Source organism: Zootoca vivipara, chromosome 8 (assembly GCF_965207765.1).
Source record: "Zootoca vivipara chromosome 8, rZooViv2.hap1.1, whole genome shotgun sequence".
NCBI lineage: Eukaryota > Metazoa > Chordata > Lepidosauria > Squamata > Lacertidae > Zootoca > Zootoca vivipara.
Window position 1 is genome coordinate 4,547,788 of NC_142591.1, and position 288,358 is coordinate 4,836,145.

A 288,358-nucleotide genomic window follows, 5' to 3' on the forward strand; every position below is an offset into this window, starting at 1 on the left:
AAGCCCAGGAAGAGCCAGGAGTCAGACTCTTCACATCATTGGACTATGGATGCTTCCACATGGCAGCTTATTGTGGTCCTGGTGCTGATCACATGGGAAAGTTTTGTGCGGCATACACATTGTGAGGGACAAGGGATACCGGGAGGTCCCTCCCATCTTAAGTTCCAGCCCATCCCCAAGCGCTGGGGAGAGCAGGGGGAGCTCTGCCTCCAGCGGAGAATCAGGAAGTGGTGTCCGAGGCTCAGGCAAGGTTGCGGAGCCAATGACCCAGGTGGGACAGGAAGGGGGGAGCCCGGGGGGGGGGAAGGCCAATTCCCCCAACTCCGGAATTGCGCAGAAAACATAGGGGGAAGAGGCTGGGTCTCCCAAAGCTTCTTTGCTGGAAGAAAACGTGCCAATCTCCATTCGAAGGTACTGACACCTGACCGTAAGCATGTATATAGATCGTTCTGAGCACTGTAAATAATCAGCACTTAATAAAAGTCTAAAAGGACTATGCTGCGAGGAGTCGTTACTCTAGAGTAGCCACATCAGCCCCTCTGACACACATGATACCATCCTAACCAAAATTCCACACTCTATTGCCCCAATTAATCTGGATATACCATACATTTGAACACACACACACACACACCAATCTGGATTAATTGGAAGGAAAATATAGATATGTGGATGCCACACAAGGTTGCATCCATGTCAGGGCTAGATGATGCAGGCATTGAACTATTAAACACATGAGAGGTAATATTTTAACAGTTCCATGACCACAGTGTGATCTCAGCTTCACAATTTCCCTTACACACAGACAAAGGCACATGCAAATCAAACACTATTTCAGTTCTTCTCATTGGCTAATAAATATAAAGGTGACTTAAAAGGTAAAGGTAAAGGGACCCCTGACCATTAGGTCCAGTCACGGATGACTCTGGGGTTGTGAGGCTGACCTCGCTTTACTGACCAAGGGAGTCCAGGTCATGTGGCCAGCATGACTAAGCCGCTTCTGGTGAACCAGAGCAGTGCACGGAATCGCCGTTTACCTTCCCGCCGGAGTGGTACATATTTATCTACTTGCACTTCGTGCTTTTGAACTGCTAGGTTGGCAGGAGCAGGGAGTGAACAACAGGAGCTCACCCCGTCATGGGGATTCGAACCACCGACTTTCTGATCTGCAAGCCCTAGACTCTGTGGTTTAACATAAAAATAAAATGTTTGCAGACCTCATGGATGGAAATGTATTTGCTACATTGCCTGATAGTTATGAAATATATAAACTATTCCTTCATCCATGGATGGATTTCAGGTCAGTATACATAGGAATTAAAAAAACTTATGAATATTAAACATTAAACAACAATACCATAAAACTGATGGTAACAAAACTTTTCAAGGCACTTGAAAATACAAGCATTTAAAAAGCTTGGGCAAATAAAAATGTTATTTGCTGTTTGTTTTTCCCTCACTCTTGACAGCGTTGATAGAGGCCCTTTGCACACTAGGTCATTTAGCGCTGCTGAGGCATTACTTTTATGCAAACAGCTGGAAGTAGAATTGAAACTGGCTCCACTCAGCACTTAATAATAGGTTTATGGTAGTGTGCCTATACTTAAGGTGAGCTGCAAAAGCACCCCCCCACACACACATTTTAAGTCTCAATATTCTACACTCTACTACGGCTTATAAAAATGGAATCTGTTGGGCTAATAACTTGAAACTTCGCGTACGTGATCTACCAGATGAAGTCTGCAAAAAAGGCCAAATTTCAAATCAATATGATTCTAAATATAAAAAAACCCCACCACAGGTACAATGGAGTTAGGTGCTGAAAATTGACACTGACCCCATTACCCCAAGGTTTTTTTTAAAAATAAAAACAACAACAGCAGCATATATTTATTTCAAATTTTGATGGAAACAACTGAGGTACTTTATTCAAGTGTGTTGTGGAGGAGATCCTTTGACAGGCTTGGTGAAGTTCTGATTGGCAGTTCAAAAGTTACGAAGGTTTTCTGGCCCCGTTGGAATCTATAGGAAAGAAGTACTGGCAAAATATTGCCGTGCATGACTAAAAGCAAAAGTGAAGAAATCATTTGCCAGGAGTGCAGTGTTTTCTGAGGGGGGCCATCTAGTGGATACTACACGCCTTGCTTATTCCTTTAGTTATAAAATATCACAGTGTGGAGCGGTGATTTGATTAGAAGTGGGTCACCCAGAAGGGAGGAGCAGCAATACTTGCTTCCTGGTAAGCGTGTCACTGCTGCTCACTGGGAGCGAGAGGGATGGGATGGTGGGGGAGGCTGGAAGGGTGCAGGTACCCTGGTGGAGTCAATCTAGGACAGGCATCCCCAAACTGCGGCCCTCCAGATGTTTTGGCCTACAACTCCCATGATCCCTAGCTAACAGGACCAGTGGTCGGGGAAGATGGGGATTGTAGTCCAAAACATCTGGAGGGCTGAAGTTTGGGGATGCTTGATCTAGGACATATGAAAGTACAGTACTTCTTTCACGCAGCACATAGTGAAAGGATGGAACTCACTCTGCCCGGAGGCAGGAATGGCCGCCAACCTGGATGGCTTGGAAAGACGATGGGACAAATTCACGGAGGAGGAGAGGGCTCTCAATGGCTCCGAGCCACAATGGCTATGCTCTACCTCCACACCTGGAGGCAGCAAGGCTTCCGAATACCAGTTGCTGGAAGCCACAGGAGGGGAGAGGGCTCTTGGGCTCATGTTCTGCTCACTGGGGCATCTGGTTGGCCCCTGTGAGAACAGAATACTGGACTAGATGGGCCACTGACCTGATCCAGGAGATTATTCTAATGTTCTTAACTGGTGCTCCCATCACCCTAAAAGCCCCCCTGCCTCACCACTCCCTATCTCCTTTCCGGTATGTGGCAGTGACACACTCATAGCTGCCAAGTCTCCCGTATTCCCCGGGAAACCCCTGTTTTTCCAGCTGTTCCCAGCCGAAAAAACGGATTTTTTTTGTTTTTCCCCGGTTTATTCTGGCACGGCGGCCATTTTGGAACTGGGCGGAGCATACTCAGAAGCGACTTTTGATGCTGCTTTGCCCAGTTCCAAAATGGCTGCAGCGCGACTTACCTGTCAGTAAGCTAGCATTGTGACTCTGCCTTATCAGGTCAGCTGCTTTTGGCTCGTCAATCTTTTTGGGTCCAATCAACACATTTGGAATCTGAGAAAATACCATGGGAGAATAGCACAACCCATTGCCACAAACACACCCACCCTACTGTAATGCCCCACACCTCACACCCCGGTCCTGTATTGAATGCCACAACACATTGGCCAGCGCCGAAACTTCCCTGGCAAACACCCTTCACAACACACCGGCCAGCCCTGTTTGAAGAGAGGATAGTGCTGATGCTCTTCCAGTATTTAATCTTGCAGCAACTCTGTGAGGAAAGCCATGTGCAGAAATTGCGACTGTAGCAATCTATCCCTGTGAGATGCATGCCATGTTTTTATCCAGTCAGATTTAGGGTACACCCGCCCCATAACCACTCATGCACTCTACACTGCAAACTCTGACTCCACTCTATGCTCCAAGCCCCCAATCACTCACACAGACTTTGCCCTACACTGAGTCCCCCAAACCCACCCTGGTACTCCATTCAGACTACTAAGCACCCCCCACAAAATCCTCAGGCACACAATGCCGCCCCACACTGAAACCCCCACACCCTACAGGCCCTCTCTCTGACATTGTTCCACACTACTCCACATACAGAGTTTGCCCCACACTGAAACCTATCCCCACATCCTGCTCCATACTGAACCCCATCTCATGTCCCCACACTGAAACATCCTCCCCAAAACAAGTTCTCCTCCCAAATGCACTATCCAAGACTCAAAGCGGTCTCAGGCAGAGCCCCCTGCCTCACCTCCTGCCCTCTGCTGTCCACCTCAGCCCCCCTCACTATTAGCAGAAGGACAGTGGCAATTCTCTTCCAGTATTTACAGTGGCTGAGTCAGGTAGGCAATGGAGAAAAACATGGGGTGTGGCAATGTATTCCTGTGAACCATGTGTCATGTGTTTATTCAGTTCCATAGCCACCTAACCATTAAACCAGAGTTGGGGAATCTTTTGTGGCCAGTAGGGCAGATTCTTATCTCCTGAGAGGTCAAATTTGACATGTGGGTGGGGCCACCCACCTGCCAATCACTTGACACCAGGTGATACTATGCTTTGAAGCCCCGGCTATTGGGACTTCAAAGTGCAAGTAGATAAATAGGAACCGCTCCGGCGGGAAGGTAAACGGTGTTTCCGTGCGCTGCTCTGGTTCGCCAGAAGCAGCTTTGTCATGCTGGCCACATGACCCGGAAGCTGTCTGCGGACAAACGCTGGCTCCCTCGGCCTATAGAGCGAGATGAGCGCCGCAACCCTAGAGTCGGATACGACTGGACCTGATGGTCAGGGGCCCCTTTACCTTTAATATTTCAATACATCTTCTTTTTTAAAAACTGGGGAAATTCAATTATTGAAAACCTGCTGGTTTAAGCTCAGAGCCAGGATATGGGAAGCTAAGGCTAACACTTTAACACATGTGCCCTGTGATCAGCAATGAGGATATGAAATGTCCCAAAGCATAGAAGCAAAGGCAATAAGGATGGGTAGGATCAAATACAGTTCCATATGCTTCCTGATGTTGGAGGAGGAATATTGGGGGATAACTGGAAATGGTAGATTGGAAGGTGTGAGGGTGAGAGACATAGCACAGTGTAGATATTATGGGTGTGTCTACTTACTCTGCCAATACTTCATTTTCCCTAAACCAATATTCCAGTGTTAACTAAGTAAAGCTACTTCCTTACTGGACTGGTGTGATGATACTTCTTGGTCCTGCTCTCTTTTTGTAACACATAATAATATTGTGTCCGGTGGGCATTAGTGAAGCTGAATAGGAAGGAGAAGGTTTCATGCATTGGATTACCCTCCTGGTTACAGGTAGGTAGCCGTGTTGGTCTGGATCGAAGTAAAATAAAAAAAAAATCCTTCAGTAGCACCTTAAAGACCAACTAAGTATATTGGATTACCCTCCTGGTTTTTGCTGATTCTACAGCAGGAAAGGTTATCTGAGGTTATACCTTGCTTCTGATACATTTTTTTTAATCAAGCAGGATGCTTTCATCTTATGATGAATTTTAATGTATTCCTTAGAACAGGGGTTCCCAACAAAATTTTCTCGAGGACCCCTCATCGAGCCGCTATTGTGACAAGGACCCCCATTAATTCCTAATCCTAAAATTAAAAAGTGAGAGCCAAATTAAGAGTCTTTTTATATTTTATATTTATACGTTTTTTACAGTTACAACAGAGTACTCCATCAGTATACAGTTAGTTTTAATTTTCAGTTCTTAATGAGATGAACCACTTTTTAACCAACGGTCCATTTTTAACTACGCGAACTGTAGCTTCCGCGAAAAACAACGGTTGTTTACAAACACTACTGTTTTGCAAAGAGGCAGCGCGCGCCAGGGAGGAGGGAGGGGAATGGAGAAGACAGGGTACCTGCGCAGTAGCGCACAAATGAAGCCGACGTGCGCAAAGCATCTTGGGGAGGTGAGCGTTTGTAGAATGCGTGCGCTGCCTCTTTGCAAAACAGTAGTGTTTGTAAAGCGCCACCTAACGGCATACAGCAGAACTACTGCCTCTATCTAATTCTAGTTTTGCGCTAGACTCTGCTCATGCAGGAAGCGGCCAAAACAAAAAATCTGTTATCATACGAAATATATTTAATATATTTTTTATTCTAATAGCATCTTGCGGACCCCTCTGGCATAGCTCGCGGACCCCTGGGGGTCTTCGGACCTCCTGTTGGGAACCACTGCCTTAGAAGATAGTTATTCAAGCACAGAATCTTTTAGTTTGATAGTAGTTGGGCCAAGGAGGACTCTAATGTGGACAACAACAAAATACTTTAGATTACAAAGGTAAAAGGCAAAGGACCCCTGGACGGTTAAGTCCAGTCAAAGGCGACTATGGGGTTACGGCGCTCATCTCGCTTTCAGGCCGAGGGAGCCGGCATTTGTCCACAGACAGCTTTCTGGGTCATGTGGCCAGCATGACTAAACCGCTTCTGGCGCAACGGAACGCCGTAACAGAAGCCAGAGCACATGGAAACACTGTTTACCTTCCTGCCACAGCAGTACCTATTTATCTACTTGCAATGGTGTGCTTTCGAACTGCTAGGTTGGCAGGAGCTGGAACAGGGCAATGGGAGCTCACTCTGTTGTGGGGTTTCGAACCGCCAACCTTCCGATTGGCAAGCCTAAGAGGCTCAGTGGTTTAGACCACAGTGCCACCCGTGTCCCCATGCTTTAGATTACAATCCTGTGCCTAGTTCCCTTCTTATATGCTGTACCACTGATCTGAAATGAATTTATAACACAGAGAAACCATTCATAGGATTACAATTATTGGTTCAGTTTCTGCAGAAGTACACATATTAAAAGGGTTTACACTCAGAAAACTGCCTAGCTGCAGAAACTGCCACACAGGGCCGTCTTTAGCATGTCGGGCGCCCTGGCGCCGTGTTGCGGAGATCGCTCTGGCGCCCCCCCCGCCCCGTTTCTCGTCGCCACCCAGCCTTCCCTTAGAGCTGGCCCTGCTGTCACACACATTAGTCTCTGTAAATGCAACCCACAGCATTGCACAGACTTTTGTGTTATAGCAACTTGTTGAAAGCTGTGTGCGACGTAAGAAGTCCCCACCTTACGCCTTTTCTTTCCAAACCTCTCAAATTATAAAAAGCACTAATAGGGATTTCTGAGGTAACACTAAACCTCTCCACTCTTATTGTAATCCCCCTATCCCTTGTGGGTTTTACAAATAAAATGAGAGTACTTTTCTAGCCCAAATGTGGCCCGGTATCTTCTGAAGCTCTGGGGTGAATAAGAGACTATTCTTAGTGTACACACCAGTAAGGGGTTCTCATCTTCCTCCCCCTCTCGGTGCACTCCAGGGACAACAAACTATCCTTTCTGCCTTGGATAGGGGTTTTGTCCTTTTAATGAGTATCCCCACCAGATGAGCAATAGATACCTCTGCTGGAAAGATCACACCGACGGTAGTTTAAATGGCACTTTAACTTAACATTTAATGTCTTAAAATCTTAATGGTTGCATTCAAGTTTCATGTGTGCAAGCATGTGGTTTCAATAGAACTGTTCTTGTTAATTATATAATTACAAACCTAACCAATTTCTCATCTACACCTGCTCTAGTAACCTACTCCACAACCTCCCAAACGCTCACGCTCCCCAAAACCCTCTCCCCTGAATTAACGGCTACCCATCCTCTTTAAACCCGTGGCTGTCCCGCCCCTCATGGAATGGAATGCCGTCAATCAACTAAGAGGCTGGGTTTAACACTTAACACCCTGGAGTTCTACTCAAGCCAGCCCAATCCGTCACACTGTGCATCTCATCTGGATGACATGATGTGCACACTTTCCTAAAAGGTTATAATCTGGGACTTTATGCTCTCATGAGCATATGTGCAATAGGAAATGGAGCTGGTAGAAAAATGGGTGCAGAAGACTACAGATCAAGGACTCGGCTACATTAGTGAAAAACAACCAGTGTTTTGGATGTATTATAAACATGCAACACCAGATGGTGCTGTAGAGCACAAAACTTTTCTATGCGGTTTTAGATAGCGTTTTTTTCTTTTTGATATAATGATTTGCTTTATGATTTACTTATCCACCCAAAAAAAGGTAAAGGCTCACTGTAGGCAGCTGCTTCTCTGAAGGTCTGTGGGTGTTGCTCCTGCCACTTCCATATTTCTGCAGGTGAAAACCTTTATGTAGACCATTTTACATTCCTTTTATTGTGATTTTCCTATCTCATATGAACATTCATATCCATCATAATTTTGAAGTCTGCAAGTGGTACTGTTTTTTTATGGAGCCTTGGAATTACAAAGCTCATTTTTCTTTTCCCCACCCTACTTTGATTTGTGTGCTGATAAATGTATTTGCAACATAAATCTACATAGACACTAGATGTCATCCTTGCCTCATCAAATCAAGACAAATTATTCCCTGGCAGAGTGTCACTGAAGGAATGGAAACTCCCGGGGCTTGTGCTTCCTAAATTCGCTTTTTTGGAGGAACAGCTTTCACTAAAATCAATGAGGCTTACCTCCAATTAAGCTAGTTCAGTTCTGAGATGCTAGGGAAACTGCACCTGCAAATTCATTTCAGACTGATTTTAACAATGCCAAGCTCTGCAGTACTAGAAAGTATAGTTGCATTTAAATTGAGAGTACCTGTAAGGGGGAGGGATTATAGAGAACCCCCCCTCTCATCAGGAGCAGTCCGTCTCCAAGCAGTCATGAAAGTGCGGGGTCTGAAGGGGCGAGTCAGGAGATGGAGAAGGAGTGCCAGGGCTCTGGCAGCATGGGAGAGCCCCTGCTCCACAGGCCGGAAGAGAGAGAGGCGGGAAGGGTGGACAGGGAGAAAGCAGATCGTAGACCCTTCCCCCCCCCCCCCGACACCGGAATTAAGGAGGAGGAGAAAGGGGAGGAGATTCACTGCCCTGAGGCTTTTATGTTGGTCAAAGTCGCGAAAAGGGGCAGTGCCGGATTCTGATACGGAATGAGAAGACATGAAACCGACAGCTCATTACACTGTAAATAACGTGCACCAATAAAGACTTTTGAAAGACAAATATGTGGAACGTCGTTACTCGGGAGTAGTCTTAACAACCCTGACAGTACCTATTACACAAACTTGGATTTGAATAATACAGCACAAGTAAGGGTAACTCTGGTCTGTTTGGATAAAAGATTCCCTCACTGCAAAGAGTAGATTACTGAAGGTTCTTGCTCATGCTTTGTTTGCTGATTAATATGCTGTACTCTTTGGCTGTCAAAAAGAAGACAGGGGAAAACAATCATGGAAGCCATTTCTTAGAGATCTACTTTATGGAGGGCTTGCAAAACATTTTTTTTTCCAAATCAGGCTGAGAAACCAGACTGAGGATGAGAAGCAGTCATAATTCTTTGTGCTGCCTGGAGCTAGAATTTGAAATGTTCCACAAAAGATGTTCAAGTCTGCATATGCTTTAAGAACTATAGAATGGTGCAAGCTAAAAGCACTCGCATTCTCTGAATGACAGAAGTGGCCTTGGATCTCTCTGCTTATTTATTCCTAAATGTCACCATCCCAGTAGCAATTGCAGATATACATAGAATTATTAGTTTAATTTTGTTCTGAATTATGAAAGAAGAGAAAATAAGGAGGGGAGGAGGAGGAGGAGGAGGAGGGGAGAGAGAAATAAAGTTTAAAAAGTTGAGATGTTGCAAATGAAGTCATTAATTCTAGCCCGTGTCAAGGAGGAACATTTTCCCATGCTTCCTAAGCTAATTGGAAGCTGGTGAGAAGTGATTTGCAAATAGGGTAAACAAGAGGGGGGAGGAAATATATCTGGCTGATAGGTTGAGCTATTATTTAGCCATTTCTGTGTGATTTTATCAATTCATAGACAACACAGGGTGAGAGTGGCTTCGGATATTACACAATGCAGGGAGATAGAAAGTATCTCCCCTCAGTACCCCTGGTCAAGTGTGCCCAGCTTGTGCCTCTGGCTGCAGGAAAATATATGAAAGTTCTGTGCTGCCTTCTGTCCCCCATCTATTATAATAAAGTGCAAGTGTCTCTGTGTCCAGTATTCCCTGTGTCCCTGGGTTTGCGCTACTGCGCATGTGCCCCACGGACACAGGGATTGGACACAGAGACTTGGAACGCACACTCGCGCGTGTGCTCCCCCCACCCCTCTGCCTACCATTTCTCTCGCAGTCCTCAGAAGAATCGCGGCCTTCTCCTGGGTGCCCGCTGGCCAGCTGGGCTCAGCGGAGCGCCCCGACGAAGCATCATGTTCTAGCACCCGTTTATTAAACGGGATGAATGACACTAGTCTATTATAATAGACAACATTATTCTGAGAACATGAAGAAGTGGTATCTGAAGAAGTGTGCATGCACACGAAAGCTCATACCAAAATATAAACTTAGTTGGTCTTTAAGGTGCTACTGAAGGATTTTTTTATTATTATTCTGAGAGTATGGGAGTTTATAAGTTTCAGGAAGTTCATGTGTTCATGTTTGAAATGACTTTGCAGGTTGTTGTGGACGTGATAAGGGAGCCATAGAGCATCGTCATCCCTGGGAGCACCATCATGTAGGCAGTTTCTTGGACGATCAGGATCATCCAAGTGCCAAGACAGCAGCACACATTGTGGAAAGCTTACCATGATCTCCACCACTCTTCATCCCTGGACGGTATCCTCTCTCCAGTAGGCTGTCCTGTCTAATTCCACTGATATCTGCTCCTTCCCGCCCGATATTTAATACAAAAATGTACCAATATACTTCACAGACTCCAAAGTCTCCAGCAGTTTGCCTTCATACCACTTTGCCATTTCTTCTACCGCTCAGCTCCCAGCTCTTGTCTAAACTCACAACCTGGAGACAGATTTCTGGGGTGATTTTTGTGCCCTCCCCAGGCCTGCACACCTAGTAGGCTGGTTTCACCAATCCCTAGGTATGCCTCTGAAAACACATCTGTGCTCTTTGCAGCCTTGAGCCACAACCACTTCTATGCACTAGTAATATATTCTAGAAGGAACCTTCAACAAATATTTGTACCCAGCTTTTACAAAAAAAAAAAAACACACAAAAAACCCGAAGTCAAACTCTTATTTTAACTGCCTATGCAACAATATTAAACATGCTCTTCAAAGATGTAAAACATTAAGAAGATCTTGAGGTTTCCCACAAAGCAAATTTCCCATGTGGGATTATTTTCCAAGATAAAGTCATTTACATAGCATCCCTCTGTGAAACATCTTTGGTTTATTCAGGAGGGTAAATAAAAGCCTTGCAGGTACTCTCTTTTATATTGTAATATGTGTAGAAGATGGGAAATCCTACTCTGTTCGTTAATATTTAATACAATGCTGGTGAAAGCAAAGGTTCCCTATGAGCCATCTTGCAGTCTCAAATCTCATTGTCCAGCTCGAATAAATTCCTGACCTGGAGAAAATAACCTTTACTCACACAAAGCAACCCCTTCCTCCCCTTGGGCTTCTCAAATGGGGCTCTGTTGAATCTCTTTATTCATCCCCTTTCTGACCTCACCTTTGGAGTTTGCCAAGGAAGGTCTAATTATCAAGGAAGATGACAGTTCTTGTGATGAACTACTTTAATTTCCCTTTGCTTTCTCTCCCCAGTAGGCAGCATGGCTTGGGAAAGTGTGCTGAAAAATGTCCTCAGTGTCATTATTTTGCAACCCTGTTAGATAAGCCTAGGTAATAACCCATAAACAAGTAAATATGCAATTTAGTCATGTTGGTGCAGGCTCAACTCCACTTTAGAATTCCACTAGCTATGGCTGAGCTAGTCTGTATGACACCCTCTAGTGTTTGTTGGCACCCTATCAACCCCAAACATGAACTGGAAAAGAAGGAATTCCTTCTCCCCCATGACTGGACCAATCCAGTCCCTTCTCTTGTGAGTTTCCCTCCCAGCCCAAATGAACAGGCAAACAACCTCAGAAGTGGGGATAAAGCCATTGCTTGGCCTAAGGCCTAATTTATGAATGGAACAAAATGTATATTGAGCTCTGTGGGAGGGAAACACCCCTTTTATGTGCAGGGGAGATTAATGTCACTTACTCCTGCTTAGGGAAGGCATTGGTGCCCTTGTGAAGTACACAGCTGTTTTATATATTTTTCACATTCTCCACAGTTAGAAAGAGAGTAGTTTGGAAGAGAGATTCTTTACTTTCTTGTAGCAGAGTTAGCACAATGGTGATTGCTCAAAGCACATTAAAACTTGGATAGATTTGCATCTGCCCTCACCCACCTTTAAACAAACATTCCCCATGGAAATACTTAGGCTAGAATAAATCCCAGACACTTAGCTTTGCAAATAAGTGAATATTTTATTCACAGAGCTTCCAGAAGATACGGCAAACAAATTGCCATCCTTTGGTAGTTAAATGAAGATTTAAAAAGGTTCCAAACAAAAAAAGAAAAGTACTTGGCTTCCTTATAAAAAATATCATGCAATTTTTGGGTCAGCAAAGATGCAAGTTGTAAAATCTCTTCTTTGGAGAGATTCAGATGGGCGAGGTGTAAATAACAAATTATTTCTTCTTCTTCTTCTTCTTCTTCTTCTTCTTCTTCTTCTTCTTCTTCTTCTTCCTCTTCCTCTTCCTCTTCCTCTTCCTCTTCCTCTCCTCCTCCTCCTCTTCAGCTCCCTTGCAGAATCAGCTAAGCAGGGAGCCAAAGCTGCATGGCTCCTTCTTTGTTTGTTCCAGGAAGCACAACAAAAAAAGAAGGTGGAGCAGAGCCTGCTGAGAGCCTGCTAACTCACCCCCACAGTGGGAAACTGAGCTCAGAGCTTTCATGAATGCAAGTGTGAGTCACTAAGTATACTGTATATTCCAACAACCATAGCTACTGGTAAACATACTTATAAAAGAAAGTACTAACACAACTATTGTCTAGCAGCACAACAGAGTCAGGGACAAACTCTCTGTGATGCTGAGCTGCATGTAGTTTATAATCAAGATAGGTTTTTTAAAAAGTGTAAAAAGATTAAATGAAAAATGCAGCTGTGGGGGCTGCAGTTTGCCCTACCAGGTAGGTGTTTGTGTGTCTGGCTTGTTAGGAAAATATCAAACTTGTCCTTTCCTTTAGGCTTCCATGGCCTTTGTTTAAGTTGTTCCAATGAAAGGTCTAGATCAGCTGTTTCCAACCTGCTGCTCCACAGATATTTTGGAGAACTCCCACCAATCTTAGCCAGCACAGCTATGGGATGTGTAGCATGTGGCAGGCACAGGTGTGGGGAAGACTGGTCTACAGGGAGATGCTGTTTGTTGTACAGATTCCTCATTGGCCTGTTCTTTCCCTGAACTTCATACTCTGCTAATTGTACCAATATTTTGGAGTCATTGCAATATATTATGCAAGCTAAAATTAATGTTTATTTTTAAAAGACAAGCTGACCTTGTTACTATATCTATGAACTATAATTGTTGCTATTCACTTTTCTTTTCTTTTCTTTAAAAAAAGATTAGCTACCCTCCCCCACTATGCAAATCTGAATAATCATTAAATATAATATCCGTGTATTAGAAAATGTTCTAGCATCTGGCAGGTTATTAATAAATTGCAATCCATAAAGGAGGGGGAATCCAAATTGGTGAGTAAACCATCTGCTCCACAGGATTAATCCTAATGGTGCTTGGAATCTTTTGGCAGTGAACTTAAAATGAGGAGGACTTAGTGTCCAGAGAGAATTAAACTGCCAGACAGCAAATATATAAAATATATACATGGCCCCAAACCAGCACTTTTTCGACGTGGTCCTTGGAATATTGGTTGACAGAGCATAGCAAGAGTCTTGGGGATGCAAGCAATAGAAGAGACTCGCATAACCCTGGGGAATGTCCACTTCTGACAGGATCTCTTAGCTGCCACTGCTGCGTTCATGCTCTATGTTATAAGGCCTGGCAAGTTTCCACATTAGGAACTGGGCTGCTTGTAAAGGGCTTAAAGAACCATCTGGTGGTAATGGCCCCATTAAAATCATGTATTTTGATAATGAAGCGTAGAAATCTACTTATGTGTTGTTAGTGAGCCTCCTCGTGTTTTAGTGTTTTAGTTACCCACTGTCAGGGACTGGGCAGAGGAGGAATGGTGGAGAACGCCTTCCCAGCCTGACCCTTCCAGAGAATAAGGAGACAGTTCAGAATTACAGCAGGGGTTTGAGGGAGGTCACAACTCAGAGGCAGATGAGGGGAAAAGCTGGGAAATAATGGGAGAGGAGAAGGAGGAACAGCAGGGTGACAGCTGATGGACACAGTGTCTTTAGAAAGCATTCCACACACACCCCTCTCCCAGAACCCAGCGAGCCTTGAAAGTAGGAGATCAAAGAACTCAAAGACCAAGGGCGCTTGTCAGAACCTGTAGAGGAGGTGATGACAATGACAAATGAGGAAATGGGGGAAAAGTGGGGTGGTGGTGGTGGTGGTGGTGGTGGTGGAGCGTCACACAGGACAACGCCATTATCCAAGAGGATGTATTCTTAAGCCTCTCTCTGTAAATATTGAATAAAAAGCCGATGGTAAGAAACTTTCCCTTGTCTTTGTACATTCCTGGCAACTGGCCATAGGAGTTGCTTTCCGCCGCCACGTTCTAAGAGTCTATGCACTATGGCAATAGTGCATCTCAACAGAATTATCTAGTAGGGATAATGTTTACTGAGCACACAAAATCAAAATACACTGATTGATTGCTGCAATTATTACTAGCTCAGCAAAATCTCTCTCTCTCACACACATATAACTTTATTTAGGGAAACCAGCCCTACTGATCTATTTCTATAGCCACACACTGACTACTTTGGTCTGGAAGAAGTAGTGAAACATATCTAGCAATGAATAAGTCAATACATGTACAACTTACATGCAAGGGGGAGCAAGGACATAAGGGAGGAGAGGGGGCAAGTCCAAAAAGGGGAGGGTGCAGAAACAAGAGGCATAAGGCAGTGTGAGGTTTTGGAGAGAAGACATGCTCAGCATCACCTGGAGAGCTGCAGCACCCACCCACCATTTCAATGGCAAAGCCCATCAACGGGGGGGGGGGGGTTGGCTGGCTGCCTCAAATATTTTATTGGGGGGCGAAGGGACCTAAGCCCCTTGGAGTTGGCTCCTATGCCTGGAGGCAGTGAAGGAAAGCAAGGGAATAAAGCAGTCACATCCTGGGCGCCATTGCAATACATAGGTAGAGTGATTTCAGCAATGACTCTTGGTTTATTTTGTGGAGACTAGTGGCATTTGCAGTTCTTTGGCCTGTGTAGCTAGAGTTAGACTCTTGATTCATGGTCCCACAAACTCTCCTTCTTTGGAGGTCTTTAAGCAGAGGCTGGACAGCCATATGTCAGGAATGATTTGATGGTGTTTCCTGCTTGGCAGGGAGTTGGACTGGATGGCCCTTGTGGTCTCTTCCAACTCTATGATTCTATGAATTCAAAGTGCTGGCTGTGATCAATAAAGCCCTACGTCGGTATGGCTCCCTTTTATCACATACACAGCCCAACAAGATAATGACAAAAATCCACCAACAGCATACGAATCAATATGGCTAATCTCATCCAAAACACCCATTTCACGCCTGAAAACAATAACAAAGACCACCACAACCAACCACAAATGAACAATAGGCCAACCCCAACCTCTCTCACCACCAAGGGAACACAAACGAACAACCTGCACAAGTAATGCTGACATCAAACCCTACATACCTACGTATATTAAGTAAAATAGAAACATTGTCACCCGACCCCACCCCACCCACCCCCTTCCTGTCCACCTCTCTCCCCCTTTTCTTACAAATGTCTCAACAAATGAAACTGATTTGTAAAAATGATACGTGGAAAAAATATGAGAGAGACTTTTGTAAATCAAGAAATCTATATAAATAAAAATATAAATGTCTGTTTGCACAAAATCAAAAATCTCAGAAAGTTCTTGACCGATTGCTTTGAAATTTTGACACAACGTTGCATTCAATTACGGGAGTGTTTGTATATAATTAGATTTTATAGATGTCACACCTGTGACAGGTGAAAACATGCTTTTTTGGAAAAATAGCGCCATCTGTTGGACGTCAAAGGAACACACACTATAGTAAATTTTTTACTCCCAGGATGCCTTGGGGTGCATGGTGGCATCCTTCCAGCATGAGCACGCAGAGGTACTGGGAGCGGGTGGCCGGCGGCTCCTTCTGGGAGACCGGGGGTCGGATCCTGTCCCTTTGCAGCCAGCGCCTCTCCTCTCCTCCCCGCCCATGGCATGTCCGTCTTCACAAAGAAATTGCAGCTGGGCTGTCTGCCCCCTTGCCCGTCGGGATCCGCTGGGGGAAGCAGCCAGGCCCTCCCCAAAATTTGCATACAGTATGCGAGGGGGGAGAGGGGTTGGGGTGGAGTGTGACATCACGTGGGGGAAGATGATGTCACGCACCGGGGGGTAACAGACAGAGGGGTGTCATTATGTCATGTGCCTGTCCTGGGAAATGGGGGCCCTCACTGAGCCACAGCAACGCATGGCTGGGTACAACTAGTCTTTAATAAAAAATAAAATAAAATAATAAATAAAGCCCTACGTGGCTTAGGTGCACAGCTTTTCCCCCCAGCTGGAACTCACCGGAACTCAGTTCCGACAACTCTCAGGTGGGTGCCATTGCCATTATAAGAGAACAAGGGAGGTATTCATGGTGAGTTCCGGCACCTCTTTTTGTAGAAAAATAGCACTGCTTAGGTCCAAGCTATCTGAAATAGCATATTCCCTTATATGAACCTGCCTGGGTTCTGAGATCTTTGGGGGTGAGGCCTTTCTCTCAGTTCTGCCGCCCTCACAGGCCTGCTTGGTGGAGATGCAGGTCAGTGGCATCTCCCAGACCCAGACATTGGAACTCTCTCCCTGGAGAAGTTCGACTGGCTCCCTCCTTGATGGCAGTGAACTGACTGGAAAGGGCTAGTGCTATGTTTTGTTTTGTTTCTTCTAGTTCTTTGTATTTTAAAATATATCTTTTTATATTGCTTTAATTCTTTTAGTGTTTAGTTATTTTTCAATGACTAACTCTGCTATGTCTTTAGCCTTTTTATTTTATTTGTAATCTGACTTGTGTCCTGGTCTGGGGATAAGGCAGGACATAAATACTAATACTAATAATAATAATAAATTGTTGTTAGCATTGTAGCAGGCACAAAGGTGGAAGTTATCACCCTTTCCCCTCCATGGAAAAAAATCTCCTCTTTTTTGGGTGGGTTTGACTGGATCTTATTGCATGTAAAAATATTTTGATCCTTCCCTTCCCCACCCAACTGTTTCTTTCTCCCTTCACGAGTTTTGAGTAGGAAATAGGCTCTTCTGTTGTTCCTTTGGCAACTAAGACTTGTGGTTTCTGCACTTACTGCATTCATATCATGCCCAAAGTAGTTGTAAATATGCCTAATGGAGCATGAACTTGAAATTCCTTGGGAGCATAGCAGCAATCCCACTAGATATTTTGTCCCATCCGTTTTGTACAGTTTGTAAATCCATTAGATAATCACTGAGCTCCACTCAGTTCTGGCAGTCAGTAAATGTTGCATAATAATAAAGTAGGGTTTTGAACTCCTCCAGCCCCGGATAACTGGATTTATTTTCAGTTCTCACAAATTCCATGCAAACAACCAGCAGAGCCAGTGTGGTGTAGTGGTTAAGAGCGGTAGACTCGTAATCTGGGGAACTGGGTTCGCGTCTCCGCTCCTCCACATGCAGCTGCTGGGTGACCTTGGGCTAGTCACACTTCTCTGAAGTCTCTCAGCCCCACCCACCTCACAGGGTGTCTGTTGTGGGGGAGGAGGGGAAAGGAGATTGTTAGCCACTTTGAGACTCCTTCGGGTAGTGATAAAGCGGGATATCAAATCCAAACTCTTCTTCTTCTTCAGAGACTTGAGATTGCTGATAAATTTTGACACATAAAAGGGAATGTTTTCTTGGAAAGGGGTGGTGGTCGTAGCTTCCAGATTTCCTATTTTTGGCTTACATTACAATATGCAATATTGGTATCTGAAGAAGTGTGCATGCACACGAAAGCTCATACCAAAATAAAAACTTAGTTGGTCTTTAAGGTGCTACTGAAGGAATTTGTTTTATTTTACTTCGATCCAGACCAACACGGCTACCTACCTGTAATTACAATATGCAGTTATGTTCCTTGCAAGGGCGTACCCACCACGGGGCAAGTTAGGGCAGCTGCCCTACTCTAGAAGCAGGGCTGGTGGGCAGAGCCGGAGCACAGCCCGGCGGAGCGCGAGTTCGCCATTCCCGCCGCGCCGCGCCGCACCCTCCCTCCAGCTCCCCGGCGCGCCCTCAGGCAAGGCCAAGCGCGGCAGGGAACCAGGGAGCGCGGCGCGGTGGGCGGGAACGCCGAACTCGCGCTCCGCTGGGCTGGGCTCCGCCTCCGCCCACCAGCCCTGCTTCTAGGGAGGGGCACAGCCCGGCGGAGCGCGAGTTCGCCGTTCCCGCCCGCCGCGCTGCGCCCTCCCTCCAGCTCCCCGTCGCGCCCTCTGGCAAGGCCAAGCGCGGCGGGGAACCAGAGAGCGCGGCGCGGCGGGCGGGAACGCTGAACTCGCGCTCCGCTGGGCTGGGCTCCGCCTCCGCCCACCAGCCCTGCTTCTAGGGAGGGGCACAGCCCGGCGGAGCGCGAGTTCGCCGTTCCTGCCCGCCGCGCTGCGCCCTCCCTCCAACTCCCCGTCGCGCCCTCTGGCAAGGCCAAGCGCGGCGGGGAACCAGAGAGCGCGGCGCGGCGGGCAGGAACGCTGAACTCGCGCTCCGCTGGGCTGGGCTCCGCCTCCGCCCACCAGCCCTGCTTCTAGGGAGGGGCACAGCCCGGCGGAGCGCGAGTTCGCCGTTCCCGCCCACTTTGTGGCCCCTCCCCTTCCGTGCCTTGGCCCCTCCCCTTGCCCCCCCCTAGTTTTGATCCTGGGTACGCCCATGGTTCCTTGTAGCCTGAGAGACCAATGTAGTAGTAACTGACTTCACCAGCCTGTTGCCCTCCAGATGTCTTGGACTACAACTCCGAACTGTCTCAGTCAGGATGGCCCACCTGTGAAACATCCAATGTCACAATGACATCAGAAATCTGAAATCCCATAGCACATGACACTTTGAAAGAGACTTCTGAAGACCTGACAGCCAGGGCTGTGCAATACTGTTTCAAAACACTCTCTTGTGCAGTCTTTTAAAAGGGTTTCTGAAGACCCGACAACCAGCTGTGCAATATATTGCTGGTGAAGCCCCTTTCAAAGTGCTATCTTAGAATCATAGAATCATAGAGTTGGAAGAGACCACAAGGGTCATCCAGTCCAACCCCCTGCCAAGCAGGAAACACCATCAGTGCATTCTTGACATATGCCTGTCAAGCCTCTGCTTAAAGACCTCCAAAGAAGGAGACTCCACCACACTCCTTGGTAGCAAATTCCACTGCCGAACAGCTCTTACTGTCAGGAAGTTCTTCCTAATGTTTAGGTGGAATCTTCTTTCTTGTAGTTTGAATCCATTGCTCCGTGTCCGCTTCTCTGGAGCAGCAGAAAACAATCTTTCTCCCTCTTCCATATGACATCCTTTCATATATTTGAACATGGCTATCATATCACCCCTTAACCTTCTCTTCTCCAGGCTAAACATACCCAGCTCCCTAAGCCGTTCCTCATAAGGCATCGTTTCCAGGCCTTTGACCATTTTGGTTGCCCTCTTCTGGACACGTTCCAGCTTGTCAGTATCCTTCTTGAACTGTGGTGCCCAGAACTGGACACAGTACTCCAGATGAGGTCTGACCAGAGCAGAATACAGTGGTACTATTACTTCCCTAGATCTAGATGCTATATTCCTATTGATGCAGCCCAGAATTGCATTGGCTTTTTTAGCTGCTGCATCACACTGCTGACTCATGTCAAGTTTGTGGTCTACCAAGACTCCTAGATCTTGTGGAGGGTTTTACAGGCACCACGATTTAGGCAATTGGTAGTGCCTGCAAAACCCTTTTTGGCAGCCTCACACCTGATGTCATATAATCAGCCTGACAAAGGCCAACACTCTGGTCACCAGCACTCCATGCACCAGGAGCCACATGCTTGAGGTGGTGGATGATTTTGTCTACCTGTGCTCCACCATAACCAGCAACCTCTCTATAGATGGAGCTGGACAAGCATATTGGCAAGGCAGCTATAGCAATGGCTCACCTCTCCATAAAGAACTGGGAGAATGGGATGCCAATGACCAATACAAAGATGAAGGTCTACCAGGCTTGTGTGTTGAGCACACCACTTTATGGAAGCAAATCATGGACATCTTGCAACCGCCAGGAGCTATGCTTCAACGCTTTCAACATGCACTGCACTAAGCCAGTGGTTCCCAACAGGTGGTCCGGGGACCCCCAGGGGTCCGCGAGCTATGCCAGAGGGGTCCGCAAGATGCTATTAGAATAAAAAATATATTAAATATATTTCGTATGATAACAGATTTTTTGTTTTGGCCGCTTCCTGCATGAGCAGAGTCTAGCGCAAAACTAGAATTAGATAGAGGCAGTAGTTCTGCTGTATGCCGTTAGGTGGCGCTTTACAAACACTACTGTTTTGCAAAGAGGCAGCGCGTGCATTCTACTAACGCTCACCTCCCCAAGATGCTTTGCGCGCGTCGGCTTCATTTGTGCGCTACTGCGCAGGTACCCTGTCTTCTTCATTCCCCTCCCTCCTCCCTGGCGCGCGCTGCCTCTTTGCAAAACAGTAGTGTTTGTAAACAAAGCGTTGTTTTTCGCAGAAGCTACAGTTCGCGTAGTTTAAAATGGGCCGTTGGTTAAAAAGTGGTTCGTTAAAACGACAAAGGCCTACAGATGAAGAGGAAGAACTGTAAAAAACGTATAAATATAAAATATAAAAAGACTCTTAATTTGGCTCTCACTTTTTAATTTTAGGATTAGGAATTAATGGGGGTCCTTGTCACAATAGCGGCTCGATGAGGGGTCCTCGAGAAAATTTTGTTGGGAACCCCTGCACTAAGCAGAGTTGGGCATCAAATGGCAGGAAAGAGTCCCAAACAAAGATGTGCTCTCCCAGGCCCACATTCCCAGTAAGTTCGCACACCTATCTCAGCGATGTCTATGCTGGCTTGGTCATGTGCACAGAATGGAAGATGGGAGGATCCTGGGGTTGCCACCTTTGATCGGGCAAAATAAGGACAGGTTGGGAGGGAATTGGTGGGCTAAAAATGAGCTGGTGCAGAAATGACTTCAAAGCAATCCATTACAATGATCAAATGGAAGCTATCAGTAACTGCAAAGATTCGAACAATATTGAAAGGAAATGCCTCCACCTGCGGAATTTCTGCCTGCCAGAAGGATGGTAAATGTAGAAACCCAGCCAAAAAAGAAAGGGGTAGGCAGAGAGGTAGCAACAAATTCTGCATCGTTTCCTCACATAGCTTTGCCTCCAACATCCTAACAGGATTAACATAACCTCTCATCCCCCCTGAGAACTCCAGTATATGAAGGTTATGATGCTTTAATGCCTAGAGATGGAGGATTACAGTATTTATTAAACTTTTTCTACTACCCTTCAATTTCAGCAACAGAATTCTAAATGTAAGAAGCCCTCCTTTGCAGCCTCCACGCTATCCATTCTTGAGGGGGGGAATAAGCCAAGAGATCCTTAAACACACACAGAGAGAGGGACAGAGGGAGACTGAGCTTTGCAAGCAGAAGCTGCTGCTCCGGGAAACGTCTTGCTCCTTCTAGAGCCATTGGAAATTGCTCTGCCCAACCCGGAAGAGCCTGCTGGCTGGCGAGCTCTATTGGCTAGCCTGGAGCGTCAATCAGCCAGCTTTGGAGGGCGGGTTCAACTGCCGAAGTGCCTAGCAAACTAGGCAGCGCAAGACAAGCAAACTAGGGTGAGTGCACAAATTTTATTTTTTATGTCTTCAAAAACGTAACAAAAGGCATTCCAAACGAAACAAGGGACTCTGTGCCCCCCAGACATAACAAACCTTTATTTTAAAGGACAGGTGGCAGCCCTAGAGGATCCCCAAGGACGTGCTCTACAGGCAGCTGGCACTAGGCCTGTTGGCAGACCAACTCTGCGTTGCAAAGATGTCTGCAAACGTGAGCATAGCTGCCAAGTTTTCCCTTTTCTCGCGAGGAAGCCTATTCAGCATAAGGGAAAATCCCTTAAAAAAAGGGATAACTTGGCAGCTATGAACGTGAGATGAAGACTGGCAACATCAACTCTGCCGTGTGGGAATCCCTTGCAGACGACTGTAGAGCCTGGAGACAGTCAGGTCGTGCATCCATAGCAGTGACCAGAGGAGGAATGGCCACTGGGAGGAGAACAGAGAGAGTAAACACCATTGTGCACCTGCAGCAACGCAACCAGCTGCCCCAAAACGTGTCTCTCCCGTACAACCTCAGAAGTCACTGTAACCTTCCAGCAGTTTTACTTCACCTCCAAAGGTGCACTCCTGATGTGGCAATGGCCCAAAGGGCCACAATAAATGTGATAATGTGTACCCCTGTAAATTCTTGGGTGTGCTTCTAATAGAGAAGTTATGGTAGCCTGTTCCTTTAAGAAATTGCCGCTTCTGCAAGTTTGCTGTCCTCATTGGGACAGAGAACAGCTAATACAGTACGTTAATCATAAGAACATAAGTTGCTACATAATGCAAATGGTAATGTATCCATGCAAGCAAGGGCGTACCCACCATTCGGCAAGTTAGGGCAGCTGCCCTACTCTAGAAGCAGGGCTGGTGGGCAGAGGCGGAGCACAGCCCGGCGGAGCGCGAGTTCGCCATTCCCGCCGCACCGCGCCGCACCCTCCCTCCAGCTCCCCGGCGCGCCCTCAGGCAAGGCCAAGCGCGGCGGGGAACCAGGGAGCGCGGCGCGGCGGGTGGGAACGCTGAACTCGCGCTCCGCTGGGCTGGGCTCCGCCTCCGCCCACCAGCCCTGCTTCTATGGAGGGGCACAGCCCGGCGGAGCGCGAGTTTGCTGTTCCCGCCCACTTTGTGGCCCCTCCCCTTCCGTGCCTTGGCCCCTCCCCTTGCCCCCCCCTAGTTTTGATCCTGGGTACGCCCATGCATGCAAGGCCATAACAAAACATGGTGGGAACCAAAGCCTACTCAGCAGAAACAGCAAATGCTTATGCGCATGTATGCTGAACATGAAATGAGGTAACTTTTATGCATATGATCGGTCTAACAACTTGGAACGAGGTAATGATGTATATGATTGGTGGATATTGAAATCCTTTGTCTAGAAACTTATAAATGACCCCCCTGGGCATTTGGGGGGTGTTCAGATTTTGTGGGATACCTGCTGAACCTATTGCTTTGCAATAAACAACGTTGGACTCCTAGCTCCTCTCGTTTCTGAGTTTTAGTGTTGAAGACTCAGAAGATAAGGCATTTTTTTGTTTGCTACACTGAGGCAGATGGTTCCCAACCAACAACAGGTGTGTGTGTGTGTGGTATTTAGGCCTTTGGAGTGTCGTGGCCCCCATGCTATCTTATAAATTGTTTCCGCTTCTGATGGAAAGAAAACTTCACCCTCCCACAGACATTGGCATTTCCCTCATGCTTGAGACGTAGCTTCTCTGGTCATGACTCGAGGTGCTCTTGCCACACCTTGTGGGAGCATGGTTTCATTTTGCCAAGGTACAGATCACCCCCAATTGGCCCTGTGCCTCAGATTTTCTATGGAGCTGCTGTGCGTGCCTCTTCGCCTGGAGTTGCCTTTGAAGAATGTTTGGAGACTACATCAGGTGTAGAATCCTGCTGCCAGGCTCTTTTGCAAGCCCCAAATGCTAGTTATTACATGTACGGGTCTATTCAGTTTGGGAAGTATGGAGCACATACTTCTATACGATTCTCCCTGCCCACTAAGATCATCTGGAGCAGTTCTGGTTCACAGCTGAGCTGAAGTTGGTGAGGATGTGGGAAAGGGAAGGTGGCATGTGTTGTGGAGCATAGACTCTGGAACTCACTCTCTCTGGAGCTGCTTTGCTCCCTCTCTTTCAACTCCAAGAAGGCTTGTGAAATTACATTAAAAATTAAATAAAACTTACTTCTTTCTATCCACTTTCTCCACAAAATGCATAATTTTGTATGCTCTATGCTGTCATCTCTTACTTGCATTCCCCCCCAAACTAAAATGCCCCAAATGTAATTTTTGCACATTTGAGAGTTGCTCCAAACTCATGTTCATTTTAGTTGCCCTTTTCTACAACTTTTCCAGCTCTTTCCGGTACTACCTTTTTTGCGATGAGGTGACCAGAGTTGTACACAGTGTGGATCCAGAATTGGCCTCCACAGTCACTTATGGACCCATTGTTAAAACCGTGTTTATGGAAGACAATCTTACTCGGCTACAAGTTATCGTCAAAGAAGAAGCCATGGATGTATATAATGGTATTATGATATTGACAGTATTATTTTCAGTCCCTTACCCTTACTTTAATCTTTAATCTGGTATTTGTCTTTGTTACAGCTGCTGCATAATGGGTTGACATTATGGTGATCAAGCTATCAGCCACAATAGCAAGGTACATTTTCTGGTGACTTATTGCCAGTTCATCTCCATTGGTATATATGTGAAATTAGGATCCCCCCCCCAATGTGCCTCACTTTGTACTTGCTTAAATTGAATTGTATTTGCCATTTCCCCATTTGCCTAATCTGGAGAGATACTTTACAAGCTCCTTGCAATTCCCTTTGTTTTAACATCCTTGAACAAGTTGGTATCATTAGCAAGCCTGGCTCCCTCACTGGTCACCTTCAACTGAAGTTAATATAATCCTGTGGTTTATGTAAAATGGCTGCCATTGCACATCTGCCAACACTTCTGGAACGGATTAAGTTTGTAAACCAAGGTACCACTGTACCTCCTTTTTTTAAAAATATCTTACATGATTTTGTAAACTTCTGTCATGCCTACCTTGGGTCATCTTTTCCTCTAAAATAAAAAGTATTTCTAGTTGGTGTACCATTCGAGACTTCAGTATTTTTGTCCTGAACCTTATTCCTTCTTTGTGATGGATTAGGGTTGACCAATATTCCAGACATTGCCCTGCTATAGATGTATTTTCAATCCCTTTCCTAATTCTAGCATGGAATCTGCCTTACTGTTTTTACACGTAGAGTTTCTGTTTTCATTGAGCTATCAGTCATGACTGCAAGATCTCTTTCCAGGCCAGTGCCAGTCAGACACCATCAATGAATACACGAGGCTACAATTTTGTCCCAATGTGCATCATATCTGAATACTTTTTGTAAATATATAATTGGATTTAAATAATCTTCTAAATACCGTAATAATAAAAGGACAATGCACCAAAGAACAATGCCAACAATATATGCAGGATCACCCCCATGCAAAATATTTAAAAATGGGTTCCATTTGGGCATATTTACTTTTAAAATGCATCATAATTCTAGATATAATACATTTAAATGTGTTTACAGGATATAATAAAAAAAATCATATATAATTTATCCAGCAGCAAAATATGAAATCAGATAATTTCTACACATAATATATGCAGCTTTGGTGAATTAAGGAGCATAACTTGTGTTGAACAAAAAGAGTTCTTGATGGCACCTTTAGCACCAGATGTTTTGGACTACAATTCCCATCATCCCTGACCACTGGTTCTATTAGCTAGGGATCATGGGAGTTGTAGGCCAAAACATCTGGAGGGCCGCAGTTTGGGGATGCCTGCTTTAGTACAAGATTGTCCCACAGTGAAAGCCCTAACACATGAGCCCACTACATCAGAGCATTACTGAGAGTTACCAAAGGCAAAGGGGAAAACTTAAAAAGTAGGGGGGGGAGGTGCAAGGCACTCACTCTATATAGAATAATGATTATATAAGCTGGTTATTAATAAACCCAGGATAGATGTTTGTAAAAGTAGTTCATAGATTATGACGCCAGAGCATATTGTTGCTCATTCTCAGTAGCCTGTAACCCGTGACATCACCTAAGCGACATTGAGCATCGCTGTTTGCAGTATTTGGAGCACAGCAGTGATCTAGACGCTAGGTGTTGCTGTTGTCCATGACTGGAAAGGAAGAACCAGCCACTCTGGCAAAGGGAATCTTTTAATGGCTCAGAATTCAAGCTGAAAGAAGAGCGAAACGATTGTATTTTCGTAGAATTTGAGTGCAGAATTTGAGTGCCGTTCTGATGGATAGCTAGAGGCAGAAATAGCAAGAGAGTAGTGCTAGCTGAACCAGCTGCAGAAGAAGGAAATTATTATACTGCAAACCTCTGTTTTTCTATTGCTACAAAAAAACCAGGCAACCTAATATGTCGGGCTTATGGCTGCCAATCGGTTTTCTGTGCATTGCCATAGTGTGCGTCTCTCTAGCCAGAGAAGCTTGCTGCTGGATCCCAGAGGATTTGGAGCCCTGTATTGCCAGTGAGTCCATTGCAGAAGAGGATCCCAGAAACAGATGACAGCCTGCCTATTGTGTTATTAAATGCAAGAAAACATCTGGATTTGAGAAAACATCTGGATTTGCAGCTTAGTGCATGATAGTGGACAACAGAGGAACTGTGTGGTCAGACAGTAAGTTAAGTACTAAAATTTGAGCTTCGGATTGAAAATCTTCTTGCATTGTATTATCTGGATATAGAAATCCTCAGTATTGATGATAAAGTCACACAGTTTCCCTCTAAAAGAGATATTGCTTCTCAGAACTGAATTGGTAATAGTGAGTGCCTCATTTGCAAATTGTTAAAATGAATAAACAAATAAGAAGGTAGAGCACTGTGGTGGACAGAATAATATGCTATTTTTAGCTTTTGAAAAGTTGTTAGACAAAGAAAGATACCGTTTGAAGTTTCCAGTAAATAGTAAGAGGTGTCAGGTCTTCCCCAAAGTCTGGCACATTATGGCACTGCATTCCAGTGAGAACACTCCTGGGCTTGACTGGAATATATTCAGTTTACTTGGGAACTTTGGTAAAGGCGTAGTCATAAATCTGATCAACAGAGCAGATCTGGACAAAGAACATGGAAGTGATTGGGAGATCAACAATGCAATGAGATTTGTTAATCATTATTTCTAGTAGACTAGACTTCTGCAGGTGTAAAGGTGGAAATTTCCACCACCCTTCTGAGTGATCCCCCCTCCCCATCCCCACCCCTCCCCACCCCTTCTCTACATAAGTGCCTGGAAACTTCCATTTCACTGTATCTGAAGAAGTGTGCATGCACACGAAAGCTCATACCAAAATAAAAACTTAGTTGGTCTTTAAGGTGCTACTGAAGGATTTTTTTTATTTTATTCATATATTAGTTGAATATCAGAACATGGCTACCAATCTGGAACTTGAAGATACAGTATACACTTTCAGATAAAGGCACTGGGCAAAAGATTTCCAATGGGGGCTTGTGTCCCTTTCAGACATGGAATCCAACATCTATTGCAATCTCATGACCTGCACCACAACGAGGATTTAAGCTGCCATCATCTTCCGCACGAGGGACAACATTCTGACTTTTCATCTGGGCTCTTACCAGGGAATGGTCCACATGAACATGTTCATAGTTCTATCATATTGTCTTCACATCTCTGTAAAAAAACCTGCAATCTGCTCTCAGCCTTAGATCCAATTCCTGCTCCGCCATGAAGTTCATATTTTGTTCATGTGGTTGTTGGAGTCATTGATCAAGGAATTCTAGCTATGTGCTCTCAAAGCAAGGTTATGCGTATGAGCCAATTATGGAGAGCAGGTGACCACGAAGAAGAAAATAATAATAGTAAAGAGCCTCATGGAACTGCAAGCCTAGAAGAACTGGCCTTTAAAGTGATGCTGATAACTGCTCTTTTCCTTAGCAGTCTTTCTTCCTTGACTTGAGAAAAGTAGGCATGGGACTGGTGCCAATGTTGCAGTCATTCAGCACCAGGTCAAAACTTATTGATTTGCCCAGCGAGACTTCAGAAGAAATAAGAGACCTAAAACTACATGGAAATACTGGAATGTCTGTCTGAACCACTCAGCTGCCTGCCAGAGCTAAGTTGTACAAAAGAGCTCTTCCTCTGGCAAATGTGAAATGGGAACTTCAAAACTGCCCCAGATGGAAACCAGCTAGTCCAGCTCTACCAACAGTGGGATGAGTAGGCAGGTTAAAACTTCACTTCATAAGAGGTAGCAAAAGCACAGCCTTCTTAAATAAGACTCTTAACTGGTAACATTGCCTAAAGCAGCATCTGCATCTCTCTTTCTTTAAAGGCAAAAATTCTTTAAAGGCAAAAATTCTCTCTCTCTCTACTCTGCATCTCTCTTTCTTTAAAGGCAAAAATTCTGTGCAATGAAGGGAGAAATACAAATGTAATGAAATAAGGTAAATATGCACCATAGTTGTGTTCTGTCCTGGCAACCACAATGCAGAAATATGTCATTATCCTGAAATGCCATATAGCATTCATAAATAACTTGAAAATCCTAATAGAAAGAGGCATGGAATATCAGAATATCAGTTCTTCAGTCAAGGAAGCTCCAGAACTACTGGGAAGAAAAATAATAAATGTGTTTCATAGGTCATAGGACCACAGGAAGTTGCCTATAACTGAATTAGACCCAAGAATCTGAAGACGTGTGCAATGCATGCACATGAAAGCTCATACCAATAACAAACTTAGTTGGTCTCTAAGGTGCTACTGGAAGGAATTATTTTTGTTTCGACTACAGCAGACCAACACAGCTACCTACCTGTAATCCATCTACTGTAGCTCACTGGCAGTGATTCTCTAGGGTTCTAGACAGGGGCCGTTCCCAGCCCTTTCTGGAGATGCTGCAGATTGAATCTGGCACCTTCTGCATGCAGAGCAGGTGCTCTATGACTGAGCTACTCTAGGCCCTCCCAAATACAGGACAATATTGTTATGCACACCCTGATCTCCAAGCAGTGAAAGATGCTAGCGGTGCCAACATGTGTCATATGTTGGTATAAAAGATGGAAACTTTCAATGATGGGGCAAGTGTATTTAACCAGCCATATTCACCGGCAAAGGAAAATATACATTTTGAATATACAGTATTAAATCATTTTCAAGAACAACAACAACATCTTGTTTATCATTCATTTGAACATGATTTTAATTTTACTAAACAAATGGATGACATCAAACGTTCTCCAAAACTACACACAATATAAACATCTACTGTACTTTCCCATCTAGTCGCATGATGTCGCTCTCTGCTTAAGTAACTTGCTGCGAATAAAAGGGGAACAAAAGGCTCTTCCACTGCTTTGTCATCACCAGAGATCATTCCCGTTCTTATAATTGGAGGAAGAAAAGGTATATCAGCAGGCTGGATTTAGATTCTTTCAATGTTTTCCCCCCAGAGATATTTCATAAAAGAGGGGAGTTATATGAAATATTTCTGAGATGGTTGCTCCATGGGGAGACCGTTCTTCAGTGGGGAGAAGGAAGCTGCTACAGCTGATTTTGCTTCACACAGTCTGGTTGATGGGGAGCGGCCAGCTCCATTATTCTGTGCCTGAAGAATCCCAGCATGGCACCTTCGTGGGCCGCATTGCCCAGGATCTGGGGCTGGAGGTGGAGGAGCTTATGCCTCGTATGTTCCGGATGGAGTCTGAAGATCATGGGGACTCTTTTGAGGTAAATGTCCAGAATGGGATTTTGTTTGTTAATTCCCGGATAGACAGGGAGGTGCTGTGTAACAAGAGCCCTTTGTGCCCTGTTCACCTGGAGGTGATTGTGGATAAGCCTCTGAGGGTCTTCCACGTAGAGGTGGAAATCAAGGACATAAATGACAATTCTCCTGTTTTCTTGGAAGGTAAACAGTCCCTCAGTGTTGCAGAATCAATGCTGCCTGGTACGCGTTTTCCTCTGAAGGGAGCCTCGGATGCAGATGTTGGTGTTAATGCTCAACTCAAGTACAAGCTTAATTCCACAGAATATTTTGTTGTTGAAGAGAAATTAAATGACCAGCAGAGTGTGTCATTGGTACTTGTTTTAAATAAACCTCTGGACAGAGAGAAAATCCCTGTGCATCGTTTAGTGCTAACAGCTACTGATGGGGGTCAACCAGAACTCACAGGCACAGTCCATCTTGAGATCACTGTGATGGATGCAAATGACAATGCACCTGTATTTAACCAATCTGTTTATAAAGTGAAATTGTTAGAAAATGTGGCAGATGGAACATTGGTTATTCATCTCAATGCAACAGACTTAGATGAAGGAAGTAATAAGGAAATCACCTACTCCTTCAGTAATAATGTTCCTTCCCATATATTTAGTATACAGTCGGATACAGGTGAGATCAGGGTAAAAGGGAAAGTGGATTTTGAAGATATTAATATGTATAATGTTGAAATTGAGGCAAAAGATGGAGGTAGCCCACCTTTGTCTGGGCACTGCACTATCCTTATTGAAATTTTAGATGTAAATGACAATGCTCCCGAGATGTCATTGAAGTCCATGCTAGTGCCATTGCCTGAAGACTCCTCGCCAGGGGCAGTGGTAGCCCTGATCAGCATCTCAGACAGGGATTCTGGATCCAATGGGCAAGTGAGCTGCTTTCTGTGGCCCACTGGGCTTCCATTCAAGCTGGTGCCCACCTTCAAAAATTACTACTCACTAGTGCTAGCTGAACTTGTGGATCGAGAGCAGGTGGCTGAGTATGGACTGGTGGTTGTGGCGCAGGATCAAGGGGCTCCCTCACTATCAGCAAGTAGCAGCCTAGTGGTGCCCATTAGTGATGTGAATGACAATGCACCTGCTTTTGCTCAGCCATTCTATACAGTCTTTGTGAAGGAGAATAATCCACCTGGTGCCCATATCTTTACAATGTCTGCCTCAGATCCAGACATGGCTGAGAACGCCCTAGTCAGCTATTGGCTTGACGAGAAGCTCTGGTCTCTGTCAAGCTACATCTCGGTGCACTCAGAAAGCGGCAAGATCTATGCACTGCAGTCCTTAGACTATGAGGAGATGAAGTTGCTGGAATTCCAGGTGAGGGCCAAGGATGCTGGGCTGCCCTCTTTGTGCAGCAATGTGACAGTGCAGGTGTTTGTGGTGGATGACAATGACAACGACCCAACAGTATCTGGACAAGGGGAGGCCCCTGTCAAGCTGGCGGTCCCTGTCATGGCTGGCCACTTAGTGAGCAAGATCCATGCCTTGGATGCTGACTCAGGCTACAATGCATGGCTACGCTATGAGTTGCATGAATTGACCAGTGGACCCTGGCAAGTGGGACTGTACAGTGGTGAGATAAGTACCAGACGTGCCCTGAATGATGTAGAGGGCAGCAGCAGCCATAGTTTGCTGGTGTTGGTGAAGGACCATGGGAAGCCACCGCGATCCGTTACAACTACGTTGAGTGTGTCCTTGGTGGCAAACACCCAGATGTTCCATGATGATGTCCATCTTCCCAGGATGGGAGGTAGTTCAGGACCCCTGGTGGAGAAGGTCAACATCTACCTAATCATTGCCATCTGCTCAGTGTCCAGCTTGTTCCTGCTTGCAGTCATCTTATATGTGGCTCAGCGATTCCAGAGGCAAGCAGAGGAGACCATGGCGTATGGTCCCGGCACAGCCACGCTGGTGTGTGCAAGCGAAGTGGGCAGTTGGTCTTACTCAAATCGCCATAGCCACATTTTGGCAGGAGTGAGTGGAGAGGCTGGAGCCAAAAGTGATCTCATGGTTTTCAGCCCCAACATTCCTGTCTTTACAGAGAATGGGGATGTAGGGATTATGACGGAGGTGGTCCCTAATTCATCTGGGCAGGTGAGTCTCTACTATTCATTTCAGTTTGTCCTGTGATGTACCTGTCTTGGGAGTATGTTTCAAATACTCACTTGGATATAATAGCATGATTTCAATGTTTAATCTGTTTGTTCATTCTCTTGGTGGTAGAAGAGTAATATATAGCCTTGGTTATAAATTAGCCACATGGGTCAGGGAATTCCAGCACAGAACACAACTTGATGGAATAATTTCTGCTTATTATAAAACATGTTACTGACCAGGAAATCAAAGAATACACTGAGCTTTGCAGAATGCCATGAGCTTTGATCAGGAAAAGAGATTTAAAGATATTGGGCAGCATTGCTGTTTGAAATAATATTGTAGTAATTATGTTTTGGCATTAGGGTCTGGAATCCAGTTAGCCTACTTCATCTCAGTTGTTAATGAAACATTTTAAATGTATAAAAACTCTATATTAGATACATAAGAGCACACATTATTAAAACTCCAACTCCACTGTTCCCATTCTTAAACCTCTTTCCTCATCTACATGGACTCTCTTGTCTCTGAGAAATGTGATCTTCCCTCAAGCCAAACCTCCTGCCAAATCATGGAAGAAGGCAATAGCAACATTCTCATTAAACACACAAACTCTCCATGTTTGTAAGAGATGTGCCTCATACCATCTAACCCAGCGCTAGGGAAGATATGTGGGAAGTACCATAAGCAAACTTCTTTGCAATAGCATGTTGTGCAAGCAGGCAGGTAGGCAAGCAAAAGGCATCCAGGACTCTCCCAAGACTGAAGAACCTACCACCCCTAAACTTGATTTTAAAAATCTTTCTGAGATTAGAACTGACTGACAAATTCATTAGCAAGCAAATTCTCAAATGATTTCTTGACTTGGTTGTGGATCTAAGATGTTTCCTGGGATGAATCAAAGTCAAACTACTTTCAAACACAGGGTTGTGTTCACGCACATCAGTGGTTGCCCCTTGCCATCACATGGAAGACAAAGAAGGAACTTTAGCCTATGGAGCAGCAAAGCATAAATGAGAAGGCTGAAGGATCTTTACATGGTTGTAGGAGAAAAGCAAAGCTCTTCTGCCAATGGATATGTGCAGATCTCCAAAACCAGAACAAAGCAATATGTGATAACATCAATGTTTGAACATGCTCAACCACATCACTCACAAACTGGCAACCACAATTACGTTTTACTGTTCTTGAAGCCCAGGCCAGACACTGGCAGAGCAAACAGAATGAAAGCAGCAACAAATTCATTAGCACACCATTCAAGAGGTAGCAATTCAAATTACTAGCCTTTAGCATATCATCTGCATGGTCTAAAACAGTGAAACACAAACAGGAGGGATACCTCCGTTCACAAGAGATCTTAGATCCATAAATCTTATTTGTATATTATACAGATTCTTGACACAGCACATACCCAAATGGGACGCCGCATCATGCACAAATAAAGTGTGTTCTCATACTGTTAGTGTATCCACCTGAAGAATAAAGGAAAAGAAAGAATCATAGAATCATTTGTGCTCAGAAGCAGTATGGCACAAAAGTATGTAAATAAGAACAGTGAAGAAAAGGTACACCCACTGTATCTTCTTCAGTAGTTTGGGGAACCTGTGATTATTGGCTCTCATGCTATTATCTTTTTGGAATGTAACAATGTTCCACTTGGTCTATCATGACCATAGTGCTTCTCTTTCTCACATTTCCCATTTTTCTTTCATCTCTACCCCCACTTTCTTCCCCACTGTTAAAGTGAATCATCTTTCTTTAACATGAATGAAAACATACCCACATTTGTACAACATAAACTTTTAAGAATGGAAATTCTCAAAGGCAGGAATGCGATCCTAAAAAACTGCTGCCACACAGGAGTAATTATATATCCACATACACACAAATCTTATGTCAAATGCTTACAATGATAAATATGACTATCTTCACATACATTTAAAGAAGCATAAGAACACTAGAAGAATAAAGAACACCAGAAAACAAAAAAAAAAGCCCAAACAAATATTGCAAGAATTGCATTTTTAAATTTCTTCACAGGGTGTCACTCTTTACTTTTAAATACCTCTTGCAGGCTCATAGGAGAGCTCCTCCTCCTTGCTGTCATCAGAAAATAGGCAGCACCAAAAGTGAAGGAGCACAAAGGATAATAGCAAGCTGGAATAACACCCCCCTCCAATATTGTACGTAACTGAGGGGGATTCAAAGGAATATATTTGAGATGGTTGTTCCTTGGAGAGACTACTCGGTGAGGAAACAGCTGCTGCAGTTGGTCCTTCTTCACACAGCCTGGGAAATGGGGAGCGGCCAGCTCCATTATTCTGTGCCGGAGGAATCCCAGCATGGCACCTTTGTGGGCCGCATTGCCCAGGACCTGGGGCTGGAGGTGAGTGAGCTGGTGCCTCGGATGTTCAGGATAGTTTCCAAAGAGCACAAGGATTATTTAGAGGTAAATGTGCAAAATGGAATCTTGTTTGTGAATTCTAGGATGGACAGGGAGGAGCTTTGTAGCAAGAACCCTGTATGTGCCATTCACCTGGAGGTGATTGTGGATAACCCCCTGAGGATCTTCCATGTGGAAGTAGAGATTGCAGACATAAACGACAATGCCCCTGTTTTCTCAGCAAGTGAGGAAAATCTGTCCATTCTTGAATCAAGACTTGCAGGATCCATTTTCCCTCTAGAGGGAGCCTTAGATGCTGATGTTGGTACAAATGCACAGTTAACTTACCACCTCAGCCCCAGTGAACATTTCATGTTAGATTTTCGAAGGAGCAATGAGGATAATTCCTTGGGCTTTGTAATAACAAAGCCATTAGACAGAGAAGATATTTCTGTGCATCGCTTACTGCTCACAGCAACGGACGGTGGCCAACCTGTGCTAACAGGAACAGTTCAGCTGGTGATCACAGTGGTTGATGTGAATGATAACCCTCCTGTCTTTAACCAGTCAGTGTACAAGGTACAAATGTTAGAAAATGCTTCCATTGGGTCATCAGTGGTTAAGCTCAATGCCACTGATTTGGATGATGGCATCAATAGAGACATTACATACTCTATTCGTAGTGTAATCCCAGCTAAATCAAGTACCATGTTTAGGATAGATGCAAATACTGGACAAATTTTACTGAATAATGAATTGGATTATGAGGACACTAATTCGTATGAAATTCGAGCAGAAGCAACAGATAAAGGTGGTTACCCCTTGTCTGGACACTGCAAGGTTTTAATAGGAATTCTGGATGTGAATGATAATATTCCAGAGGTGTCAGTGACGTTCCTGTTGGTACCAGTTCCAGAGGATTCTTCACTGGGGACAATTGCAGCCTCAATCAGTATCTCCGACAGGGATGCTGGGGTCAATGGGCAAGTGACCTGCTCTCTGTGGCCTATGGTGCTTCCTTTCAAGCTGGTATCCAGCTTTAAGAATTACTACTCACTGGTGCTGGCTGAATCCCTGGACCGCGAGGAGGTGGCTGAATACAGACTGGTGGTGACAGTCCAAGACCAAGGGACTCCATCACTGTCAGCTAGCAGCAGCCTTGTGGTGCCCATCGGTGATGTGAATGACAATGCACCTACTTTTCCTCAGCCCTCCTACACTGTCTTTGTGAAAGAGAACAATCCACCTGGTGCTCACATCTTCACAGTGTCCGCCTTAGACCCAGACATAGGTGAGAATGCCCTTGTCAGCTACTGGCTGGATGAGAAGCTTTGGTCATTGTCAAGCTACATCTCAGTGCACTCAGAGAGTGGGAAGGTCTATGCTTTGCAACCCTTGGACTATGAGGAAGTGAAGCTGCTGGAGTTCCAGGTGAGAGCCAAGGATGCTGGGTTCCCCCCTTTATGTGGCAACGTCACAATACAAGTTTTTGTGGTGGATGAGAATGACAATGTGCCTGCGGTATCGAGGCCAGAAGAGGTGTCCCTTGCTCTGCTGGTAGCCCCTGTCTTGGCTGGACATGTGGTGGGCAAGGTCCATGCCCTGGATGCTGACTCAGGCTACAATGCATGGCTGCGCTATGAACTGCATGAGGCAACCAGAGGCCCTTGGCGTGTGGGACTGTACAGCGGTGAGATTAGTACAACACGAGCCCTGGATGAGATGGAGGGCAGCAGCAGCAGCCAGAGTGTGCTAGTGCTTGTGAAGGATCACGGCAAGCCAGCACTGTCCACTACAGCCACATTGAGTGTGTCATTTGTGGCAAGCACTCAGGTAATCCATAGGGATGCTCACCTTCCTAGAATGGGAGGGAGTCCAAAGCCACTGGTGGACAATGTCAACATCTACCTGATAGTTGCTATCTGCTCAGTATCCAGCTTGTTCCTGCTTGTGATTATAGTATACATGGCTCTGCGGTGTCAGTGTCAACCCAAGGAGCCCGTGGTGTATGGCCCTGGCACAGCCACACTGGTTTGTGCCAGTGAGGTGGGCAGCTGGTCATATTCCAATCGCCACAGCCACATCCTGGCAGCTGCAAGTGGGGAGCCTGGTGCCAAAAATGATCTGATGGTTTTCAGTCCTGGTATTCCTTCCATTGTGGAGAATGGGAAGCAGCAGGATCTGCTCTGTGCAACGGTTAGTGCCCTTTCTGAACTATTTTATTATGCATATTTGTGTTACAATATTTGTGTAAATAATTTTCATCTGTTTTATTTTAAAAATACAGTAAATAATTACCAGTTCCGCCCAAGACATTTTAGTGGATTCTAATGGTTTATAATGTCTTTTGGGCTTCTCTTTTGGTCTAAAAGCAATGATACAAACATTTATGCACTACAATAAGAGGTATGGAAGCAGCATAAGACTTCCTTTACGAGATTTTCATGAATCTGGTTTTTATCTTTGGCCCCCTTCAGATGGAACAGTATCAGACTCTTTTTCATGGCCTAACAGAATAGCAAAAAGAAAAGAAAAAATTCATTTTCTGTTGTATTGTGAGAATGACTTTTGGTATTTCCTCAGTGCATGAGCATTCTACCTAACCAATAACATAGTGAGGGAGAATTGAGTTTTAATTCCCCTTCTTGTTTTAACCTCCCCCCCCTGCCAAACACACAAGGAAACCTCCTGATGTCATGAATAAGGCAATCACATCATCCTCTTGAAATAATTGATGCTGATGATAACTCTTTGAAAAGGTTTTTGGAAAAAAGGCTTGTGAAATTGCAACTTTAGATTGAAGAGTCATCTTTCTGAATATTATTTGTAAATTGATAGTGTACTGATGGATTCAAACGTTATGCAAATATTTTGGTGTGGGTTGACAAGTAATGAATGAAAAATGGAAATACGTGTGCCACACAAATATAAGATCTAACCCGGAGAGAGCAGTGCAACTACCTCCTCTGACACAGATACCATGCCACGTTCTCTGTCTTGGAAGGATGTCTCTCACATACTGTGTCCAGCTGATCCTGCTTTTAAGGTAAAGGTAAAGGGACCCCTGACCATTAGGTGCAGTCGTGACCGACTCTGGGGTTGCACGCTCATCTCGCATTATTGGCCGAGGGAGCCGGCGTATAGCTTCCAGGTCATGTGGCCAGCATGACAAAGCCACTTCTGGCAAACCAGAGCAGCACACGGAAACGCCGTTTACCTTCCCACTGTAGTGGCCCCTATTTATCTACTTGCATTTTGATGTGCTTTCGAACTGCTAGGTTGGCAGGAGCTGGGACCAAGCAACGGGAGCTCACCCCGTCACAGGGATTCGAACCTCTGACCTTCTGATCAGCAAGCCCTAGGCTCAGTGGTTTAACCCACAGAGCCACCTGGGTCCCTGATCCTGCTTTTAGTGTACTCCATATTGAGGGATGAGTGTTCTGCATGTGCTCAAAGGTATCCTTTTTATTTTTTTACTTTCTCCAGAAGAACCCATATATATGCATTTTTTAACACCACAGGGAGGAAGGCAACCTGCCCTGCATGATTTGGATGCAGAATCTGCAGACAGGGAAAGGGCAAAACTACTTTTAATCTTTTTGTTCCATGTAAGGAACTAACTGACGATATAAAACATATGCTAAATATAATGTATAATACACCTTTGATGCTAGATACTGAAAAAGCCTTTGATTAGCTGGACTGAACTATTCTAAAACATTTTCTCTTAAGAATGAATAGAAGTCAGTCGTTTTAAAGTCATCACCACACTACAGTGCGATCAATAGTGCAAGTAACATCAATTGTCATTTCTCAGAGAGCTTTCCATTCAAAGAGGCACTGCACAGGGGCTTCTTCCATCACCTTTGCTGTGTACTACAACCATCAAAGTTCTTGGCAGAGCCCTCAGGTTGAATTTAAATCTTTCTGCTCACACACACTGTGACTATAAACCTGTGGACAAGCTCTGGAGAAGCATAAAAGATGCACCTATGACCTTTTGGTAGACCAATGCAGACCATCACGTCATGCCACTGATTCACTTAGTGAGAGCATATCGAGAAGCTGGAAAGGAAAATTACTCCATTCTATACAAATAATCTCTTTGTATATGGTAAAGAACGGCATTAACTTCCAATAGACTTCATTGAGCATAGATAATGTATCTCATATAACTATCTAACAGGAAAAGCAGAAGTGCCTGAAGTAATTTCAGTATCTACAAGGTAGGTACACCTTCATATCTACCTAATATATTGTATGGTGTAAATTGGGACCTTCTCTTTTGAAAGTTTCCTAGGATCTGGGGTTGCCTTCACAAAGGGTTGCATTTATTTTTTTGTAATTTTAAATAAACTGCACAACAGCAAACATGACTTACCTTAAGCTCTTGATCTGGAAGGAAAGCAACTGGTGGATGCTAATGGGGTTGGATTCCACGTTGTTTGTAGCCTTTTCTTTAAGGTGGTCTCTATGCTGTTTATGTAGATGGTATTATACTATATTTTCCCAAGGCATAAATAAAGTTGTCAAATGGCTGCTGGGGGGGTGTTGAGGGCTTAATCTAGACAAGATGGAAGTACATTTGATTGAGGGCATTTGTTCAGCCTGTTTTGGATGGAGCTGCACTCAAGCTGAAGTCTCAGGTTTCCAGTTATTGTCATGTAGGGGGAAATCTCGCGAGTCCCCTGAGAGAAATGTGGGAGCACCATGATATATTTTCCTTTATTCTGTGCAACTGTTTTGGCACAACGTAACATATGCTGCTTCCAGGCAGTTTTCCTAGCTTCCCAAGCTTGGTGTGAAAATCAGAACAGTCAGCCACTTGGCTGATAAGGACTCAAGCCTTATCCACGCCTACCCTTTCCTCACTCTTTCCAGGCACAGGTCCATGCTTAAAAGCTCTGTGTCCAAGCATTTGTTTTTGCCCTGGAGCTTTCCTCATGAAAACCCGCTCTTTAGCGCTCAGTAGGAGCAAATGTCAATTCAGGTTTTCTGTGGATTGCCATTTGCTCTGATTGAGCTTTAAAGAGCAGGTTTTCGCAGGGAAAGCTCTGAAGTTAAAAAAGTGGGGGACACTTAGACAAAGCGCGGACTGTGCCTGGAAAGAGCAGAGGAAAAGTGGATAAACCCTCAGACACAAGCCAACCAAGCAGTTATTTATCACAGAACCTAGCTGAATTAGACAAATGGTATTCGGGGTGAATAATGGAAGAGCTGTTCCCCAATTATGCTATTCTAGGAATATATGTTTGAATGAAATTGGTGTGGTCAATGATGTTGTTCGTTTCCACACAAATGCTTCATGGAAACAGGGTCCCACACCTCTGGTGCTAAGTATGAATGAGCCCAAGATTTTCTCTCTCCAAGTAATGTAGAACAGAACCATGCAGACAGTTTGCAGAATATCCACCTCCACAATCCAGGGCAAATAAAACTAATGCCCTAAAATGGACCAAAGCAGTTCTGAAACAGCCATCCTGCCAGAGCAAACTACTACCACCCAGGCTTCAAGACATGTCGATGCCAGCACTGAACATGCATCAAAATACCCAAGGCCAGCAACCCTTTTAAAGGAAAGCTGGATGGCTAATAAATTAAAATGCAGTGTAAAATTTACTTAATTGAAAGAGTTCTGTGAAATCAGAGTTATAACATACATTATAACATAATGCCTAAGGTCAGATGACAAGTACACAATCTTTTCAGTATTTAAAAGTTCAATCACACGGTGTCGCTGTTTGGTAAAAAATAGTGTCAGAGGACTGGAAAAGTCAGCTCCTCCTTCCTTTGTGCAGAGATCTGCGGCAAGTAAATTAACCATCATGACTGCTCAGCATAGGAACAGAATTGAACATATAAGGTAGACACACGTCAATTTCTATCTATTTGTACTCCTGAAAGGAACAAGACTGTGTGTATTCCTCTGTGCTCCGGATGCATTTTTAAAAATGGATGTTTGGAAACTAGGCTCCTTGGTGAGGCGGAGGCTGTTGCAGCTGGTTCTTCTCCACACAGCCTGGGAATTGGGGAGCGGCCAGCTCCATTATTCTGTGCCGGAGGAATCTCAGCATGGCACCTTTGTGGGCCGTATTGCCCAGGATCTGGGGCTGGAGATGGATGAGCTGGTGCCTCGGATGTTCAGGATGGAGTCTGCAGATCATAGGAACTATTTTGAGGTAAATGTTCAGAATGGCATTTTGTTTGTTAACTCTCGGATAGACAGGGAGGAGCTGTGTGGCAAGAGCCCTTTGTGTGCTGTTCACCTGGAGGTGATTGTGGACAAACCTTTGAGGGTCTTCCACGTAGAGGTGGAAATCAAGGATATAAATGACAATGCCCCCACTTTCTCTGTAAATATATTAAATCTTTTTATATCAGAATCGACAGCATATGGTTCTCGCTTCTCTCTACAAAGTGCTTCAGATGCAGATATTGGTAAAAATGCCCTTATTGCATACAGTATCAGCTCAAATGAATACTTTTCTCTGGGCACTCAGGATAAGCAAGCTAAAAGCCTTCTACCAGAGCTTGCTTTAAGAAGGACTTTGGACAGAGAGGACATCTCTCTGCACAATTTACTGCTTACAGCAACAGACGGGGGTCAACCAGAACTCACAGGAACGGTACAGCTGATGATAACTGTGCTGGATGTTAATGATAACAGACCTGTCTTTAATCAGTCAGTTTATGAAGTGAGTTTACTAGAAAGTTCAGCTATTGGGACTCTTGTTGTAAAGTTAGAAGCAACAGATATTGATGAGGGCATTAACAAGGAGATTACTTACCGCTTTAAAAGACCTTTGCCTTCAACTATTCAAACTATGTTTGAGATTGATCAGAATACTGGAGAAATCAGGTTAAAAGAAAAGCTAGATTTCGAAGAAATTAATTTGTATGAAATTCAAATAGAAGCCACCGATAAGGGGCATGCACCAATGGAAGGAGACTGCAAACTTTTGATACAAGTCTTGGATGTGAATGACAATAGCCCTGAGATGTCACTGAAGTCTCTATCTGTGCCAGTTGCAGAGGACTCCCCACCAGGGACAGTGGTGGCTCTGATCAGCATCTCAGACAGGGACTCTGGGGCTAACGGGCAAGTGAGCTGCTCTGTGACACCCTCCCACCTACCCTTCAAGCTATTGTCCACTTTCAAGAATTACTACTCTCTGGTGGTGGCTGAGCCCTTGGACCGGGAGCGGGAAGCAGAATACAAGCTGGTAGTGACTGCCCAGGATCAAGGGACTCCATCGCTATCAACCAGCAGCACCCTGGTGGTACCCATTGGCGATGTGAACGACAACGCTCCTACTTTTGCTCAGACTTCCTACACGGTCTTTGTGAAGGAGAACAACCCACCCGGTGCCCACATCTTCACAGTGTCTGCTTCGGACCCCGATGTGGCTGAGAACAGCCTGATCAGCTACTGGCTGGATGAGAAGCTCTGGCCCCTGTCGAGCTACATCTCGGTGCACTCAGAAAGTGGGAAGCTCTATGCTCTTCAGCCCTTGGACTACGAGGAGGTGAAGCTGCTGGAGTTCCAAGTGAGGGCCAAGGATGCTGGGCTGCCCTCCCTGTGTGGCAATGTGACGGTGCAAGTCTTTGTGGTGGATGAGAACGACAATGTGCCAGCTGTGACTGTACCAGTAGAGGAGGCTCCCAGCCTGCTGGTGGTCCCCCTGACAGCTGGGCATGTGGTGGGCAAGATTCGTGCCCTGGATGCTGACTCTGGCTACAACGCATGGCTGCGCTATGAGATGCATGAGGGGTCCAGTAGGCTTTGGCGGGTGGGACTGTACAGTGGTGAGATCAGTACAGCACGTGCCCTGGAGGAGGCAGAGGGCAGCAGCAGTCATAGTTTGCTGGTTGTGGTGAAGGACCATGGGAAGCCTGCTTTGTCAGCCACCGCCACACTGAGTATTTCGTTGGTGGCCAGTGTCCAGGCCCTCCCAGCTGATGCCCGGCTTCCCAGAAGGGGAGGGAGCCCCAGTCCCCTGGCGGAGAACATCAACACCTACCTCATCATAGCCATCTGTGCAGTGTCCAGCTTGTTCCTGCTGGCCATCATTGCATATATGGCCCTGCGGTGCCATTGCCAGCCTAAGGAGGCTGTGGTGTATGGTCCTGGGACAGCCACGCTGGTGTGTGCCAGTGAGGTGGGCAGCTGGTCCTATTCAAATCGTCACAGTCACATCTTAGGGGGCGTCACGGGAGACTCCAATGCCAAAAGCGACCTCATGGTTTTCACCCCCAACATACCTGTGTTTGCAGAGACCGGACAGGTAGGGAATACAAAGGAGCTGGTCCCAGATTCTTCTGTTCAGGTGAGTCTCTGTTGTTCTTAGAATTGCCTTTATGGAGGGGCAGTTTTTCCATCAATCTGTCCACAATATGCATATAATGTAAATATCAGATCAGCTTTTGGAATTTTTTAAATTCATTATACTTTTCTATGACGTGTACCATTATCTGATGCCTTTAAAGCCTAAAGATTTTGAAATATATGATCACGTAAAATAATTCTTCCTAACTACAAAACAATTAACAGTGGTCAACCGGATGTAATTGTGCTGAAGGGTGTGGGTGAAAATTAACTGGAAGGGGAACATAGAAATTTCCATGGTGTGGGAATTTGTTCCACTATTACCTGTGCAGGAAGAAAAGGTGATGCAAGGCTTCTGAAATCAACTAAATTGGTTGCAGCAATGGACATTATCCATGCAGAAATATCAACATTAATAAATGATTACATCGAAAAAACAAAGAACTTTAGATACCCTAGAATAAATATTGTTACATCCACTGTTTGAGTGGCGAGAAATTTCAGGGGTGCCAGCACATACCTTGTACTTGGTTTCCTCAGAATGAAGGTAAGTGGAGATGATGGCAGCTGTGTGATATAATGTTCTGTGTCCAACCTTTTTTCAAAGAGGGCCAGAATTGTTGTTGACCTTTTTTAAGGATTGAACTTGTTGAGCTTTTTTTTAGGGTTGAAGTTGCTGAGTTTTTTTAAAAGGATTTTACCCCAAGAAATAAGCTGCCACAGGGGCCGGATTAAACCATCCAGCGGGCTGGATTAGGCCCCCAAAATGGACTTTGGACATGCCTGGTTTATACCTATATGTGGGCTGAGCGTAACATGGAAGACCTCACAGCATTAACATTGTAACAGATCCTTCTCATCCCTTAGTCATAGTTTTGGATTGAGCACAGAGAACAAGTCAGGACTTTGCATCTTCCCTGCAGATGATACTGGCCAAGGCATGTTGTTTTTTTTACACTCATAGAAGATATCAGCTCCAGCCAGGGAAGGAGGGGGAAAGCCTGCCTCACTTTAGCCCACTTCTGGAAGCACCTCTAGCTACCGGTAGTAGTGTCTGTAGCAACCAAATGCTTGCAAAGAGATACAAAACAGACTTGGCTAGAGCCATTAACTTAACAAAGACACTGGTTTGACCTCTGTTGACCCAAACAGAATCCTATCTTACAGTGATGAAACCACAGGGTTGGAGGGGACTGAAAAAATGGCATGCAGAACAACCCCTTCCATCTTAGAACACTAAAATACAATGAAAAAAAAAGTAACTTGGCTTTGTATTTAGCAAAAACATTCAGCACGATCCTGCCTCTTCCCCATACAAAGAGTGGTGTGCAAAGGTGTTCTGAATAGCAAAGTGTCATGCTCTTTCCCTGCAATAATTGGCCTTCTGTGGCCTGTAGTTCCAGCCATTCATGATGAAATCAGGTACAACTATAGAGAACTTGACATCCATCATTAATTGCTTATCACCCAAACAAAAAACAATGAGTTTAATTTGGTGCATCAAATTTTTTTTATTTTATTTAACAGAATTTATGTGCCTTTCAATCATCAAAACCTGTAAACGGGCTACATAAAAGGTTGACATTTTTAGGGGCTGAAAAAGATAGAGAGTTTGGATAGAAATATTCCAACTAGCATGGGGGTCAGTTCAAAAGGAAGAGTCCGTAGTTTGAATTCAACTAAGTCCTACTCTATAGACCAATTGGAATTAATGAACCTAAGTTAGTCATGTCTTAATAATTTAATGGGTCTACTCTGAGTAGGACTAACATTGAATGTGACCCATTCATTCCTGACACATTTGGAGTCTGAACTAATCATGATGTAGAGAAAGCAAACAGGATCAGCAAAGGAAGAATTTTAATTGAGATTTTAAAGGAAAAGTTTGAAAGGGAATCCTGGAATACCACAGAGAGCCACAGAACATGGCCAGTGAGCATGGTGCTGTGCTGACATGCAATGTTTGTGCTTTGTTTGTTTTCCTGTCTGAGGATGTATAAAACTTGCAGCAAGTGCAAGCTGGTATTGCTGCTGGAAGAGAAAGTGCAAGGGCTTGAGACATGCCCATCCATTCTTTGGCTCATCATGGAAAATGAATAATTTCTAGCTGGAACACAGGAAATACTTTCAAGAGGACAAAAGGAAGGATCAATTTCAAAGGAAGAGGAAGAAAACCAGATGCAGGAGGTGTGCACATGGAAGAATGTCACACAGGATCAAGAAGCCTCGTGTCTTTTGGAGCTGTGGAATTGATTCCAGGAACTGCCTATGGAAATTATTTAACAATGTCCCCCATGATATTCTTGTTAGGAAACTGGTAAATGTGGTTTGATGATGTTACTGGGTGAGTTTGTAGCTGGTTGAAAAACTGTATCCCAAGAGTGCTCATCATGATTCCTTGTTAACCTGGAGACAAGTTGAGTGTCACAGGGATAACTTAGGCTCACTGTTGCTAAATATATTTATAAATGTTTTGGAGAAAGAACTCAAGGAAATCAAAGCGATACCAAACTGGGTGGAGTAGTTAGTATTTTAGAAGACGGAGACTGGATCAGAGATGATCTTGATAGGGTGGAGAATTGGGCTGAAGCAAACAAAATTAGTTTCAAGAGAAATAACTGTGAAGTTCTGCATTTAGGTTGGAATAATATAGGATAGGTGCTATTTGATATGAGAGCAATACACATGAAAGGATCTAAGGGTTTTAATAGACCACAAGCTAGGTATAAGTCAACAGTTTGTTATAATACCTAATGTAGTTAAGAAGACTAATGCACCAAAGACTACTGTCCAGATCACAAGATGTAATGGTACTTTAGTCTGCTTTAGTCAGATTTCAACTAGAGTTCTGTGTCCAGTTCCAGGCATTGCAATTTAAGAAGGATATTGACTGACTAGAATGTGTTCATGGGAAGGTGACAAAGACCTGGAGACCAAGTCCTATGTGGAACGGAGTTGGGTGTGTTTAGCCTGGAGAAAAGAAGATTTATGATAGTCATTCTGAAATATTTGAAGGGCTGACACTTTTAGAATATGGAGTAAATGTGGTTTTTTATTCTAGAAGTTAGGGCATGAATGAAAGGGCCTATGTTGCAAGAAAAAATGTTTAGAGACCAAAAGGTAGGAAGAACTTCCTGATTGCATGAGCTGTTTAACAATGGAACACACTGCCTCAATAGGTGTTAGGCTTTCATTCATTAGAGGATTTTAAGTAGAAACTAAATAGCCACCTATCAGGGGTACTGTAGGGGCATTAGCAGGAGGGTAAACTACATAATCTCCAATGAAATTTCCTACTCTATCATTCTATGATACTCAAATGATGTGGGAATAGTTCAACTTTTCGGTGCTCCACCAGGTTATTTTCCTGCATAGAACTATTGTGAACAGATTCCTTCTATTATAAAGTCATCCTTTTTTCTTATTCTAAAAGCAAGATTTCTATACAGTTTTTTATGCAGTATATAGAAAATCTTAAGTGATTTACATACATACTGTAATAGTAAAAAAATGTTTATTTTAAAAATAGCAATGATACAGACTTCTTCAAGCAATGGCCCAGATGGGTGATTATCCTTCTGCTCTCTCTTCTGTTGACCTCAGCAAAATCCCTTTGAGTTGCTATTACTGGACAAGAAGTTTTGCATCTTTGAGGGAGATGGAGAACTGAAGAGACGTTGGTTCTGGAGCAGCATTCCAGCTCATACAAAATTGCTTGCTGGCTTTGATGATGATGATGATGATGATGATAATAATAATAATAATAATAATAATAATAATAATAATAATACCCTGCCCATCTGACTGGGTTGCCCCAGCCACCCGTGAGCGGTTTCCAACCAATATAAAAACATAATAAAACATCAAACATTAAAAACTTCCCTCTCTGCTGACCTCCTGTTGGAATGAATGGACTTATGAGGACTGCTCTTCTGCTTAAGTTGTGAGATTTACCATCTGCTAAGGGGTCCAGCAGAGGAATAGCAAGGAACCCAGACAAGGTCCAGAAACAGCATGAAGGCGTTGTTCCAACCAGCATTAATTGCCAGTCTTTGCAAATCACACAGCGTAGATCAAGCAGAAAACCCACCAAATTCCTCTCTTCACTAATTTGGATGATAGGCCCAAACCATATGAATTCCTACTTAATCCTTGTATGACCAGCTATCCCCAACATGGATGGATGGATGGACACAGATATGTGGGATGGTGGGAGCTTGGTTTACATAGCTCTTTCCAGGCTCCACCCTCAAAATGTGGCAGGTTTTTACATACTACATCCATCATGTCCTGCTCCCATCCAGAATTGGACTCAATGGCCCCTCACAGCCTTCAGAGACAGCCTGTTCCCTACTCCCACCCCTATCAGCAACAAGAAGATGAACAGATTCAGCTGCTTTTCTAAATCACTGTAAGACAACTTCCTTTGAAAAAAAGAGTTCAACTTGAAATGAAGGATACTGTGTTTTTCTACATAGCTGTGGTAATACAGCACCTCTCCATTTAGGGATGCTTCCTCCATATTTGGATGTATGTACCGGTATGTGAAGGATGATTTGAGTTAAGAAACTCTATTGTTGGAGGATATTAGTCAAGCAATCTCATTCAAAGTGTGTTTGTAACTTTATTTAGTATCAAAGTGACATGCTTTCAAACAAATGGGTGGGGTGAGTGAGATGTCAGTAATCATTAATGAGATTTAGGCTGCAATCTTATGCACACTTACCTTGGAGTAAGCTCCAGTAAACAATGGGATTGTTCATTGCATGGCACGGTATCTGCTCCTTTGATTTGAAACAGATTGCCAAGCTGGATTGCCTGCAGTATATTTCCTTATGAATTGTGGAGCCTCGTAGGTTTAGAGAGAATAAATGTGGTTTGCCTTCTTCTGTAAGGCATTCCTCTAGATCAGGGGTGGCCAACTCCCAAGAGACTGTGATCTACTCACAGAGTTTAAAAAGTGGCAGTGATCTACCCCCCATTTTGGGGTTCAGGTCAAAGAGCATTTTTTAGAAAGGAGGAAGGCCCTTTTTCCGGGAGGAGGTAAAATGTTGAGCTTTTTTAAGGGGAGCCATAGTTGTTCAGCTTCTTTGGGGGAGCCAATGATCTACCAGTGATCTACCACAGACATCCAGTGATCTACCAGTAGATCACGATCTACCTGTTGGACATGCCTGCTCTAGATGACTCCTGAATGTTGTTACCTTAGAGTGCGTGGGAAGATGCATGGGAAGATGACATTTTATTTCCCCCAAAAGCATTTTGTTTTAAAAATGATTATTTGTTTTTTGTTAGTGCTATCCCATAATTTTTTTCTTTTGTACCTAGGCTCCCTTGCACCCTTGGCAAGGAGCTGTGTGGCACACACACATCGCTGTCCCTTGTGCCCTTGGCAAGATGTATTGGCACCTCCAAAGACCAGAAACTCAAAAAAGTTTGTTTCCCATTGCCTTTCATGCTCTGCCAGTGACTTCCTCCATGGCCATTGGGGTTGGGTCTCCTCCTCCTCCTCCTCCTCCTCCTCCTCCTCCTCCTCCTCCTCCTCCTCCTGTCTATCTGTCTGTTTGCCTCCCTCCATCTGCTCACTGCTTTCCCTCCTGGCCACTCCAAGCCAGTGTCCCCTTGGATGTGTGCAGGGAGCCCAACCTGGCGAACCCCTAGCTATACCCCTTCACCTATATTATGAAACAGAATTATACACTGACAAGGGGATCCTGCTAGTTCTAGAGTCTATTTTGACTGCAGCATTGGGACCTGACAACTTAAAGGGGGCAACACAGACTAAAGGGGGTGGGGGTAAGGCTGGATTTTATATATTCATTAGAAAAGCCACCCAAATTCTTCCCCTTGTAATGTTATAGTAGGTTTATATATGTGCACTAATGAAATTAATTTGGGGTTGTCAGCATTCACATGTCCATAGCGTCCCCCAAAACATAGATGAATGCACACATGTGTATGCTAACAATTCTGTATTTTGTGAAAGTCTTAAAATATATTTTTTCTCACTTTTGGAGAATCACAGTTACATAGAAAGATAGCTTTTTTAACTTGGCAAAATACGGTATATGATTCCTGTGAAGCAATTGGTCCTAAGAATCCTTAAACCCACCCAAGGCAATGAAATTGAAATTATAAGATGAAAGCCATACAAGATTTTGAAAAGGGAACCTGTCTGAGCCATTCATGTCTGAACACTACCCACATTCAAGTCGGGCACAGTTTACTTGAATGGTGAGACAGTCCCATGCTCAGAGACGTATGGGCATGTACTGTATAGAAAAAGGAATACTTTAATGAAGTGGGGAGAAATAATCTGCAACCTCCTACGAGCTTCTGTCTCAAATTGCCCAGCTTTCCTCTCACTTTTTGTGGTCATTAGTGTATAATTCTGTTCCTAGTTCCTTATTTGCAGTTGATTTATTAGCAGTTCGGCTGAGATTTTCACTAAGTAAAGCGGAAAAGCAACCCCTACAGGGAAAGCCCTTAATCTTAAAATACCAGTGTACAGTACGATGCATCATATTCCCATCAACACTTTCCCTTGCATTAAAATGCTGAAACTGGAACTAATTTCAAGATTTCAAAATTAAGTTGTAAACCACGCAATAAATGAATCTTGTGGTTTGTAACTATGATTTTAAAAGTTGGAGGCTATCAAAATGATAGAACTGAAATGACAACAGTTACCAGCATACATGCAGAATATAATAAACATATCTTTCAAGTAAAATTTTATGCCTTATTATTCATATTACTCTATTTCCATTGACTGAAAAGTGACGACATGAAACAAGACTCCAAGAAGGCCTTCTCATATAATGAAACTGTACTTCCCCATCTAGTCGCACGATGTCGCTCTCTGCTTAAATATCTTGCTAAGAATAAAAGGTCTACACAAGGCTCTTCCTCTTCTTTGTCATCAGATATCTTTCCGTGCTTGCAAATGGATGGATGAGCAAAATGGAGATTGTGGAGCTGGATTAATTTATTTTTTAAAAAATATTTTATAAAGCTGTGACATGAAATAATATATAAAATATATGAAATTTTTTTGAGATGGTTGCTCCATGGGGAGACTGTTCTTCAATGGGGAGAAGGAAGCTGCTGCAGCTGATTTTGCTTCACACAGTCTGGTTGATGGGGAGCGGCCAGCTCCATTATTCCGTGCCTGAAGAATCCCAGCATGGCACCTTTGTGGGCCGCATTGCCCAGGATCTGGGGCTGGAGGTGGAGGAGCTCATGCCTAGGATGTTCCGGATGGAGTCCCAAGGAGATGGGGACTATTTCAAGGTAAATGAGCAGAATGGGATTTTGTTTGTTAATTCTCGGATAGACAGGGAGGAGCTGTGTGCCAAGAGCCCTTTGTGCTCCATCCACCTGGAGGTGATTGTGGATAAACCCCTGACAGTCTTCCATGTGGAAGTGGAGATTGCAGACATAAACGACAATGCCCCCGTTTTCTCAGTCAGAGAGCAGAATTTAGCTGTCTTAGAATCGAGGGTGCAAGGTTCCCATTTCCCAATAGAAGAAGCTTCTGATGCAGACATTGGTAGCAACGGCCAGGTAAACTACAAGCTCAGCCCCAATGAATATTTTTCTGTGGAAGAGATAAAGAATTATGAGCACAGCAAGTCTTTGGTTCTGACATTAAAAAGACCACTGGATCGTGAAGCATCCGCAGAGCATCAGCTGCTCCTTTCAGCATCAGATAGTGGGCAGCCGTCACTCACAGGCACAGTCCTGCTGACAATCACTGTGGTCGATGTCAATGACAATGCACCTGCCTTTAACCAATCAGTTTACAAAACTGAATTATTGGAAAACTCTGCAAGGGGAACATTAGTTATTAAACTGGAGGCAAGCGATTTGGACGAGGGGATTAATAAAGAGATTTCCTATTCACTTAGCAACCTTGTTGCTCCCAGTATAAAGGAAATGTTTAGCATAGATGCTAATAATGGAGAACTTAGAGTGAAAGGAACTGTGGATTTTGAAGAGAGTACAACATATGATATTCAAATTGAAGCAACAGATAAAGGTGGTTATCCTTTGTCTGGACATTGCAAGGTTCTCATTAAGGTTTTGGATGTGAATGACAATAGCCCTGAGATGTCACTGAAGTCTCTATCTGTGCCAGTTGCAGAGGACTCCCCACCAGGGACAGTGGTGGCTCTGATCAGCATCTCAGACAGGGACTCTGGGGCTAACGGGCAAGTGAGCTGCTCTGTGACACCCTCCCACCTACCCTTCAAGCTATTGTCCACTTTCAAGAATTACTACTCTCTGGTGGTGGCTGAGCCCTTGGACCGGGAGCGGGAAGCAGAATACAAGCTGGTAGTGACTGCCCAAGATCAAGGGACTCCATCGCTATCAACCAGCAGCACCCTGGTGGTACCCATTGGCGATGTGAACGACAACGCTCCTGCTTTTGCCCAGTCTTCCTACACGGTCTTTGTGAAGGAGAACAACCCACCGGGTGCCCACATCTTCACAGTGTCTGCCTCGGACCCCGATGTGGCTGAGAACAGCCTGATCAGCTACTGGCTGGACGAGAAGCTATGGCCCCTGTCGAGCTACATCTCGGTGCACTCAGAAAGTGGGAAGCTCTACGCTCTTCAGCCCTTGGACTACGAGGAGGTGAAGCTGCTGGAGTTCCAAGTGAGGGCCAAGGATGCTGGGCTGCCCTCCCTGTGTGGCAATGTGACGGTGCAAGTCTTTGTGGTGGATGAGAACGACAATGTGCCAGCTGTGACTGTACCAGTAGAGGAGGCTCCCAGCCTGCTGGTGGTCCCCCTGACAGCTGGGCATGTGGTGGGCAAGATTCGTGCCCTGGATGCTGACTCTGGCTACAACGCATGGCTGCGCTATGAGATGCATGAGGGGTCCAGTAGGCTTTGGCGGGTGGGACTGTACAGTGGTGAGATCAGTACAGCACGTGCCCTGGAGGAGGCAGAGGGCAGCAGCAGTCATAGTTTGCTGGTTGTGGTGAAGGACCATGGGAAGCCTGCTTTGTCAGCCACCGCCACACTGAGTATTTCGTTGGTGGCCAGTGTCCAGGCCCTCCCAGCTGATGCCCGGCTTCCCAGAAGGGGAGGGAGCCCCAGTCCCCTGGTGGAGAACATCAACACCTACCTCATCATAGCCATCTGTGCAGTGTCCAGCTTGTTCCTGCTGGCCATCATTGCATATATGGCCCTGCGGTGCCATTGCCAGCCTAAGGAGGCCGTGGTGTATGGTCCTGGGACAGCCACGCTGGTGTGTGCCAGTGAGGTGGGCAGCTGGTCCTATTCAAACCGTCACAGTCACATCTTAGGGGGCGTCACGGGAGACTCCAATGCCAAAAGCGACCTCATGGTTTTTACCCCCAACATGCCTGCTTATGCAGAAAATGGAAAGCAGCAGGATCTGCTCTGTGCAACGGTTAGTAATCCCTCTTTTAATTCATATAGTTTGTTCAGAACATTTGTGCAATAACAGAAATACATTTTATTTACATTTTGATGTTTCCAAGGTCCATATGAACCCCCTTAAGAAGTATGGCACTGATATTACAAATATTGGTAAGGGATTTTTTACTTGTATTTGGTCAGAAAGCAGCACCTTTCAAATGATCCTTGATTTGTACTTGGTTATTTGCAAGATTGTTGCTGTTGTTTAGTTGTTTAGTCATGTCTGACTCTTTGTGACCCCATGGACCAGAGCACGCCTGGCACTCCTGTCTTCCACTGCCTCCCGCAGTTTGGTCAAACTCATGTCCAAGGTCATGTCATGGTCTTGGACACAGTTCAACCATCTCGTCCTCTGTCGTCCCCTTCTCCTTGTGCCCTCAATCTTTCCCAACACTAGCGTCTTTTCCAAAGAGTCTTCTCTTCTCATGAGATGGCCAAAGAATTGGAGCCTCAGCTGTAATTTTGCCTTTTTCAGATGCTTGTTTTTTGATGAATATCCTCTGTCTCAGGAGCAAGACAAAATGATCTGTTCCTTCCTCTGCATTTGGCTCAGAAGGTAGCATGAGAATTCTTTACTTAGTTCCTCAATCCAATAAGAATTTTGCAGAGTTGGGGAGAGTAGGAACATTGCGAACAAAATGATCAAGGGGATGGAGCTACTCCCTTATAAGGAAATGTTGCAGCATTTAGGATTCTTTAGTTCAGAGTAAAGGTGAGTAAGTGGAGACATAATAAAATATAAAATAGTGGATAAAATATGCATGGCATGGAGAAAGAAAAGTTTTTCTCCCTCTCTGGAACTGGTGGACACTGAGGCTGAGGTTGGAAGATTTTGGAGAGATAACAGAAAGTGCTTTTTCACACAGCTCATAGTCAAGCTGAGGAATCCACTTCTCCAGGGATGGCCATCAACCTAGGCGGCTTTAAAAGAAGATGAGGCAAATTCAAGGAGGAGAGGGCTGTTGATAACTGCTAGTCATGATGGCTATCCTGTGCCTCCACTATCAGAGGCTTCTGAATACCTGCTGTGGGTTCCTGGTCTTTATTTTATTTTTCATTTGTAGTTGTGGGGAGGATGCTGCTAGTACTTTCCCACCCTTGCTAAGTTCTGGATACCTGAAGTTGAGTGTTGACATGTGTGCCATTTGTTTAGTTGTTTAGGGAACTCTATTATTATTATTATTATTATTATTATTATTATTATTATTATTATTTGAAATTCAAGTTTTCATATATTCCAGATTTCCAGTCAAGAGAATTGTTTTACAGAATATTTGTGTGTGTCCCTCCAAGCCAGAAAATGTGAGGTCATTTCTGGGCATGTAGGCAGGTATTGTTTTCCTGTGAATAGTGCCTTTTAATTTTTTTAAAAAATTGTGAAATACAATGTTGTAAAAAGATTTGCACAAAAGAGTACAGTGAAAAGTACTTAAACAGAGCGGCGATAGCGCATGTGTGTGAACCACCGATAGAGCGCTTCTGTGCATGTGCGCACCGCGGAACCCGGAAGTAAACACTTCTGGGTCCACGGAGTACTCAAACCGAGAGTACTCAAACCGCAGCGGACTTAAACCGAGGTATGACTGTTGTTTAAAAATGTGTTGCTCCAAGTCAGGCAAGGTTGCACTTCTTTTCTCATTCTTTTCCCTGCGTCCCATAACTGGAAGGACAACTTTTATTTTTATTGCTCCCTGCCCCCCGCCTACTATTTGGGGTGATAATTAATTAATTCCAGGCCGTGCTTGCTGCTGGGGGGAGGCTGCCAGAAAAAAAATAAAGAAAATTGGAGACAGGGGAAGGGAAAGGGGAATAAGTAAAATGAAGGATTGATCCACTCACAGGAAGACCCCCTGATGCAAAGCATCCATTACCCAAAGTGCTTACTCAATTATATCTGGATTGGAGAAGTCTGAATTCAGAGGGTAAAATGAGTGAGATCACAGTTCTTTGCTTGGACAACATGTGGATGCAGTTAAATTAATGAGAACACAAGTAACTTCAAATCCAAATTATGCTCTAGTGTGGACGAGCCCCACTACAGACCTGAGATTTTGTCTGTGTACATACCCTAGCTTTATATTCAAAGCAATTCTCCCCCTCAAAGAATCCTGGCAACTGTAGTTTGTTAAGGGTGCTGGTACTTGTAGCTTTAAAGGCATGGTGCATATTCCATCTGACCAGAGACATAACCACTACATCTATTAATGAAACCTACCCAACCCTGGTTTGGGGGACCAGATGAACAGACTGCCATTATCAAGATGCATGACATTATCTGCAGTTACGGACAAATTAACATTCAGTGCAGGCTTTTCAGCACCGCTGTAATATGTGTTGTAATGTGATATGTAACATTTTTCTCTGCACTCAGCCCTATAGGTAGGTCAGGAACCACAATGACTCTGTATCTCCAGTATCCAATTCATGGAGCTGGTCCAGGACGATACCATGGACTGGAATCAGGACCTGCGTTTTTAATTTGTTCATAAGTTATCTAGAATTAGGTGTGAACAGTGAGGTCGTCAGTTTGCTAATGATACCAAATTGTTCATCGGAGGGTTAAAACAAGGAGGGATTTCAGTTTGCTCTGAAAGTATTTCTCCTAAGCGGTTGAATGAGAGTAAAGAGCCAAATGCAGTTCAATGTAAGCAAGTGGAAATTAATGCACATTGAGGCTTATGCTCATGGGATCTAACCTGGCAGTTACAGACCAAGAACGAGACCTTGGGGTGATAGTGGACAGTGTGATGAAGGTGCCAGTCCAGTGCACAGCAGCTGCGAAAAATGTGAATTGCAAGCAATTGCAAATAAAATGGCCAATATTGTCATTTGTTTTTTAACCTTTTAAAATATCCTACCAAGGAGTTCACGGTGACACACCTTGTTCTGCCCCTTTCCATATTATCCTCACAACAACACGGTGAAGTTGGTTGAGCTGAAAGTTGGTGACTGGTCCAAGGCCAGCCAGTGAGGTTCATGGCTGACTGGGGATTTGAACCTTGGCCTCCCAGGTTCTTTATCTGACACTCTAACCACTGCACCACACTGGCTTTATGCCACCACCACCATCATTAGTCACTTTCCTCACAAAAGTGACTATAAGCAAAAACAAATATAAATACGAAAACCAATTACAACAAACACAGCCAATAAAACAACAACTAACCAACACATCTATACCAATAAAAGACAGGCCTTACATTAAGAGGGGCCACATGTACTGGAAACCCTACAAGGGCCCGAAGTCCAGATAAAAAGGGAAGTTTTTGCCTGGCACCTAAAAATAAAGAGAGCACTAGGCAAGTCTCCCTAGGGAGAACATTCCACAAATGGGGAGCCACCACAGAAAAGGCCTGTTCTTGTGTTGCTACACTTCAGACCTCAGAGGATGATCACAGGGTTTGGATCAGTTCATGTGGGGATTGATTGTTATAGAATCATAGAGTTGGAACAGACCACAAGGGCCATCCAGTCCAACCCCCTGCCAAGCAGGAAACACCATCAAAGCATTCTTGACATATGCCTGTCAAGCCTCTGCTTAAAGACCTCCAAAGAAGGAGACTCCACCACACTCCTTGGCAGCAAATTCTACTGGTCCTTGAGGTATTGATCATAACCAGCATTTTGAATTGAGCCTGGAAGCTAATTAGTAGCAGGTACAGTCCTGCTGGAATTAGTGTTACATATTTAGACTGCCCTGCCCTGGTGAATAATCTGGGAAGATAAACACTGTGTAAACTATTAACAAACTAATGAGGTTGATTAATAATTATTTAATAATTAAAATATCAGAAGAATCTGTGAACCAGGAAAAACAATTTTGGAAGCCCTGCTAAACCACTGTGCTTGTGAATTCAGACACACGGTGTCACTCTTGCCTACGAAATCTCTTCAGGAAACCTAAGGAGATTTGCTGCCCTGCCCTCAGATGGAAAGCAAATCATTTGACGCAAGAATCCGGAGGAAACCCCAGATACCATCAAAATATAACAGAACAAAGCAGATTCCCCTTTTCAAGAGCAATTTTCATTAACCAAAGGATGAATTCATAGCATCAGGAAACCTCACATTCTGGCCATCATTCTAAGAAACCACAGCTCAATGGAGACGGGGAGAAGGCAGATGCTGCAGCTGATTTTGCTTCCCGCAGTCTGGTTGATGGGGAGCGGCCAGCTCCATTATTCTGTGCCTGAAGAATCCCAGCATGGCACCTTTGTGGGCCGCATTGCCCAGGACCTGGGGCTGGAGGTGGAGGAGCTGGTGCCTCGGATGTTCCGGATGGTTTCCAAAGGACAGGAGGACTATTTTGAGGTAAATGTTCAGAATGGTGTTTTGTTTGTGAATTCCCGAATTGACAGGGAGCAGCTGTGTGCTCAGAGTCCCATTTGCATCATTCATCTAGAGATGATTGTGGACAAGCCTCTCAGGATCTTCCATGCGGAGGTGGAGATCAGGGACATAAATGACAATGCCCCCATTTTCCCAGTAAATGAACACCAGCTATTTATTTTAGAATCTAGGCTGCTGGGCTCCTATTTTCCACTAGAGGGAGCTTCAGATGCCGATATTGGTTCAAATGGTCTGCTTACCTACATCCTTAGTCCAAATGATTATTTTCAGCTACGTGAAGAAAAGCATGGAGATCTCAGTAAATCTTTAGCACTCATGCTATACAATGCCCTGGATCGAGAAAAAATCTCTGTACATCATTTATTACTTACTGCCACTGATGGGGGACAACCAGAGCTAACTGGTTCGGTGCAGCTGAAGATAACTGTACTAGATGTAAATGATAATGTACCAATGTTTAACCAGTCTGTGTATGAGGTGCATCTGCTGGAAAACGTCACAGAGGGAACACAAGTCATTACTTTGGCTGCTTATGACTTGGATGAAGGAACGAATAAAGAAATACTGTATTCATTTAGCAATATGATGCCTGCCCATTTAAGGCAGTCTTTTTCCATAGATTCCAACACCGGTGAAATCAAAACCAAAGGAAAGATAGACTTTGAAGATATTAACTTATTTGAATTGCAAGTGGAAGCTGCTGATCAAGGGTCCTACTCTTTGGTCGGACACTGCAAAGTTCTGATCCAGGTTTTGGATGTGAATGACAATGCTCCAGAACTGTCTGTGACATCCATGTCTGTGCCGGTGCCAGAGGACTCCCCACTGGGGACAGTGGTGGCCCTGATGAGTATATCGGACAGCGATGCAGGCATCAATGCTCAAGTTAGTTGCTCCCTGTGGCCACATGGACTTCCCTTCAGGCTGATATCCACCTTTAAGAATTACTACTCACTGGTGCTGGCTGAATCCCTGGACCGCGAGGAGGTGGCTGAATACAGGCTGGTGGTGACAGTCCAAGACCAAGGGACTCCATCACTGTCAGCTAGCAGCAGCCTTGTGGTGCCCATTGGTGATGTGAATGACAATGCTCCTGCTTTTCCTCAGTCCTCCTACACTGTCTTTGTGAAAGAGAATAATCCACCTGGTGCTCACATCTTCACCGTGTCTGCCTCAGACCCAGATGTGGCTGAAAACGCCCTGGTCAGCTACTGGCTGGACGAGAAGCTATGGCCCCTGTCGAGCTACATCTCGGTACACTCAGAAAGTGGGAAGCTCTATGCTCTTCAGCCCTTGGATTATGAAGAGGTGAAGCTGCTGGAGTTCCAAGTAAGGGCCAAGGATGCTGGGCTGCCCTCCCTGTGTGGCAATGTGACGGTGCAAGTCTTTGTGATGGATGAGAACGACAATGCACCTGAAGTTTCTAAGGCAGCAGAGGCCCCCATCCTGCTGGTAGTTCCTGTTACTGCAGGACACATGGTGGGCAAGATCCGTGCCCTGGATGCTGACTCAGGCTACAATGCCTGGTTGCACTATGAGCTGCATGGAGGAAGTAGTAGCTCCTGGCATGTGGGACTGTACAGTGGTGAGATTAGTACTACACATGCACTGGATGAGACAGAAGGGGTAGGAAATAGCATGCTTCTGTTGGTGCTGGTGAAGGACCATGGCAAGCCTGTACTGTCAACCACAGCTACGTTGAGTATTTCCCTGGTAGCAAGCACCCAGGCTGCTCAAGCTGATGCCCACTTCTCCAGAATGGGAGGGAGCCTAACGCCCCTGGTGGACACTACAAACATTTACCTGATCATTGCCATCTGCTCAGTGTCCAGCTTGTTCCTGCTTGCCATCGTTGTGTATGTGGCTCTGCGATGCCAGTCTCAGCTCGAGGACGGTGCCAGGTATGGTCCTGGCACAGCCACACTAGTGTGCGCCAGTGAAGTGGGTAGCTGGTCATATTCACAACGTCATAGTCGCAATCTGGGATGTGTGGCTGGGGAAGCTGGTATCAAGAATGACCTCATGGTTTTCAGTCCCAATATTCCTGTCTTTGCTGTGAACACAGGAGTAGGAAATGCAAAGGAGCTTGTTCCAAATTTATCTGGAGAGGTGAGTCATATGGAAGCCTTAAGAATCCTTGTAACTGATGCTCTTGTATTCCTTTCTGGTTTGAATACATGGCATTATACTGTAGGACACCATATAGAGAGACAATGGGGCTTAATTGATCTGTGCACTTATAGATATTTACCTGTTCTCTTTCTTAATTGAATTTCTTGCCTGTCCTTCCACCCAGGCTCAAGACAGGTACAATTTTGCTTACAATAAAAAAGTATAGAAGTATAAAATGTATAAAAAGTATAAAATTCATTTCATGCTTACAATATTTGATGGGCCTCCAGTGAAAATATTACAGTGCAGTAGAATGTGTGGGGGAGGAATTCACTCTTCCCTTACTTTGAGAAGTGATGGAATCTGCCTAGTTGACATCCTAGCTGTTTGAAGCTTTCCCTGAGGAGAAGGTATTTTGGATATGAAGGCTTAACTCTCTTTAATTGTGATGCAGAGTTGCAGGAAACGGTGTAGGAAGCTTGGTATTCTATGATGTACCCTAGTCTCTAGACAGCTCTGACATGCATGTGTTTCAACACATTGGTTCCTTTCAAATTGCTATTACTGTGGAAATCCCTGACTTTTCTATAAACTCTGGTCAAGTTTTCAAGGGATATGCTGCATTAACAACTAGTCATTACCAACACCTTAAAAACTATTTGGCGGGACCTACTATTGGGTAGGATCATGATGATGGCATAACAGCAACAATCTTAGAAGAGGGGGCCAGATGTCCATTCAGCCACAAATTGCACAAGGTAGCCTAGGCCCACTCATTATCATTCAGCCTAATCTGTATCATACAGGTGATACAACCATATGTATTACGACCTGAGCTTCAAGATTCCAGTGTGATAAGAACAAGATAGAAAGTAATCCTGAAAATATTTGCAAAGGTAGTTTTTGCAAGAGCATCGTTTTTTTTGTTACCCATTCTTGCTCCCGTTGCTCGGTCCCAGCTCCTGCCAATCTAGCAGTTCGAAAGCATGCCCAAAAGTGCAAGTAGATAAATAGGTACTCCTTTGGCAGGAAGGTAAACGGTGTTTCCATGTGCTGCTCTGGTTCATAGAATCAGAGACCACAAGGGCCATCCAGACCAACCTCCTGCCAAGCAGGAAACACCATCAAAGCATTCCTGACATATGGCTGTCAAGACCTCCAAATGGTCAGTAGCAGCTTAGTCATGCTGGCCACATGACCCGGAAGCTGTCTGCGGACAAACACCAGCTCCCTCGGCCCATAGAGCGAGATGAGTGCGCAACCCCCAGCGTCGTCCGCGACTGGACCTAACGGTCAGGGGTACCTTTACCTTTACCTGAATTTTATTTGTAATGACAAAGTAAAACCAGATGATAAGAACAGTTGTGAATGACATGACCAAATGGCTGCATTTCTGCATCCATTTGTTTAACCAATGTCATTGTTGAAAACCATTACAGCAATTGGGCCATCACTATCCCTTAGCCTATTCTACATCACAGGGTTGATGTGCAAATAATGAAGAGGGAAACGTGCTGCTCTGAGCTACTTGGAGGCCAGGTTGCATAGTATCATAGCAAACGAAACGAAATGAACCTGAGAGAACAGAGTTCTTCAACTTCAGACTCCAGATATGCTATTCAATTTATCAGCATGCTCGCTTCCCTGAAAAATCCCAACAACTCATTGTTGTCATAAAGATTCCTTTTAATATTCTATAGAATAAAGAACTCCTCAGGCCTTTGAAGGCTGACAGATTGAGGAAGAAATTAATTTATCTGGATCGAACCACTTCACTGTTTGAATTAGAGCTCCATGAATAAAGTATGCATTGAAACTTATGATTGGTTGCCTTAACTATTCAGATGGCACCATCAGTGTGCATGGTATTTTATAGAGTGAAAGAGGATATGTCTGTGCTCCCAAGGAACTTACAATCTAAAGCTCAGCATAAAGGAAGCATAATCAGATGGACCTAAATGAAACTGAGTGCAAGACTGACTTGGGCATATGTAGATAGGTTATCTTGTGACTTCCAATAATCATGGTCCATCATTTGTGACCCTTCCTGTTCTTCCTTTTTCTTTCTTGACGTGGCAAAGGGATTTTGCTCAGGGTTTGGATTGTGTTTCATAATTAGAATCTAGAAGGAATTCTTCCCACCCCTGGTAGAGTGTGCCTTGTTTGATTTGCTTTAATCTTAGCATGCACATTTGGCAAAGAATCTCAACTCTCTGGCTGCCAACACTGTGACAGTGGCCTGGCCTTCATTGTATAGGGTGATGGGAGGACTGTGGACTGGTGACAAGATAAACTTGCCAGTGAGGATGGCCCCTTTGGCCCCTTGTGAAAACATAGTGAAGGGAAAATGGCAAAGAAACAAAAATAAGAGTTTCTAAAATGAGTGGAACACTTCTAACAATGTGGGTAACCCAGTACAAAACTCTAGGGGAGCCAAACCATTTTGATTTAATTTTGGCCAATTAAGTCAACATGTGCTCTCTACCTAAAATGCAGAACAGGCTTTATTTCTTAAAAAAAAATACTGTGATGTGGTTAAGAGACACTAACTTTTCAAGGAAAAAAATATTACAATACAATACCAGCAAAATGCAAATGAATCCCACTATATTATTGAGCCAAAAAATAGGGGAAATGAAAAGGAAGGAACATTTGTATGCCACTAATACTGGTTTGTCACAAGATGTCGCTATCCACTGAAAATCAAAACGCTCTTTTGATGCAATTATCAAAGCCCCTCCCAGCAATTCAGAAAGAACAGAGACCATCAGAGGACAGAATGGATACAGCAGCGTAACAACTGACTGTTTCCCAGTCTTTAATGCCATCACAAGAGTGGATTTAATTTTAAAAACCAGGAATAAGACCTACCATTGCTATGGTTGTTTTGCTCCGATGCTGCTTGGTGAGAAGGCAGCTGCTGCAGCTGTTTTTCATCTGCATGGCTTGGGAGAGAGGGAGCGGCCAGCTCCATTATTCAGTGCCTGAAGAATCCCAGCATGGCACCTTTGTGGGCCGCATTGCCCAGGATCTGGGACTGGAGGTGGATGAGCTGGTGCCTCGGATGTTCCGGATGGAGTCTCAAAGCCAAGGGGACTATTTAGAGGTAAATGTTCAGAATGGGATTTTGTTTGTTAACTCTCGAATAGACAGGGAGGAGCTGTGTGGCAAAAGCCCTTTGTGTGCCATTCATCTGGAGGTGATTGTGGATAAGCCTTTGAGGGTCTTTCATATTGAGGTGGAGATCAAGGACATAAATGATAACCCTCCTACATTTCCTCAAATAGAACAAAATGTCTTTATTTCAGAACTGAGAATGCCCGGATCATTTTTCCCTCTGGAGGGAGCTTCTGATGCAGATATAGGTCCAAATTCTCACCTCACCTATACACTCAGCCCCAGTGAATACTTTAGTCTAGATGTTCAGAGGAAACATGATGAAAGTCAATCACTAGCACTCCTTTTAAAAACCCCTCTAGACAGAGAGGTGAGAGCTAAGCATCGTTTGCTGCTCACAGCCATCGACGGGGGGAAGCCAGAGCTCAGTGGCACAGCACAGCTGGTGATTTCTGTTCTTGATGAAAATGACAATGCACCTGCCTTTAATCAGTCAGTTTATAAAGTCCAAATGACAGAGGATGTTCTAAGTGGGACATTAGTGGTCAGATTGAATGCCACAGATATGGATGAGGGAATCAATAAGGAGATTACATACTCATTTCAGAACCGTGTGCCTGTTAAATTAAAAAATATATTCGCTTTAGATTCTGTTAATGGGGAAATAAGAACAAAAGGAAAATTAGACTTTGAGGAAAACCACCAATATGAGATTCAGGTACAAGCTAGCGACAAAGGGAGCAATCCAATGACAGGATATTGCAGTGTTGTGGTTGAAGTGCTAGATGTCAATGACAATGCCCCTGAGATGTCATTAAAATCTCTCCTGGTGCCAGTGCCAGAGGATTCCCTGCCTGGAATGGTGGTGGCCCTGATCAGTGTCTCAGATCAGGATTCTGGGGCCAATGGACAAATAAGCTGCTTCCTGCACCCCCCTGAACTTCCCTTCAAGTTGGTGTCCACCTTCAAGAATTACTACTCTCTGGTAGTGTCTGAGCCTCTGGACCGGGAGCAAGTGGCTGAATACAAGCTGCTTGTAACAGCTCAAGACCAAGGGACTCCATCGCTCTCAGTCACCAGCAGCCTGGTGGTGCCCATTGGTGATGTGAATGACAATGCACCCACTTTTGCACAGCCATCTTACACAGTCTTTGTGAAGGAGAACAACCCACCTGGTGCTCACATCTTCACTGTGTCTGCCTCAGATCCAGATGTGGCTGAGAATGCGCTGGTCAGCTACTGGATCGATGAGAAGCTCTGGCCACTGACAAGCTACATCTCAGTGCACTCAGAGAGTGGGAAGGTCTATGCATTGCAGCCCTTGGATTATGAGGAGGTGAAGCTGCTGGAGTTCCAAGTGAAGGCCAAGGATGCTGGGCTGCCCTCCTTATGTGGCAATGTGACTATTCAGGTTTTTGTGGTGGATGAGAATGACAATGCACCTGCAGTGTCTGGGATGGCAGAAGAAAACCCAGTTCTGCTAGTGATCCCTGTGATGGCCGGGCATATAGTGGGGAAAATACAAGCCCTGGATGCTGACTCGGGCTACAATGCATGGCTACGGTATGAAATGCATGAAGGGACTAGTGGTCCTTGGCGAGTTGGGCAGTACAGTGGAGAGATCAGCACTACACGTGTCCTTGATGAGGGAGAGGTTAGTGGTAGTAGCCAGAATCTGCTGGTCTTGGTGAAGGACCATGGGAATCCAATGTTGTCAGCTACTGCTACATTAAGCGTGACACTGGTGGCAAGCACCCAGCTCACCCGTACTGATGTTCACCTTCCAAGAACAGGAGGTAACCCAAAGCCTCTTGTGGGCAGTGCCAACATCTACCTAATCATTGCCATCTGCTCAGTGTCCAGCTTGTTTCTGCTTGCAATCATAATATACATTGTCCTGCGATGCCAGTCCCAAGCAAAGGAGGCTATGATATATGGCCCTGGCACAGCCACCCTCGTATGTGCCAGTGAAGTGGGTAGCTGGTCATATTCAAATCGTCATAGCCATATCCTGGCAGGTGTGAGTGGTGAAGCTGGCATCAAAAGTGACCTCATGGTTTTCAGCCCCAACATTCCTCCTCTGCAAGGCAATGAGAAACAGGAACAAATGCTCGGTGATTCATCAGCGCAGGTGAGTAATGCATTCTGAGGAACATTTGGGAACTTTTATCATATGTAATTGTAGCCATTAAATCAGCCTCACACTACTGAGCATGATTGCTATTGTGAAAGTGAGGCTCAGAGTTTGAAGCATCAGTGTCTCTGGTATTTTATTTTATTATATTTAAAACATTTCTATGTTACGATTAGATTTTAAAACTCCCTGAGGTAGCTTATAGCTGTTCTAAAAAGCTAAAAATTAAAAATTTAAAAAGTTCTTTGCATGGCATTGGAGAGATATAGGATTCAGTGCTAAACAAATTTCCTGAAGAGGGTGTTCCAGAGGAATGGTGCCACAACACAAAAGGCCCTTTCTTTGCATGCCTCAGTTTAGAAGGCAATTCAGATCTGTTGTAAAAGGAGGGCCTCTGACTGAAGATCTTAATGCTCAGGCAGGCTTATCTGAGAGACGGTGATATGTCTTGCAAAAATGTTTTTGTCTAACTGAATTTGTTCCATGACCAAAGCACTGCTTTATCTTTTGAGATAATTAAAAGTAAATACCGTAAATCTGGCTTGCTAGAAATACTTACCTGTATTATTTTTGTATATATTCTTTATTTAAATGTGTTGCTCCGTTTTAAACATATTCCACATTTGGAGAATTGGGTCAGTGAAGAATTAAATTCCTGTAATTTTAACTTGTGTATTTTATTAGTACTTACTGCTTTTCTAGGAATGAGTTTGTAATCCCATCCAAATATAGTTATTATTTGCCTCTTGTGAATTGTGGTTTCAGGGGTGGGTGGAGACTCAGTCTCTGTTGTATCCAGTAAGTTCAGTGGTGACAAGATGAGCAATTTAGCTGCAGCACTTGCCAATGTCCTGGAAACTAGAATTTAATCTAGATTTGTTGGGGCAGACTTATTTATATATAAGCATCTGGTTGAAGAAACTTTTTTCTCCAGAAGCCATAAACATTCATTCAATTATTATAGTTACTCGTAACGGAGGGATGCTGTCTATTGCTCAATGAATGATCTCTTAAGTAATGGGCCATGACAGTGCAATGTGTGGACAGCCAATGAGTGAGACCCAGGGTGTACACAATGTTGGGAATGAGGCCAGTGGTGTGACCCTGCTCCCTGTCAGTGCCTGGGTAACATGTGAATATGGTTTGTAAGATCTTATTATTCATAAATACATATAATCTTGCTAGCTTCTTTAGCCTTATACGGAGTCTGGTCAAATGCAATTTATTAAAGTAGCCTTTTGACAACATTTGAATTATTGGGAGGAAGCCAATATTATGTTAAAATAATTGTTCTGGCAATACAAGCATTTCTGCTTGTTCAATGGAAACAACCTTCCCTCTTCTCCACATCCTTGTGTGGGCTTCTGCTAGTGGGGCCAGTGAATTGAATCTGGTCCAATATTCTTTCAAAGCAAAACTAAGGAGTGTTGATCCCTATTTTGATATCGCTTGGTGCTCAGAAAGCCTTTGATATATTAGAATGGTCATCTTTTTGAGAGAATTTTGGAAATCTTGATCTGGGGAAAACTCTGAAACACTAGCTTGGAATGAAATATAATTGCTGGGTATAGGAAAATGATTTTAATAAATTGAAATTATAGAGAATATTTTGATGAGTCAATTATGGAAACTCCACAGCAGGTTGCAGTCAGTTGGTCCCCTTGGTAACATAACAAAGCAGGAAGAGGAATGGAGATAGGAGGCAGCAGCTGTAGACACATATCTGATTGATTTGTGTCTACTTAAAATGGAGCTGTCACCTGAGACAAGGCAGAATGGCTTAGAATACTGTAAGTGACTCTTAATACAGTCCACAATCTAAGAAGTGTAAGAGCATGACTGGCTGCTGGATAGCAGAGTGCAGGCGATGCAAGAGAAGGGTGATAAAAGAGAAGGGACAGGAACAGCCAGAGAAGTTATTCTGCCCAAATTTGGATGACCATTGAGGCAACAAGGCCAGATGTTCTGCCCAGAGCTGAGTTTTCATCAATGGAGAATTTTGAGTGGTTCAAGGTGAATGGTAAAGCAAGTTCTTCAATCAAGATTGCAGTCACAATAGTCAGTGTGGGCTATAACTGATGGAGTTCCATTAATTCTGGATTTTCCTCATTCAAACTCTCTGGCCACAATGGGCTTCCAGATTCTTTAATATGAAAATACAAGTTATCAATTTTGTTCACTTATTTGCTTAGACAAAATGTGGTGGTCTGTATGAACATACTGGAAAAGAGTACAAAACTGAGAATTCATGACCCCATGTATTTTAATGATTTGTAAAAGCCTGGTTTGCACTGCAGTAGAATTAAGTAAAAGCTACTAAAACATCTTAGAATAGTTTATAGAAACATAAAATTGTAGAGTTGGAAGGGACACTTGACAGTCATCTAATCCAACCCCCAACTAAATCCCAATTAAATCATACATGACAGATGACCATCCAACCTCTGCTTGCAAACCTCTAAGGGAAGGAAAGTCTACCAAAGGCCCCTGTTCCACTGTCAAACAGCTCTTACTGTCAAAAAGCTCTTCCTAATTTGTAGTCAGAATCTCCTTTCTTGTAACTAGAAGCCATTATTTCAGGTCCTACCCTCCAGAGCAGTAGAAAACAAGCTTGTTTGATCTTCCATGTGGCAGCCCATATGACATTCAAAAATGGCTATCATATCTCCTTTCAGTCTCCTTCCAGGCTAAACATACCCAGCTCCTTCAACCATTCCTCATAAGGCTTGGTTTCCAGACCCTTGATCATCTTGCTTGCCCTCCTCTGCACACATTCCAGGTTGCCAATATCCTTCTTAATTATTATTATTTTGCTGCTGCATCACAGTGTTGACTCATGTTAAGCTTGTGGTCTACTAAGACCCCTAGATTTTTTTCACATTCATATTCAATTAAGGAATCGAATGAAATTGAGAAACAAAATGAATTTAAAGCAAAAGTTTCATTATCAAAAATATAAGAATATTTGGAAAATAGCACATATCGATTCCTATATCTCTATAGCTATTTTTCAAAATAAGCAAACATGGTCAAACATTTGAGTGCTTTCTTGGATAAAGTAGACATATAATGCCCATCATTACTATTAATGGCTGCCGAGACCACATAACACTGAAAGACCTACATTGGCTCCCAGTACGTTTCCGAGCACAATTCAAAGTGTTGGTGTTGACCTTTAAAACCCTAAACAGCCTCGGTCCGGTATACCTGAAGGAGCATCTCCACCCCCATCGTTTTGCCCGGACACTGAGGTCCAGCGCCGAGGGTCTTCTGGCGCTTCCCTCGCTACGAGAAGCCAAGTTACAGGGAACCAGGCAGAGGGCCTTCTTGGTAGTGGCACCCACCCTGTGGAATGCCCTCCCACCAGAGGTCAAAGAGAACAATTATCAGACCCTTAGAAGGCATCTCAAGGAAGCTTTTAATGTTTGATTTCTGTATTTTAATGTTTTCTTGGAAGCCGCCCAGAGTGGCTGGGGGAACCCGGCCAGATGGGCGGGGTATAAATAATAAATTATTATTATTATTATTATTATTATTATTATTATTATTATTATTATTAATTTATTACCTATCCTTCATGCTAAGGTCACAGGGCAAGTTATAGCATTAAAGACAATATTATAAACAATGGTTAAAGCACTTGTAGCTCATGTAGTCTGCCCATTTTCAACATACCAGTGGTTGGTGGTGTGTGTGTGTGTGTGTTAAGCTGGTGCTGAATGTATTGTTCTGCTTTGCTATGGACCACATCAGTGAGGCCAATATGGGGATCTTGTCATCTGAGCAGCCCAGGACCTCTATACACACTGCCCAGGGTTGCGCACCATGGAAGGTCACTTAGGTGCTGCTAACACAGTGGTTTGACTTCACCTCTGGAATCTCACTCCATTGTCTCTTGAGACAGACTCTACATGTCAATGGACCAGCTCGCGTGTTTATACATGGCAGTTGGTGTGTGTCACAGAACGGCAGCATAGGCAAGCTTAGGGTCTGCATTTATAGCTCTACACTTTCTTTAACTGATGAAATTTGAAGGTAGTCTAATAGTTGCTTTGAGACATATGATGAAAAGTGGGGTATAAATTTCTTAAATAAAAGAAAATGGAGTGATACACAATGGTGACTGAAAGACCTAATATAAAAAGAGTAGTTTTTGTCTGAAAGTAATGTCTGAAAATCTCATCAGTGATATTTTCTTTGTATATGATGGAAATATGAGTGCATAAAATTATATTGGAGGGGAACTATATGTAAATCTTATAATGAAAAATAATGAAATCCCCCCAAAATTTACTGTGATGTTACATTCTCCAACACCAGCAGAGGTGCTGAAAACTGAAGGCATAACATGGGCGACCACTTTGGAACATAAGCATACACTCTGTGCTTTATCCTGAAGTGTATTTATTTATTGATTATATATTTATTTTCCTCCAAGATGCTCAGGGTGGCTTACATGTTCTCACACTCTTGATCCTCAGAGAAAAACACAGTAAGAGCTTCATGACTGAGTACAGATTTGAACCCAGGTCGTCTAAGTCCTAGTTGGACCACTCTAACAGTTAAGATACTAACGATCACACTAAACTAGCGGTTTAAATGCTTTTGTAATATAATGTAAGTGTTAGTGTAAACTGGTTTTGGAGAGCAGTCTCCATTATCAGAGGAAATAATAACCGCAAATAAACACTTATCAGAAGCAATTCATTTCTTGGAAAGATTTCACCCCCTCTTTCAAAAGACTGACTAATCAGAATACATCATTAAGAAAATGAAAGGATAAATTTGTGTGTATGTGAACCATCACCCTGGGAAACTATTACTTAACACATTATGTTAAGAAATTTATATAATGAAGAACTTTTATAAAACATTGAAAATGAAGAGGAAAATCCACATTCTGAAATCTCTATGAAGGTAGAACGAACTTTTGCAGACTCTTGATGACTTCCATTTGCATGAAGTGCGACAAATATATGAACTTATTTCCCTAACAGTAATCCATGCCAGACATTCAAACAGCAGACAAAATGAAGGAACACAGTATTGTCTGCACTGAACACAGTCAGTCACACGGGGTCGCAATTGCCTAAACAATCCTATTGGAAACCTCTAAATACAGCTCTCTACCTTTAAAAAGGCATTTGAAGAAAAAAGACAGGAGACAGCTGGATACGATTACATGATCCAGAGAGATTTCTACCAGTGATGCTACTCCCCGGTGGTCCCCAGATCACCTGAATCAGCTGCATTTGAAACAAACATTTTGGAAGCATCCTAATCTCCATGGTTATTATGCGGATAGAATTCTGGGTGAGGAGGAGGCTGCTGCAGCTGGTCCTTCTCCACACAGCCTGGGAAATGGGGAGCGGCCAGCTCCATTATTCTGTGCCGGAGGAATCCCAGCATGGCACCTTTGTGGGCCGTATCGCCCAGGACCTGGGGCTGGAGGTGAGTGAGCTGGTGCCTCGGCTGTTCCAGGTGGAATCTCAAGGCCATGAGGACTATTTCAAGGTAAATTTGCAGAATGGCATTTTGTTTGTGAATTCCCGGATAGACAGGGAGGAGCTGTGTGCCAAGAACCCTTTGTGCTCCATCCACCTGGAGGTGATTGTGGATAAACCCCTGAAAGTCTTCCATGTGGAAGTGGAGATTGCAGACATAAATGACAATGCCCCCATTTTCTCTGTCACAGAGCAAACATTGATTATTGCAGAATCAAGATTGCCATATTCTCCTTTCCCACTGGAGAGTGCTTCTGACGCAGATATTGGCAGCAATGCTCTGTTAACTTACAAGATCAGTCCAAATGATTATTTCAAGCTGAATGTAGTAACGAATGAAGACCACACTAAATCTGCTGGGCTAGAATTAAAGAAACCATTAGACAGAGAAGACATATCTGTGCACCATTTATTACTGACAGCCACAGATGGTGGTAAGCCAGAGCTAACAGGAACAGTCCAGCTTGTGATAAATGTATTGGATGTAAATGATAATGCTCCATTATTCAGCCAATCTGTTTACAAAGTCAGAGTACCAGAGAATCCCGTTAATGGAACACACATAATAACACTCAATGCCACAGACTTGGATGAAGGTATTTCTAAGGATGTTACTTATTCCTTTAGCAGCCTAGTACCTCCCAAAGTTAAAAATACCTTCCAAATAAGTGACAGCACTGGTGACATCAAGGTTATAGGACCATTAGATTATGAAGACATTAATTTGTGGGAAATTCAGGTTGTAGCAAAAGATAAAGGCAATCCTCCTTTGGCTGGACACTGTAAAGTAGTAATAGAGATTCTAGACATGAATGACAACATCCCTCAGCTTTCACTGAAATCTCTCTCAGTGCCTGTGCCTGAGGACTCCCCACAAGGTACTATGGTGGCCTTGATTAGTATCTCAGACAGAGACTCTGGACCCAACGGGCAAGTGAGCTGCTCCTTGTGGCCTTCTGGGATTCCCTTCAAGTTGGTATCCACCTTCAAGAATTACTACTCATTGAAGTTGGAAGAAACACTGGATCGGGAGCAGGTGGCTGAGTATGTGCTAGTGGTGATGGCTCACGATGAAGGGATTCCATCACTGTCGGCTAGCAGCACCTTGTTGGTGCCCATTGGCGATGTGAATGACAATGCACCTGCTTTTGCTCAGCCTTCCTACACGGTCTTTGTGAAGGAGAACAACCCGCCTGGTGCTCACATCTTCACCGTGTCTGCTTCAGACCCAGATGTGGCTGAGAACAGCCTGATCAGCTACTGGATTGATGACAAGCTCTGGCCACTGACAAGCTACATCTCAGTTCACTCAGAGAGTGGGAAGGTCTATGCCTTGCAGCCCTTGGACTATGAGGAGCTGAAGCTGCTGGAGTTCCAAGTGAGGGCCAAGGATGCTGGGCTGCCCTCCTTATGTGGCAATGTGACTATTCAGGTTTTTGTGGTTGACGAAAATGACAATGCACCTGAAGTATCAAGAGTAGCAGAGTCACCCATCATGTTGGTCGTCCCCATAAAAGCTGGACATGCAGTGGGCAAGATCCATGCCCTGGATGCTGACTCAGGTTACAATGCATGGTTGCGCTATGAGCTGCATGAAGCCAATAATGGCCCCTGGCGGGTGGGGCTTTACAGTGGTGAGATTAGCACCACACACGCCCTGGATGAAGCAGTAGGCAATGGTGGCAGCCAGCATATTTTAGTGTTGGTGAAGGACCATGGCAAGCCAGTGCTGTCAGCTACAGCCACCCTGAGTGTGTCACTTGTGGCAAGCACCCAGGCAGTTCAGGCTGATGCCCACCTTGTCAGGATGGGAGGGAGCTCAAAGCCCCAGGTGGACAATGTCAACGTCTACCTGATCATTGCCATCTGCTCAGTGTCCAGCCTGTTCCTGCTGGTGATCATAGTATACATCTCCCTGCGATGCCGTTGCCAGGCCAAGGAGGCCGTGGTGTATGGTCCTGGCACAGCCACGCTGGTATGTGCCAGTGAAGTGGGCACCTGGTCATATTCAAATCGTCACAGCCACATCCTGGCTGGTGTGAGTGGGGAGGCTGGTGCCAAAAGTGACCTCATGGTTTTCACTCCAAATGTTCCTGTATTTGCAATGAATGGGGATGTAGGAAATGGAAAGGAGCTTATTTCAAATTCATCAGATGAGGTGAGTTATATGGAATCTTTAAAATCTTTGTTATACTTTTTGGTGTGAAAACACTGAAGCAATATGTGCTATTACAGAAAGCAGCAGCTATCAAACATTCTGGGGCCTTTACTTAAAAAAAAAATTCTGCCCAAAGTTTCTAACAAAGTTAAAAAGGCTTCTAACAAAGTTAAATCCTAAAATGTACATCATAAAAATGTAATGTTTTAATGTTTAAAACTGCCCTATGTTCTTCGGATGAAGGGCAGTATAGAATTTTAATAAAAAGTGCAAAGTTTATTCATACTCATGATCTTTGGTGCACCTCCACTGAGAATATTGTGGAACTATGGGCGCAAGTTCTGCTGTTCTTATTTGATAAAGCGGTGGTTGGATGCTGAAATAACACATTTAACGCAATGCAGCTTTTCCTGTTAAGGTGGTCCTTTACAAGGTATTTTAAGGTAAAAGAAAAAGAAAAGGCACTCAGTCCTAATATCTGTGCAATGATGAGTTGAGAAACTCTTTTTTGCGCATGGGGGCAGGGAGTGTTGCATTCAATGTCCTTCTGCAAATGGGAAGGCTCCCCTAATGGAATGGCAGAAACAATTTTTGCCAATTCACTATTTTTCCTACAGGAATTTGCACCACCCTCCATGCTGTTTTGGAGAGTCTTAGAATTCACAGGGACCTATAGAGCAGAGGCAATATAAGTGAAAATGGCCTCCCTTTTTCCATTCGTACAGATCCATTAGGTCAATAACATTTCCACAAATGAAAGGACTTCTGTTTGTGGATCGTGGATCATAGAATCATAGAGTTGGAAGAGACCACAAGGGCCATCCAGTCCAACCCCCTGCCAAGCAGGAAACACCACAAAGCATTCCTGACAGATGGCTGTCAAGCCTCTGCTTAAAGACCTCCAAAGAAGGAGACTCCCCCACACCCCTAGGTAGCAAATTCCACTGTCGAACAGCTCTTACTGTCAGGAAGTTCTTCCTAATGTTTAGGTGGAATCTTCTTTCTGGACAATTATGTATGCAAACCTATACTTAGAACTTCAGTTACTGATGTCTGATATATTTATTATAAATATCTATTCAAAAAAATATTATAGGATGCCAGTTTGTGAAAAGATTAGATGGCAATGCAACTAGCCTGAGTTTAGCATTGATGAACATTTATTGCAGTGTTTTGCAATATTTTATTCAACAGACATAGAAGAAATATTTTGTAGTGAGCATACTCTAAAGCAAATTTATATTGTGTTAAGTGAATTTATTGGTGTGTGAGTGTTTTTAAAAAAGCTTATGCTTGCTTTGTGTTCTTTCACTTCTACTGACAGATATCCAAATTGCTGATATCAGTGTGCCTTCTTTCTGAGTAAATAAGTTTACAACTGAGATATCATAAATGGCTTTATGGAAATAAATATAGGGCTTCTTCTAGGCATACATTTTAGCATGTTGCTGTTCAGAAGCCAGTTGTCTATGAAGTCACAAGCAAACAACAATCCTTTAATAATTTGCCAAAATGATGGAAGTAGCAATGAAAAGATCAGCTAATTTCTAATGAATTAGTACTGAATGACAAGGATTCTAGAAAAATAGCTATATGCTTGCAGATGCAGAAAAGGATTTTGAGTGAGTAGAGTAGATTGATATATCTGTCTGTCTATCTCTCTACAGAACTTTTAATGAGGGAATCTGCTTTTGAATTACATAGCAAGGCTTTTTAATTTTATTGTATCTAAAAGAGCGTATAAGACTTATAAGTACAATTAAGTATATAACATAAACAATTTCCACTAAATTATATAAAAATAAAGAAAACAAAGAATATACACATGGCGTAAGTAATATCATACTACAATGGTGGAAATAAATTATAAGGGTATATATTATCTTCATATTTATATTTCCAACCATAATAAAAGTTGACATTGTTCCATAACTCTGTATACAGTGGTACCTCGACTTACGAACGACTCGACAACTGAATTTTTCAACTTACGAATGGGGCAAATGTCCGCATGCTTACGAATTTCTCGACATCCGAACGGAAACTGCAGCGGTTTTAGATAGGGTTTTTTCGACTTACGAATTTTTAGATGGGGTTGCTTCGACTTACAAATTTTTCCGTTTCCAATGCATTCCTATGGGAAATCGCGTTTCCAATGGCGCTTTTCGACTTACGAATTTTTGGACCTACGAAGGTGCCTTCGGAACGGATTAAATTTGTAAGTGGAGGCACCACTGTATTTGCTCATTTCCCTCTCTTCTATAATACATTTTTTTAAAGATAATGCAACAATGTTCCAGATTACTTCAAACTTGTCTAGAATTGGTAGTACTGTGTTCTTCTTCCAAACTTTAGCAATAACTAACTTTACAGCTATCAGTAATTTTATTATTGTTTCAAAATCTGCCTCTGGTACAATACCCTCCAAATAATTCAATAACTGTACTTAGGAATCATTTGGTAAGAGATATCCGGTTATTTCTAAGGCCTATTTTTGAGTATCAGTAATGATTCTGAATTACTGAGCAAAATGTATGTAAACAGTCTGCAAGATGATTGCTACATCTCCAACCGTAATCTTATGTGGTTGGGTATATCTTAGTGTGGAACTTTCCAAACTGTGTCACGACATGTTAGTGTGTTGACTGCAGTGTCTAGATGTGTCACGTAAACACTCCCTGCCCTCATCCCGAGGCTGGAAAGGGGTTAGTTTAACTTCTGGTTTCCTAGTAAAACTGAATTACTGTGTTGCAAAATGATGCATGTCTAAAAAGTGTCACCAACATGAAAGGTTTAGAAAGCTCTGTCTTAGTTTAATACATTGAGTTACATTGAGTTAAATACCACTGGTATTGGATCTTGTAAAAGTTTTCCTTAAATCCATAGATATAATTGAAAGGGAAATATCTATCCAAATCCATCTGTATTCTTCCAAGGTTAACTCTTTTAAGTCTCTGGCCTATTTCCTTATGAACGTTCCAGTTTTATTATTAAGTTTCATAATTATGGAATGCATATTAGCAGTTCACAGTTTGATATTAGTTAGAATTTCCAATTCAGTTTCCTCCCTTGAGACACAATGTTTTCTTAGTAAACATAGAAATGCTTCTTTTATTAGAAAATACTAATATAATTGCGGCTGAAGACCACCCATAATTTTAATAACATTTGTGTATCATTTAATTTCTTGCCAGGATATTAATTTCTTGCCAGGACACTATCCTCTTCTGTTTGATACCATAATGTCAAATCCCCTATCATCCTTTGTGTAAGTGATAGAAATATATTATGAAATGTGGGGTGATGAAGCTGGGAAGATTGTCTAAAGTACTTCAGTCTGAAGGGATAAAAAACTTTTAATGACAAAAAAAAAGCTGGGAAGATTTTCTTACTTAATTTATACCAACCTATTAGAGCACTGTGAACACATGGTACTTTACTAGCAAACTTTCCCCAATTCTCCTGGAACCATAGCATTGTCTTTGATTGCCTCTTTTAAATAGTTTTCTGGTTGTGTTATCAGATTGTTCAGTTTGTTTTAGTGCAACAAGTGGATCCCTCCCCCATGGAACCCCAAATGGATTAATGCCACATTTGCAAAATATGGGACTTGTAATGGAATACTCAAAAATGAATAAAAAATAGAAAATAGATATTTTAGCAATTGCAATACAACCCATCCAGGAAACTGGATCCAAAATCTTAATGCTGATTCCATCTCCTGGTGCAATTTTTCATAACTGATTCTAATTGTGACAAATTATGAAGAACCATTTAACAGGTTTAGATTACCAAGTTATATCCACTGTTCCTGTTCATTCTTTTTTCTGGAGCTAGGCCTTTCCATTCAGATTTTCTAGAGTATATATATTGATATTTTTTCCATATCCATCTCATATCTATTTTAGATGTCTACAAGAAGTATTAAGGATGTGCTAATGTTTAAAATGCAGGGACGCAGGTGGTGCTGTGGGTTAAACCACAGAGCCTAGGGCTTGCCGATCAGAAGGTTGGCGGTTCGAATCCCTGCAATGGGGTGAGCTCCCGTTGCTCAGTCCCAGCTCCTGCCAACCTAGCAGTTTGAAAGCCCGTCAAAGTGCAAGTAGATAAATAGGTACCGCTACAGTGGGAAGGTAAACAGCATTTCCGTGTGCTGCTCTGGTTTGCCAGAAACGGCTTAGTCATGCTGGCCACATGACCTGGAAGCTTTACGCCGGCTCCCTCAGCCAATAACGCGAGATGAGCGCCGCGACCCCAGAGTCAGTCACGACTGGATCTAATGGTCAGGGGTCCCCTTTAATGTTTAAAAGATGCCATCCATTAAGAGCAAGATTTTTTTTTTGAACGAATTACCCCATATCACATTCAATACATTTTAAATTCTTCTCTAATTGCTATAATTGCTCTAACTTAATAATTGCTCAGATTCAATGAAATTGCTCTAATTGTTTGATAGCTAAAACAAAAAATAAGGGTAAGAGTGGGGATCCTTGCCTATTTCTTCTATATAGTGAGAAAAGATCTAAGAGATAGCCAGTCATCTGTACCTGTGCTGTTGGTGTCTGATATAAAAGTTGGATCTAGGACCCGAAATTCAAACCCAATTTGAAACAGTTCATAACCTCTATCGGATATTTCCACTCCACTCTATCAAATGCCCTTTTGGCATCTAAAAATAACAGCACACACTTTAGCTTTTCACCTTAAACTATTTTTTATCATATTAATTAATGAAAAGGTTATTTTCATATTAGTTTTCTAATCTCTCTCTAATTTTCTGTCTCTCAAGAATCCAGTCAATATCTATGTACTTCACAATGATGGATATTACTTTTTCTGCAATAATACAGAACTAGATATTCACACCTTGGTTTAACAATGAAATAGATCTATAAGATTCCTGGTTTGCTGGGTATTTATTAGGTTTAGATATCATGATGATTCTTGTCATATTCCACGAGTGGCAATTTCTTTTACCATATTGATTTATTGATATTCTGTAAGAGTGGTTGTTAAAGAGGTTTAATAGCATCCATCTGGCAAACTATCTGGGCTGGGAGAATTGCCATTTAAATAATAATTATCATCAGTCTTACCTATGATAAAGAAAAGGGAGCCTCTAGTTTTCTCTGGATATCATTAGATATTTTTGGTATATTTAAATTTCTTTAAAATCATTAATGCTCCATTGAAGTTACCTGTCATAATTATGTATCTATTATAAAATCTAATTGAATCTATTTTTAAAATTGAATTTCCCTTGTGAGTTATGTGGACCATAAATAAATACTAACATGTTCTTTCCCCATCCTCTCTCAATATTTCTTGATTAACCCATTTTTAACTAATACTGCTACTTCTGAAGCAGTGAAGACTTGTCCTAATCTAATTTCATTCAGATATTTCCCCTGCTTTTATCTGTATTTCTTGCAGAAAATATAAAACCTGCATTTTCTGAACACAATTTTCTTGTAGATTTCCACCATTTCATTGAAGAGTTCAGCACCTTGCAATCAATGAGAGAGTTCTTACTGAATTTGTTTTATGGTCATTTAACAATTAAAACAAAACAAAACACTAACAAGTGTTATTCTCACTAATTATTTTATCTTCTTCAGATTTATTAGAGTTTACTGATCTGAGATAGTTTGTTCCTTTGCTTCCTTCAGAGAATCTTGCTCAACGCTTTCCCCAGTATCATTTATTTGTCTTCTCTGGTTTTCTTCCTTCTTAATTTTTTATTCTGATTTTGTTGTATTCATATCTGTGGCCATTATCTGGCATGGAAATTTCCTCTATATATGCTTTCAGTTGTAAAGCTTCCTTCCTTGTCTTAATCTTAACCTCTTTTAAAAGCAAACAAAATAATTAACTTAAAAGGGGACAGAGCGAGCAAGTAAGCAAGCAAGCGAGAGAGCTGGCCATTGATGTAAGAAACTTAAATTCATTTTCCTTATTCAAAGTATCAGGATGAATAATTAAACTGACCAAGATGACTTTAGCATGAGTTGCTTTTCTTAAATTGCTAAGGCCAGTCTTGATTTTACTTTCTCCTCTGAAAACAACTTCAGTACCAATTGTACATAATCTATCAAGCTGTATGTAAATTGATAGATGTTCTTCAAAAATTGTGACTATGTCCTCCCTTTCTAGGTATTCTGGGAGGCTTCTAAGTTTTAAATTCTTCTTGTGTTGTTCCTTCGTTGTTTCCTCAAATAGTTTACATTCTGTCTATGTTGTTTCCATTTTTTCTATTTTCATACTAATGGCTGCAATTCCCTTTTCCATATCAACCACAGCCTTTTCAATATTGTAGGGAATTCCAAATTGTTTTTGAGTACATTGAATGTATGAAAGGTAACTAATATGTAAAATAATATTTAAATACCTTCTAGTGTTATGAGTTCTTAATATTGTTTTGCATGTTTCCATATTTATAGTAATAATTTAAAATATTTTCAGCTCCTGCCGAGTCAAATTCTGAGCATTGCAATTTTACTGTTTACCTCTTTTCTATTTTATCAAAATTTACCTTTGGGTGGAAAGAAGGTAAATTGAATTACCCAAAGCATAAGAAAGTGCAGAATGCTTTAACTTTGTCTCTCATCTGTTTCTCCTCTTTGTAATTCTTACATTGAAATTGCAACACAAGAGAAATAGTGCTTCTGATCCTTTACAGAGGGTCTTTTAATTACTTTTCTATGACTGCACCAGAGACAAGTGAAGCAGGAACAATGTCCAGGAAGATGAAAATGCAGCTTGGTTAAAAGTATCTTGGACCATATTTGCCAGGACAGTAAATGAAGCCAATTGGATTTCATGACTAACTGTTCCCATTGATTTCAGTACCACGTAGGTGTGTCTAAGGCTGCAGTCCTGTACCCACATACTGGCAGTAAGCCCCATTGAACTTAGTGGGTAGACAGTGAAGGCAGGGTAGGTTATGTTAGTTGCATATAATGCAGTTCCACCATCAGAGTTCTAGTATTAGGAGAGCTATTATATTTGTGAAACTAACAAAAGCCCTAGATGACAGTTCTTAACTTTTTAAAAAATGGCATTTTTTTTTAGTTAGGACTGGAAATTCTCAAATATGCCACCTGATCCTATGTGTAAAGGTACCCCTGACCGTTAAGTTTAGTCGCAGACAACTCTGGGGTTGCGCACTCATCTCACTCTATAGGCCAAGGGAGCCAGTGTTTGTCCGCAGATAGCTTCCAGGTCATGTGGAAACGCCGTTTACCTTCCCGCCGGAGCGGTACCTATTTATCTACTTGCACTTGATGTGCTTTCGAACTGCTAGGGGGGCAGGAGCTGGGACCGAACAACGGGAGCTCACCCCGTCGTGGGGATTCGAACTGCTGACCATCCGATTGGCCAGCCCTAGGCTCTGTGGTTTAGACCAATGGTCCTCAACCTTGGGCCTCCAGATGTTTTTGGCCTACAACTCCCATGATCCCTAGCTAGCAGGACCAGTGGTCAGGGATGATGGGAACTGTAGTCTCAAAACATCTGGAGGCCCAAGGTTGAGGACCACTGGTTTAGACCACAGCACCACCCGTGTCCCGATCCTATGCATACTCGCTCAGAAATGAGCCCAACTGTGTTAAATTGTAATTGATGCCAGGTAAGTCTTCATGGGTGCAATCTCAGGCCCTATGGACTCTTATGTATGCTTACGATTGCAATCTCCTGTTGATTTTAAAAGCACTTGCTAGAAGCACCCCCCCCTTTATTGGCTGAACTAGAATTTTCATGCAAACATGAGCAAATGTTGTGTAAAGATTAAGAAGCTGCTTCCCCTCCCATTTCTCTGCTCAAGATTCCAGCATCACCTGCAAGGCCCATCGCAGATATCTGCTGTGCAATGCCTAGTGTGTATTGCTGTGTCCCTATATAACTCATTCAGTGTCTACTCCTCTCAACTCTGAGAGTTACAGGCTCTGGAGTTGCATGCCAGAGGTTGCTGAATAAGTGTATGATAAGAGAGGGTTACATGCTATTACATATAACAGGCACTTTGATCTTGAAAAATACATGACACTCCCCCCCCCAATAAGAATAAAAGAGCATCATCAAGTGTACTATCACTTCAATATCAATTGGTGAATGAGCCTTCATGCATCTAACTGGCAGAACTTTCTTATCACTTGGTGTCAGCACAAGTGCAACCCTTCTTGGAGGAGTCAGCCCACCCATTCAGATATAAGCTGTTATGATAACTGAGTGTGCAACAGGAATGTTGTAGTGTGAACCACCACATTAGAAGAACGAATTGACTTTAATAACCAGTTGAAAGCAGAAGTGCATAAAATCTCTGAAGAACAGGCAGTTATCACAAAACATTTCATAAAGTTTAGTCACCTGCTTCTCCACTTCAACAATCGTTCGCTAGAGGTCACTGTTGCCTAGGGAAATATTTAAGAAGAAAGAACATGCAGAGCTCCTCCCTCAGAGTGACTGAAAACCCTGCTTGTCAGATTCACAATGGTGCTATCAAGCACAGAATGCAAGAGCACCAGCGTCTATTCACAAATACCAATTCAGATGGGCTCCTTGGACTCTGCTCTACAGTACATTAAAGAAAAGGATTTATAAAAAGGAAGGAAGGAAGGAAGAAGACAACAGTGCTGATATTTGTGGCTATGCTTGCAATGGTTGCCTGGCAGAATGATTCGGTGGCAAAGCAGCTCCTGCAGCTGCTTCTCCTCCACGCAGCCTGGATGATGGGGAGCGGCCAGCTCCATTATTCTGTGCCGGAGGAATCCCAGCACGGCACCTTCGTGGGCCGCATTGCCCAGGACCTGGGGCTGGAGGTGGAGGAGCTGGTGCCTCGGATGTTCCGGATGATGTCCAAAGGACAGGAGGACTATTTTGAGGTAAATGTGCAGAATGGGATCTTGTTTGTGAATTCCCGGATAGACAGGGAGGAGCTGTGTGCCAAGAATCTTGAATGTGCCGTTCACCTGGAGGTGATCCTGGATAAGCCTCTGAGGGTTTTCCATATAGAGGTGGAGATCAGGGACATAAATGACAATGCTCCCATTTTCTCTGCAAGTGAACAAATTCTGAGCATAGCAGAAATTATAACGGCACCTGGCACCAGATTCCCTTTAGAGGGAGCTTCTGATGCAGATATCGGCACTAATGCTCTGCTAACCTACAAGCTCAGGCCCAATGACTATTTCATTGTAGAGCAGAAAACAGGTGACCAGCACAATAAACCCTTAGCAATTGTTTTAAAGAAGCCATTGGACAGGGAAGAGGCTCCTGTGCACCGTCTTTTACTCACAGCCACTGATGGAGGCAAACCAGAGCTCACAGGCACAGTCCAGCTGGTGATTAATGTGCTAGATGCAAATGACAACCCTCCTGTATTTAACCAATCAGTTTACAAGGTAACATTATTGGAAAATGCAGCCACTGGAACACTGGTTATTAAGCTGAATGCCACTGATTTAGATGAAGGAATTAATAAGGAGATCTCCTATTCTTTTACTAACCATGTGCCACCCAATTTCCAAAAGATTTTTACCATAAATTCCAATACCGGGGAAATAATAGTAAATGGAAGAATTGATTTTGAAGACATTAGTGTATATGATCTCCAGGTTGTAGCAGAAAATAAAGGCAACCTTCCTTTGTCTGGACATTGTCAAGTGATAATTGAGGTGCTGGATGTGAACGATAATGCCCCAGAGGTGTCAGTCTCATCCCTCTCTGTGCCAGTGCCAGAGGACTCCCCACTGGGGACAGTGGTAGCCTTAATCAGTGTCTCAGACAGGGACTCTGGGGCCAATGGCCAAGTAAGCTGCTCACTGTGGCCTCCTGGGCTTCCCTTCAAACTGGCGTCCACCTTCAAGAACTACTACTCACTAGTAGTGTCTGAACTCCTGGATCGGGAGCAGGTAGCTGAGTATAAGTTGATGGTGATGGCCGAGGACCAAGGTGTTCCAACACTGTCAGCGAGTGGTAGCTTATTAGTTCCAATTAGTGACATAAATGACAATGCACCCACTTTTGCACAACCCTCATACACAGTCTTTGTGAAGGAGAACAACCCACCTGGTGCTCACATCTTCACAGTGTCTGCTTCAGACCCAGATGTGGCTGAGAACAGCCTGATCAGCTACTGGATTGATGACAAGCTTTGGCCACTGACAAGCTACATCTCGGTGCACTCGGAGAGTGGGAAGGTCTATGCCTTGCAGCCCTTGGACTATGAGGAGCTGAAGCTGCTGGAGTTCCAAGTGAGGGCCAAGGATGCTGGGCTGCCTTCCCTGTGTGGTAATGTGACTATTCAGGTTTTTGTGGTTGACGAAAATGACAACGCACCTGCAGTGTCAGGGACAACAGAAGAGAACCCCATTCTCCTAGTGCTCCCTATGGGGTCTGGGCACTCAGTGGGCAAGATCCATGCTCTGGATGCTGACTCAGGATACAATGCATGGCTGCGATATGAACTGCATGAGGTGACAAGTGGACCATGGCGTGTGGGCCTGTATAGTGGAGAGATCAGTACCATACGTGCTCTAGATGAGGCAGACGTCAGCAGAAGTCAGAGCCTGCTGGTTTTGGTGAAAGATCATGGGAAGCCTCAACTCTCAACTACAGCCACACTGAGTGTGTCACTGGTAACCAGTGCACAGGCCATCAAAACGGATACTCGCCTTTCCAGGACAGGTGAAAGCTCAAAGCCTTTGGTGGACAATGTCAATGTCTACCTGATCATTGCCATCTGCTCAGTGTCCAGCTTGTTCCTCCTCGCAGTAATCTTTTATGTGGCCTTGCGATGCCGTTGCCAGGCGAAGGAGGCCATGGTGTATGGTCCTGGCACAGCCACACTGGTATGTGCCAGTGAAGTGGGCACCTGGTCATATTCGAATCGCCACAGCCACATCCTGGCAGGTGTGAGCGGGGAGGCTGGAGCCAAGAGTGACCTGATGGTCTTCAGCCCCAACATTCCTACTTCTGCTGATAATGGGAAGCAGCAGGACCTGCTTTGTGCAACGGTTAGTATCTGACTTGGTTTCTTCTCTCTCTCAGCTATTGTTCAGTCTCCGTAACATTGAATAAGTATTTATCCTAGTTATTCAATACTGAATTTGAAATTTTCTTTGTTGAATTTAATTTTGTAAGCATTCACATTGAATTGCAAATGGATAATTTATGAGAAACGTTTATTTCCCCCTCTTCAATTCAGTTTTACTGGTGTTTTCTTCCTGAGAAATATTTTTATTTATTGAATATGTATACACTTAAAATAATAAAAATTACTAAATGGCTAACATAAACATAATAAAAATGCAGTAGCATTCAATAAAATATTCCTAAAAGCTGGTTACACAACTGTATATGTCACATAAAACTGAGCAGTGTGCAAAATAACTTTTTTAAAAAATTGAGTCAGAGCCCAGGAAATATTGGACAATTTTTAAAGGAGGAATTTAAAAGTAATCACTTCCTCCACCTGAGAGATGGTGTTCAGAGGGGTGGGTGCTATCACAGAGAGGGCCATCTTCTGCATTGTCACCAAGTGATATTCATTTGTTAGGAGATCTTAGATTGACTTGGACTGTACTTGGGGAGGTGGCCTGACAGGAGCCTTTGATCAAAGTTACTTAGAGCGGTAAATGTCAGCAGAAAAACCTTGAACTTGGCTCAAGAGTTAATAGGCAGCTAGCTGAGATATTTCAGCATTGGTGTACTATTTTTAAAGTTAGGTGTTCCACAAAGCACCCAAGCAGCTTCATTTTGAAATAACTGTGGCTTCCAAATCAGGCACAAGAGTAGCCCCACGTGCAGTACAATACAGTTATCTAATAATGATATTAGATGTATGGGCCACTGTAGCAAAGCTGCCCCTCTCTGGGAATAGTCGTAGTTAGTATACCAGCTAAGTTGCTAATGGATGATCTGAGGCCAACTGGGCCTCCAGTTATAGTGGTGGATCTAGGACACTATGTACTTGCTGTCTCTGGGGGAGTGAAACCCCATACATAGGTGGTACGCAACCCAATTCTCAGACCTGGAGATCACCCATCCATAGGATCTCCATCTTGTCAGGATTCAGTCACAGTTTATTAGTCTTCATTCAACCCATAAGTGCATCCAGGGATCTGTTTAGGACACGCACAACTTGAGCTGTCACAGAGTTGTGTCTCATCAGCCTACTGGCTCCAGATCTCCTAATGACCATCCCCAGTGCTTTCATATAGCTGTTAAATAGCATTGGGGAGGAAATTGTGTCCTGTGCGATTCCACAGATCAACTGCCTCGGGGCTGAGGCACACTCACCCAATATGATTCTGGAACTGACCCCACAAGTAGAAGTGGCATCACCATTAAACAGTGCATTCAGTCCCCCAAACATGGAGGTGGTCCAGGAGGACACCATGGTCCATGGTATCAAAAGCCATGGAGAGATCCAGGAGAATCCACGGAATCCTATTTCTTTGTCTTTTCCCCAAAGAAGGTAATCTGTTAGGGCGACCATGACTGATTCTGTCCCAAAATCAAGCCTGAACCCAGACTGGAATGGGCCAAGTTACTTCCATCCAAGAGCATCGGAATTCTCAATATGATGCCTTCTTTACAACATTTATTGCGCATGCATTAGTTCCAGAAATTAGTAGCTTACTTCTAAGTAAGAATGCATAGGATTGTAGCAATGATCACAAAAGCGGAAATGCTTCAGAGTAAACCACGAACCAAATATTCAATCTACTTCATTGTTATTTATTTACTTACTTACCATTATTTATTGACTATCCTATATAGCAAAGTTCTCAGGACAGGTCATAGCAAGCAATTAAAACATTTGAAATTCAACAACAACAATATATATATATATATCACAAAAACACAAGTCAGAGGTCAAAACCAGTGCCTTGATTAATGGGAGGCTGGGGTTCAGTTCTTTGTATCAGAATTGGATAAGGATCCCACCAAATTTGGAATGTTCTAGAGGACAACAAGCAGGAGTATGAAAAGCCTTGAAGGAAATAATATATAAACGAGAAGGAAGAAACTGCTTATGTTTGTCATACGTGAAACAAAATTTAATCTCATTTTGTTAGATTGCCTGGACAGATTATGGACAGATTATGGAATCTTAAGAAACATCCCTGCTTCTGAGCAGACAACTTGAGGCTATTGAGACATTCAACTATATATAGACAGCTCACATAAAGGGGAGATCTTGGACTTGTGCAAAGTATAGACATGTAGGCTTGTTTTCTCCCCCCCCCCCCAATTGTCAGTTGCACACAGACTGCATGTACAGTTTTGTAGAGCATGTGCAGACATAACACGGAGTGCTTAGTGATCAGTGGTGTGGCTTGCCACAATGACATGACAATCCTGTTGTCTTCAATCCTTCTTCAATGTACACAGTTTGAAATCTGCATAGCGCTTAGATCAAATTATCTTAGTTGTAGGAAGATTATTTGCTTTTATTTCTTTATAGTGATTTCTTTCTAAGATTATTTTATATCAACATTGTTTAAATGCCCATGGAATAAATAGTTCAACAACAGTTTCAGTTTATTTGGCCTATAGACCAAAGCACATCTGATACAGTCTATTGTATTTACCAAGGTTGCTAGGACAGACATAGCAGAGTGAAAAAAGGACAATATACTAGCAAGCAATTTGGAACAACACAAAGCATTTTGACATGAAACTCAGGTTCCTTTTAATAATTGTGACCTGGTTTGATGGCTACAGCAAGGAACTTGGCTATACTTCCTGTATAGTAATATACTTCCTGTATAGTAGTATAGTAGGGTTGGAATCTACCATTAAAACTGAAACATGGAATTCACCTGAGTTCCCCAAGTGTAGAAAAAGTACTTGAAGATAAACTGTGATATTTATTCTGTGAACTGCCCTGAGATCTTACGATGAAGGGTGGTATATAAAACAAACAAACAAACAAACAAACAAACAAACAAACAAACAAACCCTGTGGAACGCCCTCCCATCAGATGTCAAAGAGAAAAACAGCTACCAGATTTTTAGAAGACATGTGAAGGCAGCCCTGTTTAGGGAGGCTTTTAATGTTTAATCGATTATTTCATTTCATTTTTCTGTTGGAAGCCGCACAGAGTGGCTGGGGAAACCCAGCCAGATGGGTGGGGTATAAATAATAAATTATTATTATTATTATTATTATTATTATTATTATTATTATTATTATTATTTTATTATTATTATATAACAGAACATTGGCTACTATTTCATCTGAGCTGCTTTCACAAGGGCAAGATTGCCAAGGCAGCCTTGTGAATTCACCTTCCATAACTGCTGATGGCAAAGCATTGAACTAGCCACTCTTTAGTTAATGTTGCTATATGCCTAGCAGGCTGATAACCACCACTGTGTTGTAGACCAAGGTACAGTGCAGAGGTGAGCCAACCCCATTTGGTAGAGTTGATAAACAAAGGCCTGGAAGTCTCTATTTAATGCAGCCAGTTTTTTCTAACCCAAGTGGCAGACGATGGTGTAGTAAATAGTGAGAGCTGTTAACTTAGTTGTTAACAAATTTCAGCCAAGAGCAAGCATAATCTTCAAGCAAAGCCAGAGAAAGGTAGCCCACATCTGTTGAGGATAACTGCACATGAAGCCAGTAACCAATGGCAAGGGACAATGCTATTTTCCCCTAAGTCTACTTACTCTTCTGGTACGGAGGCATTGCGGGCTGGTGATGTTTCATTTCACTGGGATCCAACAGGGCTCAGGCTGCTGGGGACTGCCCTGATGAGCGACTAGGATTTCAGATCCAAGCTTGCCTGCAAAATTGGCCAATGGCAGGCAGACTTGGAGCCAAGGTCCTCCTTGGGGACGGGCCGGATGGAGCACGTAGACTTCCCTCCGCTCCACTCCCAGGATACTTAAGGAGGCCTGCGCCAGTCCCAGCACCTGGGTTTGAGTTAATAGGTATGCACAATACCTCCACTGTTGATCTGCCTTTGTGAATGAATGTCAAGAATTGGTTCTGTGAAGAATTGATTTTTTTTTTAAAGACAACTTGGAAATTCCATTGAATGTGACCTCAATACAATTTGTATACAAATAATCTCTAATGTTTGCCCACTAAAGATGACCACATCTTCATGTGGTAAGGTTTTCTACTGCATATTTGTTTTTTCACCTGTATTAAAGAAAGAGCGTAATATTTTTTCCCCTGTACCAAATTCCAATATGTGTTGGGAGCCTTGTCACATCACCACAGTTTGGGGTCTGTTTTAATAATTTGTGACAGGTGACATGAAGTAAGAATACTTTCCCCCTAAGCTACAGTGTCTCTTGACTAGAGTTCCCTTCCCTACTTTTTCCTCTATGACTTCTAAATCTGAAATTTAAGATTTTAAATCCAAATCTGAGAGGGTTTTCAGTTGGGGGAACTTTTAACAAATAACAACAAAACATGCATGGATAATCTAAATTAAGAGAAAGAGCTGGCTTCAAAGGCTTAATAGCACAATATCAGATGACTCCGAAGGTTTAAAAGCAAGGCAAGCTTGTTGTTTAAAAAGCTTGAACTTGCTCCTGAAAAAGAAAGTAACTCTACCATTGAGCTGAAGCACAGTCTCTTTACTCTAGGTAGGAATGGAACCACTATAAAACAGTGCCTCCTACTAGCTTACTACCTAAGCTAGTAATGTCCATTACTTTAAACGGGTCTACTCTGAGTAGGGCCAGCATTGTAAAATAGAAATGGTACAAAGAGCTGTATGGGTAATAGTTACTCTTCTGAAGGAATAAGCCATTATATATTTATCATTCCCATACTTAGTGGAATATCTTTCTGTTCTGATGTTAAGAAGCCTAGTTATCCAAAATTACTATTTTTTAAAAATAAACTAAACATCATGTACCAGAAGAATACATTTATTCTACTACTAGTTAGAAGAAATACTGTGCAACCAAAAACATTTCAACACAAGGGGGAGCCATTGACTAAGAAGACAATTTCTGAAAGAACACGCTCCTCCCTCTGACTAGATAAAAAAATCTGCCTCTTCCTACATTGGAAACCTTTGATCATCAACGTCAAAGGACCGGCATAGACTCCTTTCTATCCAGGTCAGTCAACATTTGCTCAGTTATAACCAGGTAATTTATAACAGATCATCAGTACTTGCATTTGCTATGCCTTTTCTGCAAAGAGATTTCCAGGTGACAATGAAGCTGCTGCAGCTGATTGTCTTCCACAAAGCCTGGTTGATGGGGAGCGGCCAGCTCCATTATTCTGTGCCAGAGGAATCCCAGCATGGCACCTTTGTGGGCCGCATCACTCAGGATCTGGGGCTGGAGGTGGGAGAGCTGGTGCCTCGGATGTTCCGGATGGTTTCCAAAGACCATGAGGATTATTTGGAGGTAAATGTGCAAAATGGGATCTTGTTTGTTAGTTCCCGGATAGACAGGGAGGAGCTTTGCAGCAAGAATCCCGTGTGCACCATTCACTTGGAAGTGATCCTGGATAAGCCCCTGCGGGTTTTTCATGTGGAAGTGGAGATCAGGGATATAAATGACAATGCTCCTGTTTTCTCGGAGGGTGAGGAGGTTTTGAGTGTCGCAGAATTAACATTGCCAGGTGCTCATTTCCCTCTAGAGGGAGCCTCAGATGCAGATGTTGGTGCTAACGCTCAACTGAAGTACAAGCTCAACTCCACAGAATATTTTGTTGTAGAAGAGAAAATCAATAGTAAATCATTAGTGCTTGTGTTAAAGAAACCTGTGGACAGAGAAAAAATCCCTGTGCATCGTTTAGTGCTAACAGCTACAGATGGGGGTCAACCAGAACTCACAAGCACAGTCCATCTTGAGATCACTGTGATTGATGCAAATGACAATGCACCTGTATTTAATCAATCTATTTATAAGGTGAAACTGTTAGAAAATGTGGCAGATGGAACATTGGTTATTCATCTCAATGCAACAGACTTGGATGAAGGAAGTAACAAGGAAATCGCCTACTATTTCAGTAAGCATGTTTCTCCCAATGTAAAAAAGACATTCAGTATAGATTCAGTTACAGGTGAGATTAGGGTAAAAGGAAAAGTGGATTACGAAGATATCAATCTGTATGATATTGAAATTGAGGCGAAAGACAAAGGAACCCCTCCTCTCTCAGGGCACTGCAATGTCATCATAGAAATAATGGACGTCAATGACAACATCCCGGAAGTATCAGTGACATCGCTATCAGTTCCTGTGTCAGAGAACTCCCCACTGGAGTCAGTGGTGGCCCTGATCAGTGCCTCAGACAAGGACGCTGGGACCAATGGACAAGTAAACTGCTCTCTGTGGCCTCCTGGGCTCCCCTTCAAGCTGGTATCTACTTTCAAGAATTACTACTCACTGGTGCTAAATGAACCTTTGGATCGAGAACAGGTTGCAGAATACAAACTAGTTGTAACTGCAAGAGACCAAGGGGATCCATCCTTGTCAGCCAGCAGCACCCTGGTTGTGCCCATTGGTGATGTGAATGACAACGCACCTGCTTTTGCTCAGACTTCCTACACAGTTTTTGTGAAGGAGAACAACCCACCTGGTGCTCACATCTTCACAGTGTCTGCCTCAGATCCAGATGTGGCTGAGAATGCTCTGGTCACCTATTGGATAGATGAGAACCTCTGGCCACTGTCAAGCTACATCTCGGTACACTCAGAAAGTGGGAATGTCTATGCTTTGCAGCCCTTGGATTATGAGGAACTGAAGCTGCTGGAGTTCAAAGTGAGTGCAAAGGATGCCGGGTTGCCCTCCTTGCACAGCAATGTGATGGTGCAGGTCTTTGTGGTGGATGAAAATGATAACGCCCCAACAGTATCTGGGCCAGAGAACACTCCCATCTTGCTGGTCACCCCTTTGGTTGCTGGACAGATGGTGGGCAAGATCCGTGCCCTGGATGCTGACTCAGGCTACAATGCATGGCTTCACTATGAGCTTCATGAGTCAACTAGCGGTCCTTGGCGGGTGGGCCTATATAGTGGGGAGATCAGCACCACCCGTGTTTTGAATGAGATGGAGGGTGACGCTGGCAGCCAGAGTCTGCTGGTACTGGTGAAGGATCATGGCAAGCCAATGCTGTCAACCACAGCCACCCTGAGTGTGTCACTGGTGGTCAGTGCTCAGGCCATCCACACAGATGGCTACCATTCTAGAGCAGGAGGGAGCTCCAAGCCACTCGAAGAGAACAAAAATGTCTACCTGATCATTGCCATCTGCTCAGTTTCCACATTGTTTCTGCTGGCAATCATTGTGTATATGGCTCTGCGATGCCAGTGTCAACCCAAGGAGCCCGTGATGTATGGTCCTGGCACAGCCACACTGGTTTGTGCCAGCGAAGTGGGCAGCTGGTCCTATTCAAATCGCCACAGCCATATCCTGGCAGCTGCAACTGGGGAGCCTGGCGCCAAGAATGACCTCATGGTTTTTACCCCCAACATCCCTGCCTTTATGGAGAATGGAGAGCTTGGGAACGGGAAGGAAATGGCTCCAACCTCATCTGGACAGGTAAGTCTCAGGAGATGGCTTTCCTTCTTTAATTTTTCTATATTGTTTTACTAAGTCAGCATCTACATACAAAACAAATATCCAGCTTGAGACTTACTGTAGAGAATGAGTTCACGCAAAATCAAAAGTACCAGTGTGTGTTCTTGTCTTCCAATCATCCAAGAGAGGTACTATATTCCAGAAGGATAACATGGCCAGTTGTTAAAAAAATTGCTGAAGGTTCAGGAGAATTATGAGTTGTACTTCTATTGTTCCTTTGCTGGTAAAGGTTGTCCGCCAGAATGACTAAGACAGTTTCAATTGAAATTGCCTGCTTGCACCAGACCATAGGTTCATATAGGTCAATTTTATGTTTCTAACAGCGGCTAAGCAACTAAATCTGGGAAGCATACAGGCAGGGCACAAAGGAGACCTACTGACCTATTATTTATCTCTATCACAGAGATATACTGCTCTTTAACATGGAGGCTTCATTTAGATATCAAGCTTAATAGTTTTGATAGATAGATCTCTTTTGAACTTGTCTAATCCGTTTTCTAAAAGCTACCTAAGTGAACACCATATTTAAATATTTGCTTTGTTGGGGGGGGTAGTTCCTGCCAATTGAGTTTACTGGATAATTGGAGAAGGTGGGGGGGACCTCTCAACTTTCTGTATAGCATGATATATTATCCCAGCATTTAATTACCGGTATCTTTTTTCAATGAAGTAAAAATCCTCAAACACATAGCGTGGCTTGGGGTGCGGAGAGAAGATTAAGAGTGCAATTCTAATCCCCAATCCATGCCACTGGAGCAGTTAGGATGAGGAGCTGCATCCAGTAGAGCAGGAAGTTGTTGGCCAGTAAACCCTGAAGCAGGGCATTTTGGGGTTGAGATAAGGTATCTGAAGCTTCAGATCTGATAGATCGAAAGCCTTGCAGAGTCCATGAGGGCCCAGTCTTCAGGCCCTCCAGCAGCACCAGCCTGGATTTTGTGCAGCAGAAACTGAAACAAGACCACCCTCTACCTTCTCTCCTGGCCAGTGCCAGCTGGCAGGACTTCAGATGTGGCAGTGGGTCTTCAGTTGCACTGCTCCCCGGTATGGTTTCAATTGCTTTGTAAGGCAAGGGGTCCAAAGTTGAGTGCAATGGGCAGGCTGGTTCATGTGACGGGATGGTTCCTCTAATATTCTGGTACCAAGCTATCTAGGGCTTCAAAGAAAATAACTAACACTTCTAATTGTGCCCAGAAACTAGTTGGGAACCAATACAGATAGTATAAAACTGGAGAAGAAGAAAATTTCTGAGAAGAAAATTTCAAATAGGGCTGCTGTGTTTTGCCTTGTTTACATCCCACTTTGGTAGAAATATGGTGTGAATCTAATATTTTTTCAAAATTTCAATATTTGCATTATTGCCTTTTTGGTGAAATAATAATAGTTACGCTGCATAAACAATTATTTGTGCTTGCACAATCCATGATGAGATCTGAATTATATTTCTCAGACAATAAGTGAATTGCCTGTGTGATTGTGAAATGCACCATGAATTCATGTTGTGTTTCATTTTACTTTGTGAGTGCTTGGTAGTTTGAGGGTTTGGGGAAACAAGGATGCAACTGTTCTTGTGCAGCCTTTAGAGAGTTAATGAGGAGACCTGAACAGGTGCTACAATTGGATGGGCATTTTTGGTGGTGATGGTTAGCTGTTAGCTGTTCTTGGTTCACCTGCCTTTAGGAAGGTAAGCTCATAGTTTAAGAATTACACACATTTTTTAAAAAAGATATCAGAATAAAAGAGGGTTCATCTTTCAGCTCTGAGATGGCGATGGAAACTAGATGCAGGAAAGGTTGTTGAATGAAATTCTGTGGAGTCTTGTAGCTCTGAAGTCTCTCAGTTTGTAAATATTTATATTCCTCTTTCAGGAAAAGGGCATATCAAAAGATTTCTGGCCCTGGGAAAGCCCATAGCAGAAGGTGATAAATATAAATAACTACAGCACAAGATAGCTGGAGATGTACCTTAGCAGAGAATATTTTATCTGTGTGGTGCCTTTTCAACAATTGTTCCTTGATAATCGCGTTGTTGAAAATCTGTTTATTTTAAATTAACACAAGTAGTTCACAAAATGGAAAAGTATTATGTCAACATTCTAATAATGATTAATTATATAGGCAATTAAAAATAATAAGTGGGTAATGTTCTGTGTGGTACAATTAAAGGTGGATGCTGGGTCTCAAATTGTTGATGATTGGTTTAAGGAAATTGTCTGTAGCTGGTAAATGGTTCAATTCTGCATTATTGTCTGAAATTAAGAATCAAACTTTCTGCCAGGCTACGCTTGTCATGCCTCCAGTGCAACATAGATTTTCTCTCTCTGTCTATCTCTCAATGCATAAATAAAATTGCAGTAATCATGGCAGATGTTCTCTTAAGTCAGCCATAAAGCATTATTTATTGTATCAAAGGAAAATGGATAAAAATTCTGCCATTAATAAAATATTGTTTATCAATATATCTGATAACAAAGCAGGCTTTTTTCCCTAATTACAAAAGCTTTCAGAGAAAATGAAAGCTATGGGTTGCATCTAATGCTCCACACACATAGTTTTGTTGGTGGAACAGGACCTACATTTCCTCTCCTCCCTCCTATGAACCCTCAAAATCTGGAGGGTCCTCCAACTCTCCAGAACTGATTTTGAGGGTGTGTGGTGGTGGGGCGCTGGAGGGGACAGGAGTGAAAGAGAAGCTCTGTTCACCCAGAAGTCTGTTCTGCTCCTGCATTGAATACAATCATATGCAATCGGATTATATTACCAAAGAAGTTTATAGTGAGAGCTTGGATATTTCTAGATACGAAAAGGCTTTTGACTGATTTGGATGTGATATTTCAAAGATTGCATTGGAGAGCATCTGTAGCAATGAATATCTTTGTAAATACGAGTGGCGTTTTGGAGTTCTGTTGATAGGGCAAGGGATACAGATTATTTTTTAAACACCACTATCTTCTCCACCCAAATTCACACCCCCACTGTGTTTCCAAATGTAGCTACCAACTCTGAATCTTTGCATTTCAATTTCTTTTTTTAAGTGTACCAAAAATACATTATCCACCTAAAGTGCAGTTTGAAACATATACTGTACTCTTAATAGTCCAATCCCATGGCTAACTTTAAGCTGTACCAGTGATCGGGAAGAGCTCTATACAAAAACTAAATAGGAAATATGAAAGAAAACAATCTTGTCTTACTCCTCATTCAGGAAATACAGTTTTCATTGCTGTCTGTCAACAGTTATTTTTTCACTGCATAGTGAATCAACTCAATCGATGTTCACATAGTGAGGCAAAAGTCGAATGCTTTTATTACTTTGTACATTACAACATTTTCCACACTGTCAAATGCCATTTCAGCGCTGAGAAAATTCAATAAAATAGATGTTTTGGATATTTGTAATAAATGATATATTAACCATAGCTGGGCTATAGATGGCAGTTACAGGACAGCCAGGAACTAGGACCAAAGAGCATTCAGGATTTGCGGGTAATCAGGAGGCAGGGTCAGAAAGCAAACCAAGACCCAAGACTAATTCAGGATTGGAAGCCAAGACTGAAGAACAAATGGGAAGGCATGATCATACAGCAATCAGAATCAGAAGGCAAACCAGACTGAAGAACAAGCCAAGAGTCAGGACCAAAGAGGAAGACAAGAAATGCAAGGTGTCCTAGACATATTTTGGAAATTGGTTTGTCTGTCCATTTGTTCTCAAAGAGTTGGATGCCTCTCATTGTCAAACTTGGCATGAGGGCTCCCAAGGTGGGACAGTGGACTTCATTGATGTTTGAACACCGTGCACCACTTTGAATCAAGATGACTGACAAAAATGTCACTTTGGTGCAACTTCACACATTTTTTTGGCATGGGTTCAACTGTCTTTTGAGTTGTCACTAAACTCGACATGAGGGTTCCCAAGGTGGAGGCAGTAGTCTCGGACTGTGTTTGGATGTTGGGCAGCATTTTGAATCAAGATTGTGGACCAAATTAACCCTATTTAAACACTAGCTTTCTCCCCAAAAAACATTTATTTGGGGCCAGCGGGGTTGTTGCCTAGATCAGGTCGGAGTGCTGCACGCACGCACGCACGCACGCACGCACGCACACGCACACACACACACACACACACACACACCCAAACTCACAAAGTACACTATCTATTTAAAAACCACTTTTCTTTAAATACCTGGGCAGCACCGGGCACTGCACAGTAGTATCCTATAGTTCAAGCAGACCTTGTTGCAAAAGAAAGACTCAGCTGCAAAAGGGAGTCCTTTATACTTCTCCTTGCCTAGGAGGAGCCAGTGACCAGCCAGGTCAGATGACTGCAGTTATCTTGGTCACCACATAGGACAGGACAGTGGTCAGTAGTTCCTGACAATCACACACATATATTTTCCTTACCTGTCCATAATGGTCCCTATGAATATAATCTAATATCTGATTTAAGTTTTCTGCCATTATAGTTACCAAAATTTATAATCTACATTTAGAAGTAAAACCTGCTACCAATATATTATACTTGAATAGTATTTATCAGGTGTAGGGATGAATGTAATTTTTGTTTTCATCCAAGTAACTGCAATTTCCTTATGTCACCACTTCATGAATTTTCTTCTACTTCACCTGCTTCAAATAGAGGAATTATTGAAAACATTCTTGAAATTTGCATCATGGCTACATTGTCTGGAATACTTGTTAGATTTTATTTATTGCCTCCCCACCATCCTGCAGTAACTAATTTGTGATAAAGCTAAAATGTGATAAAGCTGGAATTTCAAGCTTACTAATCAAGTTATTAACATCCTCCTTAGGATTTAATAATTTACAATTATACATAAAGGTAAAGGACCCCTGACAGTTAAGTCCAATCGCGAACAACTCTGGGGTTAGGGGGTTAACTCGCTTTACTGGCCGAGGGAGCCGACGTTTGTCCGCAGACAGTTTTCCCAGGTCATGTGGCCAGCATGACTAAGCCGCTTCTGGTGAAACCAGAGCAGTGCGCAGAAATGCTGTTTACCTTCCCGCTGGAGTGGTACCTATTTATCTACTTGCACTTTGTCGTGCTTTCGAACTGCTGGGTTGGCAGGAGCTGGGACCAAGCATTGAGAGATTATTCTACCTTCTCTTCTGAAGAAATTGCCTTCTTAGCTCTTTCTATGCATTATTTGCATGAAGATTTATTTTTATTTCTCCTCCTTTGTTTTTCCCAAGAAACAATATCGTTTCAATAAAAACTTAACATTTCTGCTATAATCTCAATCTCTTATTGCAGGAGGTGTTCATTTATATAGTGCTTTCAAACAGCTTCACACACTTCACCTCATTAAATCTTGTAATCCTGCAATTTAGATCAGTATTATCAACCTCATGTTGCAGATGCAGGATAGCGGGGAATGAATGGTTTAGTAACTTACCTAAGCCCATATCAATAAAAATGCAAGATCAAAAATCTTCCTGGTTCACAGCACAGTCACTTGCTCCACAGTCCTAAGCATGTTTCCTTAGAAATAGCTGTCATCACATGAGAATCTGGCTTCCCTTTACAATCCTCCTTATGCCTGGGGGATCCCCAGCAATAGCAACCAATAGAAAGCATCAAAACGCCATGTTGAAAAAGCAGGGAGGGGCTGAGCCCGCTCCACTACCATTGGATCATGGCTTTTGGGGCTCAATTTATGCCCAATCTCTGTGCCTGCTCCAGATTGGCACAGCAATTTGCTCACTTCTCACTTTTGTCCCCAACTGGCATGAATGGCAAGCCTACGGATGTGGTGGTGGCACCACTTCAGACACTGTGCCGCTACCAGCAGTTGGCAGTATAACATTGTTGGCAGTATAACACGGAAACAGGGTGATTCAGTGGGAGGGAGGGGATGAAGCTGGACTGGTCAGGGATTCGCTGCAAAGTTGCAGCAATGGGCCCGATTTGAATGTCTCTTTTGGACCACCCTGGATTTAGTGCAGCAAAAATACAGAATGTTTCTGCTCCTCTACTGAAATATACACAGAGTTGAGGGTTGATTTTATGCTCTTTATTTCAGCTCATGGTAAACAGTGAATACTTCCCCCCCCCCCCAAAAAAACCTCTGGCTATAAAATACATTATTTACATAATGGGTCCCATGTGATTGGCTGATTCAGCTCCCCTCCTGAAGCCTGATTGGACTGTTCCTGCAGGCCAATCAGGTTGCTGATTCACTTCCTCCTAGAGCCAGATTGGACGGCTCCTGCAGACCAATCAGGTTGCTGCCTTCTAGGATCCTACCTGCCTATTGTTTTAGGATCCAAGCTAACATCTACCCTGGCCAGCATGAGCAGTGGGGTTCTTGATGTAGCAGTGCCTTCACTGCCAGCTACCCAGCAGGGGGTTGGATTGCACCATAAATCAGTATCTCTAACTATTTCCACCCTCTGGGTTAATGATGCAAGAACCAGCCTCTCTTGTTGGGACACCAAGGCCACTTAAGATTGCTTTGAAGTGATGACAGATGCTTTTGAGAAAGAAAGAGCTTTAAGAATCATTTAGGAAAATGATTCTACCAAGTCTGGATTGTTTCCCAGCTTAAGTCAACACTTAGGACTCAGCTATATTAGTAAAGAAAAAGTGTTTTATATGAGTAATAACACTGTGACATCAGACGTGGGGGTTCCGTCTTTCACCAGCATGAATTCCCATTATAAAGTTTCCAGCATGTTTTCCTGAAATGCTTTTTTTGATGTGTAAAGATCCAGCCCTAAGCAGTTTCAACTCATCCTTGTCTGGAGGAAACGAGCTTCCAGGCTTCTCTGTTTAGTACTATCAACAGTTTGTCCTCTACAGTGCTCTCAATCCTGGCCTCTGATTCCATCTCTTTCTTCTGACTTTAATGCCAACTATTCCTATTTGCCAGCTTTACTTACATGCCTGATGTCACCTCGCCCTCCACTATCTTGGACAGTCAGAAAGGCAGTAGAGTTTTGCTTCTGTTGCCTAATAATCTTTAGGCTTCCTTTTTCTTCCTGACGTTTGTATATTTCTTTCCCATTTTAAGTTTGTTTCCTGGGCTGAGCTTTTGAACATCCCACAAGAATAACCTCTAAACTGAGAGCAATAATTTTATAACACAAAATGGCTGAATAGTTTCAGTCCTTCACAACACCCATGATCTCAAACAGTCTAAAGTCAAAGCTGACACCAAGCCCTACATATATTAAGCAAAACAGAAACATCGTCACCTAATCCCACCCCCGTCCACCCTCCCATCCCCTATCTATCTCGTTTTCCCTCTTTCTTCTTAGTGTCTTAACAAATGAAACTGATTTGCAGAAATGATACATGTTAAAATATGAGAGACACTGCACACACCTTTGTAATTCAAGAAATCTTTAATAAAAAATATTTACAAAAAACAAAAACAAAACAGTCTAAAGTCTATTGAAAAACTGTTTCAGGTCTGTTAATACTTTCCCAAAATTTGAATTTCAGTAAAATACTTCTGCTCTTTCAGCAGTAATGAACATGGAACATGGAAAGAGAGTCAGACAAGCACACGTACCACTATTTGCACATAAAAACAGAAAATAGCTACTACTCCTTCCAAGCGAGAATAAGGAAGGGAAAAAGAGGATGAGGCAATTATGGAGGGAAGGCTGTGTGTTCCTTCCTTCCTTCCTTATTTATTTTACTTTATTTAATAACATTTATATACTGCTTAATTCTTAAGAAAACCCCCAAAGCAGTTTACAAAAAGAAAAGAAAAAAAACACAATAAAATTGTGAGTAGAAAACTATGAAACTTAAAACTGATTAAAGCATGCATCCCCAAACTGCGGCCCTCCAGATGTTTTGGACTACAATTTCCATCATCCCTGACCACTGGTCCTGTTAGCTAGGGATCATGGGAGTTGTAGGCCAAAACATCTGGAGGGCCGCAGTTTGGGGATGCCTGGATTAAAGCATATATTCACATTCTACACATCTGGATAGGCTTGTCTAAACAAAAAGCCACCCCCCCCCCCGGCAGAAGAAGTAGATAGGAAAATATTAACTTGCCAGACCCAGCATTAGAGGTTTTAAAAAATTATTATTAAAGCTATGCATTGGATTTTTAACATTATATAAACTTAACCAGTAGAAAATGAAATGGAGGAGGCAATAGCAAACAGACATTGCTGGCACAGTTGGACCAAGGCCACAGACTGGGAAGCACTGTGGAAGCTGTTGTCAGGTGATGGGTTTTCTACCTGCTTCGGAAGAAGCGTCCCAAAATGTGCTTCTCTCTCAGGCATTGTTACTATGATATTGCTCCAGAGGAACACAGGGAGGAAGCCCAATTCAAGCAGACCTGTCTTGGTCAGGCCAAAGGAACAAAACAAAGCCACAATGCTTCCTCTACTGCTGACATTTGCTTCTCCTGACAGGAGGGGTGTTTTTACCTGTAAGCCGCTTTGAGTTCCTGTCAGGGAAAAAGGTGGAATGATGATGATGATGATGATGATGATGTGTCGATGTGCCTGATGTGTGTTGACAAACCCATGCAGATCAAATTTACACGTGGACTTTTAGGTGGACTTAACCCTTGTACAGTACTGCATGCATTATATTTTAAAATGATTAACGTTAGAAGAAGCTAAGATGAATTTATGCAGGGTATTCAGAGAAGCAAAGGAAAATAAATACAACTGTAAGAGAAAGTTAAGCAAAAGTAAAAGGTTTATTAGTCAAATGGGGGAAACGTCTGATTAAAATACAGAATGCAATAATTTGCTTCTCCATTTCAAAATTCAGTCACAAGGGGTCACTGTTGCCTAAGGAAATGTTTTAAGAGCAGAGAGAATTCATAGCTCCTCCCTTAGAGAGCCTGAAAATTCTGCCTGCCTGTGAGATTCACAATAGGGATATCGCACACCAGATGCAAGACTACTGGAATCTCTTCAAATGATTACACCAACCCTGATGAGCTCTTTGGACCCTGCTCTTCACTTCTTCAAGAAAAGAGATTTTTAAAGGAGAGATGCCACTGGTGGGATTTGTGTCTGTATTTGCAATGGTTCCTTGGCAGAATCCTTCCATGGTCAAGCAGCTGCTGCAGCTGGTCCTTCTCCACACAGCCTGGGAAATGGGGAGATGCCAGCTCCATTATTCTGTGCCGGAGGAATCTCAGCATGGGACCTTTGTGGGCCGCATCGCTCAAGATCTTGGGCTGGATGTAAGTGAGCTGGTGCCTCGGATGTTCCAGATGGTGTCTAGAGGACATGAAGACCATTTTGAGGTAAATGTGCAGAATGGAATCTTGTTTGTGAATTCCCGGATAGACAGGGAGGAGCTTTGCAACAAGAACCCTGTGTGCTCCATTCACCTGGAGATGATTGTGGATAAACCTCTGAGGGTCTTCCATGTGGAAGTGGAGATCAAGGACATAAATGACAATGCTCCTCTTTTTTCAGTAAATGAACAGAATTTGACTATTGCAGAATCACGTCTACCAGGTTTCCGTTTCCTGTTAGCTGGTGCCTCTGATGCAGATACAGATGCCAATGCTTTGCTGACCTACAAGCTCAGCCCTAATGACTATTTCATTCTTGAATCGGGAGGTGATGAGGACCAGAGTAAATCTCCAGTACTTATACTAAAAACTCCACTTGACAGAGAGAAGACACCTGTGCATCACTTGGTACTCACAGCCACTGATGGGGGCAAACCAAAGCTCACAGGCACAGTCCAGCTGGTGATCAATGTCCTGGATGCAAATGACAACCCTCCTGTATTTAACCAGTCCACTTACAAGGTAAAACTATTGGAGAATGCAGCTAAGGGAACAACAGTTATTAAACTGAATGCTACAGACTTAGATGAAGGGATTAATGGGGAAATCACTTATTTTTTTAGCAATAATGTACCACCCCGTTTCACAAAGATATTTAGCATAAACGCCAGCACAGGTGAGGTCAGAGTGATTGGGAAAGTAGATTTTGAAGACATTAATCTATTTGACCTTCAAATTGTTGCAGAAGATAAAGGAAGCTTGCCTTTGTCTGGACACTGTAAGGTTCTCATTGAGGTGTTAGACATGAATGACAACATTCCAGAAGTTTCTGTGACTTCTCTTGCTGTGCCAGTGCCAGAGGACTCTCCTCCAGGGACAGTGGTGGCCCTTGTCAGTGTCTCAGACAGGGACTCTGAAGCCAATGGGCAAGTGAGTTGCTCCCTGTGGCCCCCTGGGCTGCCTTTCAAATTAACATCGACGTTCAAGAACTACTACTCCTTAACTCTAGCAGAGCCTTTGGATCGCGAGCGGGTGGCTGAGTACAGCTTGATAGTGACAGCTCAAGATCAAGGTGTTCCACCATTGTCTGCTAGCAGCAGCCTCTTAGTTCCTATCCGTGATGTAAACGACAACACTCCAGCTTTCACGCAGCCCTCCTACACGGTCTTTGTGAAGGAGAATAATCCACCAGGTGCCCACATCTTCACCGTGTCTGCCTCAGATCCAGATGTGGCTGAGAATGCTCTAGTCAGCTACTGGATGGATGAGACGCTCTGGCCGCTGTCAAGTTACATCTCCGTGCACTCGGAGAGTGGGAAGGTCTATGCTTTGCAGCCCTTGGACTATGAGGACATAAAGCTTCTGGAGTTCCAAGTGAGGGCCAAGGATGCTGGGCTGCCCTCCTTGTGTGGCAACACTACAGTTCAGGTGTTTGTGGTGGATGAGAATGACAATGCGCCTACAGTGGCTGGACCATCAGAAGAGACTCCAATTGTTCTAGTGGCTCCTGTGTTGTCTGGACACATGGTGGGCAAGATCCGTGCCCTGGATGCTGACTCAGGGTACAACGCATGGTTGCGATATGAGATGCATGAGTTGACCACTGGCCCTTGGCGTGTGGGGCTGTACAGTGGGGAGATCAGTACCACGCGTGCCCTGGATGAGGTGGAGGGCAGAAGCAGCCAGACTCTCCTTGTGTTGGTGAAAGATCATGGCACACCTTCACTCACGGCCACAGCCACAGTGAGTTTGTCACTGGTGGCAAGTGCCCAGGCTGTTAAGACTGACACCCTTTCCAGGACAGGTGAAAGCTCAAAGCCTTTGGTGGACAATGTCAATGTCTACCTGATCATTGCCATCTGCTCAGTGTCCAGCTTGTTCCTCCTCGCAGTAATCTTTTATGTGGCCTTGCGATGCCGTTGCCAGGCGAAGGAGGCCATGGTGTATGGTCCTGGCACAGCCACCCTGGTATGTGCCAGTGAAGTGGGCACCTGGTCATATTCGAATCGCCACAGCCACATCCTGGCAGGTGTGAGCGGGGAGGCTGGAGCCAAGAGTGACCTGATGGTCTTCAGCCCCAACATTCCTGTTTTTGCAGATAATGGGGAGGTTAGGAATGGGAAGGAACTGCTCCCGAATGCATCTGGAGAGGTGAGTCATGTGCAACTATTAGAATCCTTGAAAAAACACAATATATTTTTATTCTTCTAATACCATGTTTCTTGCGAACTGAATGACAAATTTCTTTATGCCAGTTTAGGACCAATCATGATGCAATAAGCATGTTCAATACAGATTTAAAATGACACTCTATACATGCAGAGATTGCTTCTACATAAACTAGAATAATTCCATGTTGTATTTTTATTTTTTGGGGGTGGACAAACCAGGGCTCTTTTCTTTACCCTGATGCAATAAATGCTCCACAATAAGATCGCCCATATTTTGTGTAACCATAGGTTCATCAAAATAATGCTATTAGACTCCTTCAGGGTGTGGATTTGTCCAGTCTGCTGCCATAGGAAGAAATGGAAATAAATCCCATGATTTTGTGAAAATATTATGGTCATGTACTATATTTAGCAGCAAAAAAATTGATGATTACAGTGGTGCCTCGCTTAACGAATGCCCTGCTTAACGAAATTTCCGCTTAACGAAAGGATTTTTCGAGCAGAGGTTGCCTCGCTAGACAAATTCGTTTTACGAAAAATTCATCTAGCGAATCGTGGTTTCCCATAGGAATGCGTTGAAATTCAATTAATGCATTCCTATGGGCAAACAAAAATTCAAAAAAAAAATTCAATGCATTCCTATGGGATTCGCTAGACGAATTTTTCGTTATAAGAAAATACCCGTGGAACGAATTAAATTCGTCTAGCGAGGCACCACTTGTACTTTCTTTTCTTTTTTAAAAATATGCTTTATATGTGCTGCCAGAAGGTTTGAATCCTTGGGTAGGTCCACCAGACATGTCAAGAATGTAGTCTTCCCAAGCTTTAATGTATTCTGTGGGAGAACCACCTGATGTAATTTTGCTAGGAATGCTCTCTGGAGCCAGAGCAGATATTGGCATGCTGTGATCTCACCTAGTCTCGTGTGACATGGATAGGTTTAAAACTGATTTTTCAATGAATATTGGTGCAGTGCTTTTATCTGTCTCATAGCCAGACATGTTAACATGGTGTGTGTGTTTGTGTGTAGAAATAAGGATACATTTGGTGGTGGAGGAGGAAATAGTCCAATGTGCTGAAACTTATTTAATATTAAACAAATTAAAATCAATTAAGAAATGTGCTAAGTGACCAAATACCTTCCCATTCAACCCAGAGAGTCTATGGGTGAGAATAACAGAAGGCAGAAGAAGCAAGATTACCTCATAATGAGCAGTCAGCTAGATTTACCCAAGTGCTTTTCTTTCTTTCTTTCTTTCTTTCTTTCTTTCTTTCTTTCTTTCTTTCTTTCTTTCTTTCTTTCTTTCTTTCTTTCTTTCTTTCTTGATATTTACAGTAAAAGTCTTTCCAGGTCTTCTCGGATTCCACTATTTTCTGTGGCATCTACCTTCTAGAAGGAGCACACAGAATTAGGGTCACTCTTTTTTAATATGCATAGAAAGAGAGGTGGAAATCCATGCTTGGATTCAGCAAGGGGCTTTCCAGCAAGGCATGGAAGCCTTGGAGTGTTTATTCCAGCATTAGTAAATGAGGGGTAGAGTGACAGTGGCGCTTCCCAGAGGCCCTGGGATGAAGTGGGACAACAGTGAAGTCAGGGAACCTCCAACTCGCTGCCAACTCACGCCACTGCTGCTGTATTCCTAACTTTACAAGGCATCCACAGAGAACTGGTTGCTCTACTCATAACCTCCCAACTCTTAAAAGCTATAACTGTCCTGTTCACACCCACCCACCCTTTTCCTTCAGAGAGTGCAGTCTAGCATTCTCCCAAAAGCCCAGTCATGGAGTAGCCAGCTTCTGTGGAATTCATTCATGGATAATCTACTGATCAAAACAAATATTTGTACATTTTAAAACAACAACAACCAAACACCCACAAACAGATGTCATTTGCTAGATAGCCCATAAAGAGAAATCAAGTAAATGAAACTTTCAATGCATAGAAGATAAAATAAAACAGATACATTTAACTGTATAAAAAAAATAAAAAAATTCCTTCAGTAGCACCTTAAAGACCAACTAAGTTTATATTTTGGTATGAGCTTTCGTGTGTATCTGAAGAAGTGTGCATGCACACGAAAGCTCATACCAAAATATAAACTTAGTTGGTCTTTAAGGTGCTACTGAAGGAATTTTTTTATTTTTCTTCGACTCAGACCAACACGGCTACCTACCTGTATAAAAAAACACTGTATTGTCCTTCTACCACCCAAGCACCTGTCAGAGTAGCTTACAGCAATTTAAAATCACAATACGACAAAAATATATTACAATACATCAATAAAAAGCAATACATTGAAAGAAGCATTAAAACCGTTTACATTGTGTGCAACCCAAAAGGCCCACTTGGCTTGTTCAGAGTGCAGTGTTCTGGGCTAGGTGGCAGTGGGTTTTCCAAGATCATCTGGTCAACACATGGTTGACATGAGAGGAAGGCGAGTATTTCTGTTGAACCTTTTGCAAGGAAAACTCCATATTGGAAGCTTAAATATGACTAAAGGTATAGAATTGATTGGGGAATTGGGATATCTATGGATGAAGATGGTCCCAAGGAAAATTTAGGGGCTGAAACAAGAAATGACATTTTCGAGAAGGCTCTATGTCAATAACAGGGAATAAAAAGAAAAGCTGTAATTGATCAGAATTCATTCTGTGATTTCTAAAGAGAAAGATAAAAGTTAAAGGTACAGCCAGCAAGTTAATATGCTAGCAGATACATGAACAAAGCACCTTAGTGTTCTTTTAAAAAATAAATCATATATGAGACAATGCCTACCATGACTCTCATGTCAGCCTTGAACCCAGTTGGAGGCCTTGAGATGAAGTCCTACATCCATCAATTGTAACATGATTATATTCATGAAACAGATGGCCACTTAACACTTCCCTTTCAGAAGCAGCTTCATTTAATGTGGCCCCTACTGAAGTGATCACCAGCCTCTCTTTTTGTATTCTTTAGAATTAACTCTATAAGTACAGCATTTTTTTCTAGTTTAATCCAGAACAAGTGGTTTTAACTAGGGGGGATGTATGAAATGGAACCCTAAATTTGAGTATCATTTGGCACAGAAATTTCTGAGGCATTTATGACATAGACTACTTTTTATTTATTTAAATGGAGATTTTTGGGGGGGTGTGCGCGTGCTTTTTCATCTCCTGTACATTGCAAATTAGGCTGGATTTTAAAAAATCACCTGTAAAGACAACCCAGGCCCTAGTACAGAGGTGGTGGTTGGGAAAGCAAATTTTTTTCTTAAACACTTTGAACTCATTTTATGAATGCAGGGAAGGGTCTGGGAGGTGAGAATAAAGGTGAGTTTCTTTTCTTGTCATAGGCAGAATTAGAATTTCATGAGTAATAAGAGACAGGCTATGATGAGACACCACCTTCAAATTCATCTCTTTCACATTTTGCATTTGGTGTCATCTTAAAATATGCATGACAGACCATTCTTTGAAGTGTTTTGTTAGGGTATTTACGGTTTTTTAAAACATGCAAAGTACGTATATGGAGGAGAAATTCCCCCAAACCATATTAATTCCTCTGTCTGAACAGGCATAACTGGAGTGTACAAAATCACGCATGGTGTGGAGAAAGAGACCCTTTTCTCCCTTTCTCATAATACTAGAGCCTGGGAGTCATCTAATGAAGCCGAATAATTGGAAATTCGGGATAAACAAAAGGAAGCACACAGTGCCTAGTTCAACTCTGGGATTCACCACCACACAATGTGCTAATGGGCATCAACTTGGACAGCTTGAAGAGCTGATTCAGCAAATTCATGGAGGATGGGGCTATCAGGTGCTCTGGTATCAAAGGCCATTTGGATGTCATTTGCTGGGAAACACAAATAGAAGACCACTGTTGTGTTCATATCCTGATTATATGTTTCCCCTAGGTATCTGGTTCGTCACCATGAGAACTAGATGCTGAACTAGGTGGGCCTTTGGTCTGATCTGTTCTTATCTAGAAGCTCCCCCCCCCACCTCATTTTCAGATTATGGAAAGGTATAGAATGTCTGGAACCATTCCAACCTAAGCAGCCCGAACCTTTGTCTTTGCGCTAAACAGGCAGCTTTAAGGGCTAACAGAAAAGGACTGCCCTCTCCCTTCCTGCTAAAGATTATCAAAAGTTTTTCTGTAGTCCCACACATTCCAGATGTTGTTTCCATTACCCTGATCAGAGAATATAAAATGAATGTCCATGTGAAACTTGTATTCATGGACTGATAAGCCTCAGAGATATTGAAAGTACTTGCAACAGAAGTCTCAAATGGATCAGAATTGCCATGTTCAAAACTTCTCAGGAATTAACTATTCGGAGATCTAATCCAGCAGTCTGTCACTGGGCATCTTGATGTCTTCCTCTTGGCTAAAAAGGAGACAGTATTCTATCCCATCTCAATTTACTGGTATTACTTTATAATCCCATGCTGTATCATAGAATCATAGAGTTGGAAGAGACCACAAGGGCCATCCAGTCCAACCCCCTGCCAAGCAGGAAACACCATCAAAGCATTCCTGACAGATGGCTGTCAAGCCTCCGCTTAAAGACCTCCAAAGAAGGAGACTCCAGTTATACCCTTTGGTGTTACATTATCTGAAATCCATTGCAACAGTATTTCTTGGTCCCAGAAAATCCTTTGAATTTCAATAAAAACATTAGACTTCCCTCTAAGCAATGGCAAACACGGAAAGAGGCAAGGACACCACAGGGAAGGAAAGAAGCAGCCACTCTACGAAGAACCAGTATTCCTGGGGCAGGTGGGGGCAGCTTTTATTCACAACCCATTTTCACTTGTTGACAACAAAATGAACAACAAATTGCATGCAAAGCAGAGGAAGGAAGAAATGTAGAAGCTAGCAAATATCCTTGGGAGGCTCATGCTTTATACGGATGTGTGCACAAAATCCCACTCAATTCCAGACAGAAGTGGATGAGAATGAATTATTCTGCAGACCCTGAAGACATGCTGCCAATCAGAGCAGGCCATGATAGACTGGATGGCCAATGGTCTGATTCAGTATAAAGCAGTTTCATATGCCTAGTGTGTTTGTGTGGGGGCATGTGTTCATGTGAGGGACACCCCTAACAATGGAGTTGGAAAAAGGGAAGCTGATAACATTTCAACCCACCCGCCCACCCCCCCCCAAATTCTACCAGAAAAGGAAAGTAAGAAGGACATGACAGTTCACAGCAGTTTTACCAGGGGATGCCATGTGAATCTTCTGAAGAAGATGGAAGTTTTTTCCTTCTGGAAGTACATATGACACCTAAGAGTGTGCAGATGAAGAATGGAAGACCGTGATGGTGCATAACTGACACAAAGAGGAAAAAGATTCCAAAAAGGAGCTGAGTTAATGGAATATAATAAAATAAATGAAACTTGAATAGAAAGACAAATGGAGGCTAAGGAATTTACTTGGAAGTAAAACTGTATCAAATGGTATGTATTGGCACAGGATTATTAAAAAAACATTTACTTGAAAACATAAAAGGTAATAAATAGTCTGCTTCTCCAGTTCAAAACTCAGTCACAAGGTGTCACTGTTGTCTAAGGAGTTTTTTTAGGAAGACTGAAAATTCAGAGCTCCTCCCTCAAATGTGCTGAATATCCTGTCTGTCAAATTCACAGCAGAGACTTCAAACATTAGCTGCCATACCAGAGTCAACTGATCTCTTAGCCATTGGTTTGGAGGAAACGTCTGGGACTCTGCTCATCACTTCCTCGAAAAAAAAGGGAAGAAAGACATTGCTGGGATTTGCAGCTGAGTTTGTCATGCTTGCATGGAAGACAAATTCTGTAAGGAGATGTCTACTGCAGCTGGTTTTGCTCCACACAGCCTGGGAAATGGGGAGCGGCCAGCTCCATTATTCTGTGCCAGAGGAATCCCAGCATGGCACCTTTGTGGGCCGCATTGCCCAGGACCTGGGGCTGGAGGTGGAGGAGCTGGTGCCTCGGCTGTTCCGAATGGTGTCCAAAGGACAGGAGGACTATTTTGAGGTAAATGTGCAGAATGGGATTTTATTTGTGAATTCCCGGATTGACAGGGAGGAGTTGTGTGACAGGAGTGCTGTGTGTGTTATTCACCTGGAGGCCCTTGTAGATAAACCTCTGAAGGTTTTCCATGTGGAAGTGGAGATCACCGACATAAATGACAATGCCCCCATTTTCCCTGTAACAGAAAAGCAATTTACTATTGCAGAGTATACCTCTCGTGATTCACGTTTTCCTCTAGAGGGAGCCTCTGATGCAGACATCAGTGCAAACTCAGTACTCAGCTACAGACTTAGCACAAATCCACATTTCAGTCTAGAGACAATAGAAAATCATGAACATGGTGCATCTTTATTTCTTGTTTTAAACAAACCTCTTGATAGAGAAGAATGTGCAGCTCACCATCTTTTACTCACAGCAGTTGATGGAGGCCAGGCCCAGCTCACCGGCACAGTCCAGCTGATAATCAAAGTGCTAGACGCAAATGACAATCCTCCTGTTTTTAACCAGTCAGTTTACAAAGTCCATTTATTAGAAAACTCAGAGAATGGGCTATTAGTAATTAAGCTAAATGCTACCGATTTAGATGAGGGAACAAATAAGGAGATCACATATACATCAAGCACTTTTTCTCCTGCAAATGGAAAAGAAAAGTTCGTACTTGATCAAAAGACTGGTGAGATTCACGTGAAAGGAAATCTGGATTTTGAAGACAAGAATTTTTATGAAATACAAGTTGAGGCTAAAGACATGGGGAATCCCCCATTATCAGGGCATTGCAAAGTTTTGATTGAGGTTCTAGATGTGAATGATAATGCACCTGAAATTTCAGTGACGTCCCTGCTGGTACCTGTTCCAGAAGACTCCCCTCTGGGGATGGTGGTGGCCCTGATAAGCATATCAGACAGGGATATTGATGCCAATGGACAGGTGAGCACTTCCTTATGGCCACTTGGAACCCCCTTCAAGCTACTTTCCACCTTCAAGAATTATTATTCACTGTTGCTAGCTCAGCCCCTGGATAGGGAACAAGAGGTTGAGTATAGGCTGGTAGTGACTGCCCAGGACCAAGGGACTCCATCACTGTCAGCCGCCAGCACCTTGGTGGTGCCAATCAGTGATGTGAATGACAATGCACCTGCTTTTGCTCAGCCTTCCTACACGGTCTTTGTGAAGGAGAACAACCCACCGGGCGCTCACATCTTCACGGTGTCTGCCTCAGACCCCGACGTGGCTGAGAACAGCCTGATCAGCTACTGGCTGGACGAGAAGCTCTGGCCCCTGTCGAGCTACATCTCGGTGCACTCAGAAAGTGGGAAGCTCTATGCTCTTCAGCCCTTGGACTACGAGGAGGTGAAGCTGCTGGAGTTCCAAGTGAGGGCCAAGGATGCTGGGCTGCCCTCCTTGTGTGGCAATGTGACGGTGCAAGTCTTTGTGGTGGACGAGAATGATAACACGCCTGTAGTGTATGGGACAGAAGTGGTTCCCATTTCCTTGACTGTTCCTGTGGCTGCTGGACAGGTGGTGGGCAAGATCCATGCCATGGATGCTGACTCTGGCTACAATGCATGGCTGCGCTATGAGATGCACGAGGCAATCAGCAGCCCTTGGCGTGTGGGATTATACAGTGGGGAGATCAGCACCACACATTCCCTGGATGACACAGAGGGCAGCTACAGCCAAAGACTTCTTGTACTAGTAAAGGACCATGGCAAGCCAGCTTTGACATCCACAGCTACTTTGAGTGTGTCCATGGTGATGAATTCCCAGGCTGTCCATGGCGATGCTCACCTTTCAAGGAAGGGAGGGAGTCCAAAGTCACTGATGGAAAATGCCAATGTCTACTTGATCATTGCTATCTGCTCGGTGTCCAGCTTGTTCCTGCTGGCGATCATAGTATACATGGCGCTGCGATGCCGTTGCCAGGCCAAGGAGGCCATGGTGTACGGTCCTGGGACAGCCACGCTAGTCCGCGCCAGCGAAGTGGGCAGCTGGTCATATTCAAATCGTCACAGCTATCTTCTGGCGGGCATGGGTGGGGAGGCTGGTGCCAAGAGTGACCTCATGGTCTTCAGCCCCAGCATTCCAGCCTGTGTGGGAAATGGGCAAGTGGGAATTGTGAAGGAACCAGTTCCAAATTCATCTGAGCAGGTGAGTTATGAGAATTGATCCTATGATCAATGAAACTACTACTATGAAATACCTATTATGTTTTGGCTTGTGTGACACGGTTTGGTATTTGACTTTTCAATAATTAAAAGTATTTCTTTGATTCACACTTATGATTTTTGGTAGACTTTAATGAGAATGTTGCAGGGGTGGAGGTAGTGTTATTCTTATTTTATAGGCAAATGCCATTGGCCTGATAGCAGTTATACCTGTGAAGGTGATCTTTTGGATGTAAAAACAGCCAGTGTTTTTGCTGGTGTTGGAAGCAAGAATACCCCTGAAACAGGCTTCTCTTTCTGTTCAGAGTATTTGGACAATCAGCGCATGACTATGTTTAATATTGGTTATTTGGCTTTTGAATTAAAATAAGGAACAGTGTAGCATATGAGTTGTGGCCAAGTATCAAGCATTATCAACGCATCCTAACGAAACCTCAAACCATCCCTCAAACCTACACAGGAATGAAGGACCAGTTTAGATGGTCCACCTTCAGAAAGAGGAGGCTCTGAATGGTTTCTGTTTCATTTTTGGAGACTTTCCTCATGACATGGCAGGTGGTTCTGTCGAATCCCTGGTCAGTTTGTGCCATCTCCCACCACCTCAAGTCCATTTAGGTCCCTCATTTTTCTGGAGCTCATCTTAGAACTTACTGTACTCTGTGGCAGATATAGTAACAAAGCAATTATTTTCCCATCACCATGCACATCTGTGTCCAGCACATCTGTTTCATGTGGCGAGAAAGGTGCTTCATGTGGGCTTTCAGGCAGAACTTATGACGCCTCAGCAACCTCTGGCAATATTTTCGCTAAACACCTCAAGGATAAAATTGCTCATGTTTGTACTGATATGGCTGTGGTGTTGAGTTTCGTAAATTAGCTGTTGTTCTATGATCTTGCTGATATTGTGTAGATGTGTTCCATTTATTATAGTCTAAGGATGCTGAAAGGTTGCTTGGAGTTTTAATTTAGTTATTTACTGTATTTATATTGACCACCCATAGCACAGTTCTTGGGGTGGCTCACAAAGGTAAAGTGATAAAATGCACACGAACATGCATACAACAGCAACAAAAATAGTGTGACTTGACAATTTTTGCTCTTCCTCACTTATAATATCTGCCCATCAAGATATGATGGGTACACTCCAGGAAATCGTGAATGTGTCACTGAAAGAGGGAGCCTGGGAGTAGCCACTGGGTACATCTTTTGGGTTTCTACACAATGTGCTTCAGATGTTGGTGAGGCAGAAAAAAGCCCTCTCTTGAAGATCTTAAAATTTGTGCAGGATCATATGGAAGAATATAATGTTTCAGATAACCAGGTCCACCACCAAAATCTGAGCATTCAGATTCAGGACTGAATCCTGGAGTGTAACCAAACTGCAAAGCTGAGTCTTCAAGCAAAGTACAACCTCATCCAAGGAAGGTTGAACCCCATTTCTCCAGATTGCCTTTCTATTGCCTGGCTGAATCTATCTATGGTTTGTGTACCATCTTCCAGTCCATTACTAATATCAGACGCTAATTTGGAAGGCAGTTTCCTTGGATTTAAATGGAAAAAAGAAATAGAGTTGGGTGTCATCAGCATATTGGTGATAATGAACCCCCAAACTCCTGGACACCTGACCCAGCAGTTTCATGAAATGTGAGGAAACAATGTGGAATTTTGACAGACACACTATAGGCCATTGGCCAAAGCCTTAAACAGGAGTCCCCCAGCACCATGTTATGAAACCTTCCCTATAAGAAGAAACAGAACTACTGCAAAACAATGCCTTTCAGACTCATCACAGCCAGGCAGTCCAGAAGGATACCATGGTCAATAGTGCCTAAGCCGCAAAGGGATCCAGCAGAACAAACAGGATGGATTTTCTCATTTGATTGCAGAAATAATTTTGAATACGGTTTTTCAAACACACACAGAACTGGACCATTTAAGGAAACACCGGAGACTACATGCCAAATTCACTTACCTGGGAATAAGTCCAATCGAACTACATAGGGATTAGTTCTGGGTAGCCATGTAAAGGACTGCACTATTAGAGGCCCATAATCTCTAGTTTATACTCCTGTCTAGATATTTTTGTGAATATACCCTTGCTGAATAAAATCTTCCAGTTTCCTTAAGCCACCTTTAACCAACTTCCTTGCCGCTGATAATAAAGTAAACGTAAAAGTATATCTGAATTTTTATTTGGTGTACATTAAGTAAAAAAGGAATCACTTTGGAATATACCTAATTAAAATACAGTCACAATCACATTTAAAAGAAAAAGCTCAATATTGTATACAGGTAAATGCCTGATTGAGATAAGGAAGAAAGTATACGGTAACTTACAATAACTTACAAATATATGACAACTTACAATTTAATAAACAGCGCCTAGCACTGGGTGTTGTTGTTGCTGCTGTTGCTGTTGCTGCTGCTGCTGCTGCTGCTGCTGCTGTTGTTGTTGTTATATCCCACCTTTTTCCCTGACAGGGACTCAGGGTGACTGACAAGAGTGTTAGAAGGCAAATCCATTTACAGTTGTGTCTTCTTCATTTTCTATGTACAGCATCACACCAAAACTAAAACAGCCTCATAAAATAAAAAGAGGATGCCTATTGCTCTTGGTTAAAATTTTATCTCACACTAAAACTGCTCTTCTCGGCTAAATTAACATTTTGTTCAGTGCAATCCTAAACATGTTTGTTCAACAGCAATAACAGAAAGTTACACCATGTTGGATGGGGCGTACCCCCAGGAAATGTGCAGAGGACTATAGCTTTAATTGATTCATCTACCAATGAAAACACTTGGTGCAAATATTATTTTACGCTTGTCAGGCACATACAGGTGGTCATAGGGAAGAAGTTTGCTTGATCTGTGCACATCCTCGCCAGTTAAATCAGTGAGATCTGGGCTGGATGTCTGAGCCTCTGAGGTGGCAGATAAGAGGGGTCTGCATGGCCTCCATGATACCAAGTATCTATTCTGGCATTCTTGAAAATTCTGATCTGTTTTTGAGTCGCTCTCTGTTCTCTCTGATTTGATCTGTAATTTGAGTTGGTTGGAGCTGCTCTGTATAAAACAAGTCTCTCTGTTCCACATCCACTATAATAGAAAATCTAAAAATGGCTACAACTTTACTTTTTTTGGCCAAGGTGGATGAAAGTTTCAGGTGCAGGAGCCCCGCACCCCCAATGGATCAAACCTGCCAAATTGCAGATACTGTAGTTTCAGGGGCTGTTTGTGGTGGAAGTAAAAGGGATTCAGTTTCCTCCATAATCCCATTGACATGTGTGCGCTCAGGTGTTTAGCTCTCGCTCTTTCTTACCTTAAAATAATTAAGAGGTGACTGACTGCTGTGTATTCTTGAATGCTTTTTTTTAAAAAAAAACCTTGCAGCTTTACACATGCTTTTCCAATGCTTGTTTGTGTTCTCTGATAGGCCTTATAATGGGAGTCTGTCTCCAACAGTGCCTGCAATGTTCTGAAGAACTCTGGAGGTTTCTTAGCTAAAGCCAAGCAACATGGGATTCCCCCTCCCCCGACATAACTTTTTTAAAAAATCCCCCACTGCTGTGCTGTAACAAAAGAAAAAGGACATTCCTGAGCTCTTTATTGATCTGTAGGCAACAATTTCAGACCCTCCAAGTGTCCCTATGTTCAAGGGACAGTCCAGGATTTACAGCAGCCATCCTGGTTTCTGATTCGATCCCGGAATTGATCCTGGAATGTCCTGCTTTTCCTTTGGATCCCCTTATTTTCAGTGGAGAAATGTTGGTGGGTATAAACGTTTCTGGGACAAGTTGCATATAAATATTTCAAAATAGTAATAAATAAATAAATAATAGGCCAGCAGCAAGGCAGTCACGTGTATGTGCTGCAGTAGTGGGTTGGGAGTAAAAGCAGGCATTGCTACTTTCTAATGAAGCATGGTGTTGTTGTTGTTTAGTCGTTTAGTCGTGTCCGACTCTTCGTGACCCCATGGACCATAGCACGCCAGGCACTCCTGTCTTCCACTGCCTCCCGCAGTTTGGTCAAACTCATGTTCGTAGCTTCGAGAACACTGACCAACCATCTCGTCCTCTGTCGTCCCCTTCTCCTAGTGCCCTCAATCTTTCCCAACATCAGGGTCTTTTCCAGGGAGTCTTCTCTTCTCATGAGGTGGCCAAAGTATTGGAGCCTCAGCTATCAGCCATCTTATCAATAACGCAAACGTCAAGGAGGGGTAGTTCTTCTTGCCCTGCTGCTTGGGGACGGTACAATTATTAACTAGTTACTTCCCCAGTACTGTTGTATTCTTTTTACCACTGTAGTGCATAAGTGCAGGAGGATGCAAAGAATGGCTCAATAATAGCCTTAAAACTATTGTCCGATTGAATATAGGATAGTGGGATTTGTAGCTATTTCTTTTTTATGATTATTTTTTTAAAGGGAAGGAACACTAATTTTCCAGTCAGTCAATGTGGTGTAGTGGTTAGAAAGTTAAGGGCACTGGAAATTGTAGCTTGGGGGTGGAAACTACAGTTTTTAGAATTTTGGGGGGGGAAGTCACATGCTTTAAATGTATGTCGTGTACGTAGCCTTTGTCTAGCAATTTCTGTATTAGCTTTTTGGCTCTCAGTGATTATACCTGGCAAGATGGAATAGGCTGGGTTGCAAGTTCTGGGCTGCGTCCCTAGTTTGAGGTTCTAAAATAATTTTGAGTTGGATCCAGCAGGGTTTTTCCAATGTTCTCTGCCTTTTTTTTTTCATGTGTCAGCTCATGTGATTAGGCAAAGGAGAGAAGACTGCTAGACATGGTGGTCCCAGAAGTAATGCCTAGTTGATCTCTTCTGAAGGAATGCAGTTGACTCAGTATCACAGACCTATACAATGTAAACTTTTCAACAGTGTGGTATGTCTTGTGATAGCAGCATAAAAGTCTTCTAATGTAAGTAGCTGAAAATATAACCTGTGGAAGCCACAATACTCTGACTGAGCTCTATTTTGGATACCGTCATACCTCGGTTTAAGTACGCCTCGGTTTGAGTATTTTCAGTTTAAGTACTCCGCGGACCTGTCTGGAACGGATTAATCCACTTTCCATTACTTTCAATGGGAAAGTTCGCTTCAGGTTAAGTACAGACTTCCGGAACCAATTACACTCATACCTCGGGTTAAGTACGCTTCAAGTTGAGTACTCCACAGACCCGTCTGGAACAGATTAATCCACTTTCCATTACTTTCAATGGGAAAGTTCGCTTCAGGTTAAGTACGCTTCAGGTTAAGTACAGACTTCCGGAACCAATTGTGTTTGTAAACCGAGGTACCACTGTAATTGAAACCAACATGTAATCTACCTAATTGTTTGATTCTACTATGATTATTCATAGGTATTAAAATTATATACCCCAAAAAACACAAGTTAACTTTGCAAGGAAAAACACCAGAAAATAATAGCAATGAACTACACATATATTTCAGAAGGTAATAATGAAATTAATCTAAGAATTGAGGAAAATTTAAAATAAAATACCTGTGTGGCATTTATACCAATTGTCACAAGATGTCGCTACCCACTGAAAATCAAAATACTCTTTTCAGGCAAAGCCCCTCCCAGCAATTCAGAAAGAACAAGAGACTGCAAGAAGCTCAGGGTGATGGCATGGATAACTGCAGCGTAACAGTTGCCTATTCCCCACCATTTTATGCTGACGCTGGAGAGTGGATTAATTTTTCCCCAAAGCAGGGATAAAACCTACCGTTACAATGTCTTTGAACCAATGCCCCCTGGTGAAGAGCTGGCTGCTGCAGCTGATTCTAATCCACAGAGTCTGGTTGATGGGGAGTGGGCAGCTCCATTACTCTGTCCTGGAAGAATCCCAGCATGGCACCTTTGTGGGCCGCATTGCCCAGGATCTGGGGCTGCAGGTGGAGGAGCTTATGCCTCGGATGTTCCGGATGATATCCCAAGGCCATGAGGACTACTTAGAGGTAAATGTCCAAAATGGAATTTTATTTGTTAATTCCAGGATAGATCGAGAAGAGATGTGCGCCAAGATCCTTGTATGCATGATTCACCTGGAGGTGATCCTGGATAAACCCTTGAGAGTCTTTCATGTGGAAGTAGAGATCAAGGATATCAATGACAATGCTCCTATATTCCCAGCTGCTGGGCAAAACCTGAATGTTCCTGAATCTAGACTTCCAGGTTCATCCTTCCCACTAGAGGGAGCTTCTGATGACGATATCGGTTCAAACGCTCATCTCAGCTACAAACTCAGTCCCAATGAGTATTTCACCTTGGATGTTCAAAACAATGAGAAGCATGGTGAGTCTTTAGTTCTTGTGTTAAAGAAACCTCTTGATCGAGAATTAACTCACGTATACAATTTATTGCTTACGGCCACTGATGGAGGGAAACCAGAGCAAACTGGCACAGCTCAGTTGCTAATCAGTGTGCTGGATACAAATGATAATGCACCCGTTTTTAATCAGTCTGTGTATCAAGTTAAAGTTTTTGAAAATGCAAAATTAGGAACATTAATAATCTGTCTCAATGCAACAGATCTCGATGAAGGAATTAACAAAGACATTATATATTCCATTCGAAGTGTTAACCCACAGAATTTAGGTGCACTGATTAGTTTAGATTCAAGCAATGGACAAATCATATTAAATGGAGAACTTGATTTTGAAAGCATTAAGTTAGGTGAAATTGGGGTAGAGGCAACAGACAAAGGCTCCCCACCAATGAAAGGACATTGTAAAGTCCTGATTGAGGTCTTGGATGTGAATGACAATGCTCCTGAGATATCAGTCTCATCACTGTCGGTGCCGGTGCCAGAGGACTCCCCACTAGGGACAGTGGTGGCCCTGCTCAGCATTTCTGACAGAGATGTTGGTGCCAATGGGCAAGTAAGCTGCTCCTTGTGGCCACCTGGGCTCCCCTTCAAGCTGATGTCCAACTTCAAGAATTATTATTCACTGGTGATAGCTCAGCCTCTGGATCGGGAGAAAGTAGCTGAATACAGACTGTTGGTGATGGCACAAGATCAAGGGGAGCCATTGCTGTCAACCAGCAGCAGTCTGGTTGTGCCCATCAGTGATGTGAATGACAATGCGCCTACATTTGCACAGCCCTCCTACATGGTCTTTGTGAAGGAGAACAACCCACCGGGTGCTCACATCTTCACGGTGTCTGCCTCAGACCTAGATGTGGCTGAGAATGCTCTGGTTAGCTACTGGATGGATGACAAGCTTTGGCCACTGACAAGCTACATCTCGGTGCATTCGGAGAGTGGGAAGGTCTATGCCTTGCAACCCTTGGACTACGAGGAGCTGAAGCTGCTGGAGTTCCAAGTGAGGGCCAAGGATGCTGGGCTGCCTTCCCTATGTGGCAATGTGACTATTCAGGTCTTTGTGGTGGATGAGAATGATAATGCACCAGCAGTGTCTGAACCAGAGGAGGCTCCCATCTTGATGACAGTCCCACTGGAAGCTGGACATGTAGTGGGAAAGATCCGTGCCTTGGATGCTGACTCAGGCTACAATGCATGGCTGCGCTATGAATTGCATGATGCCAAAAGTGGTCTTTGGCGCGTTGGGTTATACAGTGGTGAGATCAGTACAACCCAAGCCCTGGATGAGACAGAAGGCGGCAGCAGCCAGAATCTGGTGATAGTAGTGAAGGATCATGGCAAACCAGTGTTGTCAGCCACAGTCACATTCAGTGTATCACTGATATCAAGTGCTCAGGCTGTTCGCACTGATACCCGGCTTCCCATGTTGGGTGTGAACTCAGGATCCTTGGCGGACAACTCCAATATCTACCTGATCATCGCTATTTGTTCGGTGTCCAGCTTGTTCCTGCTTGTGATTATAGTATACATGGCTCTGCGATGCCAGTGTCAACCCAAGGAGCCCGTGATGTATGGCCCTGGCACAGCCACACTGGTTTGTGCCAGCGAAGTGGGCACCTGGTCCTATTCAAATCGCCACAGCCACATCCTGGCAGCTCCAGCTGGGGAGGCTGGTGCCAGGAATGATCTCATGGTTTTTACCCCCAACGTACCAGTCTTTTCAGAGAATGGGGAAGTGCAGTATGGAAAGGAGCTGGTCCCAAATATATCTGGGCAGGTGAGATGTAATGAAAGTTTGCTTTCTTTAATTTTTCTGATGTGTTATCATGTGGAGTCACTAGCAACATAAAAAGTAAATTTTCCCATTGAAATTGTCTTAGAGAATGAGATTCCTGATTCCCCCAAAGCGTGTCTTGGGGGGGGGGGTTATTATGATTAATTTTAAACAATTTTGCATTTACTTTGTACAACTCTGTTTCAAATTGAAATTTGCAATACTTGTTTATGGTGTTGCTTAGATAATGTGGGACTTTTTTTGTTTTGCTGAAATGGGAAATTATATAGCGGGCTTAATTTTTAAATTTATTAATTCATCTCTCGATTCATTATTTTTCATAGCTGATAGATGACTGAGCTCATTCTTCTGTCATTAACTGCAACCACTTAATAAGGCACCTAAGAATTTTTTTATCCATTTCTGTGCATTTTTGTTCTATTGATTCCAAGGCAAATGCTGCTCAAAGATTTGTAGACTTCAAAGCTTTACTTCAGATATTACCACTCTGTTTTAATGTCCTCCTTTAATGTCCTTTGTAGCTGTCATAGCCAAGGGAGAACTGCTGTTCGGTGAATGAATGACTTATTGTGAATGAACACACATCCACTGACAAGCTTAAGTCTGTATTAATTCATAATTTAGTGTCAATCTAAGACACAATTTGTTCTTTTGGGGGTGTATTTTAAGAAAGGATTAAAATAAGGCAAGATAAGGGGAGTGGAGAAGAAGGTGCTTAACTCTTTCCCCCTCCAGTTGCTTTTTCTGTCCCCCACTGTTGTTTTCTCTCTTGCAGAATTCCAAATGTACGTTTGGAATGGCAAATGCTTTTGGGACTCCATTCAGAGGGCAGGGAAGGCAACTTAGAGTAAAGAAGTGATAGATGGGGTAATAGTTAAGCATGCCATCCCTACTCAGTTTCTTTGCTCAGAATTACCCCCTTATCCATTAATAAGGTTAAAATACAGGCACACCTCCTTTTATTGCGTTTCACAGATATTGCTCCTTATGAGGATATGGGTGCAGCTGTAGGCAGCCTGGCTGCTTGCAGGGGAAGGAAGCCCCTCCACCAGCCACTGCCCCTCATCTGGCCTTGAGAGTGGGAACTGTCTAGGGCTGGAGCTAAGTTTTACCCCTCTTGCCCCTGCAGTTAATAGATGACAATATAGTGTAAACATAACTTCAACATCACTGGGAAATAAAAAAGAAGAAGAAGTGTGACTTGCTTTATTCAAATCAAATCAAATCTTTATTGTGTTAGCATACAGTCATAGCAAAATAAAACAATACAAAAATGCCAGAGACAAGCAACAAAACATAATTCAAGGCGATATTGCTGGCGTAATAGCATTTAGATTACCCTAAGACAATGATGCAAAGGTTTAGGTGCCAGCGCCAAAAATCTAATATGCGGATATATGTCAAGCATAAAATAGCCCAAAATAGGCTCGACACATTGAGTTAAAAAGATATAAAAGAGAGAATTAAAACAGGTCCAGGTCTAGGACACACTACCCTGTCAGGGTAGCCCTGAGTTTCAGAGCCTGCACTATGAAGATTGCCACCCCACGTGAAATTTGGGGATTTGCGTCCACAAGAAGCGTTTTCAAACAGTCTACCTTAGATGTAATGGTGGACGGGATCAAGAGGAGGAGCTTAGATCTTATTGGCTCATAAATGGGGCAGTAGAAAAAGAAATGTATGAAGTCCTCTATATTGCTTTATTGTGATACTTGCTTTATTGTTGTGCTCTGGAACTGAACCCACAATATCTTTGAGGTATGCCTGTACATTTGTTTGTTTTGTATCACAAAAAATATTTGACAAAAAACATTTTTGTAAAAAAAATGTAACATGTAGTTAGGATCTTAGAATGAATTTGTAAGGACAACTCTGAAAGAATATTACCACCACTGGTGGTAGAAAATTAGAAAGACTTGTCTTTTGGTTCCCATTAATTTTTTTTGTGTGTGTGTGACCAACATTATATACCATCCCTAAGGTACTCAACTGACACTTCTCAGCTGCTAGTAAATTACTAGCTTTCATCCATCTGGCTAGTTTCTGTTGGCTCACCAGCAATGGCTATTCCTTGACAGAGATAGACTTGTCACAGAAATCCATGCTCTGACAACCACCTGCTTGGATTATTGCAATGCACTTGGTGCGGTGTTTCTCTTGAAGACGGAAGCTTCAGCTACTATGGAATGCAGTTGCCAGGTTGTTAAGTGGGTCAGCCAGCTGTTCCTGAAGGAACTGTACTGGCAGCCAATGTACTTCCTGTCTGAAATCAAGGTGTTAGTGGTGATTTATGAAGCCCTAAATTACTTGCAGCCTAAGTACTTGAAGGAATGTCTCTCCCTATATTGCCCTGCTTGAATACTAAGTTCTTCTGGAGAGGCCCTTCTCAGTGTCCTGTTGCCAGGATTTGAATACCATGTGGCAATACCAGAGAGAGCCTATTCAATGGTAGCATCACATCCACTCTAAGGAATGGCAGCTTCTGACTCAGTTTTCGCTTTGATGCCAACTTCAAGCATGGTTCTTCACACAAGCGTTTGAGATTCATTAAGTTGTTCAATTGAGAGTGCAGGAGATTCCATTATGTTATTTTTTACCATTGATAGTATTTATTGATTTTAACTGCTCTCTAATGATTACAACTGATTTGCTATTTTAAATATAGTTTTATTGTATCCCACCCTGCAATCCATTGTGATGGAAGGGTAGGCTATAGCATTAAAATAAATTAATTGAGCTTTATTTCCATAACACAAATTGGGATGCAACAACGTCTTAGGCATTTGGGAGCCTCTTTGAATAAATACCAGCAGCTGTTAAAGTACAACAAAAAGCGGGGGGGGGGGGTACTTGATAAAAGGTAAAAGGGGATAAGTGTTTGGAAGTCATATCTTTATTCTACTTCATATCTTTATTCTACTTCACATCTTACTTACCTTTACTTTCCCTACTCTTACTTTTCCCATTTTCTCTCCTCTTCCTTTTCCTCCCCTTCCCTTGTTCTCCCTCTTTTTATTTTATCCCACCCCCCTTTGTCTTGCCCCCCCCCTGTTCCCTCCTCTTGCCACTGACTTACCTGGGATCTCTCCTTTTCTTTGTCTTCTTTCCGCCCCTGCTTCCTTCCTATCTGGCTTTTATATCTCGAGCCTCTCGGTCCAAGATTGTAAAAATTGTAAAGATTAAATCTCAAATTACCGAGACTCGGAGGCCGATTTTATAACGGTACAATTTGAAAATATTGCTTATTTGTTATATATATTTTGTTTTGTTTTGTAATGGAATAATATGTGCTTTCTATGTATTTTCTTATGTATTTTGTTTTCTGAAATTTTATAAGTAAATAAAGGTTTTTTCAAAAAAAAAAAAGGTAAAAGGGGAATATGCCCCAAAGCAAAGACACACAGATGGAGGGAGCTGTTTGATTTATGATTTGCTAACTGAATATTAAAAATAAATTTAAAAACCACCACTGTTGATTTGCACGTATACTTTGGGGACTGAAGGAGGGGGGGTCTTCTGTAGGGCCTCTCAAAAGATGTTGGAAGGTTGACTATAATGTGCTTGTAGAATTTTTTGCTTCAGTTGCTAAAATAACTTGTATCTGAAGAAGTGTGCATGCACACAAAAGCTCATACCAATGACAAACTTAGTTGGTCTCTAAGGTGCTACTGGAAGGAATTTTTTAATTTAAAATAAAATAAGGTTGGCCTTGGGTGCTAGCTCTCTTTATTAGGATGTGAGGTGCCATTTGCTGGTCCACCTCTGGCAGGCAAATGTTTTGGGCCAGCCCTGGGTGAAATAAGGATGCCAAACTCTGGGTTGAGCCAATATGAACTGTCAGTTATTGATCATAATGATACAGCCAGGAAACAGGGAATCGGTTGAAAGCAGCTGATATCTAGTTAGATATTGAACGAACCATTAGTACACAGTTTGTGGTTCTAATTTTGAAATACAAGGACTTTCTGGAAAATTATCTGTATGATATATGCCAGCTCCTTAAAGGCGATCCAGTTTCTCTGAAGGGAGATGCACAAAAATTCCTGTAGACATGTGCTAGTGAACCTATGGAAGAAGATATGCTATGCATCTGTGAAGGCAGACATCTTATACTGGGTGTTGTTTGTAGCTCTTAATGATAAATAGGTTGGCATCCTTGGTGGGCTTGTTGAGAGAAATTATTTGACAAAATGTGTTACCTCTTGACTGCTAAGGTTTTTCCCTTTGATCATCACTAGATTTCAATAGCTGAACTGGACTGGGTCAAGAGCATATTTATAATAGGCTCAGTAACAAATTGTTCATACTTTCTGCTAGGTTCCTGTGTACAATTTTTGCAACTTGATTTTGCCTTCACAAATCATCCAAATTTGCCAGAGCATTGTATCTTATCTATGTTTACAAAATCTATGATTTCTGACATTACCACCTTTCTTTCATTTCCTCTGATAATATACTTTAAAATATTTGTGTATTGCATCGGATAAGAAATCGTAGCCAAAGAAGGTGGATGGGGTGGTACTGAGTGGCCATTAGCCTTCTCAACAGCTGATCTAGTTTATTATGGTCAACATCAGATCATTTGCTTATACCCATCCTATATAATAATTTGCAAGTTGTCCCTGCGTCCAAGCTGTCCCGTGTGTCCCTGGGTCACTGCGCATGTGCCCCAGGGATACAGGGATTGGACAGCAGAGACTGCGCGCGCGCACTCTCCCCCCCTGCGCCTCCTCCAACCGCCGCTCCCGCCGGACACCGCCTCACTGCAGGGCACGTCAGGGAAGCGAGGGTGGAGGCCGGCGAAAGCCTCCTCACAACCCTCCCTGGCCGTCAGGAGCGGCGGTTGGAGGAGGCAGGGGGGAGAGTGCGCGCGTCCTTCCTGTCGGCGGCTGGGGGAGAGGAACGGAGGAGGAGAACGCGGCGCTTTCTCCTCCTCCGTTCCTGTCCCCCTGCCGCCGACAGCAAGGACAGGTCCCAGGGTTCGGAGAAGCGCTGCGCAAGCGCTTCTCCGAACCCTGGGATGTCTTCTTCCTGTCGGCGGCTGCAGGAGAGGAATGGAGGAGGAGAACGCAGCGCTTTCTCCTCCTCCGTTCCTGTCCCCCTGCCGCCGACAGCAAGGACAGGTCCCAGGGTTCGGAGAAGGGCTGCGCAAGCGCTTCTCCTAACCCTGGGATGTCTGCTTCCTGTCGGCGGCTGCGGGAGAGGAACGGAGGAGGAGAACGCAGCGCTTTCTCCTCCTCCGTTCCTGTCCCCCTGCCGCCGACAGCAAGGACAGGTCCCAGGGTTCGGAGAAGCGCTGCGCAAGCGCTTCTCCGAACCCTGGGATGTCTGCTTCCTGTCGGCGGCTGCGGGACAGAAACGGAGGAGGAGAACGCAGCACTTTGTCCTCCTCCGTTCCTGTCCCCCTGCCACCGACAGCAAGGACAGGTCCCAGGGTTCGGAGAAGCGCTGCGCAAGCGCTTCTCCGAACCCCAGGATTCTAGCGCCCGTTATTGAACGGGCTGAAAACCACTAGTACTATAGAATGTGTTTGGACAGTCATATGTTGATGGTGTTTTTCCAGTTCTGTCTTTGTTTTTTGCTATTTTTTGTAAGCAAAATATGCATCATTCGACTATTGCGCTCAATTCCTAAAAGTTGGCTCCAGAAAGGAGGGTGTTTTAAGTGCCATTCACAGGGTTGGTTCACATATAAAGCCAACCCATATATAAAGCCAACCCAAAAGGCTAGTTGTGCCCTTTAAAGCCTTGACTGGCATGGAGCCAGGTTGTCTGAAGGACCGCCTTCTCCTATATGAAGCTTTCCAGGTTTAAAGATTTTGAGAAGAGGCCCTTCTCTACATTCTACCAACATCTGAGGTATGTTTGGCATTGGAAATGAGAAAGGGCACCTCCATGCCTCTGCCTAGTCTTCAGAACTCCCTTCCCAGGGAGGCCTGTTTAGCTACCTCTCTGTCGACCTGTCAGCAAGCAGAGACCTTGTTTGACTGCTCAGGCAATTTGTTTTTCTGCTAATGCTGTTTATAATTTAGTCCAGTTTCTATCTGCTCTTGGCTTTATTTGCTTATTTTTATATTTCTCTGTAGCATGTCTATGTTTGTGCATGCACAGACAAAAAATGAGAAGGATGGTGTGTTTTTAATATATATATACATATAATATATATATAATATATATATATTTATTATATCATATATATATATATATATATATATATATATATATATATATATATATATATATGTGGCGCTGTGGGTTAAACCACTGAGCCTAGGGCTTGCTGATCAGAAGGTCAGCGGTTCAAATCCCTGTGACGGGGTGAGCTCCTGTTGCTTGGTCCCAGCTCCTGCCAACCTAGCAGTTCGAAAGCACATCAAAATGCAAGTAGATAAATAGGAACTGCTACAGCGGGAAGGTAAACGGCGTTTCCATGTGCTGCTCTGGTTTGCCAGAAGCGGCTTTGTCATGCTGGCCACATGACCTAGAAGCTATACGCCAGCTCCCTCGGCCAATAATGCGAGATGAGCGTGCAACCCCAGAGTCGGTCACGACTGGACCTAATGGTCAGGGGTCCCTTTACCTTTTACCTTTATATATTTATAATATATATTAATTATATATATAAACAACCACCTGCAATTAAGGAAAGGGAATTCAGGATGCAAGGTAACATCACATAAGACGTTTATGGTATGAATTTAATGGCATTTGTGCTGTCAAATGTATTGTTACATATCTCACATCAAACTTCATCCCTTGATTAGCAGAGCATTGATTTAATGATTGTTTGAGGAACTGCAGAGATAATTGCAGTAAAGTAAATGTAGTAAATGGGACGCAGGTGGCGCTGTGGGTTAAACCACAGAGCTTAGGGCTTGCTGATCGGAAGGTCGGTGGCTCGAATCCCTGCGGTGGTGTGAGCTGCCGTTGCTCGGTCCCAGCTCCTGCCCACCTAGCAGTTCGAAAGCACATCAAAGTGCAAGTAAATAAATAGGTACCGCTCCAAGTGGGAAGGTAAATGGCATTTCCGTGCGCTGCTCTGGTTGGCCAGAAGCGGCTTAGTCATGCTGGCCACATGACCCGGAGCCAGTAAAGCGAGATGAGCGCCGCAAACCCAGAGTCGTCTGCAACTGGACATAATGGTCAGGGGTCCCTTTACCTCTACCTTTAAATGCAGTAAAAAACAAACAAACATGAATTGAGTTCTAATTGCCATTGAGTAGCTCAAAAGGATGAATAGTTCCACTGTAATGTCTACACATTGGATCTGTATATGGCTTATCTGATCTTCTGCGTAATAGGATGCATTCCAAACTACATCACTCTGAATTCCCTCCACCCCTATAGGTTTATCTGATCATGCAAAATTGTCTGCCTCGGAATCCATCTCCCCACCCCCCAAAACAAAGTTTTGAGGTTCCAATTTGTCATGACATTGGAGTGGCATTCGTAATCTACTATTCTTTCAAACTGGATGTCTGCAATTTGTAAAGACTTTTCTAAATGCTTAGTTTGCTCTTGCTGCAGGTCTTACTGTGTTTTGCTGTTGTTTTCCACTATGCAAATAATGTGTGCAGGCGATTATGTGCATTGAAATTACTATCTGTTTTATTATGTAATTATGTACATGATTGCATCAACCATCATTTTAGTCAATGCAAAGCTTAAGTGCTTATTAACCAGCCCTGGAATCTCATGCAGTGTCCTCGGCCTACCTTTAGAACAAGCTCAAAGATGGTCCGCTGACACGAATGGCAATTTTTAACCTTTACCTTTATAGGCAGGACTGCCAAAACCACTTAGGACCTACACCTCCATACTGATTTATACTTTAAAATTATTGCAGCATCTTAAAAACTAACACATTTATTGTACCGTAAACCTTAATAGTCCATTTCATCAGGTGCTTCATCAAAAGCTTTCCCCATAATAAATATGTTAATATTTAAGGTGTCATAAGAATATGTATTTGTTTTGCTGCTACAGATTAACATGTAAGCCCCTTTATAAGGATTCCTCTGGTGCAACAGGAGGAAGTAGTGACAGATAGCCATTAAAATAACATCCCAGCCAACTATTTTTTAAAAGCAATTTTATTGAATTTAACAATTTTATATGCAATCAATCAACACAACACAACATTTGTCATAAAAAAAGAAAAGAAATTCCCTCCTCCCCATGACTTCCTCCAACTTCCCCTTCTGGTTCTTTAAATATTTACTACTTCTGCTTAATTGTTATCTTATTTTTATACAGTATTATTATACTTTAATGCTCTTAACTTCTTATCGTTTTTGTACCAAATTTTCTTTCATGATTACATCTTACAATCAATTTCATTCCATCTTATCCTTTCTTAACCTTTGATCTTATTTTCTTACTTGTAAGTGTTTAATCAAACCCTGCTAGTGAGTCCATTTCTTCACAATATTTCTATAAATACAACATGAAAGGTTCCCAGTCTTTTTTAAAGTCTTCATTATCATTGTCTCTGATTCTTCCTGTAAGTTTTGCCATTTCTGCATAATCCATAAGCTTGACTTGCCATTCTTTTTTCATTGGAGACTCCTTGTCCTTCCGAGGAGAATCCGAGCCGCTGTTGTAACATACATAAATAATTTTTTCATTCTTTTGGTAATTGATATCCTATTATTCCTAACAAAAATGCTTCTGGTTTTTTAACACAAGTTATTTTGAACATCTGCAAGTTTCCCAATAACTTTTTATAATAATAACAATAACATATAATAATAATTTATTATTTATACCCCTCCCATCTGGCTGGCTTTCCCCAGCCACTCTGAGCGGCTTACAACAGAAAAATGAAATAAAATAATCTATTAAACATTAAAAGCCTCCACATATGGTAAAATGTACCTTCTTTCTCTTTACACTTTCAGCACTTATTAGAGCTTGTTCTATACATTTTTGCAAGTTTATCAGGAGTTAAATACAATCAATACATCATTTTCATGTAGTTTTCTTTCAGAGTTGTGCATGCGGTAAATTTTAAATCAACTTTCCATAATTTCCCCTCAGTCTTTCATTTGTAAGTTGTATCCTAGATCTTGTGCCCATTTAATCATTACACATTTGACTTCTTCCTCTTTGGTTTCCCATTCTAACAATAAATTGTACAACTTCTTCAGTAACTTAGTATTATTCTCTACAATTTCTCTTTGAAATCTAGATAAAGGATAACTAAATCCTTTCTTTTTGTCTTCTTTAAAACCCTCATTTACTTGAAAATATTGTAACCAATCATTAACATGTTCTCGGATCTCTTCAAATTCTTTCAATTTTAGTTTCTCTTCTGTTTCCATTACATCCCAGTCAACTATTGATGCTGTGTACCTTGATCCTGTACATGCTTGCTTAGAATAAATTCCTCCAGGTTCAATGGAGCTTGCTCTCAAACAAGTAAGTACTCATTTGCAGCCTTTTGTACTATTGCAGGCACCCCCAAACTGCGGCCCTCCAGATGTTTTGGCCTACAACTCCCATGATCCCTAGCTAGGAGGACCAATGGTCAGGGAAGATGGGAATTGTAGTCCAAAACATCTGGAGGGCCGAAGTTTGGGGATGCCTGTACTATTGTATGGTTAGCATACAATATGACAGAACAGGGAAAGTTTTAATTCACCTTGGATAGCTGAATGCTTTGGGCTAGCCCTGCTCCTGGGCACTTAATTCTTGGAACTGGCTAGCAAAAGTGATTATTGGGCACATAATTTACCAAATGTACTGTAGACCTCATGAAACTAGTTTGCCTTAGCTGTACCAGCCAGATAGCTTTGTAAGGACTTCGATATGTGGCTAGAACACCAGAGTGCAATATGTAGATCACAGCATACTGATTTTTAACGGGGTTGGATAACGAGGCAATATTGACAGCCACAGAATCAGATTGTCATAATGAATTTGTTAGCCTCTAAGGCACTGCAATCGTCTGTTTTCACAAGGGGCCTCTTGCTTTCACAGCTCACCTATCACAGAAGGCCTGTTCCTGGGCCCAGGAAAAAACCTGACATCTCTGCTAAGTTTTTATTGTAATTATAATAATTTATTGCTGTTATCCTCAATTGGAATCAATTATGTTGCATATAAAATCTCCAGATCCTTTAATTCTGAAGGCTGCATGAGTCAGAGAGAAAGAATGCTAATAAGCATATTCAAACGGCCCAAGGAAAACAATAGGTATTATATTGACAATTTTATTTACGGTACAAAGTTAGCAGCATGATGTATAGAGTATCCAACCTAAAGGTTGAAAATGCTAGTGATATTTAGAGGTCCTAAGAAAGCTGGAGAGACTGGCTTCCCAACAAAAGGTAGCTCTTCTTCTCCACTTCTGGGAATGTAGAAATGTCCTCACCCTTCCTACTTTTGCAGTACACAAAAAGGCCAGGTTACTCCCTCCTCCCTATGAGTGGTCTGATATTTCCTTCTCTTCCCTTCCCATGACAGCAAATAGGATTTTGAAATAGTTTACTGCCACTCCTCTCCTTTAACATTTATATACCAGTAATAAATCCGGACCCATGAACTCAAAAGAGATATATTGCTGCTTTCCACAGAAGGGGGGGGGGGGCAAGATTGTGTTCCCTGCTTTAGTTTCCTGCCTTGCAAATGTGAAACAATAGCAACACAAAGGAGGAGGAGAGTAGCAGGCGGACCACAAATTCATGCATCTGATTGGCTCAGATTGAAATGCATGCAAGCAACTGATGGGGTTGGGAAGGTCATTTAAAATCCTACCCAAACCCTGTGGAGGTTTCAGTGCATTTCTGAGAGAATCCTGATTGGTTGGTAGTTTAATCCACTGGGGAAAGTGGTAAAAGGAAGGAGGTTCAGAAGGATCTGCTACCTTCCAGAAAGCACTTCTAGTGGAATTTATTATAGTATTTACAAACCTTTTAAAGTCCCATTGGGATTGTTGTGCCTGGCCCAGAGATGATTAGCCTGCACAGCAGATGGGCAAAAACAATTCCAGAGGGTCTCTAAGTGTATTTAATAGGAATGTAAGGAACAAAGGAGGAACTGGGCTATAGTTTTGGTGGGTTTGGAGATTTAGGGTAGGCAGTGCCCCAGTTGTGCTAAGTGAGGTGCCTCCATTGCTCCCAGTGGTTCTTTGTAGCAAAGAAATAGCTATAATTACATTACCCACAGCTGTGGTAACGTGTAGTATGGACACAAGCTGCTGTTTGAGAGTGTACAACGATAATCCTAAGAGCTGCTCCAACCACAAAACACTGATGCTAAGATGAAAGCTCTATGAGCTGGGCTTCCTCCTCTAGCCCTCTGGTCCCAGTAGTTCACAGGCCAGAAGTAAATTTTAAAACACATTTATTGAATGGGCATCATACCAGCCTTGCAAGGCACAACAAGCCCTCTGTAAAATCTGTGGAAAACAGTTGTGTGAGATACCCCACTCAAGATGGAGTCAGTCTCTTGAGAGATGTTCTTGAGAGGGTGGTTGCCAACCAGATCCAGGTACTGTTGGAGGAGCCATATTTTCCAGATCCATTTCAGTTGGGATTCAGACCTGGGTTTCATAGGGAAACTTGGTTGCCTTGTACAATGATGTGTGTCATAAAAGAGACAAGGGCAAGTGTGGATATTCCTTGATCTTTAAGAGGTTTTCAATATTGTTGGCCATGGTATCATTCTGAGACGACTGCCTGAGCTGGATATTTGGGCGTTGCATTCCAATTATTCTGCTTCTACTTGAATGGCAGACTCCAGAAGGTGGTTCTTGTGGGGCATTGCTTGGTTTCATGGGTTCATAGGGTCATACACGAGTTGGGTCTGTCCCCCAATGTTAAGATCTACATGAAACTTCTGAGTGAGGCCATATGGAGCTTTGGAGTGCACTGATGACGCAGCTCTAGTTCTCCTTTTCATCTTCTGCAAATGAGGAAGTGGATGTGTCGAATCAGTTCTTGTGCGTGGCAGTGGACTGGATGAGGACAAATAAACTGAAGCTTAGTCCAGATAAGACTGAGATGTTATTGGGGGCAGTGTGCTTCTCTGACTGAGTGGTACATTGCCTACAATAGATGAGTTCACACTCACTTTGAAGCAGAGGGTTTGTAGTTTGGGGTTCTCCTAGAGCTATGTTTATCACTTGACACACAGCTAGCCTTAGTGGCACGGAGTGCCTTTCACCAATTTAGGCCAGAGGCTCAAATACAACCCTATCTGAGCAGGGGTAATATGGCTGCAGTAATCTGTTCTCTGGTAACTACAAGATTGAACTATTGCAATGTGCTCTACATGGAGCTGCCTTTGAAAATGATTTGGAAGCTTCTATTAGGAAAGAAGGTGGCTGCCCGACTGTTGACAGCTTCAAGGCGAATAGATACTATAACACCAATTCTGTTACAACTAGATTTGTTCCAGATTCAGAGCTCAATTAAAAATGCTGGTTTTGACCTATAAAGTTTAAAAATGTTGGTTTGACCTATAAAGCTCTTTAGGACTCAGAGTCTTAGTAGCTTCTGGAAGCCACCTACACTCTTAGATCTTCTGAGGTGGGATGCTGCCTTTGTTGAGGCCCACCTGGTCCTTTGTTAACATCTTTTCAAGTAAAAACTTACCCTTTCCTTCAGAATTTGATGGGCTAAGATGATGTTATTTTGCTGCCAATGCTTCATTTTGCTGTTGAGGTATGTGTGTGTCTTCCTATGAAGGAATTGCAGTTGATTTGTATGAATCGTGTTCCTTCTAGGGTAGTTTGTCCATGTTTGGTCCCCACTCTGCACTCAGCTCTCACCTATGGCTCCTAGAAACTGTCAGCATGCAACAGTGGGCACACCCCAGGAAGCGGTTTCAACTAGCAATCTAAACCAGGTGAGGGTAGCCAATGGGTCTCAAACTCTCAGTGAGTTAGGGACATCACCTGCATGTGAAGGACAGGCTCTGGCAGATTGAGCAGACAAGACCAAGTGGGTCCAGTGGTCAATAAGGCGGTTTCTGCAAGTGCTGTAGAAGGAAGTGAGGGGCAGATGGGGCTTGCCAACCTGGGAAGGTACCTAATCTAGGAGAAGGAAAACTCTGGTCCTAAATCTATGGTGCTTTGCATGATATCTTTGGGAGAAGAAAAGGCTAAGGAATAAACCCTACATAAACCCATTGCGGAGTCCCTAAGATGGTTGGATGGCACCTTGTACGCCTCCTTGCAGCCAAGGTGGTGCTAAATGTATTGCTCTGCTTTCCTTTGGACCCTATCAACGAGGCCAAGGGGTGTGTGTCAAGTCATCTGGGTAGCCCAGGACCTTCATACACATTGCCCAGGTTTGCGTCCCAGGGAGGTAACTTTATGCTGTTAACACACATGGTTTGACTGGAGCCACATTCCATTATCTTTTGAGGCAGAAGAATGTCAACAAATCCTTCCTCATGTTAGCCGATGGTGTTCTTTTCTTTCTTGACTAGCCTCTGTCTTTGATTGATCTCCCTAGAAATGTATCCATGCTGTGTCTTGAACTGCAGGCCAAAAAACAGCTGCTGCTTTCCAGGATCTGCTGTACCTGTGCTTTTAACAAATGTTTGGCATTGGCAAGCTTTGTCTTCACCTGCCACTCTAAGCCTAGCTGCATATATATATATATATATATATATATATATATATATATATATATATATATATATATATATTCCCATTTTCCCTGCCCCTTAACTTGTATGTCTCTTTAGGGTAGCTTGTTAAAAAACTTTCCTTGCTTTGCATTGGAATTTTATGTTCTGCATTTCTCAGACATTTGAGTGCCACTGGTCACACACTACCAAGGTGTTTTGTCACAGCGTCCAGGAAGTAGGATAGTATTGGGGCATCTGCTGCCAGAAAACACACATTACTTTTTAAACTCCTGGCTGTCTTTCTCTTCTTGCTCTTTTAAACTACCGGTAGATCCCCGGCTGATCCTGGTGGATCACAGGATCCTTATTGTGTACAAAAAGTTACGGGGTGAAAGCTAAAAAACGACCAACTAAGTTTGTCATTGGTATGAGCTTTCGTGTGCATGCACACTTCTTCAGAACTTTGAAAGCTCACACCAATAACAAACTTAGTTAGTCTCTAAGATGCTACGGGAATGATTTTTTTTTTTTACTATGTCAGACCAGCACGGCTACCTACCTGTAACTAAAAAACTCTGTGTGCAATCCTCCCCAAAACAAGCTCAATAACTCTGGGCACTTCCCTCCTAAAAAAAGCTCAACAACTCTGGGCAATCCACCTACCCACCCCACACACGCTCCTCCTCCCTCCAATGACAATGGGTAGATCATTGCCAGTTTTTTATACTGGGAGTCGATCACAGTCTCTTGGGAGTTGGACATGCCTGAACTAGAGGCTTGGTTTTTGTTTTACCCAGGACTATGGGGTGTTTAATGATCTAATAGCATTTTTAAAGTAATCTGTTACACCTGGAGACTGAATCCAACAGGAGGAGAGATATAATTTCTAAAAATTGCTGCTGTGCTTAAGCTCTTTCCATGTTTCAGTTTACTTTCCATCAGACTAACTTCACTATCTCTCAGCTCAAGTGCATATTGTAATAGTTGTCTCCGAGTTAGTCTTCAGTTTACAAATCATTCACTGTATGTCTCAAGAGAATTTACTTAATTTTTCCTTATTTCACTGCTAGTCTACCACTACATCAGTTCTATGGACCAGTCCAACTTCAAGTAACAGCTTTCCAGCCCATCTATCTGTGGCAGGAAAAAAAATAACATTGCACTTAATTTGGGGTGGTGGTGGTCAGGGTGGGAGCAGCTTGGAGGCCCAGAAGCAGGAGGCAATATAGACTGAGACCTAGTCTACGTGCTGTGCTTGCCTTATAAATATGATATTTATGCTGCTGTGTATGCTTCCGAAGTGTATTTTATATGATAGTTTGACATTGTCAATAGAGCATATGAATATTGGCCAGCCAAAGCAGTTTGAGAGATGACTGAAGAGTAGAACTAGACAGTCTTGGAACTGAGTTCTCTTTGGTATCTGTCTCATATCTGGGTAAGCTTCTTAGCATGCTCACAGCTTGGAAGGGTAGATGTAAGGCCCAGATGTCTCTATACTGAAATGGTTGCACTAGAAATTCACACTAGTTGTTGCTTCCACTATGGGGTCCTGAAAGACTTTTTCTGCTTCAGGGTGGGCTTCTTTCTCACTTGGTGGAGGTGATGAGAGAAATAGGAATTACAACATTGAAATCTGTGAATAATTTGTCATGATGTGCTAATTTAAGACGGAACTGCTTTGAGCTAATGACAAGTTGGTATATTACACCTTTTAAAAATCAAATGAGATAACAACCTTTTCTGTTGGAAGTGGCAAAGGGAGGAGGGGAATTCTCCTCCCCATCTTTGCTAGTTTGCGCAGTGACCAAGAGCTTTCAAATGATCAAGGCAGCAAGTGAATCAATAAACAGAAATAAAGTTAACATTGGGCCCTCTGTTTTTGCTGACCCCATAGAGATATCTTCACCTCCTTTGGAGTTTATAAAATCTTTTTAGAGTGTTCAGAGGTCTCTCTCTCTCTCTCCCTCCCCCCCCTCTGTGTGTCACCTTATATAAATCCTATTTGATTGTTACGTATTTTTGTCCCCAATATCATTGAAAGTGTTCCAGAGCTAACCCAAATCTGACAAGTGCGTTCATGTCACAGTTTCTAATACATATACATCAGTCTAAGGCTGCAGTACTATATACATGGAGAAAGTCCAAATGAACATTTTAGAACTTCTGAATAAACATGCACAGGACTGTTCTGCTGGCCAGGGTACTACATGTTAGAGAACATTGTCTCGCCCCTACAATAGTAGAATGGGAGAACAAATCATTTAATGTTGCCTATCACGTCAAAGCAGATCAATTACATGAGAGTATAGAAAAACAACAAACGAATGCCGAGATTGTTCAGAATTTGACTTCCTTTGCTATTGGTAGAACAACCCATAGATCTCATCAAAAAAATTACTCAATTTTAAACATTGTAATACTTTAATTTCTTTTAAAATTCTGCCTGCCATCTTCTAAAAAATATAAATAGTGGCAAGCAATATTGACAAGTTAGAACAATATAACAGTGTTAAAAATAATAAATCAAAACAGTATTAATTAGAATCCATATAAAAAATAGCATAGCCAAGGAATTTTTTCAAGTTGAGCAAAATGAAGGGTGCTACTGGACCGCTTGGCCTCCCCACCCCGTACAGTTGTACAGAACTACAAGTGCCATTTAGTGACCAATAATCTCAAACGTCTGCTGAAGGATCATCATTGAGGAAATATCTGGTCCTTGTGGGGAGCTCCCAAATCAGCATTTGACTGCCTAAGGTAGGCAGTCTCTAGGTACAGGACCTGGCTGTTCTGCAAAAAGTACATAAGAAGAGGCTGGTGTATTAAGCCAATGGCTCATCTAGTCAAGCATCCTGTTCTCACTGTGACCAACCAATTGATTGTGCCAAACCCCAAAGCAAGACCCAAGCACCCAAGTACAAGTGCTCTTCACTCCTGTGGTTTCTAGAAATAGATAGAGAAGCAAACTGCCCCTTGTACCATTACAGCCTTCACCATAAAACCTCTGGCTACCAGCATGTCATTAAACCTCCTGCCATCCCTAAAGTTAGACTTCCTCTCTTGTAGAACCTGCAGTCCCACAAAGAGCCTTTTCCCTCCCACCTTTGCAGCCTGCATGCTAGCAGATGGACAGAAGCGGCACTTGTCCCTGTCATCAGACACAAGCACTCTGGGCACACGCACCTTTCACTCCCTGAAAACTTCAGATTCTGCAGCTCATTGTCATCCTTCAGAATCTCCCTTTCTCTTCTAGATAGAGAGAGTGGTGATGGAACATGGAAGTACAGATTATTCTACCTGTATGTATGTCATGCACAATTTGCTGTCTGGTTCAAGATCTTCATGTGAGATGGGTTTTAATAGGTAGGAGAGGATACATTAATTGCAATTTATCCCTCCAGGTGCCCATGTGTGCATTGAACATACAAAGAGATCAGCTTACCACTTCATTTAAAATGTAGGGCTGAGCAAAGTTTAAAGTTCCATCCTTAACAGAAAAAGTCATAATGCTGCATTCATTCTCAGCAGCAACAGCAGGAAAATAAATGCAGGCAAAATACTTAATATTTCCAGTATAAACAGCCTCAGGTATGTGCCTGAGCTGGAACAGTTGGATATATATCTGCTCCTATTGCTTATCAAAGAGAAACAGGAAGAGAGAAAGGAATATTCCATATGATTTTTTCCCCCTCTCAGGAGAGGAGAAGAAATAACACCACATAGAGTCCTCTCAACAAATTACATCTCTATTATCTTTTGTCTGCCTATTGGCAGTACAGCTATGTGGTCTTTAACCCCTTCTCATGCTAACTAGCAAGAATATTCATTGCTAGATTTGGCTGCTAATCTCCCACACTTTGTTCAAGTTCCACCCAGCTGAATAGGGCTTGTGCACATCTCACTCTAGCCTTTAGACATCTAAATCTTGTCCAAGTCCCATTTATTTCAATAGAGTCTTCTCAAATAGAATATCAAATGTGAAATGCAAGAAAGAAAAGATGCATTTCAAATGTTTCCATAAAATTGAGATGAAGGGACTATGAATGATAAAGCATAAGTAAATAGCACAAGGGAGCTGAGGTTTTAATCAGTTTGGTGTTTGATGAATGGATAGCAATGGAGAACAGACTTACAGTGCAGTTCTGTTTATAAAGTACCAGTAAGCCCTATTAAAGTCAGTGGGACTCAGTCTCAAATAAGTAGTAAGGTTGCAGTCTAAAACAGGCATCCCCAAACTGCGGCCCTCCAGATGTTTTGGCCTACAACTCCCATGATCCCTAGCTAACAGGACCAGTGGTCGGAGAAGATGGGAATTGTAGTCCAAAACATCTGGAGGGCCGAAGTTTGGGGGTGCCTGGTCTAAAATGTTAAAAGATTAAATTTAATTTGAAACAATAGCAGAGAAAGAAAAAAAATAAGCAGAATTGTTTGGGACATAAAACAGTTTAAGAGGGTTGGGAAGACCAATGATCAAGCAATTACAATAGTCAACACAATATAACATGAGAAACTTAGTAAGGGTCTTTTATAGAGCCATTAAATAAAAAGGATGAATTTTAGAAAGCAGCAAGCCTTTGCTATAGAGCAGTAATGTGAGCCCCCAAAGAGAAAAAGAAGGATAAAGACAACAGCTTCCTGTGACACCTGAAGGGTGATACTGCCAGTTGAAAGAAGGTGAAGCAAAACGGAAGGTTTGCAATGAATGCTTTTCTTCGGTATGTTCAGCTCTTCCCCTTTCCTAAAAAGCACTTGGCTGGCTGCTGGGAAGTTGCCAATACACAGGACTCCTTTGGATGGAGGCTCACTTGCTTGCATTCGTGTCAAAGGTCTTCATTTGGAGAGAGGCATAAAAGAGAGAGGATGGCTATCACATGGAAGATGGAGGTTACAAGAGGGGCAGTTCAAGGGTAGCACCCTCCTTGGCTGGCGGGGAGCAAGGCGGCAGCACGAGAGACGCAGCCGTCCTTCCTTGCCCAGGAGTCCCTATGCCAGAGGTCCTTACGCCGCGGGTATCCAGGAAATCAAGTTCCCTGTGGTTTACTCGTAAATCAACGTGCAGCGGCCGCTTGACATGCTCCCGAATCCAGCAGCAAATCTCGGACACGCCGTTTGCCTCCTTGGCAGCCACTCTTCTGCCCATTGCCGAGCGCTCAAGAGATGCCGCCTGCAGTTTTCCTGGGAGGCGCAGCGGACGCCGGGGCGATCTGGCTGCGACATCTGTCACCCCATTGATCGCCAGGGTTGATTCGGATGATCTGGCTGGCTAGGCAGGTGTCCCCTTCTCCCCTCACCACTCCATGTGCGTCCCTCCGGAAGCTGCACGCTCGGTGGAAGAGGACGAGCATCCCATATAGGAGGAGTGTACCATTCTTCGGTCAAGGGTATACGATAGCTGCGCTCCCCTGCTAGAACCTCCAAACAAGCAGCCGCGCATTTAAGGGGCTTCTCTCTGGGCAGCAGGGTGACAGAGAAGCTGCTCCATCTCGCCTTCTGCCAGATGCCCGCCAGGGAGGCTGCCCGAGGAAGGACGTTTTGTTCGGAGGCGTGAAGTGGAATTGAAAAGCTTGCTTTTTTGAAATGCGAGGAGCTCCCAGGAGTTGTCAGTGAAGCGGAGGAAATTCGCGGGAGGCAACAACCCTCTTTTCAGTTCAGCACCGAGGATAGGGGTAGCTGCCGTGACGTCATAGGAACATCAGCCAATGCGGGACTGGAATTGCAAGCGAATTTACAAGAAGGAAGACTAGCAACGGTGGTTACCTGGAGTCCTGCCCAGACCAGGCACCTGTAGGACCCCGGCAGCCCAGCATGTTGCCCACTGTGGGAGAGGTATCGAAGCCCTGCCGGGAGGAAGCCAATGAACATTTTTTGTACTCCGTTGACGTCGCCGACTCACTCTCGGCAATTGACCGGCCTCTTCGGAGCTAAGTTAGGAAGTGGATTTGGCTTAAAGATAAAGCGTGGATGTCACAAACGGATCTGGAAATGCCTATGCAACACAGGTATGCTCATCGGGGCGGACAGCCAGGACTGGTGGCCAGCTCTGTGTGTTGCCTGCCGGTGACCCGTTGTTGTGCGTGAAACAGCCCAGGCGAAGAAAATGCTTCTTACTATGCAGGATGTGTGTGTGTGTGTGTGTGTGTGTGTGTGTGTGTGTGTGTGTGTGTGTGTAAAGGAAGTCTCACCACTCAAAGCTACCCAAGAGATGGCAGGCAAATGCTCAAAGCTGCAGCTTTGAAATATTCTTCCAGAATACTGTAGTTCTATGGGCTTAGATGATTTACGGTTAGGACTGAAACACTGATCCTCCCAGAGCTCATATTCAATCTTGCCCAAAGGAGATCCTGTTTGCACCCTTCCATGAAGACAAAGGCTGCGCACACCGTATAGGCCTGCTGTATATTTAAAGCACACATCCTCTAGCGTCCCGCTTACCCATGCACCAAGAATCCTGTATCCATGTGCATCCTTTGAATGCATGGTGCACAGCCAAATGGTCAATCGCAAAAGCACCTTCAGTTGGAGTCTGGGCGCTGGGCAAACGGGTCCATCTGGCCTGGCAATAGCTGAGAAGAAGAAGAAGAGTTTGGATTTGATATCCCGCTTTATCACTACCTGAAGGAGTCTTAAAGCAGCTAACAATCTCCTTTCCCCTCCTCCCCCACAACAAACACCCTGTGAGGTGGGTGGGGCTGAGAGACTTCAGAGAAGTGTGACTAGCCCAAGGTCACCCAGCAGCTGCATGTGGAGGAGTGGAGACACGAACCCGGTTCCCCAGATTACTAGTCTATCGCTTTAACCACTACACCACACTGGCTCTCAGTGCGATAAGTCCTCTTTGTCCCCTTTCTTCTTGAGCATCACCAGCCTTGGAGCGTCGGAGAAGACGACCTGGTTCAACAGTCAGAGCCCTGAGTTTCTCCCTGCAGTTTTAATATGCAGCCACATTTTAATAAGGACTACCAGGTTTAAACAATCACAGAGTAATGATGAGACGTTTAATGGCCCACAAAGGCGCTCCATTTTAAGCAGAGCAGCAGATTAAAACAAGGTGTGTCCTACACCCACCAAAACAAGGTGTGTCCTACATCCACCAAAGATGATGACCAAGCCATTAAGACAGGGGCTCTCAAAGGGTGTGGCTGTGCCTCACTGGTGTGGGGCAGGAGAAGATGGCAAGAGTGGCAGGAAGATTCAGGGACAATCAAAGAAAGTTTTCTTTATATGCAGAATATGGATAGATACCTTTTCGAACATGAGTTTGACCAAACTGCGGGAGGCAGTGCAAGACAGGAGTGCCTGGCGTGCTATGGTCCATGGGGTCACGAAGAGTCGGACACGACTAAACGACTAAACAACAACAACAACCTTTTCAAAATGAGAGCAAGTGCATCCAGTGATACTGAGGACAATCCTAGTTGTGATCCAGAATCGCCTTTCAATCGGGTGCTGGAGGAGACCCTTTTGGGGTTGATTCATGTTCTTATGTAGCTGCATCGTTTTATACTTTCTGGATGTCCCACGATCATATTATTTAGTAGTTGTGTTCTGTGTTACAAATCAATCATTGCTAAGAGTTTTTCCTCCCCAATGTATTTCTTTGCAATATTAGCAAATTTGGCGTGGCACAAGCAAATTTTTATCCTGAAAGCGAGGACTAGAGGAAAAGGTTTGAGAGCCAGGCGTTAAGGTGCCACAAGTCTCCATTAAGTTTACAAGCACATCTTGCAAGGTGCAACTATTGCCTCATCCTGATCCAAGAGTCGTCCTGAAGATTTTCCCGCTGGAACTCAAGCGAGGCTTCCCTGGGGCACAACACAAAATCCACCCGGGAATACGAGGGCATGTCAGCCAGGTGGTGAGGCAAATGTCAGTAAAGCAAAAACAAACAAAAACTCCTACTCTGGGGTGGAGGAGCATCGGGATTTGCCAGGTGGCAAGAAACTCAATAGGCTTCTTCCACCTTTCCTCTGCTTCTGCCCTGCCTCCAGTAACCTATTCCCCGCATATAATTCATTTATCCCGTCAAAGGAATTCGATAGTGTAGCTAATCCTATTTACGTCCACTCAGAAGTAGGCCCCATAGACTTCAGTGGGGCTTACTCCCAAGTGTCCTTTTGTACGGGATTGCAGTAGCCTATGGTACAGGGGTGCCCCCCCCCCAGACAAAACACTGTAGTCTCACAGCGACAAGAGACTCTCAAGCTGTCGGTGCTTAAGGGCTAGAGAGCCATTCTCTTCTAAACCCTCAACAAGTAAGCTCCATTGATATTCGTGGGGCCAGGGAAATGGGTCTAGATTTCTCAGTCGTCGTCCCACCACCTGCGCCCCCGATTCGGAGCTAGCTCAGACTTTACAAACACTCCCTTCTTTAAAAGCTCCCGGAACCCCAAGGTACATTCGGTGCTATTGAGACGTCTGAAGAGGAGATGAGGAGCTAGCGTGGCCTTGGGTGCTATTCTGGCACCAACCGAAGTCAGCCTTATTGAGGTCAGTCAGGACATTGGGCGCAGATCGCTTGTGTGTGTGTGTGTGTGTGTGTGTGTTTGTGTGTGCGCGTATCACTGGGCGTGGAGGAAGGGGAAGAAGCAATGGCACACGACGCGAACCCATGTTTCTCGTCACGTTCCCCCCCCCCCCCATATTTCTGGTCACGTTTCTGGAGAGATGCGGCTCCCGCCTCCCTCCCTTAGTGGCGGCGCCCAGCTTCGATCCATGTCGATCGAGCCCCGCTTTCCAGGTACGTGCCGCCTCTCTCGGCAGCGAGGCTGGGCTGGGCGTTTTCCATCGCGGGCGGAGCCGCGGCGCGCGTGGCAAGAACTGAAGCTTTTCTCCACCTCCTTCACTCAGGTCGTGGGGCGGGGATCGCGGTCCTCCCCTCCAGCGGCTGCTTCCCTGCAGCATCAACTGCGACGGGGGCGCTGCTTCGCTCCCTGCGACGCTTCCGCGTTTCCGCGCTGACCTACTGATACAGTAGTCGGGGAAGGGCTGTGGAGCCTGCGGCTCGCGCGCGGGCCCCTAGGCGGCGCTGTGCTCCAGTGAGGCGCCCCCGTGTCTGCAATAGGAGCGCTTCTCCCCCTTGCCCACGGCCGCCCCCCCTCCATGAGCTCATTCCGAGCCAAAGGCAGCGGCTGCCTTCGCAAAGGGCTCGCTCTCGCTGGCTCAGCACAAGGCAAGCGGGCGGGCGAGCCATGACTTCGGCCGGCGCCTGGAAGAAGAAGAAGAAGAGCACTTGCTCTCCCCGCGCGTCGTAGCGAGCGGGTTTTGGGCTGCTGCAGCTGCTGCTCCGGTGCGCTCGGCTGCTGCTCGCCGCAGCAAATTTGCTGAGAACGTGGGATTATGGTACTGTTGGCTCGGTCTGCAGGGAGCTGAGGAGGAAGCCAGGGACAGAAGAATGCGGGTCTATTTAATGGTGTGCTGCCTTATTTTCTACACCGTCAATGGACAAGTAGAGTACTCCATCCCCGAAGAAACGGAGCCCGGCACGCCTGTCGGGAATCTAGCGCAGGATCTGGGCATCGTGGCCGCGACACTTCCCTCCCGGAAATTCCGCATGATCACCAGCTCCAGCAAGCAATATTTTAGCCTCGATGCAAGCACCGGAGCTTTGTCTGTCAAGGAGCCCATCGACCGGGAGCAGATCTGCGCGCTGAAACCTACCTGCTCTCTGAATTACGAACTGGTGCTAGAAAACCCCTTGGAGCTTTATAAAATGCAGTTTAAAATACTGGACGTGAACGACAATGCCCCCATCTTCCCGCTAGACGAGTATCATTTGAACGTGGCCGAGTTCCTGGCGCCGGGAGCTCGCTTTACCCTGCCCAACGCCCAGGACCCCGACGAAGGCATCAACGGCGTGCAGAGCTACACGCTGAGCCCCAACGAGCTTTTCCGACTGGAAATGCAAACGCGCGGAGATGGCAGCCGGTATCCGGAACTGGTGCTGGAGAAGCCCTTGGACCGCGAGCAGCAAGCCACGCACAGGCTTGTGGTCACAGCCAAAGATGGAGGGACGCCCCAGAGGTCCGGAGACGCCCAGGTCGTGGTCACCGTCCTTGACACCAATGACAACGCCCCCGCCTTCGAGCATTCCGTCTACAGGGCCAGCGTCTCTGAAAACTCCCCCAACGGCACTCTGGTCACTCAGGTGCACGCCACGGACTTAGATGAAGGTCAGAACGGGGAGGTCCGGTATGCCTTCAGCAATAGCACCCCTGCTGAGCTCCAGAAGATGTTCCACATCAACCCCCAGACCGGGGAGATAATAGTAAGGGGGAGTTTAGGCGCCCGGAAGCCCCTCCTGGAGATGTTCATTGAAGCAAGAGATAAAGGAGTCTTCGGGATGTCCACTGTAGCCAAGCTGCTGGTGGAAATAACTGATGTGAACAACAATGCTCCGGAGATCACGGTCACTTCTCTTTCCAGCCCCATCCCAGAGGATTCCTCTCTGGGCACAGTGATAGCACTCCTGAGCATCACCGATGAAGATCCTGGAGAGAATGGGAAAGTCATTTGCCAGATTCCCACCAACATCCCCTTCCAACTCAAGTCCTCTTTTGATAGTTACTACAGTGTGGTCACCAGCGGCCTTCTAGATCGGGAACGGGTCAGCGAATACAACATCACTGTCACTGCCTCTGACCTGGGCTCACCTCCCATCGCCACTCAGAAGACTCTGCAGGTGCACATTGCGGATGTGAACGACAATCCCCCTAAGTTCCTCAACCAGATGCGTGAAGTTTCCATAACGGAGAACAACAGGCCTGGGGTGTCCCTTTTTCATGTGTCTGCCTCTGATCCAGACCTGGGGGAGAATGGTCGAGTCTCCTACCTACTCAGGGACATTGACATCCAAGGCAGCTCCTTGACCAGCTATTTGGCCATTGATGCAGACAGTGGAATTGTCTATGCAAAGGGCATTTTTGACTTTGAGCAACTCCAGAGCTTCCATTTTCAAGTGGAGGCCAGGGACAATGGCTCTCCAGCCCTGGCTTCCGCCTTTATAGTCAGCATTACCATCCTTGACCAGAATGACAATGCCCCAATCATTTTGTACCCAGGGGTGAGGAATGGCTCGGTGGCAGTAGAAATTGTTCCCCGCTTGGCAGATGCTGACTACCTGGTGGCCAAGGTAGTGGCCCACGACCCAGACAGTGGGCAGAATGCCTGGCTTTCTTATCACCTCTTGCAGTCTTCCGACAACAGTTTGTTTCGAGTTTCCCCCAATGCTGGAGAGGTCAGGACTAGTCGCTCCATGAGGTCTAGTGACCCCATTAAGCACAAAGTTGTGGTCTTGGTAAAGGACAGTGGGGAGCCTCCCCTCTCCTCCTCCGTGACCCTGGGCATCCTGCTGGCTGACTCTCTCCCACAAGCGCTCCCGGACTTTGATGACAGCTTGGAAGCACGTGGGCAGCAGCTGTCCAGCTTGAACTTTTACTTGATCATTGGTCTAGCTTGCCTTTCCTTTGTCTTCCTTGGCTTTCTAATCTTCCTTCTTGCCATTCGACTTTTTCACAGTAGGACTAGTCCCTCATGCAGTTGCTGCTGCTGCTGCCCCACAGATGAGTATGAAAAGTATCGCTACAATGTGCGCATGCTCCCAAGTTCTCATTTTACACCAGAGATGGTCGAGGTTGCAGGCATGGGGAAGCTTACGCACACCTATTTGTATAGGGCATCTCTGGGTGTTGGGCCTAGCAATAACAATTTGATGCCCAATGGGGATGCCGCAAACCTTTCCAAGGGGGCAGGATTATTACAAGTGCCAGCATCTTGCATTCAAGTGCAGAAGGTGAAGAGTGACCACTTTAATGCCATTCTGGTGGTAAGCAGGGTTTTCTTTTAATATAAAAATGTTATGTGTCTTTCTTGGGCATGTGTGTCTGTGTTTGGGGTGGCAAAAATAATCCAAAGGTGTATCCACTTTGGTCCATTTTTATTTAAAGGAGGTCAGTACATTTATAGAAGCAACACTGAATTTGCTCCTAACCTCTCAGAAACTAAGGACAGAATAAAAGAACTAACAGCAAATAGATTGTACCTGCCTCTCATCATTTTTTCTATTATGGACACTAATGGACAGTAGATTCATGGTTGCCAAAAAACAAAGTGCAACCAACCATCCACTTCACATGATGCATAACGTGCATAATGCATAATTAATTTAAAGAATTTATTGCTACAATATGTGGTGAAAGTTTCTGCCTTAGATGGCTTCATCAGAAAGGGATAGACAAATTCATGGAGGATGGCCCATCAACACTAACCTGCCTAGCCAATGGTTGAAATCTGGAGGGCCACAGTGGACTAGATGGCTCCTTGCTGAGATCCAGCAGGGCTTTCTTATATTCTCCAGTCAGATTTTTTATGGCTATCTAGTTAGCTGTTACTCAGCTGTGGGGAAATGGTAGTTAAAAATTTGGTTCAAACGTTTGATCTTCACTGTCTGTGCTGAAAAGTACAAAATACTTGAATTCCTTGTATTGATTATGAATTGTGCCATGTTATCAATATGATTGTGTAATAATAATACTAATACTACTACTAATAATATATTTATACCCCGTCCATCTGGTTAGCATTTCTTTCTTTCTTTTAAAAAAGTTGGAATATATTTTACTTAAAATTTGCAAAGAGGTTAAAGAAATACAGAGATCCGCAATATGGAAATAGCAGGATGCAGGGGGAATTTTGAATATTTTTGTTAGTGACGCTGCCAATATGTTTCATAAGTGCATCATGACCTATTGTAAAATTACTTCCAATTATGGCAAACTACAATCTTCTACAACAAAATTGTCCAAAAGGAACCTTGGGGTCCAACAGCGGAGCGCAGTCCAGTTTCCAGTTCTTGAAATGGACCAGTCGTTGAACAACATTCATGGTTGTTCAAAAATCTCTGAACTACACCTGAAAGCAGTCCCCATAATTGCCAGAAGAATTAAGTTCATTTTGAATCATTCATTTTAAAACCAAAACTTTGAATTATTTCTAGTTCATCTTCACATTAATTACCCCAAGCCCACCCCAGCAGGAGCTTTCTTAAAAAATTTTTTTTTTAAAATGAAGTACCGTATTTTTCCGTGTATAAGATAAGACTATTTTTTCCCTAAAATTTTTGAAGTTTAAAATAAGGAGTTGTCTTATACACGGATAGTGCATTTTCTTAATTTCGAGTCCCCCAAAATAGGGGGCGTATTATACAAGGGGGCGTGTTATACATGGAAAAATACGGTATATTGGATCTCTATAAAGAAAGTTAGAAAGCAAACATGGAGGCAGTGTTCTAAAGCTTTTTAGGGAGATCCAGAGGCACTGCTATTGCTAAGGATTTTTAGTCAATCCATGTTACTAAACGAGAATGCAGAAAAAATGAAAGTGAGGCATTTCCCAAGTCTTCCCTGCTGAAGAGATTTGCTATCTTCCAATAGGAGCAGCATGCAGAAAGAGGTACAGGGACAAAGCGAATGATGCCTTGTGCCTTTAACAGTAGTGTGACAGGCAGCAATTAAACAGGGTAAGCGTTTTCTAATATGAATATACAATTATGGGCAAAACTTCACCTGTCAGATGTGAGACATCTTATTACTTGTGTGTGGCTCCTCATTGAGTTTTGCACCCTATACAAGCAGAGGAGCTTGTAGCTTTCTGAATGTGCTCTGTGTGCACACACATGCACACTAAGGATGAACTTTTTATGAGCCTGGACTAACCTAGTTCATTTTGTAAAAGTATGAATTTTAAGTGGAACTAGTTCCTTTTTGGACAGGATGAACTTGAACTAGAACCAGTTCCTTTTTAATACAAACTTTCCAAGCAACTGCCAATTTCTGGTAGGCCACTTTGTGCTTGGTGGTTGCAATGAGTCTTCCAAAGACTGCTGGTCTAGATCGATCTCAGTCTGATCCAGTCTGATCTTTACAGATATTAATTTATACCTTAACTATTAGCTCCTGGGCATATCCATTTGGCTGTGGAAATTTAATGCACCTTGGTGGGTCACAGTCACTCTAGTGTGAAAACAAAGCCATATAGCCAACCCCATCTCTAGAAGGGGTTAAAAGGTAAAGTGCTTTTAATTTCCATTGATGTGAATAGGAGAGATTTGTTGTTGTTTAGTCGTTTAGTCGTGTCCGACTCTTCATGACCCCATGGACCATAGCACGCCAGGCACTCCTGTCTTGCACTGCCTCCCGCAGTTTGGTCAAACTCATGTTCGTAGCTTCGAGAACACTGTCCAACCATCTCGTCCTCTGTCGTCCCCTTCTCCTAGTGCCCTCAATCTTTCCCAACATCAGGGTCTTTTCCAAGGATTCTTCTCCTCTCACGAGGTGGCCAAAGTATTGGAGCCACAGTTTCATGATCTGTCCTTCCAGGAGAGATTTTAGGATGCCTTAATTTCTGTTTAGGGAAGCTTTTAATGTTTGTTGGAGTTCTGTATTTTAATATTTTGTTGGAAGCCGTCCAGAGTGGCTGGGGGAACCTAGCCAGATGTGGGCGGGGTATAAATAATACATTCTTCTTCTTCTTCTTCTTCTTCTTCTTCTCTGAAATGGATGAGAAGTGTATTTTGGCTGGAACTGTGCATAGTTAGCTTACCTTAGGGCAAAACTAGATGTGATGTAAACACACACACGTTGCTCAAGAAAGTAGCCCCATGTTGGGCCCTCCCCTGATGTAACATCTAGTTCATGCCCTGATGCCATAATGCTGACCATTCGTTGCCTCACCTCTGCTACCCAGCAATGACTCTGCTGGCCAAGGCTAAGAAATGCCAGGGCAGAAACTGAATTGAACACCATGTTATGCATGGGGTGCGGGAGATTTTGACACAGGACTGCTTTTTTGGCAGCAGCTCTGCATTTTCTGTAACTTATGCCAAACATTTATTTTATACAGTAGAAATTAAATCAGGAGGTTCATAAGTTGTAGTATTCTAATGGGTTCAATGTAGAACCATGTATATATGTATTATTGATTAACTTCTTCTCTCAGATACAAGCATTCATTCCGAAACAACTATTATGAGAAATAAATGAAGGAAATGGAGCAGCAGTGGTTGTGGTTAAATATACAAATATAAAGCAAAGAGAAAGTTAATCATGGTCAATCAATACAGATTGTTCTTTTTATTGTGTCTCTTTGTGGTGAACAAGCAGAGCATTAACTATATGCTTTGAGATGTTCACATTCATTTTTTGACTGCAGTCCTAATACTTGGAAGAATCCCTTTCGAAAATTGGGACGTGTCTGAGTAAATATCAGAATTGAGGTGGAAATATATATTTTTTATTTTCCTATATCACATTTTCTCACAGGTTTACCGGTATGAAAGATGGAATACGGCGCAGTTCATTTAATCTATATAGTAGATTAAAGAAAATAATACAATAACTGTAATTGTTTCATTTGGGATTTGTCTGTCTTCTGTTGTTGATGTTTTAACAATATCACTTGGGGTGGGCTGTTGGGCTTAGATGCTGCTTTCACAAATGGAATGTGTGATCCTGCAGTGTTTTGTCTCTGAAATCCAGGCCAAGCCTCTAAAAATAGAACTATAGACTTTCAGTAGAGGAAGTGAGATGGAGCTGAACTACATGTCATGCCATCTTGTTTCAATTTATGCCCTGTGGTGTGCATAGCAGAAAAATGGAAAACAGGTCACACACCCAAGGACTCTGAGCTTTTTTTTTTAACAAATAAAAAAATGAAAATGAAATAAAATATGTTATGAGGAAAGATGAATTCTGGAACCGGGGTATATTATGCAGATTGGTCAAATTTCCACAGATATGTTAGTCTGTATAAAATTCTACTTCTGGTAGGCAGGGGCAGGAAATGATGTTACATAAATCACAGAAGTCCTCACTCGCCTCCTTGACTGCCACCCTCTTGCTTCAAAGATTTCACGAGCCACAGTCCCTCACATTTCAGGTATCTTTGTTTATGGAAACAAAATGGAAGCTTGTACTGCTTGAGGATGTTCAATTCAGTGCCTGATATCCCTGTTTGCGTGGTATGTTCAGGAAATGCTGGATCCAGTCCACCAGACAGCATTCTTGTCATTATGCCTCAAACTGAACTTCGCAGGTGCCTTTATGCGGATGAATTAACAGTGGTGGCTGGTGACCATTGGGAATGGTGGAACAGAAGGGGATGCCTAGTGACAGGCAGAGCCACCCTTCAACTGATTGTAGGTAAAAAGGAGGCAGGTGGAGGCAGACAGGTTATTGGTGCAGTGCCCCATTCCCCTTAGTGTACCAGCCTCCAATGTGAATTAAGTAACTCTGAAGGGGGAGCAGGTCCATTAGCTCAGGGATAGAACACATGCTTTTTGTATCCAGGAAGTGAAGTCCCAGTTTGAATCCCTAGCATTTCCAGTCAAGAGCAGTCTCCCGCAGTCAGAATAAACTGTGCTGGTCTAGATGGACCAATGGTATAACTCAGAATAATGTCAATTAGAATATTTGGGGGGGGGGTATCAAGGAAGTGCGTTTCTTGACAGTCAGACGCCTCTAGACAGTAAAATTTCCTCATGTAAGCCTTCACTATTCCATTGAATCAGATTTTTCAGGATCAGGCTCAAAGGCAACCTACGACTTTGGACTTAGTAGTTCCTTTGCTAACCTGTTGTGAGAAATTCATCCTCTCTTTCAGCAGAATGGGAGATTTTCCAGGGTGTGCCAAATAACAATCTTATTTGTGGGGGGAAGTTTCTTTGATCCTAGTCCATTAGTGACCTGTTACAAATGTTTTGACTGGTAAATTTTAACTCAGTGAGTTCCACTCAATAAGTATCAAACTGTGGGATAATTTCTCTCTCTCTCTCTGGTATCTCTTTCCCCTCCCCCTCCCTGGTGTGTCCTCCAGACCAGTCACCTGTTTCTTTCTGTTCCATGCTGTTTTTTTCTCTTGAGTTTTTACCACCACCAATCTTACACATGATGCTCTCACTTCCCTGTGTGTCCTACTGCCTTTGTCTCTCTTGCTGTCCACCCATTATTCTCTCCCCAGCTTTCTCATGCTGCTTTTGTCCTCTCTCTCCAGTCGTTTATGACTGTCTCCTCCCTTTCCTCCTCCCCTTCCAGAATCCTCACAATTCTGTGAAAGATATTACCTCCTGAAACACTGTATATTCCCCAAGGGAAAGAAAAAAAATCTATATGTGGCAGGCCAAAATGTAGAAGCCCATCCACCTCCTTCAATACTATATACATAAATCCAGATGTTCCCAGATTCAATTAGTGCGCAGGTCATAATAATTTTCATTTTGTGTTTCTGACAAAACCTTTATGAAAAAGCTCATTCCACATTGAAGTAGGGTACCTTTGCATGTCTACTTATGTTTCCAACCACGGTTCTCTGTGTCAAAGGGTGCATACAGAGGCACAGGTAGTTTGCTGGAGTGGGTGGTTATTTTTTATAAACAAAGTAAATATATGTCATTGAAGAACTTGTGTGTTTCAAAGAACCTTGTATACATGTTGGGGTGTGGGGTGTTGTGAAGAGATGACCTACACGTTGCACTTACCTGTGGGGTCGTTCTCATTGGGACCCAGGTCATCCAGAGACAGGAATAGTGGGCAGGTTTGGTTCTCATTGCAATAACATCACCAAATGTAGTGCTAAAGTACTTTAGTTCTCGGCAGCCATTTTCTTCTTTGACATAAAGCAAACAGATGTACTCGGGGACACCACTGAGCGGAGTTTCCACTGAGTGAAAATTAGACCTGCCTCTTGTCACTGGTGACCCTAGACACAAGGAGTCAAGACTGTGTCTATCTCCATAATCCTGTTCCCTCAGTGGCTCAGACCCATATTGGTTTCTGTTCATACCAAAATGAAAAGAAATAACCTACATATTTCTTCCTTACCACTGATCTGGATAACTGCAACCTCAGTTTGCAGACAACAACAAGCCACACCATGGCTCATTTGCACTGCATGCAGGACCCATGCGAGCACAGGAAAGCTGTACATTCAAAATCCTGCAAACTACAGTTTAGCATGATGGGTGAAGCATATGATACCCTGTGGTTCCCAATTAGCTAAGTACTGTGAACCCCCTGTTTTTCAGAAGCCAAGCCATGGATTCCATACTTTTGAAAATGTTGATCTCTCTGTGATTGTTGTTGTTATGTGAATGGTGCTATGGACCCCTTGGGTGGGCTACGTGGACCCTCTGGGGTCCACAGACCGCCAGTTGGGAACCACTGCTCTATTGAAAAAGAACACATGCAATTTGTTTGAGATGCTTACATTCAATTGTATTGTACACATATGAAGAAGGATGCTTTGTCTTCCCCTTAAAAATGGAATATGGGATGCTCCATCTCTATGATAATTCTTCCTTTCTTTGTTTTTAAATGAATCTGAGCTAGTGCATTGCACAGAAATAGATCAATTTGCCAGAAGTAGAGAGTTTCAGTATAATAACTGTCCTATTTATGCCTACTTGGAAGTACGTTTGAGTTCAGTGGGGCCTATTCCCATGTAAGTGTAAGCTGTGAAATAGAAATGGTGCCATAATTTAAAGGTATGATTCAAAGGCCCCTCCTCTTGCGAGATGAAATGTGCAAGCCTATCTGTAGCTCAGTTGTGCTGAGTCTTGTCAGCTCAGTTCCTTCCTTCTTTTTGTGAACTGCACTCCATGCCAACCACTCATGTGCTGCTGTGAGTGACCTAGGATTATATGGCTGCCCTTAAACATATATGGAAATAGCTACCGGTACTGATTAATCTACTCCTGATAACAAGTGCATCTACTTTTTTTAGCCCAGCCACGGAAGTGCAATGAATTATTGCAGCATCAAATTTCAAGGAATGATAGGGAATTCTGGCATTCTTTAAGATTCTGTGGAGTGATTATTTCTTTTAATCTCCTAGCAATAGCAGTCCTAACGCTTAGCATTATAGAGTGCTTTTTACAGTGCTGGAAGTGCTTCACATAATTTATCCAGTGATCCTTAGGACAACAAGGTAGTTCAGTATTTATGTCCTTGTACTGTAGTAGAGAAACTAAAGGTGAGAGAATAATTGTCTACAGCCACCTTGGTAGCTCTTTAGCCTGCCTAAGTGTGCTAAGGTAAGATTTGAACAAGGGACTTGTTATCAGCCACCTGCAAGTAGAATAAGTTTTATAGGATCATTTTTGGGGTGGGGGAGTCCCATGTTCTTTGTTTCTTGTTTACAGCATCTCCTCATAGAACTGCAGGCTGTTAAGATCCATAAATGTGTCACTATAATTAATAGCCTCAGAATTCTAAGCAATGTTTTAGTTTTTAAGAAATGTTAATTAAAATGGTCCCCAGAGCTACTGTGGCAATATCATATATTTAAATATGTACATTTAATTATAACACACACACACACACACACACACACACACACACACACAGAGAGAGAGAGAGAGAGAGAGAGAGACCCAACAAAATGTTGCCTTTTATCCCCCAGTCCTAACATGAGTGTTGCTCTTCAGAACTCCAGCTGGCCTGGAACAGGAATATTGTAGTGCTGTTTGAGACTCGCAGGGGACACTGTCCCCCTCCCCTTTTCCTACCCTTCTGAAACCTTCCCCTCAGGAGCTCAAATGACCAATCTCTCCTCTCTTCCATTTACCTCTGTGCCTCTCCCCCTCACAACTGTCCTCAACAACAGACTTCTTCTCACCCTGTCTTCTTCAACAGGGATTGGAAATCTATGGCTCTTCAGATGTTGGTCTTCCAACTTCCACTTGTCCATCCACCATAGTCCATCAGGGGTGATGGGAGTTAAAGTTCAACAACATATGGATGGTTGCAGGTTCCACATTCCTGCTTTAGACCATTTATTTCTCACACCCTGAGTGGATGTCTATCTAAACTCATTCCCATCTGGGTTCAGACCTTGCTTCAGGACTATATCAGCCTTGGTAGTCCTGATGGTAGTACTTCTTTTCCTATTGTGCATCTATATGTGTCCCTTGCCTCCTCTCCTCACCCAATCGTGCAGAGCTCTCTAGTTTCCGCTCTTCCTTGTCCTTCCTTGCAGCACTTGCTATTTCTCACCTCTGCATGGGCTTCATTCCAATCTTGTTTCCTGGTTCTCTAGCTTAAATATCTGTCAGCAAAGAAATAATGAAAGTTGACAGCGAAGTGTTATCACTGCGTTTTTAGCTGATACACCAATGACATTGGTAGAGCAAGGAAAATGAAACTGTGCAAACTCAGGAAGAGAACAGGCATATTGGCTTCTTCTTGAGTTTCATTTGGAAGGTTATCACCCAAACTTGAGAAAACTAAACATCTGATGTAAGAAAAAAGAAGAGTTTAGTTTCTGAACAACCCAGTGGAACTTTTTGGGTTGTACAAACACACCTTCTGACCTGTATCCAAACCCAGTCAATATGCCAGACACTCCTAGACTAAAAACAGGCTGTCAATAGCAGATGAGTAGAAGTTCCACAATCCTGGTTGGTTGTCCAAATGACCAAATGTATGGGAGATGTTTGATTTGTCTTTGAGACATCTGATTTGGCCACAGTGACTCATGCCTTACTTACATCCCATTTGGATTACTGTAATGGGCTGCCTTTGAAAAGAGCCCAGAGAGCTGAAACCACATTGTTGACCAGGTCTGGTCCTTAGAACAGCTCCACTGACTAGCAGTCTGTTTCTGGATGCAGTTCAAAATTATAAACCCCTACACAGCTTAGGTCCAAGCTTTCTGAAAGACTGCGCTCCCTCATATGAACCTGACAGGAAAGAAGGCAGGGTATAAGTATACGATGATGATAATAAAAGGTAGGAAATTCCTTTATCAAAGCCACAAACTACATACCCATTCCCACCTTATCCCCAATTCTAGCCAAATAATGCTCCCAAGCTTTATAAAATAAGTAGTTAAGAGGACTGGCACAAAAGATAAAGAGTGTAGCTCTTCTGTCACTGCTCCCTGTATTTGAGGAAAAGCAGTCATTCTGTTAGTTTGGGTCCAAATCTCCAATTGGTGAAGGTTATATTGAAACCCAAATCTGTATTCTGAAGCATTAGGTGCCTGTCCCAGTTTGGTGTCATCTGCAAATCTGATGAGAATCCCTCAGTTGCTTTTTCCAAATCACTTAAAAACACATTGAACAACAACAGGACAGAACCCTGCAGCACCTCACATGCCACCTTTTTCCAGGATGAGGAACCATTAGTGAGCACTCAGTCGGTCAATAAGCTACAATTCCACCTAACAGTTATCTTGTCCAGCCCACATTTTACCAGCGTTGCCACAAAAATATACTGAAATCAAGAGACAGACAGAAAGAAAAAGGAAATGAGATTCATCTGGCCTGACTTATTTTTGAGAAACCTATGCTGGGTCTTAGTAATCACAGCATCCTTTTCTAAGTGTCCACAGAACGACTGTTTCACTATCTATTCTAGTGGTATTGATATCAAGCTGACCTGTTGGTAGTTACATGGGTGTTTTTTTAAAAAAGATGAGGACATTTGCCTGCCTCCAGTCTGCAGGGACCTCACCTATTCTCCAAAAATTCTCAAAGGTTATGGACAGAGGCTCCAGTATTATATGCTCAAGCTCCTTTAGTACCGATGGGTGTAGCTCATCAGGCCCTGGAGATTTGAATTCATTTAATGTAGCTTTGTTGTTGTTTAGTCGTGTCCGACTCTTCGTGACCGCATGGACCAGAGTACTCCAGGCACTCCTGTCTTCCACTGCCTCCTGCAGTTTGGTCAAACTCATATTGGTAGCTTTGAGAACACTGTCCAACCATCTCATCCTCTGTCGTCCCCTTCTCCTTGTGCCCTCCATCTTTCCCAACATCAGGGTCTTTTCCAGGGAGTCTTCTCATGAGGTGGCCAAAGTATTGGAGCCTCAGCTTTAGGATCTGTCCTTCCAGTGAGCACTCAGTGATTTCCTTCAGAATGGATAAGTTTGATCTTCTTGAAGTCCATGGGACTCTCAAGAGTTTCCTCCAGCACCATAATACAAAAGCATCAATTCCTTGGCGATCAGCCTTCTTTATGGTCCAGCTCTCACTTCCATACATCACTACTGGGAAAACCATAGCTTTAACTATATGGACCTTTGTCGGCAAGGTGATGTCTCTGCTTTTTAAGATGCTGTCTGAGTTTGTCATTGCTTTTCTCCCAAGAAGCAGGCGTCTTTTAATTTCGTGACTGCTGTCACCATCTGCAGTGATCATGGAACCCAAGAAAGTAAAATTGGTGACTGTGATTACTGTGGTTCAGCTTGTTCATCTGAAAGTTTGGATGCATTTGAATAATTTATTAAAGTCTATGGTACTTATCCCATTGATTGAATTGTAGCTGCACTTTCCTTTCTTTTGTTGGTGTAAGTGAAAATGTATTTTTTCTGTCCTTGTGTTTACCTGACAAACTGTTTTTCTTAGGCTTCAGTAACCATTATCAAATTGCAGCCCCTATTGTTTCTCATTTTCAGTGTAGGTTCTCAAAACCCATGAGGGTTGTATATGTCTCAACTTAAGAACACCTCCAAATCTCTCTTCTGAGGCAGCAATTTTTATTTTAGGCCTTCAGGGTCAAGTGTAAGGACAGCTGTATGGGTGCAATGGCACAGCATTAACACAGTGCCAGCATGAACCATGAACCAACCTAAGGTTGTTTTCTCATTTTGACACATTAAGCTTGGTCATCCTATTGTACAGCTCAGATGGTGAGCAAAACCCATTAGGTGACATAGAAATGGATGGAGAGTGTGGATTGAGAGTGTACTATTAGGGTGGTGGTAGGAGTGCCAGGTTTCAGCATTTGGCATAAAGCTTTAGGGCTTTTTTTCAGGAGAAGGACTAGTATTTCAAGGGCAGAACCATGGAAACAGGCTATTTTCTGTTTGTCTTGATCTGAACTTTTGCTGTTCACTGCATTGTCCCATGCTCATCAGGCTCATTAAAATAAAAACGCAACACAAACCCAGTAAAACAATAGTATAAGGGCATATGAAAACAAGAGCTGGGGGAAATCAAATGAACAAAAAATAGCTTTTAAAAGCCTAGGCAAAATAGGACTCATTCTGAGATAAGTTAAAGTTTCTATCTGTAATAGTTGATCTCTTATTTTAATCTTTTACATGGTTTCAAATGTTTTTATGTAGGCTTGTTGTAAGCTCCTTTGATATTTTTTTCATGAAGAGAGGTATACAAATATTCTTTTATAAATAATAAAAATAAAATAATCTTATAATACATTCCTATTGAGAATTACATCTCACTAAGTTCAGTTACTCTCTGTTGAAGGGCAGACCAAACAATGGCACCATTAATTCAGCTGGCAATTGCAAGCATGGTTTTGTTTTTCTAGATTTAGAGGCACAGGGGGAACCAATAGTGGGAGATGGTAGGAGCATGCACTAGATCCAGACTGGGATCTAACCAATGGCAAAGCCTACCTGCTGATCCCTGCCCTAGATCACCTTCCCTCCCATGCCTGTTATTTACTTCAAAAAAGAGAGACATTAACACAATTGCTAATTTCATAGTTTGTGTGGCATGTCTAGTTTGATGAGCTTAGTCTTGAAGTGCCTGATACAAATTGGTAAGCAATAGTAGATTGCACTTGTCACTCTCATAGTCTTCCTAGTGCAGCCACATGTTTGACAGAAAATGGCAAGACAGCAATTTCAACAGGAGGAGGCTCACAAAAATTCCCCCAGGATTGCTCCATGCTTTTATGATGATGCCTGCATTCTAATCCACACCAGCTTCTCCTATAGCTCTCTTTTCACTTACAGAGATTTCATTTTCTGTCCATGCTTTCTGAGACTGTGATAGTAGTCCGAGATTTGAATTCCTGAGCAAGTAATGCCCCATCCCAAAATAATATTCATTAAAGTCAAGTTGAAATAGCTTTGGAAGATTCCCTCAAGGAAAGATCTTACATTTGATGGCTGGAAAAATGAAATCTGCTTTTCTATGGGAACAGCTGAAAAAGCTTAGTTCTGTTTTGGCAGAAGGAAGGATGGTTGGCATGTGGGCTCAAAACCTATATATGCCTGGCAGTGCTCTTTTGGCAGTGGAAAACCAGGTTAAAAAAATCAGTCACTAAATGAGGAAGCAAAAAAATCGATTGATGGTACAATTAAGCACTTAATGGTGATGCCTTTGAGTAGAATTTCTAACAGCCTGTAACATGCACAGCCAAAGGCTATTTACTGTCCAGCGTCAATTCAGTCACATCTTAAACCTGATTCACATGAACCAGTAGTAGCAGGGCTGCTGCCCAAACCATTGTGTCATAGCTGCATTGTCCATGTTGCTGCTGCAACTGTATAAATTGCTTTATATCTAACATTTTCATGCCAGAGTTCTCTGGGGTCCATAAATGCTGGCATGAAAGATGTTCTAAATGATAGGGGGAGGGGAAGCAAAAATGGGATCGCTCCCATTATTGATAAACATCCTTCACCATGATAATATGACTATTGATGGATGCAACCTTGCTATCGGTACTTATGAATCAGGCCTAAGTCTCTCTCTTTTACACACACACACAGCCAATCACTTCCCTCACTTATGCAGGTAAATGTGAACATTGTATATGCATCTACTGCTCTCAAAACTGTGCTAAATTCTGATGGAGTCAGCCTGTTTATTGCCAACCCCAATATCTGTGTGAGTTTCTATCATAGCTGCCAAGTTTTCCCTTTTCTCGCGAGGAAGCCTATTCAGCATAATGGAAAATCCCTTAAAAAAAGGGATAACTTGGCAGCTATGGTTTCTATAACTGTATACACTCCTGCATTTCCTTGGCACCATCATTCTCTGCATGAATAATGCTTCTGTTGCATGGCAAAAGCTTAAGGTCATCTAAACAGTGAGAGCTGCTAAAGTAGAAGATGAACAAATTCATTATCTGAATCCACATCTGTCTGCATTATTTATTCTTTCCCAACTAAAAATTGGGTTCTACATGAGCCTCATGATAGCTGTCTATGTTGTAGTGATTTTCAAGGCAAATAAGAAGAGCCACCATGACCGGTTAGCATTTATATGGTCTCATCAGTATCCAACAATGCAACAACAAGAACAAAAACACGTTTCTTGGTAATTTTACACCAACCCTATAAGGTTGCTAAGTTGGAGATAGGTGGCCTGTCTATAGCCACCTAGTAAGTTCATGACATCTAACATATACCATTGTTGAAAGCAGAATCAAAGGATAAAATCAGTCATGAAGTAGAGGGGAACAGCTACAAAGTGACTTATTATTATTATTATTATTATTTGCTTGTCCCTGTACTTTTTGTAAGCTGAAAAATGCTTTAGGGAATTATTAAATTCTACTAGATATCAAGAACCATGGATGATACGGAAATTATATTAGCATCGCAACCATAAGGGTTGATAAGAGAGGGGAATTGCTATGGGAAAATTACTGTACTCGTTTTAAAGAAATTAATACAGAACATTTCTCACCCTGTAGAAAGGACCAAAATTTTATTTACAGAGGCAGATGCAAGGTAAATCAACAAACAAACTTGGTAAAGAATAAATGAAGTTGGTAGCACACTGGCCAGCTACAGGGCTGTCCAAAACCACAACATGACCCCCAGCAGCGGAAATAAGTAATTTTGGCTTTAACAATCCATCAGAACATAGTGGACAAGAACCAGCTCATAATTTCAGCTTCCCAAGTACTTAATAGGAGCCACTGTTTTAACCAGAACTGGCATCTTCTGATTATAGAGGTGGAATATTAGTGTTACTGAAGTCAGTAACAAAACTCCCATGGTTTTAGTGGGAAAGGATTGCAGCTTGCAGGCCTTTTGTAAGCCCATAGTCTGAAGCTGGTGTAGCTCAGACACAGGCTCACCACCTCAATTTAGGGGGTCATGTGCTTTTAAGTAGCACAGGGGAATACTGACTGCGAGCTAGTTCATATAAGCAGGACTATGCACTTCATAACCAGGTTTCAATCCACATGGGGATATTCTTCTGGGATAGAATTACTGTAGAACATCAGCAGAAATCAGAGATAATTCCCAGGTTATGGAACTCCACACCTTAGAAGATCACTTGAGCTTAGGAATATTTAGTTTTGTAATAAATTTTTATTACTATTATTACCAGTGCTATTTTTCTCCAAAAAAAGAGAGAGATGCTGGAGCTCACCATGAATGCCTCTCTTGTTCTCTTATAATGGCAATGGCGCCCACCCCAAGAGGTGCAGGAACTGAGTTCCAGTGAGTTCCGGCTGGAAAAAGACACTCTTCTTCAAATTCTGAACACAACCCTTTCCAAAAGCATTCCTACAATATGAACATTCAGGTGCAATGGCAACCCCTAGAGCACTCTATAGCTATAAACCTGTGTGACCTGGGGAGGCTGAACATCCTCTCTAATGAGTGTCCTTATCCCCTCTGCCAACCATCATTACCTCTGTCTTGTCTGCATTCAGCTTCAATTAATTTGTCTACATTTAGTCCTTAGAATAGCCATAGAATAAATAAAGGGAGGGGGGAAGGGGGGGAGACCTGTGTTGGCCAAGCTGTGTTTGGGTTGTACTATTGCAGAGAGCTGGCTTGGGGCTCATTTGAAGAAATGCTCCTCCATATAAAACAAAATCCACTCCCCCACAAAATTTGTTGTTGCTGCTGTAAGGAGGAAGGTTTAGTCAAGTGAGTCTCAAATTTAAAAACAGAACAACACACCCACAGGAGTACAGCCCAGTCACAGCTTTGCCACCTCAGTGACAACAAGATTTAGATCAGTGATGGCGAACCTATGATATGCGTGTCAGACGTGACACGCAGAGCCCTCACTGCTGGCACATGCCCCATCGGCCCATTCGCGCTGTTGTTGTTGTTGTCCCCCCCCCCTTGTTCTCCCGCTCCTCCTCACGCTACAGCTTGTCTCCACTGTTAAAACCCGGATCCTTTTTTGTTGTTGTTGTTGCTGGTAGCCAGAGATTGGTTTTTTAACCCTTTCTGTGCTTTTTTTCTGGCGCTTTGGCAGACAATGATTGGGTGCAACAGCGTTCATTTTTTAACCCTTTCTGTGCTGGGTTTTTTGGTGCTTTGGCAGACTATGTCGGTGCTGCGTGTTAGTTCCAGCGAAGGTATTATTCGTCATTTATTTCTGTTCCCCCCCCTAAAAAAGCACAGCAGCTTTGGGGCACACCCCCAAAAGCAAAGCAACTTTTGCACCCCCCCAAAAAAACCTCCAAAACTTTGGTCAGCAGCTCCCCCAAAAAAGCTCAAAAACCCTGGGCACTTTGTGATAAATAAGGGTTTTCTGGTTTGGTTTGGTTAAATAATTAGTTTTTGGTTTATTCAATACAGTTATATATTACAATTATACATTTTTGTTATTTAAACTATAAATATCACGAAATTATGGTTTTTCTCTCAAAGTGACACACCACCCAAGTTCTGCTTGTTTTTTTGGCGAATTTTGACACACCAAGCTCAAAAGGTTGCCCATCACTGGTTTAGATGTTAAGTGCATAAGGGCGTGGTCTAGATAGCTGTGTGATCTTTTGTAGGCTACTGATCATGCTTACAGTTGGGCAGCTCAAGTTCCCTCAATCTCTCATTGTGACCTTACTCTTCAGTTAAATCCACCTAAATCCAAATCTTATCCAGCAGCTTCACAGACATGTTGAACAGAAAAAGAGATGTAGGATGAGGACTATTATATTTTATATACTGTACTAATTTCTGAAACAATGGGGAAGTCAGCAATATCTGAAAATCAAAGAATATACAATCTAAATGTAGTCAGGATTTTTTAAATGATTGGTTGACAAGTTTTATCGCAAAACAGCTGTATTACACACACATGGCCACCACCTCCACATACCTAAGCAACTTCAATTTACATCAGAGATGAGATTAGTTTTGAACAGAACTGAGGCATGGCATGAAGGGGAAAGTACTTATTAGTACCAATGATCAATTTAATAAAGATGCCCTGGCATGACAAACTGAGGCCAATAGCTTCAAATGAGGAAGAAATATGTAAACAAGCAAGTCAGGCATAGAAGAGGATTGAAGCATGAAACAAAATGTCTGATGCAGAACTAGAACAAGAAATATATGCCAGCTCAGGAGAGGCTTAGAAATATATTTAGAAAGGGGGAGAAACAGAAGCTTTATGAGGAGATTATCAGCAATGCAATTCCATACAGTGTAAGGAGACATCTGTATTCCAAACCCACAAGTCTGTATAATATAGTTATACTTTACCTTTAAGGACGACTCCTTCCAAGATATCTTACAACATTGTAACAACAATAAAACATCCAAAATAAAATAAAAGCAATAAATGCTATGATTATACAGATTCTGCACAAAATATTTGGAACCTTTTGAATTCAACAGTATGGGGAAAACATAGGTCTACTCCCAGCATTATTATTGATAGATAGATTGATTGAATTTATATCCCATCCTTCTTCCTGAAGGATTCCAGGATGGTAAACCTCTCTCTAAAATGTATCAGTTCATTTTACAAGTGGGGATGACATTACGGAATGCTCCTCAGTTGTTGTTGTTTTTTTTTAAATGTAATGCTTACACACAGAAAAAAAGTAGATGTCAGAAAAAGGCCAGGCTAGAATAGTACTCCCTGACATGCTAGTTTTCTGTGTGTGGTGGTTTTGAAAATTGGAGAGCATTTAATCATGTGAGCCCCCAAATACTGTCCAGAGTAGTGCAGCCTAGATATTAGGTTACCACCCTAGTAATAACTAAGCCATACAGAGAGTCTCTGTTGACACAAGAAATGCATGCAACTATTCCTTGCATAGGATAGACATTGGAAAACTATGTGCCTTGAAGGGTTAGCTCTTCATACTGCTTCTCCTCACTTATTCCACAAAATAGAAATGGGGAGGAGAAGAAGAAAACAGCAGGGAATTACTGGTACTCAAAACATGTATGAACTATGGCATAAGATACAAAGATTTGGAGGGGGAGTAATTATCTTTTTGTAATTGTCCTTGGAATTGTGTAATTTTTCAAATGGATCTCAAAACCAACACACAATTTTATAATCAGTTTCCATGTTGCTATCATTATAGAAACTGTATTGTTTGTAATAAGATTTTCTGCATAGGGTGATTCTGCAGGCACCTATGCATGGGACAATATTTCTGAATCAAATAAAGCAAGCAGGGTGGTTAATTTTATTTTGAAGTCCAGAGTTTGTGTTGCACACAATGAATCCAAATTTAACAAGAGACAATCATTGGCATATACAGAGAAATACTGTTACTTCCCAGATGCCTCATTTTCACTATTATTACTGAAAGACTATCGTTCATTTGCAGCTTTATAATGAATGCTGTCTTAAAAGCTTGTGATTTAATTTAAGGAAAAACAGAGTCTGGATCTGCCCAACTTGTGGCTCACCAAGCCAAACATAGTCCGCCAACCTGTGGGCTGCCAGATATTAAACTCCTTTCTATTAGATTATAGGCTCCTTTCTCCAGCCCTACGCAAGTAGCAAAAACAGGAGGTTTGTCAAAGAAATATAGCTAGCAACCTGGGTTCGGCTTGGCAAGTCACAAGTTGTGTGGTGAGATTCCAGAAGGTGAATTGCACATACCAGTTTTGGTATATGAAGGAACTGAGGAAGGAAAAGCAATGTGAAGGGGGAGTTTGGGAAAAGCAAGAAAAAAGACCTGCAAGGAAGCCTTTTCTAGACCTCAAGTTGTCTAAGACTGAAAGCCTCTAGGGCTGTGTCACTTCCCCGGTAAAAGTATGCAGTATACCATCTTTTCATTTGTTAGTAAGCTTGAAATTGGTAAGGTTGGAAGTGGTGTGTTAATGTTGTTTAGAAATCGAGTATCCCTCTTCCTGCATTTTGATTGCTTATTTTTCTCTTTCATTACTTCCTGGAGCCTTAGGGATCTTGAACCCACCTATATAAATCAACATGCTCCTCTCCTCGTTTTGAGGGGTGTATTGGTGAGGCTGCAGCAAACAGGAGTGTGAGCTGGTCGAAGGCCAGTGGGGGGACTCACCTTTTCTTTCCTTGGATTTGAAATCGGAATGGGAGGAAGGGGTCTTGCTGGGATGGGAGCGAGGCTTTGAGTTAGGAGAAGGGCCCCCAGGGCTGGAAAATACGCCCCCTGCTTGCAGAAGAGATCAGTTCCAAATCCTGGCATTTTCGTTAAAAGCCTCCCATGTAGCCAGGATGGCGAATATCCCAGATCCGAATCTGCCAGATGGAGAAAGCAGAAGTGGGCTAGAGGGACCACCGAGGCATTGAGCAGCCTCCGGTGTTCGGGTGTGTGTATGTGCAGTGTGGCTCCTGCCCCGCGTTTGTTGAGAAGCGGGGTGAGTGGGTGGGGCAGCCGGCCTGCATAGCTGCGCCCCTGTTTCCTGCCCACCAGCACCCACCCTCGACTGCCCCGCCGACGCCTCCTTGGCCCTACCCTTGCCTCTTCCTCGCCGCGCTGTCGGGACAAACGTTGCTCCTGGCTGGCTGGCTGGCCGCCCGCCTCGAGGTCGCTGTTCCTCGCCCAGGTGCTGAAACAGAGCCAGCCGAGCGCCGAGCGCGCCCCTCCCCAGCGCGCGGAGGAGCAGCAGCGTCAGCCGGCGGGGGAGGAAGAGGAAGAGGAGGAGGAGTGGAACAGCCTATCTGTCGTCGGAGGAGAAGGGGCCATCGCAGAGCGGGCCAGAGCTGGCGACTGGGCGACATGAGGGGCTCGGCGGCCCCGGAGCGGAGGAGGGGCGCAGTGGCCGCGCCGGGGGCTCCTGGCAGCGCCTGCTAGCCGCATGCATGACCTTCCTTCCGCTGCCGCTGCTGCCGGGAGGCTGAGCGTGCGCCTGCCCGGGGAGGGGCAGCTGCCGGGGGCCTCCCTTCCCGGACCTGCCATGACACCGCTGGGTTCCCGGCGCAGCCGCGAGGCGGAGGCCCTTGGCTCCTGGCTGTTGCTGCTGCTGCTGCCGCTGCTGTACCTGGGTCCCACCGTCGGGCAGCTCCGCTACGCAGTGCAGGAGGAGGTGCCGCGGGGCGCCGTGGTGGGCAGCGTGGCGGACGACCTGGGGCTGGAGCCCCGGCACCTGGCGTCGAGGGGCGCCCGGCTGACGTCGGGCAGCGGTCGGCAGTACTTGGCGCTGGACGTGGGCCGCGGGCTGCTGGTGGTGAAGGAGCGCGTGGACCGGGAGGCGCTTTGCGAGCTCAGCCCGTCGTGCTTCCTCAGCCTGGAGCTGGTGATTGAGCAGCCCGTCGAGGTGCACGGCGTGGAGGTGGAGGTGCTGGACATCAACGACCATGCGCCCCGTTTCCCCCGGCAGGAGTACCGGCTGGACGTCAGCGAGTCCGCGCTGCCGGGCGCACGCTTCCCCATCGAGGGCGCCGACGACCCGGACGTGGGCTCCAACTCGGTGCAGAGCTACCACCTCAGCCCCAGCGAGCACTTCGGGCTGGGCCTGGGGGACTTCGAGCGCGGCAGCAAACTCCTGGAGCTGGTGCTGCTGCAGCCCCTCGACCGCGAGCAGAGCGCTGGCCAGCAGCTGGTGCTCACCGCCGTCGACGGAGGCGACCCGGCCAAGTCCGCCACGGCCCAGATCTCCGTGCGGGTCTTGGACACCAACGACAACTCGCCGGAGTTCGACCGCGGCACCTACACGGCGACTTTAATGGAGAATGTGGCGCCAGGCACGCTGGTGGCAAGGCTGAACGCCTCCGACCCGGACGAGGGCTCCAACGGCGACGTGCGCTATTCCTTCAGCAGCTACACCCCGGAGAAAGTGCGCCAGCTCTTCAGCGTGGACCCAGTGTCGGGAGAGGTGAGGGTTAACGGGACGCTGGACTACGAGGAGGCTTCCTCCTATGAGATCTATGTACAAGCCACTGATAGGGGCCCCGTCCCCATGGCTGGGCACTGCAAGGTGCTAGTCCACATTGTGGATGCCAATGATAATGCCCCTGAGGTTGTGCTGACTTCCTTGTACAGCCCAGTCTCTGAGGATGCCCCCCCTGACACCGTGGTGGCCTTAATGAGCGTCACTGACCAGGACTCTGGCCAGAACAGGCAAGTCAGCTTGAGCATTCCTGCCAACCTCCCTTTCAAACTTAATTCCTTCAAAAACTCTTACACCCTGGTGACTCAGGGGGTTCTCGACCGCGAAAGGGCTGCTTCCTACAATATCACCATCACTGCCGCAGATGCAGGGATCCCTCCCTTATCTTCTCACAAAGTCATCCAGGTGGACATCTCCGATATAAATGACAACCCACCACGGTTTGAAGAACCCGCTTACTCTGTTTACATCCCTGAAAACAATGCTCCAGGGGTTTCCCTCTGCACTGCCAAGGCTGTTGACCTTGATGCCAATGAAAATGCCCACATTTCCTACTCTCTGCTGAACAGAGAGATTCAAGGGCTCCCTGTGGCCTCCTATGTCTCCATTAAATCTGACACTGGTGACATTTATGCTGTTACTTCCTTTGACTATGAACAGCTGAGGGAGTTCCAGGTTGTTGTGCAAGCCCAAGACTCGGGGCTGCCACCACTCAGTAGCACAGCCACAGTGAACATCTATGTGGTGGATCAGAATGACCATGCGCCACAGATTCTGTATCCTGCCCCATTTAATGCCTCAGCAGCTATGGAGATGATCCCTCGCTCAGCCAACACTGGATACTTGGTGACCAAAGTCATAGCCATTGATGCAGACTCTGGGCAAAATGCGTGGCTCTTCTTTCAGCTGGCCCAGTCTTCAGCTCCAGACTTCTTTAGAGTGGCACTTCACAGTGGAGAAGTTAGGACTACTCGAAAACTGCCGGAGGACACTGTGACCACATTCAACCTTACTGTTGTAGTGAGAGACAATGGAGAGCCGCCCTTGTCTTCCTCCGTGTCTATCATAGTTGCCGTGGTGGACAGGATTTCCAAAATCATTCCTGACACCAGGAGGCATGTAAAAAGCTCTAGAAGTTACTCTGAGATCACCCTTTATCTCATTGTTGCTCTGAGCTCTGTCTCATTCATATTTCTCCTGACAATCATTGTCCTTGCTGTGATCAAGTGCCAGAAACACAGTGTGCACATGAGCTCCTGCTGTGGAGGGTTCTGTGGGACACCCAGAGAAAGGTGCCCGGTCGAAATGTACAAGCAGGCAAATAACAACCTTGACACCAGAATGTCAAATGGTTTAAAAGTCCGGCCCCATTTTGTTGAAGTGCGGGGCAATGGATCTCTTTCCAAGACCTACTGCTATAAAGCTTGCCTGACTGCAGGCTCAGGAAGTGATACTTTCATGTTTTACAATACTGGGGTCCCAGCAGGAATCAACCCCCAGGCTGGGATGGCTGAGAGACATCTGACTGGGCAGAGTGGGCAGAGCGCACAGAACCTGATCATACTTAAAAGTGAGCCCATCACTCCAAATGAGGTGAGGACTGAATGGATAAAATGACCTAAACAGGCTTTGAATTTAACTAGTAGTCTTTTACATGCTTAATGCTCAGGGTATTGATAGGAAACAAGAGTGGGTTAAAGGAATGGTGAGGTATGGCATTCATTTCCCCCCCAAAACAAAATTGGAGGCTTTTGATTCCTTCTGCTCTGCTAGCTCAGGTGTATTATATCTGTGTAGCACTTTATTTCTAAAGGGTTTTTATCTTCCTGATCAAAGTGTCAGGGTCTTCTACCACCTTTCTACATGTAGGAGAAAGTCCACTTTAGCAGATTATATGATAGCACAAAATACACATAAAAGAAGCATAAGAAGGCTCAGTCTTAGAATCAATATGCTTCAAATGATGTTCAGGTGATACATCTTTCCTTCGAAGCACTGTGTCCAGTGGGGCTTACTCCCAGGGTATTGGTTTGCAACCTATAAGACTTTGTAATTATGTTCCATCTTCTGGATCACCATATTAAGATACACTTGGCTGTATATTTTTCAGGAGGCTGAGAACACATAAAACATTCTTAGGCTACAATCCCACCATTGATCTCCGTGGGAATTATTTCTGAGCAGACATGAATAGATTAAACTGGTAACACAGTGTTTTACTTCTCACATGGTGTTGCCTCTTCTTCCTGTCCTCCTGTCCTACCTTCCCTTTTCTCTGAAAGTCTAGCGACATAATTCAGTATGTTGACCCATTTTTTGCTGTGCTGTTGCAGTACATTGGTCTGTAACCCCCAATGTACTTCTTTAGTACCTATGGCCTCTTCATTACCCGATCATGCTCTCTTGTAGTGATACACTTAATTTTATTTATTTATTAGTAAACAATACTAACGCTTAGTAGATTGTAAATGATCCTATATATCATTTCAGTTTTATGGCATCTTCAGCACAGCAGTACAATACTGGGTGTTTTCCCCAGGTACCATTCAAAGCTGCATTGTGAAAGCAGCCAGACTCTCTCCGAATGGACTTCAGAAGTATAAAACAGTATAAAACAAAATGTACTCAGTTTCAATATTTTGGTAAAATTATACAGATATGCTTTGCTGAAAATAAGAGTAGTACAGTAAAAACAAAGTTGAACAGCCAGTTTTTTTTCAGTATTCAGAAAACAAGTTAAGTAAGTTAAATAGTAAAAAAAGAACCCCCAACAATTCCATATTGAAAGCCCCAAGGTGAAATTGTTTCAATGTAATTTTTCTCCAACAATCACTTACCCACTTGAAAAAGATCATGTTACTTAAAAGGGGGAAAAAAACTTAAATAGAAAATTAGCATCATCCATGCTGAGAAAACAGCCTGCATTATGCCATAGACAGCTTTTAATGGGCTTGGTGTGATGGACAACCTATTGAGGCTACTATGCCAGCTTGATAATTTCTGCATTTCTGAAATGAATCAATAGGTATAATTTATTTGTTTGACCTCAGTCCAGATAAAATACTTGCTGAACAGCAGTATGGATTTTTGGTGCCACAAACCTAAACAAGTTTACTGAAAGTAAGGATCTGGCTAAATGAGGCAGTGAAGATGCAAGATTGGAACTCCTATTGCTTAAAATTCTGGCAAAGAGCATGTGTATCAAGACCACAGGAGGAGATGTTAATCCTTTCTCTCCACATCAGTTTCCTGATGAAAATTCCCCCCATCCGCTCTTCATTGCATTAAGAAAAACTTAAAAGTTCAGGCGGTGTGCTCATGTGAAACCTCCAGTATATACACGGAGCTCCCACAAGGGCAAGAATTTCCCCAAATCACTTGAAGGGTGGGTGCTATTCCTGCAATGTATTTTTCTGTTTTTGATTACCTATCCTGGTCACTGAAGTGTAGGGTCTGGCCAGACATACAGGAATTCTTCCTGCATATCAGACTGCATACAAAAAGTTGGATTGAAGTCATAATGTCAAAGTTTGAAAGTTCCATTGAAAACAGTGGAATGTACTTGGTATTTTCCATCTTTAGGGCAAATAGCAGGGGTGTGTGTGTGTGAGAGAGAGAGACAGAGACAGAGAGATAGACAGAGACTGAGAGAATCAAAATGTTAATTCCCCTCCCCCTTCCTAGTTCCAGGCCCAGTCTGATCACCTTCTATATATTGCTGTTTTTAACTTTAACTTACCATTACCAATAGGTAGTGGATAGGTAGTGGATATATGATATATATATATATAGGATATATGATAGGTAGTGGATATATGATATATATATATAGGATATATATAGGATCATATATAGGATATATGATCATGAGTATATTGATATCTCATCTAGTTTGGTTCTAAAGATTTTACAATTCATTTTTGCATTTTCTTACATGTTTTGTAAAAAACATCCATTTGGGAATAAAATACACCAATCAGAGACTTTCCTTACCTTTAATACAGCACTAAATTATCCACTTGCTTATTGCATGGGAATTTACTAGCACTTTCCATGATGTCATTAATAGTATAGTAGGGTGAAAAAGGGAAAGTTTTGTTTGAAGTAGGGGAGTTGTAGTTGCCCTGTAACTTCTTGGTTGGTTTCTGGTACTTTAGTAAGTTTTCCGCACAAAGAGGGATGCTATAAGGTTGTGACCATCACAAGATCCTAAGTATTTCTATCAGAGCCGTAGCCACGGTTGGGGGGGGGGTAGCCAGGTTTTTTGCTCCAGGTAGAGGAGTGCCATTGAGGCTCCCAGCCTGTGCATGTGTGTTTGCAAATGTGTGGGCGTGGGTGTGCCAAACAGTGTCTTTGACCCCAGAAAAAAAAGGCTAGTTTTAACCATGCGAGCATTTTAGGAATGATACTTTTGTTTTTTCATTCTGCCTTCTCTTGTTCCACCTCTCTGTGTGTCAGAGTTTTACATGATCAGCAATCCAAATCAAGTTCAATTTTCCAAAAAGTGCTGAGCACACCTCTGTAGCTTCCAGCATGGCACCTGTGTTCAGTTTCCCCCAGAAAGCCTTAGTGACCTGGGTAATTGGAAGGTGAGCTGTCGGGAGGGTGGGGGAGCAATACTACATCAGAAGCCTATGCAGTGCACCAGCAGGATACGGAAGCTAGATTTAGATAAAACAATAGAGAATATTGTTTATTGTAACTGCAGTTCCATAATGGAAAGCATTTCCTGGAGGTTATGAGTATCTCCTTTAAAGGTTTTTAAGAAAAGGCTTGATGGAATGCAAGTGATGGGCTGTTGAAGCTTAGAGCAGAGATTGGGAGTCCTTGGGTTACCTTGCAGTTTTGTGATATTGTGTTTTGCCAAGACAGGAGTCCATACGAGACAGAGAGAACATATGCTGTATCTGTACTGCAAACCTATATCTGCTTTATACCAGTTTAGTTAGCTACATTGGCTTCTCATTAAGAATCTTGGGAATTGTTGTTTGATGATGGTGCTGAGAATTCTCTGTTTAAAAATATCTAGCTGCTTCTCCCCCAGCAGTTCAAATCTTTGATGGAGACAAACCCAGAGTAGGATGCAGGCAGAAGGCAACCATGAGTGCAACCAAAAAGCGGGCTTTCTTTTTGCCACCAGGGAGTTTCATCATGCCCTCCTTCCTTTCCTGAATTTGCAAATTAATCTTTCTTCACTTGGTACTCATAGGACAGTTCCCAAGCAGGATATGTGTGGTAGTGGGGAGAGGCAGGAAGAGAAGTCAAATTATAAAGAAGACTTTGCAGAGAAGCAACAAAACAAAAAGTGCTAGGGAAAGTGGCTAAATAATCTAACCCCTAACTGAAGTCTCTGCTCATTTTTTAAAAAACTTTTGATTTGGCCAAGGGAGGCAGGACAAATTATGTTAAACATGGGGGAACAGAAGAAGCACTTTCCTTCTAATCTAATAATTCTTGAGGAATTCAGTTTTTGCAAATTCCAAAACAAAATGACATGATCCACAAACCTCTTGGAGTAATGTGCAGATAGGAACTTGAATATGTGGGGGATTTTGCACTTCTTCAGATTTTGAGATGTAGTTCTCAGCAGTTTAAATTATTAAAATGTGCTTTTAAATACACTATTTTGACAGAAAATACGCATTTAAATATGCATTTGTACATGTATTTAAACAGTATAATACTATTTAAATAGGTATTTAGAAAAGATTCTTTAAAAAAATGCATATTGCTGTGGAAATGGAATGGAACTATGAATAAAAACATGGAAAAGTGTCACACAACCTAGACATTCACCTGGCCAGAGTGTTCTAGAACCGAAGGAGTCATTTCCTGGTGCTGTTGTCCACCTGGCTGTGAATTTCTAGGTTGCAATTTAGTAGCTTTTGAAAAGCACATGCTAACTGTGACTTAAAAGTGTTTTGTCTGTCTGCAAATGACTGTTTTAAATAGACAAACTTTGTAATATGTGCAATGGAGAAAAAAAAAGAATGCTCTGGGGTCATTTCAGCAGCATTAGTAGCGCAATAGCCAGCAGGCAGCAGAGAGATTGTTGGTGGCACTGCAGGGGCAAAGGATCAAGGCACAGGATTTAATGAATGTCTAGTGTTATAATTCATCACTGCTGGATGAACAGGGCAGTCAGGGCAGGATAATCACCTAAGGGGAACAACAAGGCTGGCAAGCTGTCTTGGCTTCACTGCTGACCCACTGTGAGATTAAAGCCAGCGTTTGCAATTGCTGTCTTGCAGGAGAAGGGAGGAAATCTTATTTTACCATTGGGCTTTTAACGTAACCTTTTCAGAAAATATGTGCCATTCCTTGAATATCTGAATACTTCTCTCTCTTCCCTGACGAGGGATGTGCTGGAATCCTTCTGGCCATAGATGTCTTAAGAGCTGGATTTTCACCTTCGTCATCTGTTGAGCCTCTCAGTCTGCCTTGTCTGTTGCGAAAAGCCCTTTCACCAGAGTGACACTTAGCTTCAAAACGGTGCCTTCAGCAAAGATGCATTGTAGGGTGTTGCTGTTGGTCAGTTGGCATGCTAAACCTTTGCCCAACAGTAGTAATGTCTAGTTACAGGTAGGTAGCTGTGTTGGTCTGACGTAGTCGAAACAACAACAACAACAACAACAACAAAAATTCCTTCCAGCAGCACCTTAGAGACCAACTAAGTTGGTCATTGGTATGAGCTTTCGTGTGCATGCACACTTCTTCAGATAGTAATGTCTGTTTGGGCATCACTGTTTTCTCTGCAACCATTTTGAATGCTTTGAGAGACATTGAGATAGGAAGGGCCAAGCAACAATAATGGTAACTCTGCAGCAAGACTTCTGAAGCTGCAGGGATAGAATCTAGTGATGCATCTCGGTTGCTCTGTTGTGTTCACAAATTTCTGCAGCGGTTTTATAGCATCTGTTCTCCCATCCGATCAGAGTGTGCTGCTGTGTATGAGGAGCACACTGTGAAAGTGTGGGTCCCACCCCAGCAAGACAGCAGAGAGATGGTGGGAGGTTGAAATCAGTGGCGCTGGTAATCAGAAAGGAATGGCAGGAGGTGTTGTTTTTGCTAAGGTGAAGGACTGGATACTTTCCTGACTAACTACAGCTACTGGTGAGCAAGGAAAGGAATGGAATGAGAATGACTGTTTAAAAGAAAGAAACAGGGAGTGGCAGCGGCCTCAGATAACCCCTGAAAAAAGGCAGGAGAAGTCTGTCCTAAACAGAAATGAGGGCAAGTGAAAGGATGAAGGATAAGGTGTGCTTGCCAGCCCTTTTCCCACCATGCTCCCCATGGAAAACTGTTCATGCATCTGAGAGCAAGGCAGTAGCTGCCAGTTTCACCCTACAAAATGCAGCTACTTATAGATGCACTTGAGAATGGCTTCCTGAAAGATTGTGTGAGACTGAAGTTAATTCACAGTAAAGGGTTGTGCAGAAGAATCTCTCTCTCTCTCTCTCTCTCTCTCTCTCTCTCTCTCTCTCTCTCTCTCTCTCTCACACACACACACACACACACACACACACATTTTTTAAAAGAATTGGAAAGGACCATGAGGGTCATCTAATCCAGCCCCCTGCAACGCTGGAATATTTTGACCAACATGGGGCTCCAACCCATAACCCTGAGATTAAGAGCCTCATGCTTTACCAAATGAGCTATCCCCGTTTTATACTTGCAAAAATGAATAGTTGGCAGGATTCAGCTACGTTATTGCAGCCTTCATTTTTTCCTGCAAGTGTGATTGTTTGTAGATCTGTGATTTCTACTTCCCTGTCTTGATTAGGGTTTGAGCCAACACAAACGGAAGCCATCAGAGAATTTCTATTGCCCTTTCCAGTGCAATCCTATATGCTTGCTCAGAAGTAAGTTCCATTGAATTCAGTGGGGCTTCACTCCCAGGCATGTGGATTAAGGATTGCACGTTGAGTCATAGAACCAGACATATTGATCAATGGGTTATTTTTCATCAAAACCCATCTTTTTAAAGATCTCATTAAATATTGGTGAAATTAGATGTTGTTATTTCGTGTGTGCATCTAGATAGACAGATAGATATAAGATATATTAGCTCTACCATGGTGACTTGTGCATTGGAAACTTCATGATTGGGATGATGTAATGTAGTCCAATGGTGGACTCTGTACAGGACTTCCCATGGGACTGGTCCAGAAGCTGCAGCCGGACCGGAATGCTGTGGCCAGGTAGTTGAGTGGAGCCCCGAGACTCATGCATGCTACACCTGTGCTGAGGGAACTGCACTGGCTGCTGATCACCTATGGGGCCCTGCTCAAGATCTTGTTGACATATATAGCCCAAAACAACTCATGACCAGGTTATCGGAAAGACCACCTGCCTCTATAAACTCCCTTAGATCGCCAGGGAACATTCCACAGAATATCATAGTGACCCCAAAACTGTTAAATGCCCTTCCCTCTGCCATAAAGGTAAAGCTAAGTGCTGGGGTTGCGTGCTCATCTCGCTCTATAGGCTGAGGGAACCAGCGTTTGTCCTCAGACAGCTTCTGGGTCATGTGGCCAGCATGACAAAGCCGCTTCTGGCGAACCAGAGTACTTTGACGTGCTTCCAAACTGCTAGGTGGGCAGGAGCAGGGACCGAGCAACGGGAGCTCACCCCGTCGCGGGGATTCGAACCGCTGAACTGATTGGCAAGCCCTAGGCTCTGTGAATTCACGCTTATTACAGAGATTGGACCCTGTTTTAAATGTCTGAACCCTCAAAATTCCTGTTTTATTTTCTTTTTTATGTTTTTGTGCTCCTGTTTTATTGGTTTTAGATAGTATTTTTGCCTTAATGGATATTGTTTTGTATGTGGTGTACACAACTTAGATAGAAATCTTAAAAACAGTAAGTGATTTAGAAAAGCTTTTAAATAAAAGAATAAATATTGTTCATGTATCTACTTAAAATGTTTATATGCACTAACTAGCTGGCCCTGCACGCGTTGCTGTGCATTAGTCTGTGAAATGGAGGGTAATAGCCCCCCCTTCAGATCCCCCTGAGCCTCAGAGTCCCCCTGAGTCGAGGCGAGATACTCTGGAGAGGGCAGGTTTCATCCCTGTGTCTCCACCCACCCTGTTCTGACCCATTACGTATCCCTGCTCCCTATTCCCCCCCGCATCCCCCCCTCCAGGCAGGCCCCTACCTCCACTTGGCAATGTTGGTTATTTGGTGGGGGCCTAGGGGTTTGATAATGGCCGCCTTGGTGGTTTCAGTTGCTTGGTTGATGATGTCATTTGGTTTGTGGGTGTGGCTTAGATTTCACAGGAAGGGAGAGGAGGGTATTACGCCACTTGAGGGCGCTGTTTGACTTGGTGAAAAACCAGGTCTATACCTGCTCAGGTGTGTGATTTGAGGGATTTTTGTCCCCAACAACACTCGGGGTGTGGCCTGGATTGTTGTGTCAAAATTTCAGGACGATCGGTCAAGCGGTTATGGAGAAAAGTGGAAAACACAGTTTCACGATTTTTACATATATATATGTAAAAGAAATAATATTTTACTTATTTTACCTCATTGTTTGTTGCTTTTCCGTGGGTTTGTTTTACTGTAGTTCTTCATGCTTTTGCTAAGGAGGGGAAGCAGTCAAGGAGACACTGCATTTGTAGAGAATGCTCATCCTCCTGCTCTCTCCCCAGAGATCATTATCCAGAACCACTGAGAGGGAGAAGATTTACAGAGCTGTGATGATGGCTATTGTGCAGTGCTCAGTGGAAATGCAATGTTCTGACAGAAGGGACAGCATTAGAGCAGCCATTTATTGTTGTTTGCACTCTGGACCACAAACTGAACGACATTAAAATCATTCTGAAAGCTCTTCGTTGTGTTTAAAGACAAGGAGAGCACAGAAGCTGCCAAAGAACGAGAAGGTCTAAAATAGCTTTTAATTACCTTCCTCTCAACTCTTCTCAAAGTGTTATAGTACTTTAGTGGCTGAATTCTGAACAAATTATTAATCATTACAGCACTTACTTTCACCAGCTTGTATCCATTAGTTGCAAAATGGAGAACTCCACATTTTTCTCCATACATCTAGAACAGTTGGGGACGTCTGCGTCTCAAACATCATTCCCCCCCCCCAAAAAAAACCCCACCGCACCTCTTCCTCTTGCATGCCTCATGGCAAACCACAGATGCTTAGTATCTTGCCTTATGCATGTTTGCAAAATGGCAGCATTTAAATTATCACACAAGTCTGGAAACTGAAGTTTCTTGTGGGCTCTTAATTTAAAGAAAGAAAGAAAGTGGCATGTGAGACTTCTTTGTATAAAGCATATTGATCCAACAGGACATTCTGTAAGAAACTAAAGATGAAATGCAGAGCTATCTTTAAATAATTTACTGTGTTCAATGCATTTAATACAAAAAAGCAGGCTGGACATTTATTCCTGGGCTGTTTCCAACAATTCCACTACAACAGCACTCTTATTATCAGTGCTACTGATAATAAGTGTAACTGAAACAGTGTACTGAAACAGTGTAACAAAGAAAAGTAATATAAGATTTTGCAGTTTCAGTTTACAGAGAGACATTATTTCATAGGAAATACAATGAATATGTGACATCTAAAAGATTCAGATTTATTGGGTATAAACTTTTGTGGGCTAGAGTCCATTAGCTGTGAATCTAACAACAGATGCTGATGCGTCAGTCAGCCTATTGGTCTACAAGTATCTCCTTTTTCATACTCTCAAATAACTGATACTGTACAATTATTATGATGTCCATGATTGCTAGTTAGGGCTGAGATTTGAGCTATAGAATAGGGTCTCGTTTCTTATTTCCTTCTCCCATTTTTGGATCCCCTTTCCTGAGGCATTAGCTCCTGCTGTTGTGACAAAACATGTCTGCTTTTGATGAGAATCTGCTGCAGTCGGCAAGCCTGATATAATCTAGTGTAATTCTCTGCAGTCCATAAACCCCAGCAGAAGCTCTATCACAAGCCGAGTGGCTGAAATCCACTCTTCACAGGAGGCTGCACTTAATGGAACTCAGAGAGACACCTTCCAGTAGCAGAGAATCATTTTCTCTTTCACTGGATAAACAAACAAAGTGCTATTAAAAAAAACCCCCCAAAAACCTGCCTTCTCCATGCATTCTGTGGTAATCCTTAACATTCAGCCATGGCAATATTAACTCAGAAGTATATCCGAAGCATATCCTTAATATTCTGCTTCCTAACACATCATTTTTTCACCTTCCTGTATCGTGCTTTTGAGTTTCGCATGTTGTTAATTGTTCACATTGCATATGCACTTCTTCCTCTTTGCAATTGTTAAACCTTTCCTTGCTGCTTTGGGGTTGTATTCCATTTTTAAAATGCTAATATCAAATTTGTTTGCCATCAGATTTTTATTGCTCTGAATTATTGATTTCTAACATCTGTGCAGAGCTCAATTGTGGAAACCTCTAGGTGGTTTACACAGAACATAAACTACACATTAAACATTAAAATTATTAAGGAAAGTCAGGATTATTAGTTTTTTTTAAGTTTTAAAACATACAAAAATCCAAGTGTACTGGTACATAAAATCAGAAGTTAAAAATATACTCTTTCTGAATGAAAAGTACCTATTAAAATGCACGCCAATCTTTCATATCTGGGTAAAGGTAAAGGTACCCCTGACCATTAGGTCCAGTCATGACCGACTCTGGGGTTGCGCGCTCATCTCGCATTATTGGCCGAGGGAGCCGGCGTATAGCTTCCAGGTCATGTGGCCAGCATGACAAAGCCACTTCTGGCGAACCAGAGCAGCACACAGAAACGCCGTTTACCTTCCCGCTGTAGTGGTTCCCATTTATCTACTTGCATTTTGACGTGTTTTCGAACTGCTAGGTTGGCAGGAGCTGGGACTGAGCAACGGGAGCTCACCCCGTCACAGGGATTCGAACCGCCGACCTTCTGATCAGCAAGCCCTAGGCTCAGTGGTTTAACCACAGCGCCACCTGGGTCCCATAACTGGGTAGGCTTGCCTAAACAAAAAATGGTTTTTAGCAGTCACTGAAAACAATATAGCAAACGTGCCTGCCTAATGTCAATGGGCAGGGAGTTCGAGAGTGTAGGTGCTATCATCATAACGGGGGGAGGGCAGCCTGTGCCCCCCCCCCGATGTTGTTGGACTCCAGTTCCCATCCACCACAGCCAGCATGGCCCTTGGCCAGGAATAATAGAAGTTGTAGTCAAATCTAGTTTTCAAGGTGGAAAGTCACTTTATGGCAGTCAGCAGGCTGCTAGAAAACTTGGTCAAAACACACAAATTCTTTGTGTGACTAACCATATAAGCGGATTGAAGTGGTTCTGTTTTTTCTTTAAAAAGGTACGCATGGGCAAGTGGAGTTGAATCTGTCTTCTTTCTTCTTACTTCCCCATGCTCTGTTGTTTCAAGCATTTTTCCACCCGTCCTCTTTTTTTGCTCTTCAATATATGGCAGCCATAGATTTGGAATGTATTGGGTGAGGGGTTGGCAGACCCTACTGCCTTTGAGTGAGTATATTTTTGTGACCGCTTGGCAGATTTTTTTTTTAAAAAGCTGAAGAAATCTGGAGGTGATCCGAGATTAGAATGCACAGCTTTTTTAACATGTTTAAGCAAAAATTAATATTGATTTCTTTCCCTCCTTTGTTTTGCAGCCAAAACCACCCAATCCTGACTGGCGTTATTCTGCATCTTTAAGAGCTGGAATGCAAGGGTATGTATCACATGTACCCTCCTTTTTTTGTGAGGGAAACTGTTCATTTGCAACCTGCTTGCTTAAAGTTGCATTGGCCTTGATCCACCAGGAAGATGTCTGTCTGTCTGTCTGGTAGGTTGTTTGGTTGGAAGTCATTTTGGGTTGCCCTGGGCAAGACAATGTGATAATAATAATAATAATAATAATAATAATAATAATAATAATAATAATAGCATGACTCTGACCTTGTGGCATAGGAGAAGTTCCTGGTGGAGTGGGCCCACAAGCAGCTGTAACGTAAGCACCCAAGTTTTGATCTTTGGTCATGCAACTTTCAGATAATTTCCAGACTTGTTTTAATAGCTGTTTATAACATACAACATTATTGTTCACACCCTGATCTCTGAGTGGCGAGAGACCCCCAAGGGTGCCGGTACTCACCCTGGGTTCAGATTCTATGGAATGAAGGACGCTGTAGGATATGTGGTTTTAATTGCACAGGTATATAATTTGAGGGAAAAATCGTAGAATTGTAGAGTTGGAAGGGACCCCAAGGGTCATCTAGTCCAATGCCCTGCAATGCAGGGAACTCCAATAAAGAGTCCATGATGGATGGCCATCCAATCTCTGCTTAAAAACCTCCCAAGGAAGGAGAGTCCACCACCTCCCAAAGGAGACCATTCCACTGTCAAACAGCTCTTACCTGTCAGAAAGTTTTTCCTGATGTTTAGTCAGAATCTCCTTTCTTGTAACTTGAAGCCATTGGTTCAGGTCTTACCCTCCGGAGCAGAAGAAAACAAGTTTGCTTCATCTTCTATATCTTGATTTATAGGAGTCCTTGAGCAAATAAAGTTTATTATTATTTCATTATTATAATATGGTCACCAACAAATGCAGATAATTGAGCCAGTGAATCATATCTAATGAACCAAGGTTAGCTTGGAAATCGACAACAATTTTTTTGTCATGAATACAATCTAATAATTGACTTTAGGATTTTGGACCAAAGTTTCCCATACGACAAGCAAAGCACATATATTTATTTCTTTAAACCCACATGCCCTTTTGTCATTATCACTTGAGTTTAGACCTTAATAATGTGTGGTTGTTAAATGTGCTGGTCTCATGGCAGAATGTTCACCACATAATGTGTCAGAAAAAGATTTTGTGGAGTGTTTCCTGCTGTTCCCTCTTTCTCCAAGCCAAAGGCATAAGGTGCTATCACTGCTGGGTATTGTAAATTACAGCAGAATACTTGCTGTAAGAGTTTGGTAAGCTGAAGGATGCCTGGAACTGACAGGACAGTGTTTCATTATTTACTTCAATGGCAAGGCATAAACACGATTGGGATTCAGTAATTTCCCAGCTATGTTAGACATGTCACATCTCATTAATGGAAGCAACCCATTCCGTAAAGGCAACATTTGTGCAACATTTGTCTGACTTGGATGAGAGCAGGGATATATTAAGTTGTGGAATGCAAATATACAATGAAGGTCCACCATTATACATTTTGAAAAACTGAAACATTAGATGATTTCAACGATACTTTTGCAGGAAGCACACTGTAGCAAAAAAAGGTGGTGTATTAATACTTTCATAAGTAAGAATGAAATAAACCCAGTATATTTGCATAGATGGGTGCTGCTGCTGTGGGTAATTATTATGATGGTGCTGATTATGAGCAATTGTGACAGTGAGCATTTTGGAATGTGTAGCGGAAAGGGCAATGCTGCGCTGCTTTTAAAAAGGAACCATATTGTTTTAATGAGAACTGCATAATCTAATCACTGTGTACATTTGTTTAGTGCTGTACACATGGACGAAGCAGGAGGCTTACGTGTGGGACCTGGAGGACCTGAGCAGCAGTGGCCAACAGTATCCAGTGCGACAACAGGTGAGGAAGGGAGTTGCGCCATTTTCTCTGTGTGGTCTTAGAACCAGTTCCTGCTTGCTCATAACTGTCCTGCATCACTCTCTGTCAAAGAACCTCTTGAATTTGAATGAACAAAGCAAAAGAACAGATGGGTACCTGATACTGGCCTCAGTCCCAGGCTTCCAGCAGCCTCCATCAGAAAATAACTTGAGATTGTTTGAATTGTGGTTTGAAGAACATTTCTAAACAGCATGGAAAGAGCATTTTTTTAATATGACAGAAGAGGGCAAAAATAATTGCTGCTGGTTGTTATTTATCTCCTCATTCTTATTTTATAAGCTCAGGAGAAATGTATCTCCTCCCGCCTCTCAGGTGAGATTTAAGGCCAGGGAAGTGTAACATCATCACTGCTGGCATATAAAATGGATTTGTTTACCAGCCATGGGGGTGGGGGATGCTGTAGGTGCTCCACATGCAGGCAGGCACAACACGGACCCTTGCCTCACTACTCTCAAAACTCAGGAATGGGTACCTCAAGGGGATTTTTGGATTGCCTGAAACAAAGCAAGGACTGCTGAAGCTCTCTATGTCTCCTCCATGATGCAGACATTTAAAAAATGCTGCAGACAAGCATCTCCTAAAAACGAATCTATGTAAGCTTGCAATATAAGGGAAATGCCAGAGGGTGGGGAAAGAGGGAGCGGCTATACGAAATCAAATCTTACATTTCTAGTTTGAGGGAAAAGCTAATGCCGGGGGTGGGGAGGGGGAGCTCCTTCATGATTGACAGGTCTAGCTTGTAATAAGAGAAAATGTTGTTTTCAGTGCTTGCTAGTCACAGTGCCTTGGGGGGAAGGAGCAGCCTTATAACAGTGAAACTTATGTTTCAAAGTTTAAGGAAGAAATCAGGATGGGGAGGGAGATATCCTTCCTTCCTGACAGTCACCTGGGCGTTTCCAGGATCAAAACTAGTGGGGGGCATGCCAGCCATGCCCTCCACCCCCAGCCACCCGATTAGCTGGCTGGCGATGACATGGCCGGGATCCCCCCAGGAGGCATGGTCAACGTCCACGCCCCCCAGAGGAGAGGGGGCCGTTTCCAGCCATTACCGAGGAGCCACCCGTGCTTGTGCTTCTGCCTCGCCCACTCCTTTACCGGCAGCGGTGATTAAAACGAGGCTAAAACGGGACTAAAACTTCAGTCCACACTCCATACATGCAAATGAAGTGCTGCGGAGCATTGTGGGGCAGCACTTTCTGTGCTGTGCTCGCTGTGACTTGAAGGAGTGTGGGCTGAAGTTAGCCCAGGTCCAGGTCCAGGTTTCCCTCGACGGAGGCAGCTTCACTGCTGCTGCTGCTGTTTTGCTTCAGCCGAGCAGGCTGAGGCAGAGCACAGCTGGCAACGTCCCTGCCTGTCATGCTGTGCTCTTCAGCTGCCCGCTGTGCCTGGCCCTGCCTGGCAGGGCGCCGGACCATGGCGGCTGGTATAGTTAAGACGGCCCTGCCCGCTGCGGCAAGATCGTGTACCTGACCGAGAAGGTGAACTGCCTTGACAACAGTGTGCACCGCGAGCTGTTTTTTATACCACCACCCCTTTTTTTGTTTCTGGGGGGCAGCTGCCCCCCCGCCCCACGCTGGGTACGCCCATGCTGCCAGATCTAACTTATAATCAGAGGAAGTGATTTTATGTTTTAGTTCTTCTCACCCCAAAATCAACTCTGATACATAAGTTACTTTGAGTCATTTGCATAAGTAAACGACTAATAGGAATCACTAATAATGGCAGTTAGGACAAATGCTTATGAACAGTACTTTTTCTGGGGGTACTGAATGGTACACAGCACTGGCACCTTTTTCTAGAAGAAAAGCACTGGTTAAAAGTGTGGCACTGTAACAACTTCATGGTGAGTACAGACACCATTTTTCTAGAAGAATAGCATTGCCTATGAACCTGTTTGTTTGTCTTTTGCTAGGTTTCTTACCCAGGGGAAAGGCTGCAGTTTTCAGATCAGTTACCCACAAAACACTAGGGAAAGATTAAGTGATTCCTTTTTTACACATCAAAAAACCTGTAACAGCGACCCTTACAGGAAAACGTATCCTTCTGAAACTTAGCAGGATCCGTGCCTTCAGAAGAGACAGCTGTGCCTGCACATTTCATGCATTCCCAGCCCCCGATTTAGAAAGCTAAAGATGCCATCTTTTCTTTTACAGAAATCATAGCACAGAGCCCCCCTGGGTCCATTTGGTTGTGATTTTATCCACTCTTGACGGATTAGTATGTCTGCAAATTTCTTCCACTTCTGTTGAAAGAAAACAAAAATGATAGCTGGTGGGTTTTTTTTACTCACAATAGTGAAGGAAAGGCAATGTGAAGGGAAAGAAGCAAGCAGGCTCAAACTGACAGTGAGCCAAATCGGGCAGCTTTCGTGGCACCTCAGGCCACATTTTCTGATGTGCTATTTGGGGTCTGAACCAAATATTGTGGTTGGTGCACTCATATAATGTGTTTTAATTATAGCTCTTCATTTTTAGTTGTTTTCTGCTCTGGTGCCCAGGTTCATGAACCCACATTGCCAGTCAAATTAAGATATGCTTTCCATTAGGCAATTGACCCATTTCATGCCATTACACTAAAGTGAACTAACCCAATGTTTGCTTTTGCTGTGTCATTTCCACTGCCACAGAGTTACACCTGTGTCTTGCCAGGCGTTAATTAGCCGCTCATTTCAAACAGGCATATTTAGCTGTTGCAGCTCTCTCCCTCTGACTGGAATAACGTGCACCTGATCCCAGTTTCAGATACACACCTTCTGTATAGTTGGCTTGCTCATTTTTTTTTATATTTCCATTAGGTTGGTCAGGAAACCATTCATTTAATTTATTGGTCCACAAAAGCTTTGGCCAGAGTGCTTCGCACTGAAGGAATCAGTGAGTTAATCAATGAGAGTTTCAAAAGATGATGTCATAATAAGTTTTAAGAAGGATAAAGACGTTAATCGTTAAGCCGGCAAATCCTTAATTCCTCGCACGCAGCTGCACTCTGAATTTGTGTAGCATAGCAGCAGTTCCGTGCCCGTAGCATTAAAGCCCGTTCTCAGTTACATGGATCAAACTACCATCGGATTCAAAGGGAGTTTCACCTAAGCAAAGAAGAGCAGAGTTCATCCTGTTGATGCTTATTTCTTTTAAGCTAATGCCATGTCCTGAATTTCACTCTGGCGTAAAGAGGAAAGTGGGAAAAGAATGGCTGAGCTGCTTTGAAAATCCATGGGCTGAAATGTTGTTGTCACCAGAAAGCCACAGAGTACGAAGCAGGAAAAGCACTTAAAATCGGCCCCTTTTATTGGCTTGCTGAATTGTTGATTCCCCCCCCCATCAGTGTCAGCAGGGGAGAGGGGACATTTTTCTAAAAGGTAACAGTAACATTATGGTCCTGGTAAAGAACATTAATTAACATTTTTCTTTGATAAAATGCACCCTATTGGGGTTAGTGGGGGTGATTAATTTAACAGCTGCCAAATGTGAAGAAATATTAGACTAAATACTAGACTATATCTTCCAGCATTTGTTCTGTTGGCCTACTTTATTCTTACTGGCTTTTGCACTTCTGTTATAACTCAAATATTTGAGTTAAAAGGGAACGATTAAATGGTGCATAAGAATTGTGGCGTAAACCAGGGACTACAGAGAGCAGTGGAGGAACACGGCTCCTTCTTCAAGTTCACATTTCAGGATACATAGCCATCTTTCCAAGGCATCTAACAAGAAGCATTAACTTATTTTTAACAGTAAACAATTTATTTAATTTTAATTTTGCATATACAGTGGTACCTCTACTTACGAATGACTCTACTTACGAATGTTTCTACTTACGAACAGAGCTCCGTCCGCCATCTTGGATGCGGTATAGATAGGATTTTTTCTACTTACAAATTTTTAGATAGGGTTGCTTCGACTTACGAATTTTTTCTCCCAATGCATTCCTATGGGATTCGACTTACATTTTTTTTTGACTTACGAATGTGCGTTCGGAATGCATCAAATTCGTAAGTAGAGGTTCCACTGTATATAAACAGTGATTCATACACAGTTGATTTTTTAATGTTTTTTTAAAATCCTACCCCCTCCCACAGAAGTACCAAATGTCTATTTAATGTCATTTCACTTTTTAGAATTGTAGGGTTGGAAGGGATCCTGAGGGTTCATCTAGTCCAGGCATCCCCAAACTTTGGCCCTCCAGATTTTTTGGCCTATAACTCCTATGATCCCTAGCTAACAGGACCAATGGTCAGGGACGATGGCGATTGTAGTCCAAAACATCTGGAGGGCCAAAGTTTGGGGATGCCTGATCTAGTCCAACCTCTGTGATGCTAAGCTCACAGTGTGAGCTTGCTAGCATGGGCTCTTGCTAGCATGGGCTCTGGTGCAATTGCTGCAATTGCACCATTATTACCCAACAAGTTCATAAGTATATTATTCTAGCCAAAGGCCATGACAAACTTGCATTAGGCATTGCATTAATAAAATAATACAGAATATTCATCTGTAATATTAAAATCCATATAAAAATGCTCAAGTTCCTGAGCATTAAAACACAGTTTGCCTTGTGCATCTCTGACAGCTCCAATTCTAATATTATTTTGCCTTTTTAAAATCCAATTCGCTATCATCCACTTCACTACTACATATCTTTAGGGCAGGTTCAATCTTCCGTGTGAAGATGGCAACAAGTATGGCTGCTTCTCCTTGAGCTCCAAAATCTGTTCTAGTTTTAATTGAATAGTTTTAAAGTTTTAAAGTCATTTGTCTCAGCACTTAATACTAATTGCAAATTCAGGTAAGGAGCATATCTCTTTTAACTGTTTTACTTCTATGCGGTCTTAAAAATCATATCTATCTATCTATCTATCTATCTATCTATCTACTAGCTGGCCCGGCCACGCATTGCTGTGGCTCATCTGTGTGATTCCCCCCCACCCTGTCCCGACCCATGACGTATCACGCCCCCTCCTTCCCCACCCCCCGGCTCATCCCTGTGAGTTGTCCCACTGTGTTGTGACCTATCCCGTCCCCTCCTCCCCCCCACCCCCACCCATGTGATTCAGTACCTCCATTCGGCCTAATCTGTAAAGGCTTTGGCCTAGTATGTAAATGGGAGCCGAGGTGCTGTTGAGAGGGAAGGTTTTATAGGTGCAGTACCAGTGTAGCCGCCGCTAGAGGGCGCTGGTTTGCAACCAGGTTTTTTCCCCAGCATGCATTTTTGTCTGAGTGGTGTGTTTTGAAACACAGGATTTTGGGGGGTTTACCTGGCACAGGTGTGACATCTGTCTTTGAAAATGGTACGGGGTCACTCTCATATTCGCAAACGGCATTGTGTCAAAATTTGAATGCAATCGGTCAAGCGGTTTTGGTGAAAAGTAGATACTAATGGACATGGCCAGTTTACATATACATATACGTGTGTGTGTGTGTGTGTGTGTGTGTGCGCTCCCAGGCAACCTCAACTTCTAGATTTAGGAAATCACTTATTTATGTTATAAATACCTGTCTAATTGAGACTGGAGAGGCAGTATTGAACTAACCTTTCGGGATCCTGATGTATGGGATAATTTTTGGTCTCTAATTCATATTTTTGTTGACAGAGAGCTGTTATTCAAATTAAAAGGCTGCCCGAATACCCCCCCCCACTCAGTATTAGATATCCATCCCCTATACTTACTAGAGAAAGGGAAGTGTAGTCTGGAAAAGGCCATTTGAGAGGAAGGAGCAGTAAGTTATCGAGCCACAAGACTTTGTCACCTATCTAATAATATCCAGATACACTCCGATAGACAAGAAGGGAAAAATAATTATATTGGCCCAAATGCAGGTATAGGAAGAAATATGCCCAAGTTAGAGGCCCAGAACTCCTACCCTGCTAGCAATCCATTTCCCACAAATCAAAGGGATTAAGCATTAACAAATGCTCAAGATAAGCCCAGGTCTGGGGGTAATTGCAGAATAGCAAATTATTCAATTCTCCTCTAAGGTACCATAACTGACTACAAAACATTCAGAAAGGCCTTAGCATTCTTTCATGGAATCTGGTGGGATAATAAGAAGGTGTATACTCCAGAAATTTGATATAATATGTTTGCAAGAGACTTGGTTGCATGAATTTAACTCCCCCCCCTGCCCCCAACATACAGGGTTATAACTCTTTTAACCCGTCAGTTGTTAAGAAATTTTAAAAGGGCTGAGGAAGTGGGGGCTTGTCTACTTTTATATCACTTGGGCTTGCAGGGCGCTGTGTGTGCACCCCTTAAAGCAGAGTGGCGCTGGCCGCTTCAGCTGTCCAGGCTCCCCACTGCGCAGCCCCACTTAGCTTCAGTGGGTGCAGGCAGAATACCTGAAAATGACTCCAGTAAATGTCCTCATTTGATGCTTTGCATGCCTGATAGTAATGAGCTGCCCAGTGCAATGCGGACATCATGTATCTCAATCACGTTGTTTCCTAAGGGCCCCATTAAGTGCAAAGTGGAAGAAAACTCTTCTTCCTTGGGTGGTTATCTTGTCAAGAGTAATCAACTAACCATGGGGTTGTGTGGTCACTACTTCGAAGGAATCTGTTGCTCTCACGCAAGGCAGCAGCTCCTGTTTTCTGCCTTAATTCCCACTTCACACACATATATTGCTTCATTTTAGAATGTTTTTGAACTTAAAATTAGATTGAGCAGTTTTTTTAAAAAAGGCATTATAATCCCTTCTCTCCGCCACATATTTACCATCTTACCTTTTCACATGGGGAGAACATTTAAGGATTTTAAACATTTTGGGTGACCTTTATCATATTCTCAAAACCTGTGCAACTACACCGTGAAGGAATTGAAGTGATTCAGCCATTTTGTGCTTTGTGAAATGTGTTTTGTGATTGTGAAATGGTTGCTTTCTGCTTTAGTTTCAGTCCTGCTTGAGAAATTGAAACTTGAGCAGGGAAACAATCCTAACAACTTAAGGGGTCCAAACACTTAAACTGAACCTGATCTGTGAAGAATTTGGTAGAAGGAATTGAAAAGTTGCATATCAGTAAACTAAACTTGGCAAATTGAGTTAAAGAGTTAAAGAACATAATCTGAAGCAAGGAGAAGGAATTTAAATTAGAGAAACCAGGATGGAGACCTGAAATGGACCCAGGCTCTAGAACAGGGGTCACCAGCCCAGTGCCTACTTTAGGTATGCACAATAAAAAAATGTCAATACATATTAAGGGTGATGAGAACAGGTTCTTGACCCTCCTGAAGGTTCTTCTGCTCACACCCCTTTGAGAATTTTCTAGTAGATTGTGCCACTGCTCTGTTGTTATAAGAGCTTTAAACACAAATTGGGCTATAAGAGCTTTAAACACAAATTGGGTTGTGCTATACCACAGGTGGTGCTGTGGGCTAAACCACTGAGCCTAGGGCTTGCTGATCAGAAGGTCGGCGGTTCGAATCCCTGTGACGGGGTGAGCTCCCGTTGCTTGGTCCCAGCTCCTGCCAACCTAGCAGTTCGAAAGCACGTCAAAATGCAAGTAGATAAATAGGAACCGCTACAGCGGGAAGGTAAACGGCATTTCCATGTGCTGCTCTGGTTTGCCAGAAGCGGCTTTGTCATGCTGGCCACATGACCTGGAAGCTATACACCGGCTCCCTCGGCCAATAATGCGAGATGAGCGCGCAACCCCAGAGTCGGTCACCACTGGACCTAATGGTCAGGGGTCCCTCTACCTTTATGTCAATATATACTACATGCATATTATATTTAATAGGCTAGTCAGAGGCTTCCGATTAGTGATTGGCTTCTGCCATCCAGTATGCGTTCTCTTCCAGTAATTTATGTGATGGCATGGAAGCTCCCTTGTATTCTTGCTGGAATTAAAAATGCACCTGTCCTCTGCCTCACCTATTATTTCTGTACAAGATTTGCAGTTGTTGCTTGCAAATCAGAGCAGAGTTAGGGTGTGCTTGGCAGAGAACAAGAGTCTGCAGTACTGCTTTTCATTTTTGCCTCTAGTGCATAACTTAATTATTTGCACAACATTGACCTAGAGATGCTGCATGTGCTGTGAAATCTTTAAACTCTGAGCAATTCAGTCATTACTCGTGTGCACTCTGAGGGCGTAATGAAGGATGTAGAGCAGTCACAACAGCACTCAGCAATGTGCCCTTCGTTATGGGGATTTAGTTCCCAGAAAACCAAGGCTCTGGCTGTAGAGGGAATATGTGTCAGAGTGCACTGTCTCTGTTGTTGTCTTGTGCAATTAGATTCATGTATCCCTAAATGCATCTCTGTCTAGCTTGCACACACAGCCAAGAAGGAAAATGGATTAGCTGGAGGAAAAATCCAGCCCTTGTAAGCTGCCGTGGAAATTGCTTCTGTTTGTACTGGAGAAAATTGGGAGCAGTTGTTACACATGCAGGTAGAAAGAATCATCCAAGATTATCCAAAAATTATTTATATGTGTGTGTGTGTCTGTGTGTGTGTGCATTTGGACACAAAATCTGCAGTTGAAAAAAGAAACTGCAACTGGAAAGCAGTTGGGAAAGTGTGTGTGTGTGTGTGTGAGAGAGAGAGAGAGAGAGAGAGAGAGAGAGAGAGAGAGAGAGAGAGAGAGAGAGAGAGAGAGAGACGAGAGGAATAGACACATTAGGCATATAAATGGCAGGCATAACTATGTAAAGACTTGTAAACACTTGCAAACTATGTAAACACTTAAATGGCAGGCATAACTACGTAAGACTAGAATGCACTCAGTTTCCATACTTAAGACAAGCTGTCCAAACCATATTAGCACATGGAGGGCAGGGCAGCATATGCATTTTCTCAATGGCAGAGAGAGAGAGCTTCCACACCAGTGCCACCTGCTGCCAGGAATGTGGGACAGTTACCTAGATATCTTTTGAACCTGAGCTCCATTACAACAGAGGAGGCTTTTGGGGATGTCATTTCAAGCTATGCTTCATGTGATGGAAGTGAACATTAAAGCTATCAGAGAGTCAAAGGGACCATTCATTCCTGGATCACTGTAAAATCAGGGGACAACCCCCTATTTACATTAAATTTTTATACTGCCTTTTATCCGAAGACCATAGGGTGGCTTACAATATCATAGAAACATAGAGTTGGAAGAGATCACAAGGGCCATCCAGTCCAACCCCCTGCCAAGCGTATAAAAACACAAGAGTAAATGTCATAATAACAAACAAAAACCATTACACACAGTTTAAAAGGCCATAGATGGTTTAATCAGCCCCGTGCCCTCCCAGAGAGCTCAGAGCAGCTGACATTTGGTCCATCCCATCTAGGCTGTGCTCAAGCGCACTGAGCGTCAGCAGGTGGCTGCATCATGCGACTTCAGAACATTTCCTAACCCTAGCCTGGCTCCCAGCAGACATGCAGTCAAATGAGAGGAAGCTCTCACACATAAGCCATAATAATTGGCAGTCTTAACAGGGTAGCTAATGGGTCCGGGAGCCTGAATCCCTTGGAGGTCAAATTCAGGTCATGTTTGAAGCACAGCTGGATATGCAATGCTTATGGAAGATTGTGCTTCCATTGCATGCTCTGTGTTGGTTGTGCAGGAAAACTGTTTATAGTTGCAGACCCTGAAAGAAAGGAGATGTGGCGCATGGTTGCACAGCAATAAACTAGCACAGCTATAAAATAGCATTTTAGAAACATGGTTTTCTAGACACTTTCTTTTTAGCATTTGCAGAATAATGTAGAGTGAAGAATATGAATGTATGAGGCGCTGTAATTAACTTCGTTGCTCTTTTATCTTTTCTCTCTCTTCATCACACAATAACCAAGAGAGGCTCATATAAGATTGCATTTGTTGCAGATAGCTGAAAGTTGAATCTGGGTCCTTTTTAGATTAAAAATGGGGTCAATCCTGACTGCGAGCCTTTTTTTTTTTTAATAACACCAGTTGGGGAATTCAGCTTTCTGTATCCATAATGACAGTAGATTTTGAAATGTCTCTAAAGTTGTTTCCTTTGGATGCAATGGCTTATCTGTGGGAGCTTGCACAAGGCATGTTCCAGGTCAGTGGGAGCAAGATGTAGCTGCCTGAGCAAGGGCAATACGTAGTGGGAGCTTTATGGCACTTCTCTCTTGTAGCTAAATCCAAAAAAATAACCTAGGGAACGGGAAATGCAAAGATGGGCATACATTCTGAAATGCAGTGGAAGTGGTTTGAGCACACATCCAGCTACCATGGTTGTGTAAACACAGCATTTTTGTCAATAGAGACTGAGTACTTGTTTTCTCTACAATCTTTACTGTTAGCATTTATTTTGCACTTGAAAAGCACTTCTTAAGAAAATGGTTTCATTCCAAAGATAAAAACTCGTTGGTTTTACTTTGGCCTGCCTGCAGTGTGCCCATTTGAGAAAAGATGTAGGTGGTCACAGCAGCCCCTGATGGGTTTCTCAAAAACAAATCAAGCCAGATGAATCTGGGTTGGGCGGATGGTTTGTCCAACATCTTTATAAATGACTTGGATGAAGGAGTTGAGGGGATGCTCATCAAATTCGCAGATGTCACCAAATAGGGAGGGGTAGCTAATGTCACAGAGGACAGAATTAAGGGGGGGGGGAGCTAATGCTATTCTAGGCTGCATCAACAGAAGTATGGTGCCTCGATCAAGTTAAGTAATAGTACCACTCTCTTCTGTCTTGATCAGACCACAACTGGAATATTGTGTTTAGGGGCGAAGGAAGGTGTTGTGACACCCGGGGCGGGCGCCGCTAAGTACGACGCATGCGCCGTACGTAGTGCCACACATGCACCGTATAGCGGTTTGCTGCTGCCGCTCTAGCACCGTACGGATGGTGCTGGGATCCTCTGCTTGCATGTGCGGCATCACTGCGTACAGCGCATGCGTGTGACGCCGCATATGCGCTGTATATAGTGGTTTGCCGCCGGCACCGGGATCCTCTGCTCGCGGCTGCAGCTGCAAACAGAGAAGATGAGCTAGAGAAGAGATATGGTAGTCATCTTCAAATATCTAAAGGGCTGTCACATGCCAGAGGGAGGGAGCTTGTTTTCTCTCTGCTCTAGAACTCCACTCTACTGAATCAGACAATTGCCCAGGGATGCTTATTCTGACTCTCCAAGGCTTCAGGGAGGGGGCTTTCCCAGTCCTGCTACTTGAGATCCTTTCAACTAGATATGTCTGGGACTGAATTTTTGCTCTAAGCTGTGAGCAATAGCCCCTCCCAAATAAAGCAAACGTCTAACTAAAGAGAGATGGGCAGATCTGTCCATTTGGGCTTCTCATTTCTAGTTTAGACAACTGGCTACTGAACACCCGTAACTCACACCCTAAATAGTTTTGTTCCCTCTTGTGCATCCACAAAAAACCCCTAATTCAGCAAATGCTTATTAAAAATTACTTGAATGCTTATTTTGTCCATGTGAACTGCCCTGAGATCTATGGGTATAGGGCAGTAAACAAATGTAGTAGTAGTAGTAGTAGTAGTAGTACTACTACTACTAGTAGTAGTAGTACTACTACTACTACTAGTAGTAGTAGTAGTAGTAGCATACGTACAGATGCATTCTAAATTCTATTTTATATTCATTCATTCAATATAAATGATTTGACTTGCAGTCATGCACTTTGATCACAGCTGTGATCCCTCATTCTCACCCCAAATAGAAGTTTCTATACCTACCTACATAATTTTATTTGTATGTTGCCTATCTATAATTCAAGCCATGTTCAAGGCAGCTTACAACATGAATAAAATTACATTATTGCAACATAAAAATACAAACAACATAACAAAAGTAGACATAAACAGTAAATAAAACATTAAAAAACAGAACAATTTCCATGCAATTCACAAGATCAAAATATATATAGAAGAAACAACAACAGCAACAATACCCACCCACCCCCAACAAACCACCTAAGCAACCCCCCAGCCCAAGAGTCTGTACCGCAGCCTGAGCGAAAAGGTCAGGTGCGAAAAGGCCTGCAATGCTGGGGGCAGGTCTTCTGGGACTCACATCTAAGTCCTGCAGCAAATACAATTTTCAATCTGCTGTGAAAAGTACAAATGTTCTCCTTTCTTGCACTCCAGAATTACAGGACTAGGTAATAATCATGATCTGCAGCACAGGGTGGGGGTGGGGTGGGGAATCTACCAAAGGCTTCTTCCTCTGATATCTGCAGACGCCTCTCCATTCTTTTTTAGAAGTCTGGTATTATGCTCCTTCCCCAAAGGCTGCAAGGACCTACACTATTCCCCTGCATAACTGCATCTGGCACTTGACCTGAATATGTTTCTCTCGATTAGGCAATGACATTCTCATCTGGAAGCTCCATTTGTACGTGGCAGACTGTTATTTTGGTACAGGGGCCATTCTCCAGCTATTCTGGAAAACACTGTCTGGAATTGATGTGTGTGTGTGTGCTCTATATAGCTTAAACCTCTGGAGATTTCAACAGCCGAAGTGATATGAAGCCTTTCACCTCTAAATCACTGGCCTGAATACAGCATAATCCTGCGATTGCCTCCTGCCTCCTGGACAATGCATGTGAAAGGAGGTTGGTAGGGCTGTGCCAGTTTTCTGACGAGACGGATCCAAATCTCCATGTCACAAATAAGCACTGTAATAGGAAAGGAGTGGCCGGCTCTCCTCTCAGCATTCTTGGTAGGGAACCCACGATCTCTGCAGGAAAACTATAGGGTGACTGTCCCAGATTCCTATAGTAGACCTTTGCTTGCATAACGTAGGGATGTTTTTGCATGCTTGGGGAGTATTTTTATAGAGAAGATGTATATTCATAGAGAAGATCTACTGGGGACTTCCTTGTGTTTATATTATTTATTTATTTATTCATTTATTTTTAAAAAATGTTTATACCCTGGTCATCTGGCTGGGTTGCCCCAGAGGTTTGGAGAAACTCCTAGAACACATGTAGGGATTGCATGGGGAGCGGAAAGATCTTTATGCAAACATAAATCTTTGCACTGATGGGCCACAGTAGATGGATACTGCCCGTGCTCTTTGGACCTTTACATATTAGAATAGAATCATAGAATCATAGAATCGTAGAGTTGGAAGAGACCACAAGGGCCATCCAGTCCAACCCCCTGCCGAGCAGGAAACACCATCAAAGCATTCTTGACATATGCCTGTCAAGCCTCTGCTTAAAGACCTTCAAAGAAGGAGACTCCGGAGGGATGTAGAGATTATAACTTCTCTGTGGTCTAGAGAGCCCACATGTTCCTGCCCCACCAACCATTTTAGCCCTCACATATTCAGGTCAATGTCTAAAGGGGAGTAGAAATTTTAAGTGGGGTGGAAGTGATTTGCACCAACATTCGCTGTCCTGAAAACAGCTGCCTTGGAATGCAGTGAATGTGTGAAAACCACTTCTGCCACACTTCAGAATATTGCAACTTTCTTCACTATAAGTGATTTTAGTTGCTATATATATATTTTGAAACAATGTGGATGTTCATAGCTCTATGAGCTATCAGGTACCTTTAATGCACCATGGAGCACACATGCAGCAAAATCAGTATGCTCCTTGTCACGACAAAGCAATGCTTTTCCAACAAATTAGCCAGAGGACATATTGATTTTTTTAAAATACAGAAAATCCAAATTAAAACATGCAATCAGTCCCCCCAAATCTTTTCTGATCTACATACATATGATCTGTATATTTAACAACAACAACATATTTATTATTTTTACCCCGCCCATCTGACTGGGTTGCCAGTCACTCGTTGTTGTTTAGTCGTTTAGTCGTGTCCGACTCTTCGTGACCCCATGGACCATAGCACGCCAGGCACTCCTGTCTTTCACTGCCTTCCGCAGTTTGGTCAAACTCATGTTCGTAGCTTCAAGAACACTGTCCAACCATCTCGTCCTCTGTCGTCCCCTTCTCCTAGTGCCCTCAATCTTTCCCAACATCAGGGTCTTTTCCAAGGATTCTTCTCTTCTCATGAGGTGGCCAAAGTATTGGAGCCTCAGCTTCACGATCTGTCCTTCCAGGTATATTAAAAACATAATAAAACATTAAACATTAAAAAACGTCCCTATACAGAGCTGCCTTCAGATGTCTTCTAAAGATTGTACAGTGGTACCTTGGTTCTCAAACATAATCTGTTCTGGAAGTCTGTTCAACTTCTGAAAACCGGAACACTTCTGATTTTTCAACATTCAGGAGCTGAAATGTTCGAGTACCAAGGTGTTCGAGAACGAAGGTTCCACTGTATAGTTAACTTGCGGATCTCATAGCATGCCAGAGTCTCTTTCATAATCAGAAGTTTTTGATAGTGTTACAAGCTTGGTCAATCAGGGAGATGCTGTGGATGTCGTTTATCTTGATTTCAGTAAGGCTTTTGACAAAGTCCCCTCCACTGGGGAGGTTTGCACTCTCCTGTATGGATGCTTAAGTTGAAATTCCTGCATTGCAAGGGGTTGGACTAGATGACCCTTGGGATCCCTGCCAGCTCTACGATAAAAAACATTAGAAGCTTTAACTTGCAGTTGACCTCTTCCTTCAGCTATCACAATTGGCTCATTTCTCTTTATCTAGTAGTGCTGCTACATCTGTCTACATACATAACTATCACATGTGCTTAGTCATTTAACACATAGGTTCCTTAAATACCCTTCAGCTATATTCTCTCTGGGTATGAAGTTGATCCATCTACTATCACTGTATTTCTTGCACTTTTCAAAGCCGTTACTGAAATTTCAGTTCCTGATTATGTATGATTTCAAATGAAGTGCTCACTATCCTTTATGTCAGCAGGAAGTGATATAAATAGATATCCATTCACTTAATAGGCGGCGGTGGCGGCTCTACGTGTGTTTATGCTGAGAATCTGAAGCCATGGGTTACCTTATTACTCTTGGGACATGCCTGGGTATTCAGTGCCCATGTTCTCAGAGTCCATTCATTTATTGCAAATCTCCCTAAGCAGGTTGTGCAAATGTTTAGCCCTTGCTGAGATCCAGCCACCTGTATATTGAACCACTGCAAAAACACTGTGCAAATGGTTAACGTTCTAAAATCCAGAAATATATTTTCAAAATAGATATAGATGGTGTATTAGTAAGCAGGAGTTCATTTAGAAACAAAAACTTAACAGAATAATATGCCCTGAGACCTTTGGATTAAGGACAGTATACAAATTTAATGAATGAATGAATGAATAAATAAATAAGTTCCTGTATTAAATTCCTAAATTAAAACAGGCTGAATTGACACAACTGAAGCTAAACATGTTTAGAGGAGCAGAATTTTTACCATATGCTTTCCTAGGTCTTCTGATAAGTTCAAGCACACATGCATCTGTGGGTGGTTATTTAGCCATCCTACCGTAGATGAAGGGGACCCAGGTGGCGCTGTGGTTAAACCACTCAGCCTAGGGCTTGCTGATCAAAAGGTCGGCGGTTCGAATCCCTGTGACGGGGTGAGCTCCCGTTGCTTGGTCCCAGCTCCTGCCAACCTAGCAGTTCGAAAGCATGTCAAAATGCAAGTAGATAAATAGGAACCGCTACAGCGGGAAGGTAAACGGCGTTTCCATGTGCTGCTCTGGTTTGCCAGAAGCGGCTTTGTCATGCTGGCCACATGACCTGGAAGCTGTCTGCGGACAAACGCCGGCTCCCTCGGCCAATAATGCGAGATGAGCGCGCAACCCCAGAGTCGGTCACGACTGGACCTAATGGTCAGGGGTCCCTTTACCTTTACCTTACCGTAGATGAAGACAAAATGCTTTGCCACTAACTACAGTTTAGCAGAGAAAATCATTTGTGGAGGGCGGGTCTCTTATGAGAGAGAAGGCGAGACTCCCTGGGGAAATGTGCCAATCCACAAAGCTTCCCTTTAAGTGGATTGGTTTAGGTCTCTTTTCTTAGGAACATGTAGGGGCTTGACCAATGGAATACAAACACTTTTTAAATCTTGGATTAAAATCAATCACCCAACTGAAATTGACAAGAATTGAAATTGAAAACATAATGTTTCCTGAAAACATGGGGCCACTTCCTTTATAATCAGAAAGGAAATTCTTCTTCTTCTTCTTCTTCTTCTTTCTTTGGCAATCACTCATAGCCGAGTAAGATTGTCTTCCATAAACACGGTTTTAACAATGACTGTGGAGGCCAATTCTGGATCCGCACGTCCTTCCACACTGGGGACATTGGTTTCCGGGCGGGAGTTGATCACGGTGTGGATTTGCCAAGCGTGCCTTCCTCTTAGCACATTCCTCCCTTGCGTCCTGAGATCAAGTGTCTTCAAAGCCCATGACACCTTTGGTAAAGGCTGTTCTCCAACTGGAGCGCTTGCAGGCCAGTGTTTCACAGTCGTCAGTGTTTATACTACATTTTAAAGGATTTGCCTTGTGACAGTCTTTTGTTGACCACCAGCATTACGCTTTCCATTTTTAAGTTCGGAATAGAGTAGTTGCTTTGGAAGATGATCATCAGGCAAAATAATCAGAAAGGAAATACTGCAGAAAGGAAGCTGCACTGCAGAGCACCCAGACATTCTGTGCCAGGTGTTCTGCTCGGGTTCATTTTGCAAACAGACAGCACTCATTGAAGGATGGCCCTTTCGGTTTTCCTTCATGTGTGCGCATGTGATACACGAGCTGTTGCTTAGGAAATCGCAACCCATAATTCTGGGATGGTTAAGTGGAACTGGCACTCATTTTGCACTTGTATTAAATTGATCTTTTAGTGTGACATCACCCACGCTTTGGAACTCCCTGCCTATTGACATCCGGCCAGGCGCCTTCATTGTGCTCTTGTTTTTAAAGTCAGATTTCCTGCAGTCTGGAGAAAAAAGAGAGAAAGAAAAGCTGAGGGGAAATCTAAGTAAGCCTATGATTTCACGCTGATACCATGCAGAGAGGTCCTGCAAAAATATGAACAAGGCACGGCTATTTCAAAGTAGATGTCTAATGTGGAAATACCCTATGTCAATGGTGTCCAATTAGCTAATTACTGAGGACCCCCTATTTATCAAAAGCCAAGCCACAGACCTTCTACTTTTGAAAAAAATTGATAACTCTATGGTAGTTACCTCTGCAATGCAATTTTTTCAATAAAATGTGGGGTAGCCCCTTAATAAGCAAAGGATTTTAGGTATACTAAAAAACAGACTAGGGTTGAGTGATATCTGGTTTTCAACACTGTGAGATATTGGCAGCTAAACACCACAATATTCTGATATATCACAATGTCTGAAATTGGAGATTAGGTGTGGGAATGAGGGAAGGAGAAACATCAGAGATCGGGAGGGGAGGAAGGGAAAGGGAGTCACCTCCACTGCATGGTTTGAGTGAGAGTGAAAGTGAAAGTGGGATGGGATGGGTGCATTGGGGCAGCCAGAGAAGATGCATGTCCACTGTGGCTGCTGCTGCTTTCCTGCTTACTGAGAAAAGCTGCTCCACCTCAGTGCCAGGGGAAGTTGGGCCACAGTGCCTTGAAGTGAGGGAAGGCAGCTGAAATCAGCAGCGTTATTGACGGAGTATCATTATTGCGGTGTGATTTCAAAATCAGTTTTGGCCAACATATTGAAAAATCACACAGCACTAAAACAGACCATAAAAAATGTGATATTACCATGCAAAAATGAGAAAAAATTAGTTGGAGGGGGAACCACTGCCCAATGTATTTTCTCTAGAAAGAGATATCTCTGAATGTGAAAAATCAACAGTATTAAGAGGTCTTTGAAGCAGAGGTGATGACAGTTTACAGGAAGGACATAGATTTATGTGTTTTTCCTAGCAGAGGACCACAGTTATAAAGAGGCTTCATTTGCAGTTAAATCAGTCTCTTGAAAACCCTCAAGGACACTGCCTTGGTTTAGCAAACAACATATATAGCTCTGCTCTAGCTGTGTAGAGGAAAGACACAAGCTTTGGACATCGTAAGTTATGAAATTAATATAATAAGGAATGTGTGATATATATATATCTGTCTAGTTCAGGGGTAGCAATGTGGTGTCTTCCTAATGTTCCTCGATTCCAACTCCCAGCCAGCATATGCAGTGGTCAGGGATGTTGGGAGCTGGAGATGCAACCCCTGGAGATCACTGCTTTGGCCATCCTTGGTCTAGTTCTCACTGTACTAGAAAGTATTGCAAGAAAATTTTAAAACAAATTACTCATTCCCCCCTCTGGTAGCTTATGCTCCATCGGGGGGGGGGGGATGCATCTGTCACAAGAAAGTAGCATTAAGCAACATGCATATTGTAGTAGGTTGTATTTTTTGCTGCGTTTCCTCTCTGTCAAGCTGAGAACACTGACGTCTTGCCCCCACATGGCAAAGCTAAAAGCTTTTGTAGTTTGAGAGGTGATGACTTTCAAAGAACCTTTCTCCAATTACAGTTGTAAAATTATGATATATTAGATGCCCAAGTGTACTGAAGCATCTTTGTATTCAAAAGGCTCCATCAGACCTAGACCTGGTTTTGACTCTCTTTTCCCCCTTGAAATGAAAATTGCAATACATAGCATTTATATAGTGCTTTCAGGAATGTAAAACACTTAATTGATCTCCTTGCAAGCAATCCTTACAGCAACCATGTAAGGTAGGCGAGTAATCTCCTTATACTGAAAAGTGAAGCTGAAAAGGGGAGTAGTTTGGAGAAGACCACCTCATGATTTCATGGTAAATTCAAACCAGGAATTTCCTGGCCTATACGACAGTCTCTTAGCTGACACCAGATCACCTATTCTTTTTGCGCATACTACTCTGTAAAGCACCATATACATTGATGGTTTGGGGACCCAACAATGTTGACAGATTATCAGTTTGGAATCCTCAACTCCAGGTCCTTGGACTTTGCCCATAAATCCTATTTTTTTGTGATGGTGGCCCAGAGCACAATGAGACTCTTTCCCAAGGAAGTGTGCTGAGAATTGTAGTCTTCACTTGGTCTTGTTTCCAGTGGAGATTTATGTGTCAGTGGTGCAGTTGAAGGCTACAGAGCCATCTCCAGCTACGTTTGCAGATTTTGATGTCCAGCTTTGAAAACATTGCCCCTCACCCCCCAAAAATGCACACCCTCTCCTTTTTCTGTATTTTCTTTCATGCACAAACAAAAAGAACTTACAAAGAAACAAATAATGTAAAAATAATGATTGCAGTTGCTGCTAATGACAATTGCAAAGAAACTCTCTGTGTTTCAGAACACATGCAATTCCGCCTTGGGGCAGAATTTTAAAGCAAACTCAACAAAGAAGCATGGGAACAACACTGCTGGTCTCCAGAAGCATGCTGCCTCTGAATCTGGAACATCTGTTTTGGAATCACACACCCAAGAGGTGTTGAATAACTGCTGAAAGCTACACAATCCTTTCAAAAGTCCTCCAGCCCAACAGCCTGATCACCACACATGTACTGGTGAATTCCATAACTTACGTCTTAAATTCACTGCTGTTCTACAATTCCACTTTGAACATGTTCCAAAAGTAGGCTTCTGAAACTTGCTCTGAATTCACAATTGCACAATGCCCCCAAATCTGAAATGATGCCCTGCCTGGATGATGGGAAACTGTACAATAGAGGCAGGAGGATGTGATGCAGCTTGGCCTGCACTTAGGAGGCCATTCAGGAAACTAACAATGACATGATGCCACCCCAATTGCCACCCTAGAAGAAAGGCAGGACACAAGTCGCAAAGGAATAGTATTCTATTCTCCCCACCACCACCTTATTGGCCATATATATTGATCAAGAGGAGTTTTCTTGTAATTCAGTGCTGCTCAATCATAGGATTAGTGATACATTTGCTTCTTGACAACTTTGAGCCCAGGACTCTTGATTCCAGTGATGAAAAGAAGGCTGTTCTATACACGAATCCTCATTTGTGACTCCAGAGGCTTGGGAAGTTGAGGTGATTTTAATATGTTTTAGTATTTTAACTTTTCTATGTTTCAAAGCATGGCTGTAATTTTTTCTTGATTTTATCGTTTTATTTTTTTGAAAATTGTTTTGAGGGTGTGGTGTTTTTTTTACAGTCCTGTGTTGTATAAATTTTACGACATAAATAAATGAATTTGTGGGGTGACGAAACAGAAGTAAGGCTCGGTTTAACCGTTGTCTCGGGGTTTTACTCTGTTCTGAACCCGCTGCAGTCTTGCATTGACCCCTTGATTGCATTAACAAATCAGAGACCGAGTAGAGATAAAGGATTATTATCTTAGGATAGCAGATTATGAAAAAGAATTAAGCTCTTAGAGTAATTGGAGGGAAAGCTGTATAATGTTTTAAGAGCCAGTCATTGCCTATGAGTATAAATGGGATTTCAACGGAATCTTTCTAGTTGTGTGTTTCTAAAGCTGAATGAAAAGTCTTTTCTCATCACACCCCACTCCCCAAAAATTTTCCACCTATTCATAGGTAGTTAGTTGCAGGACAATATATATCTGAAGAGTTTTTTTTAAGGGGGGCAGGCTAGGTAGCACCAGCCGCAGCTTCCCCCCCTCTACATTTCATGTTTCTCTCACCCTCTTCCCATTGCCTCCTTGATATAATTGTTCATAAGTGGGTGATACTTTATGAAGATTGTGGAGGGGAATGAAGTCACAATACGGCATCATTTTGTGGGGGCATGGGGGGGCAGAATGACATCTCTCCCAGCAAGTGGCAGACCTCTTATGCAGACCTCTGCAGCCTCTTATGGCTATGATAATAAATAAATAAATAAATAAATAAATAAATAAATAACATTTGAAGCTGCTGGCACACCTATGTAGTAAAACCCCTTTGAAAATTGAGAACACATTTGGGGGGGGGCAAACACCTCTGTTTATACATACAAAACTGAATTTTTGACCCTCTCCACACAATTTTGAGCAGAAAGCTAACAATGGATAATGTTGACATAGCCCACCAAGTTTGGAAGAGCTGGGGAGGGAGAATAATATGGTATATTTCCATCAGGCTCATCAGTTTGCATTAGCATCTCCCCATCCCATCTAATTAATACCCTCCCAACCTTATTAAGTTGAATTGGTGTCCTACAGGCTTGCTTTGTAGTGCATTCATAAAAGCAATAACAACAGGATGAGGTTTTAACAGAAGGTGATAGAAAATGGCTGATGTAACATGAGTCACATATTGTGGGAAGCATCCTGTTCTGGCACTTTGCCAAAGTAACCCCAGATTTCACAGGGAAAATGCAGATTTCTCTCATACAAAGGAGCAATTCAGTTCTGTGAGCAGCCACTTGTAGCCTGAAATATCATAGCTGAAGCTCAGCCTTTCCACCTCAACTTCCCTTTGTGAGAGTCAGCAAGAGGAGAGTGTGAGAGCAGGCTCATTTGCTCATTCAGCTTTCTGCCCAGTTCAAGTGTAAATGGAGCTGGTGGGGGGCCTAATTTCAACAGTAAATATTGTGCGTGGGTGTAAGGAGGTGACCCCACCACCGCGCCAAATTTCTAGTGCTTTGTTGCTTCAGTTATGTCCTCCTCTGCATCCACACACACACACACACACACACACAGAACAATTCACTTCTGGTATCTGAACTAAGGCTGTGTACACGCCCTATATTTAAAGTACACCTTCCTATATTTAAAGACACCTTCGCGTCTCTGCTCCTCCACATGCAGCTGCTGGGTGACCTTGGGCTAGTCACACTTCTCTGAAGTCTCTCAGCCTCACTCACCTCACAGAGTGTTTGTTGTGGGGGAGGAAGGGAAAGGAGATTGTTAGCCGCTTTGAGACTCCTTAGGGTAGTGATAAAGCGGGATATCAAATCCAAACTACTACTACTACTCCTCCCCTTCTTCTTCTTCTTCTTCTTCTTCTTCTTCTTCTTCTTCTTCTTCTTCTTCTTCTTCTTCTTCTTCTTCTTCTTCTTCTTCTTCTTCTTCTTCTTCTTCCCCCAAAGAAAGAATCCTGGAAATGGTGTTTTGTTAAGAGTGCTGGGAATTGTAGCTCTGTTAGCAGTAAACTACAGTTCCCATGATACTTTTTTGGGTGGGGGGTGCTTTAAATGTATGTGTGTATGCAGCCTGTGGTGAGAGTAAAGTGCCTTTTGTGGAAGCAGATTGACAACCTCCACTTTATACATCAGTGGGGCAGAAATGTGTGAAGAATAAATCTGGCTGCCTCCTGTCACATCAAACTTAGCCCAAGAACTAGGTCTAAATCTCCCCTTGATTGAGGAATTGTCATGTGGAGCTGGACTGCACACATTGTGGAAGAAAGAAAGAAAGAAAGAAAGAAAGAAAGAAAGAAAGAAAGAAAGAAAGAAAGAAAGAAAGAAAGAGAAAGACAGGCACAGCAGTAGAATAGCACAATGGACTAAAGCAATGGTTTTGCAGAATGCCTAGCTGAACCTACAGCACCCTACCTAGAAGCCATCGTTTTCATTAGCAAACATTAATTAGGACATGGCTTCAGTGCCCTATGGGATGGAAAAGTCACTCTGATGAGACAAAAAGTCAATAGAAGAGGTTCTGGGTTGGATTGGTGCAGGACATCATAGACAGTGTGAGAGAGAGAAAGACACAAAGAGAGAGGTTGATGTGTGATAAACAGGACAGGGTCAGAAGAATAGAAATGTGGGAAAAAATGACTAGGAATCAAGGAACATGAATGCTAAAATTTAATTCAACATGGGGGAAATAAATGAAGGAAAATAAATTGAGAGAACCAGGAAGAGAAAATGAGCATCTCTTGAAATTCTGAAAGTACAGCAGCTTTAAAGATGTGAACTGGTGTTGGTTCATACAGAGAAAAACTGCATGGGATTATAAATTATATGGCAGGGAATGAAAAAAAAACCCCAGTGGTTTAGGTACAAGGAAAGGAACCAAGGAAGATTTAAATAATTTTTAAGCAAAATAATGAAAATGTGATTCTGAAATGGGGTTTAGAAAACGTTTATTGATGTGCGCATATGTTGTTATTGTGTTACGTGGCAAGTGTACCCAGACCACGGGTGCACAATAGTGTCTTGGCTATACAACACACCAATAGATTTAACTTTATTTTTGTAAGGGGGAATAAATGGGCAAAGACTCTGAAAGTGATAGCAACAGATGGGCTGGCTTCCCCAAGGAGCCACTCAATTGTTCACTGCCATTCCAACTCCCTTAGGAGCAGAGGAATACAATGCCTGCTTAATATTGCACGCTAACTGTACTATGGCAGACTCAACCAGAGCAGGAAGAAAAGGGTGGGTGAAGGAAGCAGTGAAGCCCTCACACTTTCCCCTAGAATAAATCCTCTTGGTGGTACTGTATTTAGATTCAGTTCACACAACACATTTCACATTGCAAGGGAACAGTCCCACTTTCCCCTGCCGTACATTCATCATGCAAACAGCCTAAGCAGCTGATCACAGATTCAGTAGTTAGCAATTCCCATGATTCAACAATGGTTTTCCAGTTGCTGCAACCATGGATATTGCTGCTAGCTGTATCTGTGATCTGATCCTCAGATACCTGGTACCCTGGAAGGAATAATTTTCTGCACTGTGCCTTCCCATCCCTATGGCAGCCAGATCCTTAGCATTTTTTTAAAAAAAGAAAGAAAGAGGGGGGGTCATGGTTAAACTCCAGAACATTCCTCATCTCTCAGAATGGCTTGGAGGCTCTTACTATATATTTGCATGGTGGTAGTGCTCTTGTTGCAACCCACCTTGGATCAGGCTGCGACCCATTTGTGGGTCCCGCGCCACCAGTCGAAGACCAAGGCTGTAGATCAAATTAGTGCTTAAGAGACAGCTACAGGGGCAGCTTCGAAAGTTGGCAATGCTACAGGGAACACTGCCAAGTTACATTTCCTCCAGGCATTATGTTTCTAACCATAATAGAACATACTGCACATTTCTTTACTAGGGTTGCTGTACCATTCCTTACTTTATTTTTTTCATATGACAGCTCTGTGCTTGTGACGAACGTCAGCTCCATTGAAAGATCTCTGCTCCCACATGGGGGTTGTTTAATCTTTAAGCTTGACAAATCTGGGGTCCATCATTAGCACACACATAAGCAAGGGGCCAACTCATCACCACCACCACCACCACCACCACCAGTATTTTACTCTGTGTTTGGTGGTATTGCTGCTGGTATGACTCACTCATTCAAAAGGTGGCAAGGTCACAGCACCTTTACTACGTATGTAAAGGTAACGGGACCCCTGACCATTAGGTCCAGTTGCAGACGACTCTGGGGTTGCGACGCTCATCTCGCTTTATTGGCCGAGGGAGCCAGAGTACAGCTTCTGGGTCATGTGGTCAGCATGACTAAGCCGCTTCTGGCGAACCAGAGCAGTGCACGGAAACACTGTTTACCTTCCCGCTGTAGCGGTACCTATTTATCTACTTGCATATTTATGCACATAGAATCATGGAGTTGGAAAAGACCACAAGGGCCATCTAGTCCAACCCCCTGCCAAGCAGGAAACACCATCAAAGCATTCCTGACAGATGGCTGTCAAGCCTCTGCTTAAAGACCTCCAAAGAAGGAGACTCCACCACACTCCTTGGCAGCAAATTCCACTGTCGAACAGCTCTTACTGTCAGGAAGTTCTTCCTAATGTTTAGGTGGAATCTTCTTTCTTGTAGCTTGAATCCATTGCTCCGTTTCTGCTTCTCTGGAGCAGGAGAAAACAACCTTTCACCCTCTTCTATATGGCATCCGTTTATATATTTGAACATGGCTATCATATCACCCCTTAACCTTCTCTTCTCCAGGCTAAACACACGCAGCTCCCTAAGCTGTTCCTCATAAGGCATTGTTTCCAGACCTTTGACCATTTTGGTTGCCCTCCTCTGGACATGTTCCAGCTCAGGGGTTCCCAACAAAATTTTCTCGAGGACCCCTCATCGAGCCGCTATTGTGACAAGGACCCCCATTAATTCCTAATCCTAAAATTAAAAAGTGAGAGCCAAATTAAGAGTCTTTTTATATTTTATATTTATACGTTTTTTACAGTTACAACAGAGTACTCCATCAGTATACAGTTAGTTTTAATTTTCAGTTCTTAATGAGATGAGTTAAATCTGTCCTTTGAGTCCATTATTTCTGAAATATTAGGTTCCAAATTTGAAACTTTCACTCTGAAATCCGACCACATGTCGAGCCGATTACTATACAGTGGTACCTCAGTTTATGAACACAATTGGTTCCGGAAGTCTGTTCATAAACCGAAGCGTTCATAAACTGAAGCGAACTTTCACATTGAAAGTAATGGAAAGTGGATTAATCTGTTCCAGACGGTCCGCGGAGTACTTAAACTGAAGTGTTCATAAACTGAAGCAAACTTTCCCATTGAAAGTAATGGAAAGCGGATTAATCTGTTCCAGACGGGTCCACGGAGTACTCAACCTGAAGCGTACTTAACCCGAAGCATGGGTGTAATTGGTTCCGGAAGTCTGTTCATAAACTGAAGCGTTCATAAACTGAAGCGAACTTTCCCATTGAAAGTAATGGAAAGTGAATTAATCCGTTCCAGATGGGTCCGCTGCGTTCGTAAACTGAAAATTCGTAAACCGAGGTGTTCATAAACCGAGGTTCCACTGTATTTGTTTTTCATGAAACACATGGAAGAAAATGCTTGCTCACACCGATATGTGGTTGCAAATGGAAGGATCTTTTTCATTGCCTTATCTCCAAGTTTCTTGTAGTCCTTGCGGCATACAGCAGAACTACTGCCTCTATCTAATTCTAGTTTTGCGCTAGACTCTGCTCATGCAGGAAGCGGCCAAAACAAAAGGTCTGTTATCATACGAAATATATTTAATATATTTTTTATTCTAATAGGATCTTGAGGACCCCTCTGGCATAGCTCGCGGACCCCTGGGGGTCCCCGGACCACCTGTTGGGAACCACTGTTCCAGCTTGTCAGTATCCTTCTGGAACTGTGGTGCCCAGAACTGGACACAGTATTCCAGGTCTGACCAGAGTGGAATACAGTGGTACTATTACTTCCCTTGATCTAGATGCTATACTCCTGATGTAGCCCAGAATTGCATTGGCTTTTTTAGCTGCTGCATCACACTGTTGACTCATGTCAAGTTTGTGGTCTACCAAGACTCCTAGATCCTTTTCACATGTACTGCTCTCAAGCCCGGTGTCACCCATCCTGTATTTGTGCCTTTCATTATTATTTTTTGCCCAAGTGTAGTACTTTACATTTCTCCCTATTAAAATTCATCTTGTTTGCTTTGGCCCAGTTGTCTAATCTGTTAAGGTCATTTTGAAGTGTGATCCTGTCCTCTGGGGAAGCCACCCCTTCCAATTTGGTGTCATCTGCAAACTTGCTCAGGATGCCCTCAAGCTCATCATCCAAGTCATTGATAAAGATGTTGAATAAGACTGGGCCCAAGACAGAACCCTGTGGCACTCCACTGGTCACTTCTCTCCAGGATGAAGAAGAGCCATTGATGAGCACCCTTTGGGTTCGGTCGGTCAGTCAGCCAGTTACAAATCCACTGAATGGTAGCATTGTCTAGCCCACATTTTACCAGCTTCTTTACAAGAACATCATGGGGCACCTTGTCAAAGGCCTTGCTGAAATCAAGATAGGCTATATCCACAGTATTCCCTTCATCTACCAGGCTTGTAATTCTGTCAAAAAATGAGATCAGATTAGTCTGACATGACCTATTTTTCAGAAACCCATGTTGACTTTTAGTGATCACAGCGTTCCTTTCTAGGTGCTCACAGATCGTTTGCTTTATGATCTGCTCTAGAATCTTTCCTGGTATTGATGTCATGCTGAGTGGGCGGTAATTGTTTGGGTCCTCTCTTTCCCCCCTTTTGAAAATAGGGACAACATTTGCCCTCCCAGTCTGCTGGGACTTCGCCTGTTCTCCAGGAATTCTCAAAGATTACTGCCAGTGGCTCGGAAATCACCTCTGCCAGTTCTTTTAATACTCTTGGATGTAGTTCATCTGGCCCTGGAGACTTGACTACATCTAAACTAGCCAAGTATTCTTGTACTGCCTCCTTACTTGTTCAGGGCTGTGTTTCCCCTGCTGAATCATCTGCTCCATATTCTTCAGGTCGGGCATTGTTTTCTTTTTTGGAGAAGACTGAGGCAAAGAAGGTATTAAGGAGTCCTGCCCTTTCTCTGTCCCCTGTTCGCATTTCACCATCTTCTCCTCTAAGTGACCCCACTGTTTCCTTGTTCTTCTTTTTGCTACGGACATACCCATAAAAGCCCTTTTTGTTGCTTTTAACCTCTCTAGCAAGCCCGAGTTCATTCTGTGCTTTAGCTTTTCTGACTTTGTCTCTACATGTGCTGGCTATTTGTTTGAATTCCTCTCTGGTGGTTTCCCCGTTTTTCCATTTTTTTGTACATATCCCTTTTAAATCTTAACTCAGTTAAAAGTTCTTTAGATGGCCATCCTAGCTTCTTTAGGCACCTTCCATGTTTCCATCTCATTGGTATTGCCTGAAGTTGTGCTTTTAATATCTCCCTTTTAACAAACTCCCAACCATCATGAACTCCCTTCCCTTTTAGTATTTCTGTCCATGGGATTTCACCCAGCGTTTCCCTAAGTTTTCTGAAGTTGGCTTTCTTAAAGTCTAGAATTTGAGTCTTAGTATGCTTGGTTGCTCCTTTCCGCTGTATAATAAACTCCAGAAGAGCATGGTCACTCCCACCTAATGATCTTGCCATTTCTATGCCACTAACCAGGTCATCACTATTGGTTAGGATCTGAACTAGAATGGCTGATCCTCTTGTTGCTTCTCCCACTTTCTGGACAATGAAGTTGTCTGCAAGGTCAGTGAGGAATCTGTTCGACCTTATGCTCTTGGCTGAGTTTGACATCCAACAAATATCAGGATAGTTGAAATCCCCCATTACTACTATCTCATCTCCTTTTGAATGCTTGGTCATCTGTTCCAGGAAGGCTTCATCTGTGTCCTCAGTTTGGCTTGGGTATCTATAGGAAACTCCCACAATGAGATCACTGTTGTTTTTCTCTCCCTTAATTTTGACCCAGATACTCTCAATATGGCTCAACACATCATACCACATACCACAACACATCAATCCAGGAATACAAAATAATAAAATTTGTGGCTCTGCATCTTAGTGCGTAATTATAGGACTGATTGATCTAACACTAAAATGTCCTAAAGTAGGCCATCACTAAGTGTAAAATAAAATAAAGATCTATATTTATTTGTATTTGTTTGTAGGGATTGCTATGTTCCAACTATGCCCTTTAAAAGCATTCTGACCTACAGCAATAAACAAGTGACAATATTTTGCTCCATACTTTGAAAGCTTCATAATATGCAAGTAGGACAGCCCCCCCCCGCCCGTCCGAACCCCGGCCAATGAGTTTGTACTATTTCTAATGTACTGTGGGTTTCTAGGATATAAAAATATACCTTACATTTTAGAGACTGGTGACAGTAGGAGTTTGGGATTGCACAGACTTGACTGCTCTGTTTTGTGTTTTAGAAGATATTTCACATTTGTATTATAATATCATGTATAAGCTTGCATGTATAAGCTTGTCTTACCATGAATGATGTCAGGAGTGAGCCGGCAGTAAACTGCACTGTGCAAGTTGGAGTTACTGTACTTTTCCATGTCTAGGACGCCCCCATGTATAAGATGCCCCCTATTTGGGGGGCTTCAAAATTTAGAACATAGGGGGGATTGAACTTTGGGGGAGGATTATTTGGGGGGAATGCTGAAAATCGATCACCCGCAGAGTCGTCTTAAGTATATTTGGTGCCGTGGTGCGACGGATCCCTCCGGTGCCCCGCCCCACCCCGTTTCCCAGCGTGGCGGGCGGGCATAGCTGCGCGGCCGGGCGCAGCGTACAGTGCGGCTTCTAGGGGTGCAGCTCCGCAGCGGGCGGGTGGGCGCAGCTGTGCCAGCCCTGCTCACCCGCCAGAATGCAGCACACAAGCACTCGTATCACTTTCAATGGCCGCTTCCAACCTTGGGCTTGCGCTTTGTTCCGCTGGGTGAGCAATTTTCGGCGCGCGCGCACAGACACACACACACCCCAACAACCGGGCAGCAAATTGCCACTGAAAATCTCGGGCTTGCACTTCATTCCAGCAGCTGAGCGATTCTCAGCATTTGCTGCTTGATTGCTGTGGGGGGAGGGATGCATTGCAGCTGCCTGATCGCCACCATTAGCCCTCCTGATTCCGCTGCGGCAGCCAATAGACAGCTCCCCTTGTCACAGCAGGTGTCGCTGATAGGTGGTTTCTGCGATGCGAGCAGTTGTGTGCTACATTTTGGCGGGTGAGCAATTTTCGGCACCCCCCACACAATCAAGCGACCAATTGCCGCTTACATTCTCGGGCTTGTGCCAAAAAACATTCGCCCCCCCCCCCTCAGCACAACCCGTGTATAAGACGACCCTAAATTTTGAACCTCATTTTTGGGTCAAAAAAACTCATCTTACACATGGGAAAATACGGTAACCCTTTATTAGCAAGATCACAATCTGCACAGACTCGGCAGAGTATCAGGTCTAATGAGCACAGCATCTCATCTCTGGTGGGTCTTGTCCCATGGATCAATTGCCAAGACTGAAAGTTCCTGCCTCCCCAAAGTCATCTAAATACCCTAACTCTCCAGGGCTTTCCCCAGGCAACCAGAGACTTCGCCTGTGTGTAGTCAACCTCTCTCATGCCCTTTTCATGCCTCTTCTGGTTCTGGGAGACCAGAAGGTTGGAGGGGATCCTGTGCCAGCAGGATGATGGGGGACAGCAGTGACTCATCTCTGCCTCTTGGCCTCTCTCCTCCCCTACTTAAGCTTCTGCCTCTGATTCTGAACTTCTCTCTGCCACAGACTCTCCAAGCTCACTAAGCCCTGTTACCACTTCTTCCCAGTGTTTTCCCTCTTCTCCCTCTGACCACTCACCATTGTCCCACCACCACTCTCCAGGCTCTGGGCCTTCTTCCATTCGTGGTTCCCCAGCTGGTTTCTCCCACCATTACTGTTCTGGTACTTCCGGGTTGCCGTGGGACGCAACACGAAAACACGTAACCTGAAGCGGACGCAACATGAGGCAAGACTGTATGGCATTGGAATAGTCAAATTCTTACTTACCTTATTGCAATGATTATATAACAGGTTTTGCCGTAATCTGTTAGTCTGTTGCAATTTATAATGTTTCGGCAATTTAAAGACTAAATATTTCATAATGGCATAAACATTGTCAGTTTCATGAAGTGCTATCTTCTGTTACAGCTATATAATATGGATTGGAGTGTGTGCAGGGATTTATAAGCACTAAGGTCAGAGTGAAATGCAATGCAGAAAGTACAGAGAAAGTGAGAATTACATAACATTGACAAATCTACAAAACTGTTGTTGATACCGCAGACTTCCTGGCACTGGTAGGACAATTAATACAAGTAATATGATAAGAATTGTTGCCCAGTTCAGTCAACAGTTGAGAGCTTGAAACTCATGATGAACAGTCATTCAGCAGCTGCACATCTCAGTTTAGGCTGCAATAGTAGAACATGTTTATTTGGGAATAAATCCCATTGAATGCTAAAGACTTCTGAAGAGGCATGTATAGCTGTGTACAGCCAATGCATTAAAAATGAAGCATCACTTGCAAGCAGCGGAGTAGCTCACAGGAGAAATTGTGTTTCACTTTGCCTGTTTGTTGCACATCTGTATCAAGTGAATAACCTAAATGAAACCTTGCCTTTTTTGTGTTTGTTTGATCGCTGCTTAAAATTACGAGTTGGCTTACTCTGAGAGACAGTAGTTAACAAGGTAGAATGTGGATTTTCACTCTCTATATCTTATTTTGCTGGCAGTTCTAATATTGTTACCGTATTTTTTAATATTGCATGGGTATTTTAATCCAAAATAGGTTTAAGGGAAAATCAGTGCATTCAGAATATTTGGAGACAGAATATTTCCCTCCCTCCCTCCCTCCCTCCCTCTCTTGCACACACAGTTTTCTCTCAGCAGGCAAATAGTGTTTGCTCTCTGTGAGCTGTTCCAGAATTAGTCTGCAGAATGTAGGACTCTGTAGCAGGAAATATTCATCATGCCAGCCAGAGGGAAAAGCAGCAGCCTGCTTAGCACAAACAAAAAGACAAGCAGAGAAACGGGGCGCTCTCTGCAATTTCCCGCCAGCTTGCATCCCACTCTGTGTTCTAAAGAATTTCATCACTAAATAGTAATGTTAATTTACATTGTCCCTTGGGATAAATGATTGAGCCTGTCCTAAATATAGAGAAGGTATTTATTCATAGTGTGGATTACATTTAATGCACATGACTTCCCCCAAAGAATCATAGGCATGATAGTTTATTAAGGACGATGGGGACTATAGCTCTGTGAGGGGCAAACTACAGTTCCCAGGATTCTTTGGGCGAGGTTATGTGCTTTAAATGTGCAACCAGCAAGATTTCCTTTTAGATGTAACGGCAGTAGTTTGGGTTAAGGCTTTTATCTGAATGACCTTTCAGATGCACTAGATGTCAAAATCCTTAAAGAGGAAGAGAGGGTTGATGAATGAAAAGAGGCGGGGCTGCATATTGTCTGGGCTGAACATGCCACACAAATGCAAATGTCTCTTGTCAGGAAAGGGAGCTCTGCGTGAAGCCAGGACTGATTCTCCTTGCGGTGGGTGGGTTGCATTTGATAAGGGGAGCCTGCTCATGAGAAAGATTTATTAAAAGAAAGCATCGGTGCGACAGGAGACAGAGCCAAAGCAGGGTGCTTACAATAGAGCTTTCATTATGTAGAGTGAGCCCCACCTGTTCCTATGAAATGGCAGATTGTGGCTTTAGGGCTGTGTGGAGAATATGAGAGCGTGCATAAAAACAAAGATAGAAAATACTCTCTTTGGTGTTGCTGCCAGAACACTGAGTTGCTGATTGAATTGCACTGTACTGTGCTGTGCTCAGTGAGCAGCCATCTTGCCTGCCGGAGACATCTCAATTCTAGCCTGTTTTTACCTGCCACTCTGTATTGTCAGCTGTATTGTCTACTTCTCCTTCATTTAAAATGGATTACAAGCAAAACTCGTCTTCTCCAGCTGGATAGTTTTACAGATTTTGTGCTTTGGAGAAGACACTCCTATAACCAGAACAAGATTCATGCATGCAGGGGGGGGGGAACCCACATAATTCTGTGCTAAAGAAATTAGAGGGAGGAATTCCTGGGGACATTTTTTACCACATTCACCCCACTGACATGAATGGGAGGCAGCACAAGCTCAGATCCTGCTTCAAAATCATAAGAAACAGTCATGGGCTCCAAACTAATACTACTAAAACATGCATGTTTTATGTTTTAAGAATCTGGACATTTTAAAATAATATTTTGCTTTTTTAATACAACCCAGATTAAGAGACTACGTAAATTATGCGTTATTTTCTCTTGCAATCAAACTTTGCACATCTATATAAAGATGACATGCACCCATGCACCGCCCACAACTTTTACACTAATTGCTATGCAAATTAATTCACCATGTGAAAGTTTGCTGTAGCCTTGCTCACTGAGAGAGGACTCTCATAGCACATGTAAAGTCTGCCTGCACCCCAACACTGTGCTCCATGTTTCACACCACACCACCAGGCAGCCTGAGAGCTTTCAGCTGAACCATCCAGGGACACTCCAGACGTTTTCCTTGCCAGGCTGATGCCAGAAATATGAGAGAGTTAGACGGCTTGGTTTGCCTGACGCTTGGATAAGTAGCTGTTGCCCACTGAGAGGCAAGCACAGAGGGGGACATAAGGGATGGAAAGCACAGCAGAGGGAGGGGCATGTTGTCAGGCAGATACATAAACTCTACTGCTGAATATTGAAGCCTTTTACAGGTAACAGCCCAGATTAGAATCCTGAATATCCACATGGAGCCTTTCTCTACGTGAGGATTCCTCCCCATTCCTTTCAATACAAGGAGGCACCTGTCGCTTTCTAAAAAGGAATACAGTGGAACCTCGGTTTATGAACACCTCGGTTTATGAATTTTCGGTTTATGAACGCCGCGGACCCATCTGGAATGGATTAATTCATTTTCCATTACTTTCAATGGGAAAGTTCGCTTCAGTTTATGAACGCTTCAGTTTATGAAGAGACTTCCGGAACCAATTACACCCATGCTTCAGTTTATGAACGCTTCAGTTTATGAAGAGACTTCCGGAACCAATTACACCCATGCTTCAGTTTATGAACGGTTCAGTTTAAGTACTCCGTGGACCCGTCTGGAACGGATTAATCCACTTTCCATTACTTTCAATGGAAAAGTTCGCTTCAGTTTATGAACGCTTCAGTTTATGAACAGACTTCCGGAACCAATTACACCCATGCTTCAGTTTATGAACGGTTCAGTTTAAGTACTCCGCGGACCCGTCTGGAACGGATTAATCCACTTTCCATTACTTTCAATGGAAAAGTTCGCTTCAGTTTATGAACGCTTCAGTTTATGAACAGACTTCCGGAACCAATTGTGTTCATAAACCGAGGTACCACTGTACTCTCAAAGTTGTCCTAAAAGGGCTGGTTCAGCTTTTCAGTAAATTTTAAAAGATTATTGAAAGTACAAGGATGTTAATTATTGTAAATTATTTTCCTGCAGAATATTCAAATAACATCACAGTGATTATAGGAGAACTATTACCTCGTTGTTCAAGACAGCATTTTGACATTGTAGTTTTTTCAATTACATCATCCTTCAGATGAGAGAAACCACACTATGTTGGGCATCCGTTAAGTTACATGAACATTGTTAGAAAAATGAGGTACCACCCTATTCTGAGATATGGTTAAGGATACGATCAAAGCTACAGGTTAGAAAGTTCTGTTCAAATCCTTGTTTTTCTCCCCATGAGTGTAGCCAAGGGAGGGCAGGAGGGGGCAGTTGCCCCCCACCAAATCAATACAAGTAATTACAAATATGAGGTTCTGCCCCTCCCCAACAGAAATCCTGCCGCTCCCCAACAAAAATTCTGGCTATGCCCTCACCCATGTTTCTCCCTCTTAAATCCTGGAAGGAAAACAGGAAACAAGGATAGAATTAATGCCTTGTATACAGATATACCAGAACATGATTATAGAATGAACTTTAGTCTGCAAGTAAAATATATTTACTTCTGAATTCTTCTTTATATTCAGATTGCTGTTGTGTCACATAGAAAAGCTGTCCCCTCCACCCAGTGGGTGCTGGTGGCAGAGAGCCAATTGTGCAGAGAGAAACAATTGCAAAGTATTTCTCCTGAGTTTTATACATAGTTTCAATTCATACAGTGCCGAACACTAAGGACGAGTCCTAGTGACTGAGGGTTTCCCTCTTTTGCCTCTTGCCCTCTCGTTTCCCATTCTAACCTCAGACACGAAAACAGAAAAGCTATGTATATAGGTCAGGGTTGTTGGGACTAATTGCAGAGGTTATGGACAAATATATGTTTAATATTCAGAACACAAGTTTTCATTTTGTACAACAGGAGGGAGTATTGAATCATGATTTGTATTAGGCACACAAAGTTCAGCTGTGTAATTTATTATTCCAAAGGCAGTGAGGGGAATAATGGGAGTGAGAAGGACACACACAATCTCCACTCAGAAAAGATTTAATTAAGCTAAAACAAAGACTGAAGATATATGGCAGGGGCTTGTGCATTGAAGTCGTTTCTGGAATACTGGAATCACAAAAAGCAAGCCGTCATAGTCAGATGCTGGACATTACAAAGGAATGCCATAGAAAACCAAAACATTAGATGATGCGGTTTAAAGGCATCAAAAGAAAGATAATTCATTGGTTAAGATGGGCAGATACAGTTTTATAAAATAGAAACTCTGAAATAGTATTATTTTTAAATACTAGAAATATGTGAATTGCTGTTTCAGACCACTACTTTACACTAGCCATGAAAGTTTTAATCATTTCAAAATCTGGCAGACATTTTAAAAATTACTTGCGCCAGACTCCAGAAAAAAATTGTGCTTTACAGTTTCCTAGTTGGACACAGTGATCTGAGCAAATTCATTTCCTTGCAGAATAACCAACCTACCCATTAGTTAAAGTATCCATGCATGTTTACACAGAAGTAAGTCACACTGCTGTTCAGTGGGACTTATTCACTAGTTAACACATTTAGGACTCAATCCTTAGGGTCAAAATAGATCATACATTATACATTTAATATGCTTATTTTTTATGATTTGCAGGTTATGTCAATAGCAGCCATGGGGAGAGGGAGTGTGGTCAGGATCAGGCTTGTTTTAATTTGCATTCAGTATCAAATTCAGTGGATACCTATGAGTCCTCTGACAAAGCAAAGACTGCTAATATAATATATGTATGCAATATTCCAGTTGTGAAGATGTGGTATGATAAAAACATTTATAGCTATTTAATACACTGAAATATTGCCTCCCCCCAAATTATATTGAACTTGCAATGCATCCCTTGTAATGACTTAGCATTCCAGTTTGCAGTCCCCTATGGTTTTCTTTTTCCAGTGTTTTGAAGGATCACTAAGCAACATAATATTTTTATTTAAATTGAATTAGAGAAGACAAACCCCACCTGCAGAGAAGTCTGTATGCTGTTCAGTTCACTTATAATTCTAAGACAAAACTATGGCTTAGGATGAACACATGAGCATGCGGACTCCCAGAGAGGAGCTCAGGGCTGTTTTACTCCTTCTCTGGTCCTACTAAGCCATGATTTGCTTTAGTCTGTCATCCCAACCCAGGTTCATGATTTGGCTCCTTTGGACAAACCATGAACTGTAAACCAAACTGTGGTTACAACTTGTGGTTTGTCCAGAGCAAGGCAAACCATGAGCCTGAGTTTGGATGACATATTGAGCATCTCTCAGCTGCAGCAAGATCAGAGGAAGAGCAAAGTGGCCTCAACGTCCCCTCCAGGATCCATCCGGATCTCACATTTGTGCAAAACCATGGTTTGTCTTAGCTTTATCTGTGACCCAGGCATACCTGCCAAGTTCCACTCTGAAAAATAAGGGACCGGACCAAAATTAGCATACCAGAAGTAGTGTGGCGGCCATTTTGGAACAGGGTGGAGCAAGCTCAGAAGTGACTTTTGATGCTGCTGTGCCCAGTTCCAAAATGGCCGCCGCACCAGAAGTCGCGCTGCAGCCATTTTGGAACTGGGCAGAGCAGCATCAAAAGTCGCTTCTGAGCATGCTCCGCCCAGTTCCAAAATGGCCGTCGCGCCAGAATAAACCGGGAAAAAACAAAAAAAATTCCGTTTTTTCGGCTGGGGACAGCTGGAAAAATGGGGGTTTCCCGGGGAAAACGGGAGACTTGGCAGCTATGGACCTAGGTCGTTGAGAAACTCCCAAGTGCTTGGTACCTATCTGCAGTACTTTAATTGCAACACTAATGATTCCAGAAGGGTTTATTGTTCACTTTTATTTCCCCCCCTCCCCACAGAACCAGAGGCTGGCGAGGTGTCCCCCCCAGTGGGAGCTGGCGTGAACAGCAACAGTTGGACCTTTAAATATGGACCTGGCAACTCCAAGCAGCCTGGTCCCGGTGAGTTGCCAGACAAATTCATTATCCCAGGATCTCCTGCAATCATCTCCATCCGTCAGGATCCGCCAAACAGCCAAACAGACAAAAGTGACTTCATAACCTTTGGCAAGAAGGAGGAGAGCAAGAAAAAGAAGAAAAAGAAGAAGGGGAACAAAGCTCAGGAGAAAAAAGAAAAGGGCAACAGCACCACGGACAACAGTGACCAGTGAGGGGTTTATACTGAACAATCTACTTAGCCAATTTTTGTAATCTTGGAAGATCTCTCCTATGTAGCAACTCCCAACTTCTTCCTACTGTTAGCCAGTTTCCTGTATGTGCAAGACTTCAGAAATCCACAGGGAATTCACAATGTCTGTCTAGATTGCTTAACAGTTTTGTCTTGAAAGCTTTATTAAGCCTGGTGTTAACTCTTTTTCTCCACTCTGGCTTGTTTTCAGAATCTAAAAAGCAGACACAAGTTTCTTTTCTCCTACGCTGAAAAGGAGACTCTTCACAATACAGCCAGTGCGAGGTTGGACTCTTTGCATTGTGGTTCCTGTGATCCTGTCCTGATGATACTTACGGGGTGGGGGTGGGGGGGTGGGAGGGGGATTTAAACATTTTTTGGTATTGTGCACCCTGTATCTGATTGGAAACTTTTGTGTGCTGATTATTGGCTAGGTGATGCAAGATCAGATTAATATGACGCAAGAAGCGTCCCAAAACACAAGAAAAGCGAAGTTCCTTGTGGAAATTAATGTGCAATGCTGTGTGGCCTGGGGAACGATCTTAAAATTTGCAATTAGATTTTTCATAATCTACAAGAGCTAGTGTGTAGTATGCTGGAGCTTTTATATATTTTATATACACACTCCAGCAAAAAAAAGGAAGACTCACTCAGATAACTCTATACCATGAAGTATATCTTCTTCCAAGCCATTGGCCCTATTGCCACAATAAGGCCTTTTTGTTCTCCTAGCAAGGATGTCCCTCAGGGAACCGTCTACACAGCAACTGTCCACACTCCTGACTCAGTGCTCCCATGATAAACAGGGAGCATGGGGAACGCCCCCCCTCTCAAAACAACAAACAAACAAACAAACTGAAGAGGAACTTTGAGGAGTGGAGATTCCTTTGTTCACATTTTGTATCCAGCTGTGTAGACAGAACTGGTCCTGCTACCCAGGCCTTGGCATGCATGAACCGCAGGGAGTTGGGTGTCCTTCCGGGGAACATCCAATGCCTTTTGAAACCACTGTGCAGACATGTCCTCGGAGTTTAACAAGGGAAGGGAAGGCTGACATCTCAGGAATATAACTGACTGTGATGTTTCCTCTATGTCCTTGTTTCCACTCTATTTAACATTCTTTTGCACATAATGTCTCTGAAAAGGTCAGAGTATTTCCATAACACATATGCAAAAGTAAGGACAAAAAAAAAAAAGAAAATCTTATCTATGCTGTTTGTGATTTGATATCTCTATTTATAAAGGGAAAGGAGCTGTAAATGAGGAAGAGATGTGATTCCTTGAACCCAGACTGAAGTAAATTTACAGCCATTAGAAAATATAATTGCTGCTATTGAAGTGCTTTAGAAAAAATTTGCCTGAAACATCTGTATTATATCTGCCAATCACAGCTTTATTCTGTCAGGTCACTGGTTTTGGGGGGGAGACTGCCTCTTGCATGCATTAAGAAATACAAGATATTCTCTTTCTCTTTTTGCATTACTTATTCTGCACTTTGAGTACACGACATTTGTAAACAATTTTTTGTCAGAGGAAGCTGAAGCAGACCCTTTCTCACACTAAGCGGATCGACTCACCTGCTGGCTCTGTGCAGTATCTTGGTGTTATTACCTCCCTCATGACTTCCTTGGGCTATAGTTTAATTTCTCTCTGAGTTTACGATTTCCGACCCTACAACTATCACTCATTATGTAAAATTCAAGTACTGTATGTATGCTCTATGCTCTTATAAGTATCCTGAAATATTTATTCTGTGCTTGTGTATGTGAATGTCAATGAAACTATTACCTAGCGTGGACATTAAGCTTTACTGTTGAATGTAAATCCATTATTATTATTATTATTATTATTATTATTATTATTATTATTATTATTTTGTACGTTTGTGAACAAGTGAAGTAGTGTTAATATTTTTAAGCACTGTTAGTTACTGGTTTTTGTGTATGAATTGAAACACAAGTAAACTATCTTTCTTAAATCAAGAAATCAGTAAATCGCAGGATATTATTTCCGAACTCGGGGTGGGGGTGGTCATGAAGCAAAGAACTTTTGCCTCCTGGCAGATAAATGCACAAGTGATACATGGACTGGAATCTCTACTGGTCTCAATCCATTGTGTGTTTTAAACAGCACATGGTGTGTGAAGGAGTGATATAAAATGATATAATCATGTTTTTCTCCACAGAATAAAGCTGGGATCCAAAGCTTACATTCCAAATGTCCCTATATATGAAGGATGGCCCCTGATTTAAATTCATTTCCCTAGTAAATCCTTGCCTCTATTTTACTCTGATTTTGCCTTGTGAGGAGATTTGAGGAAGGGGAATGCCTTTTCAAAAACTGGGTTAGAGTTGGTTAGAGCTTCGGCCTCTGCTCTCTAGAGAAGTTGTGTCTGCAATCTTTTACATACTTCAATGAGAATAGTCCAGAAAGAAAGAAAGAAAGAAAGAAAGAAAGAAAGAAAGAAAGAAAGAAAGAAAGAAAGAAAGAAGTTGCTGAATGTGTTTCGTGTTGCATCTAAAATCAGATCCACTGGAAAATTCTAGCATCCTATAATTCTAACCAGATCCACAATAAAATTAAACATTTAATTTTTGTAAAAGGAACACCCATTAGCAGAAAAGTTTGTGTGTGGAGACAACGGTCTTTGAATAGTGTGTCATTATATTCATATATGAAATGTTGGAGGGTGTGTATCTAAAGAATATGGGAGAAGCTTTGATACAGCCTCCCCAACTCTGCTACCCAAAAAGTTGCTTTTGAAAATCAGAGGAATCTCCCACATGACCTCTTACTAAGTATGAGGAGCTGCAGTTAAAAGAGAAAATGTTAATGTTCTTAAGGAAGTTTCGTGATATATGTTCATGGGGGATCCAGCTCAGAGTGTCCTGTGCATGTCAACTCTGTGATACAAGAGTTCTTAAAAGTTTTAATGCTCACTCTATATTTGATCAAATGAGACGTCTTTGAATGGATTCAGGGTTTATATTATTTTAAGTTTGCTGTCAGTTCACTTAGTTCAAAAAGTTGCTGTTTGTAAGAAGTGTTACAGTTTTGATCAGTCAAGTTAATTTGTAATAATCCTTCTGAAGCCATTGGTACTGCTGAATATAGGAGGTTGAAAACAGCAGCCTGCCACATTTACTTTTTAGCACGTTTTTGTAAAGAAACTCATTTGGACATATTTCCAATGCTCAGAATGGGGAAAAAAATCATTCGAAAATAAACAAACAAACAAACCACAATCTATGTTGCAATGCATGGTTGCCATGCTATTGCAATGTTACAAAACCCTGATTCATATTTGGGGCAGATTAGGCAACTACAAAAGCATTCTGCTGAGTTTTAGAAATATGATTACTTAAACTCATTTTTACAGACCTGATACTTGAGAACCAAGGGTCAAATTAATAGTCAAATCATTTTCACTGAACGATGTGTCTTCCAAATAACTTAATCAAAGCCTTTTTATATACATTCTTGTTTTAATATTCTTATAAATATCTCTTCACTTACTGCTCCATGTGTTGAAAGATTATGGTATGGTATGGTTTGTAATAGTTTGAAAGAAGGTAACACAAACAAGGAAATAATCAGATTATTCTCATGCCTGACTGATTTCAGTGCAAGTATGATCTGAAATCTTGCTGGTGCTAACACTACTGCAGTTATCAAATATGGATCTATCCTTTGGCAAGTCTACTTTGAGAAATATGAACCCCAAGAATGGCCACAGATGAAACACGTTCCACCACTTTTCCTTCCCTCCTGCCCAACATGAAAATATAATTAAGGAAATAACTAAATATTAAGATGTAAGTGAAATATTTTTCTACACTCTGAAAACCCATTGCCAAAGGATGTGGGTAAGATTATGGATACGGCTGAAGTTCAAAGAGCAACTGGGTGGATTCCAGGCCCAGCCTGGCAATATTATTCAACTCATGATCCTAAATTAGAGGCCGGGAGCCTGTGGCCCTCCAGATGTTTTTGGACTACAAGACCCATCATCCCTGGCATTTGTCTATGCTGGCTGGAGCTGGTGGGAATTGGACTCCAGCAACATTTGGAAGGTCACAGCTTCCCCACTGCTGCTCCGCTAAACCCAATATTTTTAAGAGGTGGGATAAGATGGTTTGGTCTGGTCCTTTGCTCATGTGGTCTGCAACACAAAGTCCGCAAAGAGTCACACCATCTGGTTTTGTTGTTCTTACATTTACTTACAAAGCTCTTTGGAGAATGGATCCATTTCCACAGGTTACTAAGAAAGCATTAATCTTTCAAACTGAAGGCAGAAAAACTGTTTGTATAGATTGTTTTCTTAATGGACCACTGGGCCGAACAGTCCCATTCATTGTTTGCTATTCTGCCAAATATGAGTGATTTCAGCAACAGCACTCACACAAGCTTTGTCTTACAAAGAAAAGAAAAGTACTATACTTGATAACTGAACACACTCTACGATGGGCGAGAAACCTGCAGTAAAGACAGCACATTGTATTATATACAGTGCTGTGTTCATGAATGTCTTTCTACAGATTGATTTGCACAAAAGTTACACAAAATAAATCAATATGCTGCATGTAACCCAAGAAAATCCTTAATAAAAATAACTATAAATAAATAGGCTGCATTTCATGGGAGTATTTCACAAAGTCACGTGGCTTCCTAATTTGATTACTATTAATGACATAGTTAGCTATGTATTGATTGACATGGAACTGACCAGGAACTTCATGTCGAAATAATGAATGCCACAAGATCTCTGCAAGGTTGCCACCTGTTCCATAGTTTTTATAGACTTTCCATAAAATCCTTTGAGGTTAACAGGTAGAAGCCCTATTATGGGAAGATCCTGCTTGTTCTGGAACTTTGAAGGCTAACAAATATATTATGGTTTAAACTTTCTTGGACCTGAGACTACTTCATCAGATGTATAAAGTAAGTGTCATCCTCAATTCAGTCAGCAGATAAACATAAGTATGTGGGAAGAGAGGGGGGGGAGAGACTGAAGGGTCATGAAATGCAAGCAGTAGAGCAGGCGACTGACATTTCTATGCAGAGCTCAGGTGCGAACATGGTAAGAACAATGACCATTCAATACAGCCTTCATACCTCTGCTATGCTAATTCTGCACTAATCTTTCACTACAAGTGTCAAATTTATAAAGTAGAGGAGGAAGACAGTTACCACAAATTCTTAACAGTTTTGGTAGAATCCACCATCACCCACATGCCACAGAGCAGCGTGTAGAGCTGCCTCACAGGAATCCATTAATCCCTCCCCTCCTTGACACCAAGCCACTATTGCGCTGCCACCTCTCAGTCATGCAGCACTTGCCGCTACATGTAAGTTATTCATTTTCACTCACAGGCAGCCTTTTCACACATGGCCCCCACAAGCTCATTTCCCCCTGGATCATGCATGAGTTTCTCCAAGGGAAAAGAAGAGTAGAGCTACATACACAGGGCAATTTAGAATTCCTGTATAGTGTTGTTGTATGCTTCCTTCATAGTTGTAAGGTGACCAGGGTGGTGTGTGTCTCTTTCTTCTCATTAAGCATATCTCCAGCTCTCCACAGCCTCCCGGGCTGCCTTGGCTTCCTGACATGAAGAAGCCCCTGGGGGGGGGGGGACACTTGCCTCATGACACTTTTCCTTGAACAGTCTGAAGCTGAGGGTGGTAGCACTTTCTGAAATCAGTACATACACTGATTTATTTTAAAGAGAAGTGCTTCTTTTTTACCATGATAATGCTTTTTGCATTGATTTCCTTAAAAGTTAGGATTTCGCTTAAAAATGAGTAGCTCATGGTCGACAGGCTCTCTGCCTTCTTACACTTGAAGAAAAGCTCAGTCCAAGATGCCATGGGCTTTTTAGGGTGCATCAGGTGAGTCATAAGCCCTGCACCCATCCATGAGAATTTCACGGAAAAATTCTCTTTCCTTTGATAAATTTTAAGCGATGAATGAAAAAAACTGCAGGATAAATTTTTGATACAGCACAACTACTGAATGTGATGGAATAGCTCTGCACATTATTCTGTTGCTGTGGAAAGTGCAAAACTGCACCCAAATTTGCTTGGCACTAGTTCCTAGTAAAGGGACCCAGGTGGCACTGTGGTTAAACCACTGAGCCTAGGGCTTGCTGATCAGATGGTCGGCGGTTCGAATCCCTGTGACGGGGTGAGCTCCCGTTGCTTGGTCCCAGCTCCTGCCAACCTAGCAGTTCGAAAGCACGTCAAAATGCAAGTAGATAAATAGGAACCGCTACAGTGGGAAGGTAAACAGCGTTTCCATGTGCTGCTCTGGTTTGCCAGCAGTGGCTTTGTCATGCTGGCCATATGACCTGGAAGCTATATGCCGGCTCCCTCGGCCAATAATGCGAGATGAGCGTGCAACCCCAGAGTTGGTCACGACTGGACCTAATGGTCAGGGTTCCTTTTACCTTTACCTTTTAGTTCCTAGTAAAGGTGCTTAGGGCTGCAGCCTTCGGCACAGGCTGTCTGTTACCTTGAGAGCTGACTGCTGTCGCCTCTGTGATTCCTCCCACGATACTCTGGTATGTCTTACCCCAATGTTGTGAGGTCAGGTTGCATGTCCCTCGCTGCCCCGTCAATCTGTGCTATAATGCTTGGAATGCAAAGAATAAAACTGTTGGAGTTACTGCAAGCCACAACCAACACTCTCCTAATCACCTGGTTTGATGTATGAATTTGGTCAGCTCATCATACTCAATAGTATTATGTATGAATCAAGTGTTGTTTTTCCTAGAAATTCTTCTCTGTCTCAGAACATTACATGACATTCAGCACATGCGCGGTCATCATTCATGGGACCAGGAAGCCAAAGCCAGCTTACTTATGTTGAGACTGTGTGAGCAGACCACCTGACCAAGCAGCCTTTTGTTGGGTGAGTATCTTTTCTAACTGGGTCAATTATATTGATTACATCTTGGAAAGTTTTATGGAGCTGTTATCTGGTGAGGCTGGTCCATTAGGGCAACCAGGGCACTGCCCACTCTAGGCCCCCCCCTAAACCCTAAATCTATAGTCCAGTTCCCTCTCTGCTCCTTACATTTATATTCAACAAAGTACCTTACATTAAGAGAGACTCTGGAGTTGTTTCTGTCAATCTGCGGGGCCAGCCAACCATCTCTGGGCAGCACAGCCAATGACCATCATCTCAGTGTCCCACCCCTGGCTGCAGGGGTGAAAGAAATTACATTTCAATAGATGTGGCTTGGAGAGGACCTCCATTTTTTTTACTTCCCTTGGAATAAACTCTACCCAACCAGGAGTCCCTCAGAAATGCACTGAAAGGTCCGCAGCATCAGGGCAGGATCATGAAGAGCCTCCCCACCCAATCAGATGCATCCATTTGCAAGCTCTCCTCTGAGTTTGTCTTGTTATTCCCTGGCCTTGGTGAGCAGCAGGCTAAAGCAGTAGGAACTGAAGCAGGATTCCTTCTGTAACAGTCTCTGAAGCAGGAGCACCAAAATATCTGTGTGAGTTCGGTTGGTTGTTCATATGGGCAACAGTGTGACATGGGAGGGTGTGGTTTGCCTGAAACGCCTTTATTGCAGTGTTTCTCAACCAGTGTGCCTCCAGATGTTTTGGGACTACAACTCCCATCATTCCTGACCACTGGTTTTGCTAGCTAGGGATGATGGGAGTTGTAGTCCCAAAACAGCTGGAGGCACACTGGTTGAGAAACACTGCTTTATTGAGGTGGGAAATGGGGAAAGAGCTGTGCAATGGGCAGCTGAGGGAGGTATATTGTTAACCCTGATGGGTGTTTTCTGATCATTGTGGGTGAACCTTGCTGCACCCCTGGCCATGCAGTGCATGGCTCCAGAGAACTTCCCTCCTCCACCTTAAACCTGCAGACTTTTTAAAAATACTCTCTTTTTGCAATAGCAAGAGAAATTGCTTGTTTTTAATTTGAGCCGAGAGAGAGAGAGAGAGAGAGAGAGAGAGAGAGAGAGAGAGAGAGAGAGAGAGAGAATGGTTTTGAATTAGAATAGCTGCTAGACACTGAAGAGAAACAACTCTTAATTTAAACTGACAGGTGCTGGATATTCAAAGGCCAGGTATAACTCTGGGGATCCACTCCTCCATGAGGCACGCAGAGGTTAAAGGCATCTCCATGACACGAGTGGTTTACAGTGACTGAGTACTGCTGATGCTTGCAGCATCAAAGTGCACTTTCCTCGAATGGGTTCCTAAGTCCGTCTTGCGACCTCCTGGTCTCTAACCTAACACACATTCACAGCAAACCATTTTGTTGCACCTTACAGGGTCCATAGCAGCAGTGCAGCGTGTGGTGAAGCTGTTGCACCCTCCATTCAGGCAAGGCTTGCTGAAAAGGATGAAGACTGTTCTGCAATGCTCTTGGGGATTGCCCCCATTTCAAGGCTTCTGTACTCAACCTCAGCTTTTAGGCTGTGTATTTGCATTGGCAACGTTGCTTTGTTGAGAGCTCAGTGGGCTGTCAACTGTGGGTCAAACTAAACACAAGGTTCTTCCTGTCTTTAGTCCTGACAAACAATATTTTTAAAATAAACAGCCAACACTGTGGGGAAAGGAGTGGAATTGTGGGAAGAGGGGGATTTAACCCATTGCCTTCCTTGCTGAGGTCCCAGTCAGAATCAGCCCCTCGGTTGCTCTTTGCAGTGCAATGTGAACTCCCATTGGCACCATGGTTGGATGTGTGGGTAGTGGGGACATTGGAGGGAGGGAAGGAGAGGGAATGGGGGAATGGGGGAGGAACAAAAACTAGACTGAATTATGCAATGAGGAGAGGAGAAAAGCCCTTTGCAAGCAATCTATTCAGATCTCTGGCAAGAGTCAGCTGTTCCCCAGGAAACCACTGTGCTGGTAGAAAGAGGAAGAGTAGGAGAGTGAACAGGGCCCACACCAGACGCTGAGAGGAGGGGTCCCTGTGAATGGTGCCCCTACCCTCCCAAGAGACTTAGTACGGCAAAGGTGCCCGCCTAATGTCAATGGGCATGGAGTACCAGAGTGCAAGAGCTGCCACACTAAAAGATTGACTCTTTACAAGTGCAGAATGAACGTTATGTGGCACTTGTAAAAGTGCCAGTTCCACAAATCGAAGTGCTTGAGTGGGCATGGTTTATTATTATTATTATTATTATTATTATTATTATTATTATTATTATTATTAACATTGAAGTGGGCACCTTTCAATGAGGCGTCCCAAGGCCCTCCTATTTACTTGGCCCATTCACCCACTGGCCAGAGGGACACGGTTGCTGCAGCTCTCAAGCATTGTTTTAGTGTTTGTGTGTATGTGCGATATGAACCTCCCTTACTAATAATGTTTTGTATAAATGATAATAACATTAAAAGGAAAAAAAGAGGAGAGATTTATTTCATTTAGTTATTCCATGAATTTATAAGCTTCCCTTTGGTAAGAGGGAGATTTCGCTCTGGTTGTAACACACAACAACGTTTCATCCATGTTAAAATGAAAGCAACCTTCTAAAATGAATGCACATATCCAAACTTTTATATGAACACAGAATCATAGGCAAACCATGTAACCTCATGCACACACTTCAAGCAAACATTAACCTTTCCAATATTAAAAGGGTGGCATTTCTCACACTTAATTTGGTGGCCCATCCCAACGAATAAGGGTCCCTCCCTGTCCTGACCATCCAGTGTCTGTATGATAAAGAGCTCAGAAACAGCTCTCTGCTGACCTCCCTCCTTGTTTTACAGCAGGCACTGCATAGCCTTCTGAAATCCTTTTTGTGTTTTATTCTATCTCATCTCCATCTCATATGTTTTCTATATATTGTATAAATATTGCTAAATTAGCATTCACGATGAGCTCAGTCTACATTCTGTCATGGCGCAAGTGGTTCCTTCTTTCCAGCTGAAAGGTCCCTTTCACATAAAGAGCGGATGGGAGGTTATAATTTCTGCCCTCCCTTCCCAACAGGTGGGCGGGGTTTGCAACACCGGGTGGGCTTACCTGGTCCGGTGCCTCCCACCTGGGTTAGGCTGGCTATCGTCCTGCCCCCGGCCTGAGAGGACAATGGACGGACAGCGGGGGACATGGTGAGGGCCAGGGGAAGGAGGCCGACCCCTTTGGCTAAACCTCACTTTGTTTCTTTTCTTCCAGGTTCACCCACCTATCTCTCCCAAATTAATGATATTTTCTTGCAGCCTAATATTTTGCGTTCCAGATCAGCGGGTACTGCTAGGGTCGTAAGATGGTTGCTGTATTCAGAACCGGGAAGGAATTTTCCCTGCATTGGCAGGTTTCACCTTCCATGTAGCATTTTGTCACAACTTTAGCGGTTTTTAGGCCTTGGCAAGGTATACTTTAGTCTATCTTCAAGTTGGGGGAGAGGCATTTCATGCACCCCCATGCAGCAGCATTTGCAGGGCCCGTTAAAAGGTTGATTGCGGGAGTCCCTGGCCCTAGAGCAGTGGCATGTAGGTCAAAGGTAAGGTGGGAGGGCACACTGTGTAAGTTTGTGCTTTACAGTCCCCTCCCACTGCTCCTCATTGCCCTGGACATCCTCAAACCCGGACAGGCTGAGAGGGTTACATGCCAAGGCCCATGCCAAGTTTCCCACATTCTGAAGTTAAATAAAGTTGTGGCCAATTTGAACCCATACTTTGGTCTCTGGTCTCGTTCTTTTTTTGGGGGGGGGGGTAGGCTCTACGGACAGATTTCAGCATGTGTGCATGCAATTGGAACTAGTCCTGAAGGGCAGGTGATTCAAACAAGCAAGCCAAATTGCATGCTACGGGGGAAGGCAAAATAAATTGCATATGTACTCAAGCACAAATTTGAGAGCATAACTTCAGTTCATGAATCTAAGTTTCAGAGCCAGAGCAGACATGGATGTGTGCAATTGGATATGTGAGTGAGGATTCCTAGGACTTCTCTTCCTGCAATTAGATCTACTGAGAAAATAATTCTCTCATTTGGGAACTGATACCAGGAGTGAGACGTTCCTGGGAGAAAACCACCTGGGTGAAGGGCTATGGAGAGGAAAGCAATGGGTATGAGAAGCTGCTATTTTAGCTACTGTGCTCTAAAATGAACCACTCAACCCCTGCATTATATGTGCTATGGGGCAGGACTTTGAAGCCAACTTGGCATTCACTGCAATTCTGCCCCCCTCACTTGGGGCATCTGCTTTCAACAACTAAAAGGGTCCAATAAGGAGGAGCTGAATCGTCCCCTGCCTTCCCTCCTTGGGATCCATTAGCTTTATCACTTTTCTTCTGCCTGGCTCAATTCCGGTGCTGAAAGCAGACCAAGGGCAGAAGGACAATGGACTTTTAAAAACTAGGCCAGAACAGGGAGGGCTGACTGTGGCGAGATGAGGATGGAGGGTGCTCAGCTCCCCTCACCTGTCTGAGAGAGGAAACATGATTCAAAGGATGCTGCTGCTGCTGCTGCTCCGGCTGCTGTCATGTCTAAATTGGCCCCCAGGACTGAGTGATTGCCATGTTGCTGCCAAGCTGAAAGCCCCCGCAGACGCTGTGAACAGTGACAAGAGTTTCATTATTATGATCCCAGAACTATGATGTTTTGCACAGATAGGAGTCAATGTCTCCTTTTAATTTCCTCCAAAATATTAGGGTGTTCTAAAATGACCGCTGTAGCTGATAATAGTGTTGTGAAATAAAGTGGCTAGATTAGCCATCATTGCAATCTTTCATTTCTTTACTTTGTGTTATCTCGGGTGATTTTCTGTATCTACCTTCTGCCGTAATAGTTCTCCTCTAATAAGCATTTGTTTGGAGGCGCATTTTAGAACTGCGCTGGTGTTGTTGGACTTCAAAAGTGCTCAGTGTGCACAACCGGAATGAGATTTCAGTAAACAAAAGCCCCAATTAAAAAAACCAATCAGCATTTATAGAGGATTTGCCTGTGTCAGCCACCCAGTGACCTTATGGCAGAAGCAAGAGACAAAGCAGGGACTTCCTGTTTCATAGGTGAGTTTTTTAGGCTCTGTACCATACCAAACCTTTTACACAACCTCATAGAACAGCAAGTGGTTGCATGCATGAAACTGCAGCAGGAGCTAGTTAGTGTGGAGTGTGCATGGTGGAGTACAATATGCACTTCTGATCCAGTATAGGGGATGTTCCATATGAATATGTGAGTCTACTCTGAGGAGCAGGCAAGAGGGCCTTCTCGGTGGTGGTGCCTGCCCTGTGGAATGCCCTCCCAACAGATGTCAAAGAGGAAAACAACTACCAGACTTTTAGAAGACATCTGAAGGCAGCCCTGTTCAGGGAGGCTTTTAATGTTTAATAGATTACTGTGTTTTATTTTTCTGTTGGAAGCCGCCCAGAGTGGCTGGGGAAACCCAGCCAGATGGGAGGGGTATAAATAATAAATTATTATTATTATTATTATTATTATTATTATTATTATTGGGATGTAACATACAGAAACCATGCATTTCTATCACAATGCTGTTGTGGTAAAAGGAGGCACTTCCTGTGGGAAGGCAGTTCCATAATCCTTCCATTCCCCACCAATTCATCTCTTGAAATGGCCCCCTCAGTCAATGATTCATGTTATCCCACAGCCAGGCCATGGAATAAACTGAAGATGAGCAGCTTTCAGGTGGAATTTGCAGTAAAAAAAAATATCCCCCCACAAACATGGGAGGGGATAAGCACCACACTCCCCTCTCTCTTGCCAGTCCTCTCTGAATGCCCTCTGGAACATACAGTTGCCAGGAAAAGATTTAGTCCTACTCTTGCTGGTTCTTATCAAATGAACATAACTGATGTGTTGTCAGAGTTGAGCTGGATGGCCCCACGGGAGAATCTGGGGAAATGGAGGATTTCATACCTGGTAAAGACTGGTGGCTGCATTCCTCAGAAGAGGAAGAAGCAGATAGGGAAGAGGGAAGACCAGAGCAGGAGGAGGAAGGGGTTGCGGCAGAATCAGGCCCTTGTGAGGAGAGGAGTCGGCAGGCCCCCGCCCCTCTTCCCTTCACAGCTGTAGAGCTGAGAAACTGAGGGAACAATTAGAGGCAGCTGCAGCTCGTAAGAGGCGTGGTGATGAGCCGGCTACTTAAGGAAGGCTGGTTGCTCCCTTCGCCAGCACTTGCAACTGCTGTGCTGAAGCGTGTGTTTGTCCTTGCTCATCCAGTTCCTGATTCCAGTGTTCCTGGCTTCGGCTTCTCCTGACCTCTGCATCTCATGACCCCTGGTACTGATAGCCACATGGGCTGGTTCTTGACATGGACTGCTCCTGATCGACTTCCCCTGACCCCTGGTACTGACACTGACCTCGGCTGGTTCTCGACGCGGACTGCTCCTGACGTCGGTTTCTCCTGACCCCCGGTACTGATACCCGACTGCCGCCTTCAGCATACCAACCTGTTGGTGCCCTAATGTGTGTAATCATTTGCATCCAGCATGAAAAGCACTGATTAGTCTAGAAAAGAGGGGAGATAGGACAGACATATTCAAATATCTAAAAGGCTGTCACATGGAACATGGAGCAAGCTTGCTTTTTCCTGCTCCACAGGGTAGGACCTGAGCCTACATGTCCTAAGGAGCTGTTTTACTAGACTACCTAGCAGTTCAAAAGCATACCAGGTAGATAAATAGGTACTGCTGTGATGGGAAGGTAAATAGCCTTTCTGTGCGCTCTGGTTTCTGGCCACATGACCCGGAAAGCTGTCTGTGGCCAAACACCAGATCCCTCGGCCCGAAAAGTCAAGTTTGGCTGGACTTAGCCATCCAGGGGTCCTTTACCTTACATGCAGCAAGGTTTTTTCCAACCAGAACTCGCTAGAACTGAGTTCCAGCACTTCTCAGGTGGGCACCATTGCCCTTATAAGAGAACAAGGGAGGCATTCATGGTGACTTCCAGCACAGGCATTCATGGTGACTTCCAGCACCTCTTTTTCTAGAAAAATAGCACTGAGCACATGAATGTCGGCCTTGCCCCTAACACCCCTACTCTTGCTGCCTCTTCCTGGCCTTCCGACATTGAGTGGGAATCCTCTGTAGAAAGTTCTGAATATGCTTGGTTGAATGTCAGTTTATGAATCTTCCCAGCAGGTTTCCAGTCCCAGAGAGAATTATGAAATAAAAAAGTAAACAGAACATAAAAATATTATAAATGATGCAGAATTCAGAGGTGCAACTGCAAAGATGAACATATTTTGCGCTGTGTTGATTAAATTATGATACAGAAAAGTAGGCATTCAGCCTTAATCCTGTAAAATGCAAAATCTATTTGGCTTTTAAAAGTCCACATTCACGTTCTCATATAATGTGCTTTCCATTTCAGTTATACAGGATAGTATGCATAATGATCAAATCAGGTTGAAATGCCAGGTGATTATATAGAGCCACCATTTCCTTTCTAGTGCTCGTAAGTACTTTGCAATATTTTATCAGCTTTGTAGGGAATAATCCTTCATGTGTGAATCCTGCTCAGCCTAACTTGACTTAATTAAACCAGAATTCTCCAGCTGACCCCTTTTTCCGAGTTGTTTTCTGACCATTTCCTTTCCCATACATTTGTGATCTTCAAGTTGCTGTAGTTGTATGTGTGAGAGAGAGACACACGAGGCACTCTGCAAGAGGTTTTAGCTTCCACCGATATTCTCAGTGCATATGCTAATCTTGCCCCATTTCCTCTGGCACTCGCTGTAGGATTCTGGGATGAGGTTTTCTAATTTTGTACAGCTGCTTAATCTTCAAATGCTCTCATTTTTAAGTACCTATTTTGGCAAGACTCAGATTTCTTTCAGTAGGTTTTGGGAGGCCTGATTTGCATGTTTGTTGAGGTGGTCCCTGGGCATGTTTGTTGTGTGGTTTTACAGCAATTCATCACACATTCAATCTTTCTGCTTCTTGCGTAAGGTGGTGTGGTGGTCATAAGTATTCATTTGCTGTCAGTAATGTCTGAGAGTGGTTCTTCTAAGCACTCTCTCTGCTTTACCATCTCACAGTTCTCTTTTGATGTGTTCCTGCCGGCTTATCAAACATTTATATAAATACAGAAGTACTGATAAACAGATACTCAACAGACAGAGGTCTATTTGTGTTGCTGTGGGATCCAAGAGCCTTGTACATGTATGTGAATAATTACATAGATAATACATAGATATTCATATATAAGTGTGCATATATATGATCCATGTCTTCATATTTGTTCTGCAGATACAGGTTTTACTAATAAAAGTTGAATGGCAAAATTGAAGTTAATAAATTGAATCTGATATCAAAATCAAACAATTAATGAAAAATTATTTGTTCCATATAAATCTGCTCTAAAGTTCAAATCCCAGATGACCCCCCCCAAAAAAAAAGAACATGCAAGAGGGAAAAGAACCTTTGCTTCTCATTCACACAAGTGAAGACTTTGTCTGCAACATTCTTGCAGCGTTGAAGTTGGCCAATTTGCTCTCCTTTGCTGGCTAGGAAGAAGACAGAAGACAAGACAGGGCTGCACGTATGGAAACAGCTTATCTTCTTTGAACCCCTTTTCTGTATCAGTAGCTAACTACAGCTTGTCAGAGGAAACCCACACGCCTGTGGGTAATCTGCGACCAGTCAGTTTAAGGTCCAAATAGTTTACTGTTGCAGAAGAAAAGGTTTCAGTAAAGCAGTTCCAGACACTTTGTAGGTATTGCAGATACAGATACAGATATATACAAGTACAAAGTTTTTCCAGCAATTCCAAGATGCAACACAGACTTCAACTCACTTCTCAAGACTGACCCCAACACAGAAAAGCACAAGACCCCAGACCCATGAACTGACATGTCCTAAACACTTATATAGTCAGCACTGTTTTTTAATAATCATTCAATGACGGCTGACTTTCTGCAGGCAGTGTAGAGAATTCCAAATTGTGATTAGGAAAGTGCTTGTTTGTCCTAAGAATCTTAAGCAGACCAAGAGCAGAATTCCATGATTTAGAGACAATGTATGTTTATTATCTAATCTGTGGTCACAAGCACTCAACTATATTAATCATAAATTATAATTAAATGCTTTTGCTATGGCAACACTGGGAGCAGAATAACTGCTATGAGGCTCTTTGCTGTTCAGAAAGACAAGAATCCCCAAGAGACCTGGAATGTTGCAGCATGACTGCTGTAGGCTAAATTCAGGTACAGAATCATATAATCATAGAATTGTTGAGTCGGAAGCGACCCTGAGGATCATTAGTCCAAAACACTACAATCTAGGAATATGCAGCTGTCCCAGCCGAGAGTCGAACTCAAGCTTGACATTATCAGCACCACACTGAGATGTTCACTTGCTTTCTCAGGATATGTTTTTAATTTTAGGTTGGCCGTCAACTGATAGTACTTATGTGTCTGTTTTAATAGTTACATTGGCCCCGAAATGTTTCAAATTTTAATCCCTGGTGTGTGCTCTTAGCTTCTTTTCCACAAGGATCTGGGTTATTCATGTTGAAAGTGTAACAGCAGAGATCATTCGGTGTGCAGCTTAGGGGTTAATTTTGTGGGTGTAAAAGTGAATTAGCTAAGAGGGGGACAGGTGGAGGTGTTGCTCAACAACCAGGCAGATGGCCAGCTGCATAGTTATGAGGGAGTCCCCCCCCCCAATGTGTTAATTGAACCCCTGCTATGCATAAGACCTGAACTAAGAAAGGTGAAACCCTCTCTTCCTTTTCCCTAGAATTAAACATGGTTTGAGTACAGTTTGTTTCATCATCTAGTCTTCTGGCTGCTGGTGCTATTGCTGTTTATTTAAATAGCACCAGCAATACATGGTATTTTATAGAGTGATATATTAAAATGGTCAGGTCCCTGCCCAAGAGAACTTCTAGTCTATGTTCTATCCACCTTTCTTCCAAAGACTTTGGATTAGTGCACACACACACCCATTTTATTTTCACAGCCGTGTGATGTAGGTTAGGTTGAAGCATAGATGACTTTCCTAAGGTCATCCATGAATCTCTAAGACTGAGCAGGGATAAAGATTTTGGGTGCCCCTGTCCAAGCCAAGTAATCAATCCCATACACCATGCTGCTACTCTCTGATAGGTGGGGAGAAGGACGGTCATTGGTTTCAGTTCAAGATGGTAAATTAGATCTTAAGACGTCTTCATGGAAAATGTTGGGCTTGGGAAGGGATTTGAAAAGAGGCAGCATGTAGTTTTGATGGAACAGAGTTTCAGGTATGAGGGCAGATAGGAGAATACATACAGTTGCCTAGGAAAGCTCTTGAGCAGGCATCCCCAAACTGCGGCCCTCCAGATGTTTTGGCCTACAACTCCCCAGATTCCTAGCTAACAGGACCAGTGGGAATTGTAGTCCAAAACATCTGGAGGGCCGAAGTCTGGGGATGCCTGCTCTTGAGGGTAGTAGAGCTAGAGGTCACAGGCTTTGAAATTTGCTTCCATCTTAATTACAGACTTATTTGCAACAGTGGCTTTGTTCAAAGAATGAATTTATACCTGAGCTTGCCAAGCACCACCTCTTGTTCTGATATGCATTGTCTATAATATGTTCAGCCCTCCAAGCCATTTTGTAGCATTGCTTCTAGTTCTGACTCTCTGCCGTTCTCCCTCCTCCTTCCTCCTCCTCCCTTTCTCTTTTTGTTGTTGACACACTTTATGTGTTTTGGGGCTTTTACCTTATCCTTTCATCTCCCTTTCCCTAGGCTATGCTTATTTAACTCTCTTTCCTCAAATTTAATTTCCTTCAAGCTCTTTATCTCCTGCCACTCTTTCTCTTTATTGATTTCAGCACACCAGTGTGTCACGTTTGAGGTGCTCTGAAACGGATATTATAGGAATGAAGAAAAGATGTTTGCAAAAAAAGAAGTAAACTTGGGATGTGTAACTAATTAAAAGTATTACAACTTTTTATTACAGATAACAGACAATAACATCACAGGCACATTATGAAGCTGAATTGAAAGTCAAAGTTGCTTATTTGGATCAGTATTTAGTGCAAATTATCAGGAAGATGTGCTCCAAATGATAATTAGATAGTCACAGCTAGCTCTAGATGCTAGGTACCTTCATGTCAAGTTTGAGGACAAGCAGAAGCTTTCAGGATAACTATTGTAACTATAGTCCACTGATCCCAAGTCCACAGACTGTGGCTTTCAGGCGTGTTACTGATTCTGCCTTCTGACAGTTTTGAGGATCAGCAAGCACCCCAAGTGCCCTTGCTATTCACCAGTCTGTGCTTATTTTTTGGTGCCTGTCCCTGACAAACTACTGTGCCCACTTTAGCCTTTCATTGATGCCTTGTTAATGTGCTATGAGTGTGAGTGACTCATGTTGCCATTCTTCGAGGTCCAGCAACTTTCCTGGGATTTCCAGCAGTTATATCTCTGAGTGGGAGGTAGGTGCATCTCAGCGCTAGTGCACATGCATACGAGTCAATGTGTGAACGCTGATGTGCTTATGCTTTTCTCTTAAATAAGTGGAATGCAGGTCTTCTGTGGCACGCAGAGATGACTCAGGCAGTGGGTGCAATAATTTGTCAGTGTCATCTCCCAAAACGAGTTCTCAGCTACCTCCATGGTTTACCAAGGTGCTTGGAGTGATGAAAACACTGCCGTTATTCTTATTCCGTGGCAGAGAATAAACAGTCTTTCATTGTATCCTTCATTGCATCCTTGGAGTGTAATCTGGTTTCATGATAAATGTGGAGTCTACTTTCTTCTGGTCTGGAAAATTTGAAGGTCTGCTGTGACGTATCTTCTAAACCCTTGGAGGATAAAACCACCCATTTCTGCTCCAGTATATATGCCTCAGCTGGAATAATGTTTTCTAGAGCACAGAATGGTCCTTTTTTGTGAGATGACTCAGTTGTTGCAGGATGTAGACATATTTCTTACATAATTGACCCCCCCCCCCCGGTTCATAGGTGTTAGCAGGAACTATCTGACTGGCTGGGCCCAGGAGATGATTAATGCCAGGGCAGTCTTAAGCACACTGGGCGCCCTGGTGCCGTGGTGCGGAGATCGCTCCGGCGCCCCCACCCCACCCTGTTTCTTGCTGCAGCTGGTGGGCGCCCCGTGCCACCCAGCCTACCTGTAAGGGGGAGAGATTATAGAGAACCTCCCCCGCTCATCAGGAGCAGTTCATCCCCAAGCAGCCATGAAAGCGCAGGGTCTGAAGGGGCTAGTCAGGAAGTGGAGAGAGAGAGCCAGGTCTCCGGCAGCATGGGAGAGCCCCTGCTCCACAGATGGGAAGAGAGAGAGACGGCAAGGGGGGAGAGGGAAAAGACGGAGCGTAGACCCTTTCCCCCGGCACCGGAATTAAGGAGGAGGAGAAAGGGGAGGAGATTCACTGTCCCTAGACTATTATGTTGGTCCAAGTCGCGAAAAGGGGCAGTGCCGGATTCTGAGACAGAGTAAGCGGACATGAAACCGACAGCTCACCACACTGTAAATAACGTGCACCAATAAAGACTCTTTTAAAGACAAGTATGTGGAAAGTCGTTACTCAAGAGTAGCCGTAACAACCTCTGACACTACCCCTGATTAACGCCTCCCTGCAAGAGATGGCAGTTGTATGACAACTCCTCAAAAAATCCTCTCTGGAGTGCAATAGCTATTGGCCAATCACAAATATGGGCAAGGGACTAGAGCGAGTGGCTGTTGTGCGACTCCTGTCTCTCTTGTAAGGTACTGATCTTCTAAGCCCATTTCAATGGGGTTTTAGCTCCAGCTTCATCATGGAAACCATGGTGGGCACCCTGATGGATGTCCTGTGCTGAGAGAGAGAGACAGACAGACAGAGCAAGTGTAACATTAATTTTCCTTGAGCCTATTTCCAGGTGCCAGTTTTGACAAGTAAAGGACCAAAAAGCCTGAAGGTGGGGATGGCCTGTTGCTCAGTGGTTCTGGCATGTGCATTGCAGGCAGAAGGTCTGAGACTCAACCCAGGGCATCTCCAGGTAGTGCTGTGACTGTCCCCTGTCTATGGTGTGAAAGAGTTGCTGCCAGTCGCAGTAAAAAAGGTAAAGGTAAAGGGGCCCCTGACCATCAGGTCCAGTCGTGTCCGACTCTGGGGTTGCGGCGCTCATCTCGCTCTATAGGCCGAGGGAGCCAGCGTTTGTCCGCTGACAGCTTCCGGGTCATGTGGCCAGCATGACAAAGCTGCTTCTGCCGAACCAGAGCAGCGCACGGAAATGCCGTTTACCTTCCCGCCAGAGCGGTACCTATTTATCTACTTGCACTTTGATGTCCTTCCGAACTGCTAGGTGGGCAGGAGCTGGGACCGAGCAACAGGAGCTCACCCCGTCACAGGGATTCTAACCGCCGACCTTCTGATCAGCAAGCTCTAGACTCTGTGGTTTAACCCACAGCGCCACCTGGGTCCCTGCCAGTCGCAGTAGACACCACTAAAAGGGATGGACTTAGTTTGAGTCTATGCTCTCCCTGAATGCTGCCTGAATTCTGAAATCTTCCAGCGATTTCTCTCAGGATACCACTGGAGAAAGGGCCTTTTAATCTGTGATATCCTGGTAGTGGCTCGCTCTCCACAAAGAAGCCTGCCTCCTAGCACCCACCAGGTTAAGGCACCAGGTTAATGCATTTTTATTCTTTCAGACACATTAGGCTGCTGTCTTATATACAGTGACTTTGAAATAAGGCCCATTGAATTCAACTGAGGAAACACCCCCCCCCCCGTAGACATGCCTAGGATTGCATGTTTAATGGGTTTCCATTTTTTAAGCACTGGTCATGATTGTTTTCCACCCTGCTGTTTTATCTGGTTTGATGGTTTAATTCCATCAGGGTTTATTTATTTTATTTATTTTATTGTATTTTTTATAGTTGCTTTGGTTTTTAAGCACCTTAGGATAAGTTTCTGGATATTAAGCAGTTTGCTGCCCTGGGTTCCTTTGGGAGAAAGGGCAGGAGAGACACTGGATAATGAAATGTTTATGAAGAGCAGTTTGTTTGTGTGTGTAGGTATGGAAACTGTCCATAACATTAGTGTCTCACATTGACCAATTGATCTGTATGCACTTGTGTTACTCAAGAAAATATTAATAAAAACAAGCCAAAATGAAAGACTAAACATCTCTCTCTTTTTGTCCCTCTATGCCAGGGACATTAGCCTCTATACCACTGACTTGAATATAGCTGTCATGTCTGGAAATTGTTGAGGCATAGAATTTGGCAGACTTCCAAAGAAAGGGAATTAGAAAACTACCGAGACTGACTTTCTTTTCTACATAACCTTGTAGAGTTTTATTTAATTTACAGATCCATGGATTCTTGGTCTGGAAAGCATGATACTCCTGCTCCCCCCCCAACCCGCCCCCGCCCGTGCCACTCTCTGTATACTTACCATATATTCAGTATTTTATAACAGATATTGAAGTCTGATTTCATTATTTGGCATTTGATTCTGTTTGGAGCAAAAATGAAATGCTGCTTAATATTATATATTAAATATATATATGAAATGAGTAGATTTCTTCAAATTTGACCTTTTCACCTAAGTGTCACGGCTTCGTCCAATGGCAGCAGAACAAAGGAATTCTTATTCCAGGTGGTGAAGACAGGTACCATTAGAGAAGCAATGGTGGGGTGGTGGGGTGGTGGGGGGTGGGGGGTGGGATCAAAAACCTGGAACCAGTCTTGTATATCCATTAAGCAGTTCAACAATCTATTTCTTACTAATTTCAGTCTTGGGGGAGAGTGCTTCCTCTGACTTGGTACAACCTGTTTTTTTTCTCAAGCTCATGGAGACACTTCTAAGTTCACCCCCCACCCCAAACCATTCACTTATCTTGGGATTGATTTTTGGAAAAGCAGGCCTCCCTTGAAAAGAATTCTAAGCTGTCTCTCAGTGTGATTATGGCCAGGAAACCATGCTTCAGCCTCATAAAAAATGTAACACGATGCCCTAACAGGAAATGCTCTGTCAGATACTAGCTCTCAATCCGGGGGTTTGCTGCCAACTCAGCACTGGGTTTTGGCACTAAAGAAAAAACCACACCCCAGGCTTTATAGAGGGTAGAAAGCTGGGTTCAAGACTTTATTTGTGACACTGATTTCAACAGGACTCTGTGCATGCAACCAGATTATTATTATTTTTGTGGTGGTGGTGGTGAGAGGTGATCTGTTAGTGTTCCATACATCCAGATTTCCCTGGACGTATCCAGAACACGGTAGTCGACAGCATTTCCCAGCTGAAAATCGCACTGGCAGGGCCGTCTTAAGCATATCTGGCACCTTGGCGCGTGGTACGAAGATCCCTCCAGCGCCCCCCCCCCCTGTTTCCCAGCGCTGTAGGGCCGGCCCTGCGCGCTGGGTGTGTGTGTGTCAGTTTTCCAGAAAAAAACCTGCATTTTTTGTGATTTTGCCAAGAAAGCTCAACAACTTTTCTGTCTGGATTTTCACTGAAATATGACAACTCTAACCAATTTCCATGCTGAATTCCCTCTTCAATTAGCGATATGCCTTAGAAAGGCCGCTTCTGCATGCTTCTACCTGCTGAGATGGAACAGGACACTACAGTATACCTGAAAGTGGCCTCTTCTTTTTCAAATACCAGTGCTTGGAGCAATTCATACTACATTTTCAATTTCAGCTCTTTTCTATTTTGGAATTTCAGATTAAGTCATACGGTCAGATTAAGCCCCCAGACTGTCTCGCCAGAGTGGTGCATGCTCTGGTTATCTCCCGCTTGGACTACTGCAATGCGCTCTACTGGGGGCTACCTTTGAAGGTGACTACAATTAACTACAATTAATCCAGAATGCGGCAGCTAGACTGGTGACTGGGAGTGGCCGCCGGGACCACATAACACCGATCCTGAGAGATCTACACTGGCTCCCAGTACGTTTCCGAGCACAATTCAAAGTGTTGGTGCTGACCTATAAAGCCCTAAACGGCTTCGGTCCTGTATACCTGAAGGAGCGTCTCCACCCCCATCATTCAGCCCGGACACTGAGATCCAGCACCGAGGGCCTTCTGGCAGTTCCCTCATTGCGAGAGGTGAGGTTGCAGGGAACCGGACAGAGGACCTTCTCGGTAGTGGCACCCGCCCTGTGGAACGCCCTCCCAGCAGATGTCAAGACAATAAGCATAAGCACTTATTTTACTTGTAGAAGACAACTGAAGGCAGCCCTGTTTAGGGAAGTTTTAATGTTTGATGCTGTACTGTTTTTAATGTTCGGTTGGAAGCCGCCCAGAGTGGCTGGGGAAACCCAGCCAGATGGGCAGGGTATTAATATATTATTATTATTATTATTATTATTATTATTATTATTATTATTATTATTATACAAGGACACTTCAGACATAAATTTAACCTGTTCCTTATCAGCTCCTGGCCCATACTTGTTGAAATTATTTAATGTTACAAAAATGATGTTTAATTGTACAGTAATAGTATTATATTCAAGTTACTGTAAATAAAATTTGAGCACATGACTGAAGGCTTGCATTTTTCCACTGCAAAGGTGGGGTACGTTTTATGACTGAGTCGCATGTTTTGGCATAGTGTTTCAAAGTGCTTACTTGTAAAGTAGCACACACCACCCACATGCTCTCCTTGCCAAGGGTGCAAGGGATGGCTGGCTGGCTGCCAACAGAGTTCCTTGCCAAGGGCAAAAGGGAGCCTAGGTCTGCAAATCAGAGGCCAATTGTGAGCTGGGGTCAGTTGTGAGCAGTTGTGACCGGTCTAAAGAGGCAGCCAGGAAAATAAGACCAATATATGCAGTTTTCTGGCCTTTAAAATCGGCCAGTTTCCCCCTCCCCAACACACTGTAAAGAATGAGCGCCCATGTACATATACTATTCAATCTTAAAAGAACAGATGGATGGCAAAATAGCGAAGCCAGGACTTTCGTCTCCCTCTCCCTACCTATATCTAATTTCTCACTGCATTTCAGATGATGGTGATCCTTAGTGAGCAATATGAGCTCCCCACCTATAAGGAAATATTGTTGTTTTATAAAAAAGACTCAAGCGAGTTCAAGTGCTGGTGCTAAATCTGCCCTCCTTCCTCTGCCCTCCCTATCATTCTCCATTACTCCCACTTTCCTTCCAAATCCAGCCCATACAGCTCACACTGTCTTTGTTTCTGTGTATCCACATAGGCTGGAAGTATATTGTACTGCTATATACTTATGACCACCTCCAAAAATTATGTTTTTCCATGCATCCCATTCAAACCGTGTTCCTGTTCAGCAAAATAAACATGCATCCTTCCTTGACAAAAATGGCATCACCTCATGTTCTACTTGGCAGAGGGACAGGCTGCACCTCCCTTCTGCCACAGAAGCTGGTTAAAAACCACATTTAGGAGACTGAATAGCCAAAAGGGACACTAATGATCTGTTCTGTGCATGTTTACTCAAAAGCAAGGCCCCCTGGGTTCAATGGGGCTTACTCTCCAGTAACCGTGCATAAAATCGCACCCTTTAAATCTGTTGCACAGAAACCATTTGTTCTTCGTTCATTCTGTTTCTGTTTCTCATTCAGGAATGAGGTTTGTGAATCCGTTTGCTGGAGATCCTTTGCTTCCGATTAAGTCAGAAAAGCAAGAGCATGAGAAGCTCGCCCTCTGGTGGATCAATGCAGGAAGCTCAGCATATGCAATTATTAGATTCACGTCAGAAATCAATCGAAAACAACACAAACTTTTCAGTGCTTTGCTAAATTAATGTTTAGAAAAGCTGTTTATTAATGGCCAATTTATATATTTATCTATAAATGTACATAATATATTGGACAAAAGGCAACTGCTGATTTCCATCCAGCCACTCATAAAACACTTTGGGGGACCTTATTTAATCTCTCCTTCCTTCCTCTGAAAAATTCTAATCACATGTGCTCTTTCTATAACAATTCAACGTGTGTGTGTGTGTGTGTGTGTGTGTGTTAATGGAATAGTTCAGTCTCTACTATCATTGCCCCCTTAAATTGTAAAGTAGAAACCAAGTATAACTACAGTCCAAAATTCTAGTATCAAAAATATTGTGGTTTGAGAAAAGAGAGAAGGGGCATATCCTGCCTGCAAAATGTGAAAACCACAACTTAAAGCACTTGCCTTAATTTCCATTAAAATCCTTTATCCCCCCCCCCAAAAACAACAACAACCCACACATTTTCTACAGCCTCTCACGCTGTATTATTGATCCTCCATGTCCTTTCCCTTGTTCTTTCATCTCTAATCTTCTCTCCTACTATGCCAGCCCCCAATCTCTGCTCACCCAACTCCCTAAAGGGTTGCTACACACACAGGGCCGTCTTAAGCGCCCCTGGCGCCGCGGAGCGACGGATCCCTCCGGCGCCCCTCCTGCCCCATTTCCCAGCGTGGTGGGCGGGCGGGCAGGCACAGCGCGGTTGTCGAACCGGCGGACCGGCCGGCCAGCGGGCGGGCACAGCTCGCGGCACCCTCCTGGCGGGCTGGCGCCGTGGTGCCCTGCGCCACTGGGGGTCTACCTAGAGCCGGCCCTGTACACACACCTCTTCAGTAGCTTGTCTGAGATGCCCAGGGTGAGCTATAATGGTATATAATCTGCCCATTGTGGTTTCTTAGCTAAAAATTTAGATTTATTTAAAAGAACATAACATTGCAGTTAATTAAAGAAAGAAGCTAAGCATAACATATAAATGTGACCTAGATAGCAGAGAGGGCATGTACCTTTTTTTCTTACTTTCACAGAAGATCCACTTCTTCTGTGCACTTGAGGTAAATCAAATGCTTCTTCCTGGCGGAAAAACAGGATGAACTTCAGGAAGCTAGCTAGCTGCATCTGAAAACAGCAGACCGGAAACAAGGCTAGATATTTGAGACAATTGACTCTAGCAAAAGGTCTATTTTCTCTGCTCACAGTAATTCAACATATAGTATTGACCCCCAGGAAGGAGAAAACATCGGGGTTTGGGAGCAACCGGTTCAGACTTTCAAATTAATATGCACCTTTCTATTATTTAACCCCCAACTCCCTTTGACAAGGATCTTCCCATCTTTACGTGAGCGGAGACATGCCTGTTAGCATGGCCTCTATATGTAGGGCAAGGAAGGCAATACACACAACACTCTGACATCTTAACTGGAACAACTGACAGATAGTAAGGAACAGAGCCGTCTTTCCCATAGAGCTTAGTGGCGCGTTGTGCTATAGCGCCGGCCTCTCAGGGGCGCCCAAGCAAGTGGGGGAGCTGCGCAGCTTTGCTGGTAGCCTCCCCTTTCCCTGAATGCCCGGGCGTGCAGCTTGCCTCCCAAGCCTCCTGTGCATGGCAGGTGGCAACGGTTTCAACAGGGACGCTGGAGCCTCTCCCAGCAGCTCCCTGTCAAAGCTCTCCACCAGCAAGCGAGGACCCCGCCTCTCCCTTTTCGGTGTGGCGGCTTGCCGGTGGCGGAAGGGAACTCCAAATCATTTGCAAAGACTCTCCTCCTCCTCCTCCTCCTCACCCAGGAGCAGAAAGAGCTGCTTTGGCTGCTGCCCCTGCGACTCAATCCCTGCTCTTTTCTGGAGACCAAGTTGAACTCTCACTGAAATAATTATTTCATGGGGTCTGCCCAAGGCGTTTGGCTCCCCGCCCCACAGACCCGTCCTTAGCTGTGCCCAAGTGCACTTTTATTTCTCCCTTTATGTAGGGAGAATCATAGAATCATAGAGTTGGAAGAGACAACAAGGGCCATCCAGTCCAACCCCCTGCCAAGCAGGAAACACCATCAAAGCATTCTTGACATATGTCTGTCAAGCCTCTGCTTAAAGACCTCCAAAGAAGGAGACTCCACCACACTTCTTGGCAGCAAATTCCACTGTCGAACAGCTCTTACTGTCAGGAAGTTCTTCCTAATGTTTAGGTGGAGTCTTCTTTCTTGTAGTTTGAATCCATTGCTCCGTGTCCGCTTCTCTGGAGCAGCAGAAAACAACCTTTCAGCCTCTTCTATATGACATCCTTTTATATATTTGAACATGGCTATCATATCACCCCTTAACCTTCTCTTCTCCAGCCTAACCATACCCAGTTCCCTAAGCCGTTCCTCATAAGGCATTGTTTCCAGGCCTTTGACCATTTTGGTTGCCCTCTTCTGGACACATTCCAGCTTGTCAGTATCCTTCTTGAACTGTGGTGCCCAGAAATGGACACAGTACTCCAGGTGAGGTCTGACCAGAGCAGAATACAGTGGTACTATTACTTCCCTTGATCTAGATGCTATACTCCTATTGATGCAGCCCAGAATTGCATTGGCTTTTTAGCTGCTGCATCACACTGTTGACTCATGTCAAGTTTGTGGTCTACCAAGACTCCAAGATCCTTTCACATGTACTGCTCTCTAGCCAGGAGAAATGCAGCAGGCTGCGCACACACATACCTTACGCTGCATGTGTGGTCGTGGGAGAGGACAATCTGCAGCTGCCCCGCGACACCCACCTACCCACTCACTTCGAGGGGATCAGGGAGCAACCAGGGTTGGCATGTGTGTTTGTGTTTAAAAAACCCTCCTGCTGTACTTCCTTCTTGGCCGCGAAACCTGCATGGGCAACGCTATTTCTACCCCAGCTCAGCTTCCCGACCACCACCCTCTCCTCTCCATCAGTGGGCTAAATGCCCTCTCCTTCCTGCTTTCCTCTGTCCCACTTCCTCTCTCTTTTTATCCAGTAAAGGAAGAGGTAGGTTCCCCCCACCCCCACCCCCAGCTCTTGCCTCTCCTTCCCTGTAGTGAAATCTGTGGAATTCCCAAGTTCAGGTCAACAACTCTGGGGAAACTTTCCTAAAAAAGGTCAACAACTTTGGGGTTCCCCCCTTAAAAAGGTTGACAACTCTGGGAACCGGGGAAGGCGCCGGAGGGATCTTTGCACCATTGTGCCGGATATGCTTAAGAAGGCCCTGGTAAGGAAGGAGCTAGACCAGAATGTCAATGTCAATGGTACTGAATGTTGCAGAGAATGCAGGAGAATAAGTAGACCCAACTCATCACAAATTGTCTTCCACAGAAAAGAAGGCAGTTTCTTTCTCAAATCTGGGCCAAACACTCAACTGGAAGTATTCAGTATTTATCCAGGAATGCCTGGAGCTGGGTCACCCTTATTGTCTCACGTCTTAAAATCAGAGTAGGCCAATGATGGCATTTAAAGGAAGGAGATTGCCACCTCCTCCTCCCATACAGGTGGACATGACTCTTTCCTAAAGAAGCATTTGCCACTAGTCCAAATATTCAGCCCTTTTAAAAAACAAATTATATGGTAGTGTGTCTTGCAACCATATTGGATGTTAGAACCGACATTGTATAGCCAAAATTCTCAGAGCTTAATGGTGAAGAAATAAAAAGAAACACATATTCAGGTGCAAACTTATTCAGATCCAAGTGGGGAACAGAACACTGACTTATATGAGGGGGGGTATGTTACCTCTGTGCTACTAAAGGTTGATTTGTGTGCTGAAACAACAGTTATGTACACAACACTGACTTTAAACATCGCATATATGTCTATATGTGGACGCTGGTGGCGCTGTGGGTTAAACCACAGACCTGAGGGCTTGCTGATCAGAAGGTCGGTGAATCCCCGCGACAGGGTGAGCTCCCGTTGCTTGGTCCCAGCTCCTGCCCACCTAGCAGTTCGAAAGCACGTCAAGTGCAAGTAGATAAATAGGTACTGCTCCAAGCGGGAAGGTAAACGGTGTTTCCGTGTGCTGCTCTGGTTCGCCAGAAGTGGCTTAGTCATGCTGGCCACATGACCCGGAAGCTGTACGCCGGTTCCCTCAGTCAGTAAAGTGAGATGAGCGCCGCAACCCCAGAGTCGTCCGCGACTGGACCTAATGGTCAGGGGTACCTTTACCTTTTTATATGTCTATATGCAACATAACTTCCTTTTAAAAACCATGTGCTACCTAAAAGTTAAATCCTCCCCTCTCTTTACATGCATTCAGTCTCCGCTTCCTTTACTTCTGAAATGCCTTTTTCATAGCTTGGAATCTGGAATTACGAAACTGTTGGCAGGTTTTTCTCAACTGATGATGTCAGACAGGCTACATGGAGTGTAAGTATGCCATCTGGTGGATGAAAGGAAATAAGAAAAAGGAAATAAATGATTTGAGTAAATGCAGGTGAAACTTGGAAAATTAGAATATCATCGAAAAGTGCATTTATTTCAGTAATGCAACTTATTATTTTTCATTTTTCTTTTAATTATTACAAATGCTTTCTTTTGGAAATTCCACAGTAATAAAACAAATAGTTACGAATAATACAAAAATAAACTTCGCTATTACATTTCATGCTGGAGGAGGTGCTGGAGGAGACTCTTGAGAGTCCCATGGACTGCTAGAAGATCAAACCTATCCATTCTTAAGGAAATCAGCCCTGAGTGCTCCCTGGAAGGACAGATCGTGAAGCTGAGGCTCCAATACTTTGGCCACCTCATGAGAAGAGAAGAATCCTTGGAAAAGACCCTGATGTTGGGAAAGATTGAGGGCACTAGGAGAAGGGGACGACAGAGGACAAGATGGTTGGACAGTGTTCTCGAAGCTACGAACATGAGTTTGACCAAACTGCGGGAGGCAGTGCAAGACAGGAGTGCCTGGCGTGCTATGGTCCGTGGGGTCACGAAGAGTCGGACACGACTAAACGACTAAACAACAACAACAACATTACATTTCATTAATTACATTCATTTATAATTGACTCACCTAACGACGAATAATTACAATTACAACAAATAAAGGCTTGACATATCTTGCTTTGCATGTCATGCATCTATCTCATATATTGGTTTCACCTTTTAAATTGTGTTACTGAAATAAATGCACTTTTCGACAATATTCTAATTTTCCGAGTTCCACCTGTAATCCCATAAAAGTAGTGCTGGGCTTTGAGGTGGGAATATCTTGCATCACACTCACAAGCATATTGAGATTTTTGACCCAATAGCATTTTTTCTGGTAAGACTGTTAAGAAATGTGTTTTCCTGGTGAAACAGAAAAGCAGCAATAAGCCTCATGTCCATTAATTAATGAAGCCTCCAGGCGAAAGAAAAGTGTTTTAACCTAGGCAATCTTACAAGGGAGTAAGCCCCATTGAACACCATGGCACTTGAGATACCGGTATGTGCACAAGTTGTGCTACCCATTCCCAGAGCTCTCTTCCTCAGCTGTACTGAGAGGGAAAGGATTGCCTTGAATGCAAAGCACGCTTACTAGGGCTGCCTTCTCTCTCTCTTTTCCTTAATGTATTCTTAAAAGAACTTTGAAACATAAAAAGTAAACAAAAATATATATTTTAAAAAGTTATGTGAACTATATCATAACAACATAAAATGCACAAAAGTAAAGAAATGAATGACAGAAGGCAAGTTAGAGCAAGCTCCATTTCTGCCACTGTGTGCAGACTTTGGCAAACCGGTCCCAGACCATGAACTGGGAACAGCTCATGGGGGAAGCTGTGGGAGCAAATAGTGGCTGCAGGACCCAGGAAGCCTCTGCAGAGGGCCATGGTATGGCCAAGTAAGTTGGTAGCACTGAGTAAGGGTGTAACATCTGCTCTGGCATGAACTGTGCATGCACAAACACATATACACACCCATTTAGTTGCAGCAACAGCAACGTGACAATGTGGCAGCTGTCTGGGGGTGGATCTACACTCATGGTTTTTAACGCTAAAAAAGAGATAAGGAATGGTTCTGACAACCTGATAGCCAGATGACGTTTGTTTTTAATGCTAATAATGCGTTATTGAAATGTGACACCAGAGGGCGCTACAGAGCAACTAGCTATCATAAACCAGGTAGACGGCGTGGAAAGGAAGTGAATGAAAGTGAAACTAAATGGGACTTTTTCTGTCTTGGAGTTTTAGTTCAAATAACCAACGTTTAAAAGCTTTGGTCTGAATAGCTGGATTCCCATCTGGGTGATGTGTGGGGCTTCCATTGCCACGGTCCATTGTGGAACTATTTTATGTAGGCGTTCAATAAGATTATAATATGTCTCAATAGATGCTTCTGCAGATTGACCATTTATAATTTTTGATCTTAAGAGAATGGCTGGTTCCAAATTTAGTCTGGTGCTAACTACAGTAGACTGCTTTGGAGCTATTTTATTGCTTTGTTGGGACGTCTGGTTCATGGTTTGGCATCTGTACTACTGGGGTGTGTGTGTGTGTACAGGTTTATGTCCTGGGGTACAACAGAAAGGGCCAAAGGCAAATGGTCACTCTCTGTCCTACTGTCAATTTTAAACGAATTAATGACATAGAAGCCTTTCTAGTTACCAGGCAGTAGTCAACTGTTCTTGCTCCCCAGTGGGTCATGAAGACAAATTCTCCCATGCTACCCTCTGGAAGGACCCCATTCAGGATTGTAATTGCAGAGAAGCTAAACAATAGCCAGCAAAATCTATTTTTTGATCTTTGGGTGATCTAGATGGAGAAGAAGAAGAGTTTGGATTTGACATCCCGCTTTATCACTACCCGAAGGAGTCTCAAAGCGGCTAACATTCTCCTTTCCCTTCCTCCCCCACAACAAACACTCTGTGAGGTGAGTGGGGCTGAGAGACTTCAAATAAGTGTGACTAGCCCAAGGCCACCCAGCAGCTGCATGTGGAGGAGCAGAGATGCGAACCCGGTTCCCCAGATTTCGAGTCCACCGCTCTTAACCACTACACCACACTGGCTCTCAACCTCCAACTATGTGTATTAAATCATCTTGTCATGCCCTCCACATATAAAGTCCAAGAGCTGAGCAAGATGAGATCCAAATCCATTTGTGCAATGTGTAATAGATGAGGGAGGTCCATTGCAAACAAGAGCGGGGCCCCAAGCTGACATTGCATCTCAGCCCTAGTGAGAAAGCACCAAAATAACAAGCAAGTTCAGCAGCAAGGCAAGTAAGTCAGTGCAGACCAGGAGCGTTGGCTCCTAGGGCTGTGCCCTTTTGGTCCCCCTATATTTTTAGGGTAGTGCCCCCCCCACCCCAAAAGCACAGAGCTTTGGGAAGGAGGCAGGAGGGCTCCAGCATCCTGTCAAAGCCCTGGCACCTCCTTCACAAAACCCAAGAACCTTCTGCCTGGCTTAGGAAGGGAGGTGTGATGCTCTGAAGGGGTCCAAGAGTCGTCCTGCAATCTTCCCAAAGCCCTACCTGGCTTTGGAAAAGAGCTCATGACTTGATGTTAACATTGGAAAACCCATTGCAGGGAGTAGGAACTCTTATGGACAAACTAAATGAGCTTGGTATGTTAGCAGATTTTAAGATTCACCATCAGAGAACGAAAATATGTTATTTCAAAATAATTATGTTAAAACATGGACTGAAATTAAAAACAAATCAAGATGGGAGAAGTTAAAATTGTCACTGCTTGGTAGAATTTCAGTGATAAAAATGACTGTTCTGCCTGCAATGATGTTTTTATTTCAAACAATACCTATTGTGAATAATGACTTGCTGTTTAAAGAATACCAAAAAGATTTATCTAAGCTTTTATGGCAAGGTAAAAAAAAACATGAGCTAAAATGGAAGTACTGCAATAGGTGAAGGAAAGAGGGAAGACTGTGCTTGCCTGACTTGAAATTGTACTTTGCAGCCTGTTGCTCAGTTTGGATGAAGGAGTGAGTGGCCTTCAAAAAATAAGAGAATTTTGGAATTAGAAGGTCACAATTTAAGGTTTGGGTATCTGTGGTATGACAAGGTTAAAGTTATGGTGGAGTTTTAAAATTATTTTGTTAGACGTGCTATACAGTATTGAGAGTCTGGAATAGATAAAAACCTAGGTTCTATACAAAGATACCTTTATGGATCTCAACATAAGAAGCATTTCATAGAAAAGAGGTGACAGGTAAAGAGAGATGGCCAATCTATCTAGAATTATTAGCGTGGAGTCAAGGGGACTGCAGAATTAAAGCAAGGGAACAATTAACAAGAGAAGAGTAGAGTCTCTAATGGTTTGCTCTTCTACAACTAACTGAGAGATTTAAGTTGGGGAAAAAGATTTTAGGTACAGAACAAAAAAAGACAAATTTTGAAATACAGATGTGTACAGATGAGGAACATATTATTGCAAAAGTGTATAAATAATTGTTGAAACTGGATATGCAAGACTAAAAAGTTAAAGAATGCATGATTAAATGGGCAAGAAATTTTGGGTATAATATACAGATAATTCTAAAATTTGTCTTTTTTTGTTCAGTAGGAACAAATGTAGACTAAAGTGTTAAAATATACACTGTGTTATGACATAAAGAAGTTTTTTTATTATAAAATGATGTACCATTGGTAATTAACTCCTGAGAAATTATTTAAAATGTATTTTAAAAAATTACTCCAAATACTTGTTGGAAATGTAAAGAACATGGAGGGACATCTTATCATGATTAGTGGAAAAAATATTGGATACAAAAAATATTGGATATCAATACATACATTGATACAGAGAATTTTAAAGATTAACTTTCAATTGAAACCAGAACTCTTTCTGCTGGGGATTATGGAAATACAGTTGGAAAAAGACTATGGAACTTTGCTTCCATATATGATTAAGGTGTTAAGACTTTTATATGCACCAAAGATGGAAAGATTCGTTATTACGAAAAATTGAGAAATGGTTGTTAAAATTAATGAACCTAGCTGAGATGGTGAAATTGACATGTTTAATAAAGGATAAGCTATAGTTTACATTTGCTAAAGACAGGAAACCTCTTATAGACTTTTTGTGTGAAAAAGAAAAATATATACCGTAATGACATTGGATTTGAGAACTGAAGATAATGGTTTATAGAAAGTGGCTTTATTAGGTGTTACACAGGAGTGGATGTAGTGAATAATATTTATAAATAGCAGACAGACCAAGAATGAGAAATTCTTTAGCTCCTTAACTTTTCCTCACTCTTTCTTTTTTCCTCTTCCTCTCTTCCTCTCTCTCTCTCTCTCTCATTTATTTTCTATTCCTCTCTCTCTCTCTCTCTCTCTCTCTCTCTCTCTCTCTCTCTCTCTCTCTCTCTCTCTCCTCTATACTTCTACTGATTCTCTTTATGTCCATGTATCTGAAACACACACAGCCAGGACACTTCATTCACTATATATAAGGGTCTGATGACTTCTGTTTCAGTGTATCTGAAGAAGTGTGCATGCACACGAAAGCTCATACCAATAACAAACTTAGTTGGTCTCTAAGGTGCTACTGGAAGGAATTATTTTATTTTGTTTCGACTACAGCAGATCAACATGGCTACATAACTGTAACTTCATTCACTGTTTGGTTTTCCAGGAAGAGATTGGTCATATTCTTTTCATTCACTTCTTACCCTCCTTTGATGCTTAAAGGATATTGACAATCCATCTCCAAAGTTTCTAGATATCAACATGTAGACATGTCTAATTATAGCTGTCAAAACTGTACCCTCAAATGTGTGTGTGTATTTGTGTTTGATATATGGAAGATGGAAGTGTAGAATGTAACTGTTTTGAAATATATGGGAACAGCTGAAAATTATAAAATTAATGGAGATAATACAGCCATATAAAATGAAAGGGGAGGGAAAGAATAAATGGAATAATATATATATATACACACACTAGCTATAACAGATTCAAGGACAATTTAGCAAGACTTCCTGTCCTCCTGGTAGTGAGGTTTGAGATTATGGGGAATTAACATATGTAATGACTACTATTACTGAGCTAGTTAATGGGTTAGATAAAAGGAAATATAATGAAATTTAAAAATCTTGAAAGGGGAAAGGAAACAGAAATGTGATAACCCAAAGGATATAAAAAAGGAAGTACAGATTTGGTCTTGAAACAAATAATGGAAGTTAAAATAGAGCCTATGTTATATGCTGCTAATGTGTGTATTCTAAGGGAATGGATAAAAATAAGTGCAAGTAATAAAGAGGTACCGCTCCGGCAGGAAGGTAAACAGCATTTCTGTGCGCTGCTCTGGTTTCACCAGAAGCGGCTTAGTCATGCTGGCCACATGACCCGGAAGCTGTATGCCGGCTCCCTCGGCCAGTAAAGCAAGAGGAGTGCTGCAACCCCAGAGTCGTCTGCGACTGAACTTAACTGTCAGGGGTCCTTTACCTTTACCTTTACCTGAATTATTCGGAATTATTAAATACTAACCATCAGGAAATACAATAATATTGGAAAGGAATGATACCCCAGAGGTGACATGGCCTACTGGGATGCTAGGATAGCTTACATTATATATGTAATTCATATATATCATTCATGCATTAGAGCAATCTCATAAACACAGAGGTCCACAAATATATGAACAGTTTGTAGGGGTTAAACAAGAGTTAGAGTTATTATGAGTTCAAAAATAAGAAAATGTTTCAATTGTTTTTAAAGCAAAAATGATTTAACTTGAGTAATAAACCATCAAAAATACTCAATTATTAAATAAAGAACAAAAGAGAAAATTATCCCATCAATATTTTTAAAGACAGATTAACAAGTATAGCAAATGAAATTTTAGAACAATTTTAAAATATTATTTAAAAATGTCTAAATCAGAAACCCCCTGGAACAAAATATAGATGAATTCTTTGTGTAATTGGGATGTATAATAGTATACCTGGGCTCTATTACAGGAAAAAAAATGTCTACAAATGTTGGAAGACAGGTAAATGTAATACATAAAACAGTTAAACATCATTATAAGTAACCAATCTCATGTATTATTATTTTTCGATATTAAAAAAGCATTTGACAGGTTTGAGTGGACATAATTTTTAAAAAATATTGGAATACTTTAATACAGATGGGGAATTAAGAAGCTGGATAAAACTTTTGTATTTTCATCCCATAGCTTAAGTCAGCTTTCTTTGTGGTGAAGTAGTATGTCCACAAATTTACAGCTATTCATGCCTCTTATTCGTCAAGGAATATCTGCCACTGTATCCAGGCTGGATTCCTTAAAATTTGTTTTGCCACTTTGGTGTCTCATTCTGGATTGTTACACTGATAATTATAATAGAACTAGTAATAATAAATTATTATTTGTGTTGCCCCAGCCACTCTGGAGCACTCTTATATGTGTTTGGATGCTGTTTGCTGGATTTCACTGCAGTCAGCTCTAATGGCTAAATATTAAAGTTAGGTAAATTAAGTTCATTGTTTTACCTTACAGTATTCTCATGCTTTGATTATTTGCCTAACGGTCTTACGGTATTTCACTGGTAACAAGTTCAACTTTCATGCTGCTGGTTTTAATAATTATTAGCATTTCTGCCACTATAATCTTGGTGTACCTGTTCACTTGCTTAACTGCTCCAGAGTAATCGGGGCTTGGGGCTTAAGAGGAAGAACCAGGTTGTTCAGCTCTTGCCTTCTGGAATTTCAGGTTGTCTAGTGTGCAAAATGAGATTCTCTCCTATCACATTGGGTAAACAAGCAGCAATGGTGGCAGCTTCCACCTTGCAGGGATAATTTTACCCTAGTCATTTGGCACCTTTATATCAAAAGATAGCTAGTGCTCAGTTCCTGAGCACCGTCTGTTCTTTATACGGTGACGGAGGTGGGATAAGAGACCAAACAAGCTGTAGTTAACACACCTCCTAGTGTGGTTAAATTGTTATGAGGTAGGGTAGTGAATTGATGAAAAGAAGATCAAAGAAAGTGGCAGACATGTATGCTCATTGTGATCAGAGTTCACTGGAGTCCACTCAACCTGTGGGAACCTTGGATGTCATGCAGGATGCTGAGCCACCTGGAGGAGACCAGCCCAACAAGGAACCAAGTAAACACTTGGATCAAAATTGTTATTATTATTATTATTTTTAAAAATCAAACCCTCACAACTCAAAAACATGATGAGATAAAGAATTTAAAAATTATATTTAAATTTAGTTTTGATCATTCAACAAGTGTACAAAATATTAAGAAAATTGGATGACATTTGGTAAAAAAGTTGGATCACTTGATATGAAATGACTCCTTATTAAAAAAATGTGTTAATCAATGCTCTATTTAAAATTATTGTCCAAGCATGCTTTATGTGCCTTGCCCTGCTTTGCTTCTATATTCCTAGCAGCATTTAGCTATGATATGCCATTAATCTGATGATACCATATCACTGAGTCCCCAGTCCCCAGTCCAAACCCATAAGTAAGAAACCCCTTCCCAGAGGGATGAGCCTTGAGCATCACCCCCACACAACTTGCAGGCAACCTCTTGGCATAGTTGTGATCCATTTGTTGTTCCTCAGCATTTACTTCTTGATCTTTACTTTGGTCACTCTCTTTAGCTTTGACCTAGGATTCCTAAAAAGGAACATACAAGATGCCCATGTATTGGGCTCTTCAAAACTCTTCACCTGTTACAAGGCCGGCGTGATCACTGAGAGGTGAGAGGGAGATGAGAAAAACAGTTGCCTTTGGGAAGGATTGGCTGCATGCTCAAGTTACAAGAAAGGAGATTCCAACTAAACATCAGGATGAACTTTCTGACAATAACAGCTGTTTGATAGTGGAAGGGACTCCCTCAGGAGGTTGTGGACTCTCCTTCCTTGGTTTTTTTTTTTGATTGAAATCCCTGCAGTACAGGGGGTTGGACTAGATGACCTTTGGGATCCCACCCAGCTCTACAATTCTATCATTCTAGCTCTGAGAGCCTTCTGGAAGTTCCCTCACTGAGAGAACTGAGGTTACAGGGGACCTGGCAGAGGGCCTTCTCGGTAGTGGCGCTCGCCCTGTGGAACACCCTCCCATCAGATGTCAAAGAAATAAACAACTACCTGACTTTTAGAAGACAGCTGAAGGTAGCCCTGTTTAGGGAAGTTTTTAATGTCTTATATCATATTGTGTTTAACCCAGAGTGGCAGAGGAAATGATAGATAGATAGATGAAAGATAGATAGATAGATAATAGACAGACAGACAGATGATATATCATCAAGTTGACTTTCAAAAGGCAACTTGTTTCTTTTCTCCTGATCAAGTGTTTGGGAGGGAACAAAAACAAGTACTTTTAGAAGGGGATTTCAGGCAGCCCCCCACCACTCTTGTTTGAGCCCCCTTTTTCCAACAGCAAAAGGCTTTCAAACAGTGGTACAAATTCCAGCATCTGGGGCTTCAAAGCACAACATCCCCTTATGCCATAGTGATGTCAAGTGATTGATAGGTAGACACCAGGGGGGGGGGTAACAATTGTTTCCCTACTCCTGCAGTAGACCTTAGTGCAACCTGAAATCTGATTTGTACCTAGCACAATTTAATTAAATTCACTTGGCAGTTCTATGGATTCCCACTCAGAAGTAATCGCCGCACTCAAATATTATTATGCAGCCTAAATCTACAGATGATCTCCACATGAAAACTCTTGCAGACTACTGACAGTGCAACTTTCCCATCATGCCCAGATTTAAAATCAAAAGAAGGAGTGAGACAAAGTTTGAAGGACCCCAACAAAGGTTCTTCTATAGAACCTACTAACTACTTCATTTTAGTGAATGTGCATGGCCATTGCCAGCAAAAGAATTTCAAAGGGACATAGGAATTTAAAAGTATCAAGTACATCAATAATTTAAATGCTATCACTTGTAGTTTGAGGTGAGACATGATATTTTTAGAACTGGTATATGGGCTAATTGGCTTGTCAATGCCAGAATGTCTGTGTCATCAAGAATTGTTTTGTGAATTACAAGTGTATAATTACCACAGCTTGTTCTTTTCTTGATTTCATTTCCTCCTGACCATATTTCCCCCTGCAACTGTTTCCCCCAGGATAACCTTTCAGGCATGTTGCTACCAAGTCCACAAAAAACATATGGCATTATAAATTGGTTAGTCTTTCAGGTGCTCCAGAACTGTTGTTATTGCCCTACAGTTAGTTGCTTTGGGGTTTTCCTATGCTTGTCTCCAATATTTGCCCATTTTTTAAATGGGCAAAACTCATATCACCTGCTATGAGTGAAAACACGAGAGATGAGCTTGCTGCTTTGCATGAAATAAACGCATTTCCAGTTGTGACCATTGTGTGTCGCTGTTGCTCAGCGCTTCTGAGGATGTGCAAAGAATCTGCAGGAAAACAGAACAGAAATGGGAAATGGCGACTGAGCTTGTTCAGATGCTGTCTGATTTCCAGCCCTTTCACTATAAAGGAATTTGACTTTCCCCCCTCAATAAGGAAAAGGGACCAGAAGAAGAAGAACGTCCCTGCAAGGAAAGGTAGGGGCTTCCTTTCTTTGCCTTTGTGTAGTTCATTTTCTCTCTGATTTCTATTTTAGGTCCCAAAAATCTGGGAGGGTGCCTGCCTGGACTCCTGCTTTCTTCACAATGAAACACGCAAATGGCTATTTCAAGGCATGTAAGTGATGGATATAATACAAATGTAAGCATTTACTGGAATAGAAATAAAAGAAGAAACCATTTCTTGGCATATTTAGTGAAACTGTTGATTGCAGACTCTGTTGGACAAATCTGCAGTTTGTGTTTGGATATATCCATGTGGAGAAACATGTTTTGTTTTCTTTTGCAAACATCTCAAAGAATGAAGACTTTATCAAGAACCATTTGCAGTTTTGACCATGGCACAGAGGTGGATAAACATGGAAGATAAGAATGGGAGGAGAAACAAATAAACCAATAATGTTGGTTTAATGTATTATATCCAGAGTGGGGATATCCAAAGCCATAGGAAGGGAGAATCACCTGATAGGAAGCAGATGACACAATGCAAATGAAAAGCAAAAGGAGAAGACCCTGGAAGCCTGTGTCAGTCTGAGTGCCTACAGCTCTTGGAATTTGATAGATAGCTGAAAAGTTGTGAAAGAATGCCCACATTTTGCAATGTTTTCACTGGACATCCAGAAATCAAATGAACTTATTTTCTTCTTCTTTCCTTACCAGAATATCTATCAGAAACCACATCACAGTTATATCAGCATACAGTACTTGCGAGTGAAATTATAGAAGCTTAAATTTTCCGGCAGCAGCAGCTGAGCAGAGGTTAGGAACTAAATTCTGCTGTGCTTTGGGAAATGACTGACATAGCACCTACCCAAACTTATTGGAAATCTTTCACCTCCTCTATGCCTCTGAATATCACTAAATCTCATTGGCTAGGAATCTAAGTGCTTAGCCCCAAAGAATGCATATCAAGTTGTTACAAGGACCTTTGATATCCAACCCAAACTTCAGACTCTATCTGAAGAAGTGTGCATGCACACAAAAGCTCATACCAAGAACAAACTTAGTTGGTCTCTAAGGTGCTACTGGACATTTTAAATTTTTTTTAAAATATATTTCTACTGTGTCAGACCAACACAGCTACCTGCCTGAATTCAGACTCTAGGGTTATCATGAGCACCCAAGAAATAACTAAAAATGGAGGCTATACTCCATTACTATTCTCATCCCCCTTGGAAGTGGTGTGCCTGGAACATGGAACAAGATCCTGGATGTCATGTTTCCTTTGATGGCAGGTCAACACTTCTGTTTGTGGGTGCATACATGACTGTCCAGATACACATGAATAAAAGGATCTAACATCTGCAAAAGAGACAGTTTTATGACCAGCTGATGATGAACACACTTACTTGGACTTCCACAAAATGGCCTGGTGTTCTGGCTAAGCCAAAAAAGGAGACAACATATACAGTGGTACTTCAGGTTAAGAACTTAATTCGTTCCGGAGGTCCGTTCTTAACCTGAAACTGTTCTTAACCTGAGGCACCACTTTAGCTAATGGGGCCTCCCGCTGCCGTTGCCGCTGTGCCGCCGTCGTGCAATTTCTGTTCTCACCCTGAAGCAAAGTTCTTACCCGAGGTACTATTTCTGGGTTAGTGGAGTCTGTAACCTGAAGTGTCTGTAACCTGAAGCGTCTGTAACCCGAGGTACCACTGTAGTCAAATAACATCTGTTAGACAACAGAGCTATGTACAAAGATGTGAAGTCCAGATACAGGGGTTGTTTTTTTCAAGGATTATGATACATTTTCATGTCAGCGTGAGCAGAAACCCTGTTAGCAACATACTACCCTTTTTCTGATTGCATAGGAGATGTGTTGTGTTCAGACGCTACAAATTAATTATGTTTTGTCTGCTCCCTCACTCGTTCCTTTACAGTAAAGAGATCAAATGTATTGCATTAAAAGCACATCTGTACGGCATCTGAATTACCGTAGTAATCAAGGCTCACGAGACAACAGAGGGACAGAATCACAATGTGTTTGGAAATCAATGGAGACCTGGCTTCTACAACTGGCTTTGCACTGGTAGGCAACAAAAGGGGGGCAAACACCTAAGACCCTACAGTATATGGAAGTCCTCCCCTGAAAGAGACACCTGTGAACTAGCAGCTTTATGAAAGGTTCTTCTTACTTGCCCAACTTGCTCTCCTTATTTATTTGATGATAAGGCACCATACTGACAGCCGGTGGCAACTTAATATGAAGCTGCCTGAAGTATGAAATTGACCAGCAACCCTGCAGGAGAATATCCATGTTCTAAAGGCACTGCCCTGAAATTTAATAAAGCCTAAGCAAACAGCAGTAGATGTTTGTTAAATAATATTTGATTAGTAATTTTGACACCATTCTCTACCAGCGCGTTCAACTAAGGATATCCTAGACTAGACTTTGCATGCCTTAATTCATCTTGAGAAGCAAAATCTTTGAACTCCTGACAACAAAATTGTGGCTCATGATCTGACATAACCATCGGTGGAACTCCATGTCTTGTAAAAACAACTTTCAATTTGCCTATGACAAGTTTTGCACTGAGATTATTTAGTTCAGATCTCTGGATAATGTGAATAATGGTCAAGAACAAGTAAATATTGATGACCCTCCTATTCAAACAAATCCATTCTCACTTTTGATCATGGTGCTAAAAAAATCCATAATAATAATCATAGGTTGTTTTACTTTATTCTGATATTTGAAGCATAACTCACAATCTTTTACAGAAGCTTCTATATCATGATTTAGATCAGACCATCTCCCTGTATGCCACATTGTTAAGGAATCGCTTCCAAAACTGCAAGTCAACCTTTTTGCTCTGAAATCTGAAACATTCCAAATGCTTCTCCATCTTGCTAATATTTTGATCTAAATTTATATTTCCATTTGTCATGTTACTTTTAGGAAGACAGTACTTTTCCTTTGGTGCCTTATAACCGTTTCTTCAGCAGACAGCTCAAAGGAATTATACAATGCCCAGCACATTAAGAAAAACAGCAATTTCCTATATATCTGGTTTTTCATCTTACTGCGTAGCCGACAATAGAATCTGAAACTCTTGTTTAACTACCTTCCATTCCTGTGCTGCCTCAAGTGTGAGCAATAAAGGACATGGAGCTCCCAAATAGTCCATCATACCTTCACATAATATTTTTCACTCAATGTACCATGTATTGTGTTCTATATGAAGATTCAAAATCAATGTACTAATTTGGAACAAATCCTAATAAGCAAGCACAACAACATTCACCAATTTAACCTTCTCTAACTTATAAAGCTAACAAACAGACTTGAGAATCTGTTCACTTTGCACATACAATGACATTTCATCATAACGAGAGGGGAGAATTCCATTCAAATTTGAAATGACTGGCTGGAGATAAAATGGCACTCAAGTCATAGTCAGGGTCTGTCAGATGGCTCTTCAGAACAAGTGAATCTGTGTGTGACGAGGAGGAGGAGGAAGAGGAGGAGGAGGAGGAGGAGGAGAAGAAGAAGAAGAGCTGGAAGCTGAAATGTTGTATGATACAAAAAGTTGTATCATTTTACTTGTTCCTTCATGGAGGCCACAGTGGCTGTGAACAGTTTATGCCAGCAACAGTCCTCACAATAATTTGTGAATGTTTGGGGCCATCACAGTGTCTCAACAAATATCTTGATGGGGAATGCAAGGTGACAGCCTTTTAATATATCAGTTAAGGGTTAAGAATACAATCATAAAATAGAAGCTGTTACATGAGATCTTTCTATGTGAGTTGGTACCTGGTAATGTTTTGGGAGCTACATTGCAGTTCAGACACAAGGTGGTGCTCTTACACAACATAGATTATTTAGTACTGAAGTGAGTAACTGCTCTCCCAGAGCCATTATGCAAAGGAAGCATACAAAGAGAAAGGAAACGGATCTTCATTTCAGGCAAATCTTTCAGAAGGACACACAGTCCATTAAAAATATAGCAAAAGAAATGAATAATTGTACTCGGGACATATAACAGACACATAACAGACAACGTCAAAAGAACCACCTTATATCAAATAGCTGACTGGAAGTGAGGCTGGGAGAATGGAAATACACCACAGCAGCAGGCAAGTTTTGTCTCCTTTATTATATCTTTGCATGTCTGTAGCAATGTGTGAGTCTTTCCGCTATTCAGTGCCAGAGGAAAAGAAAAACGGATTTCTGGTGGCAAATGTGCTAAAAGATTTGAGCGTGGATGCAAAGGAGCTGTCTGCTCGGAGAGCCCACCTAGTTTCTAAGAGCTCCAAGCAGTATTTTCAGCTGGATCCTCATTCTGGGGATGTGATAATAAAGGATAGAATAGATCGAGAATCTCTGTGTGGTCAGAATGAACCTTGTGTTCTACTCTCTGAAATTGTGCTGGAAGAGCCATTGCAGCTACACAGAATTGAAGTTGAAATAGAAGATGTGAATGATAATTCCCCCAAATTCTCTAAAAATCAATTCCATCTTGAAATACCTGAGCAGACTCCTGTGGATATCAGATTTCCTTTGGAAAGAGCAGAAGATCCAGACAAAGGAGAAAATGCTGTTCAGAACTACACCCTTAGTCCTAATGAACATTTTAGGCTGGATGTGCAAAGTCAAAGTGATGGTAGCAAATACGCAGAACTGGTGTTAGAGAAACCGCTGGACCGTGAGGAGATTCCACAGATTTCCCTTATTCTGTCAGCAGTTGATGGGGGGATCCCAAAAAGGACTGGAACAGCACAAATTATTATTGATGTTCTGGATGCCAATGATAATTTTCCTCAATTTGAACAATCTATGTACGAAGTGAGACTAATGGAAAACAGCCCACAGGATACACTGGTTGTAAAAGTGGAAGCCACTGACAGGGATATTGGTTCATATGCTCATCTCACTTATTCATTCAGCCAAGTGTCAGAAACTGTGTTGAGAATCTTCAAGTTAAATAAACACACCGGGGAACTTACAACTGCAGCAGAAATTGATTATGAAGAAAGCACAAATTATGAGATGAAAATCAGAGCTACAGATGGAGGGGGACTTTCTGCTTACTGTAAAGTCTTGGTAGAGATTGAGGATGAGAACGACAATGCTCCAGAGATTACCATCACATCCATCAAAAGTCTCTTACCTGAGGACTCTCCCCCAGACACAGTGGTGGCCCTCTTTAGTGTCACCGACATGGACTCTGGAGACAGTGGCAGAACTGCCTGCACCACTGAAGTAAACCTGCCATTTTTGCTCAAACCCACAGAGAACAGCTATTACCAGTTGGTGACCCAACAGCCACTGGACATAGAAAAGGTGTGTGAATATAACATTACTATCACAGCTACAGACCAAGGCTCTCCCAGACTCACTTCCACAAGAATACTTCATGTTCAAATCTCAGATGTCAATGACAACCCTCCAATGTTTGAAAAGCCATTCTATGAAATGCGGTTAAGAGAAAACAATATTCCTGGTCTTCTGATCAATTCGGTCCATGCTGTTGATCTGGACACAGCGCAGAATGCCAAAGTGACCTACTCGCTTTTGCCTGGGAAGGTCAATGATGGCCCCACTTCCTCTTACATCTCCATCAACTCTGAAACGGGGAACCTGTATGCCATTCGGTCTCTGGATTATGAGGAAGTAAGAGATTTCCATGTGACGGTGAGGGCTGTGGATTCAGGTTCCCCTCCACTGAGCTCAGAAGTTACGATCCGTGTTCAGGTTGTGGATGAAAATGACAATGCCCCCTTCATCCTCTACCCTCTCCAGAATGGCACTTCCCCCTCGAATGACCTGGTTCCCCGAGGGGCAGAGACTGGCTACCTGGTCACCAAGGTGGTGGCTGTGGACAGGGATTCTGCTCAGAACTCTTGGCTTTCCTATCAGCTGCTGAAGGCCACAGAACCGGGTCTGTTCACGGTGGGGGCCCAGAATGGAGAAGTGACCACCCTGAGGCCAGTCAGTAACCGAGACAGCTTCAAGCAGAATCTGATTGTGGTCGTCCGAGACAACGGCCATCCTCCCCAGTCCACCTCTGCCACGCTCAGAATCCTTCTAGTGGACGGCTTCTCTGACCCTTATCTGAAAAGTGTGGCTCTCCCAAAGGAGGAAACAGCGGAGGAGGAAGACCCCAACCTGACTATGTATTTGATCATCTGCTTGGCTGCCATCTCAAGCATCTTTCTCATTTCTGTAGTGGCGTTTGTTGTAATCAAGATGCAGAAACGTGAAAAGTTCATAGGAACCTACAACTCTGCAGCCAATTTCCCTGTGGGACCTGATTCCCAGGAGATCTCTGCGGATCCTGGTGCTGGATCTCTATCTCAGGCTTACAACTATGAGGTGTGCTTAGCTGGTGGGTCTCTGAACAGCGAGTTCCGGTTTCTCAGGCCCCTATTTCCTGTTTTCTCTGTGGAGCCTCCTAACACTCAGCTGAATCCGAGGAATTCAAATAATTCTCAAGATCTCCCTAGTCAAGTAGAGGAATGTAAAGATAATATCCAGGTAAGAAAAGTGTTTTAATACTTTTCATATAGTTATGTTCAGTTTATCTATACTTTGTTCTCAACATGTCTCTGATTTCTAAGCCTGAATGCAATGAATTCTGACAAGTCTGGAAATGATCAGTGGCTTGTCCATGGAATACAGTCACTCTCCTTTTAAGTTCTGGTTACAGGTAGGTAGCCGTGTTGGTCTGGATCGAAGTAAAATAAAAAATTCCTTCAGTAGCACCTTAAAGACCAACTAAGTTTTTATTTTGGTATGAGCTTTCGTGTGCATGCACACTTCTTCAGATACCAGATCTCCTTTTAAGTATAATAGAAAAGGACACCGGAGAGAACAATGGAAGCATTTAGTCTGAGGAGATACAGCTTCCTTTTTATTAAAAGTCACTATTGATGGATGAATAATTCAATTTTAGTTGTTCTCAGTTTCTCATTGTTTCAATTTTAAGTTCAGGTCACCATATTTCCACAAATGTGGGGGGGGGCACAGAGTTAAGACCTCACAAAAATTCAGCAGCATTTTAGTGACATTTCTCCCAATATAAATACATTTTGTGTATTTTACAGGGTTTTTTTTTGCAAGCAATTTCCTCTAATATAATGTCTTTTTGTATGCTATTTTCACGTTATGCATGCTTTTCTCTAATATGCCCATTTCTGTACAAATTACATTAGAGAATTCAGAGAAATATGACTTTTGAAGGGTAACTCTGTTTTGCTGAATAAATTGTTTTAGTAACTATGATTTAGATTGGTTCATATTAGAATATTTGGGGGGGGGGAATTCTCCCACTTTCCTAATAGTCACTATCAATAACTGTTAAGAACTTGTGAACCACAGTCCTTTGGACAGAAAGATACTCACTGAGGGCATGACCGCTGATGATGTTCTATGGTTCAGTTCAATAAGAATGACTTCTGCTCAAGTCTTAAGAGGACAAGACGATTCTCCAGTGTTTGGGAGTTCATTGTAAAAGTGTCGGGAAATTAATACTCTAGGTATGTTGATGAAGGGATTTGATATTTATTTTCATTTCTGTCTTCTATAGTTTTTAAAGTTACTGTACAACTGGCTCAAATGATTTTTCTGGATCTTTCAGAATTAGCACAATGTCATCTGCATACAAATTTATTTTTAAGTGGTTTGTTAATATTGTCAATCCTTTATTTATGTGATCCAGTCTAATAGCTTTAACCATAAGTTTCTCTGATAATTAAATAGTAAGCTTGATAATTGGCATTCCTGTCTAGTGCATCTATTTAATTTAAATGTATCTGATTGTACTTTGTCTATTTTGAAGCAGTAGGGTTTGAAAACATCATGATCCAGGAGATTAAAGAAGCGTCCATTTACATTTTGTGCAGCTCCCAGAATAGATCACTCTATTTTATCAAATGCTTTAACTGTATGGATTGTTTCCTTATTCTGGAAATAATGTTAAGTAGTTATTTGACCCAAGTTGATAACTTACAAACCTATGAACACTATACAAAATTAAGTGGTTTTTTAATAGCATCAAGTCTTTGTAATATTGTTTGTCCTTTTACGTTGTTGCACCACATCTTTAATCTGTGTTATTAACTTGTTAACGGTCTTTTTTTCTTTTTCAAAATATGCAGCTTTTTATTTGATTTCTCTTGTAGTGACTGCTTTGAAGACCTCCCAGTTTGTGTTACAGGAAAGTCTTCTGGAGAATTATTGAAATTAAAACATGCTTCAATTATCAGTTTTATTGTCAGAACAAACTCTGAATTAAACATTAACATATTGTCTAGGTGCCCTTCAGTGGTATATTTTCCAAACTTTCAAATGCTTGTAACAACAGCAGCAGCAGCAGCAACAACAACAACAACATAAATGTTTCCTCCTGTATTTGCTTACTTCACTTTCTGAGTTAACCATGGCGATGTAAAAAACGAATAAATTATTGGGTGACTTCATAAAATGTGTAATCTTTCTCCTTTGGTTGAAACTGCCACGAGGTTTGTACCAGAAAAACTTATGTAACTTTTTTTTTTAAGGGTTGGAATTACTCCTGATATGCTGTATTCCTATCGCCCCATCCTTGAAGGGCCAAATTTGACAGGTGGGTGGGGCCACCCATCTGTCAATCACCTGTCACCATGTGTCATCAGGGGGCTGTTGGGACTCCAAAGCACACTGTGGGGCTGTTTGAAAGTCCTTACACAAACTGCTCTTCAGTTTTCATAGAATTGAAGAGCAGTCCAGGGCTGCTTGCAAAAGTGCTTTCAAATAGCCCATGTCTTGCACCTCAAGAATAGAGTTCTTTCCTCTGACTCTCCCACACTCTACAGGTGTGGACTTGGCAGTCACACTTAATGCGCTGCGAAAATATGTGCAATGATGCTTGACTTAGTGACTTTTGCTGATTTTTATATGGAGGAGCTGGATGTTCTTCGTTAAGTGGTTAAGAGCGGTAGACTCGTAATCTGGGGAACCGGGTTCGCTTCTCCGCTCCTCCACATGCAGCTGCTGGGTGACTTTGGGCTAGTCACACTTATTTGAAGTCTCTCAGCCCCACTCACCTCACAGAGTGTTTGTTTTGGGGGAGGAAGGGAAAAGGAGAATGTTAGCCGCTTTGAGACTCCTTCGGGTAGTGATAAAGCGGGATGTCAAATCCAAACTCCTCCTCCTCCTCTTCTTCTTCTTCTTCTTCTTCTTCTTCTTCTTCTTCTTCTTCTTCTTCGGAGAGTTTGTTTTCTGCCCGGTTCTATTGCTGTTGCTACAGGCACTGGCTATACAGGCACAAACAAACAAACAAACAAGACAAAAAAGGAGGTGTGGAATAGAGGGAGGGAGGAAAGTATTTCCACTGCTCTCTGAGTCTGATCAAGGCTGTCAATATATTGTTCTCTTTTATAAACACTTTAATGACATCGCTTCCAGTCAGGCGAGGGGGAAAAGGACATGCCCCCTTCCAGACTGAACTCTCACCATTATTTCTTAAGGCAACAAATCACTTGTACTTGGCCACCTCTTTGGTTATTGAAAGACCCAACCTCTCAGGGAATCTGCAAGCTTAAGATTATCCAACCAGGATATCCAACCTTCTGCAGAATCCTCTTACAGCTATAAAATAATGGGGGTGGAGAGAATCACCAAAACCAATTTAGTTCAACTCCAATTCTGTAACACTATCAAACAAACAAACAAACAAATGCAAGAGACATTTCTGACCTTCAAGGGGCTATTTATTGTTGTAACATCTTTCTGTGAATGTGATTCTAGCTTTTTGGAACCATTAATTATATATATATATTATCAGCCATTTGAATAATAAAAGGAAATCTGGTTTTGAGACCTGAGGATTAGTGATGACCACGTCTAGATTTCTTTGGTGGAAAGACACCCCCCCATCTTTTTGTTATCAATATTTATTGTATTAATATTGCTACTTCCACTATGGATATTATGCAAGAATGCTGTGGTCCAATTTGGATTTCATATGTTTCAATTGTGCTTTATATTTGAATTTTTTAAATGCATGTTCTATTTATATGTTGAGCAGATTTCACATACACACACACCTCAGAATTAGATCTATGAGGCTGGCAGGGTCCTTGATTCTACCCTCCCCCCATCCTTTAACAACAAGCTACTGAATCACCAAAGAAGCTGATTTTGAAATTAAGGACAGTTTCAAAACTCGTTTGTAAACTGGCAGGTAAGACAGGTGCCCAGATGGAAGGGGAGCAAAAAAATCCATTTGGTTAGTGTAATTCTATCTCCCCCCTGCCTCCGCTGACCTTATGTTAGTTCAGAATTATAAAATAATATTGTTATGTATTAGTGTATGTAACGTTGCATTGTAAATACGAAGCTATGTACCTTGAAACTGTTATGCTCTTGTACCTAATTGAAACCATTACAAATGTAACTAATGCCTTTTCTCGGTGGGGAGGGGTGTTATGTATTAGTTTATGTAGTTTTCCCTCAGGTCCTCAGGTCCTTGACAGTTGTTTTAGGAGGGAACTTTGAATTATGTTTGATACATTGTTTGAGCCAGCCTCTATAAAAGCAGGCCAGCTCAGCAATGCAGTTCAGTTCTGTTCCAGCTTCCAAATAAAGAGCTGCTTTGGAGAGATTGCTGTGTCGTCTGCTATGCTTACCCACAACTTAACAAATATTATGGAAATATTATGGTGTTTCATCTGCATAGCTAACAAAAAAACACCTCAATTGTTTTATGTTATAAGTTGTCTGCCAGTAAAAGAGAGATAAGTCTAAATTTACCACTTTTGTAGTAATCGGTGTGTATTTGTGCTCTTTGTATCCAGACTGGGACATTTTGAAAACTGAATGCAAGGCACTCTTGTCAGTCGGTCCCAGCAGTCTTCATGTGGGTGATTGATATATATATATATAATGATTTATTAGACTACATGTTAGAAAACCTAAGGATTTCTAGATCTCCTAAAAGATCTGTGTAGGTTGGCAAGTGGTAACATTCATAAATGGAGTTGTACCACAATTCCAACACAAGGTGCTGCTATTACACAACAAAGACCGTATTTTCAGAGAGCTGCAGCCATTAGACAAAGCAATCTTAAAAAGAAAGGCCATTTGCTGATTATAATCCAAAGGAACAGACCTCTGCATCTGTTTCAAAACAGCTAAGGACGGATTGGCCTTGAAGGTGTGTAATTCAAGAAAGGAAATTCTGGACAGATACTTCTTCTAATTTGAACTGACTGGAAGTGAAGCTGGAACAATGGAAATGCACAAAAGGCAAGTTTTGAGTTTGGTTCTGTATTTCTGCATGTGTATTGCAATGTGTCAACCCATCCTCTATTCAGTGCCAGAGGAAAAGAAAAGTGGGTCTCTAGTAGCTAATGTGCTGAAAGATTTGAAAGTGGATGCAAAGGAACTTTTTGCTCGAAGAGCCCAGCTGGTTTCTAAGAGCTCCAAACAGTATTTCCATCTGGATCCACATTCTGGGGATTTGATATTAAAGGACAAAATAGACCGAGAGTCTCTGTGTGGTCAGAATGATCCTTGTCTTCTGTTCTCTGAAATTGTGCTTGAAAACCCATTGCAGCTGCAGAGAATCAAAGTTCAAATACAAGATATCAATGATAATACTCCTAAATTCTCAAAAATGGAATTCATTTTTGAAATACCTGAGCAGGTACCAGTGAACACTCGATTCCCTTTGGAGAGAGCGCAGGATTCAGATATAGAAGAAAATGCTGTACAAAATTACACACTTAGTCCTAATGAACATTTTAGACTGGATGTCCAAAGGAACAGTGATGGAAGCAAATATACAGAACTGGTATTGGAGAAGCAGTTAGATCGTGAGGTAAATCCACAGATTACCCTTATTCTGTCAGCTGTTGATGGGGGAATCCCTAAACGAACTGGAACAGCACAAATTATAATTGATGTTCTAGATAACAACGATAATTTTCCTCAATTTGAACAATCTGTGTACAAGGTGAAGCTAATGGAAAACAGCCCATTGGATACGCTGGTCACCAAAGTGGAAGCCACTGACATGGATCTTGGTTCCTATGCTCACCTCACTTACTCATTCAGTGAAGTGCCAGAAAGTGTGCTAAGATCATTCAACTTAAACAAAAAGACTGGGGAAATTACCGTTTCAGGGACAATTGATTATGAAGAAAACAGAAATTATGATCTGCGTATCAGAGCTACGGATGGAGGAGGTCTTTCTGCTTACTGCAAAGTCATTGTAGACATTGAGGATGAGAATGACAATGCTCCAGAGATTACCATCACATCCATCACCAGTCCCTTACCTGAGGACTCTCCCCCAGACACAATGGTGGCTTTCTTCAGTGTCACAGACGTGGACTCTGGAGACAGTGGCAGAACTGCCTGCACCACAGAAACAAACCTGCCATTTGTGCTCAAACCCACAGAGAACAACTATTACCAGCTGGTGACCCAACAGCCACTGGACAGATAAAAAGTCAGTGAATATAACATTACTATCACAGCCACTGACAGGGGCACCCCCAGACTCACTTCCACAAGAATACTTCATGTTCAAATCTCAGATGTCAATGACAACCCTCCAGTGTTTGAAAAGCCATTCTATGAAATGCAGCTAAGAGAAAACAATATTCCTGGTCTTCTGATCAATTCGGTCCATGCTGTTGATCTGGACACAGCGCAGAATGCCAAAGTGACCTACTCGCTTTTGCCTGGGAAGGTCAATGATGGCCCCACTTCCTCTTACATCTCCATCAACTCTGAAACGGGGAACCTGTATGCCATTCGGTCTCTGGATTATGAGGAGGTAAAAGATTTCCATGTGACGGTGAGGGCTGTGGATTCAGGTTCCCCTCCACTGAGCTCAGAAGTTACGATCCGCGTTCAGGTTGTGGATGAAAATGACAATGCCCCCTTCATCCTCTACCCTCTCCAGAATGGCACTTCCCCCTCGAATGACCTGGTTCCCCGAGGGGCAGAGACTGGCTACCTGGTCACCAAGGTGGTGGCTGTGGACAGGGATTCTGCTCAGAACTCTTGGCTTTCCTATCAGCTGCTGAAGGCCACAGAACCGGGTCTGTTCACGGTGGGGGCCCAGAATGGAGAAGTGACCACTCTGAGGCCAGTCAGTAACCGAGACAGCTTCAAGCAGAATCTGGTTGTGGTCGTCCGAGACAATGGACATCCTCCCCAGTCCACCTCTGCCACGCTCAGAATCCTTCTAGTGGACGGCTTCTCTGACCCTTATCTGAAAAGTGTGGCTCTCCCAAAGGAGGAAACAGCGGAGGAGGAAGACCCCAACCTGACTATGTATTTGATTATCTGCTTGGCTGCCATCTCAAGCATCTTTCTCATTTCTGTAGTGGCGTTTGTTGTAATCAAGATGCAGAAACGTGAAAAGTTCATAGGAACCTACAACTCTGCAGCCAATTTCCCTGTGGGACCTGATTCCCAGGAGAACCCTGCGGATCCTGGTGCTGGATCTCTATCTCAGGCTTACAACTATGAGGTGTGCTTAGCTGGTGGGTCTCTGAACAGTGAGTTCCGGTTTCTCAGGCCCCTATTTCCTGTTTTCTCTGTGGAGCCTCCTAACACTCAGGTGAATCCAAGGAGTTCCAATGATTCTGAGGGAGTCCCAGGTCATCCAGAGGAAAATCGGGATATATTTCAGGTGAGAATATTGCTTATATAGTTTTCATATATTCAATTTTTAGATGTGTAATATTGTAAAAAAATTACAAAGCTCTATTGGAAGTTATTTATGACATGGTCATATATTGCTTAAATATTATTCTCATAATACATTATCTCTGTGGGAGGCAGAGGTAATTCACCATAATCTGGAAACATAATAACTGTCTGTTGCATCTACAGTATTCTAAGTTGGAGAGAGGAGCTTCAGAAAAGTGGATTTTGTTATAGGTAATTGTAATTGCAGCTCTGTGACAGTTAAACTACACTTCCTATTTGAGGTAAAGCAATATATATATAGGGTTTTCTTGGTTTACAAAGATATATGGAATGTCTCTCTTAGCATATTTACAAATCAGATTCATGGTGTTTATGTGAGAACTTCGAGTTTTAGCAAACATTGAATGAAAAACATAGTCCTAGTTATTATTTCATTATACATCCACATGGTGGCAGTATGCACAAACACATATTTTGGAACTCAGAATTTTATTTTCAAAAGAAACCTCTGCAACAAGAAGAAAGCCAGTTTTTGTCTGTGATGCAGAAATAAAAGCCTGCAGCACCAAATTTATTTCACCAGCAGCAGAGATTATCTTTGGGTGCCTGTCAGAAAGATCAATTTTTTGGCCAGACATTGAAGAGGCAGATTCTTGAACCATGAGAGACGGCTACAGAAAGGAACAAGGTCTGTATTTTTTGCTTTTTCTTTGTCTTCCTGGAGCACTGAATATATCACTTCACTATTCTGTGCCTGAAGAAAAGAAGAGGGGGTCTTTGGTGGCTAATGTGCTGGAGGATCTGAAACTGGGAACAGGGGAGCTCTCTGTTCGCAGAGCCCAGCTTGTTTCTAAGAACACTAAGCAATATTTCCACCTTAATACTCACTCTGGGGATCTTTTGATAAATGATAAAATAGATAGAGAAGCTTTGTGTGACCAGATTAATCCTTGCTTACTTCTCTCACAAATTGTGCTGGAAAACCCATTAGATCTCTACAGTATTGTAGTCAAGATAGAAGATGTGAATGACAATGTTCCAAAATTCTCAAAAAATGAATTTGATCTGAAAATTCCCGAGATTGTTCCTACAAATACACGATTCCCCTTGGAATCTGCCCAAGATGAGGATCTGGGGGAAAATAACATCCAAAACTATACACTCAGTCCAAATGAGCATTTCCGGCTCAGAGTAGAAAACAACAAGGATGGAAGGATATATGTGGATCTTGTCCTGGAGAAGCCACTGGACAGGGAGAAGGAGCCACATTTTGGATTAACTCTCATGGCTGTGGATGGAGGGGAGCCACAAAAAACAGGGACAGTTCAAATAAATATTGACGTTCTGGACAATAATGACAACTTTCCTCAGTTTACTCACCCTGAATATAAAGTAAGGTTAAAAGAAAACAGCCCACACGGCACTCTGGTCTTCAAAGTGGAAGCTACAGATTTGGATTTTGGTTCAAATGCACAGATCACCTACTCATTCCACCGGGTGTCTGAAAAAATATACAATTTATTTCACTTAAATGACATGACTGGGGAAATCACTATTTTAGGTCAAGTTGATTATGAAAAAGAAACCAGCTATGACATGAACATCAGGGCAACAGATGGAGGGGGTCTTTCAGGGCACTGCAAGGTCCTGGTAGAGATTGAAGACGTGAATGACAATGTCCCTGAAGTGTCCGTCATATCCATCACTGGCAGTATACAAGAAGATTCTCCTCTGGACACAGTGGTGGCCCTTTTCAGTGTCACAGACCGAGACTCTGGTGATAATGGCAGAACCGTGTGCTCTGTAGAGGCAAACCTTCCCTTTGCCTTAAAACGCACAATGGATAACTATTACCAACTTCTGGTCCAAAATCCCTTGAACAGAGAGAAGATCTCAGAGTATAATATCACCATCACAGCCATTGACCAGGGCTCCCCCAGGCTCACTTCAACAAGAATTATTAACGTTCAGATCTCAGATGTCAATGACAACCCTCCAGTATTTGAAAAGTCTTCATGGGAAATGCAGATACGGGAAAACAATATTCCAGGATTGCTCATTGGCTCAGTCCGTGCTGCTGATCTGGACACTGAGAAGAATGCCAAGATCACCTTCTCCCTTTTGCCTGGAAAGGTCACTGATGGCCTTGTGGCCTCTTACATCTCAATCAACTCTGAAAGCGGAAATCTGTATGTCCTTCGATCTCTGGATTATGAGCAGATCAAAGATTTCAAAGTGATGGTGAGGGCTACAGATGGAGGGTCTCCTCCCCTCAGCTCAGAAGTTACTGTCCGAGTCATTATCATAGACGAAAACGACAATGCTCCCTTCTTCCTCTACCCTCTTCAGAACAGCACATCCCCCTGCAATGAGCTGGTCCCCAAGTCGGTGGAGTCTGGCTACCTGGTCACCAAGGTGGTGGCTGTGGATGGAGATTCTGGCCAGAACTTGTGGCTTTCCTATGAGCTGCTGAAGGCCACAGACCCTGGTCTTTTCAGCATAGGAGCCCAGAATGGGGAAGTGAGAACCAGGAGAGCCCTGAGCGAGCGAGACACCAGCAAGCAGAGACTCATGATAGTGGTCAGGGACAACGGGCTCCCTCCCCAGAGCAGCACTGCAATGCTCCATGTCCTTCCCGTGGGTGGCTTTTCGGATCCTTATATGAAGGCTGTGGAGATTAGTAAAGACCAACATGAAGAAGATGGGAGCTTGACCTTGTATTTGGTGATCTGCCTGGCTGCAGTCTCCTTTGTGTTCCTTGTTTGCATTGTTTCCTTTGCTGCCATCAAGATCTGCAGGAGGGATCCCAGGGAAAGTTTTATCGCTGCCCCTCCTCACTTCCCACCTGCCAGACCAGACATCCCAGAGAACTGTGGGGATTCTCAGAGCGGGTCGCTTTCCAGGAGTTACCACTATGATGTTTGCTTAACCGGTGGGTCCTTAAGCAGCGAGTTCAGGTTCCTCAGGCCCCTCATTCCTGTTTTTTCTGTGGGGGACCCAAACCTCAATGTGAACCAGACCCCTCCTTCTGCTTCCCAAGATATTCCTGAGCAGGTGGGGAAAGAAGATTCGGGGGAAGAGGTGAGAAAGAAGCTTTCAGTTTGTTTGTTGGTTTGTTTTTGTTTGTTTTAAATATCAATCTCAGTATATCATATCAAAACAGGTCATGATGACTTTGGGAATGCTTGTTGCTTGGTAATCAATCACATCTGATATTTGTTTCTGTCTCCTTATTCTTCTCTGTATTGGTTACCTATATAGTGACTACAGAGGTTCAGTTTTAACATGGACTGCTTATTCCACATCTACTTTCTGCACCTCTGTCCTATTGCTCCTTTTTTGTCTCAGTTTCTTTCCCTGTTCTGTGGTGTTCTTTGCTAACAGGAGAGCCCCACTGTTTCCAAGTTCAATGTGAGGTGGTTCTTCCCCACAGCCCACTGTCCCTTTCATTCTTCACCTCAATTTTCCATTGTTCCTTTTCTTCTTTCATCTATCATTTACTCAAATCCCTTTCTTCCAAGCCCATCTTTTTTCCATCGTTATTCATTTTTAGGGTCCTGTCTGTCAGCTCCTGCATTGTGGGTCTCTGCACTAAAATTGGCTCGAGAGTCAGACTTCATGCATAATCATAATTGTTGCATGTACACCAGCGTGTCACTCTCTCCTAGAAGAAATTAATATAGCATGGATGATGTTGATGTGCATACCAGTATCTTTAAATGCTTATGTGCATTTATTTACTTTTTTTGACCTGCTGTTCAGCTTGAAAGGCACCAAGAGTGACTTATATGTAATCAGTACCCGAAACACAAAGGAGAGGGAAGTGAGGAGAAAGCAAACACAGACATTGGTTTGAAAGGAAGAGGGGGAGAGGAAAAAGGAGCACATGGAGTTTTTGGAGTATTTTGGCTTTCCTCCTCTCCCACAAGCTGCAGCCCAGTGGCAGAGCTTCATACTCCAGCACCGGGGGTGGAGAGCAGACTGGGGCGGGGCTGGTGCACGTTCTGGGGGCGGGGCGCCCAACGCGGGCGGGGGCAGCCGCAATGGCGCCCTCAGGATTGCGCTGCCCAGGGCAGAGCGCCCCTTTCGCCCCGCGCCCTTCCTATGCCCCTGCTGCAGCCTGAAGGGCCAGGGTTCCCACATATATATTAACAAGTGTTTTTAAATCCAGGTATGTTATCTACATATTTTCTGCAGCAGTTATTTCTGCTGCACATGTTTACTGTTTCTTGAAGAAATATGCTGTCCTATATTTTTCTGATTTTGGTAGTCCCACCAGTCCTTTCAACCAATGCGTGAGTTTGCTGATATTCTCTATCTAAAACGACATTTGAGCACAGCACCCCCACCAGATTAGTCACCAAAGCAAATGACTTTTTATTGACTCAATAATCAACCTGGTGTGCAGCAGAGAATCTCTCAAGGTAAAATTGCCTTTCCCTTGCAATAGCCTTGCTCTGCATCTGTATTTCAGTAGTGGACAGGCTCTTATTGAAATACTGCAGGACTAAATCCACATAGATGGTAATATTGCAGACTACCAATGGCTAACACTTTCTACAGCTTTTATGCTGCTTTGCTTTTCGAATATAGCATTTTTGGTTGTTTCATTTGTTGGGGCTCATCTAGACACCTGGGGACTTTAAAGAAAGAAGTATGGCTTCACAAGGCCGTTCACATATTCACTAGAGGCTTTCATGACAACTTTTACTTGGCAGTAATCCTCAGGGGGAACTTTTCCAGTCCAAGGACCATATTTCCTTCTGGACCACCTTCTAAGGGCCACATGCCAGTGCTGGGCAGGGCCAGAAGCAAGTGGGCAGAGCAATGAATGTAAATTTTACCTTCCTCAAGTCTAGTTTCTAAACACACTTACACATTCCTCAAGCCATGCAAGCATCAAGATCAGGATTCGCGGGCATACTCCAGTCAAGCAAAAGACTTGTGTAACAAAGTTGGGCCAGGGAGGGGTGTGGCCTGTGGATAAGGGGTGTGGTCAAACAGAGAGACTTGGAGGGCAGAGTTTGGTCCCTGTGCCTGATGTTCCCCAGCCCTCTGCTAGATGAATAAGACTGGCCTCCATTGGAGAAATAAACGAGAAATAAACTGCCTCCCTCCTTTCTTGGTGCAGCCTCCTTATGGTTATGTTAGCATAAAAGTTCTCCTTAACAGCTGATATGAGAACTGTATTCAAGATTGTTTCTATTGTGCTAATAATGTTCTGCTTGCAACTTAACTTGGCATATGCTGGAAAGCATCTAGCATCATGTGGAACATTCTCAGGATGGATCTACACTGATCTGAGAAAACGTTAAAAAACAAACAAAAACCCACAACGTAATATAGCTCTCGACCCAATTTCCCATTAATGATGGATTGTTGCTCTACAATGCCCTCTGGTGTCACATTTTTATAACAATTTTTTGATCTTATAACTGACCAGTGTAGATTAGCCCTCAGTCTACATACTGTTTAGTAAGAAAGGTATCTTAAAGTGGGCAACAATAAATCAGCAAAAATGTGATTAAACGTGACTGCACTTAAAGTATACTATATTAAAACCAGCAGCAAAAGAAACTGGAGGACAGCATTAGGGACTTATTTAGACAATTTATATACAGTTTAAGGTAAAAACAAAACAAAAAGAAATAATACAACTTGAATGCTTTTTTTTGGGGGGGGGTATTCCAGAGGGTCAGTGCCACCATGGAGGGGCAATATTGCAAGGGGCAGCAATGCACTGGCCATGGATTAGAAGAATAACAACCCAGAAACAAACCAGTAACCAGTACAGTTCATTAAGAGCAGGGAAGACATGTATAATAAATGGAAGGACAGGTAACCAAGGATGAACACAGGCAAGTAGCTCTGAATTCTAGGAGGAGTTGTCAGGAAAGCTAATGCTATGAAGGAGCTGAGGCTGGTGAAGAAGAAAAGGGGCTCTTTCAAGTAAAGATGGTGAAATGGTAACAGATGACAAAGAGAAGGCAGAACTGCTCATCTCCTGTTTTGCATTTATCTTCTCCCAAAAGGGGAACTGCGTCCAACCTTACATAGGCAGCAGGACTGATGGGTGGGGTGCAGGATTGCAGTTCAAGATAGATTAGGAGCTGGTCAAGGATTACCTAGTTGTATTAAATTAGTTCAAGTCTTCAGGGACAGATGAATTGCTGGTATTCTTTCAGAAACACTCTGTCTATCAACAGTGAGAAGTTTTAGAGAGCAGGTGAGTTGTTACAGGCCTGGAGACAGGCAAATGTCACTCCAGTCTTCTTTTTTTTAAGGGGGGGGGAGATCTGGGAAATTTGAGACTATTCCCTCTGACTTTGATTCTAAGGAAAATATTAGATTACAAAGAAGTCATTTTGTAAGCATATTGAAAACAATGCAGTGATTAGTAAAAGACCACATGGATTTGCGAAAAAGAAATCCTGCCAGACTAATCTTATATCCGTTTTATTGGCGTACTAGCTTAGTGAATTTTGTGGATGCTCTGGATGCTATTTGCCTTGACTTCAGGAAATAATTTAACAAAGTCCATGATCTTTTGGTTAGCAGGTTACATATATGCAAACGAGATGATCAGGTGGATTCATTGCTGGTTGGAGAACTGTAATCAAAGAGTGCTCATCAGTATTTCCTCATCACATTAAAGCGTGGTTTTGAGTGGGGGGGGCAGCAGGGCTCTGTTCTGGGCCAGATACTCTTCACCCTGATATTATATGATATGAATATACTTTATTGAAAAGGTTTCAATTATTAAGAAATAAAGTGATGCAAATAGAAGAAAAGAAAAACAAACAGGCACAAAAATGTGTAGAATATATATATGAATATATGCAATACCCTAATGCATACATTCTTTTATCAATTTGATGTCATTATTTGAATACATATGTATATATTAATAGTCTACTACATTTTGTATAAACCCAGTCCAAATATTCCCATATTTATCCAAACAAACCATTACAGTGGTACCTCGACTTACGAATGACTCGACAACTGAATTTTTCGACTTACGAGTAGGGCAAATGGCCACACGCTTACGTATTTCTCAACATCCGAACGGAAACCGCAGCAGTTTTAGATAAGGTTTTTTCGATTTATGAATTTTTAGATGGGGTTGCTTATGAATTTTTAGATGGGGTTGCTTATGATTTTTTCCATTTCCAATGTATTCCTATGGGAAATCGCATTTCCAATGGCGCTTTTCGACTTACAAATTTTTCGAATTATGAAGGTGCCTTCGGAACGGATTAAATTCGTAAGTCGGGGCACCATTGTATATGAAGTTATATGAACAGATGGAAGGAATCCTTACCAGATTTGCAGCTGGTACAAAATTAAGAAGGGTAGTTAACACCTCTTAAGACAGGAATAAATAGCCATGATAGGCAAAAAACCCCAGACAAAATAGGCAATAAATAAATAAATGAAATGCACCTGGAAGATATCTAGTTTTGCAATTTTGTACATGTGGAAAGAATCTCAGTAATGAAATTTATCATAAGCAGAACATGAGTCAGCAGGACTCTCCTCCCAGACAAAAAAGTGGCAATTATTTCCAACTAATGGGAAGTAATAGTTCCAGGTTTGTTTTTTTTACTGCACTACTTCGATCTCACCAGGGCTACTATGTCCAGTTTTGGACACCACACTTTAAGAATAACATAGATAGCCCCCTAGCATTCTGAAAGCAGGTGGGGGACTATCTTGTTGGATCTATTTGTGGCAGATACTTTAGCCGTACATCTCCTGCATCAATGAAGGGCTTATACTGGATGATCCACAAGGATCCATCCATCTCTGTGATGCACAGTTCTTTGATACTATGTACACAGTTCCCATTCTGAAGTTTTCCTACTCATTAGGGTGTCTCATGTTTTTCGTTTAGCTTGAATGAATCATAGAATTGAAGAGTTGGAAGGGATCCAACTCTTTCGGCAGTAATAACCAGCTGTACAAATATAAGATGGGCGATACATGGCTTACCAGTAGTACACGTGAAAAGGATCTAGGGGTCTTAGTGGACCACAAGCTTAACATTATGTGTGAAGCAGCAACAAAAAAATAAAAATAAAAGCTAATGCTATTCTAGGCTGCATCAACAGAAGTATAATGTCCAGATCAAGGGAAGTAATAGTACAATTCTATTCTGCCTTGGTCAGACCACACTTGGCACACTGTGTGCAGTTCTGGGCGTCACAATTTAAGAAGGATGTTGACCAGCAGGAATGTTTGCAGAAGAGGCCAACCAATGTGATAAAAGGTATGGAAACCAAGCTTTATGAGGAACGGTTGAATGAGCTGGGTATGTTTAGCCTGGAGAAGAAGAGACTCAGAGAAGATGACTGATAGCCATCTTCAAATATCTTAAGGGCTCCTACATGGAAGATGGGGCAAACATTCCAGAGGGTAGGACCTGAACCGATGGCATCAAGTTACAAGAAAGGAGAATCCAACGAAACATCAGGAAGAACTTTCTGACAGAGCCGTTCAACAGTCAGACTCAGTGGCAGTCAAGAGGCAGTGAATTCTACCTTGCTGGGAGGTTTTTAAGCACAGGTTGGATGGCCATCTGTCATGGATGCTTTAGTTGAGATTCCTGCATTGCAGGGGGTTGGATTAGATCAGTGGTCCTCAACCTTGGGCCTCCAGATGTTTTGAGACTACAATTCCCATCATCCCTGACCACTGCTCCTGCTAGCTAGGGATCATGGGGGTTGTAGGCCAAAAACATCTGGAGGCCCAAGGTTGAGGACCACTGCATTAGATGATCCTTAGTGTTGCTTCCAACTCTAGAATTCTATGATTCCATTATTCTATCCCAAGGGTCAACTAGCCCAACCCCCTCCTGGGTGCAGGAAATATACATCTAAAGTGTATTACTGACAACTCTGATATATAAAATACAGGTTATGAGAATACACCTTATGAGATATTCTAAACATTGCTATAGAAGATTGCATTAATGCAGTTTGGAAAGTGACAAAAGTCTATGGGAATCATATCATAGCTTGAGCACAAGGTGGTGCTATGACACAACACAGAACAAATAATCAAGGAGCAGCAATTGCTGTCTGACGTCTGTAACCACCAGACAAAGGAATCTCAACGAGAAAGGAAGCAGATCACCATTACAAGCAAATCTATAGAAATTTTGTGTGGAAATAGGCACCATATCCATTTCTAGATTTTAATATAAGAAAGTATACCTTGCAAACTTACAATGGACAATCAACTTTGGCAGTTGTCTTAGAAAGAATCATCACATGTTTCAGATCTGAGTAGAGGAGAGGCTGCGAATATGGAAATAAATCACAACAGCAGGCAAGTGGTGTTTTTTTTTCTATATCTCTGTGCATGTGCAGCAATGTGTGAGTCTTTTCGCTATTCAGTGGCAGAGGAGGAGAAAAGTGGGTCTCTGGTAGCGAATGTGCTAAAAGATTTGAGAGTGGATGCAAAGGAGCTGTCTGCTCGGAGAGCCCGGCTGGTTTCTAAGAGCTCCAAGGAGTATTTCCAGCTGGATCCACATTCTGGGGATTTGATATTGAAGGACAAAATAGATCGAGAATCCCTGTGTGGCCAGAATGATCCTTGTCTTCTACTCTCTGAAATCTTGCTGGAAAATCCATTGCAGCTGCATAGAATTGAACTTCAGATAGAGGATGTGAATGATAATTCCCCCACATTTTCCACAAATCAAATCCTCTTTCAAATATCAGAGCACATTCCAACAAATACACGATTCCCTTTGGAGACAGCTCAGGATTCAGACAAAGGAGAAAATGCTATCCAGAGCTACAACCTTAGTCCTAATGAACATTTTAGGCTGGATGTGCAAAGTCAAAGTGATGGTAGCAAATATGCAGAACTGGTGTTAGAAAAACCGTTAGACCGTGAGGTGAATCCACAGATTTCCCTTATTCTCTCAGCCATTGATGGAGGGATCCCCAAAAGGACTGGAACAGTGCAAATTATTATTGATGTTCTGGATGCCAATGACAATGTGCCTCAGTTTGACCAATCTGTGTACAAAGTGAGACTAATGGAAAACAGCCCATTGGATACACTGGTCGCAAAAGTTGAAGCCACTGACAAGGATATCGGTGCCAATGGTCTCATCACTTACTCATTCAGCCAAATGCCAGAAAAGGTGCTGAGATTGTTCAAGTTAAATAAACACACTGGAGAACTTATTCTCAAAGGAACGCTTGATTATGAGGAAATTAGTAAGTATGAGATGCACATCAAAGCCACAGATGGAGGGGGACTTTCTGCTTACTGCAAAGTCTTTGTAGAGATTGAGGATGAGAACGACAATGCTCCAGAAATTACAATCACATCCATCATCAGTCCCTTACCCGAGGACTCTCCCTCTGACACAGTGGTGGCCCTGTTCAGTGTCACAGACATGGATTCTGGAGACAGTGGCAGAACTGCCTGCACCACTGAAGTAAACCTGCCATTTGTGCTCAAACCCATAGAGAACAACTATTACCAGTTGGTGACCCAACAGCCACTAGACAGAGAAAAAGTCAGTGAATATAACATTACTATCACAGCCACAGACCAAGGCTCTCCGAGACTCACTTCCACAAGAATACTTCATGTTCAAATCTCAGATGTCAATGACAACCCTCCAATGTTTAAAAAGCCATTCTATGAAATGCAGCTAAGAGAAAACAATATTCCTGGTCTTCTGATCGGTTTCATCCATGCTGTTGATCTGGACACAGCGCAGAATGCCAAAGTGACCTACTCGCTTTTGCCTGGGAAGGTCAATGATGGCCCCACTTCCTCTTACATCTCCATCAACTCTGAAACGGGGAACCTGTATGCCATTCGGTCTCTGGATTATGAGGAGGTAAAAGATTTCCATGTGACGGTGAGGGCTGTGGATTCAGGTTCCCCTCCACTGAGCTCAGAAGTTACAATCCGCGTTCAGGTTGTGGATGAAAATGACAATGCCCCCTTCATCCTCTACCCTCTCCAGAATGGCACTTCCCCCTCGAATGACCTGGTTCCCCGAGGGGCAGAGACTGGCTACCTGGTCACCAAGGTGGTGGCTGTGGACAGGGATTCTGCTCAGAACTCTTGGCTTTCCTATCAGCTGCTGAAGGCCACAGAACCGGGTCTGTTCACGGTGGGGGCCCAGAATGGAGAAGTGACCACTCTGAGGCCAGTCAGTAACCGAGACAGCTTCAAGCAGAATCTGGTTGTGGTCGTCCGAGACAACGGGCATCCTCCCCAGTCCACCTCTGCCACGCTCAGAATCCTTCTAGTGGACGGCTTCTCTGACCCTTATCTGAAAAGTGTGGCTCTCCCAAAGGAGGAAACAGCGGAGGAGGAAGACCCCAACCTGACTATGTATTTGATCATCTGCTTGGCTGCCATCTCAAGCATCTTTCTCATTTCTGTAGTGGCGTTTGTTGTAATCAAGTTGCAGAAACGTGAAAAGTTCATAGGAACCTACAACTCTGCAGCCAATTTCCCTGTGGGACCTGATTCCCAGGAGATCTCTGCAGATCCTGGTGCTGGATCTCTATCTCAGGCTTACAACTATGAGGTGTGCTTAGCTGGTGGGTCTCTGAACAGCGAGTTCCGGTTTCTCAGGCCCCTATTTCCTGTTTTCTCTGTGGAGCCTCCTAACACTCAGCTGAATCCAAGGGGTTCCAATGATTCTGAAGGAGTCCCAAGCCATGCAGGTGAAAGTCAACATATTATCCAGGTGAGAGTACCATTTGAATCCATTTTGTATGGTTTCATTTCAAACTGCTATTTTCTTGATGCATATTATCCTTTGTTTCTTCCAGAATAAATGAAACCTAAGCTCAAGTAATTCTTCTGAACGCATCAGAAATAATTGCTTCTTCTTCTGTTTCAATGCTTGGCTGTATTTTGCATAAAGAAATATCGTGTTAATCGTGGCTGTATTTTGCATAAAGAAATATCGTGTTAATAATTACATCATTCACATTATGTAATACCTTACCATATAAGTTTATATATCACTATCAATCCTGTTCCCTTTCTCTTCTCAATAGAAGTGGCCAGTCGGAGAGGTATTGCTCAAACACTGAGAGGGACATAATAGACTTTTTGGAGAAAATATGCAATATTGCAACTGAGGGAGAAGCTCCACATTTTTTAATTTTATTTTTTACAGAAGCTGCATATTGTTACAGTTCTTCTTTAGAAAATCTACATGCATTCTACATTCTAAGATTAAAAGATTGCCATGTTTATGTATGGCTCACAAAAGTCTGTCAGCATTTTAAAGTGCATTTATTCTAATATGCACATTTTGGTATGCAATTTTCCTTAATGTAATGCAATGCTTATGAATTCCTATTCATATTTTCCCTGATGTACACATTTGCACACATTTTTTGCTTGGAAAATTGCACTGCAAAATTTGGAGAAGTATGGACAGTTGTGTTTAAAGTCTCAAATAGTTTTGGGAAGTGAGGGTTAGGTGGTGAACTGAATCCGCCCCCCCCATGCTTAACAGGACTAAAACGAAACAGACTGCAATACATGTAAGCAATGAGAGGTTTTCAACAAGAAGCAAGTCTTCATCTCATGGGCATATTATCTTAATTTCCCCCAACATTTCCTTGTAGCAAAATAATGTGCTATGAACAGAGTACCAGTAAAGCAAAGCCTTTTCTGTTAGGTATATCATTCAATGAGTATCCATTAATCGAAGAATACAGAATTGGTTTGGAGACTTATTCAAGTTTCAGTCTGCAGACTATAAATATAAAATAGAGTGTAAAATGAAAGGTGCCTTTTGGACACTCCTTTTCTTTGTATTTGTGGATTTGAGGATGGCAGCTCTCATTCCAAAACCAGAAGTAAAGGTAGAAGTGCTTCATAAACTGTTCATTTGCAAGACAACCATGGAATGAAAAACAACCGCAACAGAAAGAATTATTATTGTTGTTGTTGTTGTTGTTGTTGTTGTTGTTGTTGTTGTTATTATTATTACCCCACCCATTTGGCTGGGTTTTCCCAGCCACTCTGGGTGGCTTCCAACAGAAAAATAAAATACAGGAATATATTAAACATTAAAAGCCTCCCTGAACAGGGCTGTCTTCAGATGTCTTCTAAAAGTCTGGTAGTTGTTTTCCTCTTTGACATCTGATGGGAGGGCATTCCACAGGGCGGGTGCCACTACCAAGAAGTCCCTCCTCCTAGTTCCCTGCAACTTGCCTTCTCGCAACGAGGGAACCACCAGAAGGCCCTCGGTGCTGGACCTCAGTGTCCGGGCAGAGCGATGGAGGTGGAGATGCTCCTTCAGGTATACTGGACCGAGGCCATTTAGGGCTTTAAAGGTCAGCACCAACACTTTGAATTGTGCTCGGAAACAAACTGGGAGCCAATGGGGATCTTTCAAGACCTGTGTTATGTCGTCTCGGTGGCCGCTCCCAGTCACCAGTCTAGCTGCCGCATTCTGGATTAGTTGTAGTTTCCGGGTCACCTTCAAAGGTAGCCCCACGTAGAGTGCATTGCAGTAGCGAGAGATAACTAGAGCATGCACCACTCTGGCGAGACAGTCTGCGGGCAGGTAGGGTCTCAGCCTGCGTACCAGATGGAGCTGATAGACAGCTGCCCTGGACACAGAATTGACCTGCACCTCCATGGACAGCTGTGAGTCCAAAATGACTTTCAGGCTGTGCACCTGGTCCTTCAGGGGCACAGTTACCCCATTCAGGACCAGTTACCCCATTCAGGACACCTGCCTGTCTTCTGTCCCCCACAAACAGTACTCCTGTCTTGTCAGGATTCAACCTCAATCTGTTAGCCGCCAAGAAAAGCAAACAAACAGTGCATTTTTAAATAAGGGAATAACAAAATCCCTGAACAGAAATAGCTAATAAATAGAGACCAATTTGACTCAGAAAAACTCATCTTCCTTTTAATAACTGTGGCCTAGTTTTTATTTCTACAACAAGCAATTTGGCTATATTTTCCTCTCATCTTAGGGTTGGCGTCTACCATTAAAACTGAAATATAGAATTCCTCTGCATTTCCCAAGTGTAAAGAAAGTGTTGGTGAGATAAACTGGGATCTTATAGCACTATAAAAATGCAGTATAGGAGAACATGGGCTGATGTTTGGACTGAACCATTTTTGCAAGGCCAAACTCTCAAGTCCCAAAGCAGCCTTATAAGCTGACTTATACGTATAAAGTCAGCTATATAACTGTTGATGCCAAAGCACCGAACCTACCAATTGGAAATCCCCTTTTGTATCTAGGGGTATTTAATATTTAAATAGCAGACTAGTAGCAGACTAGTAGCAGACTAAGCTAAAGTGGTAAGCAAACTCCTTTTGTCAGGGCTAATGAATTTTGCAAGTTAAGATCTTGAAGTCCATGTTAACCCAAGTGGCAGCAGATGGGGTAGTGAATAGGCAGCGGTGTTAACACCATTGTGGTTGTTGTTAGCCAAAAACAGAAGTATTTAGCAAACAAAATCAGGGGTAGGTAGCCCAAACCTGCTGAGGTCAAGATACATATAGGCAAAGCTAGGAACTGATTGCTATTGTTTTCCAAGAACAAATACCTGCTTTGGTTGTAAGACTACGTTGGAGGCACATCTTGGAACACATAAAAGTATTTCTTGGTTTCTCAAAGTGGTTTGTGTTGTCCAAGGATTCATTAATCTCCAGCATTCAATCTTGAACTCCATACATAATCTTGGTAAACACTTTGGCTTTGAACACCTTCAAAACCGAAGCTTGCAGTGGCTTGAGAATTTAGACTTCAGTCTTTTCAGATTAACCTAAAGTTGTGAAGGGTAGTACAGCATGATCTGTATATGAATGAATGGAAGAATGAATCTTTATTTGCACCAGCCATCGGCCAAAGCAATAAAACAACAATATGGTATACAAAGAACACAAATAAAAAGTCAATTATATAAAATATATTTTAGGGTTTTGAATCAACAGTCAAATAGTGGATCTTATTCCAATTGCCCCAGCTAAAAACCTTGCAACCTTTTTTTGTCACCTGCTCATCTTGATCTGCCAAGAGAAAGGACACTGTGGCAGTGGCTGGGCAACCCGGAATGGACAATAAAAGAGGGGTGATAACCTCATTCCTCAAGTCTTTACAAAGAACATGCACCACCGATTCGGTACTGCCATCTCCACAGGGACATTATCTGTATATATAGAACCAAGGACATTTCTGTACCAGTCAATATAGACAAGTGGTAGACTTGAGCATATAGTTCAGGAAAGAGATCGTTCAAATAAATATTAAAAAACAGAGGGGCTAGAAAACATCTCTATGTTACCCCACATGCAGACCCTCCAAGTTTCCCTATTTTCCAGGAACAGCCCTGATTTAGAGAAACCATCCCGGTTTCTGATTTGATCCCAGAATGTCCTACTTTCCCTTAGGATGACCCTACTTTCATTGGAGAAATGTTAGAGGGTATACACATGCCATCAGAATGGGGTTCCTAACATCACCCTTGGAATTACCTCCAACCTGCACCTTTGAAGTGCTGTATTGTTTTTAATTCAGCCACATGGTGGCAGCAGAGGCATATGCATTAATTGGAACTCAGGATTGTGTTTTGTGAAAAATCCCTCCGGAAGCTCACAGGAATATTTGAAACAAGAAGACAGCTAAGAAGACTGTCTGTGAGAAAATATATAACATTCAGAACCAGCACTGCAGCACCAAATTACTTCCCCAAAAGCAGAGGTGGTCACTGGATGAGAGTCAGAAAGTGTATATATTGGCCAGAAATTGGAGAAGCAAAGTCTTGAACCATGGGAGACTGCTTCAGGAGAAAACAAGGTCTGTATCTTTTTCTTTTCCTTTGTCTTCGTGGAGCATTGTGTGTTTCAAGTCATTATTCTGTCCCCGAAGAAAAGAAAACTGGGTCTTTGGTGGCTAATGTGCTGCAGGATTTGAAACTGGGAACAGGGGAGCTCTCTGCTCGCAGAGCCCAGCTAGTGTCCAAAAGCGCTAAGCAATATTTCCACCTTGATACTCACTCTGGTGATCTGTTGATAAGTGAAAAAATAGACCGAGAAGCTTTATGTGGCCAGACTGATCCTTGCTTACTTCTCTCACAAATCGTGTTGGAAAACCCATTAGAGCTCTACAGTATTGTAGTCAAGATAGAAGATGTGAATGACAATGTTCCCAAATTCTCTACAAAGGAATTTGATCTGGAAATTCCTGAAAATGTCTCTCCAAATACACATTTTCCATTGGAATCTGCCCAAGATGAAGACCTGGGGATGAATAACATCCAAAACTACACACTCTGTCACAATGAGCATTTCTGCCTCGATGTTAAAAGTGATGAGGATGGAAACAAGCATGTGGATCTTGTCCTGGAGAAACCTCTGGACAGGGAGAAGGACCCACACTTTGGACTGACTCTCACAGCCTTGGATGGAGGGGAGCCACAAAGAACAGCCACAGTTAAAATAAATATTGATGTTCTGGACATCAATGATAATTCCCCACAGTTTGCTCACCCTGAATATAAAGCTAGGTTAAAAGAAAACAGCCCACAAGGCACCCTGGTCTCCAAAGTGGAAGCTACAGATTTGGATTTTGGTTCAAATGCACAGATCACCTACTCATTCCACCGGGTACCTGAAAAAATATACAATTTGTTCCACCTAAATGAAATCACTGGGGAAATAACTATTTTAGGTCAAGTTGATTATGAAAAAGAAACCAGGTATGACATGAAAATTAGAGCAACAGATGGAGGGGGCCGTTCAGGGCACTGCAAGGTCCTGGTAGAGATTGAAGACATGAATGACAATGTCCCTGAAGTGTCCGTCATATCCACCACTAGTCCTTTGGCAGAGGATTCTCCCCTCGATACACTTGTGGCTCTCTTCACTGTCACAGACCGGGACTCCGGAGACAACGGCAGAACTGTGTGCTCTGTGGAGGTAAACCTTCCCTTTGTCTTAAAACCTACGATGGATAACTATTACCAACTTCTGGTCCAAAGCTCCCTGGACAGAGAGAAGGTCTCAGAGTATAATATCACCATCACAGCCGTTGACCAGGGCTCCCCCAGGCTCACTTCAGCAAGAATCATTAACGTTCAGATCTCGGATATCAACGACAACCCTCCAGTATTTGAAAAGTCTTCATGGGAAATGCAGATACGGGAAAACAATATTCCAGGATTGCTCATTGGCTCAGTCCATGCTGCTGATCTGGACACTGAGAAGAATGCCAAGATCACCTACTCCCTTTTGCCTGGGAAGGTCACTGATGGCCTTGTGGCCTCTTACATCTCAGTCAACTCTGAAAGCGGAAATCTGTATGCCCTCCGATCTCTGGATTATGAGCAGATCAAAGATTTCAAAGTGACAGTGAGGGCTACAGATGGAGGGTCTCCTCCCCTCAGCTCAGAAGTTACTGTCCGAGTTGTAATCATAGACGAAAACGACAACGCTCCCTTCTTCCTCTACCCTCTTCAGAACAGCACATCCCCCTGCAATGAGCTGGTCCCCAAGTCGGTGGAGTCTGGCTACCTGGTCACCAAGGTGGTGGCTGTGGACGGAGATTCTGGCCAGAACTCGTGGCTTTCCTATGAGCTGCTGAAGGCCACAGACCCTGGTCTTTTCAGCATAGGAGCCCAGAATGGGGAAGTGAGAACCAGGAGAGCCCTGAGCGAGCGAGACACCAGCAAGCAGAGACTCATGATAGTGGTCAGGGACAACGGGCTCCCTCCCCAGAGCAGCACTGCAATGCTCCATGTCCTTCCCGTGGGTGGCTTTTCGGATCCTTATATGAAGGCTGTGGAGATTAGTAAAGACCAACATGAAGAAGATGGGAGCTTGACCTTGTATTTGGTGATCTGCCTGGCTGCAATCTCCTTTGTGTTCCTCGTTTGCATTGTTTCCTTTGCTGCTATCAAGATCTGCAGGAGGGATCCCAGGGAAAGTTTTATCGCTGCCCCTCCTCACTTCCCACCTGCCAGACCAGACATCCCAGAGAACTGTGGGGATTCTCAGAGCGGGTCGCTTTCCAGGAGTTACCACTACGATGTTTGCTTAACCGGTGGGTCCTTAAGCAGCGAGTTCAGGTTCCTCAGGCCCCTCATTCCTGTTTTTTCTGTGGGGGACCCAAACCTCAATGTGAACCAGACCCCTCCTTCTGCTTCCCAAGATACTCCTGATGCTTTGGAGAGCAGAAAGCCAATGGAACAGGTGAGAGAGATTTTTTTAATTAAGAAAATATGTCATTCACCAGAAAAAATTAAATCATTTTGCCATGAAACTGGAAATGCTTTTTCTTGATAAATAAAATGAGAGGCCTACAATTAATGTCTTCTCATTTATCTCCATGTTACACCTTTTCTATTCCCTCCTCTTTCTTCCACCCATCACTTATTCATGACAATTCTTTCACATGTATTGTTGAGCTTTTATGTGAGCCTTTTTGCATACGTTAGTCTATATAGATGCATGTATGAAACCCAATTGGACCAGAGTTCCCAGATACCTATATACAATGTTTAGAAGTGGTGTTAATTAAGGAAGATATTCCTTATATTGTCGCTGTCATGCTTGGTGGATATGTAGTGGAACCATCCTAAGCTTTCAGTTGTATATCCTTTGAATCCTCTGAATCTTTCCCGTCACTAGTGTGTGTTGAGCACCTATTTGGTTTCATCTGAGCAAGAGGACTCTGGCCCAAGCCACTGTAAGTCAGAAGGAAACATAGGAACATAGGTAACTGCCTTATATTGAATCAGACCATTGGTCCATACAGCTCAGTATTGTCTACAGTCTACACTGTCTGTCAGCAGGTTTTCAAGGCAGGGGTTTCTCCTCACCTTGCCTGGAGATGCCAGTGTAGATTGAACCAGGGACCTTCTGTCTACAAAGCAGGTGCTCTATCACTGAACATCAGCCTTTCCCCTAGAACTTCTGCCGGGTTTCTACCAGTCTCTCCTTTGTTCCCCAGGTAACTGCAGCACTGCTTGCACTGAACCCTCTAAACATGTGAAAGAATCAGATAAAATAGTGCTGAATCCAAAGAATCACTTCCACAAAATAGGCTGACACCCTTCCAGTCCCCGCTGGAAAACTGCACAATCCTTGCTCTCCAAGTAAAGTACTCTGAAACAAAGATTATCAGGAATGCAGACAAGTACTTGGGCAGTACAGCTGCACAAGACAGCAAAATCTAAATGAAATTTCTAGGCCGTGCTTGATCCTTAATATGAAGAGGAAAATATTATTGAATAATCTCACCTGCCCACCCACTCCCATCTCGGTGGTTTCTGGTCCTTTCTTGGAAAATATGGAAATGTCTGCTGCCACAGACGTTATACGAAGTATGATGATGAAATGAGTTCAGAGCTACATGAACTTTAAAGTCTCTCTCTAAAACATTGTGGGACCCAGGTGGCGCTGTGGGTTAAACCACTGAGCCTAGGGCTTGCTGATCAGAAGGTCGGTGGTTCGAATCCCTGTGACGGGGTGAGCTTGGTCCCAGCTCCTGCCAACCTAGCAGTTCGAAAGCACGTCAAAATGCAAGTAGATAAATAGGAACTGCTACAGCGGGAAGGTAAACGGTGTTTCCGTGTGCTGCTCTGGTTTGCCAGAAGCGGCTTTGTCATGCTGGCCACATGACCTGGAAGCTATACGCCGGCTCCCTCGGCCAATAATGCGAGATGAGCGCGCAACCCCAGAGTCTGTCAGGACTGGACCTAATGGTCAGGGGTCCCTTTACCTTTACCTAAAACATCAGCAGACATGGCACACCTGATAAGCAGGCAAAAGCAAATGAAAGCTTATTTATTCAGTTATCACTCCAACCCACTGCAAACCATTCCTCTGGGTTCACTCTACATATGGAGGATGCAGTGGGATCATGCTGCTGGTCGTGACACTGACATCACTGTGTGCTTCTGGTCCAGCTCCAGCTCCTCCAGCCACAGTGCCAAAGGTCTGAAAACAGTCACCTGCACAAGGAATGATGTGTGTGCTTAGGTGCTCCACATGACTTCAGATTTTGCTAGTGCAGGGTTCCTAATCATATGGAGTACCTATATGTGTCCTGCTGTGTAGCTCTGCTGGCTCCACCTTCTGACATCTCTCAAAGGATAGATGGGGAAATATCTTTGACTCAGGATTTTTTCAAATCATCAGTAGGAATCTGCACAAACTTGTACTTTCCCAGTCTTATTTGAGAAGTGGGCTTTTTTGGGGGGATGCGGGCCCTTATTTTGTTTTCTTTTTTTGCCATTTATTATTATTTTGAAATAATAATTGCATCTGTAGGTAAGGAGTCAAGTTTTATGTAGTTTTTATTTAGCTTTCCAGGAGTTTTATTTGGCTGTTGCTTTCTCGTATGAAATCATATTTATTTTTTCCTGATTGCGTCTTATGTAGATGGCTTAGAGGTGTCTTTTTATATTAAGGAGTGCCATTTCTAATCAATATACCATACAAACAAGCAAAAATAATGATAAGTAATTCCCAGGGGTGTTCTTGAAGGAATGGATAGCTGACCTCCATATTTCCCCCACACTGGGAATGATGCTAAGTCATGGTGCAGTGTGATTCCGAGGTGCATTCTGTCCCATGAAAGAAGCCAAGCTTCAGTTTGAAGCAGCAGTGAGCCCTCTTTGTTTTTGTGAAAGAAAATCAGACAGACAGACAAATTCTTATTCACCTTGAAAATGTAAGAAGCCCGCCATCATTGTTGAATATCTGCCTTCCCCTCCCCTACCCCTGATTAATGGTGAAAATGTGTGGAGAGTGATAGTCTAGACTTAATTTTTTTTAATTAAAAAAAAACAGAACTTCTGTGCGTCTTCTTAAATATCTGGTGAGAACAGTCTAAATAATGGAGTTTCAGAGGTGGTGAGAGACTCACCACAGGGAATGGCTGAGACTGTGTCACGTGCAATTGTGCCGCCTGATTGAAGAGAGCAAGACAGGCACATGATGAGGCAGGTGGTGGAAGCCTTCCTTCTGATAACCTAGGAGATTTACGGTTAATACCAATTGTATGAAATGAATGGAGGAAAAAAACGAGCTCCTAAAGGGGAGGTATGATCACATTTCCACATTGTTATTATTCTACAGTCAAAAAATAAGAAGAAAATATGGAAGATGTTCTTGTATCTCTTTTACCTTTCTGCAAAAGCGCAACATCAAGTAAAGAACAAATGAATATATTTTTTTTAAAAAATATTTTCAAATAAACAAAAAACTCTTTTCATATTGTGTATATTTTGTTTTTCTTCAATTATTACGCCAGTGATCAGTGAAAAAACAACAAACCAATATTTATTTATTTATTTATAAATACGCTCAGGGCATGTGTCCCTACAAATATCTGAAACTTATTTTGATGTTCAGGGATGGAGATGCTAGGACTTGCTTCTGAAATGGGTGGTGCTGGTTGGGTGTTATTAGTGATTGTAAGAAGGTCACAAAAGAATTTAGGAATCCTGTCATTGCCAATTAAAGAGTGAGAGAGTGTCACTTTAAATTAGGAAGCAGGGGATTTTGAGTTGGCATGTAAAATAATTCTACAGATTTTACGCTTTCACAACAGATTTTAAAGAAGATCAGAAGCAGAAGCTTTTTAGATTTGGTTGGAAAGGACACCTGCAATGTCCTTTGTTTTTCCAACTACAGCTCAAAGGAAAGCCACCACTGCCACCAAAATGTAACAGATCCCACTGCTGTATACTAATTATGTAACAGATCCCACCACTGT

General features: G+C 43.0%; 5 protein-coding genes and 2 pseudogenes across 12 annotated transcripts; all 7 read left to right on the forward strand.

Moving 5' to 3' along the window:
- The first annotated feature begins 28,999 nt into the window (after positions 1-28,999).
- Positions 29,000-31,424, forward strand: LOC118079397 (protocadherin alpha-13 pseudogene; annotated as a pseudogene).
- Positions 31,425-33,503: 2,079 nt separating this feature from the next.
- On the forward strand, positions 33,504-215,819 carry LOC118079391 (protocadherin alpha-5). Of its 8 annotated transcripts, XM_060278123.2 has the most exons (5): positions 139,800-142,596; positions 175,205-175,263; positions 177,054-177,142; positions 213,506-213,607; positions 214,045-215,819. In XM_060278123.2, the coding sequence occupies exons 1-5, from the start codon at positions 140,167-140,169 to the stop codon at positions 214,083-214,085; spliced, it is 2,721 nt and encodes a 906-aa protein (XP_060134106.1). In that variant the 5' UTR covers positions 139,800-140,166; the 3' UTR covers positions 214,086-215,819. The 8 variants fall into 8 exon arrangements, with proteins under 8 accessions (XP_088531150.1, XP_088531149.1, XP_088531146.1 ...); XM_088675024.1 differs by lacking the exon at positions 139,800-142,596 and adding an exon at positions 33,504-35,967 and having other exon boundaries at positions 213,506-215,819; XM_088675023.1 differs by lacking the exon at positions 139,800-142,596 and adding an exon at positions 49,064-51,520 and having other exon boundaries at positions 213,506-215,819.
- LOC118079395 (protocadherin alpha-10-like) lies at positions 55,628-58,170 on the forward strand. Its single transcript, XM_060278126.2, has one exon. It carries the CDS (start codon positions 55,651-55,653, stop codon positions 58,168-58,170), a length of 2,520 nt encoding a protein of 839 aa, XP_060134109.2. The 5' UTR covers positions 55,628-55,650.
- LOC148684721 (protocadherin alpha-3 pseudogene) lies at positions 60,898-63,284 on the forward strand (annotated as a pseudogene).
- Positions 215,820-265,525: 49,706 nt separating the features above from the next.
- Positions 265,526-266,608, forward strand: LOC118079389 (protocadherin beta-14-like). The gene has a single exon (XM_060278120.2). It carries the CDS (start codon positions 265,526-265,528, stop codon positions 266,606-266,608), a length of 1,083 nt encoding a protein of 360 aa, XP_060134103.2.
- Positions 266,609-267,267: 659 nt separating this feature from the next.
- LOC132592570 (protocadherin beta-16-like) lies at positions 267,268-270,964 on the forward strand. The gene is made up of 2 exons (XM_088676015.1): positions 267,268-269,688; positions 270,878-270,964. Exons 1-2 carry the CDS (start codon positions 267,268-267,270, stop codon positions 270,962-270,964), a joined length of 2,508 nt encoding a protein of 835 aa, XP_088532141.1.
- Positions 270,965-275,426: 4,462 nt separating this feature from the next.
- Positions 275,427-279,853, forward strand: LOC148684722 (protocadherin beta-16-like). The gene is made up of 2 exons (XM_088675026.1): positions 275,427-278,341; positions 278,427-279,853. The coding sequence occupies exons 1-2, from the start codon at positions 275,918-275,920 to the stop codon at positions 278,433-278,435; spliced, it is 2,433 nt and encodes an 810-aa protein (XP_088531152.1). The 5' UTR covers positions 275,427-275,917; the 3' UTR covers positions 278,436-279,853.
- The last annotated feature ends 8,505 nt before the right edge of the window (positions 279,854-288,358 follow it).

What these genes read in the sequence shown, in the direction of transcription:
- LOC132592570 (XM_088676015.1), top strand. Translation starts at nt 267,268, where the DNA reads ATGAGAGACGGCTACAGAAAGGAACAAGGTCTGTATTTTTTGCTTTTT. An exon ending in AAGAAGATTCGGGGGAAGAG is followed by an intron (nt 269,689 to 270,877) that starts GTGAGAAAGAAG and finishes TGATTTTGGTAG; the next exon opens with TCCCACCAGTCCTTTCAACC.
- LOC148684722 (XM_088675026.1), top strand. Translation starts at nt 275,918, where the DNA reads ATGGAAATAAATCACAACAGCAGGCAAGTGGTGTTTTTTTTTCTATAT.
- LOC118079391 (XM_060278124.2), top strand. Translation starts at nt 140,167, where the DNA reads ATGCGGGTCTATTTAATGGTGTGCTGCCTTATTTTCTACACCGTCAAT. An exon ending in TTAAGAGCTGGAATGCAAGG is followed by an intron (nt 175,264 to 177,053) that starts GTATGTATCACA and finishes ACATTTGTTTAG; the next exon opens with TGCTGTACACATGGACGAAG. An exon ending in AGTATCCAGTGCGACAACAG is followed by an intron (nt 177,143 to 213,505) that starts GTGAGGAAGGGA and finishes CCCTCCCCACAG; the next exon opens with AACCAGAGGCTGGCGAGGTG.
- LOC118079395 (XM_060278126.2), top strand. Translation starts at nt 55,651, where the DNA reads ATGGAGACGGGGAGAAGGCAGATGCTGCAGCTGATTTTGCTTCCCGCA.
- LOC118079389 (XM_060278120.2), top strand. Translation starts at nt 265,526, where the DNA reads ATGCAGCTAAGAGAAAACAATATTCCTGGTCTTCTGATCAATTCGGTC.